This window comes from Mastacembelus armatus, chromosome 23 (assembly GCF_900324485.2).
Source record: "Mastacembelus armatus chromosome 23, fMasArm1.2, whole genome shotgun sequence".
Lineage (NCBI taxonomy): Eukaryota > Metazoa > Chordata > Actinopteri > Synbranchiformes > Mastacembelidae > Mastacembelus > Mastacembelus armatus.
Window position 1 is genome coordinate 10,854,173 of NC_046655.1, and position 288,358 is coordinate 11,142,530.

The 288,358-nt window shown below is 39.7% G+C and overlaps 4 protein-coding genes across 5 annotated transcripts; 2 read left to right on the forward strand and 2 right to left on the reverse strand.

Moving 5' to 3' along the window:
- The first annotated feature begins 12,636 nt into the window (after window positions 1–12,636).
- hgfa (hepatocyte growth factor a) lies at window positions 12,637–32,364 on the forward strand. Of its 2 annotated transcripts, none has more exons than XM_026327470.1 (18): window positions 12,637–12,814; window positions 16,205–16,367; window positions 16,529–16,641; window positions 17,289–17,403; window positions 20,852–20,994; window positions 21,142–21,262; window positions 21,428–21,546; window positions 23,545–23,716; window positions 23,901–24,052; window positions 25,154–25,247; window positions 26,405–26,544; window positions 28,334–28,366; window positions 28,599–28,707; window positions 28,810–28,884; window positions 29,256–29,393; window positions 29,545–29,651; window positions 29,760–29,893; window positions 30,112–32,364. In XM_026327470.1, exons 1-18 carry the CDS (start codon window positions 12,751–12,753, stop codon window positions 30,286–30,288), a joined length of 2,169 nt encoding a protein of 722 aa, XP_026183255.1. In that variant the 5' UTR covers window positions 12,637–12,750; the 3' UTR covers window positions 30,289–32,364. The 2 variants fall into 2 exon arrangements, with proteins under 2 accessions (XP_026183255.1, XP_026183256.1); XM_026327471.1 differs by having other exon boundaries at window positions 23,919–24,052.
- A 1,303-nt stretch (window positions 32,365–33,667) lies between these two features.
- pax4 (paired box 4) lies at window positions 33,668–37,452 on the reverse strand. The gene is made up of 8 exons (XM_026327389.1): window positions 37,425–37,452; window positions 37,131–37,261; window positions 36,719–36,931; window positions 36,545–36,626; window positions 36,197–36,334; window positions 36,010–36,092; window positions 35,870–35,933; window positions 33,668–33,699 (listed from the first exon to the last, which is right to left on the reverse strand). The coding sequence occupies exons 1-8, from the start codon at window positions 37,450–37,452 to the stop codon at window positions 33,668–33,670; spliced, it is 771 nt and encodes a 256-aa protein (XP_026183174.1).
- Window positions 37,453–41,825: 4,373 nt separating this feature from the next.
- snd1 (staphylococcal nuclease and tudor domain containing 1) lies at window positions 41,826–187,642 on the forward strand. The gene is made up of 24 exons (XM_026326508.2): window positions 41,826–42,020; window positions 44,346–44,495; window positions 45,328–45,448; window positions 45,735–45,813; window positions 50,768–50,928; window positions 52,405–52,496; window positions 53,076–53,234; window positions 53,324–53,430; window positions 53,856–53,946; window positions 58,768–58,872; window positions 66,985–67,086; window positions 74,502–74,602; window positions 76,149–76,259; window positions 77,707–77,779; window positions 80,937–81,078; window positions 89,361–89,470; window positions 132,801–132,989; window positions 151,619–151,760; window positions 164,190–164,313; window positions 166,023–166,092; window positions 168,327–168,440; window positions 171,657–171,860; window positions 183,943–183,987; window positions 186,704–187,642. Exons 1-24 carry the CDS (start codon window positions 41,946–41,948, stop codon window positions 186,767–186,769), a joined length of 2,733 nt encoding a protein of 910 aa, XP_026182293.1. The 5' UTR covers window positions 41,826–41,945; the 3' UTR covers window positions 186,770–187,642.
- lrrc4.1 (leucine rich repeat containing 4.1) lies at window positions 107,369–111,701 on the reverse strand. Its single transcript, XM_026326507.1, has one exon. It carries the CDS (start codon window positions 110,748–110,750, stop codon window positions 107,865–107,867), a length of 2,886 nt encoding a protein of 961 aa, XP_026182292.1. The 5' UTR covers window positions 110,751–111,701; the 3' UTR covers window positions 107,369–107,864.
- Window positions 187,643–288,358: the final 100,716 nt, after the last annotated feature.

Genomic DNA, 288,358 nt, shown 5'->3' on the forward strand with positions numbered 1-288,358 from the left:
TCATGGATGAGTTGCGATGTCAACAGCACGCGGTGGATTTCCTGCCAGGGGCTCTGGATTTTGCGTCTGGCAACAAGATGACCCATTCGGTTTACACTGGGAGGTCACTGCTGTTGTGTTTTTGATTGTTATCCTAAGTCTCTGGGCTTGTGTCTCTCTGTCACTGATTGGTATCTGTCCTGAAGGCTCATAAACGACCTCTAGAATAAATATGAAAAGTTTATTATGGAAGTAATTACATTTGTATGTATTAACAGTCCTCTCATTACACCGGCAGATTTGTTTTTCCAAAATGGACTTTCCAAAGAGTATAGAGATGATGTTACTTAGTTTTGTCCACCAGAGTGAAACTGAAGTGCTGTATATGCTTGACAGAGAATGGTCACATACTGCAGCTCACCTCTTCATTTAAATGCATGTAATGCTCTGTAAACCCTCTCTCTTCCTCTTCTCCACTAATGCTTATGCTTGCATTCCTCCTCATACTAGATGAAGAAGATATGGTTTCCATATTCTCCACTCCAGCTCCGTGGAGGCGATCCTAAAGATTTGGATTACTGAAGTGTATTTTTCCCCCCACAAGAAACTTGTTTTGTGCCCACAGACAAACCTAACTGACCACCACTGAGCAAGTTTTGTTTTTGCACAGATGCAGGCTACAAAGAATGCAGTAGGCACATGCTTGTTGGGACGAAAGGACAACTTTGTGGGTTGTGGCTTAAAAAAACACAGCATTTTAAGCCTCTACTGACAACAAAGAGCCGGGACAAGACCACCAAGGCATTGTTGAGGTTTTGGGTTGTCGCCACATTTTAAAGGTTGTTACTTTGACTTTGAGCTCAGGAGGGACATCTGTAACCACCCGGATCCCAAATGAAGTTCGTACCCCTTCATTTAAATTTCAAACATCTCATAAAGGCATTTGTTTGGCACAGGCTCAAAACCCAATCACAATTGCTGTAATACATACAGTGTTTTGTGATACTCATAAGGCACAAGGGGATCTCATTTCAGAGAAGCTGAGATTGATATGTTTAGCCATATCCTTTTCCTCTGTTATTCAGAAAATCTGTACCCTGAGGGTCAGCAGTCAACTGCATACGACTCCTTATATGTGTATGTTTTTTTTTTTTAGATTTTAAATCAGGATGAAGGAGATTACAGTAAAAGTAAAAGTGTGGCATTCTTTCATCATGCTTACCAATGGTAAGCAGCTCCAGGTAGCCTGTAGCTTGAGAAAAAAGCGTCTGAGTGAGAAAATGCCTTTAATTACAGTGTAATTTACAGCTTGTGTAAAAAAATAGCAACAGCCATCTATCCTCCTCATCATGAATTTGATATCCCGATTCTGGATTTTTAAAAAATGTTTTTTTTATTAAACTATGAGGTTTAGTCAGCTTGAAACTAACTAGGTCTTGGTGTTTACATCAGTTTCAACTAGCAAAAAAAAAAAAAAAAACAGCCTTTGCAACAGGCTGCTCCTGGCTGCACTCGACTGCCTCCCTGATCGCTTGTCCAGAACTACTGTATGTCTTCTGCGTGTCTTTGCAGTCTCAGCGCAACTAAGCAAACAGATGGGAATAACGTTTCACACTTTTGGGCAGTCTCTCCTAAAAGAAATTCATGATGTTCTTGTCAGTTAGACACGCAAAAATAGACAGACGTTGCTGTTTGAAGAATGACACACTGAGTCCTAATGGTACTGTATTCTTCACGGTGGAAAACTGAAACCCAGTCAGTTTACACACACAGTTTTTTTTTTTTGTTGTTTTTTTAATCCAGGTGCAGACCAACACATCAGTCTTGGGTCCACACTGGTGTGGGGTTCACTGCAGGCGAGCGTGTGTATTTCCCTGAGGACAACACAAACTGAAAGGTGAATAATGTCACTGGATGAATGTGTCAGATCAAAGTTTAACATGCATCATTACTTGTGAATCACAGCAGGCAGGAAGGGGAAATTGTGGCCTCACATGAGGTGGAACACCTACTTAAACTGTGAAGTGAAGAAAGTAGCAAATTATAAATCATGAAGGAGAGGAGCATCTTACATTTTCCATGTAAACAAAAGTTCCTCGTTTGATGGAAGACTGAACGTGTAATTGGTCAACCCACTTCAGAATAATTATTGTATGTCTAGGAAAAAAGCCCTCCTTGGAAAATTAACAAAAGGCTTGATTTACATGGTCTTATGCAACTGGAACCACCTGAAAGCTTAGGAAAAAAAACCTTGCTGGAAAACCAGAGGTTTACACAATTGGCAAAGTCAAAGCCTTTCCCCAGTATTTCCAAAACAACCTCCAAATATCCTCCACCTGCTCCGCTGGTCTCTGCACCAGTTTAGATTCCTGTTGGGTGCTCCGTTACTTTGTGAGTCATCTGCTGGTCATTTATGTGTTCTCTTTGTTGTAATTACTGCAGTCTGGTAGCATTGGCTTTCGTGCTCTTTCATGTTTTTTTGGCCACAGAGAAAGTGAGGCTACGGTGGGGGCCCCAGCTGTATCGGGAAAACAGAAAAATACCCTGGGCAGATGTGGGATGCCCTCCCTCATAGTGCAGTGACCAGTATCAGAGGTTTGATGTGGTTTTTAAATCACCAGCATCACCCACGGTTTTGCATCAGCTGTCCTTGACTGGAAATATGAGCGGTCCTTATCTCAGGGGAGAGGAGAGCAGAGCAGAAGAGAAAACAGAGGAGTGCTTGCAGAGATTTGCAGACAGACTTGAAGTGAAAAAGAAATAAGCTGTCAAAATGTCTTTAAATGATGATGCTTGAAACAGGAAAAGGAAAAAATATTAAGCTGCTATTGAAAACTAATGCAGAAGATTCATCTACACAAGTCTGTAGAGAGACTTTTATTCATTCAGCAACTGTCTCAAGGAGACATTTAAATTAGCATGAAGCCTGGAAACATGGCTGAATAACCAGCCTGCTTTTGCTTAAATGATTAATAATAATTCATTTTAATATTTTAGGTTGTGTGGAAAAACAACAGAAAATCCATTAATCTCTTTATCTAGAACATGGAAACTAGTTTCTGAACATCCCACAGAACACAGTTTTCACACAGTGAACAGTTTTTATAGGGACCGTTTCTCTGGTGGTAAAGTGTTTGATTTATCCAAAGTAACTGAGACACTGTCTGAGACTTTAATTACTTGTTTTATTGATGTAGAACAATTCAATACAACAATTCAACTGTTCAAAATACAAGATGAGATTAAAGCGATAACAGCGAAGTGTTTCTACCAAACCAAATTACTAAACCGCATGGACATGTTGCAACATTTTAGGGCTTATGAAGACCACAAACGAAATTAGAAGGTGCCAACTCTCAAGGAAATGGATATTGCCTTGTTTAGAAAAGTCATTTGCTGACACAGCAGTGATGCAGCGTGAATCAATCATGCAAATTGCATTGTCACAGATTTCTCAGCATCTGACTGTTATCAGTTATCTGGCCAACTGACTTGGCTGGTTGTCTCGCATACCACCACACCAAAAAGAGAGATTCAAGCTCAGTCGCAATTAGTGACTAACACTGCAAAACAAACATTTATGATGAGTCTTACAGAGCCTTGTATCACAGATAGAAATCAGATATATCAGATAAGAGTCAGTTACAAATATGCAGACATGAATAGAGTATGAGTTATTTCCTCTTGCTGTGAGCCCCAGGTGTCTGGTCAGGACACAGAATCAGCATTTTGATGACGAGTAATAACACTGTGATTAAGCACCATGGTCTGGCGCACACAAAAAGTTGGCTTGCTTAAAGATCTTCTGACAAGCCAGGCCCTGTTTACCAAACCGACATCTGCATTGCACAACTTGGGCTATACGTGTTATTTCCTACAAGCCCACACGCAAACACTCATAGAAAAAATACAACCGCACAACAGAGAAACAAACTAAATACACATACATGTAAGTATAAACACTGCATAAGCTACTTTCCAGAGCAAAGGTTGCTCAGATGACTCATTTACAACCCCTCATCTTCGGCACGGACCACTCAGGCAAACACACATCGCCCACACAGAGGGGGAGAAATTACAAGGCTGCAAACAGGCAAGTGCAGCACCTGCCCCACCACAACTATCAAAAGGTTACTGTGTGGCACTGGGTAAGTGCAAATGTGCGTTAATACATAATTAGTATAATTGAAGTGGGTGTGAGACTCTTAGTTCAGCATTTTGGCATCAGCACACTTTGTTTGTTTTCTGAGAGTTGGATAAGATGCTTGGTATCATTCTCATGCACTTTTCTGGAAATACATTCAGACACATCCTTGCAGAGAGAATAATACCACTGTGGGATAAATGTGAAACTGTAAGTAAGCTACAGATGGGAGGGAAACAACAGCCCTGTCTCTGTGCACAAATTCTGCTACCAGCACTGCCTAAGCTCACTAGATCACACATAATATCTTATAAGATTAATCCAAGCAAAAGCTGAAGTGTAAACGCAACAAGTTTCTATTTTATTGCTGAGCTAACAAACTGCTATAGCCCTACAGTGAATGACAGTATAGCATTGGTTTGGAGGTATTAGCACAGTGTTGGTCTCTGCAGGCATTTGAGATACAGAGCTCAGTAAATGCAACCAGTTGTTCTTTCCTTAAGACATTGCTCCAGCATGTAAGCTCCCCTTAAACCACAATGTCATTCTTATATTTCTGTGACTGTAAGACTTAAATCAAACATGTATGGTGGTTAGTTGTATGCTTCCACAGAGTCAGGCCAGCTGTTTCCCTCTGCTTTCAGTCTTCATGCTCATCTAGTCCTGATTCCGGCTCCAAACTTCAGTCCTCACATCTAACTCTCAACAAGGAATCGACAAGCGTATTTCCCAAAATGCTATGCTGTTCTTTTAATGAGAGAAAAAAAAGTTTGTATGTTTATGTAAGAGCTGTATGTTACTGTTCTGTAGGCGTAACTGTGGGTGTATGCATACGTCTGTCGCATTTGGTAAGTGTGTATCAGAATGTGTGTCACAGGCGTGTGTCTGGGGTGTGTGTTGAAGGGAGGTCAAACCTCGGTCCGGGTAATTTGCCACAGATGAAACCCGAGCCGCCTTTCAGGGGACCAGCACAAGCAAATGTTTCAAAGCTGCAGGAAATCTATTAGCACCTGGTGGGACTCCCCTCCCCACATTCTGTCCTCGCTTCCCCTCCCTCCATCCTTCCATCCCTCATATCACCTCTCCCTGCCCCATCCCAGTTAATAAACCCACACAAGACCACCGTACTCCTGCTGTGCCACTAAAACCAGGAGATTAGTCAGTGTGTGTGCGCACGTGTGTCTGTCTGTGGCGTGTGGCGAGGTGTGCATTTACGTTTGCATATGTGGAGTGTGTGCAGAAAGTGCATGTAATGTATTTGGACCTGTCCTTCCACACGTGGAGCTAGTTAGCAGTGAATGAGGTGCCAGACAAGCATGCAGCAGCTGCCACACTAGAAACAATAGCTGAGGATCCAGCCACGGTCAGCTGCAGCGCTGACTCTGTGCCAGAGTACGTGCACTTTTCTAATTGCTGAGATGATGCTAGTGTCCAGGCCGTGGGAATTGTGGTCACTTTGCCATTTTTCAGCACATACTAATTGTCAGGTTTGGCCAAGCCCAAATCTTAACCAACCTGTTGACTGTCTTCTCTTTTATGATCTAGTCTGTACCGTATTTGCATAATAACTGGTTCACACAGAAACCATTCTGACAAGAATATTGACTGCATGAGGTAGATATAGATGATGTTAGCCAAGTTCACCATGCCTTTTTCATTTTTCACTATTTTTATTTGCAGGCTTTACATGAAAAGTCATGGGACAGGTGTATTGGAAAGATGAGATATGGATATAGTTAAGATATAAAGAAAAAAGGATTTTGCAAATATATTTTTATTTTTATTCCATTTACAGAGTCATATTCATGCATAACATGGAGGGAATTTGATATTACCAGAACAGACATGATTTAAAAACAGAAATTTAAAGCATGCCCGCAAATTGACCAATTGCTAAAATCTGCTCCTGCAAAGCAGTTATCCAACCATTCCTGAGCAGCTGTAACAAGGCAGGTTTGACAGGCTCTGCATTCCTTTGCATGTTGAAGCAGTGTGCATTGAACATAAAAAATATTACTCAACATTGAAAGTGTTTCAAGGATAGTATCGTTCAAGCGTTTACAGAACCAGAAATTGATTCAACTGTTTTTTGCTACAAACCGTCTCAGTCTGTAATAATTATCTTATACCTTTCCAAGCCCCAGAAAAATCATTAGCTAACTATGTTATTTTGTGCAGTTACATGTTATGTTAAGAAAAAGGCTGAGAAGCTCTGTCCAAGTATTTACTTAGGTGTTTGGGTTCAGAGGAATTAACATTTTAGTTATATTTCCTGCTGCAGTTTTAACATTATTTTATGTATGTAGACATCAATTGCATGTTAGAACCTTTACCTGCATTGTCAATTTAAGAATTACAAAGGCAGAGTTTTTCAGTTAACTCACAGGTATCAGTTGAGGTTTGCAAGCTACAATAACAGAAACTCAAGGGGTTGGAGCTTAGTAAATAGACGGTTTCATTAGGCAATAGGAGGGCCTCATGTTGTCTGAATGACAACCTGAAATGATGAAATGTCTTAGTCATGCTTGCCAGACCACAGTGAAAGGAGCAAAATTTGTGTGCCAAGTTTGCAAATGTTGTACATTGATTTCAATAATGTGTGCACTCCGTAAAATGTTATTTTTATTGAACTCGCAGACATAAGCCAGACAGAGGTCATATGTTTAATAGTCTCTTTTCCAAATCTTTGTTCTACCAGAAACAAATAACATAACAGACAAGAAGGGTGACTTTCTTGTAGAATGACTCCCAGAAGAAACATGATACACTGAAGTTTAGTTGCCTTGAGATACAGTATATTAGCTTGGCATAGAGCTCCTGCATTGGTTATTTAATCTGCATTGTTTACATGATTTCAAGAGATGGAGCATTTGTAAGTGATGATACACCCTTTGGCCTGATATTAAGTCCTATTGCCCAATCCTAGTTCAAAACACCTGTCATTAAGGTAGAGTCACAGATCTTATTTCTTATTGTAGGTTTAAACCACTTGAGTGAAGAAAACGCTAACAGCAAACACTGAGCTGTCAAAGCTGATTACCCACTGCAACATCAAAATCAGAAAACCCAAACAGCCAAAACCCTCACTCAGAACATGGGTTTACTTAAGCTTAGGAAGGCTTTAACCATTATTAAGTCTACATCTTCCTCTACCTGCTCTGAAAAATCGGATTATTTAAGTCAACTGTGTCTGTGGAGCATTTCAGGCGGTCATGAGCGCGCTCGCCTCCTCGATAGCTAGCTCATGTGCAGAGTCCAACCTAATTGGATTTATGTGCGGTAATGTTTTCCAAAGCCACACTTGTGAAATACCTCCACATCTGCTGGCCATTAGCAGTGGACACAACACACAACATATAGAGAAAAGCCCCCAGTGCCTTGATTCATTGGACTGTAGCTCAGCTTTTATTGCAGCGGAGGAAAAAGGGCTTGCTGCGGCATTTCAGCACAGCAAGTGCTGCCTTATCTTTCTCTGACTTTTCCCTCCCTGTTAGCTGATTCATTTGTTTTTCATTCTGTCATTCAATCCCTCAGTCACTCTCCACCTCCTTTTACTTCATGTTAATATTTTTCTGGATTGTTACAGCCGTAATCGCTTCTCTTCAGGTGCAGCCACATATTTGCAGCTTCATACTCTTTCTGTCATCTAATTTCTGTGAGCTTTTAGTTTTTCTCTTCCTGAATATCTTAATTCTGTCTTAGGTCTATCCAACAGGCTTTGTTTCCATCCACTGCCCACCACAACTTCCCCACTCTTTGTTCTGTGCCCAGTTTTCCAACAGTAATTTATCTATGTCAGCATGACTTCCATCACTAAAGCTTTTTCCTTGTCACTATCCAGCTCAAAGACGTGCTCCTGTTTTATCCCTTGGTGTACACGAGGAGAAACTAGCAAGGGGGTCTGACAACCCTCTGACCCCTCATCTGTCATCTGCTAAGGGAAAAGCACCCTCCTAATTGGAGGGAGGAAAGAGTATGGGGTGCTGAGGGGTTGGTGGGCTGGTATAAAAGTTGTTATTCTAGTGTCGGTTGGGTCAGAGGTGAAAAGGGGGTGATCACACCGGTGATTAGCCTCCTTCATGTGTGGAATGGAGGAAAGCAGGGACTGGGGCAGTGCTTGCTGGGCAGCTGGGGTGTAAAGTAATTAAAAGGAAAGGGTTAAAATCTTCCCTGTAGGATGATGGTCAGTGCTGTTGTGCACCTGGACCCAGATAAGGTGAGTCCAGGTAAAGTCTATACAATCCACATTAAGGCAGGATTCACACATATAATATGGTACAGTGAGTGTCCAGCTATTGAATGTTTAACACTATGAACATAGTACAAAATCATGCATTTGTTTGGCCCTTGGAAGTGCAGTCTGCCAACTGCTCATAATGTCAATAATCAAAGAATTGAAGCTGTCAGCTGGATAAGCACATTGGCTGTGTGTAGAAATGAGTTTATCTTAGAATCACAGATGTTATACATAGCACTGTTGAGGAACAAGTCAGAAAAAGAATCAATTGAGGCTGCATTTTTTGAGTGCTGACAGGTTCTGGCCTTGGGAGCTGATGGTTTCAGAAACCTGCTTTCCTCCCAACACTCCCTGATGATGAACACTGCCCATCTCCCTGCATGACCCCCCCCCCCCCCCACCCTCCTCCTCACCCTCCTCCTCCTCTTTACGTCTTTTGTCCACACCTCTTAACGTGCCTCAGCAGGCCATGAAATATTGTGTGCGTTTACTGTATTTAGGCACGGAGACAGAAAAGCAAGATAAAATAGATATAGAAGACAACAGAAAACAACTATGCATCCAGATTAATATTAGAGATAAAACCTTCAAAGCTACTATATGTCGATGTTTTTCATGTGATTGTAATATGTTTTAAATTACTGTGGGGGCACATATTTTTTTCCCTCCTGACTTCTGGTTTGAAGAGTCCCACTTTGCATCTAGCGCCTATTGACAGAATATGTGTTTTGTAAATTTCAACCTATTTTGTCTTTCAGTTTTAGGAGCATTTATCAGCTACTGTGTAACAACAGGGAAGAACAAGCCAAATAACACAAGTCAGCACATCCATCGCTGCTAGTAATAGCATAACATTTCCAAGCTGTTCGCTAAGTACAGGCAGAGCTTTCTGTGAACTGCAAGACTTATTTTTAAACTTTGGGAAACTAGATCAGTTTGAAATAACCTGCTCCATATTAGCTCAAAAAGAAAACAAAATGGGAAAAAGAGCAAACCTCACTGAAACATATGCGAACTTCAGCATCCTTGGCTTGGATCCAGAAAGGGATGTAGCGGTGTGCGCTGCTGTCTCAAAAATGTCTTTTTGACAGTTTCAAATTAGTAGCTCTAAAATAAGACACTGGAAAATTAGTAGCAAACTCGTAATATTATTTTTAATGACAACAGATAAATTGCTGTACTCCTGAAGTCATTTCTGTAGTGTGTGTGACTGAAATTACAGCTGCACATCAAACAGACAAAGGAAGGATATTATCAGGAAAGTTAGTTCTCAGGATTCCTGTGATGACAGAAGGCTGCTGGATTTTATTAGAAGCGACTGCAAATGAACTGAAAATCATCTGGGAATTATTTTGCCATCTGATTAGAAGTAGCTTGATTGTGCTCTCCTTGTGCTCGCCCTTATTCTTACTGGCAGTTGTGAAATTTATGTCCGTTACGCTGATTACATCTTAAGCTAGTATTTAAATAAAGTTACTCATCGGTCTTGTACATCACAGTGCTACCCAACTTTCCATGCTCTAATTAACAATGCTGTAGAATGACTAATATTTTGAAATCCTTATTGATAGATCCAAGACTTTGAGTGAAAAAATAAATCATGGAAGTTATTACTCCCATTGCTTTGGTCTATTAAGAAGGAGCACTCCCATTTCCAACATTTTCTCCCCTGATGCGTAATCAGCTGTCAAATATAACTTTTTTACCCAAGGCTTCTGAAGCACATGGGACAGGGCTAGCTGAAGTTCAAAAGGTACCAATCTACAAAAATTTGCTCCAAGACAGACTTTCTGAGTCTGGATTTCTACTTTGAGCTGATACTGATTGACGTCGCAGGTGTGATGTGTGTGCCATGCAGCTATGTGCCTGCTGCCAGGCCAAAGCCACCATTTGCAGCCCCATGACTGCACACACACACACACACACACACACACACACACCTCTACACCTGCTGGTATACTTTCCTGAACACACATGCAAACCAAAGGGAGGAAAAGCGACCAAAGAAAAATGAAATGATCTGCACACATCTTAATGAGGGAGGGCTGGGCATCTGGCATTTACCTCAAACCATTTCTTCTCCTTGCTGGTCTCTCTGGAGGGCTTTAAGTCAGCCGCCCGTTAATGGCTGAAGTGTGGATTTCCTGTCAAATAAGGGTTAGGGCCCAACAAAAGTCCTGTACTCTGGTACCTAAATAGGATCACTTCCAGCTGCCCCACCTAAACACACATTCTCCACGTGATATAATGTCTCTATAGGGATTTAAACTCTCTGTAGTGCTCAGTTATTGTCTTTGTAGTGACCTTACTGTACCTTTATGGTCATTTTAAACTATAATCACTGTGATATTCTTATAATAAAAATACACAATAGCATCTGTTGTAGTTGCTGTTATCAGTATGCTTGTATAACACCAGGTCAGTCTCTGAATTAAGCCGTAAATAGACTGGACACTGTTTATCTGTCATACCTCTTTCTCTTATGGGAATTGTCTGAACAGCAGGACAAATATTCCCTCAGTCACTGATGGAAATTTTTCATCTCTGTTATGATTTAACTTTCTTGAGAACAGCTGACCCGTTGCTAGACAAAAAGCAGTCGTATGATGTGACATAGCAGTGCATCACTAAATTAGATTTGTGCTCTTCAGTCTCCTGATTTGTCACTTTACTGGACATATTAATCCTAGACCTTGGTGGCTTGGTGAATTTATAATTCAGACTGAGACTGTTCCAGTGCTTAATTAGTCCATGTATGAACCTTAATGTCATTATGACTGATTGAATGCAGTGCTATTAACACTCTTTGTGTCAGTGGGTCCAGCTACCCAGAGATCAGCATCATCAGGGTTTTGCGAGCTTCACTGTTTTGCTTAAGGACACGTCACTCGTTCATTCTCTGTTGTATGTTTGTACTTTTTCTATCTGTAGTGTTTGTCTGGATCTGCGTTCAGCATTTTGCAATTGGCTAATCCACTGAAAACACAATCATTTCTTTGCGCCAAGTGCTCTTTGGCGCACCATGTAAAGAATCCCATCTGCCTTTTCTGTTGAGCCATCTGCCTTTTTGTTGAGTAAAGCAGGTGAGGAGAGACAGAGGATCTTGTCAAAAAATTTCTTGCTTGTGTCCATCAGCGCAAAGTGGGCCTCATCAGTTTCTTTTATGGCCACCACTGCTTCCTATTAACTAACCCCTTGTACTGTATATGGTTTAGCATCCACCACCTGCTGCAAAATAAGGTAAGAATTAACCCTTAAAATATTTGGGAACTTGTAACCCTCTTTTTTAATGATTGTTGAATCATGCACTAATGCTTAAAAGACTGGTCATTAATCATTATTCAATAAAAGAACTTTTGGGTTGCCAGATTGTGAAATACTTTTAATACAGTATCACAGGTTTGTTTACATGTTAATAAGCCAACAGTGACAGTTAGTAAGTCATCAGTTTGTACAACAATCCATCAAGTATTTAATTATGGATTGGCACATAGTCCATTTCTCGGTCAGAGGACGTGCAGTCTGTGAGAGTGACAAACGTAATCAGCTGAAGCCTTTAATAGACAGCCTTTAACACCAACTTAAAACTCATTTCTAAAGCATTATCACATTTTTTGTCAACATTATTTACACCTTGAAATCAAAAGTGATTCCACGTTAACCAGGAGAAAATTCAGTAGCGGTTGAGCTTAACAAGAGGCTAAAAATGTGAACAAAACAAAACAACACAAATACAAATACCTCTTAAAATAAGACTAGGAGGCTGTAAGGCTGACCTTCTTAGAAAAACAAACATTTAAAAACTTTATTGTAAATATAAAGTTTAGGTTTCAAAAAATAAATGTCTACAGCCACAGGTTCCTTCCTAGTTTATACTAAAGACTGAGTATTTTTTTGAAACTATTTTTAGATGCGGATTAATGCACCTTTTAGTATTTGTTGGATGACAACTGGTAGTTTGCGGTAGAGGAATAAGTAAGACTGGCCACACAGATAGTATTTGTGAGTAGAATCAATTAATTGGTGATTTTGTTCTGCGGACTCGTTGACTAAGATTTTACCAGACTAACATCTGAATAATTCAAAGCGTTTGGCATGTGAGTCACATCCGATTTTATTTTGAAAACATCATCCGGATGTGGTGTTATTTATCTGCTCGGACTTGACAGCAGTGAGGAGAAGCGCTGATAGAGAGGAGCACAAACTCGCGTAAAAGGGGGTTGAACCGAGGACGTGTGGCTTTTTTTTTTTTTTTTTTTTTTTTGGAAAAGTGGCATCTGAGTGAGGAAAGCAAGACTTCTGCTTTTCCTCAGCCACTCTGGACTACATACACCCACCGAGGCTGTCGCTCACTTAATCCGGATTCTAACCTGCTCCAAACTCCTTAACCATGAGGACAAACGTATGGATTTACCAGGCTCTGGTGTGTGTTGTGGTCACTATTTTGGACACAGGTAAGACATGGGGAGGTGTTCTTTTGGGAAGGTTGAATATCTGCATGAACATTGTCTGCTCTCATTAATATTAATCTCATATTAAACTCTAATTTGGCTCTTTCTTTTCTGCATATTGTCAGGGCAGAAATGTGACAAACACAATGAGAGAGTAAAGAAAATGACAGTAGAAAATAAAGCATGTTAGAAAAAAAGGCACAATAAGAGCAACTCGTATCATATTTCTAAATTGCACGTTGTCACCCAGGACAGGTTGAAAGCAGCCCGCAACATTACTTTTATGTGTACATAACCAGTTTTACTTAGACACAATTACACTAAGTGGCACTGAATGAACACAAGTCTTGACTTGTACTTTTTGATTCGGCTTACTTTTTGATGAGGTACTGTCGTAATTGATTGAGGTTTGTGGAATGATCCTGCTCAAGGCTATTTTTGAAGAACAGGGAGAGTCATTTACCAAACATTTAATAACTGTCTTTGTATTATTCAATTTGAGTTGTAATTATTGGGCAGCTCATGAAACTGTTCCTCCCTTAAAAATCCCATTGATCCCCCTACAAGTGAAATTTACTCTGTAATATCCACCAATTACAGCTAAAGACCAGCGTCGTTAATACATTTCAAATCTTATATGCAGTATTATTTAATAAAGTTTCTTCTCCAGAGCATGGATGCGCACTGTGCCATTCCAAACTGTCTAAAAGTCCAAAGCCGTGCCAAAGCACCTGGTTTGAAGCACATCTGCTGATGTTACTACTTTGCCACTAAACTTTTTATATAGGTCATAGTCATTTCAATAATAGACGCCCCTGCATCTGTTGGACTGATGCCCGCTAAGGGAAGCTGCAGTCTATGTCTCTTTGTAATCTTGCACCACAGCTTAAGACGCGCACACGACCATTTAGATGTATCCCAACGAGCTAAGTGTCGCACACTATGAGGTGGCCACAGAGGGTGTCCCGGACTACTGACATGTTGCCACCTCCAGCGCTGCCGATCCTGACCCCTGACGCCTTGCAGTTGGGGAAAGTAAAGGCGCCTGAAGACGCGCCTAACTGTGGCATTTGCAGTTTGTCGCAGTTCAGAGATAGAAGAGGTGTGTGCGCGTGCGTGCGTGCATGCGTGCATATGCGTGCATGTGCGTTAGAAAGCGTGAGGGAGAGTTTTGGGGGGTGAAGGGATGTAACATCTGGCGGCAGAGTCACATTTTGCGTTCTCTGAAACAGATGTAATGTCTGTGTAATTCCCACACAGAGGCACTTCTCTTACCTGCTGTGTTCATGTTGATCATATAACAAAGCTTTTCCCTCTATATTGCCTCAGGATTTATACTTTCTGTGATTATTAATATTACCTTTTTAACTGTTGACGGAAATACTTAAATAGTTGACATTCAAGAGCTCTGCTTAAGGGCACCAAAGTGGATGTTTCCGAGGAAGGTCAGAGTGTTGGTTCTTCACCCTTCCTATCTACATTTTTCACACTAAACTATATAGTCCAACCTGTGCCTCTAAGCTATTGCTGCCTCTTATGATTAAATCTCATTCCTCTCATATTCACCCACTGACCACCTTTTAGTATAATTTCAACTTCAACAAATGCTTGGTATTTGGAGATAGCAGCAGTCCTGACTGCAGGGAGAGGAAGAGACTAAGTGAAATCTAATTGAGCAGCCTGGCCAGACATCAGGGCTGGAACAACACTGTGATGAGTGCCAGATGTGGTCCAGTGGAACCCAAACATTAATAACACGTCCTCCCCAAAAACCATTTTCAACCACGAGGAGCCTCTAAACGCCCCACAGTTTACTATATCCTAAGTACACGCATAATGTCTTGTGTCGGATCTTGGCACAGGAGGAAGTTCCTGTAACTTGGTAGCATGAAATTTTCTTATTTATATTGCAAACAATTGTAACTAAACACATAATGCATAAATTCTGTAGCCCTCAGAAACTCTAATTACACTAGAACCTAAGGACGAGCTCAACTTTTTGTATGACTGAATGATTAGTGGATTTATATTTGAATATAGTTTGCTATGTTTAAGATAGAATTGTCTTATGATGTACTTCTTCCAAAATATGTCTCTCAACAAAGACCTATAAATTACAGATACGGTGTATATTCTAGTACGTGTTGGTTGCCAATAGACTGTGCGTAAAACTTTATTATTTAGTGGAAATGAAGAGTGATGTTATGGCTTTCCCAGGAAACAGCAATGCATCTTGTTTTGTTCCATAAAAAATGAATGTCACACTTGTTAAAAATGAAAAGGAGGAAACTAAACTCACTGTGGTTAAACTGCAGGGGTTCTATAGGAAGACTTTCATGGCTGCTAAGGAGTCATGAATGCACGTTTTTGCAATAGGAATCACATACATCCATTCGCTCAATCAACAATAGCATAAAACTGTAGCGTAACAAATACCATGAAGTAGTAAAACTGTTGAAAAAGCTGACTTGTGGCTCTTTCTAAAAGTAGTAAAATATGAGATATGCTTTCATGAGCATCAACTCTCCACTGGAGCACATAAGCCTGTTGGATGAACATCATTCTGTTGGCTGTCTTTTCAGTTCCACACAAAGTGGACGCTCATCAGAGGCCACTACCATGGTTTGAAACTAAGTGCTGACGGGCATTTTGAACTGGGTTTTGATGCTGGACACACTTCATACTGACTTTTCTGACACATAAACCACTCTGTAACCTCGACTTGGCCAGCAGAGCTGAAGCTTGATCTAAAGAAAAAATTAGACTGTTGCACAATGGTGCTTAAGCATGATTCAGCAGGCTGCATGCTAACATGCCAAGAAACATGGGGCTTGACACAAACTGTATTTGAAGGATGCCTTTAATGACAGCTTGTGTGACGGGGAAATAGTTTAATCTTTCCTCTACCTCCTCCACGCCAAGACCTTGAAACCAGTAATCACGCTTCCTGCTGTTCCAATAGTCAAACCACCAGGAGAAAAGTCCAGGAAATATTCTCATTGCTTTGACAAGCTCTTCTTCATCTCCAGCGCCTTGACAGCTGCAGAGAAACGTTTGGTGGTACCTTCCAGTATTTGAGTAATGTTTGATACTGTCAGCAAAGGGGAAGCAAAGTAATTCCACATGCTTTCTTAGATTTTCTTTTGCGTTTATTTGATAAATGACAGTGTAGATACAGACAAGAAATGGGGGCTGAACAAGGTAAAGGGTTAGAAATACTGTAAATTGGAAATACATTTTTATTTCCCTTAGATCTCATTTGTTTATTTACCTGACTGAACTTGGAGCTTTCAGATAAGGACATTTATTCTCAACTCGACTCTGAAATAAATGGTCTTTACAAGCCAGAAACATGCAGATTTTCTCATTTTGTGTTCTTAAATATTCCCACAGGTTGCTGCAGGAGGACTCATCTGTCATTACAGCGGTATGAGAAGACTGAGAGTCACATGCTGCTTTGCACAGACTGTCCTCAGCCACCGCTGGTACGAAACAGTCGATCGCAGGAACACTGCGCCCGAAAGTGCAAGAAGGACAAGAAGAATTTCAACTGTAGGTGAGTTACGTTTTCTTTCTCTGTTTGTCTGAAGCCCGGTGCATGGTTTATTCATGGCAACGTTCCCCGTACTGCTCTTCTCCACCTGCGTAGGCACATTTACATATTTTTGTTGTACATCACTTGGTCATCTCTAAACTGCTTCCTGCATTTTCCTGCAGGGCTTTCAACTTTCAAAGGCACAACAGGAAATGCCACTTGCTTCCCTTTGACCGTTTCACCCATGGCGTGCAGAGGCAAGCCAACATAAACTTCACTTTGTATGAAAAAAAAGGTAAATGTCATGAGTTGACATTATGCACTCTGGTGTTTTTTTTTTTTTGTGGGAATGGACCAGGTTTACACAGGCAAATTGTTTGTTGAGGATTTCAGGTTGTGCTTCTTGAGTCGGCTCCTCAGTGTTGTTTTTTTTTTTTTTTTTCTGTTGACACAGTAGAAGCAACAAACCCCCTTCATCCCCCTCCTGCTGTGTAATCACTGCAGCAGGGGCAGTCACACACATTACATGCAGGAGCCTTAAGTGTAAACAAAACACCAAAAAAAATCATTGTTTACAGTCGGAGCGCAAAGGGTTTTTCTGGTACTGGCGGTTGAAGCAAGTACTTCAAAATGTACTGCGAAATTCTCCCTTCCACCATCACCATCCAGTGACAAGGAATGAACTTTAGGGAGCTGTCTGTTTTTGGAATACTGTACAAGCTGGGACGTACTAAAACACACGCTATAAAACATCTTATTTACCAAATATGGGAAAATGTATTGCAGGTGGTTGAGGCAGAGAGAGCAAATAAACTTTTAATTGCCTAAATGCTGTATAAATTGGAACAGAAAGAGTACACAGGGACAACATGTATATAAGTGAGAAGAGGAATGGATGCTTTCAAATGTTTTTTTTTTTTTTATGCCTTTGCTTTTACTTAGATTATATAAGGGAGTGCATCATCGGCACCAAGGACAACTACAGAGGGAGGAGGTCTTGGACAAAGTCGAACATCACTTGCCAAGCTTGGTCAGATAATAACATCAATGAGCACACGTAAGTCTCCTCTTTTTTAAGTAAGAAAGCCAGCAGGATTTTACGTGGGAATGGGGGCTATTCATGAGGAAGAATTGTAATTCACTTTTCACCTTGAGGGTGTAATGCCTTGCTTAGTGGCACATTAGTGCTTGTTTTTAAGGAAGAGAAGGTGTTAACTGTTCACTTCCTCTAACCACATTCCTGTCAATATGAACCGGTGGCCTTCAAAGCCTGCATCTGTACCCTTTAGACTTCTACCACCTTCCTGGATGTTCCTTCTCTATTTCACTGTGTCTGATATTGAACAGGCCTCAGCAGCTGATTTATTGATGTTCAGATCATCCCCTTGCACCTCAGGGGTTAAGGGAAGGTGGAGGCTCTGAGACGGTTGAACGTTTATCCAGAGTTAAGTCGGGTTCCTTTCATAACATACAGGGATCTCCCCAGTGAGGTTGTTTTTTTGCTGCACCACAGGCCCTCAGGTGTATCCCAAAGAGTTTTTTTTTTTTTTTCTGCTACAAGAAAGGCGAGATCAGTGGCTTTACGAAAATGGTGCTGTGCCAGCATCTCATTAGTGGTGCTCATTAGTTACGAGATATTTTGAAGTCAGTGGGGACTCGGGTTGAGAGACACAGCAATAAGAGTTTGAAGAAGTGCAGAGTGAAAAATAGGAGGGGAGGTAGAATGAAAAGAAGAAAGTGCAGGGATTTATAGACTGAAGTCATGTTCTGTCTGTTGTCCAGCTGAGCTCACAGAGCCACAGACATACTAAGGGAAAAATACAAGTTCAGTGATCCCCAAATTAAAACACACTGTAGTGTTGGTCCCTCTCCTCTCCTTTTCTTTCCTCTCGTCACTTGCAATCTCCCCAAAATCCTCTCTTCCCTTTCCAGAAGCAGTTCTTCACATCCTTTGTCATTACATATTTGACACACGGTTCCAGTCCCCTTGTCAGCAACTTTTAACTTTCAAACGGTCAAAGTGAGCTTTAATGCCGAGTTACCTAACATGGGACTGTCCCACTGTGTGAGAATTACCACCATAATGAACCACACACCATTAGAGTTTCAGGTAACTATTATTTTCATGCTTGACCGATCACCATGGGGGTGATTTCTCAGGAGGTTCCCTTCAAGGAATGGGACTTCTACCTGTTGTCTTTAGTTTGTGTTCAAACCAAGGCTCTGAAAGAACAGTGTGTTGATGCCCAGCCAAGTTTGGAAAAATGAATGGAATAGAAAATAACTGTTCATGTAAATATTAATAAATAACATTGCAAACATTTGCTTATTGCCATAGGGACATTGTTTTATTTTTCTATGCATTGACGTCAGTGAGCACACTCACCTACAGAAACACACCCAAAGCAGCTCGGAGCTGGAGTTTGCTCAAAGGAGATTTTGCTTATTTGCTTTCTTGCCAATAGTTTAATGAGAAGATTGGTGCCACTCACATTTCTAAATGTTGAGTATGACACGTTCACTCACAGCTAGTTAGCTTAGTTTAGGAGAACAATTGGAAACGGGAGGAAACAGCTAGAGTAGCTTATTGGAAGGTAAATAAATCAGCTATTTCTAGCCTTTGTACAAAGCTAACTTGTCTCCTCTCTGTAGTTTCATAGTTTAGAGACAAAAATGAACTGCTATTGAATATCTCATCTAAGCCTTGGCAAGAAAGTGAACTAGTGTATTTGCCAAAATTTCAAACTATTTCTTTTAGGAGACTTCAGCGGTTTTCAGATGTTCCCCACTGCTTCCAAAAATCATTATTCATGTGTCCACATTCAAAAAGCCCCTGCTTGCTTTAATCTCTGAATACTTTGTTCCTTTAGATGCTGTAACAGTGAAGCCCAACCATGTTTGTTCCACAGTCACCAGGTGCATGTTGCTAGACATTTAGCAGCAGTTACTTCAGGTCTAGATTTCATCTATAGTGATATCCCAAATCTGGCCAATATGTTTAGATGGTCCAGAGAGCCAAGCATGTGTATAGTGTCTGCCTGGGCTCCAGTGGGAACAGACTTTGGCAAGGAGATGAATAACTGGCCAACATCTGTTAGCACAACATCATTACAACTAACTTGCTCCCATGTTGCAGCCTTTTACAGACTTTCACCAGATGCAACATTTTTTTTTGTAAAGTGAGAAACCTTGTAATTCCATTTATAAATTAAGTATACTGTAGTGTGATAGAAATATCTTCAGTACACACAACAGATGTGAGTTTTGGGGCTTGGCACAGGGAAAAAAGTGTTTTGTGTTAAATGCCTGAGTGAAATGTTGCTGTTAGTCTTAACCCTGTTGTATTTTGACACTTGTAGGTTTTACTGCTTGCTCTGAAGGTCTTCCCCTTCTTTCTCCTTTGCACTCCCTCTCTCTCTTTGGTTAAGTTAGATGACTGAGATTTCTTCTCCTTGTGGGTTGAATGATGTTGTGCATTAGTGCAGAAGCCTTGTGTAAGCCCCACGGCACAGAGGGGAGAGCAGAGCAGACTCCCCCAAGAAAAGAGTCATTGCCTGGGGTAGAGTTTTAAGACAAGATTCTAAAGGGAGGGTGGACTTTGGTTATTTTTCCTTTTTCATTTTCTTTTCCAGCATGTGTTTTTTTCATTTTACCTCAGAAGTTAAACACTGGGCTCCCACCTTTTTGCTCAATCTGTTATACTTACTTTTTCTTTATTAAGCACTGAAGTCAGTCAAATCACTTGTCTCTTTTCACCCTTTTCTTTAGACCCAAACATTTACCCCCTGTATTAACTCCTTTCTGTCTCCCTGGGTGGGAGGAGAATGCGAGCAGCATTCATCGGGAGTGCTGACATCTCAGCTTTTCATCATCCTGCCCTGACAGAACACAAATTTCACACACTGTCCATTTAGTATGGGGATCCTATGCCGCTCTTGATTGCTACATTCAGTGTGGACTTTCCACATTCTTTTTCTTACAGGGTTACAGTTGCTTTGTCTCAGTGACGTGATGTAGCAGCTGACAGAGAGGGATTAGGTTTTAACGTGTTCAAAGGCTTCAAGCAAAGCCCTGCTTGGGCTGCTCCAAGTGGTTCGTGGCATTGCTCTGTGCTGTTGATGGTTACTGTGCTGTGACAGAATCTGGCTGCTACACACATGAGGGAGCAGGGTTGTGGTAGGAATTTGTAAGGTGATCACACAAAAGGAGCAGACCTGGAGAGGAGAAACGTATGGATGACATACTTTGCATATGATTGCTGTCTGCTCTTTCCTGGATTTAAAATGTACCCTTGTCACATTGCAGGTGCTACCAATTCTCAGCATGCATCTTAATGTAAATGCCTTTAGAATTTATTTTTGTTTGTTACTGAGAACGCTAGCAGGCAGGTATAGTACAGTATATACTACTAGATCAGCCGAGTGTGCGAGTACTCCCTAACATTTATTTGTACAGCATACAGTTTCAGTGAACACTTTCAATAGTACCTGTCTGCTCCCTTGTAGGTTTTATCCCGATAGGTACCCAACACAAGACCTGAGGGAGAACTTCTGTCGGAATCCCAACAACGACCCCGGTGGTCCGTGGTGCTACACCACAGACCCAAACGTACGAGCCGAGGAGTGTGGCATACCAAAGTGTTCAGAGGGTAAGACCTTCCAAAACATCATTAATGGACAATCACATTTAGAGGTGACGGAGGTTTAATTAATGTTTATGTAGTTTATGCCTTAAAATCCCAGCTTTTGTTTTCACTAGAGAAAAGACATTTAGATAAACGTTTCTTTGTTGACAGAGGTCTGTATGTCATGTAATGGGGAGGATTACCGAGGCAAAATGGACCATACAGAGAGTGGCAAGGAGTGTCAGAGATGGGACTCAGCAAGGCCTCACAAACACCACTTCCAGCCCAAGAAGTAAGCCACAAATCTGATAATCACAAGCTGACTTTTCTCACGGACAACGCCAGCACACACCCATGACAGATGCTTAAATAAATAATGCTAATACTTAAGAGAAGTACTGTATGTCTCAGACCTTTTGTTTTCTTTTCTTCTTGTATCTTCTGTATCATTTCTCAGGTATCGGGACAAAGATTTAAAGGACAACTACTGCCGTAACCCAGATAATCGTCTCCGTCCCTGGTGCTATACCATGGATCCCAAAACTCCATGGGAGTACTGCAACATCACAGCATGTGGTAAGGGCTTGTATACTCTATGTACCACAAATCTCAGGCTTGGGCTCTGTGGAAAAAGACCAAGTTATTTTTTATACAGATTTATGACACTGTTGCCAGGTTTTCTCAACATCTAGTACCCTTACAACCATAAAACAATTTATATATGTATCACACAGCGAGGAATCAAGTATAAGAATCAAAAGTGGACACAGCGTTTACAGTTTTTGTTTGATTTTGGAAAGACACATGGTGATTTGGTATTGCCAGGAAGTGATTTGAGTGCAACAGGAGTGTTGTTATTGACAGGACTATGGTGGTTTTGGGGTACTTGTGGTCAGCTGAATAAGAAAACTTCCCCTCTCCCCTGCAGAGTCTCATTAGACTTGTGTTTACCCAACTTGGTGTTTCATGTGGTGCTCAGCTTCAAATCCTTCTACCTCAACAATGAAGAGTAAATAGGTTGTTTGTAAAGGGGAAGGCCTTACTTCAGAAAGCGAAATGTATTTGCTGAGACCACTCACAGATGACAAGGGTCTATAAAGTGGAGGATTACAATAGAGGCTACTGTACTGTGATGCCACACATATTGAACAGTCTAATCTACAATCATGACCTCCATAGAGAAGAGTCAGATTTAAAAAAAAAAAACCCTAAATGAAATGTGCGAAGAATAAAACTATTGCTATTCTCCCACATGGGACTCAGGGGCTCAATAAATCATGTGCTGAGCATGAAAACCAGCTGAAAACTGGATTGTTATATAATTTTTATGCTCTTCGCCTCCATCATCAAAACACCAAATTGTGATGAATGAATAACTTTTCAAACAGTAATGCTGTTTATCTATTGTCAGAAAATTCATCTACAATTACATACACTATTAATTGTTTTAGTTCTCTGAATTATAAGGACATCACCATGTTGGACATTTAGTTGTCTACTTTTCACCGTTTTGTGCATTTTTTTAAACCGAGTACTTGATTAATTGTAAAAAATAAATAATCCACTGGCTGATCAGTCAGTTGCAGTAAAGATGGCTTTTCCCTTCATGCATAATATAAAAGACAGGGGGGAAAGAATAGATCTTAAAAAAAGGCCACACCTTTCAAGAAACACATTGAAATATTTCCACATGCAGACACACACACACACACACACAGAGCAACCCTCTGTCGCTATGAGGCACACACACATGTAATTTACTGTACATGTTGTGATTTACAGCTAGGGCGGATGATCTGCATTTGTCCAGATGTATGTATCCCTCCATGCCTGTGCTTAGAAAGATAAAAACCACTGACCTGTACGACGCAGTGCACACAGACCCTGGCATGCATTACATCAAGCTAAAGAATCCCTCTTCTCCACCCGCGTTCTCATTTCTGCCTCAAAACATTCCCTTTCCTCCTCCATTTTCTCCCATCTCATTTGTCAAAGGCTAAAGAAACAGAGACAGAAATCTGGAGGGGAGAAGTCGCTCCCTATGTACTGCTATTCCTGCTCTGCTGAAAAGCAGAATTCCATCCCAAGATGTTTGGAATAGTTTTTTGGTGGATAAAATTGCCCCAGCCAGACTGGGTTGGCTCTGATATCTTTGCTTGGATTGCAATAAACAAATTCACCAAAAACGGAACTTTGATGTTTAATGTTGAGGAAAAGATGATCAGGCTCCAGGTCTTTCTTACAACAACCTGTGAAATTGCAGAGATATCAGCAAGTTAAGTGTATATTGTTGTTGCTGTTCCTATGTGCAAGAATGTGGGGCACCAGTGTTATGGATAAATAGAAGTTTTTCTATCCCAGCTGACTTGAGGGGGGGGCTGCTACTGTTTTTGATCATCTGTCTCTATGTTAAACATGACACATTCTTCTGAGGATTAATATTTCCCCCTTCTCTCCCTCCGTTCTTCCTGCCTTCAGTTTTTGCATGTCGCTCTCTAGTGAAAATGTTTCCTTTGCCTCCTTGTTATGCTTACACTGACTGACAATTTCTCTTACTTTTTCTTTCTTTGCTAGAGTCAGATTCCGGTGAGGACACAGATGTCAATGTAACAACATCCTGTGTCCAGGGAAAGGGCATGGATTACCGAGGCACAATGAATGTCACTCCAGAGGGTGTGACATGTCAGCGCTGGGACTCTCAGTTCCCCCATAACCACTCCTTTCTCCCTCATAACTTCAAATGCAAGTGAGTAATGCTTGTTTCATGGCTCCCACAGCCTGGGCGCACTTCTCTCTGCTGCGTCACTGAAATGATTATTGTTCATTTTCTGCATCTGCCAAAAGGAAAAGTGCTAAAAATGAAACCCTTACAAAATGTATATCTTTGCTGTAAATAACACAGTTATCGGCACCCATCATTTAAATTGTAGTTTGTGTGTGTGTTATAGAGACCTAAGAGAGAACTTCTGCCGTAACCCTAATGGTGCAGATTACCCATGGTGCTTCACTACAGACCCTAATCAGAGGATAGCCAATTGCACCCACATCCCCAGGTGTGATGCTGATGCCAATCAGAAAATAGGTAAATTTCTGTGCAGCTTAAATTTTACTGTACAATTAACATCTATACATACAATTCTCATCTATACAATTCTCATCTATACATCCATTAATTACCATGTACATAAATTACAGGCTGTGGTTTTATAGGAGGTTTCAGGCTGTGACTATTTCATGGCAAAAAGCGACAGCTACAGGAAGCCACTGTACCTGGCTTGACAAAACCCAGTGTATTATTTATTCCATTTTATTTTTTATACAGATGAAAATCAGATGAAATAATCAAGAAATAAAGCGCTGATTAGGGAACTTTAGAGGAGCTAGTAGACAGATCCTGCTATGTTTGGACAGAGTCAGGCTAGCTGGTTCCCCCTATTTTCAGTCTTTGTGCTAAGCTAAGCATCTGGCTGCAGACCTCCCCTTACAGACATAAATTAATTTGGTATTGATCTTCTCATCTTACTCTTGGTGTGTCAGTATTATTTTAAGACTACCAAAGTCAGTGTAAAGAATGGCAAATGGCTTGTAAATTACTATGAAAGTCAATTCTTGAATATGCATTTTTTGCATATTGAATGTGAACTACAAATACTTGAAAAGACATGCCATGTTTCTGCAAAGTTGACTCACACAGACATTTTCTATATTGGTCCCATAGGACTGAGCCACTTGGCAGTATGCTACCCATTGAATTCTATTTCGCAAAAGAACAAAAACACCAGGCTTTGGCAATAGTGCTCGCTGTCATTTCCAATGCTTCTCTGCTTTACATTTGAGGAGACCACACATGTCAAAAAGCAGCTAGTTGGTTTGTTACTTCTGATTCTGTTTAAGAGCAGAGAGTAAGGTTTATATTTTCTTCCACATTTGAGAATCACCAGTTACACAGAGGTCCTTGATATTAAATTGATCCAAACCACAAAGAGAAGCCAGCATTTTGAACTTGGTTATGTTATGTTTGCACCAGTGAGAAAGACGGCCACCAACCAAATAATGTATATAGTGATCCACACCTACTGATTGCATTTAGGTATTTGAAAAATTGCCGGGTTCAGTATTTCCGTGCACTCCTGGGAATATTTAACATGATGGTCTAAAATAACTTTATCCTCTTCTTCCTCAGAGTGTTATGAAAATAATGGAGAGGCATACCGGGGCACTTTATCCATAACTCGATCTGGGATTCCCTGTGCAGACTGGTTGTATCACATAAATAGGTAACAGCATCAATTCATCTGCATATGAATGTGTTGTGTAGCTCCTCCTGCTAACTGGAAGTGTTTCCTAGAGAGGCTGACATTCTTTTCAGGTCAGTTGATAAGTGTTTGTTGACAAGTTAGCTCCCATTGCCTTGTGAAAATCCCTTTCATATGAATGAAGCTAAGCAGTGAAAACAAACAGCAAGAGGAAATCGGGGGTTCTCAGGGGTCAATACCAAGCCCAATTATTATTCATCTAACTGACGAGAGGAAACCCCGGGGTGCTCTCCAACTGACCCATCCTGACAGGGAGTTTGCCCACTACTCCTTCATGCTGAAGTCAGGCTGTTCAGAATTACTTAATTTACTGGAATTTTAAAAGCCAAAATGGCACAGACAGATGGACATGTTCCAGAGCTGACCCCTGACCCCAGGAAGTGCTTTCTGAGAAAAGTAGATCAAAGCCAATCAGCTCCCTCGTGTAGAGTGCAGCCAGTGAGTCTACTCTGCTCAAGGTCAAGGGTCATCCCGGGAAAAACTGCTGAGAGCTACAGCTTGTTTTAACATTCTCCTGGGAAGTGGAATTATCTTCAACACCTGACAAATTGTTGCCTATTGCTTAACATCATTTGTGTGTGTGTGTGCGTGTGCGTGTGTGTGTGTGTGTGTGTGTGTGTGTGTCCGTGTGTGTCCGTGTGTCCAAACTCCTACCTAGTAATTGCTTAACTTAAGGGAAATTTTAGAAATCTGAGAAAATTACATTTAATTCTTGTAGCTCCAGGTGGAATGCTGGGCACAAAATTTGATATGAATTCCTACAAATTGGGAGCACAAGCAAATCATTCGATAGAGGATGTGGCTCCTGCTGGTCTGAGCCTTATTGAATGCTTGGAGTGCATACTTTCATACTCCCATGAGCACTTTTCACAAAACTCTGTTTCCTTCTATGGGTTCTGTGGAGCAGAGGATTCATTGCACTATAGAAACATCATAGTCAGACTTTCCAGGCATAGTGCGTAACAGTGTGCATGCGACTCCATGCGTTCTCATACTTGTGTGTTTTTAGAGCATGAGAGTGTGTATGAATCTTTATGAGACATGGCCCAGTGTTAGTTCTGATGCACTGTGCAAAATAACAAATGGAATATGAGAATCTGTATTTGTGTGTTTTACAGTGGGGATTCTCACTCTACAGTATCCCATGTAGGGCTGGAGAAGAATTATTGCCGGAACCCAGACCGGGACAAGCATGGCCCGTGGTGTTATACCAATCCAAATACCCGCTTGGCCTGGGACTACTGCAAACTGAAGCACTGTGAGTTGCTAAAGTATCCTTGTCTCCTCTAATGTCCATCTCTTTAACAGTAGATACATCCGTGTTATAGCAGCTATAAATATTATCAGACTGTGAATGGTGCACACATTGAACAGTACCATTTTTAGTGTCTAGCAGACCCTTAAAGGAGTAGTTTGTTTGCTTTCTTGCTGAGTGTCAGGTAATAAAATCAATATCACCAATACCACATATGGAATCAGGTTATAGAACATGAAATATTGTCATGTTGCCAAATAGGCATGTTTAAGTCCAACTGAATTTAACTTGGTTAAATTCTGAAACACAGAGCAGGTGTCTTTCCATTAGTGTAAGTTTTTTCAGAGCTTGATCCCTGTTTTGGTTGCATTTCTAAGAGCACCACACCTGAGCAGAGACCCAGTTGAAAAGTATGTGGACAAGCAGGAGTGAAATTTAGAAATGCAAGGAATGTCGACAAAAGTATGTGCAGACTGTTTGTAGCTCTAGGCATTTTCACACGTGTGAGAACCAAAGTGAGCATGGTGGCTGAGTGATTAGCACTGTTGGTTAGCACTGTTGAGAAGAAGGTCGTGGGTTTGCAACCCGTCCTTTCTGTGTGGAGTTTGCATGTTCTCCCTGTGCTTGTGTGGGTTTTCTCCAGGCACTCTGGTTTCTTCCCACAGTCCAAAAACATGTATGTCAGGTTGATTGGTGACTCTAAATTGCCCATAGGAGTGAGTGTGAGTGTGTGAGGTTGTCTGTCTTTGTGTGTCTCTATGTGGCCCTGTGATGGACTGGTGACCTGTCCAGGGTGTACCCCTGCCTTCCACCCAAAGAGAGCTGGGATAGGCTCCAGCAGATCCCCGTGACCCTGGTAAAGGAATAAGTGGGTATAGATAATGGATGGATGGATGAGAACCAAAGTTAATTGCTGTGAAAAGCAGGTGTGGGTTGTTGAGTTTGTCAAGTTGCACACATTAATGCAGCCTTTCACCACTGTTCTCTGTAAACTTGCTTTTAAATATTAATTTGTATGCACATGATGTACATGTCCTCTGTGCTGGAGTGTATTTTGTACATACTCAGAATTTAAGACTCCTTGTCTGCAACAAACATTTGAGGCCATGAAGAGTGCAGAAAAGTAGATCAGGATCTCAGCCAAGGTCGGCAGTACACTCTATTAAAGTGTCGTCGTGTTTTGTGATATTTATTTTGTGTATGCACTGATTTATAAAAAAATGAAAGAGAAGGAAACATGTAAATCATGAACTTTTTAGACAGTCCCTACGGCACTACTGGGAGAGCTTGTACTGGCATTGTTTTTTACACAGCTTGTCTGGTGGCTTACGTCATCCCACGTTAGCTCGCTGTGGTTTTGTCCAATTGGCAGAGAATACATGATGCTTAAACAGCAACCAGATGCAGGTCTCTGCTGCCATCCTTTTATTTGAGAAAACAGACACTCAACTGACTGGACCCAACATTTTCATAGGCTGGTTTCAATCGGGCTATATTGAAGAGCCTCTTTCAAATGGCCCAACAATAATTTCCATAATGTAAAACATGTCTTCCATGAAGTTTTTTTTTTTTTGAGGTCTTGAGCAGATTTATTTGCCGTGGTCGCCGACTGCTATAACCTCCAACAGTCACTGAGATTCTGAGATAAGTCTCAATAAAGTATAGAATGGTGTAGAGCTGTGTCTTTTTCAAAGAGGTTTCATGCTTTTTGTGTCAATGTATAGTCAGTGGTCTTATTTCTTTTGGCTGCTGCAGGATCTCATACTTTTTTTCTTTCCCTTACTTTAATCAGGTGAATCAGCTACAGTGGCTCCTCAAACAAACAGTGAGTATCATTTTGTTTATCAGGCCTTTTCTCATCTAGTCCTCTTCCTTGTCTTCTTATCTCTAATCTCATCCCTTTTTCTTTTTATTCCTTATATTGAATCTTTGCTTTGTCATTTACTTGACTGAACAAATCATATTTTATGGTTGCCTTTCAAAGATTCACTAAACCTTTTTGAAATGTAAATAGTTCATCCATCTCACATACAGTATCAAAAATGTGTCATGCTTAGTTATTAACAGACCCAAGATATCATGCTTCGTGCATATAAACACCAGAATAGTTGGAGGACATAAAGTGCGAGGTACCGACGGCAGCTGGGTCGTGAGCATCCAAAGAGAGTAAGTCATTTTACATCTGTGCTTTTGCAAAGTGTGCTTTTTCCATTTTTGTCCCTTTTTACGTACTGTAATGGTGAAAACTGTCTTCTTTAATTCTCTTAGGAAGGTTCATTTGTGTGGTGGCTCACTGATCAGAGAGGACTGGGTTCTGACAGACCAGCAGTGCTTCACTTCCTGGTAATGTCCTGCCTTCTAATATTTGTGGTACTTCTTCTAAAACATATCCCTTTTATTCTGTGTCTGTCACCAAATCATTTAATCATGTAACTCCTCCAACCTTTAGTTTTTATATAATATTTTGAGGTACTGTGTATGTAGTGTGTTTTGAATTTTGTTTTTTTGCATATGTTAAAGCTTATACAGATCACTAGAGAGACCACATGCAATATAACATTGATCACTGCACTGCCTTTGCAATGTCTAAAAGTAAGACCAAGATCCTACAATTCCTGAATGGATCATCTAATTTAAATAGTTTAATCAATGTTCAATTTGCAACTTACAAATTCAGTAGTTTTCTATCTTACACTTGTCCTTGTGGTTATCAGTGTCCCAGATCTCAGGGATTATAGCGTGCAAGTTGGTCTGCGCCACCTTAATGACTCCTCAAGTCACCCGAGACTACACATCTCTCACCTGATCTGTGGCCCAGAAGGATCCAACCTGGTTATGCTGAAACTTGCAGAGTAAGTTCACACCCCTCACAGTATTAGATCACAACACATGCTCTAGGAAACATCTGTATTGTACCACCCACAGTCAGTGTCATTTTTGTGACATGTGCATACAGTATGTTTTAAAAGTGACTATACTGACTGACTGATATGTTTGTTCCAGCCCTGCCCCTGTGTCTGAGGGCGCTTCCACCATTCATCTTCCAGTAAAAGAATGTCAAATTGCCGAAGGCACCAACTGCACCATGTATGGATGGGGGGAAACCAAAAGTACTGCCTTCTTCCACCAACAGGCTGTGCCACATTCCATATTAAGCATTATTCAAATATCTGCATATATGTAACATTTAACATGTACTGTTCTTCCTCTATGTTTAGATACTGGACATGATGAGGCACTGAACACTGTAACCATGCCTATGGTCAACAATAACATGTGCTCACAAATCAAAGGGGATGCTGGAGAAAGCAGAATATGTGCCGGCGGCAGGAGAGGGGAAGGTGTATGCGATGTAAGGATCACAATTTTTTTTATATTATTAGAGTGGCAGCAGAAGTTTCAGTATTTCAGTACTGTTGGATTAACTACTTAATTTGTTTGATTTTCCTGTACCTGGGTGAACTAGCATTTTAAACACTGTTTACACTGTTCGGTGTTGGTTGAACAATACAGTACATGTATAACCATGTGTTGTGTCTCTGATGATAGATCTCTACCATTTTCTTACAGAAAGATAATGGTGGTCCATTGGTCTGCCAGGAACATGAGCGTAAAGTCATCATCGGTGTGAGCATACAAAGAACCAAATGTGCCTCGTCACAGCCTGCGCTTTTTGTTAATGTTGCTTTTTACTCAGAGTGGATATATAAAGTATTCAAACTTTACCCCACTTTGGAGAGGAACTGAAACACTGTGGCATGAAATCTATATAGGTTGCACTGCTTGCAAGAGAGGAAGGTTGGGTTTAGGCCAGAAAATCTCAAGACCTCTCCAGCAAGCACCATGGGGGAGAAAATGCGGAAAATCACCTTATAGTAGTGGTCGTTTGGCGATTTTTATGGCTGTTTTTCATTTTATGGAGAGGACAGACACTAGAAAACACGAACTGGATAAACCAAATGGAATCACTTCCACTTTGCAGTTGAAGACATCCCGGTTGTTAGCCTTAATACCATTTTTACAACGAAAGTCTTGGGCACATGGACAGCGTACTAATTGTATTTTGACATGTTCAGATTTTTCTGAAGCCATGCAAACAAAGACACCTGTGACTCAGTATTATCTCCTGGAATATACTTGAATATGGACAGGACCCAGTTCCCTTATGGTTACCGCTCAGCTGGGATTTCTTTTGTGTTGAGCTGAACAGCAAACTTTTTAGGATGCCTTAAAAATGTCACAGCCACTAAAAAAATATCCAACAAAAAATATTGTTATATTAAAAAGGTGGAAAACATAGCATGAAAAGAAACCCACTATTGGGAAATCCAGACACCAAATGTCCTAAAGAGAAAAGATGGAATAATCCAATCAATCTGTAAATCCTAAATCTGTAAGCCTATAGGTCCAGCAAAAGTTACAATTTGGCTTCAGATATAGCCGTTAAATATGTAAAATATACCTCTGCTGCTTGAAAAGCTAACTGCAGCAGGCTTGGCAAACAATGCAGTGCTAATTGTGTGCAGTAGCTGGACTACCTTTTCCCCAGTTAGCTGTAACTGTTAGTTTCCCCATGAGAGGGTCTAAGTAGGACTGAGCGAACTGCTCCAAATCTTATGCTAATATTTGTAGCATGAGAGAGAGAAGAGCCATGCCAAATATAACATGGCTATTTGGTCTCCAGTTTGGAGGGAACTGTGGCCCCTGGCGGGCTGTGTGTGGTCAGTAGGATATTTTATAATTTTTTTTTTCATGGAAAGCGACTCCTTATGTACATAACTGCAGATTTATTGAGTATGTTTCTGCTGTGCTGTAAGATTTTATAGGTCTTATAGATCTGGAATATTTTTGGATCATTTAGTAATGTCAGATTGGCTTCTTCCTGCCTCAGATTACTTTTAATATTTAAAGAGACTTGTAACTAGTAGTAGTTATGTATATTTATTTTTGCAGAAGGCATTGCAGATAAATTCAGATTTTGGGTGTGAAGGTTTTGGGGGTTTTTTTATATTAAGATTTATTAAATAGCCCAGAATGATAGAGGGAAAGTTTAACCCTCAAGTTCAAACCAAACAAACACAGACAGTATGTCTTATGTGGTCAAACCTATGAAATTAAGGATACTATTTCATTTTGAGTTAGTAGAAAGTATTGTTCTGTCCAGGGGGCACATTGGCGCAGGTTGGCATTTAATAAGGGTGTAAAAGTGAATCTGCTGTACATGCATATACAGACAAGTATAAAAAGACAAACCGTTACCTGTTAGATATTGTGTTTCCTCGATGCATGAAGGCTAGTCATTTTTAAATCAAACACTTTCTGATTAAGGTTCTGATATAGCTGTAACTAGACTTGGGAAAAGTGTGTTTCAAGATAATCTGTTTACCACAATTTCTGCAAAATTTTGCAGGTAGCCAGATTATAGCCCTAAATGGTGTGAATGGGTGATATGTTACCATTAGTGACTTGGCACTTGGTTCTGGGTTTAAAGAACTGATCTGTAGGGAGAAGGGGTGAATGCAGTCCTCTATTTGCCTTGCACAGGTTACAACCAAGGTGATAGTATATATAAATCACGCTACAGTTTAAAGGAAGGAAGCTTTCTTCATGAAGCTCCAAATGCCAGATATTCTTAATTATGTGGTGGATCATATATATACCTGACCTGTTTTCTTGTCAACCATGGTCTTATGGCATTGTAACGCTTATTTAATTTGCCCTTATGTAAATAGCCTTGTGCGTTCTGTAAATTACAATTTGTAATTTTTGTAAATATCATACTTAAGTATTTTTACTCTGTTTATATTTGTACAATGTAAACTTTCTAACAGCTGCTATTTTGTTAGTGAATTGTTTTGTTTTTTTAATCTATGACATTTTCTACCTTTTGTAGCCTTTGTATTAATCCTATTTTAATAAACAATGTGACATTACAGTTAGCTGTGACCTGTACTTCTCATCAGTTCCCTTTGCATTTTCCGTTATAATATGTAGAAAGTAATTGCAGCAACAGCAACACACACACGGGATCGTTTACTCCCTGTATCGCTCATGGCAACAGATTCTAGTGTGTGATAAATATTCTTAAGTGGCTGAAAGCAGCAGGGTCATCCATACAACCACTGAAGGAGATAAATAATAAACATTTGGATAATATATTTGGACATCTCCAACTTAAGTGATATACAATTGAACTCGGATAAGCTTTTCAGCAACCTTTTGGTTGCTCAATATGAGATAAGATATACTCAGTGCTCCAACTGTAAGATTAATATTTGAGTGAAATATATTGAGATAAAAACTCTTGGGATGGTGAAGGGAGAATCAATCGGATTATTTACTTCAGATGCAATACCACAATGTAAAAATACTCTATCGCTGCATTCAGAAGTATCATCAAGATTCTTTACTCAAAGTATCAAAAGTACAGAAGGTATTGTTTTACAGAAAAATGTGACTAATATCTTGTTATATATGTCACAATTAAATTCTTCCATTGTAGCCAATTATTGTGGCACAACTTTGAACTACTTTATACAGGTAGTATGGCACAGTGGTACCTAACTTAGGGCTCAGTTGGTTAAAAATACATATAATGGATTGTACTGTATAAGCTATCACATGTTGTTTTATTGTAAAGTCCTAGACTTAGTATCTCAGTAACAAGCTGTGAAATAAATGTGGCAAAGTCACAAGTACAATATTTGCCTCTAAAATGTATTAAAAAGGAGCAGAAAATATAAAAATAGTACAAGTACTTTAAAATCGTCTGAGTAAGTGTTATGTTCTACCACTGACCACTATCAGTAACATTAATATTGACCTCAGTTTATGAAGGTTGAAGAAAATCATAGTCCTGTTAATAACAGGAGTAACAAAAGCAATTCAGGTTCACTGATGATTTACACAGCAGTAATCACAACACCACACACTGTCATGTGGAGATGTACTTTACCTATCTGGCTTCATGGTATTAAATTCCCACAAGTCATTTTGCCAGTAGGCCACTTCCCTGCTGCTGACCAAGCTGCTCGCCTTCTGATCCCAACCTTCCCCCCTGAGACCAATTATTGAGAAACTCAGAGTCTTACCGTCTCTTCGCTGTAGTAAAGGGATATAAAGGAACTCAATCCCTCTGCCCTGTTGCAGCCATAAAAGCTGATACGGAGCAGAGCAGATATCAGGTCATGTTTAGACTTTTTGAAGTTATGCTTTTATAGATTTTCCCACTGGCCTGCCCTGGAAAGAAATCTTGGAAGAGCGCCTTAACCTCCTTCTGCACTTAAACAAACAGCAAGCTGAAGACTATAAAAGAGATAAACATCTATATTATCCAGTGGTAACCTTAAATGATCCATACAGCTATGATTTATGTTCTATATATAGAACATCAATGTAAAGCGTCAGGTTAGATGCCCAAATATCATTTCTGCTTTATTATTCTCAATTAGCACTAAATGTAACCTCTTAAATATCAAAACACAAAATGTGTTCGTTGGCGTAATGACATCTTGGCATAAAATGCCTTACACTTCATGGAAAACACCCGATCATCACGGTAAAAAAAGTCTGCCCAGCTTTATTCAGCATTTCATGTCTTTGTCTTCTTTACACTTCAGTCTAGTGGATTGATTTCAGATCCACTGGGATTGTCAGAGGTAACCAATCAGCGATTACAACAAGAACTTTACATTCTGAATAATACTTCATGTATAGATTTCTGTTACATCCTCATTAATTCCATTTCAAGACATTCAAGGGAAAGTGATGAGTGAAGCTGCAGTGTAAAGAGCAAAATTGGAACTTCAGTCCTCTGTCGCCTTCTGCTGGTCAGTATCTGTCCCTTCAGCCCAGAAATTGAGCTGTACCAAAATAAGGTCAAATGCTGAGAGTGATTATTGATCCTGAACATGAGATATCCTCACTAATGTCAGAAATATGGTCTGACTCAGAACATGCAGTGATGTGGATTCACATCCCAGGGCTGCTGGACGAACACAATCCTCTCATCTCTTTGGTGCTGGCTCCAAGTAAAAGAAAGTCCCTGCTGGTTCCAGCACTGAGTCATGGGGCAGTCTGTTCTTATTGTCTCACTTAGCAAAGGAAGGGATGTCCTTGTGTCTGGAGGATGGTGAACTGATGGAAAAGCGAACCTATCTGTCTGTAGGTCCATGGCAATCTTGTCTATGCTCTGAGTCATCAGGCTGTTAGACTGATGGATGAATGAGGGCTGCATTGAAGATGTCAGATATTCTGCATTCCCTATACCTGTACACCAAACTTTAAAAAATGAAATAATTACTTTACTTTCTCCTACTTAACCCTATATCTGCTTTAATTTGTTCAAATGTTAAACATCTCCACTATCAATTAACATGTTAAATAAGGCTCTGAATACTTGGTTTTTAATGCAGTTGCAAATATCCAGTGTAGATTGCTGGGCAAAAAAAATAGCAGTTTTATCCATTAAAATTAAATCTGTATGATAATAAATTGTGTAGAATTTAAAGGGTCATTTACTTTCTGAAATCACTGTATTTTTGCTCTTTTTAGAAAGAGTTGAGACAACTTTTTTAAAAACAGATTTAGGGTCTTACCTGTTTCTGTGGGAAACATGTAGCCATTTGGCAACTTCCTGGCACCTGTGTTGTATGAAGAGGAGTGTGAATTCCCACAGTAAATCCTTGACACTCCAGTTGCCTTCAAACCAACACAAACAGAGTCAAAATGTGACCCCTAAAAAACTTTGCTTCCAATTTAAATGTCTATCTATAACGTGACATAGTCATGCAAAATCAGCCAAAACTAAAGTTATATTAAAGAAATGAATCAATATGCTGTACCAGGATTGTGTGACAGGGACTAAACCAGATACCCAGACATTGATTCAAATGTTACTAAATCCTGACATAAACATGGAAATGTGTGATATATAGAACTTTGGCAGAAAACAGTGAGTTCACGTTCGACCTCATTGCGGAAAGAAACATGCTGATGCAGGAAATCATTTTTCACGGCCTTTAAAGTGCATGTCACAAAGTGCTAATTTACACTGTACCTGTTGAGATGTGACGCTGAGTGGTATTGTTGGATTCACATGAACAAAATCACTTTGTTTTTGAAGGTCTGCAGCTGCTAAGGAGAAATACATTCAAGTAATTGTGAAGCATGAATTGACATGTGCTGAAAGGCTTTCCATTACTATTCAGTTCAGTTCAGTTTGTCATGGTTGAATTGTAATAATATTTCAAGGCCTTGGCGCGCACACTCCAGTATAATAAGTCTTGCACACACACACACACACACACACACACACACACACACTTACACTGTGTGCTACTCCTCTGTTTGGCTTCCCTCCTCCACTTGGCCCGTCTGTTTGAAAACCAGACCTTTGAGAGACAGACAGTCATTTCAAGAGCAGAAAGACTGAAGTTGAGATTTCGATGAAGAAAAATATGAGCCTACCTTGATCGTGTCCTCAGGAAGATTGATTTCAGCAGACAGCTTCTCTCTTGTGTACATATCTGCATAGTGGCTGTGAGAAAATTCTAATTCGGGAGAGATATACATGTATTTTAGGTGCTTTTCTAAACGGAAAGATGCAGCATTGTGTTAGTTCGAGAGCTATATGGAGTAGAAGATTCTAAGTCACCTTGCTCAAGTACTCTGCTCTGCTCCAGGGTGAAAGTGGTGCGGTTTCGGAACTGGACACCTTTGGGTTTCTGGTCATTATGGCATACTGCCTCTAACATCTCTCTGTCATTCGCTTCTTGCATTGGATAATGAAAGTCTGCATGGGACACACAACTTCCTAAATTAATATCAGTAATTATTAGTTGGATGTATATTTATATGGAAAATCAAATTATGTGGCATAAAGTATTAGATGATGGAGTTTTGTTCTGTTTGGTTTGATGTACTTTATTCAATCATACACTATGTTCTTTATAATGACCATAAGGATACAAGTTTCAGTCTTTGAACTTCACTGGTGACTTACGGTGCTCAGATCCGGTGTGCGCATTGATCTCCACGCACATTGGCCCCTGGATCTTTCTTAAAATCCGATTTATAGATGACACCTTGCAGAACATTTGATGCAAAATTATATCATGAAATTGTGGTAACATTATCAGTTGCGTTAAATCAAAATCTGAATATCAGCATCACTTACACTGGGAACTTTGGAGTGGCATATTCGCGTCGCTGCTAGCCGTTTTCGAATTTCCCAGGCAAAAATTGTTGGGTTTTCCCTTTTGCATTGAATAATTGTAGAGATGACACCGGGGGTGAGAAGTCGAGGTCGGCTCCCTCCAATAGTTTTGGGCTCCAGGAGACCTGTGCAGCGGTAGCGGCTCAGGATCTTGCTGACGCACCCATTGGACACCTGGAAGACGCAATGGGGAGCACTTTCTTAAATGTTTAACACCGACAATAATATTTAATTGTAATTACCAACACCTGCTCTGTCAGAATAAATAGTCTCACAGCAAGACGTTTTAGACACCTTTCTTTCAGCACAACATAATCCACCTGATTTAAAGCTTAAATGCGGTTATTAGAGCCCATTTAAAGATTCAGTTTACCCGAAGTATCCTGGAGATCTGGCTGGGACGGACTCCCTCCGAGGCTAGCTGAATCATTTTCTTCCTCTTGGATTCTGGGAGAGGTCTTCCGTTAAGAAATATTCCTCCCAGCTGGTTGACACTTCCACCCCCTTTGTATATACCACATAAGTATATTATATATTATATACTGATTAAATTAGTTTAAACTATTATTACTGTACAACAAAGGCTCATCACGTGGTTTCATTAGGTGTCTTTAAAATGTATTTATAGCCTTAAAGTGCGTCATAAAAATGTAAAATTAACCTTTACTTTGAAGATCAATGTTTGCGCCACACATCTCCGTTGCGCCCAGCTTTGCTTTATGAAATTGACTACAGAAACAAAATTCGTGATAATATTCCCAGTTAGAACGACCTTAGACTGCGATGTGAAAATGTAAAATCTTGTAGGAAAGACTGTCCGGGTATCTCCAGGTACCTATGGAGAAAGACAATGAGGGCAATCACGCCGTTCAGTGAGATTTATAGGCCTGCAGACCTGAATATGACGCGGTGGCCTGTCACCAGAAATGTCAACATTGCATGTGGGCATTATAAACATCTAAAGAGATGGCAGGTCTGTTCTTACAGAATGTCTTCACAATAGACAAATAATCATGGTCTGGTTTTCATTTTTATTTGTTTGAAGACAGAGTTCTGATTCGGTTTTCAAGCCATGTGCCATCAGAGGAGGGTACAATGATTGAGTCATGGAAATATTCCTTCAGAGTCCTCCATCAAGTCACACTAATTAAATAAGTGCGAATGTTTGGCGTTTATATGGTTATAGTATGCACATTAAGCCTTTAGTAAAATAAAGTGAAATGCCAAAATCTGAGTCATGAAAATGTGCATTTGCGCACTTCACCCCGTCAAGTATGAATATCATCATCTTTGCATCGTGTTATTCTGTTGGTTTATTACATATTTTCACGCGTAACTTTACTGGACCGGACTGCACAGCACCTGGACACAGTTTACCTGATTTGTTGATTATGCCACATTCCGGGCCATGAACAAATATTTCCACTTCTGTGTTATAAATGTTGTTATTTATATTTAAAATATCTGCAGTAGCGAACTAACATGTATTCAAGCTTGGGAATTCAGACTAAGGTTCGTTTGCGCAGTGGCTGCCTACACTCTCAGTCAAACAAACCCTGATTTTCTGTCCTTAAACTTGCTGCTTCGGTGCAGCTTGTCATGAAATGAAGGTTACGATTTCATCGTTCAAAGAGCCCAAATAATCAACAGTTTCTCACTTTTTGGGGGGTAGGTGGGGGCTGTGGTCACGTGACTTGAGCATCCCTTCCCAGGTGAAGTAGCTCAGATTAAAAGGATCTCTGGTCTTTGTTTTTTTTTTAGAAAACAAACATTTGGAAATCTGTTCCAACGACGACTGCCATATGGTAAAGTGCTTTTGATAAACCATAAATCACACAGCCTCTCTTTATTACATTTTCTTTCAAAACGTGAACAAATATACTCGTATATGGGCGCAAGGAATGGGCCAATTGGGGAACCTCGTTTATCCAGAAGAGAGAGACTAAAATAACCCTCACAGATGTTCCTTGGACAGCCAGCAGATAAAAATGCGTTGTAAACGTTTCAAAGGGAAATATTTGAAGAGCAAATATTAGCCTATGTTAAAACGCACACAAGGCTCGTCTTTTGGCCTGTTTAATGACTAATTGAATATCATTAGTTGGGTCCACACAGATCGAAGTACCACCGAAATAAAGGCTCAGATTTTAAAATGCCATATGGCCCAAATTATACATTAACCCTGAGTTGGGGGACAATAATACTCTCTGTGTACAATCAGTCAGGTTAGATAGAGGACAGCCATTTTTGGACACCATCATCTCCTTGCCAACGAGACAAGGGACAAATAAGGCGAACCTTTTTATTTATTACCGCGGACTTGCTGTGGTCATTGATTTATAGTACTTTATTGCACATACAGTGTGTGCCAAACGAGGTTGATTAATGTACTTAGGTTGTGTTGTTAAGACAGCACCACATATTCGTGATGCGTAAATTTTAATCTGGCCTCTCCAAATGAGTGGGCGTGAGTTTTAGGTCTTGATATTGTGCCACAGACAAGTGTACATTTAGATTAAGCATCCTGTATGTTTGTATTGTCCGTAAAACACGTTTATTGTCGAATAACTATGTTGTTAAGCTTTGAAATTGTAAATAATGTAAATAATTATGCTGCGTAAAAAGGTTATCCAACCTCTCCAAAGCGCACCGAGGTATCCTGTGCGCAAAGAAGCTGGCTCCATAGTCGCTTGTTTAGCAACACCTTCCTGTTATGAGACAGCAGAGGTTCACTTCATGTCAATAGCGTTTTTACTTTATTAAATGATTTTAATTTCGTGAAGGCAGACGCGTGTTTTAGTCTTTTGTTATTAATAGATCTCAACTTTTATATCCGTGTCCAAATGCGCCCATTTCAGCAGTTGTCTACACCAAAAGTCGCACGTGTTAAGATGCCATTGAATTTTAACTGCGTCTTAAATGCTTTGTGTTTTTTAACAAGTAAACGATGTGACCTCAAGGACCGATTACTGAGACACGTGTTATGTTTTGTTTTGTTTTGTTAAGTTTAAAGTCTCAAAATTGGAATCAACTGTCGTCATAATGACACATTGTTTGCGGCGTAGGTTACAATAACTAAATGTGATTACATTCCTTACTGTTCAGCTTCACCGAATCTTCCACTGTCGCCTTGAATGAACTTCTTGAATGATAAAATCCTTTACAAAACAGTCTTAAAATGACACTACTCGCCATATTTTCTCATAACACGGAGATGTTTCCTCATTATTCCGCTTGTAAGAGGCTACTCTTAGTGCGTTTAAACGCTCGTTAGGCCTATTTGCTGTGCACTGAAAAACGCAAAGATAACGTTAAAAGAGTCATGGACAGTAGCACTGAGGAGAAAGGACGCTGAGCCATGAATCTGCTCAGTTGTCTGAAGCTGTCATTAGAAGACTGTGGCAGAGCTGGACTGACAACATGTTGTCAGGATTACTATCATTTTGATGTTATCCATTACCCCTCATCTGTAAATCAGCTGTGTAGTGGTTACTCTGACTTGATATATTTTCATCAATTTCCACAACAGATAGTTTGACTGGTCAAAGCAGGTAAAGTACAGGTGTTACTTATACAGTGACATTAACCAGGGCTCGATTCTATTAAATGGACCAGTAAGCCATGAAAGTGAGTGCACATGCCTCTGGTATTTCATACAGTACAAGAGCCCTGGAAATTGAACACAGCCAGGCATAATATTAGTAATTCCACCTGTGCTTTTCCTTCAATCTTTTCCTACAATTTAATCAAAATTATACCAGATTTGGTTTAATGTTTTTCAGTCTTGAACTCTCTAGAACAAAGACATATAATTCTTCAGAGAGAAAGGAAAAGACAAGTAGGAGAATGGGGTAAATTTATTTATTTATGAAAAAAACAAAAACAAATTCAATTCAGTTCAGTTTATGTATAGTGCTAAATCACAATACAATCATCTCAAGACAGAAGTCTAGAAAAAGGAGTGGGGAGAGAGAGGGGAGAGGAGATCAGTGCACCGATGGGAAGTCCTCAGGCAGTCTAGGCCAATAGCAGCATAACTAAGGGAGGGTTCAGGGTTACCTGAAGCCAGCCCTAACTATATGCTTTGTCAAAAAGGAAGGTTTTAAGACTAGCCTTAAAAATACAGAGAGTGTCTGCCAGCTGAACCCAGACTGGGAGCTGGTTCCACAGGAGAGGAGCTTGATAGCTACAGGCTCTGAGCTCCCATTCTTCTTTTGGACACTCTGGGAACCACAGGTAGACCTGCATTCTGAGAGTGGGATGATATGATACTATGAGGTCTTTAAGATATAACGGAGCTTGATCATGAAGGGATTTGTATGTGAGATGAAGGATTTTAAATTCTAGACACAGTGCCACCTGATTTAATTTGTGTTTATTTCCTCAGTTTGAGACAGTGGGATGTAGTAAGTAGGACTATTGTTTTAGTTTGTGTAAGATGTTACATTCAACTTTTAAAACTTTCACCTGAGTACATTTTTACAGGAAACCAGAAGCTTATTGTAACTATGAGATTTAGTGAGTTACACCTTGGGCTACGACTGAAGGCCCGTTTTGATCCCAGATTTGTTTACAATTGGGAACATGTAAAATTAGAAGTAAGCAAAGTTAGCGTTTTGATATGCATCATTGGATGCTATGACAACTACCAGTAAATATGTAAATAGTGAAGAAATATTAAAAACTTCACATGTTTGAAGAGTTCCAAATCATTGCCTATAAATTACAGTATCTGGTAAATGTGAGCATATGGTTTACAAGTTTATAATAGTTAATAATTAATTATGATATCCGGATCTAACCAGGAGATGGCAAGTCAAAATGATGACTTGTGATGATTTTTGTAAATACCATGTTCTTCTGCAGTGTAAAGCTCTGAGCAGCTAAAAACACTGGATGTGCTGTATGTGCTGAGTTGACTCTGTGCTGACGTGTCGCACCTCGTGCTCCGGAAGTATTCAATTCAAACTGCCCACGCGGTCGAAAAGCGGCTCCATTCGCTCCCATTCATTCCGCCCCCGAGACCCGGACATGTTTTGACTGGTGTGTACGTATGGCAAAGTGTGTTTCCGGTAAAACGTGTGTGTTGATCGGTGTTCAGCCTTTTCCTCTTGGCTTTCAGTAGAACAGTCACTCCAGCTCCCAGACCTGGTCACCCCTTAACGGCGTTTATCTCAAACCGGTGGACATGGCATCTGTTTCGGCAGCAGCTCAGACAGCCCCTGCTCAGTCTCCTCCTCTGCAAAGGGGAATTGTGAAAATGGTAAGAATCTTAACGAAAGAGCAAGAAGCTCAGGTCGTGAGTGTTGGGATCCAGCTAGTTAGCTTAGAGAGCCAAGGGCTAACGAAAGCTCAACCAGCTGCCTGGTGTCATATAAGTTTAGTTTCCTTCAAAACGACGATTTAAAGGTAGTTGTCTGCTGGATACGAGTGTTGGCATTATGTGACCAACAGCTGTCAGCTCACCTGGTCTGAAATGTGCTAGCTTGTGCTAACTAATAAGCTGAAGTGAGCAGACGTTAACGCTAACACACGCTTGCTGTTGGTACTTAGCTCAAAGTCACTCAAACTGAGCAGATATGTAAAGTGGAAATATTAAACCGTGAAGGCAGCATCGTGTTGAGACAAGATTTCTCTCTGCTAATAGCAAAGCTGGTTATAAACCACCACAGTTCAGTAACTTCAGCTTTGAATCATTAACAGCTGTTTAGTTTCCCAGCTAACGTTAGCGTCGAAAGCTAACTAGCCTGTACTGTTCAGCAAGTGTCGACTTGAATGAAGAAACTTTGTGGTCTGCGGTTCTGCTGAACACACAGTCGACTGCATTTAGCGTTATACCACAACTATTCAGTCATTTTACTGACCACATGTAAATAGGTGCTTAGCCAACTAGCATAAACGCTAATATTAAAAACTTCAGTCTCCAGCGTTATCGATTCAGTTCGTCCCCATGTGGTGTTCAAGTATTGGTTATTAAAATGAGGAAAACTTCCAACTCCGCCGTGTGTCAGTTGAGCTTCTGGGCACAGGGAAGTTCCTCTGGGTGCTGGTTTTTAAAAAGCCCGACCCTGGGAAAATGACACGTAGCTACAGCTTTCATGCCCCCCTATAATTTCCGGTCATCTTGGTTTTTATGGAGTCTCTATTCTCTATAGATAGTCTCTATATGTTACTTCACCATGTTTCATTTAGACACTTTGTTCTAAAGGCAAGTCAATCTGCTGAGAGTTGGAAAGTTGAAAGTTTAATTATAGCATTGAATGAATGTGAATATTATTCTCACCACAGATATAAATTCAGAGGTATCACGTTACACGTTGTTTTAGATGTTAGGATTATTTTAAAAATAGCAGCATGTCACTTGTCAACATCCAGATGTATCATGGAGAACATCCCCAGCACATAATTACATTTGTCTCCAGACATTTGGAGAAGGGCTGTTTCTAGACCTGTGGTAACCACTGTAAACAGGTAAGCATTGGTGTCCTCCCCGGAGGATATGTGTTAGTAGGTTACACTCTTTTTGGTTTTCAAGAGTGAGAGTTATTGCATCTCTTAATGTACCAGAGACGTTAGATTATTATGGCTGATAAGAAATGAATTTCAAAGTAACTCTTAGCTTTCATCAGGTTTGTATTCCCCCTGTCTTTGCTTTATTATGTGCATAGTATACATAATATAATAGTACAATGCAATCTTCATTTCATACAGTTTAGCAAGGCCATGTAGTGCATTCAGAGTGGAACTTGGTCCTTTTGTAAACAAAGAATATGCGGTGGTCTTTCTCTCCTTTTTCTGTGGCTGATCAGCATTGTAGCAATTTTATTCTTTACTTAGCATCTTTCAGTGGAGTGAATGAGTTAGCAGTGAGTGCTGGTGATATGATGAAAGACTTTATCTAGCTCACATCTTAGATCAACATCCCCCCAGTGATGCCTCTCTGCAGACACACCGGAGAGTCCCCAGATAAAGGGTGTTTGCTCAGATTCGTGTAAATGCCATGGTTGTCAAACTCAAGAGCAGGTTTTCTTTTTTCTTATTTAGCTGCATTATCACATGGCATGAACTGACCTTGTGTTTGAATGACAGAATGTCACCATGACAACGAGTCGTTCAAAATTGCTTTCCAGGTTTATAATAATTGATTTTGACAGTTTATAGCCACTGTGATTTTGTTATCTAGCATTTGATTTACGTTTTTGCACTTAAGCTGTATGTGTTTGTCACACCAGCTTCAACTGAATTCTGCCTGATTCTCCTGTGATACTTGTCAGTTTAATGGTTGCTACAGTCCAAATACAAAGGTTCACTGAATGTACTGGTGTGCTTGCATTGTCTGAGGAGAAATAGAAATTGAAAGCTACCAGATTTCTTCCATCGACACAGGAGACTAAAGTGTTGTAGTCTCATTTTTGCTGGTGTGGCCTGTATATGGCATCTGTTTTTGTTGTGAATAGTTTTTAAGAAGCACGACGAGTGAAGTGTGTTTGAAGCTATTGTTTGCATTTGCGAAACACAACAATGACCAGTACTGTTAACAGTTGATTCCGTCTTCTCCAGCTGATAGTCTTTATTGTCATCTCTTCAGGTCTTGTCAGGCTGTGCCATCATTGTTCGAGGCCAGCCTCGAGGTGGCCCACCCCCTGAGCGTCAGATCAATCTCAGTAATATCCGAGCTGGGGCCTTGGCCCGCCGAGCTGCTCAGGGCCAGCCTGACACCAAGGACACCCCTGATGAGGTAAGTGGTTCTATCCCATTGTATTTGTGTGTGTTTTAAATCCCATTGTGTTTGGCAAAGGTAGAAAAAGATTCTTAGAAATTGCCCTGCCACACACTCTAATATTCAGATTTTGAGGTAAACACTGACATATGCATTTTAGTTTTTTTTTTTTTTTTTTTTTTTTTTTTTTACTGTGGGGCAATTTTTTTCTTTAGACTGTCACTTTTTTTCTCCTTGTTTCTGTTTAGCACCTATAATATAATTATGTATCAGCTGGGATTCAGACCATGTCTGTTTGTATAAATAATGTCGGATTTCAGAGATAAACATGTCAATTCTCAATTGGACTCAATGATTATATTGGTGTAGTGTATATTGGGTGGCATTTGTTAAGTCCAACAATATACTTATCACGGCCAGTTACTGCTACTGTCTAGTCTACTACCTATTAAAACTGATAAGCGTATAAAGATTACAAAACTTAAATATCTTTTTTTTTTTAATACATTCTCCAATTAGGGTTGACAGACAGTCCTGTCTTTAAAAAACAAAAAAAATCAGTTTACAGAGAGGGGTTGCTCTGACCAAGATAATAACTTGTTGAAAAGCATGTTTTATTCACTTTTTGCTAAAATGATCCTCACACTAATTATTTTCACCTTATTACAGTGGCTGATTTGTGTTTTTAGTAGCTCTGATGAGGCAAAAGGAAACTTAACCTGCAGTGAAGGCCACTACTACCTGTGATTATGTAGTCATTTTGATGTTTTATTTAAAATGGTAAATTAAGTTTGCATTGCAGCAGTTATTACTTCATGGAAGTGTGCATTAATTTTCCTCTGTGTTGCAGCCATGGGCCTTTCAAGCCAGAGAGTTCCTGCGGAAGAAGCTAATTGGAAAAGAAGTGTGCTTCACTGTGGAAAACAAGACATCTTTGGGCAGAGAGTATGGCATGGTCTACCTGGGGAAAGGTGAGTGCAGTGTTGTTTTTAAAATCACAAACTGGCCTTGGTTTGCATATGATAGACTTATATACACCTTTTATAAATATCTCACTTGTCTTTATCAGCAGTTTATATTCAGTTCAACATGTTCCTCTTATCCAAAGTATTAGCAGCTCTCATGATCGCTGATCAAATGACCTAACTAGAACTAACTGCTGTTTAATTGTAAACATACCAGTCTAAGATAGAAAAATGATTAGTTCTGCCTTTTTTCTGAAGTGTGTGAGATTTTGTATCTGTCCTCTTGTTTTAGACTCAACAGGTGAAAACATTGCTGAGTCTTTGGTGAGTGAGGGTCTTGCCACAGTACGCAGGGAAGGAGTGAAAGCGAAGTAAGATTTTTACCTCTGTTACCTCTACTAAATTGTTTGTTTGCTTGATGACATTAATATTGTGTATGCAATCTGAACAGCATGATACCCCCAATTAGGTCAAGTAGCTTGAAATGGTCACAGTGTGTCTGCTTTTTGGTAAGACCTTTGGAAAGGTAAACATATCTAGCAGAAATTTTACGTACTGATATGTTTTCTGTTAAAATCCCTAGCAATATGTAACTAACATATGCCGTAGTTTATCATTTGCATGTTTGATATCTAATTGTAGCATATCAAATTCTGTGATATCTCTTTGTTGATATATTTAATATGGTGGCATAGCTGGCATTGAGTGTGTTGTTATACAAGAGACTGATGTATTAAATGATTTCTGTCCACTACTGTTTGGTCAGTCAGGGTAGTTGTCATTTTTGGTTGTCAAAACTGTGTTTTGTTTGCAACCCTATATTTTGTCTGTGAAGATTTGTCCAGGGGAAGTTATCTAGAGGTTGAGTCATAACAACTGGACTTTCAGTTTTAAGGCCAAAACATTTCACCACCCATCCAGGTGGCTTCATCAGTCTGAGAAAGGCTGGACTGAAACCTCCAATTTATCTCACAGGTTAGTTTCACTCCAGCTGACTGTGGTCCTGAGGAGCTGCTCCTCCTGTGTGGGCCAGCTTCCTGTTGAGTGGTAGACCGCAGTCAGCTGTGCACCTCCATTTAAAGGAAACGAGACACTCTTTTGAAGACAGTGAGGTACACATTTTGGACAGAGAAGATAGATGGTTTGAGAGAGGGGTCAGGGAAGCTATCTATGTCCAAGTGGAAAAACCCTCCCTCAACAGGGGTGGAGGACTCAGACATAATCTGTCTTCAATCTACCAGGCTGCCCTTTCATCTGTTCCCAGCAAATTAAGGAACAAATCAAATGTTTCCCAGGAAGGACAGACTCTGCAGCCAGTTGGTGAATCAGAGGAGTCACATAAGTCCACCATTAGATCCTAATGACCCTCACCTGAGCTCACTCCTTTGGTCACCTAACGAGCCTATTCAGACCAGATGTGAAGTGAAACGACTCTCACTTGATTTACTTAGTTTACCTAGTGAGCCCATGGGACTCCTGTGGCCCAGCACAGGAGGAGCAGCTCCTCAGGACCACAGTCAGCTGGAGTGAAACTAACCTGTGAGATAAATTGGAGGTGCCAGTCCAGCCTTTCTCAGATTGATGAAGCCACCTGGATGGGTGGGTGGTGAAACGTTTTGGCCTTAAAGCTGAAAGTCCAGTTGCCATGACTCAACCGCTAGATAACCCTATATTTTGTTTCACACAATGAGAAAATCACTGTTTAAAACTGTTGGTAATCTTCTGCATGAGAAAAGCAATATCACATTGGTCAATCAAGAGAATTGAGATAAACCCCCTGTGTCCCAGATGGTGGCAGTATTACACCACTGCTACAGCACAATGATGTCCCTCTGAAACTCTTTTCTGACACATTTTCCTTTAGCAGTAATCCCCTTAATACACTTGCACACACAGCACTATGACAAAGTACTGCATATCCCCCCAGTGGCAGTATTTGCACATTACACACATTACAAGCAACATTTGTATCTTCCAACATGAACAGAGTTGATGTGAATATTTTGTCACTAATGACCCATTTCAAGTATTCTGTGCAATGGCCCAGAACAAGCACTGATGTAAATGATGCTTTAAGTGTAAGCGAGCATCATTTGGCCAAAGGGGAGGCCCATTATTCAGTGAGGACTTTAGGCCTTAGTTTTACCCTCAGTGCACAGGCCTCCAATATCATTATCCTTCGTGAGTGGCTACGCTGATCACACTAACTATGATGTGATAATAATTATGGGGGTGATGATAACAATGATGACTTAGGACAGTGCTGTTAAACATGTGCTGACTGAAGCTCACTGTGGCTTAGGGAGGCAGTCGGCTCTTTTACAGGGCTTGGGCCCAAGCTCAACAGTGCACCGGAGCAGGCCAAGGCACAGTTGTTTGGTTTATTAGAGCAAGAAGAAACACACAGCCACTTTTACATCATAAAGTCCATGTTCGTTTTTGTCCATTTATATATTAATCTCTGGAGTTTTGTGTCCATCTATATTCAGCATTTTAGGTTATTATGCTTTGATATATGAATTGAGTTTTGAATTTTACCTAATCAATAAAGTATGTAACAGCGTTCTTTTAACACAAGCTAGTCTTTTCACAGGAATTTCTTGTTTTCGAGGAAATTAAATAAATAATATATACATTATTATTTTACTAGAATTCGACATAGTATTTATTCAAAGTAATGGTAATGTTCAGCAACCCCTGTGTAGAAATTTTAGTTTATCCTCTACTGAGCTCTTGGATCTCATTATTTGTTGCACACAAATGCAATAATTTTATTTATACATCTCACATGTGTCTGTCAGACAAATTTGTATGTATTTAGCACTCAGCACAAATTTATTTATTTTTTGCTTCTGGCTCGATCATTTGACTAAGTTTCACTTTGACTTAAGTCGTAAAAAATGCTGTTTTTGGTGCTGGTCCACACAGGTGCATTCATCAATCTTTACTCAGTCTACTGCTTTTAAAAATACTTTACTCATTAACTGTGATGTCTAGACCCTGGAAGATTCCACAGCAGTACACTTGAATTACAATTACAATGCAAAATTAAAACCACAGGCATGGAGTGTGACTGATTGGTTTGTATTATGTCCACCCACCAAAGCAGATGTGAGCTACATTAACATGGAAAGTAACTGTGCTTTATAACCCTCCCCATAGCTCTTTTTTAACTGGAGGCCCAGAGGAATGCTGGTTGACGGGTGTATATATCTCAGGGGATGAATGTCTCACTAGGATTGGAACCCTTTCAGTCTTATACCTTGGGGAACATGGCTTCCTACACCCTGTTCAAACTGTACAAAGACAACAGGGAGCTGTAAAACAGCTTACTTAGGTTCAGCATTTTGTGACTATTTGAAGTATTTTTGGATGCACTAGGGAGCCATATGGGCATGAAAGACGTAGCCTACAGCATATTCAAATATAAGGGAATTAGAAAGTTTTTTTTTTTTTTCTTTGGCCCTTCTTCCTCCAGTAGTCTTGCTCAGTGTTGCACTTTCTTGCCCATCGATATCTGTTTTGATTTGTAGCAGTGTGTTGGTTGGAAGAACTTGCTGACCTTTTAAAGAAACAAGTCTGTTTGGAGTTCACTATCATCTGCCTCCACACATAGAGTTATTTCTGTATCATAACCCATCTCTGCCTGTGAGTTGCTTTCCATTTATTTCTGTGGCTTTACAATGTCTGCTCTTCCTGATTGCATTGTTCGTGCCTCTCACTCTGCCCTTGTAGCTTTCTGTTCCTGTTTAGCGCTTAAATTCTAAGTAGCTTAAACACAATTGACTTGTTACACAAAGTTTCACTATTGTTGCCCAGTAGGCAAGAAACTGCTTCAATTCAATTTTAAGGTAGTAACTAAATCAGTGTAGGGGGAAGTGAACTTGACAGCATTTTGGGCATCAGTCCAGAAGTCCAATTAGGAGCACACAGCTGGAGAACAGGCTATGTGTGTCCTTATGTGTGTGGCATTTTAGTTGAGACCCACTTTGTTGCCTCTTCAAAGTGAACAGTGTCTTTTAGGCAGCAAGATGTGAAAAATTTAGTTTATGCAATGTGAAAAGCTAGTCACTCACTACCCCCATATCAATTTGACACCCTTTGGTTCTTGGAAAACAAAAGCCTGTTGGCCATTTGAAGTTCTGAATAATTAAACTTGTACAAGAAGCCTCAAAAAGCAGTGCACAGCAGAATTTAGAGTCAGCATGGAATTAATTGTGGCGTTTGTAGCCAGCTGCGTGGTAGCATTTGAAGGTGCTGTCAAACGTTATTGTCTCTTCACTGAATGCTGGGATGCATTTTTTTTTTAAGTGGCTCTAATCTTAGTCATCAGCTGGTTGCCACTAAAACAACAGTGCAGTTTGTCAGGAACAGTGCTACATTCAACAAAGCTGGAGCCTTATCAAGCCAATGCCTACATACAGTTCTGGACTTTTAATGAGTGCGCATTGAAGTTAACTGGAGACAATCGTGCTGCATCAAAAAGCTACAATTATAGCTGTATTTTTATGTATTGTAATTGGTCCCGAAGTTAAAAGAGCATTCACTTTGGCCACAATTTGTTGTAATCCTTTTATTGCTATTCGTATTTGGCTATTGGAACAATCGGCAGCCCATGTTTTAACACAGCCTGGTTAAGAACAATTAGAACATGTTAAACTTAACAAGGCATGCAGCCTTTTGTGCTTACTAGATGTGGTGTTTTGATGTGTGAAATGAATTGCAACTTGTTCACAGGCTGAGCTAGCAATGTTATTATTTCAAAGGGTTTTTATGGCACATAAAGACTCTATCTCTTTTGGATGCTCTTTGTAACCTAGTTGTGAGCAGTATTTTAATTCAACATACCACAGCATTACTGCAGCTGTGCTCTCTAACATTTTCATCTAAGCATTTTTGTTTTTCATAACTGGTTTGGAGCCACACATGAAAGTTTTAATATCTGTTTCACTCAGCTGGTTTTCAGTAGTAGTCCAGGTGCTACTGTATGCTGCATAACTAATGTATGTGTGCATTTAATATAGTTATGTGGAATTTATATTTTGGCTTTTCATTTTAAGCAGTAAATTCAATTTTAAGTATCTGTCTGTTAAAATCAACCATGACTTTCCATTTTAAGCTAAGCTGGTCACTTTATGGCTTCATGCATTGTGACCTCTAAAAGGAGAGGAAATATTTGTTAAATCCACCTTTTTTTTTTTTTTTTTAAATATGCAGAGCAAAATTGATTTTCTAACTTTTGAAACTTTTGTCCAAAGTTTTAAAAGTGTTTTGTGTTGTTCTGTTCATTGTGTCTTAAACTTTCCTTTTTATTTGTGTGACCAGTCCAGAGCAGGCCAGACTGTCTGATTTGGAGGACCAGGCAAAGGCTTCCAAGAAGGGCTTGTGGAGCGAGGGTGCAGGCACACACACGATTCGTGACATCAAGTACACCATAGAGAATCCCCGCAACTTCGTCGACTCCTTGCACCAGAAACCTGTCAATGGTAATTAGTGTGGGAGGGACATGTACACTGACACACACAAAGAAAGATGTCAGAGTAAAAGAAAGAAACACCTTATATAATCCACTATTTTCCCATAAAATCCAAATTTGCAGGCTCTGACAGAAATCAAGTGTTTTGGCTTGGGGTGTTTCATTCTGCATATCCACTTGAAGGCATGTAATGGCTCACAGTATGTCACCCTTCACTGGCTCATTCCTCCAGTCTCTCATCTCTGACCTAGACGAGGTGCAATGTGCCACTCAGTTCATTTCCAGATGACTGCTGTTAGGAGTGGCTCAGCTCATTTCCCTGCCCTTTAATTGAATGGCAGAATGAACAGGGGATGGCCTTTTTTCATTCTTTTATTTCTTGTTCTTGCCATTCATAAGACACAGTCAAGCTTGTTTCAGAATTGGAGGCAACAATCCAGATGAAAACACTTTAAATGCACATTGAGTTGCTTTGAAAACTGGAATGCCAATTTCTCTCTCATCTGTTTATGCAGACACACACATTCATGAACACACACAGACAAGTGGTTTGCAGAAAAAGGCATATAGAGACAGACAGAACCTGTCATTAAAATACCATTTAGGTGTGAAATGCCTCTTACATAGGTGATTCAAATCCTGTCCAATTTTTTTGAAGTACTTTAGTCGTCGGGGCCAATAGATGAGTAATATGAGAAAAATACAGTGTAATACCTCTGTACCTTTCTACAAGAACTGACCTTACCTTAAACCATATGTTGCATATTTTAAAAATACTCCACTCCACTGTAAAGCAATAGGCTTAGTATCTTTATTCACTGACTTGCTAAATACACTAGTTGCATCTGGCTGTGATCATTTGGATGGTAATAGCTATAAAATAGTGTATTAGCTGAGTTTTAGGTTAATAGCTTTGAACATGCTTGGCATACTAACAGCAGAGTGGGGTATGGAAATCCAAAAGGATTTCAAGCTGACCATGGCCTGGTGAGGACTGAAACGGTGAACCTGTTTTAAGGCTTCAGCAGTGAGTGTTTGCTAAAGATAGGTTTTGGTTGGAGTAACACTTGAAGTGCACTACTGTCTGCCAAGGAGGCCATGACTTTCTTTTAGGGAAGTACCCAAGAGTGATCTTTTAGTCAATTTTACTCCTCAGTAAAACACCGGCTGTTGTCTGGCAGATCATATGTTTTGAATTCAGTTAGGGTCATTGTAGGGCACAGCTATAAAAGAGAATACATGTGATGATGATCTTCCTAGAATGAAGGAAGGTTAAAATAAATGAATTATAAATTGGATTTTTTTCCTTCTTTGCTGAAAGAATCAGATATTGGGTGTCTAATCGTTCAGTCCACTGTGAAATGAACAGCTTATAACCAAGCAATTCTAAGCTGAGAGCTTCATGTCTGAAAGTTCATTGTAATTCAACATACTCTCATCTCCTTCTTCAAATGCGTTTGCATTCTGTTCTCCTTCATTCCCCCAGCCATCATCGAGCATGTGCGTGACGGCAGTGTTGTTCGTGCCTTGCTGCTCCCTGACTACTATCTCGTCACTGTCATGCTGTCTGGAATTAAGGTAACTACTCACTTGGTGTATTTACATATGTAGTTAAATGTGAACAATTTGACACTTTCCTTTTTTGACAAACTGCTGCGTAACAGGTTGTTAGGAAATAAATAAAATATCTGCTTCACTAAATCTGCTCAGTCTCTTTCACCAAGCCCAGCTTTGCCAATGGACTACTCAAGATAACTAATCTTTTTCATCTCCCACTTGAAGATATTACTTCCATTTCAATGTGTTCTTTGTCTCATTGTTAAAAGACCTGTCTGCTTGTTGTGCCTTTTTTATATCTGGCTGGTGTTTTGCTGCACTCAAAAGGAGAATACAGATAGCATTTGGAGCAAGGTGACATCAGGTAAAAGAGGGTAATAGTAATACAAAGAAAAAAGTGATTATATCAAATGAATGTGGGGGGAAAAACAACTCCTAGGGGTATTGGTTGGTAGTAGATAAAACATCTCCTTTTGTTTTCTTTTGTAATTGGTGGAGATGTAATTGATCAAATTGGACATATTTGAACACATGTCCCTGTGCTCGCAGAATTACCTAGGTATGAGTATTACTTTGTAAATGTGTTTTTCTTCTCTTTAGTGTCCCACATTCAAGCGGGAAGCAGATGGTACGGAGACACCAGAGCCATTTGCAGCAGAGGCTAAATTCTTCACTGAATCACGTCTTCTACAGAGAGACGTTCAGATCATCCTGGAAAGCTGCCCTAACCAGATTATTCTGGGCACCATCCTGCACCCGGTAAGACACAGAGCCAGATTTGTTAATTTGGCAGTATTGTTAATATTCAGGGTTTCTGTCTTGACTGTCACTGTTTCCTTATGTGTCAGAACGGTAACATAACAGAACTCCTGCTGAAGGAAGGCTTTGCCCGCTGTGTGGACTGGTCCATGGCAGTTTACACCCAGGGAGCGGAGAAGCTCAGAGCTGCTGAACGGTACTCAACTGTACACACACAGAGCAGTTAGTTGTCAATAGAGCACTTACCTTTTGCTGAATTCAGTCTTCTCTGTTGGTCAGCTGACCAAAGGGCAGGAACCCATTTAATGGTTCATTTCTACAATTCTTCAGGTGTAATATTTCTGTCAGTTGTACATATGAACAAGTATGTGACTTTATGACTACCACTACTTGAGATGAAAAGTCCCAATCAATTCTGCTGCATGGATATATGTTCTCTACCATCATTGCAGTAATGACTTTAAGCTAATCAACTAGGATATTTCCCACTCTGTGCTTTTATAGTGTTTTCCAGCCAAATGGAAAATTTCTGTCATTTGATTAATCTCTTTGTCTTAATATCTTGCTGATGTTGCGGACTACCACTAATGATGATGATGGTGTGGTTTTGTTCTTGGCCAGATCTGCTAAAGAGCGCAAGGTCCGCATCTGGAGGGACTATGTGGCACCCACAGCCAACTTGGACCAGAAGGACAGACAGTTTGTGGCGAAGGTGAGGTCTTCTATAACCCATCAATGAAGTTGTAACCTCTTGTGTCAATGTCATTTTTTTCCCCCATATAATATTTTTCCATATGCATCATCTTGCTTCCATTGAAAATTCTTTACAATTTACAGAGAAAAGGTAGGAGCAAGGTATAACACCTTCAGCATGACATACAGTCATTATCCAGCATGAATGTGCTAAAGGAACTTCCAAAGCTTGTCTACTGCGGCATTTCCAATTATCTCCCACTTCTGCAACAAAAAGCAGAGCCCTGTTTGAGCCTTCTATCAAAATATATCCTCCCGACATCTCTTATTTTCACATTTTCACCCCCTCTGAATATAAAGAAAAATAAAAATTCCTTCACTACAGGTACAAGGAGGAATGCTTAACAGCAATCTTGAAGCACTCCCCAGTCAAATTAGGGCTAAATCGCTGGCGTATGCTGTAGCAACGGCACAGTACGATCCCCAAAAGCCAAGAACTAGAGATATTAGCTTTGGAGGTTATTGGCCAGGGCCTTGGGGGAAAATAAGTCTCCTTAATATCAAGTACAAGGGAGTGCACTTCCCTCCTAGTTTTCAGCACATATTCGTTAAAATCAAGTGAGATGAACTCCTTGATGCATTGTGGTCATACAGTGTAACCTTATTGTCACTATGAGATGACATATTTTAGGTTCCAGTCTGTCCTTTTAATGTAGTAAAGCAACTTCAGCCTTAAAACATCAGCTTTAAATATGGTCCTGTTTAGATGAACCCTCCCATCTCTTCAGTTGATATATTTTTCTCTAGGAATGGGGGGGGAAAGTTTAATACCCCTACAGTTTGTCTTTTGTCTGTTTGCTCCCTGAGGACCCTGAACTTTTAAGACCCTGAAAAATTCATGGTGAGCCTGAGGGTTACATAAAAGATGTTGCTTTGGCAATCTGCTTACAGAATGAATTTGATAAACTGCACGTACATAAAGAAGGCACAAACAGAAACTGTGTATGTATATTTTTTTCCCTGAGTCAGAGGGAAGAAGCTTTAGAAAGGATAAAACATTTATATTTTCAGTGTTAGCTGCTCTGAGATGTTTCTGAACCCCCTCACTAAAAGTGGGTTGGATGTGACTGGGGAGGTGGCTGGGGGAGAAGCAGGAAGACAGCAAAAATGAAAAGTAGAAGGTAAAAGACAGGTTTCTATGGAGCGCTATAGAGGGACTTTAGTGAAGAAGGTCAAAAAGACATAATAGCTAATAGTAAGGGGGACAAAAATACCTACTCAAGATCCCATGTGTCTGTGGTATTCTTGCATTCCTGCAGTTTTTTTACTGCTCCTCCACTATACTGCTGTTGCTAGTTAAACTTTGATGCACTTTCTGATCTCTGTAGGACCCTGGTCTGTCATCTCTTTCCCAAGCTACTGCTCTGCACCAAAATAACCACAAAGGATGCTTGCCTTCTGTCAGCAGCTACCATGTTTGTTTGGAAATTATAAAACTGTCAGCAGCTGCTGGAATATCACACTTGAGCAAAAGTCTTCTTTTTATTATCTTAGAAAAGAATCCGTTTCTAGAAAATGAATTCAATCTAAGGTAGCAAAAAAAAAAATGTTTTTAATAAGGGAAAAAGCGTTTGTAATGGCACTAGGCCTGTGTGACTCAAAACGTATTTGGCAGCTGTGACAGAAAATGTCATGCTGAAACTGCAACTGGTTGAGCTGTTTTAAAGTCTATATTTGAGAGGGTAGGGTTACTCAGGCCTGTATTACCGCTTCATATTCATCCCTCTGACATTTGTTGGCACCTAATGCTGCAGTGCACCCACTCTCCCAGGGACTTAGCTGTCCGGCAGTCCCATCATCATACACCCCTAGTCTCTCCTTGTCTACTCTATCCATCACTTGGATAATAAGAAGTGAAAAGTAGAGAGTATGGGGCAGAGCAGGCCCAATCCCCAAAAGTCAATCTTGCTGATGCATCTTCCTTTTTGACTGTCTCGCTTCTCTCCTCCCACCTCTCCTGGGACTGGAGAAGCAGATGTAGGCCATGTCCCAATAGTCTTCTTCTTGCCTTCTTTCTTTTTCCACTCCTCTCCTCTGGGTAACCACCAACATGTGATGTGATGGATAAAAGGTGACGTGGTGTAAACTGCTTCATCAGCCTCTGATCACTAGCTAGTTAAGAACACTTCCACTTTGGCTTGTGGTCACCAAATCCATAAAAGTGTGGTCGTTGAAAGGAAAAAGTACTGTGGATTTGTGTCAGAACCTGAAAACAGCTTCCTCATGTCATCTTTATAGGCCACTATGATCCTCAGCAGACTGCTTTTCCTGTAGCTGCACCACTATATTGTTAGTAGAAGCCCCTGGTAAAACAGGTCTTTATGTTATGAAAATTTCACCTTTGGGGAGGATGAAAAAAGGGTAAATTGGTTTGTGTCGTTGTTAAAATCAGTCAAGAGGAAGGGCAATGTGGTGAAAAATACTCTTGATGTTATTGGTAGCTGTTCCAGGAAATATCCTTCTAAAGCATTACAAGATCACCAGCAACCTCTCAGTATCATCCAGGGGCTCTATGCCAGCTTAAAGTGTTTATCATGGCATCAAAACACCACAAGTTTAAATGAAACCATCTAATTGTGGTGACAGATCAACTCCTCTCATGTCAAGACTGAAACACTGCCATAGGTGTTGCTTTTGAGGTAGATGATATGACATCAGTAATGAGTAAGTCCAGGCTAAGCCCATTTTCAGCCCTTTGGTTAAAACAACCTTAATAGATTCATTTGACAACCAACACATTCCCTGACAGCAGCCAAGATCCTCCTTGCACTGTGACCGATCCTGGCCACTGCAGATGTCATATCAACCATGGACAGAGGGTGGCAGTAGATACCCATCTCTAGAGTATTGGATTAGACTAATGAGTCATGCTGCCAGCCTATTTGTCTTCTCTGCCTGCTTCCTCGACCCTCATGGCAGTTACTTTGCAAAGACTTTTTGCTCTATTTTTCTATCTATTCCCGATGTTGTCTTGTCTCTATTCCTGTGATATATGCCAAAAGATTACATTTCTTCTTTCTGGCTCACGTCGTGCGCTGTTCCTATGTCTTGGTGTGTGTTGATATGTCCTCCATTGCCTCTCGTCTCGCCTCCCCCGGCTGATAATTAGCTAGCAAATGCTGAGCCATTTTCTGTTGCTCCTGCCACATTGTCTCTCTTGCACTTTATTTACTTGGGCAGGACACAAAATGACCTTGTTACAGTGTGAATTCTTGTAGGCTGGTGTGCATGCATGTGTGTGCGTCTCCATGTGCATGCTTGCTCCCCCTCGCACTTTCTTATTGCACCTCTCCCTCTCTGTCTCTCACCCCCTCCCCACTGCTCCCTATGTCTCTGTATCTCTCCCACTCAACTCAGTGATTAGTATATGATGTATTTTGGCTGCTGTTGTGGGCAGCCTATTTAGCATGTGGGCTGGTCTAATTTCTGTTCTCTGGTGGCAAATGCAGTGGCAGCCTGATTTGTTTTTGTGGAATAATGAATTTCCCAAAGAGCCAAATGCACCTGAGTTTGTGTCTGCCATACACACTGTCAGAAAAGTTCAGTCTAATCTCAGTAACTCAAAATAATTTTTGTTGTTTTTGTTTTTCTACCACAGGGCACAAAACACCCACATACTCCATATTATGCTTGCAACATAGCTCAGGCCTGCAACTCTCACTTTTAGGACTTTAGCTTGAGTGCAGCCTACATATGAACCACACTTTGATGATGAAGCCATTCAATCCATGTGTGGGTGGCAACATGTGAAGGGTGATTGATTTCTCACTCTCTTGCATAGGGCCTACTTGAAGGCTCTGGGTTTGGATGCCCCCTTTATCTACATCACACTATACCCCCCAATCTGTCTTCTTCTTTTGGACAACGCAGGCACATAGGAAGACATGCTGTACATGGAATGAGTTGACTTGTACAACTTGTGGGTTATCACAGTAATTTACAGATCTGTGCATACATGAGATTGATTGAGGCAAAGACTAGTACTTTTTGTGTGGTGTTCTTTATAATCTGAGCTCTGATTTTTATACTAGACTAGCAATCTTGTTACCTGTATTTTAACAGTTGTAGCTTTGAACACATACTTCTGAACTGTACCTGCTATATCCTGTAGTTGCTACCTTTGGTATATAGAGAAATAACATTTAAATGCCAAACATAAATTAGTCTCTGTCTTCAGTTACACTTGTAAAGGTCTCGAGAACAAAGTGCTGCCAGCCAGTTGTTGGGCAGAGGGCTGCGTAATGCTGTACCAGTCTATCTTTAACAGGATGTTTGTTTTTTAAAGCTTGCACACTCCGTTTCCATCTAAGTTTCTCCCACCCTCCTGATGTCAATCTCCCAGATAGTGAAACATCCTCACTCTGTCCTCCAAGCCTTGCTGGCCTGCTGGGACAACTTAGCTCGATTACTTACTCAGTCACTCAAGGATCACCCTTTCTTACCTCACTCTGTGCCTTTTGCTCTTGACGGCACACAATCTGTTCTGTCACTCTGCTTTGGCCTTTGAATAGATCTCTTCCTCTCAATTTATCCTCTACTTGCTCCTTCACTTCCCATCTTTCTTTCAGTCTGTCTGGTCGCTCAATACAAAATGCAGAGCCAGTCTTTTTACTCCAGCATCCATCCATCCATCCTCCATATTTCCCTCAAAGATTAAAGGTTTTTGGACCGTTTGATTAGTTTCTAATTGGGTTTTTTGTTTGTTTTTACCCACATTCCCAAATCTTTCCTGTGTTTTTAAATGCAAGCACTCATCCTTCTGGTTCTTCTTTTCCTGTAGGTGATGCAAGTGGTCAATGCCGATGCCATGGTTGTCAAGCTCAACTCTGGGGAATGCAAGACCATCCACCTCTCCAGCATTCGGCCCCCCAGGATTGAGGGAGAGGTAGATACAAACCTGTGTATCTGTCTGCTTGTATGTCTGTGCAGTGTGAGTGGATATTTGTGTGTGTGTGAGAGAGAAAAGGTGACTGAATGTTGTTGTATGTGGGAGAGCTTGTGGTCTTGCATGGTCGGCCAATTAATTAGAAGCTGCACAGAGATGACTGGTGTCACTGCTGTGTCTGCCTTCTTGGCAGAGTTGATTTAGATCAAGTCAAACACAAGCTGTTTACGTCTCCATCTCTCTGTAATTCTCATGCCCCCTTCTTCTTTTTTTTTTTTTTTTCCTTGAACATTGGTCTTCTTTCTCCTAATGGTATTTGGAATAATTCTGACCACTTGGTGGTGCCCATGCAGTTGGGGCTCATGCAAACAGCAAGACACTTGCACACACCCAGTGCTTGCAGCACTGCAGAGAGCGAGGTAGATCGATTTTTTTTTTTTTTTTTTTTTTTTCTTTTTTCCCCCCCTCCATTCGCTTTTTCTTCACACACCTTCTTTATCTCCAGAAAGACTGTCAAAACACACACGTACATGCTTACTCGTGCACATATACCCAGTAACAACAGGGGAGTCTTTATATATATTGACATAATGTCAGTATCTGAAAAAAGAACTGCATGCAGTGACAGTGTATGCAGTGACACCTCGACACAGAAGTCTAGTCAAGAGCTGGATGCCACTGTCCCACTCTCTTCCCATCACTCACCTCCTCCCCCAAATCTGATTTTTAAGGAATTTTGTTGTGATGTAGCCCTGTTCATTGCATTACAGTTGAAACTTTTATTACTTATGGTGCATTAATAAACGTTTATTTCTCAATGATCACTAATGTCTTAGTCTTCGTCTTCTCTGTCTGCTATCATTTTGGAAATAAAGAGCTTTCAATAGTCATTAGACTAGATTTCAATAGTCATTTCTGTTTAGAAAGATTCAGCAATAAAACTAGATTTTTCTTTTTGTCAAAGGGAGAACTCCATGTTTCAAATAAAAGCCTTTTCTCCATGTGTTTAACATGTTTGAGGCTGTTTGACAACCATTCCTCTAGTTGACACACTGTTTACGGTAATATCCATTTATACACAAGCCATTTCATTTCATCATTCAAAGAGGTATGAGATAATTTGGGTGCTGTGCTTCTGTCTGGGTAGTGGTTATAAAAACAGATGGCTGAATGTTTGCAACAACCCTTTATTTTTTCTGGAGTATAGTTTACATTTTCCCATCTTTTCTGTTTTTCTAGTTTAGTTTTTATTGTCTCACCTCATCTATTCATCCTCATCATTGTTCCTGTCTTTTCCTTGGTGTCATTGGTGCTTCTTCTCTCTGTCTGCCTCTCTCCTTCTTTCTGTTTTGTCCTTATCTCCCTTCTCCATCGTGTCAAAGTATGTGGGCATCACATTCCTTCTGGGTGTGAGCATCACTGTGGTCATATTGTTGACCTGTACCTTAGCTGGTTTTGGTTGTAACTAGCTTTTGGGCAAAACCATCTCTCCATTCTGTCTTTCTTCCCTTTCTTTTAGTTCCTTGGATTGCACATATTTTACTCCTAACACTAGTGGCCTGATCTTTCCCCTCTAGTACTTTATTTTTCCACTTTCCACTGCTGCTTTTCTGTCCCTTTTTAATTTGCTTTACTTTTACCTTTGATTTCTTACTCGTCTTTTTTGCTCAACTTATTTCTGCACCTTCGTCCTTCTGTCAGCAGCCGTCAGTTTCCAGTTTGTGTGTATTTTGCGATTGTTATGTCGGCACAGTGTTGTTGCTTTAGGCATATTTAATTCTGTTTGTGTGTTCATGATTTCTTCTGTAAATATTCTGTATATTTCACTGTATGTCTGATACAGCTCACTGGGCTGGCACAATGAACTTTGTTAGCCTGGATACAATATTACAAGCTCTGAATTAATATCTATGCTAAACATGTATGTTTGTGTGTGTAGATATATTTCCTTGCGTGAAAGTATGTATAAACTACATAACAATGTTATTTATGTTACAGTAAAATTTAGAAGACTTGTATGTTCTTGCTTCTTACAGGCAGGGTGGGCCTTTTTGTGATGGCTGGAGAACAGTCTATTTTGGAGATGGTGTTACATAAAAACTGTTGCTATATCTTGTGTTTTTAAATAAGGGTTCTTGCTGGTGGTGCTGCTGGTGTTGTTTGTTAGCTAGTTATTTCTGTCTGAGCTAAAGAGCTGCGTGCCTGCCTGTCTGCAATGCTGTTGGCTCAGCTTTGAGTGTTGTCGCTATGGTAGCAATGAAGAGTTTTAGATAGGATTACTGAGGCTATGATGAGTCCTCGGTCTGAAACATAGAATCAAGGCAATTGACAGAGAAATATGGAAATTTATCTGATATATAACTAAATACATTTTAATTCTCATTTATGTGATTGGGGTTTTTACTTCGAGTCTCATTTGCCAGCTGGGGTTGTGTCTGATCACTAAATTAGGCAAGTGAGCTGTTACCTTAGGCAACTAGGGGAACTTAATTTCATGCTTTGTCTGCGTTTCTTTACAGGTGCAGATATAGCAGTTCACATTATGCACATTGTACTCTGTTAAATTTTCCCTTCATAATTATGACTTGAACTGTTTTTAAAGCCAGTCCTTTCTGTTCTATAGCACTTTGTAATATTGGCATTCACTTGTATCTGCACAAACCTCTGGGCTAGTTTTTTTTTTTTTTTTTCCTTCTCCAATTTGTCTTGATAATAAGCATAGTAATGAACATGTGTGTCTGATTGTGTGTGTGCGTAGGGATGATTATTATGATACCTACCTTTTAAGTTAAACAAGTAAGAAGTTGGAGCAGGTGTCTTTCTACATCTGTATACACTGACTCTTGTGTGAGTGGACTTCTTGCTTACAGTGCAGCAGACAGACACGAGCTTTTATAGATGCACACTCAGAGATATGCTTGGTTAAGCTGCATTACCCTATGTCAGGAAACATCTTGGAAATTGGTGTCAGCATGTGCACAATTATTACACAGACATGTTCTGGATGTGTATATAGCAAGGCTCCAGATATGTGTATATTAACACTGTAGCCAATTTGTGAACCTCTAATGAAATCTCCAGAGAAAACAGTCAGGAATTTGTGTGTTTGTGTGTGTTCCATTCTCTAGAGGTCTGTAGGGATTTTCTTGTGCCAGTTGTCATTATTATCTCTGTCTGTCTGGATGTGTCTGTGCACCGTCTGACCGTGCATTCTACAAGCAAGGCCATTTGTGTTTGTGTGTGGGTGTGTCTGGGTGTGTGTACTGTTAGGGGTACTGAGGCCAGATGTGATTTAGCACTGCACTGATGAACTGTGACAGTTCCTGCCAAGCCCCTCTCCTCCTCCTCCCATCTCCTCTGGTTCCTTTTAGTCTCCTAACACCAGATCTCCCTTCTGTCCTGTCATGACTATACTAATTGTGCTGAGACTAACAGATTAGCAGACCAGTGGTGTCTAGGTGCTGTAATACATAAGACCTGAATTTCTGTACTTGCTCTCCTCTCCCTACTTTTTTCTCTCATTTTGGTTCCGCTACTCCCCAGTGTTACTGTGTTACTGCTGTGGCATATCTTCAGATGTAAATTATTTTGAGCTTGGGAGTTGGAGTCAGCTTTTTCTATCCTCTTTTTTTCCTCCTCACCTCCTGTTTTTTTTTTTTTTTTTTTTCCCCCTTTTCTCCATTTTCAATCGTGCAGCAGGACAAGCTCAGCATAAACATTAGTGGGAAGAGATGTCTATGCAACTCGGTTGACTCACTGTTACACCCACTCACTTGCACTTATTGTGTTTAGATATGTTTGTGTATCTACTTAGATGATGTTCCCGCACTGTCGTGTGTGTGTGTATGTGCACGTGTGTGTCTTTCTTTATGCGTCATTGTGGATTGTAGTGTAGTCTTGTGTGTTTATGTGGTTTAAGTAGGGCTAAGTATAGTGATGATGGAGCGGAGAGGTAGGTCAGCTCGCTGTCCTTACAGCTCTGCCTACTCGTCTAACATGTCTACAGTGCACCTCTGTGTGTTGACTCTATCGATGATTTTGTCTTTTCTCCTGCCTTCTGCTTATTTTTTTTACTTTTACAGTACTAGGTTAAGTGTGCATTGATTATCATTACTGTAAATATGGTGGTTTGACATATACTAAAGTATATGGGCAGAATTTGACAATTTCTACATCTTAATACCTGTGAAGTACATCTGCTATGCTGTGCTTTCCCTGTTCTACTTTTTTTGTACACTCCCTTCCTCCAAATTTCTGCCCATATGCCCTTAAGGTTGCCCATTTAGTGATTCACTGACTGGATGAATATTCTTTGGCTTCATTGCACTATTTAACTGTCACTGAAAAGGCATGGCTTGTTTGGTTGCCCATTTGTAGCCTATAACTTTCTCTCCTGCGCCAACACAAATATAACTGCCACTTTTGAGAGCTACAGTGTTATTAAGCATAAAGTACAAGCCACCTGTAGCCACTTTTTGAACAGAACATGTTTTGATATATGCCAATGGGGCTTTGTGTTTGAGATAAATTTAGTATTTTCAGTATTCACTGCAGCTAGTTTAACAGTGCTCACTAGGTTTCCCTGCAGGGCAGCCAATGCAGTGCTTTAGCTCACATTTGTTTTGTATGACATTCTTATTAATGGCAGCACAATCAGAAAACAGGCTGCAACCTGTCACAGCTGTCCCAGTAAATTTACTTGCACTAGCGTAGTAGCAGCTAATCATGAATCATCCTGCTTGTGTTTATGGTGCTACATGTAATTTCATTCTGAAATCCAGGTTATTGTGTCTATTGTGGGATCACTTTAGGTCAGTTTAGTAATGGCGTATTTGTATTCTGATGTTTGGGTAATAATACTGTAAATGTAATTATATTTTGTATTGTAGTACTATAACCAGCAATATCCTTCATGCTCTTGCAGTAAGTGTATGCCTGCGATCTCTATCGCTCTCTTTCTTCCTCTCTTTTTTTGTCTCCCTCTCCACTCCAACCCTCTGCAGTCATTTAATGCTTGCACAATTGACTAATGTTGTTAGGCATACAATAGTAAATGTTGACTGTTTGTCTAAGACTCCCAGTGCACTGGTTATTTAAAAAATAATGTCTACTCTCTCTGGGAGATTACAGAGAACAGTGCATTTCTCTTGAAAGATATGTTACACATAAAATTACTGTCAGTTAATGCAAAATTAAGGCCTTACGCTGTACACTCCCCCAGCGCCACAGCCAAGCATCAGAAACCATGATGTGCTCCTGAGTCACGCTTTCACCCTTAAACTTCCAGAAGCTGCAAAACACTTCCAGCAGTACCATCCACACATTTGCAGCCCCTGCAGCCCTGTGACACTGTACAATCCAGCTAGCGTCATGCCTCTGCAATAGTCAAAGATGATTCCTGAGCTTTAGCGGGTAATTTGGAACGAAGGGAATTTACCCCAAATAGAACAGAACTCCCCCTGAGGATAGTTAGAGCGAAGTGTTGTTACTGGGTCACGGTTTAGACATAGCAATGACTCTCTCCTCTTTCTAAAACCTTGCTGCAACTGTATAATAACAGTTTATGGGCGATGTATACACGAGTTTGTCTTGTCAGAACAACTTAATATTGCGAATTTCGTCTCTTTAATTGTCTGGAGACTGAAGTTAAATTCATCTCCATAGTCATATCATTAGATTTGTCAGGGTCTACTTTTGCACATACTCATCAATGTGAAACAGCCTTGTTTATGTTTTGTTGACAGACAGAGGGGCCACATTTAGTTTGAATTGTCCTTCACTCTCAGGGGATATTTATTCTTCCCTTTAGTAGCACTGTAAGCGCAGGTGAACCTCTTTTGTAGTTGGAGCACAAAGTGGACCAGATCCATTGAGAAACGTTGGGCAGTTGTTGCAGTCAATTGCCATCATTGATTCCTGGCCATGCTAAAGCTTGTGATGGCTGCCCTTTTAAAAAGCACTACTGGTATTTATGTTTTAAACATCGTCTCCCTCTCACCTTTGAGCTCGTCACCATCCTAGTGACAAGAATACTATCAGTGAGATTCGGTTAAAGTTGTCTAGTGGAGTTGGACTTTGGCTCATGTTTTTAGTTTACTCTCGTTGTCTAATTTTATTGCTTTCTGACTCTTTCACCTTGTCTTCTTTCACTCCATCTTGCTTCATTCCCCATAGACCTGCTAAAAGTGGGAGTAGTACCTTTTGTCTTCCTTGTCTGCTTCTCCAAGCCTTGTGCCTAATTGGAAGGCTGTGCTGACATTTACACTCTTCGCCCTCAGTGACATGGCTCCATCCATTGTGAAACAACTTATTAGTCAGAAATGATTTCATTTTTGTCTTTCCTCTGCTTTTAGGTTCATTTTTTTACTTGTCCTGCTGGTATTAGTACTACCATGAGTAGGCTGTGAGATGCAAACACACCACCATTTTAGTGTCTGTGAAATGTTTTAATCACATCACATTAAGAAAATATGTGCCAACAGAAAGATTTTAGCCAAGCAGTATTAACTTGTTAAAGGTTGTCCTCATCCCCAGCAGTGGTAAACTGTGTCCACAGCTCATGCACAAAATCAAGGATTCCAGGCCTGCACCACCCCTAAAAGGCCTCATCATCCCACCGCGAATGACTTGGTAGGGATGAAAGACCCTGACAATAAACTCTGTCTGGCACAAAATGGAGGACATCAGCTCTTGGCTGAGCAGTGCAGGATTTTCGCTTGCCATGTATGAGATTAACTAACCTCTGAGGTTCCATGCTGTACTGACTCTGCAAGTGAAAGTGGAGAGGGATGAGAGTGAAGAAGTAAAGCAAAGAAAGATGGAAAAGTATTTAACCCAAAGGTTATTACACTTCTGCCAAGGTTAAAGGAACTCTGTTGGTTAGTAGATTTGGCAGTTTTCAGTGCTCTTTTACCAGGGCCAATGCAGTGAGCCATGTTAAGACTTACCCAGAACTGTCCAACAGTATTCTGGAAAGGGAATTTACTACCACTGAAACATTGCTTGATATATGATTTTTCTGTTTGGCACCAGTGGAGTCAGCCCCACAAGATTTGTCTTAAAGACCTTAATGGAGCTAGAAGCACATGCTCAAATGTACAAACACATGCTCACGCACCTCTTGCTCTCCATGTGTCTTCTCTCTACATCCATCTGCCCAGCTGTGTGCCACACCTGTTAGCACTGATCAACTAGAGAGGCATTAAAAATAAATGAAAACCATTAAAGAGAAGAGGAAATGAGGAATTAATCCAACCCTGTCTGTTAGTTTGGAAGTATTACTTCTATTTGCATGACAGATAATGATGGCATTCATAGAAGAGTGTGGGAGGGGCAGGGGTGGCCGGCAGACTGGTATTGTCATTCATAGCCTTATTCCTCCTTTTAGTGCCTGTCGTTTATTATCCCACTGCGTCATTGTCATTTGCTGCATTATTTTTTTTTTTTTTTTCATCCTACAAAAACGGCACCTGTCACTGTGTGACAAAATCTCAGCCTCCTTTGAAAATGCAAATAGGTTCTATTTGTGGCCTGCTCTTGTCAGAGTGGGTGAGCATATTGAGGGAAGTTTTTGTGTGCAGCTGTGTGAGTGTATGTATGGCATGTGGCTACATCTGTGTATGCACCATGTGTATGCATATGGTGTCAGTTCGCTTTTATGTAGCTGTTTAACACAAAGTGTTTGCCTTTGCTGTTGCATCTGTGTGTCCTTGGTAACTGCAGTGTGTTGTCAGTAGTGACAGCAATAGAGATATTTGTGTTGAAGGAAGGTGTGTGCGTTATGTGTGTGTGAGACATGCTGCCATCACACTAAAATATTTCATAGAGTCCAGATCCTCCCTGTCGCAGAACTGAAGTAGAGGGGGAACAGGGAACAAACAAGCTGACTGTGTGGAAATCTGTGTCACTGTTTGTGTGAGGTGAACAGTTGTTTTGCGTGTGCATGTTTTTTAAGGTCTAAATCTGCAGCAGATATTTTAAACTATGCAGTTTTAAAAGTGTAATGTGAATAACTTTCTCCTTCTGTTTTCTTTTCCTCCCCCCACCTTCCTTCCTTCCCCACCTCCTCTTCTCCCTCAATTTCTCCTCCTTCTTCCCTCCATCTTTATTCAGGAGAAGAACAAGGACAAAGACAAACGGTTCCGTCCGCTCTACGACATCCCCTACATGTTTGAGGCCCGTGAGTTCCTGAGGAAGAAGCTCATTGGTAAAAAGGTAAGGATCCCAGCTGCGTGTGTGCATGTCAGTATGTAAATCATCTTTGTTGCCCTCTGTCAGCTTTTAATGAGTTAAACAATGGCACTAAACAAGGATTCCCCCAGTGGCTGTACACACGCTTTAACACCCTTCTACCTCTCACTGGTAGCCAAACACACATTTGTGAAGCCCTAAGCCAGATAGCTATTTCTCTCCTTCTCTGTGTGAATACCAAGTACTCTTGGTAGATGTCCTGGGGCTTGGTATTGGCCGGGACGCACCCATTAAACAAGCAGTGTTGATTTCCCCCTCTTGTGTCTATTGATCTACTGGGTCTGTAAACCTTGGGGGCCTCTATGATTTACACACATCTTACCCAAGAGAACTCAGCATTTAGCTAGAGAGCACTCAAGAAATACACCGCTCCTTGAACACCTGTTTTTTATTTATTTATTTAAGGTGAATTTGAATAGATGAACTATGAGGTTGGTTTTATGACAGAGAAAAAAATGTTGAATTTGAAAACTTTTGAACTTTTTGAAATAGTTTTAGGCATAGCTATTACAAGTGATTACAGATGGGTAACCAGCTCCATTCAGTTTTTAAAGGCAGCAAATGTTGCCTTTCACATCATATATTCAGTGCATGCTGTGGAGTAATTTTCCATTCAATAAGTCAGCAACATCATGCCTACATTGTTGTCATTGCCTATACAGTGGTAATTTAGTGAGTGATAGGCTTTGTTTTTCCAAATGGCAAATACCTTCTCAAATGCGACATTATAATGGGAATCATGCTGGAAAAGATTCAATCTGTCGTGTGGAAATTACATGGAAATGCAGTAAAATGTGCTGATTGATGGAAAAACTGTGTAAGATTGGAGTATTTGTGCATTAATGTTCCTAGTCAGGAGTTATGAAATAACTGTTTTGCAGCTGACTCCCAGGTATCAGGTTTTGGAGTGTAGACTCCCACAAATCCATTCTTTTTTTTTTTTTTTTTTTTTTTTTTTTTTTAAAATCTGTCTGTGTTTCTCTTGGGCTGGGAATGTACCACGCAAATGTGATGTATTTCACGGGTCTAAACCACAATATAAAGACAACTGATGGAACAAACATTTCTGTCCCCCACACTTTCCTAAATGTACAGTGCTTGCAAAACATTTGCACTACGAAAACATGCACCCACTGAAAGCCAAGAGAGTTCCTCTTGGCACTCAGTACAGGAGATTCATATCCCTGTCCCAGCCTCTCATCACAGTCATTTTAATCATCCTCATTAATGTTTTTTTAATGAAAATTTAGCCGTAAGCTGGCATTTGACGAGTGGAGCGAGAATAATGATTCTGTTTGTTTGTGGTGTTTGTGTTTGGGGATAATGAATGTGTGTGTGTGTGTGATGAGAATAGGGAGGCTATGGTTTTTTTAAGGGTGTAAAATTTACCATGCAAAATATGGACATAATGATGTAAAATGTATGTGTAGCTCATGTTTGTAATGCCCTGCCTCATATAGGGCCTGAAACATGTAAATCCACACCAGTTTACTGTGGCCATTAGCTTTTTTCCTTATTCTAGCACCAATGGCATGCAGCCCAGAGAAAGGGAACAATAATAATGGAATAAAATAATTCAATGCATAGCACACAGATCAATATCTGCTGTTTTACACCTAGTTTGATTTCATAGTATTACTTATCGGCTCTAGGGTGTTTCAAAAGTCAATTCAGCTAAATTTTTGTGCTTTACTAAGCCTGAGGCAAATTGCTGTTTATTGTTGAGGAAAGTATGCATGATTGTGTATGTGTCAAAACTAGTTTGTTTCTTTAGTGTGATAAGATTATGCTCTCTCTATTTACTACCTGCATTAAAATGTATTCTGCATGATCCAGTCGCACATGAACAGCTCTAAATGTATGTGGCAATGCAGTCCATGACATGTTTAGAAGTTTACTCAGACTGAAGTGGGAGGTGGTGGTCATCTGGAGTCTGCTTGTGCAGTGTGAATGCAAATGCAATCCTGGCCAACCTACAGTATCAGTACTGGAGCATGTGAACAGCACAACAGTTCTCCAAAGCCCAGGCTGACTTTCTCTTTTACCACTACCAGTTATTTTATTTAAATCCTTCCAGATCTGACCTCACACTTCCGTTATTTGTCATTTAGCTGAATGTATGTGTGTGTGTGTGTGTGTGTGTGTGTGTGTGTTATATAGCCAGTATGCAGTACTGTATTTGATTAGTATTGAAGTTCGGTCTCCCAAGGGTGTGCTTATAGGCTCTTTGAAGTGAGTTAGGTTTAAGTGGAGAGCTCTTGCCCATTTGCCAGCAGTACAGCTGCCTCCCTCCTCGCTCTGCAAAAATCAATAATGGAAGAGCTCTGGAACGTTGCTTTCCTCCCGTTCTTTTATTGTTGCTAAGACACAAGGCTAAAGTGCTGAATTAAATCCACTGTCACCACGTATCATTCTTTTTTCAAATAATTATAGAGTCTGAAAAAAAAAAACCTGCAGATTTTTGAAGGTACTGGCGTCACCCTTCAGCTGCCTCGGTAACAAAAAATAATTAGTTTGAGTGATGTGATCACATGCTTTCTATGCATGGTGGTTTTAGTTGTGAGCATAATACCCAACCCTCATATCTAACATGTTAATCTGTGCTACCCTATCCTACTGAAATTGTCAAATTAGATACAGGTAATGTGCACGTGTACAGATGCATGTTGCTCTTCAACAAGGAAAGTTCAGTTGACCCACTTACTGTCATCCTGTCTCAGAACACTAAGCTCTATGGAGACAGATTTGGAGCAGTAAGTATTAGTAGAAGACTCTAAGACTGATGCTTTCCCTGAAATTCTGCTCCAGAGAGCTCTGCTTTTATCTTTTCACCCCTCTCCAACACAAACCAAGACTGAGATTTTACCTCAATAATCGGGTAATGGCGGCTTGACCTACTGGATTTCTGGGTGATTTCCTTGGGGGGAAAAAAAAAAAGGAAAAGAGAACTCAAGTCATTTAGAGGTATGATTGCAAATTTACTATCAGATCAAAAAAGGTGCAAGTTTGTTATTTAGCTCAAACTCAACCAGAGTTAATTGTCCTGTTCAGCCACGAGATTGACCTACAGGGATCCCTGTTGACGACATTTCCTTTTAAAGCTCAGGGACTGCCTAAGTGTGGAACACATTATGTGCATGGGGAAGCAAGCACATATTCCCTTGACTAAACCTTCTAGGACATGACTAAGCATTAACTACAAGTGTCAGTGTGCTTAGCTAAAGCGCAAAGCCCTCATGCCACTGCTCTGCTTCAGGAGAATAAAGCTACATTAAATGCTTTTTTTCCCCCCTATTAAAACCCTTATTCCTCATCGCTGTAAGGAGAGCATGATGCTTTTTGATCTTTTATAAAGCATATCTAATATCCATATTCAGAAGACTGCCTGTTTCTTTTTTTTTTTTTTTTTTTCTTTTGGCTGAGCAGAGTCTAAATTTCATAGCTAATAGAAGCAGCATGGTACAGGTGCTATACCAGCTCTGGACTTTGAAAGAGGACTCCAGAGCTACAGGTTTTGATGAAATCTCCAGTTCACAGCCTCTACTCCAGCAAGATCTTTGATCAGTTTTAAGTTGACAGAATTCTTTGGAGATCTATAAAAATTCCCAATCATTACAAGAACTCTGTACGTCTAAGAACCTACAAAGTTAATTAGCACTTAGGAAAACTAGAGTGACAGCTACAGCATATGTTTTTATTTAATATAAGGTGGCATTTAGAGGACACATCTCAGTGTTGCTGAATAATACTGTCTTCTGAACTATCCATTTAAGGTAGGCTAAATGCAATGAGGCATTTTGCTTTTCCTCTTTTTTTTTTCTTTGTCACTCTGTCTTCCTGTCTGCCTCCCTCTCATATATGTTCCCACCCCCATTGAAATGGCAGCACTTGCATGGTGACATAATCCTAAAAAGCTTGATTTGGCTAACTATATAAGTAGTGCTTCTTGTGCGCCTGGGTCTCAGCCTCAGCAGAAAAAAAAAAGTCCAATGGAAATGTTGCATTAAGCCACTTATCAGGGTTGAGCACATTCGAATAATCCTGCGTGCTCAAAGTGGCTCCTGTTATGCAGCCGCTTGTGCCGTACTGTTAGCACCAGAGTTTTCCCTTCGTTTTGGTGTGTGTGAGTGTGTGCATGCACTGAGGAAGGCTGTGTGTACAATATGGTGTGATGTTTATTTGAGGCAGTGAGACTTTGTTCAGGGGAGGTGAACTTGGAAGTGTGTCACCAGGCCTCATGATTGAAAATCCAGATGGGGCTTCCTTTTGCTCCACCCTTATCTCTTTGTGTTGCACTGTCCCAGCCTGATGTTTCTTCTTTCCAGTCCTGCTCACTTCATTAAATGATACCCAGCTGCGATTACAACCTGCTAAAACACTGCAGCATCATAAGCACCTCTATCATACATAAATTTTCTCTTCTCTTACCATACTTTTTTTTTTTTTTTTTTAAACATTGCTTTCTCTCTTGCACTCATTATTTTTCATTTTTATTTCTTATCTTGCTTTACCTCTTAAAGATGTCCAGATCTTATTTGTTCAGTCCCAAATTAGCTTGCAACTGGTGCAGTGTGAGGCTCCTGGAACACCTGTGTGTATGCCTGCCTGTCTAATGTCCTCTTTTCATCTGGCTCAATCTATCATACTTTACCTGCACCAGTTGAACTGTGATCATTTCCACTGAGAACCCTAATTGTGCTAAATGTGCTCTTTGATTACAAAGTGGTTTGTGCCAATATATTGCTTCTTTAATGTTCATTTGTTGGCAGGCTGGTTTATAATATTGCCAAAAAGAACCCGACCGTGGGAGCTAGTGCAGCTGACAGCTGCTTATTTTAGTTTCAAATCTAAAACCAGTCCTACAGTTTATCAGGGCAACCAGCCTATCACCTTATTTCTGTCTAGTAAACCACTTGTATGTTTACAGCATACAAGTGGTTTTTCTCTCTTTTCATGAAGAGCTGTAATTTTTACACGTATCCTTACCGTGTTACGGCTCATCATAAGCCTGGCCAATTAAGACATCCTCAAATCAAACTGCAGCTTTAGTTTGTATTGCTTAACGTTATCTATACACCTTCATACACAAACATGTTCTGAGAATCTCAATCTATACTGCAAAAGAACAAATACCACACGTAAATGTTTTATTCTTTACACACACCCCCACTGTGTGTACAAACATGTCACAAACATGATTCCTATGGCAGAGTAAACTGAGTCTTCCCATGCTGCTTGTCACCTCAGTAGAACATAAAACATTTTGTGTAACACTTCTCCTGCTGTCCTTGTCCTTCTCACTCCCCCACTTTTGAATCCATCCACTGCTTCTTCCCCGCAGGCTCACTCGCCTCAGGGGGGTTCTTATAGATAGCTTTGCCTTATCAGGAGATCTGTTAGATGGCCCGTGGAGAATGGGCCTGGAACTCCTCTAATCTAATATTGCTTGCTTAAAGTTTATAATCTGTCATCACCATGCTTATTGGGGAACTAGTAGTGTTTTGGTTTCACAGCTTATAGCATTCAGCATGGCGCTTTGCTTATGTGTTTCAATCTCCTCTTCAGCTCATCTCTTTTCATATTACTTTGCATCTCATTTTGTCCTTTCTAGCTAACTTGTTTTCTTCCTGTTTTTCATTGCTTTGTTGTCCCCTATCCTTCATTTACCCATGCCTAGGTGCACAGAGCCATTAACACAAATGTAACCAAGAACATGAAATCATTTTTTTTTCCCCCGCTCATTTAAATGGATTTACTTTTCAATAAGGCTGAATAAACTGGGTACACAGTCATGTTTTAGCTACTAGGAAATGACGAGCTTTGATGAGGGAGCCCAGATAGAATAATTTCCTTCCTGACAATAAGTCTAGGTTATTTGCATTGTTACAAAATTAAATTGGAGATGTTATATAAACAGGAATATTGCTAAATGTTCTCCGGCTGAGAGGATCACAAAATAATTCAGTTACTGATAAAATGGCAGTCAGGATATGGGTACTATTAAAGTAAGTTACGGTGCATGATGATTATTTTTGAACTGATGATACAACTGGGTTTTGCCTCAGCTGGGATGTAAAGGTTAAATAAAATTTGCGAAGTTGGTGTGAAGATGTTAATGCTGAATGACAACTCTGTAGTGGCAGAGAAATACTCAGTTCTAACTGACCTGAATGTAAACTGACCTCTTTCAGTGTAGATTTGTACTTCTCCGTTTCTCCATCCGTTTTGTTTTTAAGATAATTATCCAGAAATAAATGTAAAATGTTAATTGGTACAATACTAAACTGACTGAACTTAAACTGTTTAGTGGCATTTGTAGCTACACCTTCTTTATTTGTGCTTTAGTAGTACAGCCAACTCTGGCTTCCAAAAACTAGAATACATTTCCTGGTAGCCCTTGAATTTTTTTTTTTTTTTTTTTTTTTTCGTATTTTTTTTTTTTTTGTGTGTTCTTTTTTCTGTTTTTTCTTAAAATGCAGAGAGCACATCATGCTGAACAGTTCAATACAACACAGACATTCTGCCTTGACAGAAGTTCCTCTCTTCCCCTGCTCATGTCATCGTGTCCTCATCCTGTAAATCTAATGACAAGTCAACGTCTTTCTGTGTCCTGTTTGGCGTGCCTTTCATGTCCCTGTAATAGACCTGTCTGCATTGTCTCTTTTTGACTTGTGTTTATGCTCTGATGCAGAGCCAGACTTCAACATTTTTTTCCCTACCACACTTGTCTGACATGTTTGACACGTAGCTTTTAAACTGCCGCTTGTGTGCACCCATACAGCTTCAAACCTGCTGTTTGCCTGTGTCTAGCTTATAAAGGGTGCAGGCTTCCCCCTTCACGTCTGTAAATATGTACATGCACAAGCAAGAAAATTGTATCTGGGGTGGGAGGATTGGAATCGGTCCCTAGGGAGTTGTGTTGAGGACACACAGTGTAGGGTCACTTGGGTTCTGTCACTGTTCCCTGTGTGTGTGTGTGTGTGTGTGTGTGTGTGTGTGTGTGTGTGTGTGTGTGTGTGTGTGTGTGTGTGTGTGTGTGTGTGTGTGTGTGTGTGTGTGTGTGTGTGTGTGTGTGTATTTGTGTGTGTGTGTATTTGTGTGTATTTGTGTGTATTTGTGTGTATTTGTGTGTATTTGTGTGTATTTGTGTGTATGTGTATTTTCCAAAACACCCACAGCGTGTTCATACTTCTCCTCTGGGGAGATCTACAGTGCTGCCTGACGAGATTCATGCTGACATGGGGTGACCTTGAGAACTGGGACACACACACACACACACCAGCACACTCCCAGCATGAAGTATTACCATAACTAATGTTGCTTTCAGTTTCCTTACTCTTGGCATGTCTTTGACCTTCTTCTGCTTGTGCGTCTTATAGGTCAATGTGACAGTGGACTACATCAGAGCAGCTACTGGTCCAGGAGAAGGCACCCCTGCCTTCCCAGAACGCACCTGTGCTACAGTCACAATTGGTGGAATGTAAGTAATAGGCCTCTTTCTAGCACATTGAGCAGTCAACGTCCTTTTCTTACCTTTGCTCTTTTAGTCTGGTTTTTATTCCCGTTGTTTATACATTTCAGCAGTTAAGACTCTCTCTCACTCCTTGAATCAGCATGCCTTTTATTTCAGCATTTGCAGTACAGACTCCAGTTGGCGTTGGTTATAAATAAGTAGGCCATACTGGCAGATCATACTGTGTAGTTTGTCAGTATAAGAGCCTACCCTAACTTATTTAATTTATTACAGTAGCTGTTTTCCTTTCCTTTGTTTGTAAATGCTTAGAATCTCACTATGGATCTCACAAAGTAACCTTAAAGTGCTTCTTTGTATTTTAATTTTCATGACAAGAGCTGGCTTGGTGCAAGCTGTTATTTTCTATCTACAAACACTGCTTTGAAGGAATCCAGTCTCTTTTTTAAAAGTGTTTTGTACAGCTATAAATGTGATTAAACTTCAGAGATTCAAATGTAATCAAAACCGGATAAAAGACCTTTAACGGCACATGACTTCAGAAGCCCAGTGTCATTCATTGTCTGTTTTTCTCTGTATCACTCCAGGCAAAAAGTATAGTCACGTGCACTTGTAGAAATGTAGATGCCTCATTGTGATCAGCCAGTTTTGTTTCTGACAGTAGGTGTGTACACAGAGGTCAGGACCTAGCACCAGGGCCAGCCAATTACAATCTAGCATCAGCCACTCAGTTGCAAAGAGAACAGCTGGCATGGCTTCTCATAAATGCTGAGGTCAGGGGTTGAGGCAGGCAGTGGGTTGATGTGTTTGACCTTGTATGACCTTAATGTGTTGCATTGTTTTATGTATAACTTCTCTACTTGTTGTGGGAGACTTGGCACTCAGTAGCATGTTTTTGGAAGAAATGTGCTCTGCTTTGTTGATGCCCACTGAAGTTTCAAAAACATAAACATAAAAGTATTTTCAACTGACAAGGTGAAGGAACTTGGAGCAGACAGGAAATCCTCCTCTATATTTATCTAATCAATCAAAATAAAAGTAAAGGTAAAATTAAAAAAATGTCAAAAAATGCCTTCAGTTTTCATCCAACTGCTAAAGTTTCAATACAAAAAGATCAATGAAAAAGTTTTACTGGTAACAAAGGTTGTAACATTTTGTTAGTAACCCTGCCTGCAGCATAATGACGGACAAATGCACTTTTCACAAGCTCATTTCTAAAGAGTTCCTTACTATCCCTTCAGTTCCTTCTTCCTTCTACTTCAGCTAGAACACTAATGTCCGAAGGCGAACCACTAAGTGCTGCTTTAAGTACATCAGTACTCCCCTCTTTCTGCCCTTCATCCCCTCTTCTGTACATCAGTAACAGTGAGGAAGTGGTTAGTCAAGTGTGCAATGTCAGCATTTAAGTGCCCTTTGTTCCTTAGCAAAGCCACCTTTGGGATTTTTCATGTCCTTATTTTCTTTTAGCTCACCTAGGATTCTCTGTGAAGCCAAACTGTTTTGCTTGCTGTTTTTGATAAAGCATCCTCCCTTTTTCTCTCCTCCATTTCTCCAGTAACATAGCAGAGGCTCTGGTTAGTAAAGGCCTGGCCACGGTCATCCGATACAGACAAGATGACGACCAGCGCTCCTCCCACTATGATGAGCTGCTTGCCGCAGAGGCACGGTGAGGATCACACATACAGATACACACTTCCCCTACACACACCTTCCATCTCCCATCACACAATCCTAAACTGCTACACATTTGGCACAGTCGGTCTCTAAAATACATGTTTATTCTCATTAAGCCAAATTTTGTTTGCTTCAAATAACAACACATGGACATGGACACAGTACATCGATTTCTCTCAAACAAACCCTTTTACACAGACACACCCTCACTCTCTGCCAACTGCAAGTTGTCTGACCTTGACAAATTTCATTCTTTGGGAGTGGAAGAGAAATGAGTATGACCTTGCTTTTACATTTGCTGTTACATCCAACATAGACACTCACTGATTATAATTTGCAGAATTGATATTAGCAGTGCTCCATCAGAGTCTATCATATTTTCATAGGGAAACGTGTCATTACCTCAGACAGTCACTCATGCATATATTTGCTTACATGCTTGGACACACATACACCGTACCAAGTGCTGGACTTTAAATCAGGGGTCCTCTTTACACAGGCCCTATGAATATAATAATATGGAGGTGCAGTAGAGAGATTTAGTGCAAGCTTTATTACTCTGCCATAGATTAAGATCTGCTGGCTATAGGTAGAGCAGATGCAGCCACTGCTTCTTTTTATAGGCCTGACTCTCTCTCCTTTCTCTCAGTCCACCTGCCCTCTTTTTCTGTTCTGTCCTTCCTCCTGTATTTCCATCTACCTTGGCACATTTTGTACTCATTTTTCTGTCTTAGCTGTTTTCATTTTCGTCCTTCTTCAGTTTTGGTCTTCTGTGTCTTCCCCCTTCTTTCTCTGTATCGCTCACTCTTTCTCTCTCTCTCTCTCTTATTAGAGTTAATGAGAGGTTTCTGTCTGTAGCCTTGGTTTTATTTTTAGCTCCCACTGCATGTGGCCAGTGGCCTACAGCCTTCAAGAATCCTCCTCCAAGCTTTTAAGGCACATAGAGTATATACATACTTTCATAAATGCGCACTCTGTGTCTTAGAGTGAACAGTCTGCATCTCAGTAACCCAGAGGTGGTATGATTCTGCTTCAGAAGCCACATCCACAGTGGTCATCTCCAAATCATTTGGCCCTTGAGGCTTTTTAAAGCTGTGATCACCAGCACCAGAGATAATTGCTTAACCCCTAGCTATCTTTAAAGAAGCAGCTCTTGTCTCTCCATTTCTGTATATAATATCAACATGTATAAAAACAAATATCTAAAATTCCCCCCTCTAGCATTTCTGTTTGAGCCACAATGGCAAGTCAAGAAAGAGAAACTGATTTCAATGTACATCCTACAAAGCAACAATGGCTCACTGAGTCTATCTACAATAATAAAATTAACTGAACCTCTGCAGGTTTGTTAAGCCTGCATCCCTATGCTTCCATGATGTATTATGATGGTGTTTTGACTATGTTGGTGACGTGTGCGTGTGTGGTTTGACTGACTGTAGGGCCATCAAGAACGGAAAGGGGCTGCACAGCAAGAAAGAGGTTCCCATCCACAGAGTGGCTGATATTTCTGGGGTAGGTATCTTTGTGTCTGCAGCATTAGTTATCATTTCCAAATGGTCTGGTCTCTCAATATCTACCAATTCAAAAGTATAAGTTTTACATTGTGCTCACACCCAACACCCTTGACTCTCAAAGATACATCTGGCCATCAATGCCCAAAGGCCACAGACTTCTAGTATCATCAGTAAATCTCAAAAGACAATCCATAATCCTCAATTCACCCGCTCTCCAGTCCTGATCCTCACAGTCAGTTTTCTCTTCTTAAAGAAACTAATCGGTCTCTAAAAATAATCAGTGCCATTAATAAAACCATCAGGGGTGCTTGGTCCTAGCTTGTTTACGTGTGCCCAGGGGCTTGATAGAGGCATCATTTGGCTAATGAAGCTTGATTAGGAGTGCTCAGCAAATGAACATTAGTGCAGGGAACGCATAAAAATCCCTCAGTAATGAATAATGGTTGAGTTGCACACATTCTTCTTAAGCATGTGTGTTTGTTTGCATGACCCAGGAAGGTGGTTTCAAAGTATTTGATGACTGTGATAGATCTTCTTGGCTTTTCTTCATGCCATGCTCACTCAGTCTTTCAATTTGTAATGCAGTGAAAGTCAGGTCTGTTATTATTGTAATATTAATTCCTCTATTGAGGTTCTGCTTTGTACTATGAGAGATGTAGATCTATAGGATGTCACAGTGCATATCAACTGCCCAAACAGTCTTTTAACTTACTTTACTGTTGGCTGCTGGGTTGCCGCTTTTCAAAGTGACTGACTTGGTTAGATGAGCAATGCAGTGATAAGTGTGATCACCTGAAAGGGCTACTGGTAGTCTGAGTGTTGTTGTTTGGTTATTTTTAACATTGAGATCAATCCTTCAGGTGATAGAGTATTCACACATTTGTCCTTGGGTGATGTGATAGCAAATGCCTCATAAAACAATGTTAACACACCTGGAAAAGTGCCTTTCTGTATCCTTTCTACTTGTCAAGTATATATCTTATATACTTTGATAAGCCTCTGTCAGTGATTAAAAATTGAATTTCTGAAGCATTACATCACATCACCTCATTGTCTGTCTCACTTGAGCTCTTCTCTTCTATCTGCACTGGAGAGAAACATTTGGTTAAATAATCTATACGAGTGGTCATTTGTTTAGTGGCCATGTACAAGCTCTGTAAGTTGCTTTTTCAAGTGTCATCACCTTGCATTTTAAGTTTTTAAAGCTTTTTAACAGCAACCAGACTAGATTCTGGCTAATAAGACAACATTACTCTACATTTCTCAGATGTTATGCTGTTCCACTTTGTCATCATCATAACCTACCGATGTCTTATTGTGTCAGCAGGACAGGTAAATTACTAGAGCCTGTAAAAATAATTATGACAGGGAATTGTTGTGCTGACTAGGCAGCTCTGTGCTATTTCATCAGGGGCTTTACTACATTTTATACTTATAAACCACCACCCAACTCAGCTAGCTATATTGACCACATTCTATGTGCAGCAATAACTTGGGAGTAGTTACAGGGACAGGTGCTCAATAATTAATTTACTTTAATAACACAGAGAACAAGCAATATATGCCACACCATACTTCCAGCTGGAGATTTCACACATCTCCCTTATTAAAACTTGTCCCAGTAACCCAGCAAAGGCGTTAGTGTTACATTTGAACACGGTTGTGCTATGTCATGTATTTGTGTGACATGCACATCAGCACTGTGGAGCAACTCTAAGCTCTTAGTTGTCCGCTCTTTCTTTCACCCCGTCAGTTGTTGAGGTCAGTGCCATTATTTGCAGCTGCTGCTCCTCCCCTCTCTGTTAGTTACCAAAAGGGGGAAAAAGGACACAGGATTTGCAACACAGTCCAGGATCATTGCCAGCCAACGCTAGTAGGCATGTGTGTGTGCACCAGTTGTTTGGCTAGGGTAATGTAGTGAGCAGTCTAATAAAAGGACCGAAATAGCAACACTGCCCCCCATTTCTTCCCTTCACTCCCCTCTTTTCTTTTCTTTTTTTGCCTCTCTAGCACACACCCACACACAGCTGTACACGTGCACAGGCACATTGCCACACATGGATATGCACAGTCCTATACGTCAGCATCCTTCAGCGTGGTGGTAAAGGTTTGATGAAAGGGATTATATACATTGAGTGGGTTGCAGTCACAAATAGAGCACAGAGTGTAACTTAAAGTACTAGGTTCACCTCATTTGTCTGAAGGTTGCATAATGAGCTCCTTTCCCCTTTCTGGTCTCTTCCTTTTTTCTGAACCAAGTATGACTACATAGCCCACACACTGCAGGTGCTGTGAATGTGTTTGTGTGAACGAGTGTGTGTTTGGTTCTGTTGTCTCCCACTCAAGGGGCTATTTTGGACGCCAGTAGGTGGAGTTCAGGTGGTGTATCTCACAAGCACATACTCTTAACTCACATCTGAAACAGGCTGGAGTCCCACTAGTGACATGTGTTGCATGATATGTCAGGTCTGTTTTTATGTTACTGCCCGATGTCTAGAACATGTTCAATGTTCAATCAGAGTTTTTTTTTTTTTTTTGTTTGCACCAGTCTGAGGATCAACTTACAGTAGAAAATGGAGAGCGACAGAGAGTTGGTTCTGACTTTCTGTGTTTGAATGCCATTCGTCCCCCCAAGCCTTTGCTCCTACTCCCATGTCCACACTGCCACACACACAGTGTACTGCTCCATGACTCACTGGTTCGTTGTGCCTACATGCTCATGCCTGGAGTAGGCACATATTAAATTATTTTTTTATCACTTATGAATCTTCCCCTGTCACTGCATCACCAGCCCTGCTTGAATACCCATGATTTAGCTGTGGTTGTAATTTTGGCCTGGGCACACCAATAAGCTAGTGACTCACCCTTGCAGACGGAGATGGAGGCAGGAAGGGAGAGAATTATTTTTGATTGCATGAGGTTCCAGACATGTCACTGAGAAGTGGAGCAGACATTGTTAGGCCAGACCAACATTTAAAGATGTCTGGAACAAGCCCACAGATTTCTTCGTCAATACGTTTTTCTATTTGTATCTCTTCTGGTTGCTGTTCATTTGGTTGAGTTTTTGGGAATGCTTTATACAAGTGCTTGAAAAGTCATAATCATGCAGTTTGAAGGGTTATTTAACCTCATCACACTCTTTCGTTATTTATTAGGAGACACAGAAAGCCAAGCAGTTCCTGCCCTTCCTGCAGAGAGCTGGCCGGTCAGAAGCTGTGGTAGAATATGTCTTCAGCGGCTCTCGCCTCAAGCTGTACATGCCCAAAGAAACCTGCCTCATCACGTTCCTCCTTGCTGGTGAGTAGAGCCTTTTTTTTTTTTCCTTCCTGATATGTAGGTCAGTTATTTCAAAGTCCTTAATCTGACTAACCTTTGGGTCTTTTTAGGCATTATTTTAGGCTTAGGCACATTAGGAAAAGTTCTCTGGCAACCCTTTAGACAGTGTATAGTGTGTATTGCAGTATGCACATGCAGTATGAGCCACCCTGTCATTCCTGCTAGCCCAGAAGTCAGAGTTTAAGCTCTCACCACACCTCTTGGTGGTCAGCCCTGATGGAGCAAGGGAGTAAGTGAGTTTCTGAACCAGCCTTTTTCAAAACTCCAGTGTTGGCATGAAGCACGTGTCCCCTTTGATTTCACCTTTCCCCTTATGGCTCAGTGCCAGATTTGAAATAGTGTACTGTTTGTTTCTTTTCTGACATGATAATCATCGTTAGAAACTAGCTACAGTGCCGTGGTAAAGGGAGCCTAAAATTCCAGTGGGTCGGCAGATACTGTCAGGCTTTTAATGGTGCTCTCTCCTTCCAACTATCTAAGCTTGTCATATTGTGAAAACTTTATCTTAGAATGTAAAATTGTACCATTTGGCATCTTAGCGTAGGGCAAGATGCAGATGGTATGAAATACAGACTGTTTGATAGCTGCTCGACTCATTTATTTCAGCTCCTTGACCGTTTTGACAGTTTGTGCTAGTAATAAAAACACTGAGGCTGTATCTTTGGCAGCCAACAATGATTTGCACATCCTCCCAGATCATGAGAATGGTGAGAATACTTGTCCTTTCCACAATGGATGATACTCTGTTATTGTTGCAATAAAAATCTGTCTCAATTTTCATTGCAGTCAGACATTTGCACGCCATACAGTTTGTCTCCATTTCTAGTAGGACAAACACCATATATTTCTGACACACAATCAGATTCAGTTTAATTATGTGTGGCTGAACTGTCGATGCATTAATTAATTTTGTAATTTGCTTCTGATTGTCTTTGCTATCCACTGATGGTTTTCATAATTACATTTTCCATCCTGCTACAAGATGTATTGACATGACCCCTTGCCGATAATCAATCTGCATATACAGTTGGACAATATAAGCATTTTTTAACACTGTTTTTCTTTTGATGGTGTTTTTTCTTAGAAAGAGCATGTGACATATACACAGAATGTTTTGTACAAGATGATATCAGGTATGTGTGAGATGGTGTTTTTAGTCACTGTCCTTTTCGAATGATTTTATTCAGTCAAATATTATTAGCCAATTGTGAGAAGCATATTAGAGCTGATAGCCCCTATCCCGATTTGATTAAGGCTGTCCCGAGTAGAAAAGATTCATCTGCTGGAAATAAGATGAGATGTATTTTCTTTAATATACACATTAGGTGTTATTAACACTGATTTATACGAATGATCCCCATTTCTATTTTGTGTATTTTAAACTCCTGTTCCAATTCAAGTACTCCACATTACTTAAAACACTCTCTATTCTAATGGTCAACTATTATTATTTTTTTTTTCTCCCCTCTATTCAAACACTGGGTATTTGTCAGATACATGGTTGTTTGATCAGTCTGTTATTCACCCATTTTTAAATGATACACACATGTCCCAAGCCTCTGTGTTTTGTAATAACAGAAATCATTTGACTCTCACACACCTTAGGTATATAAATTTCCTTGCAATTTTCAAAGCATTTTTGGATGTTTACACAGGCACTTGCATTATACTCACATCTATGATTAATTGTTTAAACATACATACATAAGGAAGCAGAAGCATTGCTGAAAGCCTTCAGAGTACATTATGTCTCATAATCATAATCGTACAGTTTTATAAGCAAGTTCTTAATGCTTTTACAAGGTTAAGCATCCTCATTATTTAATATCCCCCATTTGGTATGAAAGGTTAAAAGATGTATTCTATAAAGCAAGCACTCTTCTTGCTTTGAAATTCTAAGTTGCAGTAGTAAATATTGACTACATGCAGGCAAAGGATGCTGCTGTTCAAACAACTCCTGAATTAGTCATCAGTTTTATTAGCCCTGTTTTCTTCATAGTGTATTCATCGTGGCCAAATTTTTATTTTTTAATAATGCTGTGGGAGGCCCTTGAAGAACAAACTGTTTACAGTAGTGCTGCAAATGAAATGATCCCAAGGCAGTAAGTGATGTAACACTGCAAGTCAAAATCATCATGCCAAAACACAGTACAGCCATTTCTTTCAGCATTTTCCCTTTGTTTTGCGCATATTACTGATTTAAGACTGAACCCCACTCATTGTGAGGACTTGCTTCTCTAGTAAGGTAACTCCCACCTTAGGGTTTTCCTTACACAGTCGCCGTCCTTTCCCAAAGTTTTCCTTGATTGATGAAGACAGTGCTTATAGAAAAACTGAGGAGAGAAAACAAAGGGTAGCAATAGAAACCTGTGCTTCAAAGGAGGGTGGAGGTGTGCTTGAGGAATTGAAGGGAAGTTTTCTTTCTTCTCTTCCTACATCACCTTTCCTTTTCTTCTCCTCTCACTCACTGGCCTGCACAATATCACTTCCGAATGCAAGATAAAGGGTGATAAAGGGTAAAGGAGTCATCCTGAAAGGAAAGGGAGGGGGGTACTGTGTAAGAAAGGGATTTGGGAGTGTGGTGAGGGGCTATAGAAAGATGATGAAAGAAAGAGGTGAAGCCAGAGGTGTGAAGGCAGATGAGGGATAAAAAGAATGGGGGTGTGGTAAAGAGAAAACAAAAAAGTACAATTGATGTGAAATATGTGGGTATAAAGCACTGTTGAAGCTAAGGGAGACCAAGCGGTGAAAAGGCTGTAAAAGTTTACTAGCTCCAGTAGTTTTCACAGAGTTTCAGATGGAGGCCATGGCAGGTGAAGTGTACTTTAAAAGTTACGCAGAAAGGTATGTTGAGCAGCAATCTGTCAAAAAGATGAAACACCCATCACTCGGACACAAAGATTTACAGTGTCAGCAAGAAGCATTAGCCAACACAGTGTGTGTGGCTTTTGTCCGAATTTTGATATCTGAGTGTCTGTGTTTGTGTGTACACTTCCTGCAGTGTGCCGGAGAGAGAAGCAGAGCAGAAAATTTGTAGACTTGCTCTTCAAAAATGTTTGTGCACCAAAAAAGTTTAGCACAGTAGCAAGTCAGTCAGAACTAGTCTGCAAATAATATGTCCTTGTGTTCTGCTCTGACCTCTACATATTGGTATAACTGCAGCACCACATCTCATTGAGATTCATACATTTATAAGAAATCTGGGCCCTGAATGTTTGGAGACCTTGAAACACATTTTAGGGCCTTCTACATAATAAAGTTGCTGGTGAGGAAGAAATAATAACTTTGGTTTATAACACTTTATTGCTTTTAAATTTACTGCACTATAAGTTCAGCTACAGACAAATCATTCACCAACACTACTGTGTGCTGCTGCAGCTGCTGGAGGGAAAAGGTATTTCAAGTTCCAAAAACCTACCTACACAAAACCTACAGCTATTTAACTTTCATAAATAACAAATTTGCTGTGCATGAGAAATAATTGGATATTATTATGCTGCTGTCCAGTGAATGTGGCAGGAGACATGTGTTTTAGTCATTTTCACTCTTGCATTAAAGCTGTTAGCTGTTGCATTAGGCCTTTGGTAAACCTGCACCTCATTATTTGTGTTGGATTATCCAACCAGCAAAGCATAGACAATGGAATATGCTATGGGGTAGTTTTTGACTTAAAGTATTATCATGTTTTTAAAGAATATAATAAAACCTGAAAAGTATGACATCTATTATTCCTGCTTTATTGTGTCAAATCAAATATTACAAATGTAATGTATAAAAAATTACTTGGCATTGATTTATGTTTTAGAGGACAGGATGGAGCGAGGCCTAAGTCTTGTCCAAGGTAATGAGGCCTAAAATTAGAGAGCTGTAGTTACATGACGTGAGATGGAGGGATGGATTGAGAGAATAAAAGAAGAGGATAGGCAGGTGATCGAAGGATTTTCCCCAACAGCACTCTCCCTTTATTTGCCTCCTATTCACTGCCTGCTCTACCCCCATCACCGCTCTCTAACCTCTGTCTCACCCACCTGCGTCATTCCACCCACTGCTGATCTTCCTGCTCAGAAGCAACTTGTGATTTGATGGAAGAAAATGGTGTTAGAGCTGAAAACAACACACAGATGCACACACTTGTGCACCTCTCAAGCTTTTAGGTCTTTGTTTGTTTGCCTGTCACAGGGCTAATTGTGTCCTGCCACCAGCCTGTCAAAAATCAAGAATTAGTAACTTGATAACATTTTAAAAGATGGACACTAATTGCATTCATACTGAGTTGATTACCTGCAAGAATCCATTTACACCTGCAGACATGCCAAAGGCAAGAGCACAAAGTGTCTGGCACAAAATGAGCAAAAAACAGAGGCTTATTATGCACATTACTATAGTGATTTGTAACATGGTGTATATTGTATAAATTGCTGTGATGACACTAATGCACAGCAGTTGCACGTCGCCGCACATCGCCACATTTCTCCCTCCAGACCTATTTCTGAACCCACACCCATTTCTACAAGATGCAGCCTATTATCTCAGCTTGGTTAGGAGAACAGAGGTCAGCTCAGTACTGTTCTTGTTATATGTTGGCTCAACTGAAAACAGATTCAATTAAAAAGTATAACAAATATATTGAAACACCTCATCTGAAATACATTTTTAGGACTTTGACTTTTATAGTTAGTACAATCAGTTCTCATTGACTGTAAGGTATACCAACCTAAAACTATTACAGACTAATATAACAGCCCTGCAAAAAAGGTTTATTCTAGGGAAGTATGTATATGTTTCTATCTCTACTTAGGTGTTGATGAGGAGAGTGATTGTGGGGAAAAAGAGGAATTGATTTGGAGGAATGTTGGTGAGGAGTCTGTGGCAATGGAACAACAGACAGTTTTTTGGAGTGACGCCAAGATACTAAAGTGTGTGTGAGAGACTGAACAAGTAAATTGTGTGTTTGAGCTCAGGAGCTTTGCAGTATTTCCTCTGGTGCATGGCTCACCCAAAATAACAGATTAAAATGTTAGATCTTCTTCACAGGTCCTCCCCACCAATCTCTGAGCCTGAGCTCGACAAGACACATGGTAGGGCATGGACAAGAAGAGATACAGACCCACAGCATTATTAAATGAAACTGTTAATAGGTTGTTGTTGGGTTGCATAATTTAGCAACAACATAAATTCATTCTTTAATTAATTTATTCAGTTGTGTGTTAGCAGTCATCAATAACTCTCTAAGTGCTAGAACACATATTTTAAAGTCGGAAATCCAACACAGAAGTCCAAATAACCAAATATGATCATTTGATGTCCTCCAGCAGAGCCGTCTGTGTGTAGCTTATGAATGAAAGATGATATCAGGATTAATCAGTGTATGTCTTGTTTCTCTGTGATCTGATGAGATGGGTATCCTGTAATTTGCCCCAGATCTTTATCTTGGTGTCAGGTGTGAGTTATGTGTCATGTTGTAGGATAAATCTTGCTGTACTAAGTGACTCCCTGGCTTTCTTTAAATGCTGCAGGGAAGAGTGAGTGTGCGTCTGTGTGAGCTACACGATACTGAGTGCAGTTAGGGAAAGCTGTAGATCACTTGAACAGAGCATGTCAGTGAACATTTGACGGCAAATACATACCTAGGTCTTTCACTTATATATTGGACTACTTATTTAGAATGATATATAATATATAATTATATTGGTATTTGATTTATCACTTATGTTATAGTATAATCCTTTTTCTTTTTCTTAGCATTTTAAGTTTTTTGTTTTTTTTTTTTGGTCTTACAAAGCTTGATTTGGGTAGGCAATTGTTACTCTTGTGAGCCTGTAAAGCTCTTTGAGACATTGCTCTGTGCAGTATGTGCTATACTGTTAAACTTCTTTGTGTATTATATTCTCAAGTAGTCTTTTCTGAGGATTATGCCAGTGAATAACACAGCTCCAGCCTTTATCTCAGCTCTAGCCAACCCAAGCAGAAATTCACATTTCCCTTTCCCTGCAATTACTTCATACACAATTTTTTGCTAACTCTTGTATTTTTCCTTTTTCCTTTATTCTGCATCCCTCATCTACCCTACTATCTCTGTTGTCCCACTGTTGTAGCCACAGTGTCCTACATGGAAGCCCTGTCCTGGTCCACTTCTATAAATACTTTCAGATGATCTTGTGTCTCCTCCTCCTTCCCTCTCTCCTCTCAAGGAAACATTTTTCTATTGTATGTTTTGAAAATAGCCAGATACCTAATAGAACACTTGTAAAATGCAGGTCATTTAAACTTTTCTAGCGCAGTCCTTTATTTAATCAATTTAGTATTGTGGAGATTGTTAAAATTGTGTGACAGTGTTTGTTTATTTATTTATTTTTTTATCTCCTGGCATTTTTAGATAGAAAAACACATTTTCATCACAGTTTGAAATTCTGCTGCACTACAGTGCTAATAATAAAACTGAGCACTTAAATTACACTGAAAAGATGCAAACACTTTAGTGGAAAGCAGACATTTGCATATGTCTAATTGGTTTTATTGCTCAGTAATGTACACCTTTATGTCATACAGGAGGTTGACTTTAAAGTTCTTTCATAACTTTTGGGTGCTGACTATCTTGTAGCCTTATGCCTTTCCTGGGTCATTTTCCTTGGATTATCTCTTGTTCTTGCTTTCATAAATAGTACAGACATGGGCATGTAGGGAACATAATGTTCTAAACAAAAAGGTGAGATAGAACAAATCTAGTTGCTTCTTTGTACTTACAATGTCAGCTGCTGCAGTATATAAAGGTTATTTGCATGCAATCCTTTTAAAAATTTTTTTAGACATTTAAATGACCTGGGACCGTTACTAACTTACTGATGACAAACTTAGAAATGGTAAATCATGTATAATACAAAATAATCCTTCTCTTTTGCTTGTTCTTTTAAAAGTCACAAGCAAATATTTCATTCAGCCCTCTAAAATTGTTAAATGTCAGTTTCAAATCCAATTATGTATTTAAAAAAGGTCTGGGACAAAAAGCTAACAAGCAAATTTCACTTGAAATTCAGTAAAAATCGAATATTAGCATAAATATGGGCTGTAGAGCAGATCTTGTGAGATTTCCTCTGCTTGTGCTTACAGATAGAACAGCAGTCAAGGTTTAGACACACCTGGTACACTGTGTCCCAGATTGTCACTGTAAACCACTGTTGATTTGTTTTAAGATGTAAGCACCAATGAAAAATGTGTATTCTTATTTGGGAAAATGTCTTATAACATTTAGGTTCTGTGCACAATATGAGATGTCATCTCCTAAACCAATCTGTGAAATACATTGACTATTAGTTTCTTTAGTGCAGGCTTTTTTTTTTCATTATGACACATCAGAGCAATAGCTCAGCTGCATTTTCCCAGGTGAAAAGTCTCGGTAACAGATACTTTTCCAGTCTAACATAAAGCCAGATGAAAGAGAGGCAAACCTGTGGAGAAAATGCAAAACACAAAGACTGAGACTGAAACCCCAGGATTATCTTACAGTCAGGTGGCCATGTTAACAACTGAGTCACCAGGATGCTTCGGATTTGATGTCTCTCATGTATTTGTGAGTCCATCCTTTGTCAGCATATGCACATATTTGTTTGTCATGTCATTGAAGCTCATTAAATTTAACAGTGTCAGACTGAAGGAACTGAGGACACAGCTACTGTTTTATTAGCACTAAACTTCAGAGTTTCAACCCCAAAGTATCTTCTTTTTAGGTTACAAGCAACCTGTTTGATCAGTCAGGTCAGTTTCAATGAAATGTAAACTAATTACAAATCCTGTCCCTTTAAGTTTCATTTGTTTTGAGCCAAAGTCTAGGAAGAATGAAGCCATCTATTTTGTACCATGTGTTCACAAGCCGCGTGTTTTTGGTCACAGATTTAATCTGCTCTATACGCATGATTTGATCATAGGTCAAATCTGTGGAGAGATGCTCTGCCATTCTTCACTGACTCTTTTCAGATGGAGAGGTTTCGTACTCCACTGTACCTGTGTGTTTTTAGGATGGTGTCTTGGATGCCCTGTAGTGCACAAACCAGTAGAGGTAGTGAATCTGCATTGTGTCACTGATGACACAGACTGTGGACCTGGTTGGTGTGGCATCAGTTGTTGGAAACACCAGATGTATTCATCCCTGGAGTGATTCAAATTATGATTAGAGCTACTGGGGACTTGCTGTTTTTTGATCAGCTGCTGTGTTGTCCTTCAACTCCTGCATTTTTGTCTTTGCTTAGGTATTGAATGTCCACGAAGTTCCAGAAATATGCCTGGAGGCATGCAGGTGGCGGAACCCTTCAGTGATGAGGCCATGCTGTTCACCAAAGAGCTAGTGCTGCAAAGGGAGGTAAGCAATATAGCAGGACATACTGGCCCTGGTTCATTATTTCCTATTGTTGGATTGCCCATTGCCATGTTGGTAACTCTTGATGTACTGCTACATTGGCACCCACATTTCTGCGTCTTCCTTTCATGCTTTCACAGTCAAGTTTAGTCTGCTTTGAACACAAGATCATTTTGGTTCAGAGATATTAGATGAATAATATCTATTGTACCATTTTAGTGATAATCACAGCAGCTACTATGGTTTGAAATACTTTTCCATATGCATCCTTGCTTTGTTTTAAGCATAATATTTGACCCCAGTGATTTAAATAAATTAGTAAAGACTGTCTCTTATTTCTCCTATCTGTCTTTGGCAAAAATGTCTAGAGATCCTGAATTTCTACCAGAAATATCTGCTCCAACATTTTTTTTTTCCTTTGAAAGTTCATCTGTTTCTAGTGTCAGGGTTTTTTTTTTTTTTTCTTTCCAAACCATATTCATCAAGCCAAATGTCAGGCTGCTATATTTTCAAGACAGTTTGTACAAAATTAAGGCAATTGACTTTAATAAGCTGATTAAAATTGTTTACCCCCAAATGAACATCTTTACAACATTTAAAGTATTGTACTTGTACCTTAAGTGCTGTTAAATCTCAACAAAAAAATCCAGATAAAAGTGGCCACTAAAAGTATACTAACGCTAAAAGACACACACACACACACACACACACACACACACACACTTTCCTCCCCTCCCCACTTACTTCCAGTTTATGGAAAGCTCACCTGATAGTGGATTAATGCTCCTGGGCTTTAGAAAACTCTATCCACCGTGTGCCTGTTCATTCACATGCTAATAGGTTTTTATAAGAAGCAGTGAACGGACCAAAGCCATGATGGAACTAGCTATAATCCTGCCACCACTTATTCAAGCCACACACTCCTGCTCTCTTTCACCCCCTTTTCCCCCACCTCGTCATTCCTATCTCCGTTTTAAAAGGGCTTCTTTGCGTAGGGTGGCTGACTCCACTGTCCTTCGGTGTTTAATTGTCATGGAAATGCAGGCTTGGCCGGTTGTGTTGTGGAGTTGTGTTGAAGTATAGGTTGTATCCAGAGAACCTCGACTGTGAAATAATTGATGCAAGCAACAGTACAGTGATGTTGTATCGGGTACACGTTGATTTGATTTATTTAACAGGTGTATATATACATGCAAATGCATAATTAATCAGATTTTGAAGACTCATGTTCACACATTAAATTAAGCATTTTTCAGGCACATCCATGTACACTCACACGTTTTCTCCCTTACCAGTCATTAGTGGTGTCAGCAAGTTTTTCGCGGGTAGGTGGGAGTTAGTAGGCAGGACCGGGCGAGGGCTGGTTGGCTGCCTGCGCTGACCTGCTGTTATGGGTATGAACAGAAACACATGCACGCCCTCAAGGGGACACATTCAAGTAGATAACAGCACAGTTAAGCATTCACACATAAGAGGTGTCACTTTTTCAAAATTGGCAAGATTATCATCTAAAAGAAAGTTATTTCTTGCGTAGAAAGTTGCTGTGTTGTCATTGTTCTAGTTTGCTACATTCACTGAACAAATGGGAACATGGCAAATGAGAGGAAAGAAGAACCAAAATAACTGCTAATGCTGTACAATGAAACAGGATAGATTTGCAGGTGAGAAAGCCCAGAGCAAAGAGGGGAGAGGAAATATAGGAGCTCTAACGAGAGATGAGTTGGCAGCAGAATTAAAGAAATGATGTATGACAGAGAGGAAAAAGTGGTCTGTGGCCCTCATCCATTCATCCTTCATCTTTCCTACTTCTGTAGAGCATAGTGAGTGTAACCAAAACAGGTTATTAAGGTGTGTCACACTCTAACATGAATATGGATCATTTGATTTCATTAGCATAAGATTCTGCTGTTGATTCCTCGCTGAATAGCATCTGATTGCCGGAGCTTTTTAAGAAGTTCGGAAGATGGCCACACGTGAATAACATTTGATTTGGGTTGTGGTGGCGTATTTATTTGCATTCATAAAACACTTTTCTCACTTACGCTGCTCGACTGCCATTTTGTATTTCCTAGAACTTTGTTGATCTGATGACATGTTGGCTCAATGGTCTGTATTTTTTTTTTATCTCTACATTTCCATATTCCACTACTCTGTAATTAGCCGTTACCCTTTTCTTCTCCTTTGTTGGGGTGATGGAATGAGCACATTTTTTTTTCTCTCTTTTGCTTTTGTGCTGTTGTTTTGGTGTTTTGTGAAAGGCCTTTTATTTTTCTGCTTTCCTCTTTTCCACTTTAGTCTTTCACTCTTCCCTCCTCTTCTTTAATGTCCAGTTTTGAATCTTGGGCATTTGCTCTCAGATTGCTGCTTCCTCGCCTGCATATTTGCTGCATCCCCCTTTCTCAGTTCCTCTCTGAACTGCCACACAGGCATGTCTTAATTTCTCTTGATGCAGACACGCATAATTAATGTGGCATCCAGTGAGGGGAAAGGCCCTAGTGTCTGTCTCCTCTATTTATAACACCCCACCCACCACCACCACACACACACACACACTTTTCATTTCCTTGGTTTCTGTGGTGATTCTCTGCCGCTTTGTAAAGATTTCTTTTTCTTTCAAACTCTCTCTTTTCAAAAATCACTTTTGTGTTTATCTGCTCTGTCTTCCTTTATCCCTGCCTCCCTTCTTTCTCTCTCTCTGTCTGTCTACCTCACTCTGTCTCTCTCTCTCTGCCTGCTGTCTCTCTGTAGTGTTAATCTCTGACAGACACTGCTCCCGTTCCCAGCATGGAACCGAAACAGCAGCACAGAATTCTGAGGGAAAAAAGGAAACACATTGGTAAACACCACTCCCCAGACATTTCTCTTTTTCTTTTTGATGTCTTCCGTTTAATTTTCTTTCACCTCCCACCTTTCATTGACACAAACATCCATTCACTATCTCAGACACTGAGCCTCTGTTGATTTTCTTTGTGCTTCTGGATGGCAACATCAAAAGCTCAGCCCAAGCAATAATGGAAGAATTTTACTTCATTGACGTGTTTATCTAGGATGAGTCAGTCAGACATGGGACATAATTAGTGGTGTAGTGTTGGCTAATAAGAGACATAAGTCAGAGAAACAATATTTAAAGTATTCCCAGCTCCTCATTAACATACTGTATGTTCAATAACCATAATTCCTGAGACTGAGAAGGCAGCAGTGTAAAAAATATGAAAGCTGTGATGACAGTGTAGTGCTGGGAACCCAGTGTGGTGCATGAAGATTCTACATTTTCCCAGTACAGTTACCAAATCTATCTACAAATCCCTCATAGATTTCAAATATTTGATCTTAGTCATTTGTGGTTTTGTGTTTGGACTCTTTTTTTTTTTTTTTTCCTCACCACCAAGGATGTAAGGATAAGAAAAGAGGGCGAAGCAGAGATGGAGTGTTTGATTGAGCGGGGACGAGAGCAGGCTAAGTGGACAGTAATATGCTGTGTGCTGGTCCACCTACGTATACTGTCAGTCGTATTGACCTCATTCAGTCTGGGTGGTCTCTTAACTACTGTACTGCCGTGACTGCCTACTCGCCAACAGTTTCTCTCTAGCTCACACATAGAAATGCTCATAGGTTACGTTCTTGGATATGTACAGTTGTGGTATGTTACTATGTGCACTAGCATGCTATTTTGAATTTTAATATTTAGTTTACATTTATTAAAATAAAGCTAATAAACATTTTGTTGGAAGAAACTAAAAAGTACACAACTTTCTTTTCTTTTTAAAAGCAAAATTGTATCTGTGTAATGCTGAATTATGTTAAAATTCACTAAGCCTTTAATGACCTCACATCATAATAACAAATCATTATGCTCTGAAAACTTGATTTTCATTTTTGTCTGTTATTGCTGATGAAGCCATGGTCAAGTTTGTATATTGTAGTTTGACAGTTTGTTGTGTACTTCATCTTTTAAACATTTTAGAACCAATATTAAAAAAAAAAATTATATTCATTAATTAATAGTCCAAAAAAAGCATATTTGCACTAATTAGGCAAAAAAACAAAACAAACTTGCATTAATATTTTAATATGGTGGCTACAGCCCTAATACATACATACACAAAGGCACTTACCTTTGTGTCTGTCCAGAGTGACAGTTCCTCTGCTCACAGTGTCCTAAACTTGGCCCAGCTGTGCTTAAAACAGATCCCCTGCACCCACCTACCCCACCTTGTCACATTAACACTGTGTGCACCACGCTGTCATAGGTGGGGGTTGGTATAAGCTGCCTTCAGACCTGCAGGAGGTTGTGTTGTGGAGCACCAATGAGTCACTGTGCCAGCGTGGCATCACAGATGCCCTGCTAATGCCTGGCTCTATAGATCTTCAAGCTGCTCCTCTGCTTCAGTAACTGTTCTCGGTGAGCATTTTAATTAAATGCTAATAAATCCCAACACCTTTGTAATATCAAGAGGATTTTACTTGCTGTTCTCTGTGAATGTATGTGGTAATTCGTATTGTACCACTGAAATGAATATAAATAGGCACACTGTGGCAAGTAGATAATTGAAGTTTTATCTAGTTGGATGTCGTTTCTTCTGTCTCTTTATATACATCTGTGTTCAGTGCACCTCAGACCAATTCATTTTGCTTTCTTCACACATGTGTTCAGGCATGCGAAATGCATCCTTTATGCATCTGAGCCCCTTTTTATGTGTCTTATTTTGCTTTTGAGAGCCGCGGGACACTATTGGATTTCTCCAGTGTCTATGTTCTCACATTGATTTCTGATCACGCTTGAATTATTTTGGCATAAGACCAATTACAAAAGTGCTGCATCTCACACTCTGACCATCCTATTCCCTTCACCTCTTCAGTTTCTCTTCAGCATTTGACTCTCATTCTGTTGTTCTTTTACTAACATATATTTGTATGTCTGTTTTTTGCGGCTATTTCTGACTTGTTTTTCTTGTTTGTGTTTGCGGTGTGTGAGTGAGTGATGGATAAAGAGAGACGAGAATCAGTACACCTAATAAATAATACATTGTGTGGTTTCCTGGTCAGCAAGACAGACAGGCAGTGGGGACAGAGAATTGCCCCTTGGGCCTTTTTTTTCCCCTCACTACACTCTCTAGTTAAACAAACCACGGGTACAGAAGGCAGACCCACATCCAGATTACTGATGCTTTATAGCCACAGACACAATCTGTCTCAATAAAGTAAATCCTTATTTGGAAACGTAGTAGACCTCAAAGTAGAAAAAACAAAAGCATTACTCCTAAAAGTGCTTTGCAATACAAGCTAATTATCCATCTATTTTGCCTACATGTTGTTTCTGTATGACAACTGGCAAATCATTCTATATTGCAATAGAGATTAATTTCATGTATTTATTTAATTTCTGTTGAGTATTGACCGGAATAGCCTTTTTTACATTACTTTTGTGTAATAGGTGTCACTGATAGGGTTCAACTTCTGATTTTGCAGCAGTTCGCTAGTAAAGTGCCATTCAGCTTGTTTGTGTGCTTCGGAATCACAGTTGGGGTAGCTTTGTTTTTTGAAAATTGTGAAATATAGCCTGGAGGTGAAACAGTGTGACCCACATAAACACATTCACACCCTCATAGTGACGGAGAGTTGGATGGGTTTGAATAGAGATGGGAGGAAAAATAAATCCTGCACACCGGTTTATCGTTCCAACTCATTTACGAGGGCGACCTTCTGTTTAACGTGTGTGTGATGGAATTGCAACTTCGTCAACCCTGATAAGCATGCCCTGCAAACAGAGCAAAGACACAGGCACACACTGAGCTTGGGGACTAGCTGAATCCTCTTAGCCTTTTCCTCTACATGAAGGGCACTGCAGTACTCTTGCACATTAGTGAGGGCATGCTCTCATGCATTTGCACTGTACCGTCTCACCTTAAATCACTCACTGAAATCATAAAGTTTTTAGTTGTCTTTCATTTTATGTCTTTCTGTCTTAGTCACTTTTTTTTTCATTCGCCTGGATTTTTCTGCTTAAACTTACTGAAAGAGAGCAAATTGGATGTGGGGTATCAGGGTGTGCTCACATTCCTCGACAAACACATTTCCTAAAGTATTATTGAACCCAAGTCCAGAAGACTTACCTAGTATGTTTAATATGTGATTGAAGCAACTTAAAAAAAAAAAAAAAAGAGAGAAAACCATTTCTATTGGCTTATTGTTTGCCTTTCTGCTGATTATACTCGTCTTTCCTGCTTAAAAAGAAAACAGCCACACTACATATTGAATTTTAGTCTTTTTGAGAATACTGGAGGCAGCCAGCCAGATAGCCAGTGGCTGTGTCAATAGACATGTCATTACCTGTCTTATTATTCAGCTGCTATTCTTTGTTGTTTTGGCTCTTATTTTCTGCTTCTCTACCAGTCTGTTCTAATAAAGAATAGTTTTATTTGCAGTTTGTTTCAATTTCTCGCTTCACTCTGTCATTCATTGCAGTCCAGCCTGCGCTAGAGATGACAGAGGGCGAGGGCTGTACAAAAAGAGTGGTAAATTCAGAGGTGGAAGTTACTGTGGAATTTTGACTACCTTATTGAAAGAGATCAGTGTAATCTAGCACACTTAGCTTTAGTCTTACGGTTTTTGTCCATCACTCACAATAAGTGTCACTTTAAGTTATTGAATAAACAGCTTTAAAATCTTGCTAAATATTGTCTAGGATTTTGGGGAATAAATATATGATGGAGATTTTTAACTTAAATACCTTTGATCATAAAAATGAGGATAAAGATGAGCCTTGATCCTTGGAGTTCTTGTGTGGTTAATGCCTCAGCTTTGACTGGAGGTTTTATTCTTTGTGTGTCCTCCTCCTTCGGTCAGCTGATTCTCTGTCATCTCATGTTCTGCCCCATGAGGCAGCTTCATTTTTATTGCGTATTTCTTAATTTGCTATTATTGTTGTCTTGCTTCCCATTCTTCTCACTTGACTGACATTTTATGTTCCTCACTAAATTAATGTTAGTATTCACACGCGCACACACACATACATTCTGCTTTTTATATTGCTATTGTTGTCTTTCATTGCTCCAACCTTTACCCACTTTGTGAATTTGCATGTGGTCACCTCTTTTCCATCTGCCCCCTCTGAACCTGACCTGCAAGGAAAACACTTTACGCTCAATTGCATGCAAACACTAATAACACCATAAATACCCAAATCCCTATTGAGTTGCTGGCTGCTAGGTGTTTATCTTAACATAAAAACTGATTGACACTGTAACAAAAATGGGCTGTGATCAGCACAGTCTGAAATAATATATTCTGTCCCATAGATACATTTTTAAGTCACGGCTTTACAAGCAGATAAACGAAAGGCATCTTGTTGACACTTAATGCTGGAATAATGCAAATGTTTTAATTTCTCCTTGTTGAATTCTCAGTCTTGTAGTTTGACCTACATAGTGCACAGTAATGGAAATACAATAAAATGTGTCCTTCTGGATCTCTGATCAGCCCTTCAGAGAAAATGGCCCCGGGCCTCTATGCTTTACTAAAGCTTAAATTGATCCTATTCTGCTGAGTGTGATGCACCAATATATTGACAGTTTTAGCACCACCATGCTAACATCAAATACATAGATGGAACAAAACAATGTATTGATGTTTGATCTGTATTGCTCTGCAGTCAGCACCAACTGTAGCTCTACTTGTAGCTTCTTACAACCTGGGATCTATATGTGTAGGTCTTGGCAGGGTAATAATTTTTTTTTTTTAAGTAATCACTAACATCTATGCAAGCGAGTCGATGTGTGCATACAGGCGAGCACAGAGCAGATAGTCTCAGTTGTGCTAATGGTTCCCTTGACAACACAGCAGTTGCTACACATTGACGTTGTCTTGGCGGTAGGGTTAAAAAACACACACACACACACACACACACACACACACACACACACACTGAAGTCAGCTGTCACGATAAAACCGAACCAGTCAGTGTCTGTGTCTTTTCTCCCACACACTCCGTCTCGTCTCAGTTTCTAGGGTAGCAGAATTTACGTCGGGTAGAGGCTGTCTTCTCCTCTTCCTTTCCACATATCTCCTGTGTGGCTCTGTACATGTGTCCCCGCCTCCATGTTTCATGTCAGTCCTTTGTCACTTGCTCACTTATTGAATTGTCAACATCGACCCTTGCTGTGCAGGGGGCACACCTACCTAGACCTCCCATCTCCTCTTGTCTTGTCCATTTCTTTTCCTCTTGACTTCAGCTCTGCTTTCACAAGGCTGTCCTTTGTTTGTGTGCATTTGTGTGTGCCTGTCGTGAGGAGGAATATAGCCTATAATATCTGAATAAAAAAAAGCACTAAATAAAGGCCAGAAAGAGGAAAGATTTGAAGCAGTAATCCATTGCCAGCTTTACCCCAGCATAACATCCTCTCGCCTGCACCCGTATCCCTATGTCAGCATCTCCGTCCACCTACCTTCTCTCATTCCATTTCTTTATATCCCCTACCAGCAAGCGGGAAGCTATCTCAGCGGCTGCGTCAGCGATCGGCATCTTTTTCCCCCCTCTCCCTCTTTTTTTTTTTTTTTTTTTTTCTTTTCAGTTTTCCCAGAGGAGAGTCAGGGGCATAGAAGGAAGAACAAGCCTGGCAAAATCTTTTCAGAAAACCAACAGGGATTGGGCTCTCAGCTTTGAATTCAGAGAGATAAAGCTAATGGCAGAAGTGGGCGACAGACAGAGAGCTGTGTGGATGTGTGCGTGAGCATAGCTTCAATTGAGGCCAGCTATAGAAATGTAGTTTCTTTAAACCCTTTTGGTGGCTGAATCTCTCTCTCTGAATGTGTAGGGGAAATTCCAAGCAAGGTTTGCTGGGGCACTACAGTTTCTTAAAATGCTTTCATTGCAAGCTAAATGTCTCTTAAAGTGAGAGTGTTTGCTTCGATATAAGTGTTTATTTAGGCGTGTACGAAAGGTCATCATTACTTCTGAGGCCAAGAGTAATTTTATCTTTGATGGCTCTGCATGTTGGTCTGCTATTCTGTCTTTATGTTCTCTACGTGTTTCTTTTGTCATCTCTCAACTCTTTCTATCTAGATGAAATGTGATACAAGACGTGTCCATACTTTATTCTTAATTAGCATCTATTATTGTACTGGAAAATTTGCAGTTAGCACTCCGCACACCACAGGTAATGTTTTTAAAGCCGGTCTTCTAATGCTAAGACTTGAGAAAGCTTGTCAGGGGCTGTGTTATTAGCGCTCTGGCTTCTGCTGATTCTATAGCTGACATTTAGCACTATAGTCTGACACACCCACAGACAGACAAATACTTGCCTGCATGCTTGCTGCATACATTTTATATTGCTGCTCCATTTTTGTCTGCCACCTCATTGAACACGTTTGGTACTTTTGGCTGAGAATTGACACTATAACACACATGTACACACACCCTCCCTACACACACACACACACACACACACACACACATACACAAATCTCACAGAGAGTTATTATCTCCTGGAACAATACTAATAGATGCATGTACTGCTGTGAGCAAACAGTTTTTGCCTTTGCTGCCAATAGAGTGGGAGGGTGAACTCTTGCCAAGTCTCTTCTACCGTGAGCCTCCTCTATTTCTCCTCTCGTATCCTCTCCCTCTGTCATCATACTTGAGCCACTTTTCTTTCTCCTCTATCTGCATTCGCTTCTTTGATCTGTTCCTTCTCCTCCTCTACTCCCTGTGTGTGTTCGTCCCAGCTGAGCCACATCCTCCGTCCCTCCATCTCATAGTAATAAACTCCCATTGAAATCGTGTCTTACAGGCTCTCTGGTTCTCATATCACTATCACATGATTTGACCTGCAGTACTTGTAACATATTTTTGTGGCACCAGTTTGTGATGTTTATTTTGATGTTCATTTTAGTAGTTCTTAGTTTTGGTTTTAAGTCATTTTACTGCATACATATAGGTATTTGGTGTGTCTGGTCATGTTGAATTAGCCGGAGTGAGGGACAAGCAAGCGGTGAGGGGAGAAGAGCAGCATACCTGGCTGTCTAATTATTGGCTCCCCTGTTGGGAGAAGGTACTCTTGTATCAGCCAGGCAGACGCGGTCATGCTCAGCTTGGGGCCACAAAGTTACTGGTACACAGCCCTAAAAACAATTATTACACACTGAATCTGCAGTTCTAATATGTCAGGGCTGCATGATGGTGATTGTAAATTGTTTAAGTTCCTGGTCTTTTTCTCGCTGCAGAGCCTTAAGCCCTTTCTTACTGTATGGATTTGCTGGGTCTAAGAGTTCCAACTTCACTTTCATTAACCACATCTTCATATTTAGAATTTCTTCCGCTTTCGCTGCCTTATTTTTTTATTTTTGGGTTATCTCTGTACCACATCTGATAAGCAGCTCTTGGATTTAAATATATTTTGCTGTCTGTTTTCTGGGACGACATATGCTTTGATCAGCTCTTATGTGGAGGTGGCATAGTTAGACTGGCACAGGTTCATAAGTAGTCACTCCTACACCAGCATCTCTACTTCAGGTGTTGTTGCAGAGTGCCGAACAACATTTAAACATGACCAGAATCCACTGATTATTGGACAGCAACTCAACAACATGCTGCCACGTACAGAAGAACTTTTGAGCTTATTTCCCTTCCCTTTCTATTTTCAGCGTACAGGAGATACATTCATATTTTATTACATGCAGATTCAGTAATTAAATAGTCTATTTCAAAATGCCCCATTAAGAAATACTTTAAACTGCAAACGTCAGTACATAAAAGGCAGTGAGACTCCACTTGTTCACCATGAACAGAGATTTGCTATTGATTTGTTTTGATCTTTAAACTTCTCTGCTGACCCAACTGCACAGACACATTTAAACACACGCAGCATTTTGCCGCAGCGGCTGAATAATTCTGCCCCCACATGAAAACTGTGTGAAACTAACACAGCGCTTGTCACCCTGAAGTCCACATCAATGTAAATTCATGATCCTACTACACAACAAAACAAATGCTGAGCTTTTCATAAAGTGTCAGATAGGAGCTCATCTATTGAAATCTCTTTTGTGTTGCTCTTTGTGCCTCATTTTTCTTTTTTTCACTCTGCTTTTGTGGCCCACTTCTTTCTGTCATAGTAAATCAGGTTGTCATGTGTGGCCTTATGCTCCACCTTAGTTAATTCTCCCTCCCCATGTTTGTTTTTCTTACAGACTCCATTATTTAATATCTTTAACAATGTTGGAGGACATTTTGTAACTAAATTTCCACTCCTCCACCACTAAAATGTCTAAGCCCAGAGATGAAATCCAAAAACATTCACTGTAATCCCCAAACTCATCCTGATGTTACATAAAATCTCCTAGTTCATGAGAAATGCTTCCTTTTTCCTCTTTTCTTGTCCTTAAGATTTTGTGCTGGAACACTGTGTATGGGCTTTTACTAGTCTTTCATGGGGTCTGAATTTGCATGTGAACACTCAGTGATGCTATAGAAACTACAACAATGGTCTGGAGAATCACGTTGTCGCATGTTTAGTTGTGCAGTCTGTACATGAGAACATGAACATAAATGTCGAAGTTACAGGACATGAGGAAGGGTTCACACTCCAATCACTTCAGCTGGCTGCAAGTACTACATTACAGTACATACAGTGTATGTACTGGTGCTTCTGTGGTGATAAATGCTTAATGAGTAGCAAGGAAACAGTTGAAACAGTAATGTCAAAGGATATGTTCACTCCTCCATCCCCAATCCTGTTAATATAGTTTTTAATATTTTTACTTGAGCAGAACAAAACATCAGCTGCAGTAGACTCTCACTGGGCTTTTACAGTTAAAGCAACACAGGTTTTCAGAAGATGAATGAGTGATGCCTAATCCTGATGATACTGTACATGTGATCACGGTTATTTGTCTTGGCCATAAATCTTCATATTAAAATGAATAAATAATAGTCAGTATCTTAATTGTTTGCTCAATGTGTATGTACATGGTTCTGTTTTGTGTGGGATCATCATCACAATGCCTCCACATGTCTCAGGTGTCTGAGTGTCTCCAGTTTGCTACTCTCGGGAGAAATGAAATACTACACATTACACCCTGGCTTCAACAACTGGACACGATCATAAAAGAAAGACTTCATTGTTGCTGGCTAAGAAAACACAGGAATGTTTTTTTTTTTTCACCCAGCCAAAGGGGCAATAAACTCTTGCACAGGGAGTAACACACTTGAGTGGGCCTCTGTGTGGCAAAAATAGCTCACACAACCCAGCTCCTTCTTAATTTTAACAGCAACATCTGTTTGAATTTGACCACAGTTGATATCCACTAAAAATCTATTGGCGTGCACCTATTCAACACTACAGCCTCAGCAGCACTGGGATCATTGCCAGCAGTATACTGTGATGAAAATTTTTCTTCTGCCTCTGTTGACCTCAGTAACAGCAAATCCTACCACCATCTGGTCATTGAATATTGCTGTTTACATCAGTTTTCACATGTGAAATCAGATGAACAAGTAAATATCATCTTGTCTTCATTGACTTCTCCAGTCCACCAGTAGCTTTTTCACCTTAACCTTCTTGATGTGATTCTTGAAATTTCTACAAGAATTATTTGCTGTAATAAGGGCGGTCTTCTTCTCTTCATAGAGGTTGTGCTGTCACCACCTTGGACTATGCACCCCATCCTGTTCCTCTGTTTGACATTAGGAACAAGCAGCTCTCCTCCCCTGACTCATGTTGACTCACAAGGCAGCGTCCCTTCAGGCCTGCTTAGAATAGCCTCATGTCTGTTCCACTAGCACACTGGCTAGTGTTCACCCAACAATCACAGCACGTGCACTGTGTACCATTGTATAAACTAGGGATATGGGTTTTAGGCTGGTACCTTAATCAATTGTTGGCTGTAGTATGCTCATTGTCAATGATTATTGAATCAATAAGAGCTTAAAGGATTCAAATGCATAAAAACATAAATCAATTGACATGGCAGTTTTTTTGCAGCAAATTCCGGCTAAATTAGATGTCTGATGCACATATAACAGGGCTGCCATTAAAAAATTGCTGCTTTTCTCCAAACTGATACTCTACAAATAATTTTAACATTAAACTTTATAATTCTGCACAACTTTGTCTTTCTAACAAAAATTTAAAAAAAAAAACACACAAAACTACAGGAAACTCAACATGCAAAGCACAAGTCATTTGTATTGATGGAAAGGGCTGTATCTCACAGATGCATGTATCAAGGAGTAAAAGCTAATAGGCTGTGAAGCACCTTCTTATTCTTGTTGTTTCTGTTATACATAAACCACCTGTGCCAAGCCCTCAACAAAAGTGCTGATATTAAATGGTGTAGTAAAACTGCATGGAAATTCAACGTTAAATTATACTCCGTAAAACTCCTGGATGAGTGGAACCACGGTCCCAGTGTTGCACAAATGAATTTGCAGCAACATATCTTTATAATCGGTATACCACATAGATCAGGGTCACTTAAATGTTTAGTAATTAAAAAAAACCCTGTACGTCTACTTTCATTTGTTCTTAGCCAAAGCCCAAGGAGAATGAATCTGAAAAAACATTGAATAAACATTAATACATCAATAGAGATAAAACAACTAAAACCTGTTTATATCGTTGGCCTTCACTGGGTTCACAGGTGACTTTTTTTGTTTTTCAGTGGTGACAGTGTTTACCTTTTTTCATTAAAGTTTTACTTTTGGGCATGTGTGATTAATGTAGTTTGTTTTTAGTTATACATGGAATACTCAATTTTAGCCATATTGTGGAGGCGTAGTTGTTTAGTTATAGGGTATAGTAATGTAATCTGATTGACTGTCAGCATAAACATCGATTAGAACAATATAAAATATGAGGGCAGTAGAAAATATGTCAAAAGTGAACATTCTGTTTGCTGTACTGACATTATTGAATATGTGTTTTTGGTTGATAAATGGCTGATGCAATTGAGATTTAGTGGAATAACATGCCTCAACGGATAGTAATTTACAATGAGAGAAAAAAAAAAGTAATTAAGACATTGACTTCAAAATGTCCTAAGAAGCTGTTCAACTTAAACAAGCTCCTTTTTTAAGTGGAATGAGAGTGAAAATGTATAGTTTGCTGCTGGGTTAAGGGCTTTGACCTATTAAATTTGGTGTCCTCTCACACTGAAAACACACGCGGTTGCACATGGTTGCACTGTGGCAGTTATATCCCCGCAGTTCCATTTACACTGACCCCTCAATCCTCCCATTTTCCCTGCCTTCATATTCACTGGTCTCCCTGCCTCACGTACCCTGGTGGTCCAGTCCATTACTGGCATCAGCACTTCATATCTGCTGCACTCTATGGTAACATTGAACTCTTTCCCCCACCACCACCACACCCCTTGTTATGCAGTCCATGCCATTCACCAGTCATGCAGGAGCAATGATAGCCAAGCTATATATCCCCCGTTCCATCTGTAGCTGGCACTCTTGCATCACATTTGCTCTGCTTACTCCTTTCCCAAATGCCTTTGCTCTCTCTTCCTCTACCTCTTGCAGCTTTGCTTTTCCTCTTTACCATAACCTCTTATTTTTCTTTCATTTATTTTTATTTCATTTGAATCAATTACTGCCTATTTTACTTTTTCTTCTTCTCTTTTGTTTGTTCCAGCTTGTCTTTTTTTTCCTTTTTGTGTTCTTACTTTATTCCTTATTGCTTCTTCACCTCACTTTCTTGTCATTTCTTTCAGGTAGGTAGGTCTCCCAGAAGCACTACTATCACCAACTGCAATATCCAGCACAGCTACATTTCTCTGTTGATATCTAGATTTTTTTTTTTCTTTCCCATTGCTCTTCCCCTCTTAGATCTCCTCCCTTTTCTAACGCTTTTCTCTTTTGACCAAATTTGTCACTTTTGCTTGCTCCCTAGTAGCTTCTTTCTAGCAATCTGCTTTCCATCCCACTTAAATTTTCTTTTCTACATCCCAGTTTTTGTACCACCATGTCTTCATTTGCCTCTGACTCCGATCTCCCGTCCTTTCCCTCCCTCCTTAGGCTCTGTGTGCTGTGGGTAGGTACATCTTGTCTTGCTTCCTCTTTCAAATAGCTTCATGATTGCTAATGACCCAGAGAATGAAAGGATGTAGGCAAGGACTGTTTCCCATGGAGACGGGCCCTTCGGTAACAAGCTAGTAGAAGTCGAGCATACAGTAAACCCCATCCTGCAATACCATACAGATGAACAGGAAGTGTAACCCATTCCAGATAATCTTGCGACAGAATGCCATTGCATAGCTTCATGTTGAATACACTGCAATATATCTTTTCAGCTTTCAACTGAACTATCTTACTCATGTACACTGTAAATTTCAAAACTATGTATTGATATGTATTTCATTTCACTGAACATTCATCTCACAATCTTCTCATTAGAGAGAGTTGTGAAACTGTTGTCTGGCTTTGCATAGCTGTGTTATCAAAACAATCATGAGTAAACAACAGGAGTGGGAGACCAAGGCGTGCTGCCTGAGGTATGAGTCAGTGTAGTGACAAGTGGTCAGTACAGTATGAAATGGTCATGTTAAATGTGAGGTTTAGATGAATCATCTCCTCTCTCTCTCTTATGTTCATAATGCTCCTCCTTTTCTTCCCTTATTCTAACTGTTGGATGTAACTGAGCACGTAACGGTAAACGTAGCTGGCACAACAGACACACACTGTACATGGGCAAATACAGACGGACCAGCATATGCAACTCATTATGCAGCATTCTTGCACCTGCACAAAATGCTCAGTAAATAAAGGCATTAATGAGTCATCAACAGACATTGCATAAGAAAACATATAATGGATTTGATTGTGTGACCTTTGCCTAGTGACCAGTTGTGACACCTCTGCAGTACATCATTTATTTATTTATTTATTTATTTTAACCACAGTTTGATGGCAGTTGGTAGTGTATAGTAGAAATCCTTTTTGGGATAATGGCAAGATACTGAAACAGTCCAGACCACTCGGTAAGTAACCACACCTGTGTCTGTGCCTAATAGTGCTAATGTAATGCTGTGTGTCGACAGGTTAAATTGTACTTTTCTCCTAATTGTATTCTTTACTGTCTTTCAATACCATATGGTCCTTGGTCCCTAAAAGTGCACACATAGTTGTTTGCTGCCACTGAATATGTTTTTCTGTTTTTTTTTTTTTTATCGTTTCCTTTTGTATCATTAAATAACATTTTTATATTATAACCAATCCTTTTAAAGTCATACAGTGGACATTTAAATGACAAATTTACTATTAAAGCTGTCTTTTTTCCAAAAGCGTATGTTCTTAAACAGTCAAATTTAAAAACACAAAGAAATTTGCATGCACAGTTTGTTCCTTTTCCCTCTTCAGCTGTCCTTTTTAACCTCCAGCTCTTACGCTATCTCACTCTCCTGGTCTTCCTGTCATTTCATACTTTCTGAAAGCTGGACGGTCACCCTCACAAACACGTACTCACTCTCCATTTCTGACAGCCTCTCAGGTTAAGCACATCACAAGCTCTCAACTAACTGCTGCGCTCTTGTTGTGATGGCCATGTCAACCTCTCCCCTCTTTCATTTTAAACACCCTCTCTGTTTTAATTCCTCTGCTTACAATCATGAATTGGTACGTGTTGGAGAGAGAAACCTTGATTCTGCTTTTCTGGCCCTTGCAGGTACTCTCCCTAACCAGATGTCCACAATTTTTACTGGCTATGTAAACTGGTGTTGTCAGCTGCACTGCTGGGTTGAAGCTTTACCTGCCTTCACAGGTGTGTGAATGTGGATCCTGATAGCATCTTTCATCTACATATTGTGCAGCTTTATAGGTGTTAATAGGTGTTGTACATGTCATGATCAGCTTTGTCCACATTTTCAATCACTCACATGGATTTCTTTTTCATGTCAACTCTCATTCACGTTGCACACTCCAACAGTGTTATTCTGTTCTTTGCCAATATATTTTACCAGGATAGTATATCCTAGGCTATAATAAACAAGTGTGCTTGAAACATGATCTCCGTATTTATCAATTAAGAGGAGAGAAAGAGATGCAGTGGAAAGAATGGCAATAGAAATACTTGGTCTTTTATTCCACAGACCGTGGTTAAAATACAAAAAAACTGGCTGTCCTGTCCAAAGCATGCCTGATGACCACTGTGTATTTAGTATCTTATCTTTCTTTTTAAAGGAATGACCTGTTAGACAGGCTATATTATGATTGAAAGGGGTGATATTGCCGAAGATGAAAAATGCAGACTTAACAGCAAGACCCAAATGCATTTGTCACCGTAAAAAGCCCCCATACTGATTGATGAAGGCACAACAGCTGGCAATGCAATGAAAACTGAAATGAGGATCTATATTTTTTGGCAAAGTGCAAGACAGTCTTAACGCTCTCACAATATTTCACCCTAATTCACACCTTTTCTCTCATTAGATACATGATTAATAATACCAGTTTATAATGTAGAAAATGAGCCTAGTAACATAAGCACTTTGCATCATTGACAAACTATGCTATACTGTGTTGACACACCATTGCATCTTTTAAATCTTAATTAAATTGAATACATCATTTTAGCCTGCGTTGTACATTAAAATAAATTGAACAAGCTCTTCTGCTACTTTTTGGTAATATTTTAAGATGTGTTGAGGGATTTAAATAAAGCACCATTCTCTTCTGCACTGTGATTCATTCTGCCTGAGTCATTCAGCACACGTAGGGTTAAAGTATAGCTGCAGCGTCTTACTGCAGTGTCTAAAGCATTTGGCTGATCGTTACTGTAAACTCCAGGAGAAAAAGAAAAGGGGGGGAAAAAACATCTCTCTCTAATACTTCCTTTTTTCTTCCAAAAATCCTTTTTATTGCATTTATAACATTTGGCACAGTACAAATTCTTGGTGCTTTTACAAGATAAACCTGTAAAGATCGACACTGACCTTTTTTTTTTTCCCGGGTTTTGTTAAAGAAAGTCTTCTCTATATAAATATTTTTCTCATCACTGCATTCTCTGTAGCATGGTGTAAAAATCACACAGAATGCCCCTTTTTAAAACAATACTACCCTCATTTGTCAAAGTCATGACAGCATCTTAAACAACTCATTGTTTTAAATAGAAGTTACAAGTTAGAAAATAGTTTCAATTTCTTTTTAATATATGTTTCTCTATCACCAGCCCATGGTAGTTTCAATTTGTCCATATATATATATTTATTTATAAGCATGTACAACAAGAAATCATCAGTCTTTTAAGTTTCACGCTGTACAAAAAAGTAGTTCCTGTCCTTTTTTCGTTGTGCATTCTATTGCATGATTTCATAAGGATAGGACAAAGGGGGCGGGGGACAAGGGATGGGTGGGAGCTAAGGACCTAGGGAAAGGAATAGGAGCCTTTTAGGGGACCTTTTAAATCTGAGTCTCCTGTACCTTCTCCTTGGTGTGAGTTTTTATGACAAACGGCTCAGCCATTGCTGTGATGGTGCTGGGCAGGGTTCGAGGCAAAGAGTTCCCAACATTGTTGTCTGTCCATTTAGCCCCATGGCCAGATGGTTTATAGGTGTTATATTTGGGCTTTAGAGTGCTGTAGTCCACCTTGTGGGGGCTGTAGTCCATTTTGTGTGGACTGTAATCAAGTTTAGGTCTCTGAGTGTGTGGACTGAAGTCAGACTTGAAGGCGCTGTAATCCGCTTTGTGGGGGCTGAAGTCAGTCTTGAAGGCGCTGTAATCAGTAGTAATCTTATGGGGGGTGTAAGGGTCCTTGGGTTTATAGGTAATGTCAGGTTTCGATCTCTGGACATTGTAGTCTGTTTTGGGTTTAGGCTGAGTGCTATAATCAGACTTATATGGGCTGTAATCATCTTTAGGTCTTGGGTGAGTGCCAAAGTCGGGCTTAAATGGACTATATTCAGCCTTAGTTTTAGGCTCTGTATTGTAGTCTGATTTTAATGGGCTGTAGTCATGTTTAGGTTTTGGTTGGGTGCTGTAATCTCGAATCTTGAATGGGCTGAAGTCAGTTTTCTGTCTAGGATGAGTGCCATAATCTGGTTTGAAGAGACTGTAGTCTGTCTTAGCCTTTGGGTGAGTGCCAAAGTCTGGTTTGAAAGGGCTGTATTCTGCTTTAGGCTTGTGAGTGCTGTAGTCCTGTCTGAATGGGCTGTACTCAGGTTTTGCTCTATGAAGGCTGAAATCTGGTGTAGATTTGTGAGTGCTGTAATCTTGGATGGATTTATGGCTACTGAAGTCCATATTTGGCTTATATGTAGTATACTCAGCCTTCGGCTTGTGAAGGGTGAAATCGGGCTGGGGTTTGTATTCGGCCTTGGGTTTGTGAAAGCTGTAGTCAGTCTTGTGGCTAATAAAGTCCAGTTTGTGTATGTTGTTATGGTCCCGGATTTCAGGCAATGTAAGAGCTGTCTCTTGAGCTGCAGATGCTGGTGGTGGAAGGTCCTCCTCATCCACCTGGATAATCTCCACGGTGCGGGCAGCTGCCGCTGTGCTCCTGTGCTGGTGGCGCTTTCTCAGTTTGTAGAAGGCGATGAGCATGACTGCAGCCAACAGTGTCACTGCCACAAAGCATCCTATTATGATCTTGGTGGTCTTCATTACTTCGTCTAGGCTAGGGCCAGATTTGCCTGGCTTTCCAGTGGCACCTTTGAGTCCTGGCACTACAGATGGCTTAGCTGCACTTGGTGGGCCGTCAGTGTTTTGCAGCAGCACAGTTGGTGTGGAGATGAAGACGGGCTGAAAGACGGAAGGAGAGGCAGTTGTGGTTGTTGTCCCTAGGCCTACCCCTCCTCCTCCTCCTCCAGCTACCCCAGCCCCAGCAGCAGCAGCTGTGGCTGTAGTGGTTTTAGGTTTTGGCATCTCAGTGGTTGGCCCCAAGACCTCCACAGTCACTGTGGTAAAGTAACTTAAGTTTGATGTATTAAGCTCAGCTGCACTCACGTTGAGGTAGGCTGAGGCGTTGGAGTTCCCAGCTGCATTGGACACCATGCATGTATAAGTTCCTGTGTCTGCTGCAAGAACATTTGAGAAGTTAAGGGTACCATCATTGAGGACTGATATTCTTGGGTGACTAGAGGCATGTGTCAGAATAGTCCCATTGGGTAGGAGCCAGCGCACTGAAGACATTGGGGCTGTACGGCAACGAAGGTCAGCCACTCGCCCTGCTGAGATGTTCAAATCTCTTGGTGCATCAGCAATAAAAGGTGCAGAACACTGGACTGCAGCACCTTCACCCCGGTCCACCTGGACTAACTGTCGACCTCTCATGCTGGCGGGTGAGTGACAGCGTCCACAGCAAGTTGAGTTAGTAGGGATGTACTCCCTGAGCCACCGTGCTAACCATACAGCCTCACAGCCACAGTTCCAGGGGTTATGGTGGAGATGGAGCTCTACCAGGTACCTGAGCGGTGAGAACAGATCATGTGGCACTGCGCTCAGATTATTATGGGCAAGATTAAGCTCCACCAATGAAGATAGGTCATCAAAAGCGTTGCGCTCTATCACTGAGATTTGCGAGTTCATTACCCATAGCTTTTTCAATGAGCGCAGACCTTTGAAGGAGCCTGGCTTTAACTCAGGGAAGTGATTTTCAGAGATCTCCAGCTCCTCCAGGCCTTTGAGGGGGCTCAGATTGGGCATATCACCTCTTATGTTGCACATGCCCAGGTTGAGGTACTTGAGATTTTGTAGGCCCTCAAATGCTCCTTCTGAAATGTACTCCAGTTTCCTCAACTCTCCCAGGTCCAGTCGCATGAGGGAGGGCACCCGGTTGAAGGCATAAGAGGGAATACTCTCAATGGGGTTGTTCCTCAGCCAAAGTTCTCTTAGTTTAGACAAGTACTCAAAGGCCCCACTGGGCACCACTGTCAACCGGTTGTCAAACAGCTCCAGTGTGTTGAGGCTGGTGAGTCCATTAAACGCGCCCACCTCAATCTGCCGTATGGCATTTCGCCCAAGCTGGAGCACCTCAAGGTGGTGCAGGTGGCGAAAGGAGTCAGCCTGCACCGCCTCGATGGCGTTTTCCATTAGATTGAGGTGTCGCGTGTTGGCAGGAATGCCAGGGGGCACACGGGTGAGGCCACGTCGGGTACACACCACCTTCCCTTGCTGATTACTGCAGGAACACTGCGGTGGACAGCCCTGGGGTCCTTGAGACACTGCCGCCCCCGCCAAGGCCAGGGAGGCACTGCTCCACACTCGCGCCATCAGGAAGACTACACAAAGCAGGGCGGCTTTCCTGGCACGATGCACAGCTACCCGCCCCAGGAGACTCATGATGTGGCACATTCATAATTCAGCATCATCTGGGGGGGAGGATGGGGTGTTTGGGGGATTTGGGGACAGGGAAAGTAGCTGGTAGACTGGTGGTAGTGTTACAGGGACCAGAGTAGTCAGGGATAAGAGAACTTAGGAGGCCTAAGGGAGAACATGGATTTGGGTATCTTCTAGGGGGCAAGAGGACGTGACCTGTCCTCGGTTAAGCAATGCTGTTTTTCCCATGAACTGTGCTCATGGACAAGGGAGGGTAGAGAGGGTTGGCTTTTTTGTAACATGTGTATGAGAGGTACATGATGGTAAACTAAGCAACCAAAAAAGTATTACATGACAGAGGGAGGGCAGGGTGTTATAAATTGAAGCATATAGGGGTTGAAACACTAGACACCTACCTCACGTTATTATTACAGGTCCTTGAACTGAGATATATAGCTTTCCTCCTTTTTGTAATCAGAAAGAGCTGTGGTACTCAGATCAGATGTATGTATATCCAAGAGCAGCAAAGAAAGCCTTTTTTTTATACAATGCTCTGTCAAAGTAGGCTCTAATGCCAATGAGCTTTATAAAGATGAGCCCTTTTGTAAATCCACACATCCAAAGAGAAATGTTCGAAGGCCCTTAATGTTCTTTCTCCCTTTCCTTGTTGATTAGAAAAAAAGAAAAAGAAAAAAATGAAGATTGGAATCCAGTCAGGCTCCCAAAGCAGCAGTGCTCCCTTGCTCTCTTTTTGCTGTCGGCTCCTCTTCTCTTGCTTGTCCTTGGAATCCGACAGTTGATCCCCCTGCTAGACACCTTACCCAGTTCTCCATAGCATAGACAATCACACACACATGCACAATTTTTTTTGTGCACTGAAGCCAACAGAGAAAGGACAAAAAGAGGGAGGTCGGTGGGGGTAGGATAGAAGAAGGTTGAATTCCACTGTCCTTTCCAATGTTCTTTGCCTTTTGTTTATGATGGTTAGAAGAGGAGGTTGACAAGTCCTCGAAAAAAAAAAAAAAAAAAACCGACCCCCCCCCCTCCTCTGTGTATTCCTCTGTTCACTTTTTAGTGGTCAATCAGTTGGACAGTTGGTGAGTCTGACAGCCCTTTTTCCTCTCTCTTGCTTTTCACCTTGCTCCCCTTCTCAATGTAGCGTCGTGTACACTTGTTTCTTATTGTTTTTTTCCTCGTCTATGAGCACTCAGCATGGGTTGAAAAGGCTAGGCGACACACACTGCCTTCATTGCTCCTCTTAACTAGCCACACGCTCCAGCTTCGGCATCCGCGTTGGCAACAGCAGCAATTGCAAATGCACACACACCATCCCTGCGAAAGCACACAGCAGCAGTAGCGAGCACACACAGCAGCAGCTGCAGCCTGCCTCCCATGCACTTCCCAATAATCCGTCAATTTCTTCAGAGGGGGAGTAGGGTGGGGGTTGGAAGGGGGTGCTGGGAGGAGTGGGGGTGTTGTAGCTGGGTTGATCGAGGTGGGTCAGAGGAAGGAGGGGTGGTGCGCAGTTTTTCCCTCCTTTCTGGCTTGTTTCTCTCCTTGTTTTGCGGTTCTCTTTTAGCTCCCTTTTCTCGTGGTGATCAGCACCCCCTTGCTAATGCAGCGTCCGACAGGGAAGGCAAGCGCTGAGCAAGTGTGCGGCTCACAGGCGTGACGTTAACAGTAACGTCGATGTGGAAAGGATCTGTTGTAGCAGCAAAAGAGAGTGTGCGCTGGTTTGGATCTCTCTCTCTCACACACTCTCTATTGCTCTCTCTCTCTCACTGATTTTCTCTCTCTGTCCCTGCCTCCCTCTTGCGCTCTGCAGTGTCCTGAGGTAGAGATCTATCTCTTCAAAAAATAGTTGGCTCCTTCTGTCCTCTACTCTTTTTTTTTTTAATGCTCACATTCTGTTGTCTGTGGTTTGGTGTAGCTCAGGGGAAAATAACGCCAAGCAAAAGGTAGAACTGGACAGTGGCATCACCACAGCAACCAGATTTTAACCCCCTTGTCCCCAGCAGTGATCCAGGCATTCCAGCAAGTCTGGTAGAGCTTTCCAGCATTGCTTTGGTGGGAAAGGCAGGCAGATGGGACACTGTTCTCTCACTCTCACTTCCTTCCTCTCTCGTTCTTTGCCTTATTCTCTCTCTCTCTCTCTCTCTCCCTCTCTCTCCCTCTCTCTCCCTCTCCCTCTCTGATTTTCTTTCACTTCATCTCCTCTTGCTCTCTCACTCTTCGTTTTGTCCTTTAGTGAAAAATAGGGGAACATGAATGGACTGCTGACGCATCCTGCTCGGAGCAGTGCTTTGGTTTGATGCAGTGTATATTGTGCATTAACTCCCCCCATCCACCCCACCCTCTTCCTCCTTGCTGTCTTCCCTTCTCTGCTCACTCTTCATCAGTCACTGTGTCACTCTACTTCATCTCAAGCTGTCTTTCTCTTTATATACATTCTCCCACAAGCTCATATTTGCATTCATTTTTGGCACTTTTTATACTTAAACCCCCCTCCCCATTATAATATATGCCTTTGTGGGTAGTTAGCGTACTGTAAAAGGCAGCCCTTAACCCTCAATTTGAGCACGAACTGTATCTCCAGGAAGCACACAACCATAAAGGTCATGTAAGGAAAGCAAGCAGGAGAAAACAAGACATGCTTTACCTTCCTGCTGAAGGAGAAGAGGCAAAACAAATGCACCCTACTGTCCCATCACCCCTCTATCTCCAATGATTTGTGCAAGCCTCATGTCCATTAAACTTGGAAGCAGTGTAGGTAATTGATGGTTGGTAAAGCTAGCTGTGACAGTGCTGCTAGGTGTGTGCGCACGTTTGTGTCTAAAGAGTAAGCGTGTGAAAGGGACAGAGGCAGGAGACGAAGCACGGCAGCTAGAAAAGGTCACTGCCTGTAGTGCAGTATGTTATTCCCACTGGCTCAGGTGTATAGAGCCAATTCCTGTTTTATACACACATACACACAAAAAATTCTTCTTAAGTTTACTGCAGATGAATAAGAATGAGTTTCAGTAAAGCACATGTAACACTAAAGTGGCAGTGAGTGTTTGGGGCTGGGGGGTGGGGTTTCTTAGGTTAAGAAAGAAAGGCTATTTCCTTTCCCCTCCACAGGGATTCCCTAGCAGCCTGGCAATGTGGAAGGTTATATCTAAGGTGTGTTTTGTTACTTCATCCCCTTGCCTACATTCAAACAGGCATGAAATTGCTGGATGTGTGGCTAATGTACAACGTTTCGTTGATCTGGTGTCATTTATGCCAAGTGCAAATGAAGGCTTGTGGTTCTCTGCATCATTATTGATGAGAACAATCAGATGTAGTATCGTGTGCATACTGGCACTGCTAGCTTTGTTTATGTGTGGGATAATTCCTTTGCACTGTTCTTTAGGTTTGGTATGGCACTATTTGATGAGCAAGTGACCCAGAATGAGTTCAGATTGTATTGAACCCACCCAGCTCCAGACTATCTATGCATCCCAGACTATCTTACCAAAATCATCTTTGACCAGTGTTGTAAGGGCAGCTCTCTCCTCTTGGCTCTCTTCTTATCTATTTCTCTTTCCTTCCCTTTGTATTCTCTCTCTGTTTTTGTCTGTCAGTGGACTCTGCTTTTTCACTACTAGTAAAGCCTTGGTCATGGCTTGCCAAACTCTGTAATGCTTCACTGATCAATAGTGGTTAACCCCTTGCATTATAGTTTGAACTTGAATGGCCAACATGGCCTGATGGTTGGCCAAATTCCATATTACATGGTAAGGTTTGTTTAAGGTCACTCTGATTCTGATCTTGAGATAAAACCTTTCCATTTCAGTTTCCAGGAATTAATTTCATTTTACAGTAATGTATTCTGACAGATTACATGTAACACACACAAACATTGGCTCAACTATCTTTAAAAGGACATTCCTTGGGATGATGCATCCTTTACCCCTTTACATTAAAATTTTTAATCACCACTAATCACCATGCTTACCCTAACCTGAACCTTAATTTGATCTTAACTCAAAACTCAAGTCTGAATCCTCAAACAGTTCTTCTTTCTTTCCATCTCCTCCTTGTCCTCTGTGTTTTGGCAATGTAGATACTCTTTTTATACTGTTGTTCTCTCTCTTTGTCCTTTGCTCTTGCTGTGCTGTTTCCTTTTTTCCTTGCTTTCTCTTCCTCTGTCCTCCCCTCTGTCTTCTTGCCTTCACTCCCCTCCTCTAAATTGCTACTTCCTACAGTGTTTCTCTGGACTACAATTTGCAGGCCAGAGTCAAGTTAATTGTGTTTGCTTGTTCAGGATATGTTTTTTTGTCTCTGTGTGCCAAAGTGTGTGCTCTCAAATGAGGTCAATATCAGGTCAGGGAAGTTAAAGACACAGTAAAAGATGAGTGTTTTCACTCTTTTTACCTCTTGCTCTGGTTTTCACTGTTTGAGCTTCACTAGCAGTGTTTGTTTCCATACTAATAGGCTTCATTATGTTGAGCTGTGTTCATACTGGCTGCCAGAGTAGGGATTAGCTTTAGCGCCATGTTAGCTGGAAGCAGAAGAAAGATACTGCTAGGTTACCGCTATTAACCCGATCAGCAGGAGCCAAGATAGCTAGATAGAAGGAGATGCTTCATATGTGTTTGGCAATGTGTTCTTTTACTTGCACCTCTTGAATTTTTACCATTTAAACAAAAAAAAAACCAAAAAAAGCGTTTTTACAATTACTGCCGCAAATTTTGTTTATATAAAACACAAATCCTGTATGCTCTATGTCACTGGCCAAGCCTGTGATATAACACCATGTATTTTCTGTCTTTATGTGTTTCTCACCATATGCTAATGCTCCCCATGTCTTGCCCTGGTCAGCTGGCTTCATTAGGATTCATGGAGCATTCTTGTATGTGTGTTCATCGCAGTGTTGCCTTGCCAACTGCAAGGCTGTAAGAAATGGCTGTACGTTTCTTTTTTTCCTGAACAATATGAAGGTAAAAAGATAGTAATTCACAGTAGAGAGAGCAGCTAAATCTTTTTGACTTTTAGCTCCTCAGGAGCACATGCTGTCTTCATTTAGATCCAGCCCTCCCTCTCCCTTTTTATGTTTTTAGCTTTGTCAAAACAAAATTCCCGACTAGTGAGCTGTGACACAATTCTCATGTTGGGTTGTTGCATTACTTGTTTCAGTTTACTTGTTTTTAATATAGGATAAAATTGGACTTGTAAAAGTATTTTATTGTGCGTAACAACAAAAGCCTCGTCTTGTCTTGCTGTTATGTAGCCTTCACCCAATAATCTTTCTAGATCTTAATATGATTAAACCGCTACACCATGTCCTGGGTAGTTTACTTACCTGGCTCATAGACGACAGCCCTGTTTTGTTATTCTCAAAGTAGACACTTTATTCCCTTTGTCACTCTGATGCCCTTAACCTTCAAATATCATCCTTTTCCTGAAAATCACTGGAACAATTACCATCTTTGCAGTGTCATTTTTATAAAACTGTTAATCCCAGAATCTCCATCTGGGAGATTATTGCAGCACTGTCCAATAGATAGAGGTTGTGTGTGTATGCCAATAACCTTTTTTTCCCCCAGTTCTATGTTTGTGTGTTTGTAAAACTGTCAGTTTGTTATTTTGCATTTTGCTGTGTGGTTTGTCATTGGTATGTGGGAACAGTCACTAGACAATATGGCATGAATGAATTCCCCATGCCAAAAAGAATAAGGGAGGTAGTGAATGAATACGCTTTCAATTTGGATTTCATTACTGATAGTTGCCCGTCTACCTTATCTGTATTCAAATAATGATCTGCTCATCTTTGTGAACATAGTAATGAGAAACAGACATATGTCAAGTGTATTTTAAGGCAGTATAAAGAGTAATTATTGTAATGCAACCTAACATTTCCTTGTATACCGCATGTGGCAGAGAATGGGTGGGAGGTTGTGTATGTCTGAGATGCATTTTGTGTGTCTATTCTCTAATGCGACTACTCAGCTTCCAGCCAGTTATTTTTCCTGTGTAATATCCTCTGTCTCCCTTTTTTCCCCCCATACTGGGGATTTGAGAAGCCAACCTAAGTGTGTCTAATCTATGAGCGCAGTCAGCACAGTGTCAAATGTTTAGTGCTGATATACTTGCAGCCTCCAACAATACAACACTTCAGTAGCTGTCCACCCAAGCAGGTAGGAGACAGTGTAGAATAGGGAGTGTTGAAGGTTGAGAAAACACACCCAAATTGATGTTGACATTATTTCTAAACTAATATGGAAAGACTCAAGGAAAGAAGTAATACCAGAAAAAGCTTATGTTTTGGGTAAAGGAAAAAGCAAACAATGGTGGAACTGGAATATAGGTCAAAAGTGAAAGTAGCCCCAACACACACTGTACCCACATACTCCACCTAACCATTGATTCCAGGCCCTGCAACCTTGCTTAAATGTGTATTTTGTAGCAGTGCAATCAGGGATATCCCTTGGAGGTATGCTACGCTGGGGGCCAACATAGTCCTGGCAATGAAAAGAGGAGGGGGGGTGAGGGAGCAGGCAGCACTTTCTAAATTGAAGTCAATAACACAGCAGTCCGTTCTATCAAAGCCAGTCCTCCCACACAGTCCGCTTACAGTCACTAAGGAGAGCTGAGGGTAGGATGTCGATTGAGTTCTCCAAAGTACAACTATGCATGGTAACATGTTTGTGTGGGTGAACACATATGAGTGGAAATAGTGGTGTCAGTGAAGAGAGGCGTGGCACTAGCACTGTACATCAAGTACTGTTTAAAAATAAATAAATAAAAGAATCATCTTCTCTTTCCCACATGCATGTCTGACAGTTCTATAACTGAATATTGAATAGACGTTATCTAAAATTAATAATAAATGCAACAAACAAATGACTTAAACAGACTAGACCATGAGCCTGCTGCATGACGGTACTTTTATTCTACATGTAGCTGAACTCTTGCTAATGCAGCATATCTGAGGCACACATGCACAGACTGCCTTATTTTTCCTTTAATCCCTTTTTGCATGTTAGCACTTCTACATAGCTGTGGAGGATTAAAACTGGTACGGTTGGCCTGCCCTGAGCAAGGGTAGGAAAGGAAATTAGTGACTGATTGAGGGCAGACATCTGGCTTACATGAATCCTGCTCTGGGTGTTGATGAATGCATGGTAATCTTACATACTTTGTATATGAATCTGATGGCAACTATAATGGATACTGACACTTCCACACAGCATGGAACAGGCATGATTTGTTTGCAAGCTAGTATTTTTGCTGAGGCAGACATTGATAGGCTGAAGGTTTAATACTCTGCTCCCTGTAGTGTGCTGACATGCTTATTTGTTATTTTCAGTCAAATAACATTTTTATAAGGAAAGCACCTTTATGTCTCAGTTTCTCCAGATGGTTAGTTTTTAATGTATATGTGTATATGAATACCACTAGTTTTTGTGCAATAGAACCTGTTAGCAAAAGGTTGTTCTCCAGATGGATTCATGCTGCAGCTGCCATGAATTATTCCAGTGCCAAATGGTTTCTACTCTTACCCTGGTATCTGGTGAAAAGAACTGCACACAGTTACACATGTTCGTACTTTCATGCTTGTCAGTGATATAATGCAGTTAAATGTTAAGGTTTTATGTGTGTGATTTCAGAGGGGAAGGCTAAATTAAGTTTGAAATCATTCATTATCCGCAGGGCTCTTTTACTTTTTACACAGTATACTAAAAGTTGTAATCTTTTAAATTTTGTAGCTCATCCGGTTTACATGTTTTAATTCTGTCATTGTTTGCTGGTAGATATTTTATAGGCCACTGCCTACTGGTGCTACAGTGTAGGTCACTTGCACCCTAGTTGTTTTTATTGGTGTATGGCCCAGTTATTTTTTCCATAATAACCCCCCCCCCCCACACACACACACACACACACTCATATACATATACACTCACACTCTCTCTCTCTCTCTCACACACACACACACACACACACACACGCACACGCACACAACTGGCTTAACACATGGATGAACAGTGGTAATTTCCCAAGACAGGCATTGATTTCACTTTCATTTTCCTGCCTCCCATTGTTTGACATTGTGCTGAAAAGTATAATTTTGGCTTGAAAGCTATAGCTTTATTTCAGTGCCTCATACTGCATTTTTTTTTAATTTCAAGTGATTGTACAATAAGGGAACCATATTTAGGCCTGGTATTTGGGAGGGGTTTTTGACAGACAGTAAATGGTATTGATTTTAATAGTGTTCAAATAAAAATAGTATTCTTACTCTTCAGATATGCAGCAAGTAAGATGTGTAAGTTTCTACTTCTGTAACATCTCTCTCTCTATAATGACATATGGAAATCTTCTATATTCTCACAAGAAATTCTTAACATTCTTAACCAGTCAACATAGGAAGTTGTCTCTAAAGTTAGCTTAGATGCGTTGTAGGTTTATTGAGGTTGTCTTATAGTTAAACACCCTGCCAGCAAGAGTGCCTGCATTTTAATATGCAGGTTTTGTCTGGATATGGCTCTGCTGACTTCACTGTCTAGACACTCCTCGTCAAGGGTTGCCATTTGTTTTTTCTTGTTGCCTATCACTGTTCTGCCATCCATTTTAGTGGCTCGACTGTGCACTGCAATAAATGACTGAAAATTGATGAAACCATGGAGACACATTGGTTTGAATTATCTTTTGAGGAAACAATTGAGCTCTACTCTTATTAATTCAGCAGAAATATCATGAGACAATAACCTGTGGGCATAAGCCTTTACTTCTTAAAAGATGTCCCACTGGGTATTCAAGCAGTAAGTCTTGCTGGCCACAAGATTGTTGTAACTCCGTGATGCAGTAGTAGGGTGTCTGCTTTTGCCTGTGGCCACTTTGTTGAAATTGAATTTTGTGAGTGTGTGTGTGCGCTGCTGCCTCTTTTGCAGTGAGTGTCATCCATTCCATTTTTAAGCACAATTGTCATATTGTACACCTGGTGGTATTAAAAGCTCCCCTGGAGGAAATGGTGCATTGTAAGCCAAATCTATCAAGTACACAAATACATACTGAGTATATGTGGTTACATGTGTTTATCTGTCAGGTACAATGCATATTTGCTGTTACACACTCCTTTTCAGTTACATACATGTACACTCGTGTACAAGTACTTGAAAGTCTTTATCACAGTGACTGTTATTCATTATTGGATGATCATATTTGAAAGGACACTCATGTATGAATAGAAAAGTCATTTTCCAGCTAGTACTGTGATACGTAAGAAACACGTGTAACCGTAGCAACAGCACATGCCAAACATGGCAACTGCAGAAGCCTTAGAAAGTTTTTATTTTAATTTTATACAACAAAAGATGATAAATGGTATCTGTCAACCTGTGATAAACCTACATTGACACTCTAGTGACATCACTTGCCTGAAGGATGTGTTAGATGCCCTTTTGTTCATGTGTCCTCATGAGTGACATAACCTTCCTGCATATTGTACTGGGGTGTTTTATAATGTATTGAGCTCTGAATAAGCCATGGCCTATCTCCACATGCTTCACAATCCTGCATGAGTTGTCCATGAGTAAAAGGAACCGCTAAGAATGTACACAAGCCCTAGAGATGCTGTAAAAAGAAAACACACAGTCCTGACTTTGATTCATGTCTGACTCACTCGTGAGAAATAAAACTTCGTAGCTTCTTTTCAGTCTCCTGTTTCTGACTTTGCTGATACTCTCATCAGAGCAAGTCTGTTCTAAATTAGCAGCATCTGCATTTATGCACTCATGAGGCAGAGAGAGGAGGAGTAATGGGAGAGAAAAATAAACTTTAACCTCCAACTCTTTTTGCCATTTGTGTCCCTTTCCCTGAATGGCAGTAGACAACAGAGCAAAGGGTTCATCTGAACAAAGTCACAGAGGAGAGTAGTGATAAGCTGATGCTTTGTTGTGTGCATACAGTATGAGGACTAGAAGCACATTAAGTCAAATATAATACACCCCATCTTGTTATATTTTTGTGGTATGTGCAGATGTGTGGTTCACAAAAGTGTGTAAGCTGTAAGGAGACATAGTGTTAATATGTCCTACCCCAAAATATGGTCGAAGCTAAAGCCAAAACAAGCAGAAAAAACTCATAACTTTAAAGGTCAGGATGCCATTAATCAGTGCAGTGTTGTTCAAATGTCTATTCCTCTCTATGACCAAATATCCTTCACTGTGGCTAAGTTGAGGAAATGAAAATCCACAGATAACAACACCCACTTAACCTTCCATTTCACCAACATGTAACAGTGCTCATAGTAGCATGTTCCTGAAGGTAGGCCCTTAAACCAACGCAGGTGCAGGGTGAATCCTGTAAAATTTACAATGATTAGATTAACTAGGTAGATACTAGTATTGTCAAACTGGTTGGTGTTCCAATTGAAGAAAGAAGAATAGAGGGCATATCATATTTGCCAATAGATTATCATTTGCGATGTAGCATCTGCCTAACTGCACGGCTCATCAGTATACCTTGATTAATCCATTCATTGTGTAGTACACAGAAGTACACACCATCCACCCTCCATCCCCTATCTCAGTTGTTGATTGTCAGTTGCCATTTCTGACTAAACATACCACGGCGTTGTTGCTCATTGTCTTGACCATAATTTACCGCTTAAAACCAGGAGGCATATTTTTACCAGAAATAGAACTGTCTTTATACCATCTATTTAAAAATTAGATATGTAACTAGAATAAATGCAGTTAGATGAAGCAGGAATGTCTTTCTGACTCCTGGCAGCCTTTAACCTCCAGTGTCAACACTTTACAGTACTACTAGTTTATAGCAACCTGGAGTACCTCTTCTGTAGCTCGTCTCCACCAATTTTCTCACACTCAAACTTTGAACCACTGCCTAACAACTCTCCAACCAGCCTAGCAACCGGGCATTGCCTCTCGTTTTGACAAGCACACAGAAATTGACAAAAAGCCATGTAGAGAAATGCCTCTGTTGGCTCTTTTCCTCCCCCTTTTTCGCTCCCTCTTTTTCTCACACTGTCAGCACAGACAGAGTCTGGGAGGACAGAAATGGCTTTTTGAGTGACACAGGCTGGCTATGCCATTTGCCGTGTCAACTGGTGAAAGAGAATAGAAAAGGAGGTGCAGATAAATGATGATGGCCTGACCGTGATTGTTCCATGCCCCTTTTGGTTTTCATTTTGCCATCTTTTACCCCTGAGGTCACTGAAGTCCAAATAACGTTGCTGCAACACCAGTAGGTGTAGAAGTATTTTTCATAGAGCTATGGATTTTTTTCTTTCTTTCCTCAGCTGTAATAAAATGTTGTCTTTCTTTGTTTTATTATTTTTCTCTATGGGTAGTTTTTTAATGTGGTACTTATTGTTGAAATCTCTTTAGGAAGAAGTTAGAATTTGGTTTGTTGCCCTAAATTACCAATGGATTATAAACCAAGCCTCATCACATTCACATTGGCAGCATCTGTCTAATTTGAAGTACCAAGTTCCTTTCTTGGGAGTAGCTTTTGTTTTGAATTGAAGAAAAAGAAATGTGAATTAATTTAGAGTAATCCAGTTTCTGCTGTTGTCAATCAGTCCACATCCTCCAGTCTTCTGTGTTTGACAAGAATCCAGCTGGGCTTTCTCCAGCTCTTCTTCAGTGCCCCATTAGCTACAGTTGATGGTGCACTGAAATGTCCAGAAAGGAATCATGTAAACTCAATGTTTTCCCTACAGAGTATCTGTGGTCCACAGTTGTATTTGGTCATTGCAGCCACAGAATCAAAATTTTTTAAATTATAAAACCTTAAATGAATTTCTAAACTCAATTTACATGTGAGAAGTGAGCAGGATTTAGGAAGTTTAAGCAGAAGTATCTTTAGTTTTTGTGTTTTCTTTCCCCACCGAAGATTGTACCCACATTTTAAACATCTGTCTTTCTTACAGTAGTAAAGCCAAAAGATGATTCTGTCTGTTCTACTTTCTTCTTCACAAAATCCCTTTAATGAGGCACTGGTTGTATATGGTTTTGTTTGTTATCTTCACATATAAGTGCAGAGCAACCACTGTTTCGCCCTAATAAATAATTCTCTTCATCGTTGAAAAAAGGCATGCCAGATGATTATGTTTAGAGCCTCAGTATAGCAAATTAGAGCAGACAGCCTAACACATGGTATTAGGCTGCATATGATGTGGAGAGAGTAAGTGTACTGTACTGATAATTGTTCCCACACAATACACTGTCCTCTATAGCTACCAGCTAGCCGGTTCTCTTAATGGATTTATTTATGTATTTATTTGGTTTCCCATTATGTGTGCATATGTATGTCTGCTTTTACCTTTATATATAAAATCGAAATAATTAACTAAACGAATAAAACACAGCAAGTGATATTAATGCATAAGATGGTCGTGCACAGGTCATTTCACCAAATTATACTCTGTACTTTACCAATCAGGTGAACTAAATAACCACAGTGTTCACATTTAGCTAGCAGTGTCATTGTTGCAGGAAAATATCTGCTTTTCTATTTAACCAGGGTGCAAAATCGGTAGTAAAAACATGTCATTATTTCCTCTTTCTCCATGTCTTTGTTGCTGCTGTACTGCTCCGTGATTGCAAAATAATGGTCAGGCTTTATTGGTTATGTACTCCAAGGTGTGTATAAATGGATTTGTGGGAAAGCAATGCTGTCATTTTGAGAGGTAATGTGGTTTAATGCCCTCTCCAATCATTTTGATCACCCCCGAATGTGCTCAATGTGGCTTGACTACTCCTACGAAGATTTCATTGCTTCATACTGTGATTTGAAGATTTGGACACTTACCCCTCATTGCTTCCCAATAAGTTAGGGCCTTTAGATGCTAGGTGTCTCAACCCTGAACATAATGTACCTTTTGGAACTAAATGAAAAATGCTTTAAAATGAAATCAGTGTCCATTCCAAAGAGTTTTTCCACATTTATTTCCATTTTGATCTCTAGTTCTAGATTGTGTTGACAAAAATGGAAACTGTTCCAAAGTAATAACTTTTGCAAAGCTGAGTGACATTTCTTTCAATAACATAGAGCCCAGTTCATTTTGTGTTTTTCCATCTGCAGCCACACACCATCCAGTTAAAGGGAATTATATGATATTAGTAATATTACAAATGTAGCTCAATATTCATCGACCGGGATGCCATGTCACCCCTCTCTTAAAAATGAGATAGATTGTAGTTATTGCTGTTATTGATTTTAATAACCAGGCTGTTAAGGTCCAATGCAGAGTCTCAGCTACATCTTGTAGTGTGTGAGGACTATGCTGTTCCCTCATCTAGATAACAAAGGATCTATAAGCTAATTTAACTAAAGGTTCAGCATGATTAGGTTTGCTGACTCTTTCAGTTGTTCCTTTTTATCTTGTGATCTGGTCAAATACAGTCAGTTTCATGATATATACTTTGCACCCCATCAAACCTGATACATGTAAAAATGGTCTTAATTCAATATGAGGTTACAAAACTATGAGAAACCAGCTAATGGAATAAAACATGAGGGCTCAGCAAGGTGCAGTGTGTTAACGGATCAGTATCACGCTTCATCTTAACACCATTCATCCTTTAGGCCCCATAGAGAGAGGCTGACTGATGTTGATTCTTGAGGGTCATTACATCACCATAGATCTTGTATTACTCAATGTCACTGAAGCTTTCACTGTGTTGGGATTTGTCAAACTTATAGGGAATCTAATTGCTTATACATATAGCGGCCCTCACAAATGCAGCTCAACTCCATGGAAGACCAATTTCTGCTGTTGTTTTAAATCTATATTTTCTCAGAAATCCCCCTGTGGAGCAAACCTAGTTTGATCTCTGAGTGAAAGGGAAGTGATGCCAGTATAATAGATTTAAAAACACTGCTTCCTACCTGCATCAACTGTAAACATATCACTTATTCAGCCTGTTCCTTTCTGCTTTTTCCATCTCTCTTCCTTAACCCTTTCCACCAACTTCTCCTTTATTCACTTGCAATGTCAATGTAGTAATGTAGATTTAATTGTGGGGATCATGCTGGTGTGCCTGACCACTAAAAGCCCTAACAATCTGAAAAGCAGGCTTTTCCCCACCCTGCCACTGACAGACATCAGCCTGCCACCGACAGTGATGCATGTAACCCCCTGAGCTGCATTGATCACCCTGGGACAGTGACACACACAAACACTTGCCTAGTGTGCACGCTGTCCCTATTATAGTGTTTCAGGCAATGCTATATATATATATATTTCTCTATTGATCGATCAATATAGATATAGCTAGAGGTTTGACTTGTGTAACAGCCAAGAAGTCTTATCTGCTGGCAATCAAAGTTTATCTACCTCTCATCAGATTTAAAAGAGATGGACTGTTTGCTGCAGAGACAGGTGGCCAGGCTGAGGTAAAGCACTCGAAATTGGAATACTGAAGTGTACTGATGTTAGTTTGTTGTAGTGGCGGCTAAAAGATATTTCCTCAGTGTAATTTCTGCTTTAACTGTAGAATCTGGGCATGTGAGGAATTAATGGTCTGAATCCCAAAATGGTCCTTCTGCCTCCAAAGTGTTTAGACAGGCAAATTGAGGCACCATTCAGCTCTGCAGTGAGCGCTGTGGACAACATTCTGTAAGGCCCATCCTCACCTTACAGCACACTGTAAAGGGAGAGCTGCCTTTCTTTTTTTTTTTTTTTTTTTTAACATGAGCTCTGTCTTCTGTGTTTACTGTGTGCAATGTCTTAAGCCTTTCCAATCTGTATTCCAGATCAGCCCATTAGTTTTTATTTTGCAGATATTGTCCCTCGCTCCTTCCCTCATTTTCATGATGCATAATGTTAGATGTTGATAAGCACTTACTTTGAAATAATGCAGCATATTTTCCCATGGCATATTTTAAAGTTGCCCCCTTGCAGTATTCACTCGATCAACATCTCAGACATAGCTGTGTGTTGTGACCCCGTAGTCCAGTTAGTTAATGAACCAACCTACTTTGCAATTGGTTAATGCCAGAAGTTTGGCCCTTGGGCTAGAGCTTATAGCTGTGCTGCACACTCACCAAAGCAGGAACAGTCAATAACCCACATCAACAAGCATCCTACTGGTTTAGGTTAGCCAATAGGAAAGTTTCCTCACTGAACCCCTCCATTCCAAAACCTCCTGTTTTGGTATTGCTGATAAAGTAGTCTGTTGCTCCAGACTTTTAAAGTATTATGTTTTTCATAGAATGACATCCACTCATTAACAAAAACTGTAAATGTCAGCAGGCTATTATCTTCAGTTTTTATCTCAGGGGGAGAATGTGTTTTGCCTGAAACATGACTTAGCAGCTACCAACTCCCCCAATGTCTTTTAAACATATATGTAACATTTTAGTGTCAGCAAATCAGTGGTTGCTTTCTTATGTGGGGAAAAAGGTAAATTATTAGGCTAATAATAGTTATAATAATAATTTCATTTAATATTTGTATAGAGGTTTTTTAAAACATTCACAAAATGCTTTGTAGTAAAACCAAAGAATGTCAATAAAAGCAGTAGTTTCAGTGCTTTCTACCACTGTTTGTGGTGTTTTACCCTTTCTGGCCCTTATTTCTTTTTGTACTGGGGGGGTCACACAGGTCATCGGTTTTCTGACTCCTCTCTCTTTAACAATGCCCACAGCACTTCTCCCCATGTGAAGATTTTTATTTTTAATTACAGGCCCCATTAATAGGCTATTTACATCCCTGCCTGAGCTACACCATTAAGTGATCAATAGTGGTTTGTTTAATTCATTTTTCTTCTCTGTCTCTTTTACCCTCTTTCTCTTTTTTTTTTTTTTTTTTTTTTTTAAAGGTGATCTATATTTATAGATTTCTCCTGGAACTGACTGGCCCCTTCTCTCTCGATTCGACCACAGTGACACGCTAACACATTTAGCCATTTTATTCCCAGGAATCCCTGATGTGATGCAGTGAGATAGGTACTAAACAAGTGTAGCACTTAAGAAAGAGTGTTTTTTGTTGGAGTTAGGACTTTTATCAGTGGGATGTCCGGATAACTACACCTAAAAAGTGGCTATCACTATAATCAAAGAGTTAATGTTTATTTTGAGCGATTTGGAATGTGCCCTTGTTTTCGGGCCATGTTATGCTACTGTGTTCCATTAACAGCAGTTTATGGACCTTAGTAATGGCTGTGCACTATTGATAATGGACTGTGGGATGTTTGTTAGAGGGGAAATGCAGTTGTATTGTATGTGGGTGTGTGTGTTTTTTTTTGTTTTTTTCCCCCAATCAAATAACAGCCCGCTTCTGTTTAAAAAGTTTCAGAGTGTTGGAATATTTACTTTCAGCACCATTTTTTTTTTTTTTTTTTCAATCTTCTCCATTTCCGAGCAAAGACTACACAGCATGGACAATAACTTGTAGCTTCATATTTTTTCCCACTAGCACTGTCCACAGTTAGTGTACCTTCACAAAACAGTGACAGCTGTACAGAGATGTTACTTCTACTCTCTTGTTACTCTGCAAACAATAACATCCCACTTAATTCCGCAGCTAAAGTACATCCACATTAAAACTTTTTTGTGATTGTTCTTGTGTTTACAGAGATAAACACCAAAATTACAGGATGACTGTGGAGCCAAGCAATTCCCTTTCACATACCTTAAGCAACTCTATCACCCCAATCATGTATTTATTACCTAGTAGCAGTTGTCTGTTTCTCTATTTTGCCCTCAACAATTTGATTCAGTTTGCAATTTAGCTTTGATGAATAATCTCCACCGAACAGGAACGCCTTCACAAAATATTGATTTGTGGTTTAAATCTGATCAGAGTTGTGGTTGTACATCTTCCGTAATGGATGCGCATTTATTGTTTAAAGGAACTCCACAGAGCATATGAAGTAATATTGAAAGATGGATTTTTTTTTTTTTTTTTTTTTTTTTTTTATATATATTGGGCAGTTCATATCCCCAAATGAAGCTTTTATGCCTAACTGGGTTTGGAGCAGTAAACAGGCAGTCTTTACTTAGATTCCCATGTGAAGGTTGAAAGGACAGTGGTCCATTTCATGGGCCTATAAAATCCATATTCAGTAATTGAAATTAGTCAGTAATATGAATGTCTGATGAATACATATTAAGTAATTACCGTCTACATGCCAAAGTCTTATTCACTGACCTGTATACCTTTGTGCATTCAGCGATATATCTGTCTTCTGACATTACCAGTTCTTCAAAGAAACATGTTTATGAACAGAAACTCATGTGCAGGACGTAAATGAACCTGACATGTCACTGATTAAAACAAGACTATAATATCTTGTCTGAAATTACATCAGATTAAAAATGAAATAGGTATCCAATCAAAAAATTAGATTAAAACTAATCTACATTTTTGTCATAAGACTAAGGCTAAATTAAAATCAGCTGCCAAAATTAAAACTGCTCTAGAGCCATTGATTTTCAGATGATTCTTAAGGTAGTAGAATATGAACTAAAGTGCAGAGATTGTCTGATTATCTGCCTTTTTTCCTTTCTCCCCACTTTGCACCTCAATCTAGGTCTTAGAATCACTGCTCATGCTTAGAGGAGATTTGATCTCTTTTCTTTGCCTGAGCTCACAGACAGACACACCTTCAGTCACCTCTAAAGCTGTTTCACTTGTCATATGTGTTGTTTGTGCTGGTATCTGGTACATTTACGTAATTTCATTAATGTGATGAACACATAATCTCTTAACATTCAAATGTGCAGAGGAGCACTCAAGTACGCACAAACACACCTACATAAATATTATCCCCTTCTTTATTTGACTTCCTACTTAAGATTATTGATTTTGTCACTTAGATTTTATTTTACTCATATGAATACACACACACACACACACACACCACACTCAAAGACTTGATAGAGCTCAGCTAAGTGGCAGAGTACAGTAGCCATAAAAGCAGCTGCCTCCTTTTTGCTTAATGAGAATGAATGAACACTCACCAAATCATCACCAGATGCTGTTCTGTATACCTCGTTTTCACTGCTTGCATTTGCACAGGGCTCTCTTTGACAAGCGCATACAAACCCACTTTCCCACACGCAGTCTCGTGCTTTCACTCACCTGCACACCAGCAGCCTGGGCAACACTCTGAACAAATGGTTTGTTTGCTACTGCTGAAGCCTCAGCCTCTAAACCCTTTATGATCAGAACAGGTAATTTGATCCATACAAACCTAACTCTCTACAGTGACAGCCGTGATCTCAGTAATTTGAATAAGCAGTAACACCGATTCTAGGTGGTGGCAGAGGTGCCGTCAGTGATGATTGAAAGCACTGACTGGCAGATTAATCTCTGCCTTGCACTGCTCTCTTTTCCCATTGAGAGAAGGCATAGTTTATAATGCATTAAGCAATACTTGAATTGCGCTTTTAACCTGTGTACCATGTTTGACCTCATGTACTCATAAGTGGCTGTTACACATACGTGGGTACACCCTGTTCTCTGTAACCTCATATTTTTTCATTTTCGTTTTTTTCCCTCAGGTATTTAAAATTTACTTAGGTATTGTGATAAATAGTGAATCCCAGTGCTTGCCAGCTTTTCAATTGCCAACCCACTGTGTTCGCTCATTTTCCTTTAGTGCAGGGTATGGCTCTGACATGACGTGTCACCTACCGCAGTCTTTTGATTTTTTATTTTTTTTTCAAACAGCTAAGTGAATTAAATCTGCTGCAGTTTTAAAACATGCCCTCGGGCCAGGTTTCACTTCAGTGGTACTAAATGACTTTGTCTTTTGTACTTGTGAATGACTGCAGGTGCATGTGCTTGCACGCAGGCGTGCGTGGCTTTATGTGTATGTGTATTTTGCTTTTACCTCGTTTTTGTCCATTGTGTCAACACAATCCCAGCGTTTATGAGATTACCAGAGTCCATTTGTGTTCCGGCGGGAGCCATCTTGGCTCGGAGGAGGCCTCCACTGGGAACCATCTGGGCTCCACTCAAAGCAGTTTCCACTCCGCCTCCTCTGTCCTCTCCACATTGTGACCAAAGCTGTTTATTTTAAAGGAGGGGGAACTCTGTGAAATTTGTGTGTGTGTATGTGTTTGTAGAAATTCTGAAATTTTGTCAGATCAAGCTCTTGAACTTTAGTGGTTACCATTTCATAAATGAAGATAAGAATTATAATAATTCAGTCATTTTTTCAATGAGTAATCATTAATCTAAATCAGACCTTAATATTTCCAAAATAATCCCATATAATCAGAAAATTTGTAATGTAACAAACACAGTACAAAAATATAACACAAACACAAGTCAATAATAAAACAACTTAAAGGTACAATAGGAATCACCAAGAAAGAAAATATGGTGAAATGTTCTCATTATTGGCAATGACCCTGTTACTGTCACTGTCACCGGATAAATGAGCTGTGATCAGTTCCCTCTTCAGATCTTTAGTGTTAAGTGTGACATATTGTACCCACACTAGTATTATTCTGCAAATCTGCCATGGATTTAAAACCTCTCCAAGCTTTTTCTTGTTCTGTTGGTGGAAAACTGGGCCTCTGGTCCTGTTTTATAAATTAATTTTTCTTTCTTAATTTTACATTTGACCTTCTATTAGCCTCTTTCATCTTTTCTCCACTGCCCGAAGAAATGCCAATTTCTTTTTATTTAATAATTCTTTTATGGTCTTAGCCAAACAAGGTTTATAACTTAGATTTTCTTTTTACTTAAATCTGGGTATCACACTGTCCCTATGAAGATAAATGTGACATTAAATCTGCTGTTACATTTAACTGTTTATCAACAAATTGGTCATGCTCAACTAATACATTTACTAAAATTTGTAGTAAAAGTTCTGTTTTTTTTTTTTTTTTAACATTTGGAGTCATTACAAGTCATTCATTAGTATTTATCACCTGAAACTTTGTACTCACCATTTGGTAATTGGCACTTTCACTAAGGGCACACACCTTGCATTGTGTATAGCTTTATTGTTGGTGTATGAATAGTGTGTGTGATTGTAGCCTGTTGGCTTCGCTGCTATTTGTCCATAGGGCCATATAATGTTGTATGTATTCTAATATATTATTGACATTCCTCAGTAGGCCTGTTTTTAATGATTTAAAGCTGTGTGGAGTAATCCCACCCTTTGGTTATAGTACTGTTGTCAGTAGCTGGCTAATTTTCTTTCCATTGGCAGTATGTGGTAAATTAAGTTTTGCCTGCAAGTATTCTGGAAAAGAACACAGAATAATTTGTTCAATTATGATCAAAAGACTGCAAGACCATATGTGTGTTGTCAGTAATTGAACTTCACTCAGCGTATGTTTACCCCCGTTACCTCCCGTCTCTCTCGCCATTTCTAGTATACATCAAAAGCATGATTCGTCTGACCTGTCCCGCTGTGTCATTTCTACATTGTCATTGTTACATTCAGGACATTTATGTAGTATCTACCAAATACTTTTCTCAAGTAAATTGGACACAGGGAAAGGGATAGAGATAGAATATCCTTGACCTCAAGGTATGATTTTGTGTTCTTACCGAAATCTATGTGGAAGGATTTGTGGTGCTTCTTAGCTTTTAAAGAAGGATTGTATTTCATTAGTATGGAAGCAAGCAATGAAACTGTACATTTTTAGTGTTGCTAAGTAAAGGACCGATCAGACAAAATGAATAGCCGGAGGGATTCCACTCATTCTGCACAAGCAACTAGAGTGCCCTTTATAACTTCCCCATTGTTTTTGTGATGATAATCAGCAGCTTTTGGAGGATCTACTGTGAACACTGCAATATTCTCTTTTTTAAATTGAGAACTCGTGGAATGAATTCTAGTCTGGAATTGGATCTGGGCATCATTTCTCTTTACAGAGGGCCAGGACTGCAGCAGGGTAGATCATTTCTAGTTGAGGAGTTTTTTTTTTTTTTTTTTTTTTAGTTGAAATTTTCTTAGCAAGAAATGCTGGTTTTAGGCATCAGTCCTGTTTTTGTTTTTGTTTTGCATTTGCTGCCTCAGTGGTAGTTGGTAACAGTTAAGCTGGTTCTAGCCATTCTAGCCTTTTTCCAGCACTCGCCCACTTCCCCATTTGACATTTGGGTGCTCCAAGGACCAGTGCTGCTCTAATAGCCTAGTTATGTAACTGCCTCTGCACTTAGAGACAGAGAGATAAAATAGGGTAAGTATCTGAGATAGCAGGAAAGGAAGAGGGAAGGAGAATAAGAGCAAGCAAATTATATGGCAGTAGATGAGGTGTGAGTGAATTTACATTGTATCATGATCAGGACCTGGGAAAGTAGATCCAGTGCTCTTGCTTTTTTTTGTCTACAGTGCCTTTTTTGTTAGACTAGTACAGTCAAAATTATATGGCAGCCATGTTTGTGCATGATAAAATTTAACTAGAGTTGCATTTTGTTGTTGCAGTGATATAGTACTGTAACAAGTACTGTATGCCTTTTAGCTTTTTTGGAGGTTACAGATGGTTTGATCCAAATGCTCAATCTAGAATGTGAAACTTATATGCATGTCACTACTCTACACACGTCAATTTTTAGTTTAATATTCAAATATTTATTTTAGCTGAGAACAGAGCAAAGCAGTTTACAAACTAATTCCCCTCAGATTTCCCTTGTGGCTGCAGGGCTAAGCAGACCAAGTCTTAATCACTTGACTTCTCCGTATCTCTTCAGCACACCTGCCCTCTCACTTTCTTGCTGACTGAGGCTTTAGAGTAGGAAAAAATCGATTGATTCTTTCCCTGGTCGTCCATCACTTATGAAACAAAATGTAATGAATAGATAATTAGCCTGAATAGGCAGAACTTGGTCCATCATGGGCAATGTTGTGAGATCTTTCCTACTTTGTCAGCAGGGTTTGCTATTTCAGTGACTTAAAGAAATTACGACTTGGGTATCACTAATTGCAAATGATTTACATTACAAACAAGCTTATACTGTTTGTGCAGATGTGTGCCATGGTGACCAAGACCAGAGGCCAGTGGGAAATCCAGAACAGCAGAATGAAACAGGAGCTTTCTGTGTGCCACTTAATTATTAGAGAATAACATAAACTGAGGCTCTTTTTGTTCTCACCTTCCTCCCCCTACCCTTGTTCATCTGTTCAGGTGGAGGTTGAAGTGGAGAGCATGGACAAAGCAGGGAACTTCATTGGCTGGCTGCACATTGAGGGTGTGAATCTGTCGGTGGCGCTGGTTGAAAACGCTCTGTCCAAGGTCCACTTTACAGCAGAGCGCAGCGCTTACTACAAAACTCTGATCTCTGCAGAGGAGGCATGCCGACAGCGGAAAGAAAAGGTAGGTCCCATTTAGATACTACACGAACTGCATACATTAATAATCCTACTGAACTGTACATCCTGTTGAACTACCAACTTTTAAAACCAGGCACATGACTACACCCATAACTGACATAAACCTGAATGTTTAAAGAAGCACCTACAATCATTTTAATGGCCTTCATATTCATACCATATTTCCCTTTGTTAATTTCTGCAGGATGTTTGAGATATATTTGTGCAGGAGGTGTCATCCATCATAGGCCATGTTTGTTTTTCACTTTATAGGAAAAAAGTCTTTTCTGTCACAGCAACTATTTTGCATAAACCTGAAAATGACCTTTCTTAGTTCGCTGGCAATGGGCAATATCTTGTTGGCTGCACGACAGTCTAGCTCTTCCTCCTTCAACATCAGTACTTGTTCATTAGCAGTTCATTAGCAGAGGATCCTTCAGAGCTGAGGGGCAAAAACATAAAAGCTGCTTGTTCTAGCAAAAAACAAACACATTCATCCAATCCCCCCCTCCTCCAACCAGCCTGATGGAAGGGTGATCATGACCTTTGGCTTCCATTAATCCAAAAATTAGCATTTTTTTATCACACCAGGAAGTGTGACTATAAAAAATATGAAGGTAAAGGAGGACACATCAGTATATCTAGCATGACACCCATTTAGTGATGAAAAAGAATGCTAAGTCATTGGTATTCAATAAAAATTTGATGAAGACACTGAATAATGTGCCATCAGTACCTCTAGTTAAAACTAGTCTATTGTAAAAATTCTCCTTCTGGGGTTGAGAATAGCCACATATTCGCCATCGTCGTTGAAGCTTTCTTTTCTCAGTGGGAGTTCTTTGATGGATGGAGGCCTCTCACACTGATCCTGATCTCGCCCTGCATTTTCATTATGGCTCCACAAGCCACCCCTGCCAGATGCATGAAGTGCCCAGCCAGCTGTCATCTTTCTCTTCATCTCTCTAACCAATTTCTTTTTCACCACTCTCTTTCCTGTGCATTCTCTCTCATCCACTTTCTACTGCCTATTTAGTTTCTTTAGGAGACACAAATGCCCTTTCTCCCCATATACGTGTGATGTATTGCTCAGGCTGAGAAAGGGCTGTATTTTTTTCTTCCTGTCTGCTGAATCTTCTGCGTTTCTTTTATAGTCGGTGTGTTTCTACTCTTTTTTTAATTTTTTTTTTTTTTTTTTGCTCTGTCTGTGCTTTCCTTCTGAGTGGTGAGTGAGAGAAAGGTAAAGATCTTCAATGGTAAACATTTGTCTGCATTTGCAAAAGGAAAAAATCTTGCCAGCGATGTGAGCACACCGTCCCTGCCATGTTACATTTAAATGCAGCAAAAAGTCACAATCCTGACACCTCTGATGACAGTTTCACTATCGCTCTCTAAACCTCTCCAGTGTTGAGACAGATTGACTTTCACCACAAGGTTCTGACTTGAGCTAACCTGAGTACGGACAGGGCCAAGAGGAAAGACGGCAGAATGGGGCCTGACGCAACCAGACAGACCGTGATTATGTTTGATGTTAGTTTGCCACAGGCATCAGTGCACAGATCAACCACAGCTTGGTTTGTGTGTGTAGTGCAGTGTGTGATTTAGTGCGTCGGCAGTAAGGTGTATGTGAATGCATGCTACACAACTTGAAGGCAGATGAGGTGGGACTTGGTGTTGTAATTAGTCCATAGAGACCATCTTGAAAAAAGCTTTGCTTTTTTTCAGTTTTTGTCTTTTGAAGTTCTGGCTGGTCTTTGTCTGTGTGTAGGTTGAGGCTAGGCAGGGCAGATTGCATCTCTACCCATCTCCCTCCTGCTCTTCCTCTCTTCTCATTGCCCTCTCTTTATTGTCCCTATGGCTGTGGATATGGAAGACCTCAGTGGTACTGCTGTGTCAGGCGTCCCTAGAAGAAAACAAGGTTGTTGTAATGAAATGGACTTGGAGGGTGTGTGTACACAACACACCCTCTGGCAACACACACACACTCATTAAAGAAACTTTGCGTTGGTGGTCCAGCAGGGACCCAGGACAACGAGGGGGATTGAGGCTTGCTGCAGTAGCATCCTGAACCAAAACTGCTTAGTTCGAGTGACTTAAGTGAATGAGTTTTTGCTACAATGAGACCAATGGGACACAGTGATTGTGTTCTAAATGAAGCTTTCCAAAGGGTTTGAAGAAGACCCTTTTCTAGAGCTCAGCATATTTTGATCTTGCATATCAGCAACTCTTGGAACAATATTTGGAACAGTCCTTACAGCAAACCCAATTCTCCACACATGCTGAAGGCTTACGTTGCAGGCCTGCACACATTCCTAATTCTTTTGCCTATTACATTTGTTTATGGCTAAGCTATCGTTTACATAGACCTCTCTAACGTGTGTCCTGCTCTTCAGTAGTAACATTTACATGATTAGACAGCTACAAGATATACTTGTGAAGTGTATGAACCAATTTCATGTTGTTTTAACATGGACTTGATTGTTGCCAAGCAGTGCTCATGCCCTCTTCCTAAATCTCTTGCCTAATTTTGCAAAGCCTTCTTGTGTATATTTGGAATCTCAGAGGGGTAGATAAACTAATTCTTGCTTACCAGGCATCTCTGTAAACAAGACATGTTGCAAAGACACTACATTTTGTCACTGTAATATGAGAAGGCTCACTGCAGCTATTCATATGATGTTCCAGTGTTCCCACGCTGCAGCTGAGAGAAATACGTTTGACAAGATAGCAGCAGCAGCTTGACTCACAGTGGATTGAGAGCAGAAATTTTAGCTGTAGAGGCGCTGGCTTTCAAGGAGATTTCTCAGTGATTGGACACATGTTGTGCCTCGTTGGGCTTTTTTAAAATTCGGAAACTATATAAGTATTAAGCCATATGAATATTTGGAAAAAAAGCAACCTAATAGCTATAAAGCAGCAGAGGAAAAACATGCTTGTAATTAGAGTGCCCTAATTATGAAAAGGTAAATCAACAACGGCCCTCTATAATAAACAGAGCGTGCTTTCCATTGAGCAGGGTGTTTTTTTGCAGTAATTACCCAACCTTGAAGGAGAGTAACACACTGATGGGTCATGCAGTGGTCGAGAGCAAGATGGAAAAGGGAGCAAGTGGAGAACAGAAGAGAATGTGACAACCCCAGTTAAAGATATTTCATGTCATGGGAGCCTTCTCCTTTCATCACTGCCCGCCCCTTGCCTTCGATTCTGCTCAGCCCTCTTCACAGGCCTCTGTCTCTCATTTAATCTTTTTAGTGTTCTCACATCCCTATGGTTCCCCCTGTTCACTTGTTTCCCTTCTGTTTTTCTGTCCTCCTTCAGCTAATCATCTTTGAATGCCTCCCTTTTCACCAGATTATGTCTTCTTCAATGACCTAAGTCATGCCCTTGTTTCCTTTAGCTTCTTACAGTTTTGGGGTTATGCAAGATGGTTCCTTTTAAGGCCTGAACTGTGGTCACAGTGAATGAGGCCGCTGCATCACATGTACCCTTTATGAGAGGAAAAATTCCTTGGAAGCATAAACCCAGGCTCCGGTGCTGCCATTCCTTATCCTTCACCCATCCATCAACACCACTCGTCCAAGCTTTTGAAGAAGCATAAATTTGACATTGGACTCAGTGATGAGTGGTGGAGCCTGATTAAAATACCTAATGTGGTATTTATTTATTTTTTTGCAAATCCATTTGACTTAACTGTCACTGTGCAGCATGCATTATTAACACATGGCTCAGACCAAACAGTTCTGTACTGCAAAGCTAATCACAGCACTTGGATTTGCATTGTAAGCATGTCTGATTTTATCAGAAAGTTGCAATTTCTGCCCTTTTATTTCACTTTAGTTGCCTCTGGCTCACTCTCTAAGGGTCAACTGACTTGCCTTGCAAGGCAAACATCTCAGCTCACCCCCATCCCACTTGCTTTTTATTTGTGATTTCTTTCTGTTTTCAAAGAGTGTGCAAAAAGCAACATCTCCCTGTCCTCCCATCTAAGCCATGTCTTCACAGCAGTCAGCAAATCACACACCTGGCTTAACAGGAACATGCTGTGGATGAATTGAGATAATTGGGCTTTTAGTGAAGCAAATAAGCTTGGAGGAAGTTTAGGTCTATTGGATTGGTTGCACTCTGAAGGGTTAGCTATAGTTAGCATTCTGTCCAATTCCAATATTAGCATTTCTATGAATATTTTCTTTTAGGGTGACAGTTTTTTTTTTTTCTTCCCTTCCCGTACTTCTTGGCCTCTTACAGTGAACTGACTTGTGGCAGTCACCAGGCATTATCATGGAAAAAACTCTGGATTAATACTAAAGTGGCTCATCACTGAAGGCTTAAAGTGAAATACCAAAATGGGACATTGTGTTGCTCAGTCTCATCAAATCATTGCCTCTTTATGTTAGATATCTTTTAGCCAAATCTGTTTGCTGCTCTTGCAAATCTTCTCCTCTCAACTTCAGCCGTTTTGCTGTTAGTCACTGGCTGTCTTCAAACCATGAGATTGAAATCATTATAATTATTATTTCTCACACAAATTGGAGACATCAGGCATGATGGGACAAACATGATGATTGTAACTGTTTAACTATACCAGTGAAAGCTGTCAATTTTTTTGCCGTCTTGTAATTTAACAAATAGAGAATATATGATGTTAAGACAGGACCAGCCATGACATGTCCAATTACATAGTTATATTCAGGTAATGGCTGGGCTAGATACCTGTCAGAGGAAACACAAATGAAGTCTGGCACAACTGTTTCTCATCCCTGGATGAAAATGAAATGCCCCAGGTGTGTTTGAAAAGACTGAGGAAAAAGTTATTTGTTAGGGGCAAAATGCTAATTTCTTAGCTCACCCATCACAGAAAAGTCCAGCCCAGCTCCTTGCTGCATCACTTTTTATGGTCTTAGAATCTTGGTAACTCCTTTGTTAATTTTCAAAATTGAGACTGTATGGTCGATGGGTACATGAAACCAACTTTCCTTTATAATGTGTCAGGTAACGCCAGAGAGGTTTCTCGATTAAAAGTTGTACCAGTAGAAAACTTTTTGCTTCTTTGAATTCTTGGCTTCTTCATGTGCACTCTTCCCTGTAAGGCTGGAGTTGGATAATGAGATAACAGAAGCATTACCTGATCTAGTAGAATATCTTTGCACCTTTGGTTGTATTGTCAGTATCACAAACATGCACAGCTTGTTTGCATTTGCCCCCTAGCTTTTTGAATGGATGGTCATTGAGCAAGAAATAAAGACACTTTACCTGGTCTGGTCCCTTGATCTTAATCTAATCAACCTGTTCTGTTGGCATCAGTTTTGAGGTTTTCTTTTTACTTTTTTTTGGTCTGTCCATGTTATCATTTTGTAATAATATAAGAAAACTATTACCAATATCTAAGTAATAAGTTTTTATTAATCAGTGTAGGTGTAATTAAGAATCTGAAAAAGCTACCCAGTACCAAACAGTGCTGTATGACACAGCATAGCCTAACATCTTCCAGATCAGAGGCTCTGGGGACCCTCTGTCATGCTGGAAATCATCAACACGTTCAGTGAGAGAACATTTGGCCCCATTGCCTGTATGTCAATACACAAGCAAGATGAAGGTTGCAAGGTTTGTTGGCAAGTGTGAGAGGACAGCGGGATCACAGCAAGGGGACATTATTGCCTGCAGGGTGGCCACAATGGGAGAGATGACCTGTGTGAGACCTCACATCTCTAGAAAGGATGGAGAAAAGACTGTGCTCTGTTACTGTAGATACCACATATTTGCAGGCTTCAGGCTACCTGCATTATGTCTTTGCATTCTCATGTGCACAATGTGTGCAGATGTTTGTACAAGTGTGCGACTGCGTGTCATCCTTTGTGTTTGTTTACTTGGCTGTTTGTTTGCCTGTGTGAGAGTTTACTCCTGCCTTCACCACACAAAGGGAAAGAGCTGATGGAGGCTTTTTCGTATGGCTAAAAGATTACATAACATAATTCTTAGTTCACTGTGTACACATCCGTACACACATAAACTTGGTTGCAGATGGAGGGAGGCACCACACATGCACACACCATACTCTCACTGTCTCTTTCTAGCTTACTCAAACACACTTTGAGCATGTGCAGGCCAACAGCACAGACACAGGAATACACATGCACACAGTCTCTGGGGATACCCGCCCTCCCCTCTCCACCGTAGACAGCACTCTGGACCCTCAGTGCCCTGAGGCAGAGAGACAGGAAGACAGGGAGAGAGATCAGTGGACCCAGTGATGTGTGTGTTATTTACACCCCAACCCACTGTTTCTCTCTCTCTGTCTTCATCCTCCTCTTCGCCAGTTCCAAGCTGCAAATTCAGCAGTCTGTAAGCTCACCTTGCAGTTGTGTGAATACACATGCAAACATTCTTTCGATCTTTATCTGCTTGGTTCTCCATCTGGCACATGGGCTGTGCATTTGTGCACATGGTGGTCACCTGCAAAATGACTCATGTAAACTTGTTTTGATGAGCAACTAAAAACTGTAAGACACGCTCAATGAGGCGTGTCCGTCACAGCACTCCCACCTTCTGTGCGCTGTATTATACATTTACATGAGTTGACAGATTACACGCTGACTTTGAAAATGTCATCAGGAAAATGCATCCAGCCGCAAGGACATCAGGACAATCTTGGGAAACACACACACTCTCAGATGAAATATTGCACATGATGAAGCATATAAGCACGAAGTAGGCCTTTTTATTTAATAGAACACTTTTGCTGTGTGTATTTGTGCTGCTTTGCCATTACTGCTATGTGCATGTGGTCCTTTCTGGCCATCATTTTGTTTATTTCCTTTAACTTGAATTTGTTTGCATATTTATTGCCTTTATATGCATTTGTCTCTATGTCCTTGGCTTTGTGCTTCCCTTTCTCCAGTCATGCACAGGAATCTTGTGGGCTCTTAGCAGAGGTCCTGAGGGGCAAGTTTGTTGCTGCCTCTGGTTCATCAGTGCAGAAGTAACTCAGACAGTCCTTCCTACCCCTCCACCTCTTCACTCTGCTCTCAGATTGAAGCCATGGGAGGAGAGAGGGCCAAAAAATTGGAAGGCTGGCAGACAACATAATGTTAATTAACACAGTGCTTTACATTATGGCTGATTAACACATGCTCAGCTTCACCACCCATAATAGAAAAACACTAAACCCCAGGTCTGCCTGTTTGCTTTTCATTTTTGTAGCTACTGCTTCTTATATCTTTGGGCTTCCCTCTTATTTTTTCTCTTTCCTTCTCTGCTCTAATTTCTCCCTCGTCTCAGCTGATGAAAGGGAGTGTGAAGGACATGCACTGACTGAAGCTGGGCTAGTGGATTATTTGTTCTTTTTTTCTGGTGTGTCCCTCCTGGGACACTGTAAGGAGACATTTTTCCACTTGGTTTGCTGAGAACTGGTTGAGGCTGACTGCTTTCTACCTCTACTCCAGAATGAGTGCATGGAATAGAGGCCATGAGCCTTGAATTTTAATTCAGGCATATTTGACCTTGGACTTCAGAGCTTTGGTTAGCCAGTTGCAACTATGGTTATTACCTTAAGAAATGTCTGTTTATTGATGCAGCATTATGGGTGTTTACTTAAATGCTTTTATCTGAAACTAGTCATCCTTGGAAATATTCTGTAACACTTCCCCCTACAGATGCCCAACATTTATGTGTTTCTGGAGTCATCAAGAAAATGCTGTGTAAACATGAAGTCTGCACATTTTCGCCCTGCTTCAGGTGTCCTTTTCTAATCGTCCTTGTTTAATCAGGGGAAGGAAGAAAACAGTGTTCTAAAAATAAAGATGAGTGTGGTGTAGTCATTTTGCACACACTTTGACATTTTTTTAGGGCCTCTGCTTGGAGCCACACTTAACTCCATTTAATATGGGTCGGCAGTGAAATAACCCTCCCTTACTGTTCCCCTCCCTGCTTCCCCACTTTTCTCTGCCATCTAATGCAATGCTAAATATTTGTTTCTTGAGGGCACCATTAAAATGGTCCGTCTGCTAGTTGGGATTTTCAGACCTTGCCTGAGTTAATGAGTTGTGATTTTATTAATTTAAAACCATAAAGCTCAAACCTTGGTGACAGTGACCTCTTGTCACTTAAAACAACTATGACATGCATTTATATCAGACTCTTCTGAGCTACCTAAATATTATTACTATCGTTGTTTTTGCTGTTTAGTTTAGTCCAATAAAAACTAAACTTCTCGTCTAACTGAACGTCTCATCTAGGCTGAGGCAGATCAGATCATTTAGAAAGAATGGAGAGAAGCTTATAGCCAGTGTGGATGCTGCTCATAAGCTCATCAGTTCTCTTTATGAGCTGCTGACAGGCACAGAGTTCACTACACATTGGTAGACTGGTTTTGGATGAGCAGCTGATTCCACTCCAAAATGCATTTTCTTCTTCTTTTCCCCTGCTTGCCTCATCATGTCCCCCCACTGCTTTCTCTTACTTCTTCCCCACTGTTTCTTTCTCTAATTTATTTGCTCTTTCCTTAGTACCTACACACTATCATCCCCATTTTTCTCCCCTTTTGCCATCATTTTGTCTTTAATTTAACCTCTTTCTATACGGAATTCATTGTAGCTCTCCTGCTTTTTACAGTTTTCCAATCTAAGCCCTGATTTAGACATTATATATATTGTTCTCCTCTTACTTCACATGCACTCTTTCTTTTTGTGAGGGAAATGCAAAGTCCATTTTTACTGTCCAATAGTATTCTTACTAAGGCACATCTTTGATGTGTGAATTCCAGCTGGAGCAGCCAAAAAGAAGATGGGGTCCCTGCAGTTTCCTCTCTGCGGGACACTTTTTTTTTTCCTGTTCATTTGTCTTGGCGGGAATGTTTGATAAAGAAATGCAATTTGTTTTCATATTTACTTGTGCTTGCGTTTTCCCTTATCGTGTGTCATGCTCCACTAGCACAGGGATGACGTGACTCATATTTTACCGTTTTTAGTGGTCTCTCACAGACATGAAATGAAAAATCACAGGGATCGTCACACTATCCAAACAAATAAATTATGTTCAAGTGACCTTAGTTCAATTACAGGTGCTGGATTGTTGTAAGGCATTCAACATGTTTATTACACCTTAAAAACTGTCAGCCATTGACAGAAAATTGATGGGGCCTTTTCCATGGGCTGTCAACCCTGGAGTACTGTGACATGTGGAGAGAGGAATAGATGGATGAATGTAAGGAAACAGGGAGAGATGTAGGATCAGAAGGATTGCCAAATTGCTTTGAGGATTGACAAACTGGATTGTATGTGATTTATGCTGTCATGTTTGATTATCATTTTATTCAGAGGGGCCGTTAGCTTAATCGTTTTATTTCTTTCCCGTTCCACAGATGTATGAAATATTTTGACAATTTGTTTCTTCTTCAATTCAGTTTCCGTTTCTAGCTTTTATTTTTGTTTGAGTCACATATATTTTTACAGTATATATAATTTGACACTTTAAACCTATCCAGTATTATGAATTTCATGAGTGTAGCTCTTTCTTTTAAACAGTTCCATTGTAAGAAAGTTTTTCATTTATTTTTCAGCATCCTCTTTAATTTAGGTTGGTCCAGGTTACAGTCTCCTGACTGGCTATCCTGCAGAACACTCTAAATGTAGAGAATGTAACCACTGCTAGTTTTGAGTGTCTTTGTGCATCTTACAGAGTATCTCTCTGTCTCTCTCCCATGCCTTAGGGAGCCACAGTTGCATAAACAGGCTCTCGTCATTGCTGCTTTTCTGATTCCCGCTGCTTTTCTGATTCACGCTGTTGTGCGCTCCTCTCTTTTTCTACCTCATTCCCAAACAGGAATTGGGAAATGTTTTAGAGTACAAATAAGTTTTAAATTACTAGATGTGACATGCTGAGCAATGCCTTTGCATCCCTGTACTCTTTTAGTGTGGCACTCCACTGCAAGCCATGTAGTGATCAGGCCAAAGCATTCAGCTTCTTTTTCTCCACCTCCATTACTTCAGTAAAGGAATTACCCACTGTGTTCTTCTGACCCATCTCAAGACTTCTTTATGGTGCCGACTTAAAAAATGTAAGATGAAAATATGAAAAAATACCTCCAGTGTATGCAATTCAAGAAGTTACAACTGTAGAGCTATTATACAGTAGCAATACCTTTGCAGATGTAGATTACAGTAGCCTTAACCCTATAAAATTACTTTATAGAATTAGTTTCCTCCCCTACCCCTCTTCTCCTCCTTTCTTTCCCTCTCTTTCTTCTTCCTTCTTTTTTCACTTACCGTTGGCAGAGCCATATTAACCTCTGTCACTTTCTGCTATCCCGAACCTCTCTCATTTCCTTAGTTCCCACCAGCTTCCAACCCACCACCACCACCACCACCACCCAGATGGGTCCATCCTACTTCTATTATTGTTTTTGTTACTGTTCTTTATTAATGGAGAAAGCAGAGGTAGTTGAACAATAGAGCAAGGTCTGATCGGAGAGAAAAATGATCAGGAGAGGAGAGAGAACACCTTGGAAAACCAGTTGTCATGGCAACACTGTGCAAACCCATTACACTAGGCTGTTAATTAAAAAGTTGATTAATTGCTTTTTAATTGCATACCTGTACATTATAACATTGAGGTAGTCCTATTTCTCTAATCACTCTACTTTATACCCACTCATTTCTTCCTCCTCCTCTTCCTCTTATTCATTTAAGGTCTTCTGTAATTCCTATCGATCAGACAGGGAATGAGCTCTGATGTACAGTAATCCGCTTGAGTTGATAAACGTATCTTATAGAGGGAGGATGAAAGGAACAGCAAGAGACATAGGGTCGGCTAAAATGTTGTGAATTCCTTGTTAATTCTATCCCATTTTTATCCTGTGTGGTGTGTAGCCAGGTGGGTGTATTTATAGAGAGAAGCGGCACTTCGCCCATTTGGCATCAAGGTCATAAGAAAGGCTGCTGCAGGGTGGAATCAATAGAGAACAAATGTGAAGGACAAGGACACTGACAGTGGTTAGTCATCTGGCTGATCACACAAACAAAGGCAAAATCAGTGCAAACAAGCAAATATGGTAATCAAACAAATCAAGGGAACCTCTAAATTAGTGCTTGGGTCAATCTCTACAACCCTCAATCTCTTTGTTTGTATGAAGGTTATAATTGTGCACAACCTACAACTTATTTAATTTTTATTCTTTCTCTTTCCTGTCTCATTTCTTGTTCTTTGCCCTGTATGCCAATTGACTGTTTGCATCGCGTGCCCTCACACGTGCGGCTAGTCGGTCTTTAATTGAGTTCTTATTCCCTAGTGTTGCTTTTGTTTGGTTCTGATGACCTCTTGCTTGGGTTGATCATCTTTTAATAACCACATATAGACCCACTCATGTTTAATAAAAAAAAAAAAAAAAAAAAAAAAAATCAGGCCACTTGACCTTAGGTTTTGTGTGCTGGAGTGACTGTCTCCAGGGAAGGTTTGTGTGCGTCTGTGTGTGTGTCTCTGTGTGTCTCTGTGTGTGTGTGTGTGTGAGAGAGAGAGAGAGAGATCAGTGAGCGGTTTCTGGTTAGCACTATCATATTTCTGGTTTTCCATACCAGCTGAGTAGGTTGGCACAGGTGTGGGTTTGTGTGTGCACATATCGCCCCTGATTACATATGCACCTACACGTCCTGTTTCCATGGTAACACCATTACCCCCTTAAACGTACATACCGCCACTTTCTGTCAGGTACAAGTTGGTGCTTATTGTCAGTAGTACTATGTCAGCAGGCTGATAAAACTGCTCCCACCCCAACACACGTCTTAAGTGGATCAATTTCTGTCAATTTAAGCAGTGTAACAAGTTGCTACCACAATGGCCTGAGGTCATTTCCAAGCCCTCACATGTCGTGTATGTGTCACTGTGCCTGCATGTGTGTGTGGCGGCATAAGGAGGTCATATTAGCTGTGTAAGCTTGGGTTGAGTAGCCTTGCTGCCTGTCTGCTGCCTCTTTGATGGGAGAACATCTGTTGGCTGTGATATGAAGCTGGGGAGTATCTATTTCACTCTTCTTCCTCCTCTCTCCTCCGCTTGCTCTTGCATTTATGTTATGAATTCCCCAGCTGCTCTGCTCCCTCCCGTCACCTAAAACCCCCCTCCCGCACCACCTGTGCGGTTTTAATGCATAATTTACTTGCTAAGTAACCACATCCGAGAGACTCATCCCTATATCCGTCTCTTGCTTTCACTCTTTCTCTTCAGTGTGGTTTGGTTTGGGTCATGGATTTGGACAGCTATTTTTTTAATATTCTTTTTTAAGCAGATTAGGATTGATTGGGTTCCAGGTGTGGACAGTGCAGCCAAATGTTGAAGTCCAGATTGCCCGTAGCCTCAGCAACCTACATCTGTCCTAGCCTAATATCTCTTTGAGGTTTGGTATGTGTTTAATATATGAACAGTGGCTCAGATTCTTTTAGAATGAAGAAGCCACAATTTTTACTGTCGGCAAACCAAGAAAACATAGAACTACTACATACTGGTCCATATGACCTCTTCATTGTCATCTATTTTATCTGTCAGAAAAACCTGCATGGAGTCTGTTTTACTTCAGTTTGCCCTCTAAAATTCCCTAAAAGAAAATATATATTGCTGTCTTATCACAATGTTATCCAGAGACGAGTAATATTAGACATATACAATTAGTTATAAAAAGATTGGCTTCTAAAAATCTTAGTTTTGGATGTTAAACAAGTTGCCTCTGTTTTACTGTCATTGTGTTAATTCAGTTTTTACAACTTGTCAAATAGGCCTGTATGCAGCTGACATGTTTTACTATTGTGTTATTTGTGTGGCCTTGGAGGGCCATATGCAGTCATATTGAATTAGCTCACTGTGGCAGGTATGATTGCGCTGCAACATCATAGCTCGACCTGGACCAATTCCTCCCAAGGCTAACATCACGCTTTTGAGCGCATACATGTTTTTGAACAGGTGGCTTCAGAAAGTGTTCAGCATAGAAATGGCGATTTCTAGTAGTACTTCTTCTTCTTCTTTAAAATTAGTGTGTGTACTGTATGTTTCATGAAGCCAGGCTGCCATGCATTATATCCAAATATAAGAACAGCAGGGAAGGAATGACAAGGAAGCTTGTTTACAGGGTCCACCATCGTAAATCAGTTCTTATACAGATACCATGTCTGGCCCAGCAAGGTGAGCCATCACAGTCAATGCCCCATCAGCCACCCCTCTAAACCGTGGTTGCTGACATCCATGACATCCGGTCTAGGTGGTTACATTGGGTTAATGGCTTTTCTCTTTAGTAATTGGTCCAAACTGATACCTGTCACTCAACTGACTGTCCAAAAGGACAAGATGGATGTAAGATGTTTTCTTCACAAAGAGGTTGCCCCCTTTGAATTGGAGATTGTCAAGTGGTAACATACTGTACATTATGGTCATTTTACCTCATTGTAGTTAGTCAGTCAAGTCGTGTTGTAGGTTTATCTGGATTTATCTTACTCCATCCCCTTGTCAGTTATTGCCAGCTTTTCGTATTGATTTGAAAAGCTGGAGCTGGACATGATGGAATGTGTATTTAGCAGCAGAAAGGAGAAAAGAGATATTTACTATTGTGATATTTTTTCACTGAAATGGCCATTATAGCTTTTTATTTGGATTTTTTTTTTTTTAATGAAAGCCATTGTGTATATATAGTCATCAGCCATTAACCTTTCACTTGTCAATCAGTGGCAACATGTAACTTTCAACTATCATTCATAATGAAATACATAACAAGCTGCTTTATTCAAGCTTTCTATTGTTTCTTTCAGAGTGCTACGCCTATTGTGTTATTTTATTTTGTAATTTTGTGGGCCTTGGTGGTATTCTACTAGATTATAATAGACTTTATAGTGAGGCTAAACCCCCATCTGCACACAGTGTGCTAATGTCAGTGGTTGTGAGATCAGAATACGTAATGTTTCACCAGTATTTTGTGGTTGGCTCAGTATGTCTTTAAAAGTAACAGCATGTTATTTAACATCTTAATGTTTACAACAATCAGGTCTTTCTTTAGATCTCTGGTTTCTTCCCAGTGATGTTGCAGCTGCAGAGCTTCTCTGCCAGCAAAAAGTTTCAGAATCAAGTTTATTTTTACACGTCAGCCGTCATTATTTACTGTATAAGGATATCTTGTGTATGTAGGAAACTCTGAATGCTGAAGTAGAAAGCACTATTTGGTGAGATGTTGGCACTCAGAGTGTTATAATTTCTTACCAGAATAATTGGGTTTAGTGCAAGTAATTTTGGCAGTTTTTAACTTTAATATTGAACATTCACTGATGTTCCAGTTCTTTTCTTTGATAGCGTCTCTTATTGTGTTGTATGATTAAAGCTCATTGACCTAGCATCTAAACAGGACAACATTAATCATAAGTTAATGTTGTCCATTTTTTATTCTTTTGTGTAGCTTTAAACCTTTTGATGTCAGCTTCTAATAAAAGGCTAAAGTGAACACAGAGACCAAAAGAGAAAAACGTGCCCTCGAATGTATTAATGAGCCATTCTCTCTAAAGGGGACTAATCAGGTATATAATGTAGGATAAATTGATTTACAAAGCGAGCTCTTATGAATAACATGCTCCTATTAATTTCAATTGTTCTCCAACTGTGATTAGGTAATGAATTAACAATGGAACTATGTAAGTTTCCATGTAAGAAAAGAGAGCAGTCTTTATTAATATATAAGGCTGCTTAAGATTACTCTGCACTTAAGCAATTTTTTAATAGCTGCATTATTTCAGAATTACAGTTTGCCAGATGTTATGAGGGCAGAACAGCCTCGTCTCTTAGACAGACTGTCGAGCCATGCTCACGATGTTCCATTCTGTGTGTGTCAGCTTATTCATAACAGGACTGTAATATTTTTAACATTGTAGCACAGTGGAAATAAAACATATTTTCTCAAATTGTAGAAAACTTTTTAGAGATTCACTTCAAAACAACTTCAGTGAAAACTTGGATTTGAGTATTGGACACTTTTCTTCTAAACTGTTTTATGAATGTTTTTTTTCCAACAGTTATGCTCAAACACCCTTTTGTGTTCATTTTCACTTGTATTTGCATTTGTTTCCTAAAACACTAGGCTGTGGTGATAAATTTAGCTACTGCTAACAATGCGCATAATGTGTAGCAGTGGCGATTTTTGTCTCGTACACACACACACACACACTACTAGAATTGACACACTGCCACCTTTAATCAGTTTTCAAACTAACACTCACCCCCTCGTTCTGGCGCTATGTATGTGTTCAGTCATCCATCTGTCTGTGTATTCATCCACCTGTGCTAAGTATGTGTGACTATGAATGTAGCACCATTACTTAGTCTTTATAGGCTGTCACACTCCTCATTAAATTAGAAATATTCAGACAAATCGGCACTAAGCTAATCAGCAGACCACTTAACTCTCCGAAGCAGCGCTGCACTTACCAACTGCCAAAGAGCTTCTCTTCCATCAGTCTGGTGTGCCAGGATGGAAAATTAAGGCTCGCCACCAGTGAATTGCTGCAACAATTCAGTTACAACCAGAAATTTCTGTTTCAGGCCCAGGCATTTTTGCGTCCATTGGTTGGAGGTCTAACTTGCTAAAGAAACCAATGTTAATAATTTTCATAAAGAGAAAATATTCTGTATTTATTGAATAATCATTTTTTTGTCTAGTGTTGGGAAAAGAAGAAAGGTAAATCAATGGACTGAAATCCTAAGCTTACTGATGTGGAGCAAGAGAAAGGGAAATGGGCATAGAAGATTAAGAGAATGAAAGTACTGTAGAAGAGAGAAGTGATTTGTAAAATGGAAATTGGAACAGACCTAATCTCCCCCGCACATGCTTGAGCACTCTTCCAGCCTTTTTCATGTGGTTCTGCTAGTCACCATGTACAGCAATAGCACAACCTTTCCTCATCACATTACCACTGGAGTCACTTGTCATTCACTGGGCTATAAGTGGGTTTTGTCATTCATGACTTGTTGAGGTCAGCCTAACCTGCCATCTCTCTCAGTTTGGCCTTCATTATTAGAACTTGTCCTTTCAGCCTGAGCTTAATGGCATGCCACTCTTCCCTTTTACCCATCACTGTGTCTCTCTTTTCTTCCCCTCCCCGCTCTCTCTCTTTGTCTGGTAGTCTGGTGGCTCTAACGTCTGGCTGCAGTTATAGAGCAGCAGCACAAGCAGCAGTCAGATACCTGCAAGTGAAACAAACACGATGGTTGGGTGCTCATGGAAGGTCATCATCTCTGGCCACAGGATATATGTGCCTGTGTGCAAATATTTTGTTTAATTGTGAAACAAACCATATGTGGGAATTATACTGTAGCTCCTACTATACTACTACCAATAATATATTAAATAGATATTGGCGCTACAACTATTTCCACTCGCTTTTCTACCCAGGAGGTATTTAAGCACAGTAGTCTGTTGTAGGTCACTTGCATTTCACAATGCAGAAATACTGTGGTGATTTGTAAGAAATACAGTAAAATAAGCTTCAGATTACATCAGTGTATAGCGCAAATAAAATACAAGCCTGCAGGTGGCCCATGTAGAGAGCTGGATTCATTAAAATAGGCTGTGTTTGGTAACCAATCTCAACAGAAGCTCATCCGCTTGCTACAACCGTACAGGTGCCACAGTGATGGCCACCAGGCTAATGAATGGTGACACTCTCATCTTTGTCGTCCTTAATTGCCGCTGCTTGTTTGATTGAAAGCCAAGCCATGTCAGCTCACTTTCAATAGGGGAAGCATGCTTATTACAAGACATGGTGCATTCCAGCATTTGTGACAGTAGATATGAGTACATGCGACTGCATATGTGTGTGCTAATAATGCCTGTCTAATGTTCTACAAAAAAATCCTGGTTGATTTTGGGGTTTACGAAGCGCAGTCATGTTTTTGGTTTCATTAACCTTGCATGCCCTCAATCCTGCAAATTTCTCCCTGCTTTTTCTTTTACTTCTTCCTTTCCTCTTTGCCCTTTCTTCTCCAGCTCTTTTTATTTTTTCCAGTGTTTATGGGCTGAATAATTGAATGAAATTGGGTAGTATGACCCTGTCTTTTATTTTGTAACAGGTAGACAGGGCAGCAGCAATGAGTTCCTCTATTACTTTCATGAGTATCAGTTGGAACCATTTTTTCTGACTGACGTTTCTTTTTTTTTTTTTTTTCTCCTTTAAATCTCCTTCAACAATTTCTCTGTCACTTGCACACACACATGCGCATGGTTGACTCCTGTTAAGCTTGTGTCACTGTTCATCACCACATCAGCGAGGTAAAAGGATAATCTTAGCATGCTGAAGAGCCAGCATATTAAAAAAAAAAAAAAAAAAAAAGCCTCGGGTATGATTATCTAAGCATTAACAGGGCGTAGCTCTGCAGATGAGCTAAAGCATAGTGAAAAAAATGACAACACTAAAACTAGCTAATCTAATTAGCTCCATGATACCATGCAGTTAAATAATTAGCCACAACCTAATTGGCTAATATTACTGTGCCGTTGAAAAAGAAAAAAAAAAAAAAAAAATCTGTCTGCCACTTTTCTTTCTGTAACCTCCAAAAGTAAACACTTCCCAAACAGCCTGCAGAAATGAACGGTAACAAGCTTTTGAGTTTTCTTCACATCCTCACTCTGTCTCCTCCTGTACGTCTCTTTCACTCCCCTTCCTCAGCCTTTCATCTACAGGGAGATGATTAGCTCGCTTTCATCCTGACCATCTTGTGTTTTTGTTTGTATTGCGTACTATTACTGTACTTGAATCTGTATCGAAACATTCTGCATTCAGTCTTAAAAACACCCACTCTTTTTGCGGCATCCCTCGCTCTCTACAAACACACACACGCGCACACAGAGCGCGCGCGCGCACACACACACACACACACACACACACACACACACACACACACACACACACACACGCACCTATTGACATCCATGCAGTTTGATATGTGGCCCAAGGCAAAGCACTTCTCCCTAATGAGCCTCCTGCCCTCTGTTTCTCCTGGGGAGCTGAAAGAGAACTAACCTTGATGCAGCACAGAAAGGATGTAACCTGCTTACACACACACACACACACACTTTGCTATGTTTGTAAGGAATCTAATTCACCACAGTAGCTGTGAAGTTGTGGTACAATCAATAGTGGTACATGGTTAATCTCTAATCTTAATCCAAACGTAAGACTGAAGCTTGAAAATGCCATCACTCTAAAGGTCTAATTCGGTTTGAAAATAGAAGGAAGTAAAGGAACCAAAGTACATGTCAGACAAATACCATGACTTGTTCACACTGTCCAGTTTTTTTTTTTTGTGTGAACCAAAGCCTGGTATGGCCTTATGAATCTATATATAAATCAGTCATTAGGGTAAATGTGTCATTTATGTCTCAAGTGAATGGAGAAAAACATGTTCAAAATATTAGTTGCTGGACATTTCAAGGATATTACCAAGGTCTTCTTCCCATCATTAGTTAGTCATGCCCTGTGTCACACCATCTGTTCTCCATTTTTATATGGCATTTCTTTTTCTCAAATTACAGGAGGAATAAGTCAAAGCTTCTTGGCACTGTTTGTATTGCAGACGTCTGGTATGTATTGCAGTCAGTGACCTGTTTTTGTCACCTGTGTGTTGTAGATCTGGGCCAACTATGAGGAGAAACCAGATGAGGAAGTTGTGCATCTATCAGAAGAGAAGGAACGTGTGGCCAACTACAGACCAGTATACGTCACTGAAATCGCCGACACATTGCACTTCTACGCCCAGGACGTAGAGACAGGTACATTTACTTTGAGATTAGATTGCTCAAATGACAATTTGAAATTTGTGATACTTGAAAGTTGCTGGAGTAATAGACTGTAGAATCTATGTAGCTGTCAGATAAATAAAATGTTTGACACAGAATAGATGAGCAGATCAAATCCGAGTTAGTAAAAGTTGAAAGTGCTGTGTAAACATGTTGTAATAATACTTAATGCTACAGTGACTGTTTGTTCATGCTATGCAGGCCCACACTAAATACCACCATCAACAATCTCTCTATACAGAAGTGTAGCAAGGGCTCTCTCACTTTTTATTCCCTTTTAACGCCAGACTGACTTTATGAATGACAATTATTTTTACTACTCAGACATTCACCTCATCCTTGCTGTAGCATCCCTCCCACCAGAAAAGACAAAACAAAGTATGTCCCACTTGTTATTACTTCTGTATGACAGGAATAAATCATACCATCCCCTCTGGTCACCACCAACTAGGGGAGGAAGGGAGAGGAAAGTTTGGAGATGGGAAAACTAATAATCTCTGGTATTCCCACATGGCAGCTTCCTCTGACAAGTTCTGTCTGTGTCTCTGTACCGTACTGTATGTGTGTGTATATATGTGAATGACTGCACACGTAATAGACCTCCCTGTTCTTAATGGGCCATAAAATCAAGTTCTGGATGTTTATATATATATATATATATATATATATATATATATATATATATATATGTGTGTATGTGTATGTGTGTGTTTAATTATAAGTACTTTTACAAAACATTTGTTAGTACGTTTTCCAAGGTAGCTGAAGCAACTAATTGCAGGCAGAGGTTAAGCTTTGGCTACAATTCAATTAACTTTTTATTTATTATTTTCCCCACAGTCAATATTTTAAGGTCACATGATAAGAGAACATAATAGTATTTTCCAAAGTAATCCAGAGAAACATAGTATAAGCAAAGTTTATTCAGCGTGACTTAAGTTTGACCCTTGAAAGAGTATTAGAGTTTGAGTCGCCCTGTCTTTGATGCCTTTTTGTCACTTAATGATCATCATAACTGCACATTCAGAAACACACAATTAACACTCAAACCTGCGTTCACAAACTAGCTGGAACAGATCTGATGCTTTCATGCCAATCACTCTTCCTCCACCATCTGCCAGTTTGAATGAGAGAGCAGTACAGGACATGGAGGTCTGCCTCCCTCAGCCACTCCTCACATCTGGCTTCACTGGCAGTCGACTGTCAGCGGCCATGAAATTGACTTTGGCCACCTCTTAATTTGCCTCTCTGTCGTAATAATTAAAATAATCAAGATCAAAATAATTAATTCATTTATGTCATTTACTGCCAGCCTGAGCAGCATCCCACCATAATATCCAAATGATGTTTCAGAGTGGAAAGTGTTTGGGCCTCAGTTCTAGTTTTTTCCTTAAAACCTTCAGGTGTTAGTCTGCCCAAACAGTCTGCTATCTTTCTTTTCGCCATGAGCTATAGGTTCAAATCTAAAGCCCTCACACTGCCTTTGGCTACTTCACTCGCACTCCCTTGTGGGTCAGGAGTGATGTTAAGGTTATGTTCAAGTTTTTTTTTTTTTTTTTTTTTCCTCTCTCTTTTTATTTATTTTATTTTTTATCAATGATAAAAAATCATGTCACTGGGAAGAGGCTGAAAAGCACAGTGCATGGTACATTTTAACCTGAAGCTTGGGTTAATAATGCCCTCAGCATATCTACTGTCAACAAGGGAACACATCATGTTGAGTGGAGTTCTCCCTGTCTCATGGTGTATCTAAAAAAAAGATCAAAATTGGGAAAATGTTTTTAGAGATTTTAAGCATTTTATTTCTAAATTCCTTATATATATATATGTAACTGACATTTACTGACAAACATTTAAAACTTACATTTAAAGAAAATGTATACAAACTGCATTTTGTTATAGCTCTGTGTATTTTGACAGGATAGCATCCTGTTATTTAATCTTTTTTGTATACATGCTTGATTTTAGATGATTTTAGATGATCCAGCAATACTCAGCACTTTTTTATTTATCTTTCCCTTTAATTGGCCTGTGAGGGTTATGTGCTTTTTTTTTTATTATTTAAAATGTTGCTCTCAGCAGGGAGGCAAAACCTGACCAGTCCTCACCCTGTGCCTCCTTTTTCTCATCTCCCTCTTGATCACATTGTATGCCCCTCCCTTCCTCCATCGCCTTTTTCCACTGGGTCTCTTTCATTTTTGCTGATTTTTCCTCAAAGCCACTTTAAGTCATACTAATCCCTTGAAGAGCACATCAAAGTGTTAGGGCCTATAAAATCATACAAACCCAGTACTTGGCAATATCATTACATGCTCCACCCCCCCCCCACCCTTCCCATTCCCTCAATTGAATTTGTAGAGCCAGATAAGCTTGGAAGTAGAGGCTGAATTTAATAAATATTATTATATTTATTTATTATAAATAAATAATACCCATAATATGTCACATAAACAACTAAGTGGATATAATGTGTACTGTATGCCCTTAATTTATTCCAAACATGAAATATATTTTTTGGTGTCCCGTGAAGGGCCCTGTCCTACTACGTTATGCAGCACATTGGTCATACCAACTAAACTCTATCAAATCAAGTGTTAGCTGTCAAGTAATGAATTCAGAACAATGAACTAAAATGATACACAATAAGAGATTGATGCAATCCAGTGAACATCACTTAATTTCAGCATAATACAATACAGGGCCACTGTAACAAGTGGGACCTCTGCAATACTCTGCAACACATCAATTGTGATGCTTTAATTGACAATTTGTAATATTTTTTAACCTTCTAAGTCCCACATTTTTCATTACCACATCACCTAACCTGTTTTTCCTCTCTTTTTGCAATTTTTTGTGGCTAAGATCTGAGTCAAAATTCAGTCAGTGTTTTGGCAGCCACTGCCAGCACTTAATTTGCCAGATGGTGCAAACACTTTCACTTGAGTACTCCTTGACCATCCTTGAGGTATGGTACACTTATGATGTGGAGTGCAAGGCTAACCGGCTATCCCTGTGGTCTGTCTCCCATCTGATGTTGAGTTTGGAAGCCAGACACAACCCTGAAAGTAACTTGAACAAGAGATTCAAACAGTGTTGCCACAGCTTTGCTTTTGACTTCATAATGATGATAGATGTGAGTCCATTTACTTAACATCAATAAGCCACAGCTTTTATTGAGGGCGTAAGCCTAATTGTGAAAGGTAGCTGTATTTATAGAAACTAAATGAGTAAAATTCATCTGGAATTGCCAGAGAGAGACATTTTTCTCTCTGCAGTTAAGTTTCCATTTGTTTCAACGGTTGTTTCAATGAGATTATTGATTCCACGTGGGAAAATTAAAGTGTCACAGCAGCAAGAAGAAGAGAACAAAAAGTAGTGAGACATTCCAGGCAACAGGATAATACTAACGGTAATGAGCATGAAGTAGAAAGTGAGAGTGTTTTGAATGATAAGAAAAAGGAATAAAAAATGTAGCCCAGTTCTGTAAATGTGCCATTTACAGCAGAAAACAAATGAGAATCATGCAACTAGACCTTAAAATTGATAGAAACATACACTTTATAGTTTAAAACAGTGATGCAGTTAAGTAGACAGTACATCAGTTACAGTAACACAGCGATGACTAAGAGGGAAAACACCATAGGCAGAGTTGTTACATCCATTAATATGTAGATACACTTTCCAAACCATTAACCGTGTGGGAGCTGCAGCGTTCTAATAGACCAAGATGTACTTATTTATTTGTTGTCTGCTGACTGCCGTGGTCATTGAAAAGTCTGCACGGCTTTAAATGAACATATTGGTCCATGAAATAAACTTTATGCTGTTATCTTCCTAGTGATTTTTAAACATTATAGAGAAAATGCAGTTTGCAATATCTTTCATTCTCTCGGGGTCCTAAGCTTTCTGTATTTTCCCCTTTTCCCATTTTAATTATTCGCATTTAATTACTCTTAAGTGTGGGTTTTTTCATCGGGATATCTTTACACAAGCTTGATAGGTGATTAATTTCACATTAGGAATGGTTTTTCCAAGTCACTGAGAAGCTTGAGGGATTTGAGTCTTTAATCCTCAGTTTATTTTAAAGGTCTTTATCTGTAGCTGTTATGCACTTATCTTTTTGTTTCATTTGCCTTCCCCCACACATTGTCTCTCATTTGTACTGCTGTCTCTCTTTTCGCTCCCTATTTTCCTTCTCTGTGTTGCTCTCTCTCTGGAGGCTATGTGTAATTACTGTCGGAGGGGGACCTGCATAGATCTGCATGACCTTGGACACTAAAAGACAGAGGTCACTGCAGGCTGAAGGGGGAGGAAGTGACTCTGTTCTCTACACTGTTGATGCTTTGCCACTATGTTGACATAATTAAAAACTTGCTGAATATAACCCTGAATCTTCATAGGTTCCTAGCCTTAATGGCCACAACCTGAGTAGTAATATGCTCTGCTCATTTTCAGTTTTTTTTTTTTAAAACAAAGACATAAATAGACGAGTACCATTTTCCCAAAGTGTGGCCCCCAAAAGGTTTTGAATGGATTTTTGATATAGATTATAGATATAAATATATTTAACATTGGACGTATTCGTGTTCTAAGCATGGCGTTTGTTCCCTTTATGTAACCATAGTTATATCAGGTTTTACAGTATATGCTGCAAACATACCTAATAACTGTTTGAGATGGTCACAACACAGGCAATCAGTACAATCATGCATGTACTGTAGTGTCCTGCCCTGCAGATTGTAGCACTGGGCAGCTTTGCTACAGGCTTGTCTTTGCCTTGCTAGCAGCCTACCCTAGATTTGGACCTCGTTCAGTTGTCACCTCCGTGGTTGCTAGGCCCGGTCCTGACCAAAAAACACACATTCTCAGCCCATCACAGGCCTCAGCTGCAGCACAGTTGGCGATGCATCCTGTCTAGTGCTTGTTTCCTGGCACCTATACAGACTGATAATGAGTAGAGTTGTTCCACCCCCAACCAGGTGCAACTCCATCCACATTATTCACACTTCTACCTTTTACACACAGCAGCTGTTCATCACCTAATGATGCTGGACTCTACTGAGGGTACAAGGCAGTCAGGGAACTATTGTCTCTCAAACCAGGCCCTCTCCTGGCTTTCCTGAAACTGAACTCCATTATTAGTTTCAGTTTATTTGGTCATTTAGACTTTTCATATTGGTTTGTTTACTTGTTCCCTTTCTCTTTTGGTTTAATGTATGCTAAATGACCTCTTCAGTCAATGTGACCTCTCTACACTGCGTCACTGCATCAGTATCTCTCTTTTCAAAATCGAACTCTGCATAAAGTGGAGGCGAGTTGCCACAGTAACACTGGTACTGAGAGTGCTAATTTCAAAATGAGGACATGAGAATTACTGTAGCATTTCATATTGATCAGCCTGAGTGGTCTGCTAATTGGATGTCATGTCTAGGCAGCCAAGTGATGATTACTTTATACAATAGAGCTTAATAAAAAACAGGGTGCACATTTCGGCGCCTGTTACAAGGCTGCCTGCTGTTTTTTTTGTGTTTTTTTTAAATTTGGATATTTCTGTGGCATTGTGGGCATCATGCCAAATTTACTCAAGGGTTGAGATAATTAACTCCTACATCAGTGTGTTATGAAACTACTTTTGAGAAAGGAATTTTTTTTGTTAATCAAGGGAGTTCTTTGTTGAACAATCTAATTAAATGAAGTAAAAAAACCTAATTGTGCCATGAAAAAATGAACTCAGATTTCAGGCAAACAACATAAATGCGACTAGTGTATTAATGATTGTTGAATAGTTTAATGGCCCCATCAAATTAAGGGAGGATGGCTTTAATTACTATACTGTTCTCCTATGAATGCATCTTAAAGCTAAAGCTGCTCGTCTGTAACACCGTACTAGTTTGAATTCAGCCTAAATACAATTAGTGACTGTCTAAATAAAACAAAAGCTATAGACTGTCTTTACATCTTATAGGCTAAAGAAAGAATGTTGCTTCTTTCCATGAAGTCTTTTCCAAGACCATGACCTGTGGATCTTTATCAATCTGCCTTTTATGCCTCATGTTTAATTCAGTTGAAGTGTGTAGGTCTTGTTGTGATGCCATTTAACCATCTAGCTATGCTGAGCAAAGTAACTAAGCAGGTGAATCAAACTTGCAGTAGACACAGCTGCTGTTTTTCACTTTTCCAGCTCCCTGCCACTGCAGATGCAATATTTAGAGGTCACACTCAGCCCAGATGATCCTCCCCCTCCCAAGACATTCATTATTAAATCAGATACACAATGTAGCTTCGAAAAAGGTCAGCTCACCTGTCTGTTTGAGGCGGCATGCGTTTGATTTTCAGGTGGAAAATTAACATCTTCATCCTCATTCTTCACCATCCTAGCGAGCACGATTTGCACTAATGTCAACTTGTGCGTCTATTATTCATTATCCGAGTGACGCTTTACACAGCGGTGAGCCACTTACTGTTTCAAATGGCGTTCTCTTTGAAATCCCCCTCCCCATATGTGCACGGGGCCATCTTACAAGTATATTTGGACTCCTCACAATCAAAATAGGGTATTAGCTGCAGTCAATGATGCTCGACAGGTGGCAGAGAGAGGAGCAGGAGAGACTGATGCAAAAAGGGAGCCACAGATGCTTGTCTCTGTTTAGATTTTTCACTGATGGCTTTTCCAATTACAGAAACAGTAATTTGCTGTAAAAGGCTCCAGACTGGCGGGAAGGGTGGAATGGAACAGGATAATGTTGGTGGGGTATCGAATGAGATATAATCCATATCACTCTCCTGTGGGAGTGGAGAAGCATTAGTCAAACAGGGGGATCATTTGTTTTTTATAGTGGCCTCCCTCACTGCCCAGCAGATGCTGACACCACTTTAAACATCACTCAGGGAGGGGAGTAAATGTCCTTTCTCCTGCCTTAGCTCCCTTCTTGTCACACTGTCTTCACAAAGTGTACAAATATCCCCAGGTGAGTGTTGGCTCTTTGTTGATCAACCGCAGGAGGGACTCAAACAGCTGTGTGTGTTTACGCATGCACACACAGCAGGCCTCCTAAGCCAGCGCGTACTGTACCAAACCTGTGTTTTGTTGCTGGTCAGTGCAGCTTTTTACCTTTGAAGTGTTGTTTGCATGTCCTGAATCGTAGCCATTCCTCTACCCCAGAGGATAAAGCCCATCCAAGCCTCATGCATATTTAACACTCCAAACTAACAGGTGAGCTAAAGCACAAAACTGTTCAGTGACTGTATCTCTCAGATGGTAAATGATGCACCATCCATGTGTCTTTGACCAGCAGACCAGGGCAGAGCAAGAATGTTTTTGGACATAATGTTTTGTGTGTCGGTTTCGGTTCGACTCTTCCTCCTCTCAGTGCTGACTCTGTTTTCTTTCATCAATTATAGTCAGTAATAGCCAGGCTTACAACTGCAGTCGCTTGTTTCCCTGGCAGGTGTCCTTTTCATAGATGCACTTCACTTTGACTCCTAATTCCTTCATTCTTACATGCCAAGAAATTAGCATGCTTTCATAAGCAAACGTTGTTCTCTTGGCCTCTGTCATATTGTGATTATTTACCCTTCTGTGGTTTAATGGCTTTCATAAACAGCTAAATAGAATTCAGTACGGCCTTCGGATGTGTAGTGAAAGGGCACATGATTCACAGTTTTCATTGTCTTTTTGTTCCCTTCTTGTCTCTGCTCACACACCATGAGCCACAATATAATCAAAAACGATCATAACCCACCTGTAAAACTGTTGTCAGTCTCTCTCCCCCCTCTCTCTCCATCTCCATTGTTTTCTTGTTTTTAAGCCTAATCGCTCCCTCACTTGCAGTGGACATTCATAATGTAATTATATATGATTTACAAACAGCTGCAGCCATAATGGTGCATAAACAAATTACAGAATGAGGCAGGAAAAAAAACGAGGAATAAAGAGATGAAGACAGAGGAATTGGCTCAAATCAGACACAGTCAGTGGTTTGGCTGCTTTTTGCATCATTGCTTTGGCTTTCCTTTCAACACTAAATGAGCACTCATGCTCGACATGCTTTACCCCTTCTGCAGGCAGATATTTAGTTGTCTTTATGCCAACCTTAAATGGGAATCTGCCTCTGTAATGTAGAGTGCTAGCTGTACTTTGCATTGTAATCATTCAGTTTGCTCAGTTGACCCCAGAGGGCTTAGAGTTTGCTCTGTACTTGCTTACTGCATGTAAAGCCCATTTGATTTTGTCTTGTACGCTGATTGCAGTGTAGTATCTTTTATAACGGTCGTTTGTGTGTGATTCATTTTCACAGCTCTTCAAATTTTCGGTATATTTGCTTTGTGATATTCAAATCTCCATAATATGAATAGTTTTCTCTGAACAAGCCCTTAACTCTCATTAAATCTGCACATATGGACGCAGAGTTCCTGATCCACCCCAAAGCCAGTTCTCTTTTGTTCAAGGAGGATGCACACATCAAATTACAACTCTAAATCCCAAAGAGTAATAGTAATAAATAAAGCATACTAAAAATGATTTCATCATAAAATGCTGTTTTATTTAATTCCTGTTATTAGTGATGCAGTTCAGTATTGATCTGTCTACAGTATAAACAGTTGATGAGTTGTCAATTGAAGATAACCAGATTTCAGATTGCAAATTACAATCATGACCCAAGTAATAGACAGCATAAAAAGTGGAGGGATACATTAGGAGTTTTTTGGAAAGTGCAAAATTAACAAGCCAGAATTGATGACATGACTTTAATCTTTAGTGTGACCAGACCTGAGCTGGAAATAATTGGAGTGAATCTATGGGTCACAGCAGACATAATTCAGCTCAGTGAAATTGGTGACCCATAAAACTGCACTGTCAGTGTCCTTTGACTGCATAAACCCAACCAGAATGTAGTACATATTTCTAGGCCACTAACTAAACCTATAGAATAGGAGAGATAGAACTTAGTTATTTTATTATTACACCCACACACCAGAACAAAGGTCTCAACATTTAGAGAATATACTCTACCAACAGTGCACCAGTGAAAAGTCCATCATTATTACAGTAGATTATACATCATGTGGGTCAAACATGGTCATCTTTGTTTGTAAACTATAAATTTGTATTTGTGCCAGATGCACATTTCTTTAATCATTCTGCATAGATGCCCCCATTTAATAATTCAATAATTCTGTGTTTATTGCAGTGAAGATGCAACGTTTAAGTGCTTGGGGACGTATCATAGAGACTCTGTAAAAAATAATTTTAAAGAAAGCTGCTTTTTTTAAGGAACCTGGTTATTTTTGCTATAAAACTGGTATATAAAAGAAAAGGTAGACATGATGGTGTCTGAGAAAATGAGACATCTGAGCAAGAGAAATCAGGGCATGCAGTAACAGGACCTTGTCATGGTGCAAGTGGGAGAAAAAGCATAATCAGGATTTATGACTGCACTATAAGTATAACTCAAAGCTAGCAGCATCCTGGTGTAATGGAGCAGTTAAGAAGACCATCTGATTTGACAGCAAGGAATTGGCTGTCATTTTTCTGACAGACGCAGATTTGGTGGTCATATCAGATAATCAGACACTGTTCACAATGTGGCATGTGTTGGAATTTTTCCCATTTAATGTATCACATATGGAAGCTTGGCCTCCATATTGACACACAATCCAGCTTTATCATTTAAATAAATGAAACATTTTTAATTGGGCTGTGCTAAGCAGCTTTTTACATAAATGCAAGACAGTTTTCTTTACATAGCACAAATCAAACAGAGGAAATTTAAAGCACTTTACATATGCAAAGAAAATAAATACAATATGCATTAAATATGTGAATAAACCCATTTAATACAAGAGAAAAGGCCACATTTTAAATATATGGAAATATATATATACAAACAGATAATATATAATATACACACACAAATGTAAAAGGAAGGAAAGTACACACTAACTTTAATTAGATAAATAAATCACGGAGGTACCTAGCTGTGCTGCTGAAGCCCAGTGGCATGTCTATACCAAGCAGACCAGCTTTGTGGCAAAGCTGGCGGATAATGATGTAACCACACCACCTCTGCATATGAGGCATGATGTGTTCCAATTCATCTGACATGTTTTCTAAAAAGTGCTGAGGATGTCTGTTTGGTGTGTATTTCTGTATGTTGTGTGTGTCTTCCCACTGCAATAATCAGCAGTTGGACAACATGATGGTTAGACACCACACCTCTGCTGCCCAGAATCCCTGCACAATCTAACTGAGCTCCCAGCTTTTCCTTCACATTCTGAATCCCTTCGTAACCCTCTTTGGTGTTTTTCTCTTACTTTGACATGATGCTAATGAAGGTTTCCTGTCTGTTGTTGGTTGACAGCTGCCTGGCTGTCTCAGCACAGATAACCCTGGAAAAGCAGCATCATTATTTATATTTTCTTGTTCTCCACCAGCATAAATATTAGGTGTTAATGACAACTCACAGCAGCAGAACAGGAGTAAAGGAAAGGTGTGTGCACTGCCTGCCTCCAAGCTGTTTTTGATAGTAACATGCATAGTAAGCAGAACTTGCTAATTTTACACAAAGACACACACCCTCACTGTATTTACATGCACACAAGAAACTGGGACTGTGGGAGTCAGGATGGAGTAAGGCAGGAGACTGGAGAATGTGTCTACCTGTGCTGCAATAACCTGGTTTCTGTAAAACCCAAGGTTTTGTGACACAACTTTTGACAGCTTTAAATTTTTTAGTGATCCAAGAGTTTGGACTGACGGCACAGTGAGAAAACAGACTGCAGTTTGACAGAGCACAAGGTGCCTCCTAGTTTTTGCCTGTATTTTACAAACAGTCTATTGTTCAGTTGTGGTAAACTTATTTTACACTTAGTCACTTTGGTTTAGATGTTTGTTGTCAGTTTATATTTGTAACAATTTGAAGGTATTTTACAATGATTAATTTTATTTTGGTCCCACTAAACCGTTCTATTGTGTGAATATGTGTGATTAAAGATGCACCATTACCCATAATTCTGGCGTTCCTGCCCACAACTCCCCTCCAGGTGGCAGATCAGTGGAAATAAAGCTCTGAAAATACAGCCATGGAATTTTCACATGGGCCACTTCACTAAACTAGCTGCTGTAATTCCTTCTGCACGTTACAAACACACACACACACACACACACACACACACACACACACACACACTGCCACTTGTGAACACTAAAAGACATGCATGTGTAAACCATACACAAACAAATATATTGTGCGTATTACAGAAAATGAGAGAAAGTGCTTTTGGAAATGAACATACTTACAACTAATGAGGGCAAATCGAACGGCCACTTACTGCACATACTGAATCCATGGAGCACTGACTCACTATGTGCTTTCTGCAATTCCCACCGTATCGACAGCCACATTCTTGCCTCGAATGCACCATATTAGGTCCACCTCGCACAATGATAATATATATATATATATTTATAATGGCTTGATAAGCCCCAAAGAGAGAGCGGGATTGCTTAACTCAATGCTGTATTCCTCCAGCAGGGTAAACCAGCATTAGCTGTCTGGTGCTAATGGACTAACGGCCACAAAAACCACACATAATTTTTCCTTTGTGATTTTGGTCTTGGTTTCTAAAGGGCAGCTGGGGTTACCATTGGTTTGGAGCTCTGTGGTGTACCATTAGTGTTGAAGTGTTTCAGAAAACCAAGGTAGAGCATTTTATAAGTGTACGGTTTATATGAGTAGCCACCGAGATGAATTTGTATTTTTGTCTATAAATATGGTAGAGATGCTGTTTAGCTTGAACCTATCTTCTAATAGAGCACTTTTCAGAATACAATAAAGTAGTTTATCTCATTTCTCATAGCGTAAGGCAGAGATTGAGAAGCACTTCCATCCAGTTACAAACAGCATAAACAATCTTCAGTCATCTGTGTGCATAAAAAGCACCCAGTCATGCTATGCACAGTTGCAGCAGACTATTTCTTTTCTATTGATGCATTCATTTCAGTGCTCTGCAGGCAGGAGGTACAAGTGGGTTCATTTTCTGCTGCTGCTTAAGGCTCTGCCCTTTGTCACACTCTGACAAGCCAACATGCAAAATGCACAGACCTCTGTAGATAAGACAATTAAATGAAATTTTAGACCCTTTTTACACAATCAGTGGATAATGTTTGTAGCTTCTTCTCATGGGGAGGGTGAACACATAGTTTAATTTAGATAAAATGGTAATGGAGCCAACAACTGCAGACACAGCAAAGTGTCAAAGCAAGAGCAAGACAGCTCATAGTAATGTAATTAAATCCATCTTGAAGAAATTAACAAAAGCTGTAATTGCACTGGAATATAATATATAATATATAATATACAGTTCTTGGTGTAAGTTCTCGCTCCTGTCTGTGTCTTTCAGGAAGCCAATTGGAAAGCCTGATGGAGACGATGAGAGCAGAGATCGCTGCCCAGCCTCCAGTGGAAGGATCCTACTCTGCACGCCGAGGGGACTACTGCTTAGCCAAGTTTGCTGATGGTGAATGGTGAGCAAACATTTTGATACTTGTGAAAATCTTAAGAGCTTTACAACTTTACACTGTAAACTAACCCCCCTACAAAAAAAAATACTGAACATATTATTGACTGCCTAAATTTACAAGACATTGTAAGACTATATACGTTATGTATAATTTGGTGATCCGCTTCTCTCTCTCTCTCTCTCTCTCTCTCTCTCTCTCTCTCTCTCTCTCTCTCTCTCTCTCAAGAATACCTGACATTTCATTTTTACCTTGTCCCTACTTAAACCTGTGATGCGTTAACTGCAGAAACCCACTGGGTATAATTAGCTCACTGCCACTGTTTTGGCCCTTTAGGATCAGCAGTCGTTTGACAGTAGCGCCCACACACGCACACACGCACACACACACACACACACACCTCTTCATCTTGTCTCCTCACCGGATGTTGGAAGTTTACAGATGGTCATGGGGACAGATAGAAGTCACGAGAGGAGGGGGAGGGGGGGTGAATCTGTGTCATGGTGATGGTTTAAAAAAAAAATTAAAAAAAAATCATGAAACTGATTTAAAAAACCAAATGTTCCAGCAATTCACCTGTGCTCCCCTTTCACCCGTCTCCTGAGGGTAAAACTCAAGTTCTTCTCTCGCACAGGCCACCTTACAAGTCAATGAGCATTTTAAAGAGGCCATCTGTTGTAAACCTTCACTTTCTTTAACCTGTTGTTTGTCTTGTTTCTTTCTACAGCAAAGCAGTTGGCTGGAAATTATTGGAGATTTTTTTTTTTTTTTTTTTACCAGATTTATATTATTCAGCGAACTAATTACATTCACGTTGGCATTGTTGAGTGTCCATATCTTTGTATTCTGTGATTCATGGGGAATGTCAGCTTGTTTCATTAGGGGGCTAATTAGAAATTCGTTGCCTTTCAAGATCTCTTAGAACAGCACAGAGTCAGTGAATAGAAAAGAAAAACCTCTGTTCATCAGTCACTCACTCTTTGTCTCTCACTTTTTGTCTTGCTCTGTGCTTATTTCTGTTCTTTATGTCTTCCTGTTAATCACTTATTTAGTTTTAACTTTGTTCTCTTGTCTTTCTGCACCCATGTTGGCCTAATTATTTGGCTTTCTCCTGCTGTCCTTGGTTCTCTGCCAATTTGAGTTTCTTGCTCTCGTTTGTTCGTCAGTGAAACAAGTGACGGTCAGATGAAGACGCTTTGTGAATTAACTCAGAGAAATGTTCTTCTGTAGCTGCTTTTTAAAGGCATAAGGAGAATTCTGTATGTTCTTATCATATCAAGTTTATTTTCATTCAAGATTGAACTTGAACTTTATATGTGCTATAAAATCAGACCTTACACAGTAAAATTGCTGTTTTTTTTTTGTGATTAGCACTAATGTTCTAACGTTATTTGCTACAAGGCAAAAATGGGTTTAAATTTCTGTCCTTTATTGCAAAGAGGCCTCTGTGCAATTTTCACAGCCCTTCGATGTCCTGATAGATCCCCTTTGTCCCCCCTCACTCCCCCGGTCTGTTCCTCCTCTCCTGCTCCTCTCCCCCGATCACAACAGACAGATCCTCCAACACTTTGTCTCCTGGGAAATAAGCATGGAATCATTTACTCATCTGCTTTTCCTCTTGTGCCCTCTCTCTTCATCCCTGTTTCCCTCTACTCTGTACTCGTTCTTTCTCCTTCCCCTCTGTCTTTCTCTCAATTATTCTTATGCTGCTGCAGGTACAGAGCCAGAGTGGAGAAAGTTGAGTCACCGGCGAAGGTTCATGTCTTCTACATTGACTATGGCAATGTGAGTACGATCGTGTCCATGATTTCGACTGTGTGTTCGTGTGTATTCCGTTATCATTAAAATGTAGTACTATTGTTTCGGGCTCAAAACACACAACCATTAGCAAAGTTTTGATTTTTGCCAAGCCCACAGCCAGAGGCAGTCTAGTATCTATAGAGGGATTTCTTGCATCTGTTCAGACACCGATTTTATTTTCATGTTGAAAGCAGGCTAACAGCCTTTTATTTGTCCTTTCAATTAGAGTTTTGGGGACCAATATGACACAGGCTTGTTTGTTTTTCCTTTATTTTTCATGACCGAAGCAAAGAGTGCAGCTCAGAATATCAATTTCAATTCTTATTATCACAATCACAAAAGACTGCTCGTGTTTTTTTTTTCCTTATTTTGAACTGTGATGACGAAGACGTTCATCCTTGAGTGTGTTGTTGTTTGCTTCCACCCACGTGCATACACATGCTTGCATCATGGAGTGGCTCATGCAGCCAGTCTCCAGCCTGCAGGAGATTTCCCATTATGCAGTTGAGTGGCACAGTGTGTGACTGACCTCGGAGTAGGGGACAGCTCCAGGTTTGGCTGGCAGATTTGATGCGTCCTGGCATGTTGCTGAAAGTGTGATTCTCTGAGGCCGAACAAAAAAAACGGAGCTGATATCTACCTCATACTCTGTAGTTTTACGTCATTTCAGGTTCAGTCACGCTGGCCTTGATTTCATGCCGCTGTGTCATGAGCTGTTAGTTGGTGATACTGCCACCTCTCTCAGGTACAGGTCAGTACCTAAATTATTATGTGATCGTTGGCAAACACAGCAGAGAACTTTTGTCTTTCATTTTTAAAGACCACATCTGCGGTGCTGTCAAAGTCTAATATGGCGGTGATAAATCTTAACGTTATAATCCATAATAAATGTTGAAGGTTTTCTCTGTCTAGACTGTACAGTTCAATGAACACATTAACCTAAGATATGGAGGTCATTAAATTAACTCCCCACTTGTAAAGACTGTATTTATCTGACTTTCCACTGATGTGTTCTTGTTTGTAGCTTATGGTGATCAGTGATGGGCTTCTGCCTGTCAGAATCGATCAACTTTATTGCTTCGGTGCTTAATAGTGGAAGGTAGTACATAGTTTTTATACACAGACGGGTGCTTTTTCTTTAAATTTGGGAAACAAGCCAAAGTTGGGTGAACTTGGAGTCAGCGACAAAGATCGTAATCCGCATAAGCACGAAGGTACAGATGAGACTGCTATTGCACTATATGTCTACAAGTCTTTAATGCAGACGGGTGTTTTATCAGGTTGTACAGGCAGGTAATCACATAATAAAAATTAATTCAGTGTCAAAAATGATTGCACATCTGACACATTTGTTTTCATAAAAGGCAAGTGTGGCTGTGCGACCCTTTAGTCATCTCTGTATTCAAATACTCAAGTGCTTTTTTTAAAATCTTGCTCATTTGCTGCATTTTCTAATCTGGTTTCTATCAAGTTAACATCTATTGTCATCTTTATGCTTATGCTGTAGTTGAGCTATAGAGCAGATGGAGCTTAGTGAAAGGGCCTTAGTACTGCTGTAGAAACAGCTGTGAAATGATTGGTAAGGTGACTTATACACGCATGCAGCCTTTAAGCTACAAAATGGCATCTGTCCTTCTTTCGCAGTTGTAAACTGTCATCATTGAAGTGACAGACGAATTACAGAGTTGATTCAGAACCAAGAAGAAGAAAGGAAGAATATGTGGAAGAATCAGGAAGAATATGTGGTTGTTTGTTTGAGAATGTCCTTCACATGCTGAGGATTTGGATTTGAGAGATGCACTCAGTAATGTCAAAAATATAGAAAGTCAACTTTCATCACACCTGTTTTTGTTTGCAAAAACTATGTCATAACGTAATAATCCAGACATTTCTCTTGAAAATCTCCCCTGGCTTCTTTTGGCGTAGTTCTAGCAAGAGATGGATGTCTTCGTCATGTTTGCTTAAACAGTCATCATCACAAACAATTGTTGTTAAGCTTCACTTCAGTCTCAAAACCTCAAATTCATAAACCAAACCATTTCTAGACTAAATATTTTTCTACTAACTTTACAGCTACAATATTTGACAACAGTATTAATAAAACAACAAATGTCACCATGTTTCTGTTTGCCTGCAGATATCGACACCATACAAACTGTATTAAAAAATGTTCTATACTGGATCTTTTTTCTGTCCTTATTTCATCCCCCCTCCCCCAGAGAGAAGTTGTGTCGTCCACTCGTCTGGCTGCCATGCCTCCTTCCTTCAGCACCAGGACCCTGCCAGCACAGGCCACCGAGTATACCTTCGCCTTCATCCAGGTCCCACAGGACGTAAGTGCACAAATGAGCACATGCACAGAGCAGAGATGTGTCACAGCTGAAAGCTTCCGAATTAACTTTCGTATATCAAATTCTTCAGTCTCATTTTCTGCCAGATTTTGAAAGTTGACTTTCCTGGCATGACATTAAAACTGTTTGAGTTTCACTTATCACACGAGGTGATAAGTCTGTAACTGACAGATAGGGTCGAGTTTTCATTCCAAGCAACTGTTGGTGAAAATTATGCTCATACATAATGCATGCAGTACAAAACAGGCAGAGCAATGACAAACAGCAAGCCAACGGTTTACTTTGTTACAAAAATCTGAGAATAAGTGACATAGTAGCAGACGGATATTGTTTTATGAACCGTTTGGTAATGTATACTATGTTTCTTCAGCAACCTGGACTCTCACACTTCCTATAGAAAATGACAGATCATCCAGGCACCTTATGTGCATGTGTTTGTGCATGTAAATGTCCATCTGATAGCAGAGCAGCAGATACTGTTTTTTTTCTACAGCTCTAATCTTCTTGTTTACATCCCAGTGTGTTTACTCAACCCTCAGTGTGCGTGTTTGTCTCAAGTGTGAGTGACTATATTTTGTGTTTCATGGGGTCGACTCATTGGTAGCAGATATAAACATGTTTTCTCTTGGTATCCGTCTGATTGACAGAGCATTAAGCCGTGTCTTTATTTGGCTGTGTGCGCGCATCCAAAAGAGAGCGTGTTAGCTTAAAAGGTATTTGTTCCACTTAGCCTAGATAAGGTGCATAGCACTGGTTTGTAAGGTCATATGTTCCTAGAATTAATAGCTACTTTTCATAATGCTGATTGTTTGTTTGCTGTTATTTTTTGACCTTTTATTTGTATTTATTAGGTGCACTGAGCCCAACACTGAATCTTTCTAGTCTCTGATGCTGTTGATCTGTGCTGCATTAGATTTAAAGGTTTCTCAGCTATTTATTCTCCCTTTTCTGTTAGAATTTGTTTATTTTAGTTGGTATTCGTTAGGGCTTTATGGGTGATAATGTTGATCACTGATTCTCTGAAATGTTTAAACCGTGGTAACCTTTTCTACAGTAGGAAATGTTTTGTGTTGGTCAGAGCATGTTGGTCACCATCTGACCCACTGGCCCTCTCACTGGAAATGTGTTGCAGAGCTTCATTCAGTCAGTGGCTCAGTAGAAACTGAGTGTATGTGTGTTTGTGTGTGAGCTGCTTGTGCCAGGGTGCATGCTGTCACCTTTCTCATGAGTCAGTGTCTCCTGAAGGATGAAGTGGCCCATCTGTTGGTTGAGCCCAGGGGACACAGGCATCACCTACACTTTACTGGGCCCCAAAGACAAACACACACACACAGACACACAAAGCTTTACCACATGTTGCAAGGTGACATGCACCTTACCTCTCTCCTCACCCTTTCTCTGTCACTCCGTATCTGTCTGACTCTTCTTCTGTGTTGTTGGTTCTCTTGGTTTTCCTTTCATTTGTGTGCTGGCTGTTTTATCTGAGGCTTTTTATTCTGTTGCTTACGCTGACAGTGGAGCACAGTTCCCCTTTTGCATCCTGCCTTCTCTGCTGCACATAGGAAAGGTTCTTTGATTTGTCTCTCAGCCTGCCACCTGATGCCTTACGTAACATGTTGTCACAAGTTAAAAAGCTTCCTAATTGCCCTTAAAATAGTCTTTTTCTCAACAGCCAAAATACTGGTAATGGGACGAGGTCATGTGCTGTTTTCCAGAGCCCTTTCACAGCATGTTCCATAAATCCTCCATGTCAACGTTTTGGTGTTTTATAGGAAAAACACTTACCCGTGTAATAATGAGATTATCTTTCCAAAAACATTACCTTTTACTCACTTGCATTACTTAATTACATTCCTTAATTACTCTTAGGCTGCATTTTCACGAAGCAAATTTCTTAACTGGTGCTTTAAATGGAACAAATTAAGCAAATTTTAAAAAAAAGACTGATTTGTTTTTTATTTAGTTTTATTGTATTTCTCAAATAACTGAGGTATTAAATTAACACCATTGTATAAAATTACAGTACCCTATTTGGCAGTGTATCCAGTTATTTGGACCGACAGTAAGTGGAAATATTTTAGCCTGTTCGTAACGTGTCAAAGTGCTTTAACCAGGTTTGTACTGCACATATGGTGGAAAACGACAGGGTCACTCGAAGGCTCTCATTAATTTTGTATTGCCCCCTCACAAGTGTCAAACCATTCTTGTTCTGTAACACTCTCTCCCTGTGTTTTTCTCTCTCACCCTGTGTCGGCTGTGTCCCTGCCTCTCTCTGTCACACACTAACTCTCCCTCTGCTCTCTCTCGCCCTGAGCTCCCCTGCAGCGCCTGTGACAAGTTGACCAGAGGGAGCACAGGGACAAAAAAGGCCCTTAGTTTTGTGCCTTGAACAAGCTTTCCTGCCCACACATGCTCACACACATACACCAGACACGCACGTACCCAAGGGCGGCTAGCTCGAAGGGGGTTGCCATGGAGACAAGACCAGGGCGAGAAACAAGGGAAGTGAAGATATGGATGGTGTAGGGGAAGGATGGATGATGGCCAGGGATAGATTTTTTTTTTTTTTTTTTTTTAAGTGTCTTTCTGCCTTCTAAGAGGCACTTCCATGTTTCTCTGATTTTCACCCTACTGTTAGAGGATGTTGAGGTCAGGGCTGCATTGCAGCTTTCCACCTTCTCTATCATATGTTTAATCAAATGCTGCCTTTCACCTCAAGGGGTGAGGAATAAGATGAGTAAGAAAGGGTGAGGTAACAAACTGAGGAATGAGAAGTAAAAACAGAAGAAAGGAGGAGGATGGATGAGAGTGAGTCTATTAGATTGGTCAACCAAATGAAAATGCCTTGAACTCGTTGAGTAGATGACTGACACATTACTATGTGAGTGATCCTGTAACTGTATTTTGTAGCTGAATAAGTCTAATTCTGTTCTTACTGACGACATTACCCTGCTCACTCTAACTATATTTGTCCCCAACAGAAATCAGCTCGCAGTCTGATTTATGCACGTCGGATGTTTGTATCAGCCTCTGCTTTGCATTTATGCCTTTAGGAGTTGTTAATGTTCTAATTATCCTTTTTTACCTTTTTCTTTCTCACACTTCCTCTGTCTTCCACTTTGATTTCACCATCTATTACTGCTTGATTTCCTTTCGCTCACCTCCTCTTTCTTCTTAATCCTTTATCAACTCCTTCAGGAGGACGCTCGTGCAGATGTGGTGGACTGCGTCGTGAGGGACATCCAGAACAGCCAGTGCCTGTTGAACATCGAGTACTCAGGTGCCACCTGCCCACATGTCACGATACAGTTTGGGGACACCAAGGATGATGTGGGCCTGGGCCTGGTCAAAGAGGGTTTGGTCATGGTGGATGTCCGCAAGGAGAAGCACCTGCAGAAGATGGTAAGTGAAGTGATGGGCAGACTGTGTAAAGGGCAGTTAGATACAGTGTTTGCAAGTTCTTAGTGCAAGTTCTTAGTTTAGTTTTAAAACAATTAAATTCTGGGCTGATGTTGAGGCTTCTTGTGTTGTTTGACGTTGGTACAGCAGCTCTCAATGTGCTCATGATCAGAAGAATCTGTTTTCTGTTTGATGTGAATCTATGCCTAAAAAAACTGTGTTGACAACCAGTGGTTTGTTGTTTCTACTTAGGGTGAGATGTGAATTGTTTTACTTTTAGGCTCAATTAGGGTGGGAACGTGCTTTTCTGAAAGACTGGATATATTGAACAGGCCATAATATCAATTTAGGAAAGTTTTTCATCAATTTCCAGGCCCCACTCCAACTTTCATTTGTATATTCCTCATTTTTCTCTACCTGTTTCTTGTTATTCCATGGCTCGCAGTGCTGTCAAAATGCATGCTGTTCAGAATTTGTGCCACTGCGCTCCTTAACTGGCACTGTTGATCAAAAGGTAGCAGCTGTTAGTTAACTGTAAGCACACAGTGAACGTTTATCAAGTTTGCCTTTTGTCAAATAGGGTCCTTGTGTAGACGCTATCGGGTCTGTCCGCCAGCTTTGGCTTCCTGATGGTCCAATAATTACCACATTTGCATGCTAGCATGCATCTGGTCAATCTTAGTTTGTCATGTATAGATTTCTTTGCTGCATCAAAGCTTGTATTACACAGAATCCCTGTAATGTGAACATTGTAGCAGTGTCATAATACCTGTCCTCAATTGTAAATCCACAGCCACTACAATGCAGTTACTAACTAATTTTTGTACCCACTAAACAGCAGAAAAAAGCACGCCTGCTTCAGTCAGTCAATAAAACAATGCTGATCACTAGGAGAGTGTTTTGACCTCTGGCCTCCCAGTGCAGGCCAGAGGTCTCTGGGTAATAAACCCCACAAAGCAATGATTAAAACCCACCAGCCATACAGCTAATAGGCTTATAGACTAGGCAGATTTATGTTTTGCTGCATCAAATTGTCTCCCTGTAGTACTCAACAGCCATGTCTCCAGTATTTGCTGCTTCCTTGCTGGCTGCAGACAAATATTTTGATCTGGAAAAAGCTTAAAAAGCAGCAGTGTTGCCAGTGTGCTTACAAGTGTGTGTAAAAGTAAGCTGTACAGCATTTCTTGTTGATAATTCCACCCATCAAGTCTGCTTCCAAGCTCAAAGCCATCGCTGAGATCTTCCATATTTACCATTTGGTAAAAACAAGCTGAAGTGTGATTAGGCTGCTTTTCAAACCTCTAAATGGAGTAAATGTGCTTCTGATTCTAGACTGCACTTTTGCTGTATACAGTAGCTGAATTGCCCAGCCAGAAATATTTTATCATTGCTGGGGAATCTGTTATATCCGATTCTGTCATATGTAGTCATGTGAATCATAACAGTGAAGGCGGTTAAACTGTTTTGTTTCTGTTGATCAAACTTCTTGTCAATTATTGATGCAGTGTAGATGAGCTGAGTGACATACAATTAATCTGAAACCATTTTGGCTATTTATTGCTTGTCTGTTATTTTTCAAGCTGAATTGACAAAGGTCCTTTGATTACATATCTGGGGATTTGCTCCTTCTTTCTCTACTAAACTGAGTATCTGGGTTTTTGACTGTTGGTGAGACAAATCAAGATATTTAATGATGGCCACATTGGACTCTTAGAACTTACAGTGAATATGTTTAACTATTTTGTCATTTCATAGACAAAACCATCAGGTAGTTAAAAAAAAAAAAGCTACAAAGATTTATAAAAATGGACAGTGTCACCCATTTTTATTTGATGAGAACTTTTGGTCTTGTTAAAGGGCTCAGATGAAAATATTTAGTTTCATCCTATAATTATCTGTGCCAACTACCAGAGTTGACCTAGAATCATTTGTTTGCATATTGCATTTCTGGATCAATCCATGAGCTATACTGCAGCTGTTGTTGATGCAACAACAAAACACATTATCTTGCCAGGACGACAGAGCCAAAAAATGTTCTTAGATGCACCCTTTTATTGACCTCTGGATCTCTGCTCCCGGTTCTTTTGCTCTATTATTTAAAGTTCCCCTGGAGCTTTTGATAGGGTGGGCTAGCTTGGATACTACACTGAGTTCCTTCTATCAGACTGTCTCTCTTTTCACTCATCCCGGCTATCACCCTTCTTGTAAAAGCGACTTTTGTCCTTCCTATCTGTTCCATTTTGGCTCTGTTCTTTATTCATTATCCATTCCAGAGGATTGGAACACGGTCATTGTAATCTGTACTCTAGCGCTAAGCATTGCGTAACAGATGGGCTGTAATGTTCACTGGCACTTCAGCGACTATCAACAGTCAGTCATAAGTGCACTGAAGGTTAACACCAGTCTTTGAGGATGGCATTGTCCCAGGAGAGGAGAGTAGACAGGATTTTTATTTTTTTTTAAGTGCATTTGTGCCTGAAGCTCTACTTTTAGATGTCCACTATGTACGCCATATGGATAGGTACTGTCGCAGCTATATATATATAACGACATCATGGACAAACAGCTAGAGTGAAAGTGTACTTGAATTTCCTTTATCCTATCTTATCTTCTCTTCTCTTATTTTATCTTAATTTAGTCTAAACTAAAGATGATCATACAGCAGCTGTTGGTATCTGATTACAGCAAGTGGAATATTAAAAGGAAGGCAGGAAAGAGGAGTAAGAGGAGAGTGGATGAATGATGAGCCAAATTGTGATTGATTTCCTGTACGGAGTGAGAGGAAACTGACAGTGACCTAGAGGTGTGGATGGACAGTAAAGCATGGGATTAAAGTACAGCTGACATTTTGTCCTGTTTCCAAAAATACAAATATCAGCATCTGACTCACATCACCCATAGATATTTTTCATGATTTTATCTCTTGCATGTATTTGGAGTGAAAGCTATATTGTGTCCATGCTGCTAATCAAGTAGATTTAATTTAGTAGTAGTTATGCATCTTGCATATCATGTTTATGGGACTTTAGATTATCAGCAGTGAGCAATATCATTTCTTTACACACCTGCTCAGTAGAGAATGGGTATTATGTAGTGTACATTATGTACTTTACATTATATACTATAACTACAGTATTTCAGGGGTAGTGGGTCTGTAATTACATGTTGGTTTCAAATCGATCCTGGAACTTTTTTTTTTTTTCCATTCTGCTATATTTTCTATCAAAAAAGAGATCTCTCTTGTCCTACTGCATTGTCTCTCTGCCTTCTTTGTCTGTTCTTCCTCCTTATTTGTTACCACTCACAATTGAATCCAGATGGAGAGCCTGTAAACCTTTTTGTTGGAGCTAAAATCAACTTGTAGCATAGAAAAGAGTATATGAGCATGTAGGTGTGTGTTTTATTGTTCCCTAAGGCACTGTACTTCTGTACACTATCGACTGTCAGGTACAGTGGCAGCCAACTGTTATCATTATGTTAGTACCATAAATGAGCTGTTAGCAAAGCTCAACAGTAATGGCTGCCTTAGGCAGCCAGATTTAGAGTAATGTCAATCATGTCATTTGGTCTGATTGCCCCTGTTGGCAACTACTGTTCTTGAGTTGGGAAATAAAAATCTGTATTAGTTCCCTTGCGTATAAAATCTACCAAATACATTGATTAAAAAGCCCATAGATTTTTTTTTTCTCAGAAAATACAGGAAAGAAAGCAAGTGTAGAGTTTAATCAATAGGGTATGAGCATGAACGTACTGAGGAAAGCCAAACAGACTTCATCAAAACTTTAAGTGTAACTAATTTAATTTAGATTGAACTATTGAACTAGGTACAATCTGGTTAAAATCTGAAGAAAATGGCTGTTTGCCCAAACTTCCTGTTTGGTTTTTCTGTTTGTACATAAAAGCTGTCATGTTTTCACACCACATTTAGAGGTTTCTTGCTCTGACCCAAGACTTCATGTCTTCTCTAGACACAGCAGATATACCAAGTCATTCTTAAACTGTCCTGGCACCATCAACTATCCACTCTTAGAATGGCATCTTGCCACACTGGCACAGACACTTAACTTATTTTTCCTCCTCTATCTCTCTTAATGTCTCTCTCCACTCACTCAAGTGATTCCTTCCATTTTTCTCAGCATTGTTTTCGCCCTGTACCTTCTGTCACCTGTTATTTTCCCAGCATTACTTCCTTCTTGTCTGCTCACTCCTGCACTCTCCATTGCTCTTATTCTATTCTCCACCTTCTGCACATCACTTGCCATTCATTATTTTTCCAGTCAGATTCACTGTCAAGCACCAGCTCCTCTCGCTCTTTTCCCTTTTTAACTTATGCTATTCATGTTATTCAGACTGTGTGTCATTTAGACTTATGGGAAAGAGTAGTGGAGGCTAGGCTGAGGTCAGAAGTGAGCATTTATGAGCAGCAGTATGGTTTCATGCCAAGAAAGAGAACTACAGATGCAATATTTGCTTTGAGAATGCTGATGGAGAAGTACAGAGAAGGCCAGAAGGAGCTGCATTGTGTCTTCGTAGATTTGGAAAAAGCGTATGACAGGGTGCCGAGAGAGGAGCTGTGGTTTTGTATGAGGAAGTCTGGAGTGGCAGAGAAGTATGTTCGAGTGGTGCAGGACATGTATGAGAGCTGTAAGACAGTGAGGTGTGCTGTAGGGGTGACAGAGGAGTTCAAGGTGGAGGTGGGAATGCACCAAGGATCGGCTTTGAGCCCCTTCTTGTTTGCTGTGGTGATGGACAGGCTGACAGATGAGGTTAGACAGGAATCTCCGTGGACCATGATGTTTGCAGATGACATTGTCATCTGTAGTGAGAGCAGGGAGCTGGTGGAGGAAAATCTAGAGAGGTGGAGGTTTGCTCTGGAAAGGAGAGGAATGAAGCTGAGCCACAGTTAAACAGAGTACGTGTGTAAATGAGAGAGACTCAAGTAGAACGGTGAGGTTACAGGGAGTAGAGGTGAAGAAGGTGGAGGATTTTAAGTACCTAGGGTCAACAGTCCAGAGCAACGGAGAGTGTCAGCAAAAATGAAAGGAAAGGTGTACAAGACACCTGTGTACCAAGACACCTGTGTACAAGACACCAAGTGGTGAGACCAGCAATGTTGTCTGGTTTAGAGACAGTGGCACTGAGAAAAAGACAGAGGCAGAGCTGGAGGTAGCAGAGCTGAAGATGTTGAGGTTCTCCCTTGGAGTGACGAGGATGGATAGGAACAGAAATGAGGACATCAGAGGGACAGCTCATGTTAGATGTTTTGGAGAAAAAACCAGGGAAGCCAGATTGAGATGGTTTGGACATGTTCAGAGGAGAGACAGTGAATACATTGGTAAAAGGATGCTGAGGTTAGAGCTGCCAGGAAGGAGGCCTTGAGGAAGACCAAAGAGGAGGTTCTTGGATGTAGTGAAGGAGGACATGATGCTGAGGTTAGAGCTGCCAGGAAGGAGGCCTTGAGGAAGACCAAAGAGGAGGTTCTTGGATGTAGTGAAGGAGGACATGAGGATAGTTGGTGTGGGTGAGGAGGATACAGAGGATAGGGTTAAATGGAGGCAGATGATTCGCTGTGGCGACTCCTGAAGGGAGCAGCTGAAAGGAAAAGAAGATGGGGAGGTGGCATGTTTGGCTTTTGCTAATCTGCATTTTGTCTTTTTGCTATGTCATGATTAACAATAATCCCCAAGAATTAAAGTGAAGAGGTGCTTGAATCAGACCTAGTGATGACCTCATAATGAGCTGTGATTTAAATCTTCAGTTATTTGTAACGTGCATCTGCTGATTCTGGCCTTTGAACCTACATTGGACTGAAAGTAATGTCTCTTAGCATTGTAAGTGAAGGCAGTAGGGATTTGAACTTTGCTTTTGTGTGGTCATGCAAGAAAAATGCACAAATATCATTCCTGAGAGAACATACTGGAGAGCTGCATTAGGACACAAACTATGGCAATGCAATAAAAAGAATAACAAATGTGGCAGAGTAGAGCCAATGAGCACACAGTGAGTCTGGTTCTTGTTTCCTCTTACCCACTCCAAACCTTCATCACTGTGTCATCTGCAAATGGCTTTTAGCTGTATCTGGACCACTAGTTGACTTTCAGGTCACTGTCCTCACTGTTCAACCCCATTGCCTATCACAGCCCATCAAGAACCACACAGCACATACAAACACACACACCCCTACTGAGCTTGATGACAACATGACCACTCCCCACCAATGGCTCAATACCTAATTTACAAGTACTGCTAGAGATGGAGCCTTTTAATGGACATTTTCCGCTCCCCTGTTATTGACTGTATGCACTCACATACACAGTCACTTGCACAGGCAGTTGTCTCCCCTGCTGCCACCGCTCTGAAGGCCCTTTCGACATGCCCTGGCTGATACGGGCCACTTCCCAAACACCATTCCATCTTCTGCAGATGTACACACATACACATACACTGTAACCTCCCTCCCTCCCTCACCCTGGAGGTGTGTAAAGGACAGGAAGTGAGTGGAAGCACCAAATTTTTCAAACTGAAATTATTTTCAGTTTTTACCTTGTGGGAGAAAAAGATGGATATTGGAAAAAAAAAAAAGGCAAAATTTCACACACATTTGTGTGATACATTGCTCCTTATGTAAGACCTGTTTTCTTTCCAGTCCCCCCGGGAGAGCACTGGAGAATCTTCTCCGCGATAACCGTTGTTAGTCCTTCCATTTGTTGCCTGCCTGTATTTTACTTGTGTGCGTCCTCCTTTATGGAGCCATGCTGATGGGCTTGTCAGCACCACACTGCTGCTAAGTGCCTGATCTCCTCCGACAGCCATGTTGTCTGTTGACAGTGAGACAATGTACAAGAGAAGGTTTATAGTTTTCATTTTAATATAGTTTTAACTCGAGAATATCCTGACTTTTAAAGGCTAGAAGCCTCTCTCCTAGCAGATTTCAATAATACACAGAAGAGTCGTGTGGCGTGGAGGACCAGGGGACACTGGCCATCACTCAATGTGGCCTGTACAGGTCAGAACTGACCGGCCATACGAGGCTACTGTTGCATATTTCTGCTGCAAAGAAAAGGAGTCTGGTGGGGCTTTGACAGTCAGTATGACATGTTTATGTACTTTGAGAGAGCTGGTGTGTGTACCTGTGCTGTGTATTACCTTGAGCCTCCTCTTGTCTGTGTGCATGCACCTCTAGGGGAGTGTCAGTACATACTGTAGCACTGCTGTTTCTTAGGGTCAGACTTATGGTTTGTCAGCTCTAAATATCCTGTTTTCAACCTTTGCCTAGGAATCTGTCTTATTCATATGCAGGCATTTTTTATGGCTCTTATGTCACTTTCTAAAGTTAATGTTGGAGTTTTGTGTTTGCAAATTCAATTTTCACCTTTTTTTTCAAATTTGGCAAATTTTTTGGACATGGGGGAAAAAAATCATTATTTCAATGTAAATTATTTGGTCCTATGTTTACTTGATCACACCAGCATTTCCTCATCCCTCACATGTCCACAATAAGCTCAGTATTCTGTCCCTGCTTAGCTTGGGTGTGTTTCCCTATCAAACCACTTTTCCAGTGACAGGTCTGAAGAGACAAAACCCAAAACCCTGGTCTCATCTCTGTTTGCCATGCAGTATTCACACACTGGCATGTTGAATGAGAGATGTCTCTTTGGACTACAATCCACAGCTGAGCCAAGTACACTCAACTTGAAGCAGTGCGAGTTACAGACAAAATGTCCGTTCTGTGCTAGTAAACACTGATGACACTGTCTTGCGCAAGGTCTCTAAAGGAGACAGAGACAGCAGGCAGAGGTAGATTGAAACAAGATGTAATGAGCATGGAGAGAGCAGTATGAAAAAGCAAGAGCTTTCCGCTGGGTTTTAGTGGCAGTTTTTTGACTGTGTCTGTGAGTGTGTGATCATTATTGTTGTTAATGAGAAAAGCTCAAAAAGCGTAGAGGATAAGCACACTGTTGTTCCCTTTCTACTTCAGCAGTTTGTATGTCACCTGGTATTCCACCACAGCAGTGAGAACCAAGAGGGCATAGCAGGCACTGAAACTTTGATTAGTCACTTGCTTTTCATATGCACTGCATCCAAAATCTGGTTTCACTTAACGTTCCTGCATGCTGTGAAATCAAAAAAGTGGCAGCTCACCTACGCACCAGATGCGCACAACCTGTCGGAAAGCTGTAGCCTTAGCTTTCAGCTTTTAGATCCACACCAGAACACCACCTGGGCACAGCATGCAGGGCCATCGTGGGGAAATACTCAGCTTCTCGCTCACATTTAGGCAGACACATTCACAGCCATGCACATACACTAACTTGTGCCAAAGCACCAGACCCACACCACCTGTCGTCGTTCATCTTACGAAAAGCACACTTGTACAAAGTCTCCCACCAAGTCTTCCACTCAAAAAGTTACCAGCATGCATTAAAGTTGGCACAGACAGTAGTTGTAAATAAGCTCTTTCCTGAATGTGCATGGAGCCTCAGCTAATTGTTTACTGGCCTCAGACTTCTCTACTAAACATAGTCAAATAGGGATGATGTGAAATTATAATGCATTGACATCTGTAATTAGTTCAGTGTTCTGATAGTTCTTCCATGTTGGAGTCTGAGTTAAATGAATGCTAATAATTAATAACACATTTAGGGGACAGTCCCAGACACAGAGCATCTTCCTTAGCCAAACAGCATTTTCTTTATTACTGCCAGTGTCCATGGCTGCTGCTCACCAAACATGGCATCTGTCTGACATATGGGAGCTCTGTAGGGTCATCCAGACAAGCATGCTGTCACCTGCTGCCTTCTGCTGCCCTAACCTCCTTCAAACACTGAATTTCTTTTCTTTCTCTCCTTATTTATTATTGTCTTTTTCTTGTTTCATATTCTCCTCCTGACTTCTCACCTGGAAAACTGAGTTAGCTTTAAGCTTTTTGCTCATTGGCCTCTGCTTTGCTGCAACTCTCTTAGCTTCCTCCCCCTGTATTTAGTAGTGCACTTGTTTCCCATGGTGAGAAACATTCCTTTCCTTTGCAATTTTAAGTGATCTCCAGATGAGCGTTGCTTTCTGTTTGTGCCGTAAATGAGCCATTATGCCTCCCTACTGGAGCCAATAGAAAAGCTGTGAAAGAAGGATCCGGGAGAGGAACGTGGAACTGTTGAGAATTCGAAGGCAGTCATCACTGGTGTTCAGCTGCAAACTGATTGGCTGTTGTTATACTCAGCTGAAGTGAGCAGAACAGAAAAAGATGAGGACGAGCCAGGAAAGGCACCCTCCTGGCCAGAGTACAAAGAGGCTCACCGTGATAGTTCCAATATGGCAGCCGTCATCTGTGCATACTGTGCTGTAGTGCGCTTGACTTTGCATGTAGGTACAGACTCTCAGCTGTGTAATTTAGAAAAAGGCTAGATGGAACATACGTCCTTTAAAGTTGAGCTTTTTCTAGTTTGCCATTTTTCTCACAAATGTAATTTTCTCTTTTGTGTTTGGATATTGCCAAATCTACTTTGGCAGATATGAAACCCTCTTCCACATCACTCTAGCCACCCCCTAGCTTTCTAAGTGCAGTAATAGAAAAGACAGCTCGAACTCCTACGGGCACTGATAGCAGCCCTCCAAAGTCCAAATGGCATCACGGGTCTTTTGAGTCCATGAAATATTGTCAGCTGGGTCTTCCATATGGTGACACCTGCCTGATGGGACCAAGATGCCATATCCCAATACCTTCCAAAATGTCTCTCCTTTAAGTTGGCTTTGATGGATGACTTGTGCATCCACTGCACTTTCCCAAGCCACACACTCACATGTGCACTCGCTAGACCGAGCTGCAGGTCTGTTATCTTTGCGGTGCCATGTGCAGCATAGCTATCAAATCAACTAGCTAGCTAAGCAATTAAACTCCAGAGCCCCATCCACACTCGACAGTTTTAACATCTGGCATCTTTGTTCTGGTGTGTGCGTGCGTGCAACTGAGTGTGAAAGCCAGCTCATCTGCTACTATAATAAGCTACGAAACATGGTGCACAGTTGAATCCATTACAGAAATACAATGACTCTTCTTTACTGTCTCCTCCTTTCAATTGACTTTTGCTTTCATGTTATTTCCTTTAAGTAGTTTTTGTTCTCCTGTCATGCTAATAGTTCCCTCTAATCAGAATCCAGAAAACTATACTGGTGTTCAGATGTGGAAAAAGATTTGCTGCATAGATCTTGCTTACAGATCTAGGCTTCCTCCCCTTAGAATGTGAGTGGTGTGTGTGGCCAGGGTGGACGGCAGCTCTACTCAGGGTCTGCAGCTTAAACTTTCCACTCACATTGAACCCATCTAACCAAACACTGCCTCTCTGACTGGCTCTGCCTTGGTTGGCTGTGTTGGCAAGGTGCTTATTATGTGCATGAGGTGGCTGATATGATGCTGGTCTTCATCAGCTGATAAACAATAGATGATAACTTAAGTAAAGCAGTGTTAGCAGCTGTTACTGAGGAATAGACGAGATAAATCACACATCAGGGCAGATAATGCCATTCTAGCCATTGGCAGTAACTTTATTCAGTTGTGGTGCTACACAGTCAAGGTCAATGGATAAACTGTCGAGCTCACCATAGTTGTTTTAATTAATATTTTAATCCCTAATTGCAGAGTTACTGATTTACAATCAAAAGTCACTTGCTGGAAGGACATTTTCTCAATGTTAGCAAGGTCATTACATTAAATCTTAGCTTTGGATTCAGTGTTGCCAAGATGCATATTACATATAGACTGGTCCCTGCCACTCTCTGCCACCATGTGTTATTTTATTGACTTGCCCCAGTCTGTCTATTCAGGTCAGCACAAGAGACATGTGCCATTTTGTGTTTCTGGCACTATGCTGGGAAAGTTTTGGAGTGCGCCCCCTCTCTCCCATCCCCTACCCTGACTCCTCACTGTTCATTCATTGAGGCTGTTCTAGCAGAAGCAGTCGATATGCTGCACAAGGATTTCCTCCTCACATTTCTTCCATCCTTTTTTGTAAATGAAGCCTACTCTCTGTAACTTGCTGAATAGAGGCTAATGTATGCTACACACAAGTGATAATTATGGGATAATGCTAAATTACAGCTAGATGTTAAAAGGCAGTGTAACAGTAGCACAAGTAGAAAGAGTCAGAGTTACTGACCTTATGCTTTCATGTCAGTTTTTCATGCAATATCTAGCTAAAGTTGCTAAAGAGCAGATGAATGAGGATGGGGGCATTAGTGGAGTTTAAGAGATTAAATTCAAATCTCTGCTTCCCAAATATAAAGATTTACACTCAGTCCAGAGTGGATTCACTTAAGAACAGATGTGCTTTATTCATATTTGTACTGAGCATTTTATTTGTACTTGAAATGTTACAGTTTTGTTTAAAGAAAGGATAGTATTGGCAAATAGCAGGAGTACTACATAACTGTACTTTGCTTGAATAATTCCCTACCTGTTTATGCCATCGCAATTCCACCCTGCGCCCCCACAAGAGAGCTCAGATTTTCGACATTAAACACGGGTAGAACTTGGGGCTTAGCTGGTAGCCTGAAGGCGTCCTATGAATGCACTTGATTATAAATTGCTGCTACACACCAGCAAGGTGTTGGCCTGAGGCTAGTAGACACAAGGGGGTATAAGCGCCTCTCATCTCAAGTGGCTTTGCTAGTGTGAGTTGCAGCATGAAGCTTGAAGTGATGCCCTGCACATGGTAGATATAAGCACTAACCCCAAACTGTGAGTCATACATGACACTGGGCATGTCGTACGTTTCCTTCATTTTATTTATTTAACCTTCCACATCCCCCTCAGTGACAATGTTATCTTATCTTCAGAGAACGCTGGGTTCCTTGAATCCACTGTTGAGAGAATGTGCAAATAATACTAGAAAAAAATTAAAAGTGAACTTTGTGCAAAAGAAATCGTGAATTTCCATGTAAGCAGGTCAAAGACACGTCTCCAGGGCAGAGCACATTGAGGGAATGCATTGATTTACCATAATCCTTTAAAATCCTACTTGTGACACAGTGATGTGATATGCTAATGACCAGTCTCTCTCTCTCTCTCTCTCTCTCTCTCTCTCTGCTCTAGGTGACAGAGTACCTGAACAGTCAAGAATCTGCCAAGAGTGCCAGGGTAAGTCACTTCATCCCACCTTATTGTCTTTGTCTTTTCATCTGCTTCTCTATTGCCTCCTCCTCCTAATAATTGTGGCTTGTCCGCCTCCTTGTGAGAAATCTAATATTGCCAAAACAAGAATACATTACAGCACTAATTACTTTCCTATACCAAATACCAGGGAGAAAATGCCGTTTCTGCTTCTTTCTTTCTCTCTCCCAAGATGTGACACATTACATTGGCAGTCATCACTGTCCCATATGGATAGCTGCCCACAGTCTGTGCAGGTCCATACTGTGAAAATGGGGGTGGGGATGTGTGCAGTAAGGGGGAAAAAATCAGAAAAACTGGAGAATGAATAGAAGGCTAAGGGATAGGGCTCCTGGGTTAAGATGAGACAAGTCGCAGAGCTTTGACACAACATTGAATAGAAAAGAAACATTTGTCTGGGACATTGAAACTAGCAGCAAAAGGTACACAAGCAATTAAAACTGAGTATATGAAAGGATCTTCAATAGATAGTTTGTTAAATCATTGTATAAATCAGTGTTTAAAGAGAAGGTCTGGTCGTCTATCAGCTCTTTCTTACAGATGTGAACTCTTCTCATAAGTGGCTACAAATGCTTGTTTATCATTCTGCTAATACAACCAAGATTTACATATGTCTAACAATAATGTATTTCCAGATTGTTAGATGTGTGTGCACAGACTGCATTGCACTCATGAGCTTTTTAGATTTTTGGTGGAGAACTAGGCCGTTTTTCTTTTCATACCTTGCTAGTGAGTGAAACTCAAGGTGAAACCTAACAATCTATAAATAAACTCAGAGAAAATCACTACTACACAGTTGTAAATTTTGAATACGCAATTGTGGCTACTTATAAAAGGAATTTACCTCCATACTTTCTGAATCAGTTTTAATATGGAGAAAAATCTGTATCCCTGAGGGGAAAAAAAAAACAGCAGACCAGCCTGGGTGGGACCGATCATGGATTTTAATAGAAAGTAATTTAATTTGGGAATTTTTCTAAATGTGTTTCCTCTGGTCCAGAACAATAAAGACAAAAGTGTTGTAATATCGAGGGATCAAACAAGGCAACAATTTGCATAGTTTCAGTTAGCTCCATGGAGCAATTCAGATTTATTGATTTCCATAAGGAACAGTGCTGATTTATCTATTCAATAATACATAGCTTATTTTTATGTAAGCTATATTTATAAAAGGGCAACTGTCTTTTAATTAAATGGATCAGTGGTTATACTGGTAACTAAACTCTAAACACACCGGGATGTGATGCCAGCCACAGACGGTGCAGACTACAGTCATTTTTCATTCTAATCTTCTTTCCTAATTAATAATTCAATATGACAAATATTTAAAATATACTATGTGTTATCCATCATTTATCTTTGGTTAGCGTAGTTTGTAAAGCTGTGTAAGTAATTCCAAATAGTAAAGTGCTGAGAAATTTGGTTGTTCCTAATAGAAATCAATAAATCTGAATCGCTATTTGAAACTACATAACTCACGCTAACAGCTACTGCTTGTGATCTCTCGCTGCTGTAACTCATCTGTCTTCTGGACTAATGGAGAAGCGTTTAGACCAGGGGTCTCCAAACCTGGTCCTTGACCGCTACTGTCCTGCAGGTATTCCAACTATCCCTGCCCTTCCCATTTCTAATTGGCTGAACCCACCTGATCCAGGTAATCAACAGTGGGTAGGGCAGTGACACTTGACAGCCAGGGTTGGAGACCCCTGGTTTAGACAAATCTCTGCTAGCTGATTGGATTACATTCACATTGCATGCTTGGTTGAACATCCATGAGGCTGAGGAGAATATTATAAATTAAGATTCTGGTTTCACGTCCTACAAATTGGGCAATAATAAAAGCACAAAATCTGACTAGGCTTTTAAGAAATCTTAGTCTAAAGGTCCGGGCCTGAGGGCCTCATGTACTGTAGGTTCCAAGCGTTAGATCCCTGTTGCCCCCGTGGTCTTTTACTTACCCATTGGTTATACAGTATGTACAGCCGTACTGTTTTCAGCCCGTCACAGAGGAGGAGACAAAAGTCAGCAAGTGAGATGGGAAATGGCAACACGTACAAATGTCTTAATTCATTCATTCACCCTAATAACTAGTGCTAATTAGCACACTTGCTAATTAGCTATGAATCACAACATTAACAGCTGAGTGCGCATGCCTCTGAGAGCCAAAAAAATAACATCCCACACAGACTCTTCATACACACACAAACAGCCCTCCGACTGCACAATGTCTATCACATTTAAACAACCAGCTCCACACTGGATGCAGCTCCAAATAAAACACACACTTTGCCAATCACGATGTGATAAAGGCGACATTTAGCCGGGGAACGCATGTGATGGTTTATGAAGCGATGCATGTGAATGTAATGGAATAGGAGAAATAATAGACTGAGGTGGTATTTGAGGCACCGTGGGCCTCCAGCTTGGATGGGTAAGCACAAAAAGTCGGATTAAATGGTGATGATGATGCTGCAGTCTTTGCACCAGGCTGTAAAAGCAGTGATCTCTCTCTCTCTGCACTGGGGGCTTTCTGTCTCTCTTCTACTTTTTCTCTTGACCATTTAACATGTAATGTGCTAGAGAGGTCACTGAAGTTCCACCCAAAGCAGTTGGTAATGTTACAGCATTTTATGGCAATTTGTTTCATTATGGTCAATAAAGTCTGTCTCTGTCTTCCCATCAGCTCAACATTTGGCGCTACGGTGACTTCCGTGCAGACGATGCTGATGAGTTTGGATACAGCCGTTAGGAGAAAAAAAAAAATACGAAGAAACAAAACCGACCATCCAGTCAACACCATTCCAAAGACCAACATGGACAACAATTGACGAATTGGACAGAAGACAAAAGACAGAAAACTAAACGACAAGAACTGACTCACTCTTCCTTTTTGACCATTCAACCCTCTGATTCTGACTTCTCCCCTGCTCACACCTTTTTCCCCCAGCTACAACCCCATAGCTCCAAATAGACCATGCTAGCAAAGCGAAAAGAAAAAAAAATAATCATGCACTTTCTAGTCATCCATTATTTGGTTAATGGGCTACTGCCAGCTCAATCAGCCTGCACTATTGCCAATCTGTGTTATTTGCCATGTTACCTTTTTTAGCAGACTCCCTGTGTGAATGATAATTACATATGTGTTTCAGCCAGTTGCATTCTTTACTCTCTGACACTAGCTTAGTTCTTGCTTTCCTCAGTGCAGGAAGGGAGTGAGTGTTTGGGGGAGAATGCTTGATTTTTGTTTTTTTCTGCAACTGCTTCCCTAATGAATTTGATGTAAATGTGATATGTTGACAAGTGTAAATGGATTTATTTGAGAAATACTGTAGTTGGAGCCACATGGACGAAAAAGGGTGAGTTATTTTTGTTTTCAATGTATATCTGTGATTATAACATTGGCAGATGTTTTGTCGTTATCTACATCACATTTCGATGAGCAGTAAATATGGATGGCCTTGTGGCATTTCTTCATCTCTCTAGCTCCTGTAAAGTTTACATTCTAATAATGGTTATGATCCTGTCTCTTCTGTCTCTGTATACCATGGCAGAAACAGTGTTTAAATTTGTTTCCACATAATGGATCTTTGCATTCTATTAAAAATCTGCTGACTAAAAATAAGCATTAATGTTGTCATTTACTTTGCCACAAAATATGTTACATTTTTCTCAAGTTAATAGCTAATTTTTGGTACAAGGTCTAACGCTGAGGTTAGCTTGGCAATTTTTTTTACTACTCACTAGAGTAAGGCAGAAATTTTCATTTTTCTACCACATACTATACTAAGGCAAATTTGTGGAATACACACTATACTAAGGCATTTTTAAAAATTTTTTCCCACATACTATACTAAGGCAAATTTTTCATTTTTTCCCCACATATTATACTGAGGCAAATATTTTCATTTTTTTTCCACACACTATACTAAGGCAAATTCGTGGAATACACACTATACTAAGGCATTTTTTTTTACTACTCACTACAGTAAGGCATTTTTTTTCATTTTTTTTCCACATACTATACTAAGGCTTTTTTTTTCAATTTTTCCCCACATATTCTACTTAGGCAATTTTTTTTACTACTCACTACAGTAAGGCAGAAATTTTCATTTTTCTACCACATACTATACTAAGCCATTGTTCTTCATTTTTTTTACCACATACTACACTAAGGCAATTTTTTTTACTACTCACTACAGTAAGGCATTTTTTTTTCATTTTTTTTCCACATACTACACTAAGGCAATTTTTTTTCCAATTTTTCCCCACATACTATACTAAGGCAAATTTTTTACTACTCACTACAGTAAGGCATTTTTTTTCATTTTTTTTCCACACACTATACTAAGGCAAATTCGTGGAATACACACTATACTAAGGCATTTTTTAAAATTTTTTCCCCACATACTATACTAAGGCAAATTTTTCATTTTTTTACCACATACTATACTGAGGCAAATATTTTCATTTTTTTTCCACACACTATACTAAGGCAAATTCGTGGAATACACACTATACTAAGGCATTTTTTTTACTACTCACTACAGTAAGGCATTTTTTTTCATTTTTTTTTCCACATACTATACTAAGGCAAATTCGTGGAATAGACACTATACTAAGGCATTTTTTTTTCAATTTTTTACCACATACTATACTATGTCAGTTTTTTTTACTACTCACTACGGTAAGGCAGAAATTTTCATTTTTCTACCACATACTATACTAAAGCAAATTCGTGGAATACATACTATACTAAGGCATTCTTTTTACTACTCACTACAGTAAGGCATTTTTTTTCATTTTTTTTTCCACATACTATACTAAGGCAAATTCGTGGAATAGACACTATACTAAGGCATTTTTTTTACTACTCACTACAGTAAGGCAGAAATTTTCATTTTTCTACCACATACTATACTAAGGCATTTTTTTTTCATTTTTCTACCACATACTATACTAAGGCAATTTTTAAAATTTTTTCCCCACATATTATACTGAGGCAAATATTTTCATTTTTTTTCCACACACTATACTAAGGCAAATTCGTGGAATACACACTATACTAAGGCATTTTTTAAAATTTTTTCCCCACATACTATACTAAGGCAATTTTTTCATTTTTTTACCACACACTATACTAAGGCATTTTTTTTTCATTTTTTTACCACATACTATACTAAGGTAATTTTTTTACTACTCACTAAAGTAAGGCATTTTTTAAAATTTTTTCCCCACATACTATACTAAGGCAATTTTTTCATTATTTTACCACATACTATACTAAGGCATTTTTTTTAAATTTTTTTACCACATACTATACTAAGGCAAATATTTTCATTTTTTCCCCCACATACTATACTAAGGCATTTTTTTTTCATTTTTTTACCACATACTATACTATGGCAATTCACTCACTACAGTAAGGCATTTTTTTTCATTTTTTTTTCCACATACTATACTAAGGCAAATTCGTGGAATAGACACTATACTAAGGCATTTTTTTTACTACTCACTACAGTAAGGCAGAAATTTTCATTTTTCTACCACATACTATACTAAGGCTTTTTTTCATTTTTTTACCACATACTACACTAAGGCAAATATTTTCATTTTTTTTCCACACACTATACTAAGGCAAATTCGTGGAATACACACTATACTAAGGCATTTTTTTTTACTACTCACTACAGTAAGGCATTTTTTTTCATTTTTTTTCCACATACTATACTAAGGCAAATTTGTGGAATACATACTATACTAAGGCTTTTTTTTTCAATTTTTCCCCACATATTCTACTTAGGCAATTTTTTTTACTACTCACTACAGTAAGGCAGAAATTTTCATTTTTCTACCACATACTATACTAAGGCATTTTTTTTTCATTTTTTTACCACATACTATACTAAGGCATTTTTTTTTTCATTTTTTTACCACATACTATACTATGGCAATTTTTTTTTACTACTCACTACAGTAAGGCAGAAATTTTCATTTTTCTACCACATACTATACTAAGCCATTGTTCTTCATTTTTTTTACCACATACTACACTAAGGCAATTTTTTTTACTACTCACTACAGTAAGGCATTTTTTTTCATTTTTTTTCCACATACTATACTAAAGCAAATTCGTGGAATACACACTATACTAAGGCATTTTTTTTTCATTTTTTTACCACATACTATACTATGTCAGTTTTTTTTACTACTCACTACAGTAAGGCAGAAATTTTCATTTTTCTACCACATACTATACTAAGGCTTTTTTTCATTTTTTTACCACATACTACACTAAGGCAAATATTTTCATTTTTTTTCCACACACTATACTAAGGCAAATTCGTGGAATACACACTATACTAAGGCATTTTTTTTTACTACTCACTACAGTAAGGCATTTTTTTTCATTTTTTTACCACATACTATACTATGGCAATTTTTTTTACTACTCACTACGGTAAGGCAGAAATTTTCATTTTTCTACCACATACTACACTAAGGCAAATATTTTCATTTTTTTTCCACACACTATACTAAGGCAAATTCGTGGAATACACACTATACTAAGGCATTTTTTTTTACTACTCACTACAGTAAGGCATTTTTTTTCATTTTTTTTCCACACACTATACTAAGGCAAATTCGTGGAATACACACTATACTAAGGCATTTTTTTTTACTACTCACTACAGTAAGGCATTTTTTTTTCATTTTTTTACCACATACTATACTAAGGCATTTTTTAAAATTTTTTCCCCACATACTATACTAAGGCAATTTTTTCATTTTTTTACCACACACTATACTAAGGCATTTTTTTTTCATTTTTTTACCACATACTATACTATGGCAATTTTTTTTACTACTCACTACAGTAAGGCATTTTTTTTCATTTTTTTTCCACATACTATACTAAAGCAAATTCGTGGAATACACACTATACTAAGGCATTTTTTTTTCATTTTTTTACCACATACAATACTATGGCAATTTTTTTTACTACTCACTACAGTAAGGCAGAAATTTTCATTTTTCTACCACATACTATACTAAGGCTTTTTTTCATTTTTTTACCACATACTACACTAAGGCAAATATTTTCATTTTTTTTCCACACACTATACTAAGGCAAATTCGTGGAATACACACTATACTAAGGCATTTTTTTTTACTACTCACTACAGTAAGGCATTTTTTTTCATTTTTTTTCCACATACTATACTAAGGCAAATTTGTGGAATACATACTATACTAAGGCTTTTTTTTTCAATTTTTCCCCACATATTCTACTTAGGCAATTTTTTTTACTACTCACTACAGTAAGGCAGAAATTTTCATTTTTCTACCACATACTATACTAAGGCATTTTTTTTTCATTTTTTTACCACATACTATACTAAGGCATTTTTTTTTTCATTTTTTTACCACATACTATACTATGGCAATTTTTTTTTACTACTCACTACAGTAAGGCAGAAATTTTCATTTTTCTACCACATACTATACTAAGCCATTGTTCTTCATTTTTTTTACCACATACTACACTAAGGCAATTTTTTTTACTACTCACTACAGTAAGGCATTTTTTTTCATTTTTTTTCCACATACTACACTAAGGCAATTTTTTTTCCAATTTTTCCCCACATACTATACTAAGGCAAATTTTTTACTACTCACTACAGTAAGGCATTTTTTTTCATTTTTTTTCCACACACTATACTAAGGCAAATTCGTGGAATACACACTATACTAAGGCATTTTTTAAAATTTTTTCCCCACATACTATACTAAGGCAAATTTTTCATTTTTTTACCACATACTATACTGAGGCAAATATTTTCATTTTTTTTCCACACACTATACTAAGGCAAATTCGTGGAATACACACTATACTAAGGCATTTTTTAAAATTTTTTCCCCACATACTATACTAAGGCATTTTTTTTTTCATTTTTTTACCACATACTATACTAAGGCATTTTTTTTAAATTTTTTTACCACATACTATACTATGGCAATTTTTTTTTACTACTCACTACAGTAAGGCAGAAATTTTCATTTTTCTACCACATACTATACTAAGCCATTGTTCTTCATTTTTTTTACCACATACTACACTAAGGCAATTTTTTTTACTACTCACTACAGTAAGGCATTTTTTTTCATTTTTTTTCCACATACTACACTAAGGCAATTTTTTTTCCAATTTTTCCCCACATACTATACTAAGGCAAATTTTTTTACTACTCACTACAGTAAGGCAGAAATTTTCATTTTTCTACCACATACTATACTAAGGCTTTTTTTCATTTTTTTACCACATACTACACTAAGGCAAATATTTTCATTTTTTTTCCACACACTATACTAAGGCAAATTCGTGGAATACACACTATACTAAGGCATTTTTTTTTACTACTCACTACAGTAAGGCATTTTTTTTCATTTTTTTCCCACATACTATACTAAGGCAAATTTGTGGAATACATACTATACTAAGGCTTTTTTTTTCAATTTTTCCCCACATATTCTACTTAGGCAATTTTTTTTACTACTCACTACAGTAAGGCAGAAATTTTCATTTTTCTACCACATACTATACTAAGGCATTTTTTTTTCATTTTTTTACCACATACTATACTAAGGCATTTTTTTTTTCATTTTTTTTCCACATACTAAACTATGACCATTTTTTTTTACTACTCACTACAGTAAGGCAGAAATTTTCATTTTTCTACCACATACTATACTAAGCCATTGTTCTTCATTTTTTTTACCACATACTACACTAAGGCAATTTTTTTTACTACTCACTACAGTAAGGCATTTTTTTTCATTTTTTTTCCACATACTATACTAAAGCAAATTCGTGGAATACACACTATACTAAGGCATTTTTTTTTTCATTTTTTTACCACATACTATACTATGTCAGTTTTTTTTACTACTCACTACAGTAAGGCAGAAATTTTCATTTTTCTACCACATACTATACTAAGGCTTTTTTTCATTTTTTTACCACATACTACACTAAGGCAAATATTTTCATTTTTTTTCCACACACTATACTAAGGCAAATTCGTGGAATACACACTATACTAAGGCATTTTTTTTTACTACTCACTACAGTAAGGCATTTTTTTTCATTTTTTTTCCACATACTATACTAAGGCAAATTTGTGGAATACATACTATACTAAGGCTTTTTTTTTCAATTTTTCCCCACATATTCTACTTAGGCAATTTTTTTTACTACTCACTACAGTAAGGCAGAAATTTTCATTTTTCTACCACATACTATACTAAGGCATTTTTTTTTCATTTTTTTACCACATACTATACTAAGGCATTTTTTTTTTCATTTTTTTACCACATACTATACTATGGCAATTTTTTTTTACTACTCACTACAGTAAGGCAGAAATTTTCATTTTTCTACCACATACTATACTAAGCCATTGTTCTTCATTTTTTTTACCACATACTACACTAAGGCAATTTTTTTTACTACTCACTACAGTAAGGCATTTTTTTTCATTTTTTTTCCACATACTACACTAAGGCAATTTTTTTTCCAATTTTTCCCCACATACTATACTAAGGCAAATTTTTTACTACTCACTACAGTAAGGCATTTTTTTTCATTTTTTTACCACATACTATACTATGGCAATTTTTTTTACTACTCACTACAGTAAGGCAGAAATTTTCATTTTTCTACCACATACTATACTAAGGCTTTTTTTCATTTTTTTACCACATACTACACTAAGGCAAATATTTTCATTTTTTTTCCACACACCATACTAAGGCAAATTCGTGGAATACACACTATACTAAGGCATTTTTTAAAATTTTTTCCCCACATACTATACTAAGGCAATTTTTTCATTTTTTTACCACATATTATACTGAGGCAAATATTTTCATTTTTTTACCACATATTATACTAAGGCAAATATTTTCATTTTTTTCCCCACATACTATACTAAGGCATTTTTTTTTTCATTTTTTTACCACATACTATACTATGGCAATTTTTTTTACTACTCACTACAGTAAGGCATTTTTTTTCATTTTTTTTCCACATACTATACTAAAGCAAATTCGTGGAATACACACTATACTAAGGCATTTTTTTTACAACTCACTACATTAAGGCATTTTTTTTCATTTTTTTTTCCACATACTATACTAAAGCAAATTCGTGGAATACACACTATACTAAGGCATTTTTTTTTCATTTTTTTACCACATACTATACTATGGCAATTTTTTTTACTACTCACTACAGTAAGGCAGAAATTTTCATTTTTCTACCACATACTATACTAAGGCTTTTTTTCATTTTTTTACCACATACTACACTAAGGCAAATATTTTCATTTTTTTTCCACACACTATACTAAGGCAAATTCGTGGAATACACACTATACTAAGGCATTTTTTTTTATTTTTTTACCACATACTATACTAAAGCATTTTTTTTTCAATTTTTTACCACATACTATACTAAGGCAATTTTTTTACTACTCACTAAAGTAAGGCATTTTCAAAAATTTTTTCCCCACATACTATACTAAGGCAAATATTTTCATTTTTTTACCACATATTATACTAAGGCAATTTTTTTACTACTCACTACAGTAAGGCATTTTTTTTCTTTTTTTTACCACATTGTATTACTGAGGCAATGCTTTTCATTTTTTTACCACATACTAAGCCTTTTTTTTTCATTTTTTTACCACATACTAAGGCATTTTTTTTCATTTTTTTACCACATACTATACTATGGCAATTTTTTTTACTACTCACTACAGTAAGGCATTTTTTTTCATTTTTTTTCCACATACTACACTAAGGCAATTTTTTTTCCAATTTTTCCCCACATATTCTACTTAGGCAATTTTTTTTACTACTCACTACAGTAAGGCTTTTTTTTTTTTTCTTTATTTTTCCACATACTCTACTTAGGCAATTTTTTTTACTACTCACTAGAGTGAGGCAGAAATTTTCATTTTTCTACCACATACTATACTAAGGCTTTTTTTCATTTTTTTACCACACACTATACTAAGGCAAATTCGTGGAATACACACTATACTAAGGCATTTTTTAAAATTTTTTCCCCACATACTATACTAAGGCAATTTTTTCATTTTTATACCACATATTATACTGAGGCAAATTTTTTCATTTTTTTACCACATACTATACTGAGGCAAATATTTTCATTTTTTTTACCACATACTACACTGAGGCAAATATTTTCATTTTTTTTCCACACACTATACTAAGGCAAATTCGTGGAATACACACTATAGTAAGGCATTTTTTTTTTCAATTTTTTACCACATACTATACTAAGGCAATTTTTTTACTACTCACTAAAGTAAGGCATTTTTTAAAATTTTTTCCCCACATACTATACTAAGGCAAATATTTTCATTTTTTTACCACATACTATACTAAGGCATTTTTTTAAAATTTTTTTACCACATACTATAATAAGGCAAATATTTTCATTTTTTTCCCCACATACTATACTAAGGCAAATTTTGGCACCCCATACTATAGTAAGACTTTTTTTTCATTTTTTTTCCACATACTATACTAAGGCAAATTTTGGCACCACATACTATAGTAAGGCATTTTTGGATTTTCATGGCTTTTCATTTTGATAAATACAAAAACGCTTAACCAAGCATTTTGAAGGCTAAAATGTAAAAACTAATTGTATTTGTCAACTAATTGTATTTGTCAACATCTTTTAACAATCAAGTTATATGTCATTATACCAAACACAGATAAGCCACGTGTCTTTTTTCAGCTATTCAAGTGTTCAAAACAATACAGAAAAAATTACATCTTTCAATCGCAGACAGGGTTTTGCACATAGTGCAAAATAATCAAAATCAACAAAATTGCAAACAACAAACAGCAGGTGTTGTATGCATTTGTTTTTCTTTAAAGCTTTACTGCTCCTCAAAACATTACATGTACGCAACTAGAGAATTTGAATAAAGGCCATGCATTCCCAAAGTGTGAGGGGTAAAACTGAAATCAAATCCATCCATCCATTATCTTTATCTGCTTACTCCTAACTAGGGTCACATGGATCTGCTGGGGCCTATCCCAGCTCTCTTTGGGTGAAAGGCAGGGGTACACCCTGGAAAGGTCACCAGTCCATCACAGAGCCAGATAGAGACAAACAACCTCACACACTCACACTCACTTTTTCATGCCATAGTACACTGAGGCACATTTTTTCATACTAAGGAATATTTTCATATTTTTCATACTGTACTAAACTAAGACAAACTAAACATTCTGGTTTCATCTTCTCTGTTTGTAAAGCTGTCATAGTCAAAACAATGCCCAACAGACAGAGCAGGCAGATTATAGAGAAATGCTGTCAGCAAATTGTTTGCTTAGAAATGTCGATTATTTAGGGCATTCCGCAACACAGGCAGCCAAATCAAAACTCTGTCAACAACAATTAAACCATGAAATGTCACCCTGTTGTGAAGCCTTTGTAAGAGAAAAGCAGTCATCACAAGGTGCTTTTCTTTCAGTCCAATGTTTTTACTGTGATCTATCCATGTGTTTACACTAGTTACCAGGACAACTAAAAGATGGCCAGAAAGAAAAAGTTTAAAGAAAAAAAAGTGAAAAATCAGTGCATAGTGGACGAAAAAAAAAAACAACAGTACTGAGCAATTTCAAGACCATGATTTCCTCTGAACACCATCATATTACACCACAGACAAAAAACACACAACTGTGCACAACAGTGACAATTCAAACAAAGCAATTTTTGCTTTTGTTCTACCTTTTCTTTCCTACTACATGTACATGTGTAAACAGTGTAGTAGTTTAAACTGCTGCTTTAAGTTAATCTACCTACTGTACATTGAGCAATCAGTCACTTTTAAGTGCAAATGTTGGTCTTCCCAGTGAATACCTTTTACACTATTCATCTCATATTCCACTATTCTATCAATTTAAATAGCAGTGGATTCAAACCAGCATCTTGCTGTGCAACACATGTATCTGTCAGGCTTGTTCATAAAACCGTAGCTTATATGTCATCTTAGTCACTGACTGTAAGTACCAGTAACAAAGAGCTCTTTAGCGTCAGGCATGAATCACCAATCCCCATGTAGTTCAACTGCCATGCACAAAATATGCATACAAACTATATATATACAGTGGGTACGGAAAGTATTCAGACCCCTTTAAATTTTTCGCTCTTTGTGTCATTGCAGCCATTTGCCAAAATCAAAAAAGTGATGTGATATTTCAGTTTCATATATATATATATATATATATGGTATAGTATATAGTATATAGTAAGTGACGTTATCAAGAAGCTGAGTCATGGCAACTGGACTTCTAGGTTTTAAGGTTGAAGTGTTTCACCACTAATTTAAGTGGCTTCTTTAGTCTAAAGGGAAGTTGGGGAATTTCCTTATTTATCCTCTAAGTTGGTTTCACTCCAACCCTGCCTAAATAGGCTCATTAGGTGGACTATGTAAATGGGATGAGAATCATTAGACCCACACTCCTGAGTTGGTTTCACCTCACACCTGGCCTGAATAGGCTCGTTAGGTGAACAATGGAAGTGAGCATAGGTTGAGGGTCATTAGGATCTAATGGTAGACTCTTGTGACCCCTCTGATCCACAAACTGGGTGTCAGGTGTGTCCTCCCTGAAGGATATGTGTTGAGTTCCTTAACCTGGGAACAGATGAAAGGACAGCCTGGTAGACTGTTTATGTCTGAGCCCCCCCACCCCTGTTAATGCAGGGTTTTTCCACTTGAATGTGTATTTCCTTTCTGACTCCTCTCTCAAACCACCTATCTTCTCTGTCCAAAATATGTATGTATCACTGACTTCAAATAGTGGTCTTGTCTCTTTTAAATCGAGGTGTACAGCTAATTGTGGTCCTGAGGAGCTGCTCCTCCTGTGCTGGACCATCCTCCTGTTAAATGGTTGTTTGGTTTCTCCAATGTAGATTTCTGAGCATTCTTCTCTACACTGGACAGCATACACCACATTGCGCAACTTTTTGGTGTTCGGTCTTTTGAGTAAACTAGTCTCTGTCTCGGTGTGTTGGTGGGTCTGCAGTGAACTGGTATGTGATGCTTCCCAAAGATCATTTTTAGCCTCTCTGAAACACCTGCTACATAAAGAATGACCAAGTTTTTTCTCTGGATCCCATGAGTGGTGAAATGTTTCGTCCTAAAAACTAAAAGTCCAGCTGCCATGACTCAGCTTCTAGATGGCTCAATTTGCAATAATTATATTCCATTCATTTGTCATGTAATACATTATTGCAGTTATATACATTTGCATTTTAATTAGAGAAAAATATTTTCTTTAAAGTCCTAATACTTTAATGCAGGTTCTGAGGTTGCTGCTAATCTTTAATAATTGCATATCCTAATTAAACCATAACCATTAAATCATAACTAAAGCAGATATGGGATTTAAATCCATAATACTAATGATAGGTGTTCGCCTTTTCACAATCATCAATAGAGCCATCTGTGAACTTTTCTATCCCAGCCATTATATTTCACCATCCTCACACCCATAATGTTAATGAAGTATGAGGTATTGGACTTAGGGGATCCAAGTCCACTATTAATATTCCCACTGAGCTATCCACATTTGGCCATAGAGGTCTACAGCTTGTTGTACACCTTATCGTTCATCATATTTAAATGAATTCAGGCCCACACTAGCCTTAACTGCTACTCATAGAAGTGGATTTATTAATATGACAGTTTTTTTCTGCTATTCTACTGTATTGGCTCATTATTATATTTTAAGTGAATTTATTGTTTTGAATACACAAAGGAGGGACAGGAAAAGCAGATTAAATCTTAAAATAATCTTTCAAAACACTGTGAAATAACAACTCAGTTGAAGAATTACCAATTTGTGGAAGACACCGTTGGGGGCCAGAATTCAAGTCTAATTAGGTAGATGTTGTCCGAATATATAGATTTACACATAATTCCTTTACAGTTTTCAATGTAATCCTGCTTCTTAACATTTCTCCACCCCAGAGTATTTTTCCTGTGTGCTTCCGTTACAACAACAAGCTGGTTCCATTTAAGGACCCAATGGAGCCATTCCCAGCTGACTTGGACAAGAGGAGAAGGTATATCCTGGACAGACTGCTAGTATCTCACAGGGTTGACACATGGAGACAGACAACCACTTACACTCACATGCACACCTACAGGCAATTTAGAGTACTCAATTGACCTGCATCTCGTTCGACTAGGAGAAAGCTGGAGTACCTGGAGAAAATCAACGTAGACAGGGAAAACATGGAAACTCCACACAGACAGGCTGTTTGTAACAATTAGCCTAAATGGTCCAGAGTTCATGTGGAACTGTATTTGTTTATGGTCACTAAAAACAGAAGTGTTGAATAACCAAGGCTTTTTACTGTTGAGGACAGTTATCAACCAAATCTGAATTTTTAGTTATTTGTGTTATTGTTAATGTCAAAGTGACTATATATTTTTTTCTTTCAGATTAGACAACAAAACGTCTGGTTTCACTTTGGCTCCCTATTCAAGATTACTAGTTTTCAGTTCAGTTTCCTGTCCCTGGTTGCAGCTTCTCCAGTGTGATCATTTTCTTCTTATTTGACTATCTATTGGTTTAGGACTTTTTGGTTGAGAAAAAAAAAAGCACAATGCTACATGACACACAACACTATTTACCTCATATGTGAATGTATAACATTTTGACTGGCCGACTGAGTGTAAATCTATTGCAAATCACCAAAACCCAGTGAGTGATAAGAGATGGAAAAAGAAAAAAAACATTACTTCACAAAACATGCTGTCACTGTCATTCCCACCTGTAGTATTTCAATGTGAATTTAAAGAGATGGGAACTTCACCAAGCAATTAAATGCTGACCCATTCACCCTGATCCACTAGGACATACAGTACAACAGTCTGTCACTACATCAACGTGACACAAATGCACTTGTTGGTTGGACATTACATAATCCACTTATGTACCAACAGTTGTCAGTGCAGTATAAGTAGGACAAGTCAGGTTCTGTAGATAAACAGGTGGTTTTCAGTGGGTGAGTAAATCCATTCTGCAGAGAAATGGTGAATACACAGGCCTCATTTATACAAATGATATTCCTGCTCCAGGTTTGGTATTCTATGAGGGACACTGCAGTGCAATTTAAAATGAAGCCTCTACGGAATGCCAAGCAATAATTTGCTCACAGATTAATCATGTATCCAATAGGGCAAAGATTCCTTTGAGGCCCTGATAAGCAATAATAATCCTGATATAATTATCAGATTCCATTGCTTTTTAGACTCTGCAGACATCTTTCAGACACCTTTGTTGAACCTCTTTGTGTGTTTATAGGTGTGTGTGTACAGTATGTACCTGTGTCAGGACATCTTTGCTTTGACATGTTATTTCCCAGTGGTGTTTCAGCAGTAGCACCTTTCTTTGAATGTGACACATACTGTGAGCACTCAAAGGGGAAATTTTGTTATTTGTTTTTCTACTAGTTCCTGAAAAGAGTCAGTATTTATGTGTTCATATTCAGTGTGTAATCCAATAAGATTGTTTTTTTTTTTTGTTTTTTTTTCTGTGGGAGACAAATAAGCCTTACCTCCAGACTGTTTTGCAGAGATATCTAAAGGCCTTAATGGGATTTATTCTAGTACCAAATACAATAACAATAACAAATGCAATGCTCAAAACATTTAGGGAACACTCAATCATCACAGTATAATAGCAGTTAATTTAAACTTTAAACTGGGATATCAATCTATCCATTTTTTTACCTGATTTGATGAAAGTGACAATAGGTGCAATAGAGAGGCAAAAAAGCAAGACAACCTGCAAAAAGAATGGTTTTGCATATGATCGCCTCCGACAAATGCTCTCTATTTATCCTTCCTGGCTGATTCTTGTCATGTTTTGCATTTGGCTAGTGTCCTCTACAGCTAGTCCAGTTACTCCAAAGAGGAACATCCATATGTGCAGCATAGGTTTGCTGTAAACACTCTTCTCTAAACACTGTCTCAAAAGCACCGATGAGATACCAGGAGACCAATCGTTAAAACAGGAGAGCTGAACAGAGTCTTAGAAAGCTAACAACTCTGCAGCAAGACCAGGATCTGCTCCTTTGTGAAAAGAGGATCAGTGGGAGCACTGTGAGAGTCCTACAAAATGACCTACAGCCAAATACTGGTGAGCATGATTCTGAACAAACAGTCAGAACCAGACTCTAAGGGTGGCATGAGGGACCAGTGTCCTCTACTACAACGTATGCTCAAAGCTCAGCACATGCAGCTCTATTGACATTAACCAGAGAGCACCAGAGCTCACAAGTACACCACTAATGCCCAATTCTCTTGGAGGACTGCATAGACCTCCATGACAATACCCTGACTTCTGTGACGTACCAGGATGAAATCCTCAGAGTGATTATTAGACCTTGGGCTCCTCCTGGTGCAGGATAATGCCCAGCCTCATGTGGCCTGACCTAAATCCAATTATGCCTCGATGACACATTATGTCTCAGTGAGTGCATCAGAAGCTACCAAGTACCACCACAGTCTGTCTAGGAGCTCCCTAAAGCCCTGATCCAGGTCTGAGAGGAGATCCCCCCAGAACACCGTCCGCTGACTCATCAGGAGCATGCCCAGATGTTGGGCACACGCGGGCCATAAGCACTTCTGAGTCACATTATTATTTGCTATGGTAAAAGTGGCAGTGCTTGAATTGAGTCTGTGATTTAAATGTTTCACTTGTATTGTGAATAAAACCCTCTATTGGTTGATGATTTTGGTTTCCACTGACTGTTGTCATGTCAGACAGTGCTCAGAGAACCCTCTAATAAGAATCCTATTCAAAAGACATGCCAATTAGCAGATTAAAATAAACAGCTATTGATCTAGCTGTTACTGAGGGGAATGACAATGACAGAATAACATTCACTCTGCTTTTATTTTGCTAAACACTGAATATGCCTCAGTACTTGTGAGTGTATAAATCTCACAACAAGTACTGAATTCCTTCATCTAAGTAAAAGTAGAAAGACCACAGTGTAATTATACTCTGTTACAAGTTGTTACGCCCCAGCCTAGGGGTTGCCGGAGCGTAACACGATTGTGGAGTTTTCCTCCAAACCTCTTCCACTCTCAACAAACACGAACGAATAATCGAATTACAATTAACAAGAATATTTATTCTGTCAAAATACAGAATAAAATACAGAATGTACAAAACAAACAAAACGCTAATTTAGCCTTACTCAAACAAAAACGCTCCGTGAGCCCTACGATATCAAACAAACGAAAATCAATAACAGAAACGCTACAATAGCCCTACGATCTCAATCAAACAAAAGATCAAATAACAAAAACGCTAAACAGCCCTATAATAGCTAATCAAAAGAAATAACACAAAATCACAGGTCGCTAGCCTGGAAACTCCTAAAACAAACAGGAGAAAACAAAACACAAACGTAACCTAAATCTCTAAGTATTTCTAATCTAAATAACAAAAATCCTATCATTAACACTACCTACAAAACGAAACAAAACCTAATATCTAACTAACTAACTAACTCGAAGTCGAAATCTCTAGCAAAGTAGTTGGGAATGGCAAAGGTGGGAGAATAGCTCTCTTGAACAGCAGTCCGTGGGCTTCTTATAGTCCTTCCGGGAAGTGTTGGACCAATCCCGGAAGTCCAATCCACGGGCTTCCTACGTCCACGCCCACTCCATCCTCCGTCACACCCACACACATACACACGTAATGGGGAGGGCCAATAACACACAACCATACACACATAATGACCCCTAGGGTCATAACACAAGTGTAAGTTGTTAAGTAAAAGATCTTGACACATCATGTTAATGTGTTTTATATTGCTAGCTCATTATTATTAATGCATTGTGAATTTAATGTTGCTGCTTATAAAAGAGGAGCTCATGTTAATATACAGTGGGTACGGAAAGTATTCAGACCCCTTTAAATTTTTCACTCTTTGTGTCATTGCAGCCATTTGCCAAAATCAAAAAAGTTCATTTTATTTCTCATTAATGTACACTCAGCACCCCATCTTGACAGAAAAAAACAGAAATGTAGAAATTTTTGCAAATTTATTAAAAAAGAAAAACTGAAATATCACATGGTCATAAGTATTCAGACCCTTTGCAGTGACACTCATATTTAACTCACATGCTGTCCATTTCTTCTGATCCTCCTTGAGATGGTTCTGCTCCTTCATTGGAGTCCAGCTGTGTTTAATTAAACTGATTGGACTTGATTAGGAAAGGCACACACCTGTCTATATAAGACCTTACAGCTCACAGTGCATGTCAGAGCAAATGAGAATCATGAGGTCGAAGGAAAACTGTCCAAGGAGCTCAGAGACAGAATTGTGGCAAGGCACAGATCTGGCCAAGGTTACAAAAGAATTTCTGCAGCACTCAAGGTTCCTAAGAGCACAGTGGCCTCCATAATCCTCAATGGAAAAAGTTTGGGACGACCAGAACTCTTCCTAGACCTGGCCGTCCAGCCAAACTGAGCAATCATGGGAGAAGAGCCTTGGTGAGAGAGGTAAAGAAGAACCCAAAGATCACTGTGGCTGAGCTCCAGAGATGTAGTAGGGAGATGGGAGAAAGTTCCACAAAGTCAACTATCACTGCAGCCCTCCACCAGTCGGGGCTTTATGGCAGAGTGGCGCGACGGAAGACTCTCCTCAGTGCAAGACACATGAAAGTCTGCATAGAGTTTGCCAAAAAACACATGAAGGACTCCCAGACCATGAGAAATAAGATTCTCTGGTCTGATGAGACCAAGATTGAACTTTTTGGCGTTAATTCTAAGCGGTATGTGTGGAGAAAACCAGGCACTGCTCATCCCCTGTCCAATACAATCCCTACAGTGAAACATGGTGATGGGAGCATCATGTTGTGGGGTGTTTTTCAGCTGCAGGGACAGGACGACTGGTTGCAATTGAAGGAAAGATGAATGCGGCCAAGTACAGAGATATCGTGGAAGAAAACCTCTTCCAGAGTGCTCAGGACCTCAGACTGGGCCGAAGGTTCACCTTTCAACAGGACAATGACCCTAAGCACACAGCTAAAATAACAAAGGAGTGGCTTCGGAACAACTCTGTGACCGTTCTTAACTGGCCCAGCCAGAGCCCTGACCTAAACCCACTTGAGCTTCTCTGCAGAGACCTGAAAATGGCTGTCCACCAACGTTCACCATCCAACCTGACAGAACTGGAGAGGATCTGCAAGGAAGAATGGCAGAGGATCCCCAAATCCAGGTGTGAAAAACTTGTTGCATCATTCCCAAGAAGACTCATGGCTGTACTAGCTCAAAAGGGTGCTTCTACTCAATACTGAGCACAGGGTCTGAATACTTATGACCATGTGATATTTCAGTTTTTCTTTTTTAATAAATTTGCAAAAATTTCTACATTTCTGTTTTTTTCTGTCAAGATGGGGTGCTGAGTGTACATTAATGAGAAATAAAATGAACTTTTTTGATTTTGGCAAATGGCTGCAATGACACAAAGAGTGAAAAATTTAAAGGGGTCTGAATACTTTCCGTACCCACTGTATATGCTTATAATTTAAGTTAGTTTATATACTAACTTAGTAGCTTGTCAATGTTTGTGAACTTTTTTCTGAAACATCCACTTCTAGACCTAAACTATTCTGAATTTTAATTTACACATTGATTTTTAAAGGCCTTTTGCTTAAAACTTTGGTTTTCTCTGCAACATTCACTGTATATTTGTGACTTCAAGCAAAACATGTATAAAAATCTTTCCAATTAAATAATCAAATGTGCTTCTATATTGATAGAACATTGTGCACTCATGAAGGAGCCTTTTAAGACTTTCAAACTTATTTCAGGGCTTTTAAATGTATTATTATCATTAGCAGCACTCACCTTTCACTTAGTCGATTAAGAATCAAGTGCCTTCTTTGCTCAATAATTTAATACTGAAAGGTGTCTAAAAGCAGCTTAGTGGTCAGACGCAGTACATCTGATTAGAAAGGCTTCCATGACATTTCTTGAGGCACAGCAGTAATTATCTGCCTCATGTATAATTTAACACAATATACCGTCAGCAGTTTAAATGGCTGCACCTGTACAGACATTCCAGCTTCGGAACGCAAATTAATCCATGTTTGATTAGAGATCTGTAAGTGCTCTCTGTATTGAAACAGCCACAAGAAGACAGAGAGAAGGTAGAAATGAGTCAAGCAAAAAAAAAAAAAAAAAGGTCATTTTCTTCAACATGCCCCATGCATGCACACAGACACAGAGACACACACACACACTCAAACGACAATGCCTGTCCTATTCTGCTGTCTCCTTCTTTTGCACCTTGTTGGAGGACCTTTTCCATTGAAGTGACAGCACACACCAGAGGGTGGACGCCTGGTCGCCAAAGCACACAGACCTCTTTCCCTGAACCTTCCACTACTTCTGGTGAACTGGCAAGCCAAGTGTGCACAATGTAAGTACAGGATGCCCTCACACACATAAATGCCATGCATGTTAGAAATGCATAATGCATAATGTCATTGCAGCAAAAGAACACACAACACCCTTCTGTCCTTGTAAAAACTGACATACTGTATGTGCATATATGTCTCCTCTCACTTCAGCACACCACACACTCTAGTCTCTTACCCTTCACATACCTCTATCTTAAAGTAACCAGCCAAGACTTGTTTCTCCACTTCATCTCACAGAGGGTCATTTGATTCAAGCAATCCTGTAAGTCACCTAAGGGATACAGCGTTACCAAGTGGCATTCTGGTCCACCTTGGTGCTTGCTATGGTTTCTTGCACAGTTTTCTGTTGTGCATCCTACAGTTCTGGGGGTGCCTGCTGCCCAGGAACATACCCATCATCCTCTAGAAAAACTGAAAAAAAATACCCCTTCCCCTCGCCCACAGGGCTATGTGTGAATTCTTATTGTGCTGTGCCAGCCCCATGCCATGCTAAAGCCCTGGAACTCTGGAGACAGCAGGTGGCAGCTGGGAACACCACAGGCCTTCAAGTGAGCCTGTTAGTTGGAAGTCTACATGTGGAAATGTAGCACGCTGACATGGTACAATTACATAACAGGTTCTACACAACACTTGTCAGCAGAAACACTCTGATTCACACTGTTCTGTGATACTCCATGAAGAAGTGTGACCTGAACACAGCAGATTTGCAGCTTTGTGGTTTTTTTTTTTTTGGTTCTTTGATCTTTTAAAACTTTAGGATTTTTCTTCTTTTCAATTCCAATATCACTACCTCTACAGCAAATGCTTGTACCCATATGGCCATGTTCTTATCTCCAGACTTCAAGCAACTTAGAAACAATTTGAGCTATAACTCACCCTGCCTTGGCACTAATGTGAGGACATGCTCACTACAGATTTGAATAAGAAGTTGCTGTTTACTGTTTACCCTTGTGAACTCATTTGTCAGCCATAAATCTGACAAATAGCATATTAGATCTACTGTATTTATCATGTCAAGGTGGCTTCTATTTAATTTCACTGTGCGCTTTTTGAATGTATGATGAAATACTGAAGGCTATTATAGACCCAGGTAACAGGCAACAACAGGGGATGTATAATAAATTGCTAATTAGCACATTTCCTTGATACTTACAGCCTAATCATCTCAAAATAAAAAAGGATAAAAAAAATTCTGCACTCTCATTTCTCAAAGTCCTAAACAACCTCATGCTGCAAAAATCCTCTTCATCACTTTTAATTCTTAGTCACCATAGCAACAGGCTCTGTTGTCAGGTGTGCATTGACATGCACACCCCACCCTATCACAAATTTACATAAATAGCCATTCCACCACCTTGTCTGTTTCCCTGGCAACACCAGGTGATTCTCCAAGACAACCTCCATCCACAGATCATGTCTGCTGCATTTCTCCATTCTGCTGCTGAGCTATATCCATCTCACACAAACAGCATTTCATTTGGAGACACAAGAGACCAGAGACAAGCAGAAGTGAATTTCAACTTGAGAGGTCAGCTTTCAATTTACAACAAATTTCAAGGAAAATAAAGTTTTGGCATGGGCTCCAAGTTTCTTAGCATTTTAATCAAAAGTTCCAGTGCCACGAATTACTTATCTATCATGCCTCAATGACATTTTTGCTGAAACTAATAAAAATTGGGAAAAATTAAAGAATGCAATCTATAATCATCTTACCATAACTAAATTTCAAACAGCATACCAGGACTACAAACCATACCTCGTACTCAAGCAAGCAAAAAAACAAAAAAAAAGAAGAGATCTATTGTCACAGTCCAATCGTTATTTTCTTGCCCTCTGCGATTGCTCTGCTCTGTCATTTCAGAACTGGACACTTCCACCAGCTCTGTAGCAACTGCAGCCATTCCTGCCTTTCACAGTTATTGATTGCCCTGATCCACCGACTCACCTGTATCCCATTCCCTGCTTACCTCCCTCATTTATAAAATGTACAGTTGACCCCCACGAAGTCATGGTTCAGAGTTTGCAGCCTCAGTCGTTTTTCTTTAGAACCTAATTAATAATTGTTCACAGGAACCCCTGCAATTTCGTGGAAACTGCAGATAACCTCCACATTTTTTTTATGTTTTTATGTTTTAACAAAATTATTACGAACAATATGATTTACTAATTTAGGTCACTAATTTATTTACTAATAATGTATTAAGCTGAGTTTGTATTTGTATTAAGTATTAATGTATTAAGTGTTTTGGGAGCATATTTGGGTGTAAACTATAAAAATAGGAATTTATAGGCTTTTATTTATTTATTTATTGGACAACATCCAAAATTCATGGCTTTTCACAGTTTACGGGTGCTCTAGGAATATAACCCTTGCGAATGTTGGGGGTTACTGTAATGGTCAACTTCCACTTACTCTCTCCTAGATTATCAACATTGTCTTAACTGTAGCTTTTCATTCTCAGTTGCAGTTTTTTCCCTACTCCCTTTCTGACATGTTTTTACCTCGTACCTCTACCTGCTTCTGCCAGTGTTAAGATTAATAATGGTGAACTGTTTCAATTTGTGTCTGAGCTCTGCAATTACGTCCTGTTTTCTGAGCTGACAGTACAATTCGGCCAGTATGATGTCAGTCAATTTAGGTGCTTTGGCATTTTTTACGAGCAGCTCTGTCTCCTGCTTCTGCTCCCACTTCCCAGTTCAACTGCACCAAGCCCCCACCAAAATGCCTAAACTGTGGCATAGTGAGCCACTTCCTTACAGTCTGCCCACTAAAAACTGTAAAAACTCACCAGTAACAGGAGGGTACTGTCTGATGTTCCTTCTGGGTTAGACTTCAAGGAGGTGTTCAACAAGGCCTGGGCCACCCACATCATCTGCATGACTGCGCCATCACTGTCGTCACTGATACTTCTCAGTTTAAGGGCCCTGAGTGGAAAAATACATTGTTGACTCCAAAGTATCTGACATTATCTGTCTTTCATTGGGTGGGGCATGTTCCTTCTTTGTTGAAAAGAAGGACAAAACCCTGCAACCCTGCGCAAACTTCTGTGACCTAAATGACAGCACAGTCAAAAACAAGAACCCACTTCTACAATTTTCCACTGCATTTCAATTGTCAAAAGGAATCACCCATTTCTCTGGGCTAAATTTCAGACATGCCTACCATTTACTCCAAATTACGTTTGAGGGCAAGTGGAACAGCCTGGTTTTTGAAATTAAATACTCATTCATTTCTTTAATTAACTGAACCCAACAAAATAAAACTAAGGTTGTTTTCAGCTGTAGCAATTTCTGTAACAATTTCATAGCAACAAAACTGAAGTAACCTGCTAGTCTGTCAATCAAGGGAGACAGCAGAAATGAGTAGAATGGAAACAATTTGACATTTTCATGCTATGTTAGGATTAGGCTATGTGGATTGTGTTTTCATTCATTTCAATGAATTATCCCCTTTCTTAGCAAACTCAAAATTAATTTAAGGCATGGCTGCAAGCAACCCTTCACCTTTTTCAATAATGTTGACATTTGTTAGGGGAGAACATTTTCAGCCCTCTACCGGACCTGATGGGAATGGATATATATAAGTGTCATAACACTGCACAAAACATAGGTAATGGGACAAGAGAGATGAGGAGAGGTTCCATCTCACAGCTAGTGGTCTAAGAGTTTATCATGCCTTTCAGTGTCTGAGAAAAGAGAAAATAAGTGGTGCAAACACACATTAAAGTTAAATTAGATCACCTTCTCTCTCTTGTCACCACTTCTAATCTATGTCTGCCTGGAGGGCAAATGAGGTTTACCTTAATTCCAAAAGCACACAAAAGCCATTTTGTTCTTTTTCTGTTGTAACAACACAGTCAACAGGTTTGTGTGGGCAAACAATTACAGAGAAGGTTTTTGGGTGTTCCCTGCTGAATTCTAAGCAATACAACGACCATCCCACCATTCAGAAGACAAGGTGTTTATTTTTATTATAATTTGTCAGAGAAATACAATTAAATCTGCCTTGGCACCAGCTCTATCTTTCATGCCTTAGAGTATCCTTGGATCTTTGCCTCTTGATTTCTGACATTAAAACCATCCCCTTGCCATTTGTTATGCATATATTAGCCTTTACATGATTGATTAAATTAATTCATTATTTTGTTGTTTTTAATCTGCTAAAAAAATGCCTGTAGGTTGGGGCTGAATAGGAATTACCCGGCAGAGCAGGGCTAATTATGAAGAATTAGCATATGCAAATAAGAGCCGTTATCCTGTATACAAAATGTTGCTCGTGGTAAACACTGGCTAATCACTTTAACAAGTTTAGCTGTTTAAATGGTAGTAATTGCATATTGTTTAAACAGATGGGCTTGATTCACTGAAATTCAAGGTAAGAGTAAGAATGTAAGATACTCCTATTTTGTGTCCATTTTCTGCTTCACCTTGGCTGACGCACTTGATACTGTAGTTCCTTTGAAGAAAAGACTGAAAAAGGAATAAAAGATGTGTTCTGCCTTTAGTATTGGAAATTATTTACTCTTATGTAACTGGACAAGTCACATTTACATGACGAAACACCTAAAACCACTGAAACGATTGAATCACATAATTTTCATCTTTTGTGCAGTAAGAAAAAAGTTTGAAAAACCAGCAAATGTGTGACTCAGGCTTTCTTTAATTGGAAATCCAATCAAGAGGACATTTTCTTACTAATCCACTCCATGGACCAAATTAAAAATATCTACCAAACACAAGTTCCAACCTGTATTATCACAGGCCGCAACTAATGATTTTCATTATCAATGAATCTGACAATTATTTTCTCTATTCTTGAGTCATTTCTTTGATAAAACACCAGTCACGACGCATTAATGAACATTTAGATATCAAAGAGCAATGTCTGAATGACAAAAGACCATCACTTTAACAAACAGGTGGAGCCAGCAATGTTTTATGCTAGAAAGGGGCTTTAGAAAGTGGATGTACTGTGATGGAGTGAACAGAAACATGATATTCCAGTCTGATAGATGTGGTAAATTAATCTGAATATGTGAATGATGCTGAACATAGAGTCCAGAAACAAACTTTTCAGTGTTAAATGGCCACAGTTTTAGACACAGACACACACAGTATCTCTTTTTATACAACATCCACAGTGTGATTCAGAGATACACTTTCTGTATTTATGTTGTGATCACACAGTCACACAGAGAACGATTTGATACTCAGGCTGTGGATGTTGCAGGAAACGCAAAAACAAAAAGGTAGTCAGGGAGAATAAATACTTGTACACTGTATGCCTCACTGAGTCACCCTGCTGGTCTCTTACAGAAAAGATAAAATCATTTCATCATATCGCAGAACACCCACCTTATCTCTTGCTGTAGGGAATAGGGTCTGAGTCAATCCCACCAAAAAAGTCCATTTAGGTTCTCTCTAAACACACTCATTCGATGACACAGAAAATCCATGGCAATAATTCACTCCTCTCTGAGGGTTGGACTTTAACAATAATTGCGAGCAAGTGGCTCATACTTTTTGTGGAGTGGATAGTAATTAGAATTTGCATGTTTCATTTTTGCTCCTGTAGAAAGCTGATATCGCTTTAGTTCACAGTGCAGTCCAAAGTCTGTGTTTCAAGACTGAATACTCAGTAGCTACTTTTTATTTTCCCATGAAGAACAAAATTGAGTAAAAAATGTAATTTTCTTAAACTTGTGTTATGTGGATAGCAACTGAAAAAAAGCACTTAACTCTGAATGACATAATGACATACTTGAATGTGTCCATTCAAGAATGAGCCCTCTGGTTAGAGTCAACTAAAGCAATCTGTCAATTAATTCATTATTCAACAGAGAAAAATGTCAACTACTGATAATTACTGTTTTATTCTCAAAACACATGGGGTCAGCTTCTCATATGTGAGGAGGTCCTGCTTTTCTTCATTGTACATGTTGAATAATCATGAATACCTTCGGCCATTAATGATTAAACCAAAACAAGAAATTTCAAGGTGCCATGTTTGACTCTGAGAAATTGTTTACTATTTACTGACATTTTACAAAAAAAAAAAAAAAAGAAAAGAAAAACAAACTGATTAAGCCTTTCTGTCCGTGTGAGGTACTCTATCTTCCTCCCACAGTCCAAAGCAGGTTATGTTAACTGGCGACTCTAAATTGCTCGTAGGTGTGAAAATGAGCATGAATGTTTGTCTCTGTGCATCAGGCCTGTGATACACTGGCCACTGGTATGTCATCAAACCAGACAGACTAAAAACTTTGCATATTCCCCACTACTGAAACATGCACAACACAAGTTTAGCTCAAAGTTTCCAAACTCTTACAAAGATGAGAGCCTGAATAATTAATACGAACAGTGTTGGGCACCATGGCTGGAAAATAAAAGCCTTATGACAGCACATGCTTGAAACTCATCCAGCAGCTACAGATGCCATAAGGTGTGATTACAAAGCTTCAAAATTTTCTGTTACACTATTGTCTTTTAAGGTACATGTTTTAAAGGTAATTTTAAGGTTATGTTACAATACACACTATTATAATTGACTCCAGACATGGCTTGTAAAGATGTTTCCTAACGTAAAGGATCCCAATGCAAAGTGTGAAGCACTTTACAGAACCATCACTTTTGAAACAAGGTCGAAATGGGTGTTGTGAGTGTGAATTAAAAGCTGAAGGTCCAGATGCAGCAAAATGCAGGTATCAACAAATGGATTTTCTCTATATCCCAGTAGGTTTTAGTAAATTTGGAACATGTTTTCTATAATTACACACAAATGTGTTCTTTGATTTGAAACATTAAGCTAAGCACCTGCTCACTGCTTTTGCCACTCAAGGTGAAGGTCAGTGCATGTATGTGGCCAGTTCAATTTTCAGTGCCAGGCTGTGTCTCTCTGGACGCTCCTCAGCCACTAGCCGACATGGAGTAATCAGCTGTATCGGATACTTCCATGATTCCAATGTTCAGTGTTCCAGTCTGAAAATCACCACCTCCTGGGACACATCCATCTTCTGTGATGATGGGCCTCCCCATCTTTCTTCTACATCTTTTAACTCTAAACCCACTCCTCTCTTCCCCTGATTTTTTTCTCCGTGTGCCGTCTTGGATGGATGAAGAGTTATTAGCAGGTAATGAATGCAGGGGATGTGTGATTTTAGTGAGTGGCTGCAGGGCTAACCGAATGGGAAACTACATTTTCCTCACTGCTCCTTGTCCATGCTCAGGGGAAAATGGAGGAATTTTGGTTATTTTGGCCGTGCTCCGAAGGAGAGATGTAGTAATTGGCTCCCCTCGGAGACTGGCTAGAGTTGTAGCAAAATGTGCTCAATTTGCTATGGCTGGTTCATTCAACACAGCCACATATACCATGTATAATAGATGTGTATCTCTCTCTATCTTCGGGGCGGATGAAGCAGCTCTGATTTTCACCCTGTAGTGTGTGAGCAGGAGGGAAGTGAAAACCCGGCTTCATGATTGGATGGCATGCTGAGAGATACATTGTTGAACTGCTTAGACCACTGTGCTCCGAATGTTACCATCAAGAACCTCTCACTGATAAAATACACTTCAGGATTTCAGCTGATTAAATATAAATGTAGTGTACAGGATGTATGATGGTTGATGGCTCAGTTTGTATGTGTGTGACACTGACTGCTGCTCCGTATCCCTGTGCCCTTTTGGAGAATGTCTGGCATGTACTCTATTTTGTTTAGCTGTTCTAAAATGAGGCAGCCTGATCTTATATATCTTTAATCTAGTTTCCATCTAAACTGAGACTTCTTCACACACAAGACTCTGAAATCATATTGGCAATGGAAGGGAGTAACTGCAGACAAATGTTTTTTTTAAAGGTTCAAAGTCTGAGTTATATCCAAAGAGACAATGAGTAGTCCACCCTTTTGAACATTTCATGCTCTCTTTACTGAAATGATAGGAAAGACGAGAGTGATAAAGTAAAAGCAGAGCCAGACACAGGATGGAATATAATGATGGGACTGTGTGCTGGGTCAGAGGAGTGTATTTTACACAGGATCGATGAAAGTTGAACAGGAAATTGGCCATATTACATTATTTCAAGGCTAAATAGCATATCAAACTTATTTTAATAGTAGAATCGCAAGTAATCACAGCATCCATTAGCTCTGTCTTTGAAATGGAAAGAATATGCACAAATTCAAATTACACTGCTAGTTTCAGGGGTGCTAACCTTAAACTACTAAAACTGGCCACCTAAATGTACAGGTCAATTCCACAATAAAAGGTGCAGTGAGAGGGGATTAAAATAGTGCTACTAAAGGTGCTGGGTTGACTGTGACTTGGGCATGCAGTGTGCGAGCATACCACAAGGCCAAGGAAATCTCATACCCATATATTTTCTGGCTGGCTTGGGCCATCTTCGGATGAATGAACTGTTAAAGCTGAGGTCTTATGTGATATCCTCACCCATAGCATAACTGTCACTTTAGTCCTTGCTGGTATTCCAAAAAGAAAACAATAAAACTTCTAGCTATAATTTTCACCAGGTGCTATAAGCAGCTTATAAGCAGTTTATGGCTAACACTGGGGACTTGTGATTTCCTCTACAAAGATGAGGATTAACAAATATTGCCATCAGATCATTCAGCGTCAGTATCATACACATCCCTTTATTAAGAAACAGCGAGGTATGTCTGCAGCAGGCACTGTTCTGTACAAACTGTTCAGTCTTCCATAGAAACAGCAGTCATCGCCATGGTTACTCAAGAAATATGAGATATATTCCACCTTTTTGCCTGTGTGTCAGTATAATCACTGTCTGAACGATGGTGAAACGTGACCCACCATCTCCATGCTGTATCAGTAAGAGATGTCTCATTTAAAAAATGCAGTGTTTCCTCAAACAGTAATTTTGAGAGTAGCGGGCACAACTAAATGAAACCTTGGGGTTCAGTGTAGAAACATGATTTTGGGAGATTCTAGTTTATTAATAGAGAAGTTATTTCCTTGGTTTTATCAAGAGCAATTTGATTTAGTTAAGGATAAAGTACATGCCAATGTAAAGCTAAAAATATTTCTGTCTTGTTTATCTCAAATGTGAAAGACTGGTGTAAATATGGAAATACACAGCCTGTCTGTCTGTCTACATCCTGTCTTACACAAAAATCTCAATTCCATCTCAAGGACAGTCCTCCTCATATTCCAGTTGTTCATCTGCAGCAGTGGCATTGGGGATAGTGTATGTGAAATGACCCTGAACTTAATGGATTCTGATTTTGTGAGATTCCCTTAGGGCTAAATAGCCATTTGACACATTGTTGTCATTGTAAATGAAAGCTTCAGTGGAGAGGTGGGAGGTTAAGATGTCAGTGATTGGCTGGATAGACACTAAACAAGGAAGAGAGATATCCACTCAAAGCCTCTGATTGGGCAGGGGGGAAACAGTGTGTTTCTAGTTGGCTGAGCAGCATGTCTTTGGATCCCGGACACACACTCACCATGTTCTCATCTGCTCTTGCTAATTAGCTGCTCGCCTGAGAGAGCACTGCACTGCACTGCCATTAGCCAAGCAAACTGTCCCCATGAATCCCAGCTTCACAAACAAACAGACACACATGCACAATCATACTCATCACTCTGTCACAGCTCCTACCAAGCTGGTATCAGTTGGAATTATCTAATACCCCAGACCCTTTGAGTGATGTGTTGATACTGAAATTACAGGGTGTGCTTAGTTTAAGGATGGCCAAAATGGGATGTGTGAGGGGACGCATGTATATCTCCTCCTCTCCTATTCTGCTCCAGCAGCATAATAAGCCATCAGCTACTGCTGACAACCTAACATCAGCTGGCCAATTAATGCCCATGCTTCTTTTTTTAATCAGGCGCCTGTGCAGACGCCCCAGTCTAACAATGTCTGGGCCCTGGCTATTTGGAGCCTGCTATTTTGTGAGCCTTTATAATGATTTCCTCCAGAAAGCAGAATTCACATTCTACCACATGATTAGTACTCAATTGGAGCATCTTGGAAAGAAGCCTGGAGGTAATGTTATATGCAGTAGAAAGCAACAAAGCATGCATACAATACTGCACAATAATTACAAGACGACAGCGTTTGCAAGGACTGCTGAAAGAGGGCATCACTTTGCATGATTCAACAAAAACACAATGTTTTAAACAGTCTAGTGTAGTTTGTTAAAAGGCAGTGATAAAATCCACTTGGCTAAGAAAGCCATTGCTGTTAAACAGGTGACATGAGAGAACAAACAGTTCTTTGAAAGGTATAAAAAGATAAAAACATAGAAACCTTCAAAACGGCAGCAAAAGGGCAGCGTACAGCCATGTTGAACCAGTGTGAGAAAGAGATCCATCTTCTTATTACTGGCTCAACAGAAGAGAGCCATTTGCTCTGCCAAGGAGAGAGGAGGGCCAATGGTAATGAAAGAACTAGAAAGAAGAGCAGACAGAAAAGTCTGAGCTCTCCAAATGGTAGTGTCAGAAGATAAGGAGAGCTATTTGGATGTGGCTGATGCTCCACAGCCAGGTCATGCATCACTACTTTTGACATCCTCTCAGTCTGCTGTCACTCAGTGGACGCCCTTATCGAGCTAAACCTGGCGGTGGAAACATTTCCCAGAGATACTCCTGTGAAGCATGCATGATGTCTGATCCCATTTTCCTTGTCCTACAGTATGTTATTAGAGTGGTAATATGAGCTCCAGTGGCATTGACCTGCTCTCAACTACCATGCTTACGTTATGAGCCAGCAGGTTTATATGTTATTTATATCCTAGGTCTAGGTCTAACAAGCTATAATCTAAATGTGAGAACTCCTAAGCTTGCTGTATCTTTTTTATCTCTTTTATTTGTTCTGCCCTTTCAATCTTCGACCTGTGATCTGCAGTCTTGTCACAGAGCGGACCCAGGTTATCCTGATGATAGCACATGTCATCTAATATAGAGCTGGATATAGCTATGGAGACTTGGTGGGGAAAACAGGGCATATTTATTTGTTCTATAGCTGCAAATGACTAATGTAACATGGCAAACACGCATGTAATATAACAATTATGCAGAATTATTATAGGCTTCAAATGTCTAAACTCTCATTTGCTTCTGAATTTATGTGGATAATATGTAATGAGCACCTGAAACTATCAATGATGTATGTAAGTGGGTCAGCGATCATAGGCCACACCTCACAGCAGTCACGAGTGTAGCTCACTACATAATCCTGAAAGCATCTACTAATTGGCGTTTATCACTTGCCACTGTATTTCCCCACATGTTTTGCTGGCAGGGACATAAATCGTTATGTAAATAAAAATTACAGTCCTGTGGGAAAGATTTTTGCAGTGTACATGCAAGATTTTATCAATAGACCTCAGTGGCAAAAAAGATGGACGTTATCAGTAAGCAAATAAATCATGCAAAATGGGCCCACTGTCACTGTCATAACAAACGTTAACATCATGGAGGATGTATAAAGGTCAGTGGCAACATATGTACTGAGATGTGGAGAGATGGAACATGACTCAAGTCTCAGAGGTGAAGTCATAATGAGAAGTTGGGCTAGGCAAGGCTTATAGAGGGGACATCTCAAATCCACATTTAAATCTCCAGCTGCTGTGTCTAAAGGTACCAAAGCTAAACAACAAACCTGTCTCTGTCACTGGTAGTAAAACATGCTGTCAACTCTGGATGGTGGACCTTGATTAAAAGTTTCTTCCACTCAACTGGACCAACTGAGATCTGACACTGCACTATTTTCTCTCTAAGACTGATCTGAATAGAAGTTTAACAATAGAGTGAAACAGACTTACCATTTGTTAAAATTGGCAAGTCGACTGGTAGGTTTAAGGAGTGCACTCTCAATGTGTCTTAGATAATCAGAGGCAGATAGATGCCTCCTCTGGCAGTTGGGGTAGTGTTAATCACACGGTGCTGCACATAATATCAGACACTCTTTAGCATCAGATTGAGCACCCTGCTGTTTCTACAGGGTGGCTGAACAGCTCTGGAATGATCCACATACACATGATGGCACATAATGCATGGGTGCATACACATGTGCAAACAACTGCTGACAGTGGAGAAAAAAAAAACACTTCGCAGCATATGTGAAGACACTCGCACTCTGCTTTACAGTAAAGACTAATCCTTTGCTTTAAAATCCAGAAGAGACCATGCTGCATCTGCATGCACCATGCATTAACAACACACCCTCTTATCTCTTCAGTTGACACAAGACCCCCGTAATCAAATGTGACTTCTGTCATCATTCAGACTCCAACAAATGAAATGCCGACACACACTCCCAGGGGCCTTTATGAAGTCTAACCTCCCTGTCATCTGACTTTAGGGTGGGCCGAAGAAAAATAGTGGGAAGAAAAAGCACATCAGACAGATGCTTTTTAGATCAAAGTTGGCCAGACAGACACAGAACGCGCATTGCAGTGTGGAATAATTCACAAAAATCTAATGGCCATCAAAAGGCTCTTTTCCCCCTAAAGAGATGCGCTTTGGGGTAAATGTCCAGTGTAGCCTGTGTTCTCACCATGAAAGTAAATGACTCTCTCACTATGGGTCATTACTGCAAGCAGCTCCTGTCAATAATGAGAAAGCAGCCCTTAATCTAATTTGACAGAGGGGCCACAGCTCTGGTGAAAAGCCATCTTCTCCATAAAGAGCAATAGACTGCTTGATGTGAGTGCACACTCTCACTTTGAAATGAGACAAAGCAGATTCCTAGGAAACGGTTTATTGCTTGTGTATCTGCATCCACACACATTTCTTAAAGCAGGTGTACAGACTATTGCAACCATGGAGAACCTAGGATGGATCTCAGTCAAACAAGCTGCTTCATTGCTCCTCTTTGAGGCCAGTTGTGGGTTCTTCTGTTGTGATCAAAATACTCAGGCACTCCTGCCAAATATATTGACTGTGACTGATTTAATTATTGATGGGTGGTTGCTTGGTTTTGCTGACTGACCCCATCCGACTGTCCCATGTAATGCCCCAAGGATGGTAGGCCCTGTGCCCATCCTCCACACTGCCTTTACCACCACTAGGCTCCAGTCATACTGCCCTGTCAACCAGTCAAGCCTCCTCAATGCTAATTCAATGTGACCACTTCCAGCCCTCCACCTCTCTTTGTCATGTCAAGGGCATATATATTCAGCACTATCAGTGTGGAACAGCTGTACTCACTCTGGAGCTTAGTACTCTGGGTCCACAGCCATGGTTAGAACCCTCTCTGGCACTAAAAGACATTAAAAATTTATTTCGATGGAGGCTTTGCTAGAGGCTCCCAATGTTGGTGGCAAACTAGAATAATAATAATGATAAAATTGGACATTAAATGGACTAAAAGCCTAAAAAATATAAATATAACAACCAGGGTTATTTCAAAAATTGTAATTTTCTTTTTAAACTGAAGAATTACAGTATGTTTTTATGGCATTGTGCACCTTTTGTGAGAGACTGGCATTCTACCAACCTGATGTTACCTGGCATGCAGATTTAACAAGAGAAAATGATATTGGGAAAATGATAAAGGTTGGTCATGGTTGGAGTTTTCTCACAGTAATCAAAATGTTGACATTTTGAATTCTGTTGTAGTTTTGGATAGAATCCTTCATGCACTCATGACCCTCGACTCATTCTATTATAATTCAGTTTTTGCTAACATATGAACGACCTCAGGGTCACTGCCAGCAGACAATTTGTCTTTCACACCTGTCTGTGATCACATATGCAAATCTGATTAAATATTGAATAATCACTCTAAATCCATACCAATCACTACTGTGACACTCAAGTGAATTGATAAGTGGGTCACAACATCTGCCGTGCAGCTGCTGTTATGTAATCGTGGATTACTCTGTTTAGAGTCTAGAATGGGATATAAGCCACAGTTAAAGGACAATCTGACATTTGGGTAAATATGCTTGTTTTCTTTCTTGCTTTCTTTCTTTTACTGAGGATAAGTGCAAATATAACAATTTCATTCTAGGCATTCAGCACAGATTACCCTATGATAGCACAAGCACAAAATTGTAAACTGCAATAAATAGCTAGTCTAGCTCTAACTTCAAAGCTTCATACCATGTAAATTATATATTACAGTTAACTTATAAAGAACTGTTTTAAAATGTGACATTGCGCAGCCAGTGTGTGTTATAGAACCACAGCAATCAACAACAGTACCTCAAACGTACAGTACTATATTTATAAAGAAGTTGCCAATCACTTTTACACTCTAAGCCCTGAGTAAAACCCAGGTGGACCTCAGATGTATTTGTAGTTAGCTCATTTCTTAAATTATTATACTGCTTTTTCTAGTCTTTGTACTATGGTTAAATGATCAGCCAGTCTCTGTATTGATTGCCTCATTTTACTCCCACTAAAGCAACAAACAAGTCTATAATCCACAACATAGTCTACCAAATGACACCTGTAAAACTTGGAACCATTGCAACACCTTCACTCAAAGCTATAATAAAGACACATTTCACCCTGTGTTCACAAACTGCTATCCTGACCTTCATTTTTATCAACCATAGAGATCATACAGATCTCAAACCAACAGAAGGACAGATCTGTGTCGCATGTGGTCAGAATATCCTGTTATCTCTCAGTGTGTATCTGTATAGAAGTCCAGTTACCAGTGGTATTAGAGGGAGACAAGAATGAGACAAACATGTTGTCCTTTGCTACCCTGCTGGCACAGCAGGTCTCACAGCGTCATCATCAGTCTGAGTCATCTCATTTTAATATGCTACTTTGATGAGCTGGTTGGGGGATGGGAGTTTCCCTTAGACCAGACAGTCAAACAAAGAGTAACCATCTCCACCCAGCTCTTATAGACTTAGTTACTTCTATACTGCAGAGCTACACATTAACAGGACCCTACATGCCTTGTTGGTGTCCTCCTCCTCCTCCTCCTCCTGTACTCACTCTTTTTTCCCTCTTTGTCAAATAAACACTTTTAGATTGTTTTGCATAAATTAAGAAACTTACATGTACATGTGTTTTCATATCTTTCATATGTCTTTGTCCCACATGTGACGTTATGCCATCAACTAAGCATGTAAGTTTGGCCTGTGGCATCTATGTGCACCTAACCACATATGCATGTCTGTATGCTTAAATGAAATTGAGTATATTGCAGTGGAACACTGAGTGTTAGGTTTGTTGGTTACACACTAGTGTCCTCCAGGGCAAGATACACTGAGAAAGCAAAAGTATTAGTGGGATTGGAAGTCACGCAAGCATTTCCTGAATAGCCAAGACCCTCCTGAATATCTCCTATTCTGTTCATCCTTACAAGCAGATGTCTGAGTTAGAATTGCAAGAAAGACGCATCACACCATCATATATTGAGAATACAATATTGGAAATCAAATGAGCTGTTGCCTGAGGGCTGTTTGGGATACGCTGGCACTTTGAGATATATGAAGGAAAAATATTGTGCACATATACTCTATTGTATATACTTCTGTTTATTTCCTCCATTCTCAAGATGCCTGAGTTGTTTCAGAAGCTCCAGTTTTACCGAGGGAATCAAGATTTACAGTTAGGGCAGTTTTCCATTTATTGTTTCATCCTCTTTCAGTTACGTCCTCCTCTTTCCAAGAATGGAACTTTAACAGGTCTTGCCTCCATTTGTCAGAGCTTCTTTATGTCTCCTGCTAATGACCTTTGTGTTTAAATAAGAAAACATCACTCTCCTAACTCTGTGCCTTTGTGAGAAAAATAACCTTGTCTGATATCTGCAGCCTTGTTTGTGAACATATTTAGGTACTGTTGATTGGGAGAGCGAGGTATGGGATGACAGTTTGGGCACCCTACCTTGCTTAGCATAATCCAGTAGGGGCTGTGGTTTGAATCTTAGTGCTACACATTCTGTATGGCTACTCCAACCGTGAACTTGCAGGATGGGAGGCAATTACCGCCACTCAGCCACCCATTTACCAGAGAAAGTGAGGCTGCAGAATGGGCCAGCACTGCTCATTTTAGATTGAGCTTGTATGGGGTGTAAGTAGGAGCGACATTCTCTTGATGGGATAAGAGACCCTCATTTCATCACACATACACAACACACAATGTGTCTTTTACACACACAGACACGACCATGTGCTTGTGTTTACCATAGAGAGTGGAATGACAGCTGTTAATACAGTCTGAGCCTACACAGCAGTAAGTCTGAACGAAAAGGTCAGTTTTTAAAACTTGAGCTACTGATTGATATTCTCTCTCTCTCTCCCTCTCTCACACACACACACACACACACACAAACAAAAAAACAAATCTCACAAATTTGGAATAGGTAAGTATGCACACACACATATGCATTCTGCCACGTTTGGTACCCAAACAAATCAGAACTAGGAGGTCATGTACAGGAAACCTTATTGTTTAAAAAAACATCCCAACTATTCAAACTGCAAGTTGGAAAAACAAGGTAACTCCTAATAACCAAATTTCTTCTCTCAGTCTTTACTTGTAGGGTTAGAAATCAATGCTCCACTGCTCCATGTGGGCTGAAACTGGCCCAGCATCAACAAGTGTTGCTGGCAGGAATTTTTTGTACCTTTCTATTAGAAACCTGCTACCATCTCCAAGTAGTGATCTGTTTTTACAGACATCCCCCTCTAACTCTCCCCTCTAAAATTATGTACTTTGTAAATGCTGGCTGACAATAGTGTGTTTATTCAATCTTTAAGCAAAAGGTCTACAGCAACAGAGAGAAAATTGATTAAAGCATTTATGCTGAGGAGTTTACTGTGCGTACTGCTGATGCAGTTACACATGAGAGAAATGTGATAGACCAAGCAAACATTCCATTACAACTGATGCTGAAAACAAGTTGCCATTGTAAAAGCCCAGGGCAATATTTAAAATAAATAAAATGATACTTCATTGATCCTACAGAAAAGGTCTCTTTCCACTTTCTCTCTGCATGGGGATTTTATATTCAGCATCTTGCAAGTGTTGCTTATCACCACGGGTTGACCCATAAACTCTTGCTGAATGTCTGGAGTACTGTGTTGTATTAGGATCCATAAATGTTGGATATCTTTCAATACCAAGGCCAGTCTTAGATGTTGATTAAATATGTATCTGACACATTGAAGCAACAACTACAACTACATCTACTTAATATGACACACTGCATTTCTCACAAGCTGTTTGATCCAAACACTGAAGGGCCTAATAAGAACTATTAAGTTTAGTCTATAAACTTAAATCATTACTACATGGATCAAAGTTTAACTGGGAGAATGCAGATCCTCAGACTGATGCGATGCAATACACTGAGCTCACTCTGGGTTTGATATAACAGCAGGAATACTCAATCTTCTGTTTGTGCAGCAGTGTTAGTATATACTCTGATAAATATAAATAATACCATACAAATATAATAAAAACTGAAATCTTTAATTTACAGAAATATTCAGGTCCTTTCTGTGATGTACCCAATTATATTCAGATGCATCCTGTTACCACTCTCATGTTTCTAGGACTTCAATAGTGAAGTGCCATGACAGTGGGTATTTTTGTAAGTGAATTATTTCAATTTGTGAAAAATTTAATAAACTTGCAAAAAAAAAAGTTTTCATTTTATTAGTATGAGTTATTTATGTGCAAAACTCTCAGAAACCTATCTCTATCTACACACACGTAAAATCTAAAGTGATAATTTGCAAAAATAATTACAATTGTAAACATCAAGAATTCCATCTGTCTACTTTTGACACAGTGAGGGTAGGTTAACATTCAGGGAACTATGCTCATCTGACTCAAATGTCAAGACGACCTCATATTGTAGGTGTGAATACTAGTCCTCACATTCTGTTTTGACAGAGGCCTTGACCTGTCCACACAGCTGCATCAGGAAACATCTCTTGTGTAATCACACACACAATTCTATTGTTTAACTCGCAAATTTTAAGGGTTTGTCTTGTTTGTTTGTGTCAGGAATAATTGGGTTGGGTTAAGAAATCTTTAACCACTTCAGCCCTCTGATTACCCCCCAAATCTGAAATGATCTGGCCCATCCTTCCTTACTCCTAACTAGAGTAATTAGTTCAATTTTGGTGCTAAAACCTATTCCGCTCAGCTCAGCTATTTAAACAGCTACAATTCTTCATCATCACCTTATTGTTATTATTATTATGACTATTATTAATTATTATTAGGTTAAGACAAAACACAAAAAAAGTTATTTTTTATGCTTTATTACAATCATTCAGTCTGACTAAATGAAAAAAATCATTGTATCAGCCAAATTGTTTTTTTTAATCTCATTTGTAGTCATTTCATTAGAATTGTTGAAGATAAAGTAAAACCTTCCCTACTGTTACATTTATTACTTTTGATACAATGTCTCTCTCAAGCCTTTCCCAATTAACTGGAAAACATGCTCACTCACAGTACATGAGAGGCTCTTTCAGGCATAAATTCAGTCTTATCAGAAAAAAGGGTCTATTTTGGTGGTGGTGCAGTGTAAGGTGCAGGTTAATTAAGATGTATAGCTAAGAGATTGCAATTAATACTTTAGTGCAGGTCATTTAGCTATGGGCTGGAGCATGTGGCAGAGCACTTACTTGGATGAGAATGAACATGCTAAAATTGGCCTAATTAGCAAATTTGATCTCTCACTTTTCTTTTTTCCATTAGATGGCATGAGGACTGATTAGTATGGAGGGAGTAGCACTACCACTGGTGCCTATGAAGCACGTCAGACTTTGGGATTAACGGTGGAGCAGCAGGGACATCTCCCAACATAGGGAGGCTTGATACAAATGCACTCTGTGATTTGTCCTTCAGGCTGGGCAAATAGAATTTGTCCATAATGCAGAAGAAAAACTACATCTTCACTACATCTGGAAACTACATCTTCCAACATAATCAGCACCTCTGTTTAAAAGTTTCATCAGAAACTGAACATCATCACCTTCATGAAGGGATGATTGTTTTCTTATAGGGCTCTCATACTATATGGCATCAATTTTAGTTGTGTGGTGCTTAATAAACTGCCTACTTAGTGTGTGCAAGGTACACTGGTTGTAAATTGTTATTTGCATTTCTTATACAGAGTACAGGTTTGAAACACTATTTCGCTACTGAATATTTATTATGTCTTTGCCATGTAGAGACATGCAGCTGCTTTGGCTGCGTCAGGAAGTCCACATGGACTCTTGCAGTTTGCTCCCATTTCACCTTGATGTGATATACTCTTCTCCTAAGATGTTTTAGTGTAAAATGGACCTATAAGAGATAGTCCCCAAGAGGAATCATTGTAATGATATTCTATTGTGATTTACTATCCCAGGTGTGGTCACGCTGTATTGCTTTTTTGCCTGAGTTTGTCTGCTAGGTGAACCAATCTGTCAGTTTTGTGCTGTCAAGTCCCAGTGGCAAAGCTCTCTGGTCCTCCAAGGTCTTCTTAGACATGACTGACTGACCACATCCCCATTCTTTCCATCTCACTTACATGGAGAGAGAACAGGGCCACTGAATAATATCCCCATAAAAGATAAAAATATGCTGTTTGAAGGAGTGACACTAGACTCATAACATTTTTTGCCTTGTACCGCCATTTGCCCATATGCCCATACGAGGAAGAATCTATTTTTAAGTGCATGACCTTTACCGGGTATCTTGTCTCTAGTAAAGTGAGTGGAATTGCAGTACTTACATATTACACTCTTTGAATCGTGGTAAGACTACCTGTATAGAAAGATTATCCGCATAAATGCAAATAAAAAGAGACAGTCTTGAACAGCAGCCAGTTCTTACCCCCTGTGATGCTATTTTCATTAGCATGCAATTTTGAAAAGGCTTAAATGGGTAATTCAGCTCAGTTAATTGTTGGCTTTTGATTCCCTGGAGCTGTTCTTCTTTGACTAAAAAACAAAACTCAAAAAATAGTCTTGCCTGACACTGTTACTATGACAACAAGCTTATATATATATATATATATATATATATATATTTATTTATATATATATATATATAAATAATCACCCTCCACTCATCTCTACAAGTAATCAAGAATATACACATACGTATTCTCTTGAACACAAAAATACAGCTGCAAAAGCTCCTTGACTGAAGCTGTACAAACATACATCATGCTGGGCTCAGATGCACAGCTGTTCACTAGTAAGCTTGCCAAAAGTGCCCCACTGCCTCTTTCCTTGGACCCAAATCAAATCCCCAATTTGTTTATGTTATTATGTTAATAAAGGGTAGCATTTCCATATGAAAATCAATAATTCAGTAGCAAGTGAGGCGTTGCTGTGAACACAGTGAATCGCTGGCAAGGACAGAGTAATATGAATGGAATTCCATTTGGAGTGTAATTTCACTCATCTGATTTTCTCTTCCTCAGATGATCTGAAAAGGAGGTATTTTTAGAGTCCAGGTGCTTATCCTCTTTGTGGTGCTGGAGGCTAATGTTAAATGAACACATCAATCTTAGGCGTTTCAGAGTGAGAGCGGAGCAGCAGTGGCACAGTCAGCGTGGCAGTGGGTCCCTGCCAACTCTGTGATTCTAAAGATTTCTGTTTTCTATTGCTATAGTTTGCCACCACAGGGTTTATTGGCTTCTCAGGGTGATTCATTCACATCACTTGAGTGGCAATTTCGACACATTGTGGGAGCAGAAATAATACTGTGGAGCGCTAAACTTCTTTATGAAATCCCATTAATAAGTAGCTAATGGTATCAGTGTCACACAATTTTGTTCTTCCTATCACATACAGAAGACAAATTATTGAGGTGTTTAAACAAACATTATTCCTTACTCTACTGCCAGTGACGTACTTGCAACATATTTTTAAATTACATAACGTTTAAATATATCAGCACAAATGTGTGTACACTAAGTGCTAAACAATGTACTGATTTAAAGTAGCTCAATCAAGTGTGATGAGACATCACTGTGTCAGTGATCTAAATTACTGCATAGGTGGGCCAGTGATCATTACTGCTTGTCTAATGCATCATGGATATGCATCTCCTCTATTTATATGCTGTTGGTTAAGCCTGCTGAGGAAACATCAAGCACCTATTTGATCTATTTTGCTATAATGCTTGTGATAATTTTCAAAGAGTTACAGGACTACATGCAGATGTAGCTATTTAAATTGTCTCCTATTAAACAAATGCTGCATCTATTCTCTATTTTTCTGGAAACATTTCTCACAGACATATCATCAAAATTTAATACTTACTGTAACAATTGTATTTCTTTGACTAAAAAACAACATTGCTTAGACTGCTGCCCCCGCAACCCGGCACGGATAAGCGGAAGAAACTGGATGGATGTTACCAGACTAATTATTGTAGTTTCTGAATGTCAGTGAACTGTTCATTTCTAAAAGTAATTTGGACTAGAAGGGGCAAAACACCACTGACAAATATAAAGTATCTAAATGTAGAGAAATTTGTTTTACCTAACTGGCCATAAAATATGGTCAGGTGGGCCATCTTACACAGAGCACAATATTTCCTCTGTCTTATTTTCATTGATTTTTGAGAAATAGATCATCAAGTGCTTTTTGCCCTGATTTTATCAAGACAAAAGAGGTGTGAAGTCAGGAAAAGGTGGTTGGGAAAAGTTGGACTGGATTTTGGTTCAGACTATAAAGTGAAAGCATGTTTTGCTGCAGAATGGTCTGACCATGAATCCATCCATCCATCTTCTTCCGCTTATCCGGGACCGGGTCGCGGGGGCAGTAGCCTAAGCAGGGATACCCAGACTTCCTTTTCCCTGGACACTTCCTCCAGCCAAGAGACATAGTCCCTCCAGCGTGTCCTGGGTTTTCCCCGGGGCCTCCTCCCGGTGGGACATGTCTGGATCCGGATCACCTCCCCAGGGAGGTGTCCAGGAGGCATCCAGAACAGATGCCCGAGCCACCTCAGCTGGCTCCTCTCGATGTGAAGGAGCAGCGGCTCTACTCCGAACTCCTCCCGGGTGACCAAGCTCCTCACCCTATCTCTAATGGAGTGCCCAGCCACCCTGCAAAGGAAGATAAATTCAGCCGCTTGTATCCGAGACCTTGTCCTTTCGGTCATGACCCGAAGCTCATGACCATAGCCCCTCCCTGTACCGCCACGTTATCGTGGTGGAGGGGTTTGAGTGCCCGAATGATCCTAGGAGCTACGTTGTCCAGGGCTATATGCCCCTGGCAGGGTCTCCCAAGGCAAACAGGTCCTAGGTGATGGACCAGACCAAGAGCAGTTCAAACACCCCTTATGAAGAGAACAGCAAGGACCCTGACGTTGCCCAGTACAGCGAAGCCGAAGCCCCACCCTGGAGCCAGGCCTGCGGTTGGGGCCCGTTGGCGAGCACCTGGTGGTTGGGTCTCCCCCCATGGGGCCCAGCGGGGCAAAGCCCGAAAGAGTGACGTGGGGCCGCCCTTCTGTGGGCCCACCACCCGCAGGAGGATCCATAAGGGTCCGGTGCTATGTGGATCATAAGTAAACGTCATTAGCCAGTTGCTGTATATCAAGTTCATTATCTTCAATGGTGACACACAGGAAATTACACTATTTATTACAGACTAGGACACAAGTGATCCCAGCTGTCCTCAGTAGTTATTCACATTTAACAAAAGGCAGCACATGAAAACAGATCAATACACCAGAGATAGACCTCTACGAGGGTAGATTGTGTGAAATCAAAACCTCTGGCCTTATGGTCAGCTGCACACAGATAGTTTGCAATAACGTACTTTTAAGCTTCTCATCTCAGTTGCCATCATCTCAGTGGTCACTGCTTCCATCTGCAGGAATCTGACTGATTGGCCAGTCTTTTGAAAGTTGGCCTGGGAATTGTGATGGCCTTTCTGGGCTGTCGACTGATTTGAAGTAGGACAGCAATCTGAAGAGTTCAACTGACTATTGATTCACCAGTGTCTATATTTGTTCACGTTGGAAATGTCACAGTGCCACTGCAGTGCTTCCTGCAGTGTTCATGCCAAACAAGAAAAGACAGACAACTCTTCTCTTTAGTAGGACTTAGTGGTTATTTACAGTATTCCCTAATCTTGAATTGTTGTGTTTTTAATTATAGATGTAGTACCAATAATGTTAAATAAGCTCCCCTTGGTTGACTGGGTAAGACTATTACTTGCAAATGTTTAATGCAAAGATAACATTTAGTTGCTGAAGTTACAAGCTCTGATAGAGGGCAAAGCATATGTGAACTATACTCATCTTCACAGAGGTAGATGATAAAGAACTTTAATGGATTCAATGCATTGTTGGAACACAATTTGTCCAGCAACACCAACACAGATTGTGAAAGCTTGTTTTGCAGCTCTCTGGCTCCTGCCAGGAGAACTAATTTATTGAGCGGAAAGGCTGTGGATGTTCAAGAGTCTTCTAACGATTATATGAGGCAGAATGAGCGTAAACTAAGTTTGGAAATCAATAAATACATCTTAGCCACAGACAGTAGAGGCACCCTGGGCTTCAACACTGTTTACAGAAAGACACCTCAATCACCAACAACAGAATGGGCTAAAGACCCAACACTTAGACTTACACTTAAAAAGGTGGCCATTTTAAATTGAATAAGGTCCACAGTAATGAAACTAGATGATGTATTGGTGTCTTTGCAATCAATAGGTCTTACAGGTGCTATGAAGCATTTTTGTTGGGTTAAGGATGTCAGCAACACGGTGTAGCTCTAATAAATGAGTCAAAGAGCAGTAATGAGGGCATATTTTTCTCTCCTATTTGGATATGCAGTCTCTTCATAATGGGTCTCTTTTAAATCCCATTTATTCCACTCTAGAACAACAAATAACGGTCTAATTGAAGAAAATCAAAATTTCAAAGCAAACTAATTGAAGCTGATTGTTGCTGGAAGGTTGTGTTCATTCACTAGTTTACTATTTATTTTTTGTGTACTCTGTGAATCTACTAATTTGGGAAAAACAATTAACAAAATGTGTACAAAGGGCAAAATCATAGGGTGCAGAGCCGCGTTTTAGAGCCAGTGTTTCACAATCAGTAGTTCACAATTTCATAAATTGTATTGATGTGAATTCAACAAAAAGATAAAAGTCTTCCTTCTCTCTGTATGTCGCTGTTTCAAGGCTTAGAACAGGACCATATGCCCAGTGAATTTATGCTCAGGGTCACCTTGAGAGTATTAGGATTTAATATGATTGACCATGCAGTCTTAGCAAAGGATTACTGTGATGTTGTCCATATGCTCCCTGAAAATGAGAGAAGTAAACATTATGCTTTTAGGTATAATGTTTACTAGTGGACCAGGAACCATCAGGGGAGGGTGGTCAATCATCCGCTAGATAAGAACCAGAGCCAGGCTCATTAAAAATGGAACTGTATGAGTTTACATGAACAAGCAGATCAGACCAGAGGATGAGGATCCCATCAGCTTGAAAAAGTCGCAGGTGAATATGATGGTGAAGGTGATGAGCTGTGTGGCTCAATAATGTCCACCCACATCCCCCACCCTCTGTCTCTCTCCCTTCATCCTCTATGCTAAGGGTCAAGCATAGCTTTATAAATGTAATCTGATTGCCACGAGCTTTCCAATGCCTAGATTCAGTGTTGAAATTAATCTCTGACTAAAATATTGACGGTACAACGAACCAAGTGAGGCGAGGCAATCAGGCAATAAGGGAGGCAGCATTGGAGTAAACAAAAAAAACAAAAAAGCAAAACAAAAAAAAAGCAAATCAATCAGACAGTCATCCCAGAGTTCGGTGCTGTGCTGGGGCTTTGGATAGAAGCACATTTTGATTAACTGCAGTATAGGTGAAACAGTAGAGTGCAATTAATCTAAAACTGTTTGACTTTGAAGTTTGACCTTTCATTAAGATAATCTCAAAATCTACATAGGTTTTTAAGTTATTACTAGGCATGATGATAAAATAGTTCTTAATTCAGATTCCAGTTACCTTGATTTAACTCCCATTAAGCCCTAGTATAACGAAAGTAAGAATTTAATGAAGCATTTTCCACTCTCACTGTCTTTAAATATATGCATATTTTATTGTGCCATAATCCATTGGCTAAAATCTCTGTATTTAAGACATTACACATCACTCCTAGTTTGTTGTACCATGGCAGACATTATAATCAGAAAGGCTTTATCAGGTGACAATGGCAGATATACTTCATACACTATACAATGGTGACCTTCCACATTCACCTTTGTGGGTTTATGGGAATAATACAAAACATGCAAGTGTTAATCTTCTTGCTATGCTTCAATCCTTTCTATAACACCGAGGGAACGTCGCAAAGCCACTATCGAAATACCTCCTGGCAACTATGGGAACAGGGAAATAATGTAACAAAACATTCATCACTCATTTTGTAATGCTGAGGTTGAAGAAAAGGCGAAGGAGAGAACGAAAGAGAGGAAAGGAACGCGAGAAAATCAGGTACACATGTGTAACAGAGACTGACAGGCCCTTTTCATGTGGAAAAAAGCACTAATTCATTTCCCACACAGTAAGTCCTCCTGCGTGCAATATTCATGTCACCTAGCACAATGAAAGGAAGACAACCCCTATTACTGGTGTAGCGCTAAGAATAGATGTTGCCCGCTTTTGTTTTTGGGGTGGAGGGGGATAAATTAAAAAAAGAAAAACAAAAAAACAAAAAACTGAAGAGAAACTTGCAAACTGACCCAGATAACAACAACAGAAAGCTGAAGTCTGGAGGGGCAAACAAAACAGTCCACACAGTAGAGAGGAAAAGAGAGAGAGAGAGAGAGAGAGAGAGACATAAAGACCAGAAAAAAAGGCTCTAAAAATTGTTCTCCTGACAAAAAGTTAGTTGAGAAGTGAGAAGAAAAAAAGGATGAATATTTTAAGAAGCAAGCTCTCTCACGGAGGAGAGAGATGAGCGAGAATAAAAACAAGCAGATCTAGTGATGGTTCAAATTGTCGACTTGCAAAAAGGGGGTTTTTGGGAGTACATGAGCAGGCAGTATCTGTTGAAGCCTGCCTCTGTGGTACATTTTCCCCTGCCTGGTGGAGTGCACCATCAGCTTATTGGGGTAATCATCTAAAGAAGAACGCACAAATATGGCAACCCACGGCCGATTTTTTCGACATTGTTAGAACATCTGCAGTTGTTGCAGTTCTATTTACAGAACACTTTCTTGGTTGCGCTGAGCTAAGTGATAGGCTAAGCTGCCAGTGTAAGCAGCATATTTGTAGCCTATTCAATGCAATCCTAAGCACTGCAATGGCTTAACATCTACAATAGTCCACCTAAAACTTCAAAGATTTATTTTGACACTTGCGCATGTCAATGTGCTAAGAGTTAACCAGCATATTCAATGAGAAAATCTATCCTGATGCACAAAAAACTAATATGGTATATCTGCTACACCAATCACTCAAGCAATGCATAAAGCATATAATAATTTATACTATCCTATAACTTGTAACACTAAATACTATGCCAGACACAAAACGCTAATTTGTGCTGCAACATGCCATCTGTCCTTGTGCCTAGCTGGCCTGCAGCTCCACTGAACATGGACTACAGTGTCCCAAATGTCATCCCCACTCCATCCTCCTTCTCCCTCCGTTGTGGGGAGAGGGGACTGACCCCACCATGATGACACTGCTCCAGAAGAGATTATAGACCCTGATGATCCGCCGCGCCAGCATTATGCACACACTGCCCTTTAACAAAGATACACAGGCTAGCTGCCAGCTCTGTCCGGCCCTATCAGAGCTGCCTACTTACATTAGTAGAGGGGGATAAAAAAACAGAAACAGCCCAAGACAGCACATGGCACATACACAGGAGATATTTAAATGGACAAACACCATGACGCACATCTGAATGAATTCACAAAAGTAAACAATAGTTTCAGTGCACTCTCATGTAAAACAAAGAAAGGTACTGTATTGAACTGATACACAACATCTATGAGTTGTGCTCGACTTGGTTTTAGTACTGAAATTAAAGACATTAGTTTTAGACTAAAGATTCAAATAATCAGCATTTCTCCTGACATGCTGGATGTAGTAGCTTGGTAACACCAAGGAAAATGATAAAATGATTAGCAAAACAATGTGGAGTATAGTAACATTAAAATTGCTGATGAACTGCTCTCTAATTGTCGACAGGTTTTAAGCATGTTATGCCACTGGCTGCACTCCAATCAGTGATGTCACAGTGGGTTTTCATATGTCAAAGGCAAAACAAGCGCTATGACATGACTCAGTAGGGTGCGACCAGAAATGCCACTAGCATGAAAGCTCAAACTCACAAAAAGCAGTGCAGCAGCAGTTTTCTTTCCTACACAGTGTAATGCAAAATTACCCTTTAAAGAAAAGCATGAGGTGCTTTTCACTGGTTCCAGTGTTACAAGTATGCAAGAATCCATAAGGAAGGTTCCAGTGTAGCTACTGTATATCCTGAACAAAACATGTCAACATGTCATTTTGATCATGATAAATGTGGGCAAATGAGAAGTCTCTAGTCACCCCTCATTTTCAGCTTCTCCTGAATTCTTTGGATTCATACCACCCTTACAAAACTAAGCTAGCTGGCTAATGTGAAATACATAACATGATTGTTTTTGCCCAATTTAGTCCATTAATCCTCAAGGGTCTGTGAAACAATGCAACTGACCTGTTCTATTCTTGGCCCTTTGCTCTATGCGTCACTGCACAAGTAAAGGAGCTGAGTGAGACAAAGCAAAGTGAGCAAAAGCATGTGTGTATGAGTGTGTAAATTTTCATCCTAAGTGACTTCACCCTCAAGGCAACAGCTCAAACCCGCTGCTGTATATAGTGAGATGATTTGATGAACTGACAACGACAAAGAGAGCTTGTGAAACTGCATTTAGAACGCTAGAGCCTGTTTTCATAATTATTTTTAGGACAGTGGGACAAAATAGGTGGTGACACATATGGAAATAAAGACTAGAACTGAAAGCCTGGGCCTGGTATGAGTCATAGTTAATGTATATACTGTAACGGCTGTAAAATCACTGTGGTGGACGAATACACGTGCATCAGTAAATCACATTTTTTGCTCCGGTGTACTGATCCCACCATCTTGACTGGTAATTAAAGATCAGCTCTTGACACATAACTATGTGAATTCAACTTCTATGCCATTTACTTATGCTCACTTCACCCCACGCCACCACAACACTGATTGGTAGATAAGGCCTTGTCAGGTCTTGATGCTAGCAAACATTTGGAGAGATATTATTAACTTTTGCAATAAAGGAGATCCCGATCAGGGGCCTCAGCTTAACTGGCTGAATATTTTGGCCGTTACAGCACAGAGGAGAAGAAGAGAAAGAAAAAAGGGGGGGGAAACAGATGCAATATGCCAGGAGGTGAGTTGGGAGGGCAGCGGTGCAGGATGTGGAGTGAAGAATAGAGATGGGGTTCATAAATAGTGAGGGCTCATAATTCTGAACATGTCAAAGGCCAAATGGACATTTTTCAATTGGCAGCGATAAGGCATGTGGGCAATACACAGATATGGGCTTATTAAATTTCCCATAAAGCCTATCATTGTGTGGCAGAGCAGAGGGCTTTCTGTTAACATGCCAGTTTATGGATGCGTGGCGATTGTTCTGGCACAGGCTCGTTCACTCTGGATTCTTTGTGCAACTGAGGGCTTATTAATGATGCTCCATCAAACATATTGCACTATTATTGCACATTTGTCAACACTCAACCCTAAGTCAGCTATGAGTTAACTTAGTGTCTAAGTTTTAAATACAGATTCTGAATGTAACATTTGTAGCAGGGCAATTACAAAGGTTTTCAGTCTTTCCATTCATTCATACACTGACTCTGGCTTTTATCAAACCAGAAAACAGCCTAGTAAATGCGGCTGTGCATAAACACCAGCAGGCATTTTAGCAAATTTGTACTGTGATTGGAGCTGAAGAGCCCCCTGTCACTGGTAAGAAGGGATTTATCAATCACAGCCTCTGGCTGCAGCTTTTTGCTCACTTGGACTGCCTGTGCTTTTCTAAAAATGGAACAAGATGTGATCAAGCAAAGAGGGTAAATGGAGATGTAAGAGAATATAATGAAACATATCCGGAGATAGGAACAAGAAGCATGATGAAAGTAGGTGTAGGTTAAAAAAAAAGCATTAAATCTGCCAACAGGAAGAAGGACTGCAAAAAAAAGAATGTTTTAACACAAGAACGAAACAGTGAAAAGAACCAAACTCTGAAATAGCCTGAGAGAAACATTATTAATAGAAGCATTTTGTGAATGCATTGAATACAATAGTGGTCCAGATGCTGTCATTTTAAGACATAAGCCAATTAAGGTGGGATAGATGTATTCAACATGCAATGATGCATGTATGGTACTGCTACAGATGTAAACCATCATGTAACTAATGCTGAGCACTACTGTGTGTCAATGTCAACTACAACTGAGACTCAATTAATTATCCGCATGTCTTTGTCTGTCTGCTGCACCTTGTAAGTATGCAGAGGTATTCATTCAAAACAACATTCAACACGGATGCAGAAACAACCATGCATAACTGATCTGCCATACACTCTGCTCAAGAAGGATTGTCTGGCTTATGAGTAGCATTTGGGAAATCTGATGGTACATTAAAAAGATTTAATCCTCTGCTGATAAGACATACAAAGAACCTCTCTCCCTTTCCCAACAATATCTTTTATTCTCAACACCTTTCCATTTACTACTTCTATTCAAACCTGCTCAAGATCTAGACTGCAAGTTCACACTCAGTAGATATACAATCGTGAAAGATAATAGGATTGATCACAAAAAGAGCAAATGTATTATTAAACCCTGCCAGGCTAACTTGTTGAATGCCTCCCTAGATAAGTCTGTCCAAAAGATAAAAGGGAAATGTTCAGACACATTAATGATTAGTTGCTAATGACTGATCAAACAAAACACACTGCCATTAGTAAGTTCTGTTCTAATGAAGTCAGCTGAATACTAAGCAATCAATAAGCTAGAGCTCAATATCTGTTAAGCCTGTGAGACATAAAAGATAAATGTAAAATATATGATCCATGAAATACACAAGATACTCAAATGTTTTCCTAAATGAAATGGAATGCTCTTGCAGAGACATTTGACCAGAGACACACTGCATAATGTCACAAACCACATTATATGACGAATCAATGCACCTTCACTGTACTTTTGTCTCCTCTGCCTGCTGCTTTCTCTCTAACCGGTGTTGACATTTGGCTCAATGTACATTGATTTATGCTGATATACGCAACAACTTGAAGAGTGAAGCAGAGAATGCAAAATGGGAACAAACTGAAGTCAGTGGATCGTCAGAAGGTTGGTGCTTTTCATTTAATGTACACTACGGTATCATCACTTACAAAATGGGGATTATTTCTGACAATTCATTCACCTCTGGAATATGTCATGCCTCATCATATTGTACCTTGTATTATGCATAGGAGCTAGAGTTCTGTCGAAAAACATCTCTAAGAACAAACAATGAAAGCTATTCCTGACTTCCTCCCTGAAACTTCAATAACTTTGCAAAGCGAAAATATTTCATGGCCTAGTAGTTTAAAAAAAAAGCCCCACACACAAAAAGAAAATTTCCTCTGAATAGCATTACATGCAAGACATTTTCAACAAATTTTATCACTGTTTGACTGTTCTCAGCAGCTTGTCTATTATTGCTATTTCTTTCATTTGGTTGACTGGGAACATTTCTGCAGTTGTGCAGGCTTGTAGCTGAATTGACTCCAGACTGGTGAATATGTATAAGAGTGAGACTTGAATAATGTATTGGAAACAGACACATTCAGTGTTGTGGTAGAACTCTCATTGTTACGCACAGTGGCAATAGTTGACGTGAATCTAGAGTGTCAGACATGTTAAAAAATGTATTGCTGTGGGAGCTTTGGGAGTTATATAATGTAACCCGAATGCATATATTTACTAAAAGTAAAATGATGTAAATAGATGGATGTGTAACAAGGCTTCACTGTACCTCAAAGAGGAGTCAAAGAGGAGAGCTGGTGTGGAACTGGAGAAAAGGTTTCGAGTAACAGGTCACCTCAGTTGATCCATTCAACAGAAACACTTCAATCCCATATCTAAAATGACAACATAAAGAAAAAAATATATTAATGATTTATTTTGTCTCACTGTATAAATCAGAGTGACATTTTCTATTTCAATGTATGATATGATATGATATTAAAAGCATAATGAAACTATAAGGTCAATTTGTGACACCATCAGCTTTCCATCTTCACCAGCACTGTTGGGTCTCAAACATAACCACTTTAATTAACATGCATTCTTTCAAAAAAACTTCATGACCCCTGGATATCAAATGTTATTACTTTTTAAATGTGATAAAAATGAGCAAAAAAGTAAATTCATTGTCAGTTCTCTGTGATAAAACAGAGAGAGAGAGAGAGCACATGAAGAGAGATCATTGGGAAATATGCAAATGGAGACATGAATACAGATCAGGCTTCTCCTCAGTAGGAGATGAATACATTTACTTCTCATCTATATGCTGATGAACAACAACAAGGTGCTTTTTTGGCTTGGGCACAGTTAAGTGTATGATGCTTTCATAAAGCTTTCAAGGTCAGTTGTTTGAAATGAACACAGACTTAATAGAGAAAAAAGATACAAAGCAAACAGATTTAGATCCTGTCAGCTGAAATACTCCTGTTTACATCTTCTTTCACTTTGCTTCATTCTTACAGGGAAAACTGTAGATTTGGGGCGCAGTCACTTACTATGCATTTGTACCACATGTTGCTAAAAAATGAGAATAACTACCAGTTAATTTAGGCTAAGGAGAAATAGGTAAATGCTATCTTACACTCAGGAGTCCTGACAGGACAAGAAGTGACTGAAGAGTGATGTCTGTGATTACAGACAAAAGCACTTGCAAAATAAACCCACAGGTGTCATGATGAACAGCTTGAATACTTACAAACTACCATTTTATAAGCTCATCTGTATCAGTGCTGTGTGTATTGCATGTGAGCACAGTAATTTCATGATTTCATGGGCATGCATGTGGTTTCAGTTTTATTGCAGAGGCCTGTTTGAGTCTCTTTGGAGAAATAACTTCCTTTTAAGTGCCGCTCGCACTCAACAGTGGTCTGATTGATCATAACATTTATTTCTGTTTTTGTTTTTATTTTGCCCTCTTTAACTTACTGTAGTTCAAAACTTTTGTTCGCATACACAACCACTGCCAGTGTTTTAGAAGATAGCCACAGTCTAAACACACAGCTGTTCCAAAACTACCTTGAAGTATCAGCAGATTGGTTAGAGAGCAGAGCTGTAGGTTTATAGTTCTAAACTAGACAGAGTGCTCTCCTAACCCCTGTGGCATGAACCTACTATATCTTTTTAATGAGACTCTCAGTGTTACAGGCCTGGAAGGTATCCAGGGACCAGCTTCACATGCACAGTGATGGCTGTTGGAAGGTGCACAGACACAAGCCACAAGGTATCAACAGTGGCCTTTTGAACCAGCACACTACATTACATTTATATTCATTTCAGCCATATTGCATTCACCTCCCACTTGCCCCCTGCCACTCAGTTTTATGCAGCATAAGCAGTATACAGTATATCAACAACACAGCTGAAAGTATTTGGAAATGTTGACACTTCAAGGCAATCCTATTTTTATCAGTGACTGTCATAAATGCTTAGCGAGTGTGCATGCCTTGCACAAGTCTTTAGCTTAACCACAGTATAAGATCTAACCTCAATCTATTAAGTCAAATCCATCTTCATTTCTCTACATACATTGCATATACATGGGTTAAACCCCAAGGTGGCACCGCTCTTGTTAAATCATTAAAGACCTATTACAGCACTGAGCAGATGAATTATTCACCAATCTTCATATGACACACTAAAGGTAGAGAAGACTATATGACTGCTTTCAATGACTCAGATGGTTAAGATCAGCTGCCACTAAGTGAAGTTAATGTCTATCAAATCAATAATTTAAGTTTAGAAATTTCCTCCTGTACATACCCCAGTATTTGAAACAATTACTTGTAAAAATAAGGTGTGTCAGATTAAATAGCTTGCAGCTGTTTCAATTTGTCAGATACATATTTAATTAACTTTTAAGTAAATATAAATATCAGATCGGACTTGGTATCAGCGGAAACCCAACATTAAAGGACCTGCATTGGGAGCGGGATCACAAAAACGTAATTGGAACTCGGAACATAATTGGTATCTTATCATTTGTGCCCTGTTAATGCACAGAAAGCTATAGAATGTTATTAACAGACCTAATCACATCGACAAACGCAATAAATAAATAAATACATAAAACAGACTCCAAAGTGGATGCAAATGACATTTCTGCAGAACAAGCTTGTTTTCTCCAGCATGACTGTGTGCTGGAAGACATCTGACAGGTGTATATCAAACTAATTATCAAGCTAATCAGACCCAGTGGTACCATGTGTCATGCATCAATATCCACAAACCTGAGCAATAGTCGTTTGTCACCTTCTGTGTTTGAAAAAAGGAAACAAATAACCTTTTGAAATGTAATCATCTGTTTTTCAGTGTGTGAATTTAAAAGGTGAGCTGAGATGGACCTGGAATTACAGTCAAAGTGGTAAAATGTCTTTTCAGCAGTCTGTTTGAAGGCTGTGTGACAAAGGTCACTCCATAACAGCCAATTCAGTGTTGATTTGTTGTCATCTCCGAGCACAGTTTTTGGGAGAGTGCTACACCAAGCAGCTGCGAAAGAGGAAACACATCACTCTTGAAAAAAGATGGCTGTTGCTTGGGTCGGCCATATGCCTCAGCATCTGTGAGATAAATGCTTATGGGTACAACAAATAAATCTCAATGACCAACTCTCACTTTTTTTATAAATATTTCAAAGACCACAGAGTACTTGCTTTTTACATATTTGTTTTCATCCTTGTATATACATTACATTCTTAGATTTTCAGCAGACTTACGCCATAAAAAACTCACATCCAGCAGTTTATGTCTTGAATATTTAATGTTGTTTTGATATAAATATTACATCAGCAGTGTTGGATGTCTTGTATAAATTTTAGGCATGCTCTGTATTCTGTACAATACAGCTACCAGATTTTGGTCCAGAGACTTCATTTAAAAGCTGTCCTGCTGCGGTGCCTTTTGGCTTTACAGTGACTGATCACTCGCATTTATAGTATGTTCCCAGGCTTTGTGTTCTAAGTGGGGAGTTGTGATTTTGTTAAATCTGTTCAGCAAGGTTAAAATTGATGAGGACTGTAGTAAAATAGTGTAAAAGGCCTGTCTGCTGCTCTGTGTTGGGTAGATAGCACACATTGGACTTTTAGAGCTTTTTTGCTTGAGAAAATATCTCTACAAGTGCAGTGAAAACAAACCAAAACAGTAAATCTGTGGGCTGGAACCCCCCAAAATTCAGCTCTTCTTTCTTCACTGTTAGTCGGAGAAATTCAAATTAATACAGATTTCAGTTTCTGTTTCCACTTGCTCTCCTTTTACATACTGTGGCCCACATACTTCTCCTTATCTCTAATCCATGGTCCCTGCTACAGTGTTCACTTTTACTTTTTGTCACCTTCACCAAAAAAAGCTCTGTCTCACACTCTCTTAATCTGTTGCTCTATATTGTGTTTGTGTTTAGCCTTTAAATACACACAGATTGTCAGTGATAACTTCATCCTCATTAAAACCCCCATTCAGAGCAGATACAAACAAGACTTTATTCCTGTAGCTTATAGAAGTGGTAAAAAGAAAATCACACATATAAAAAACATTAACTGAATGGGATTTATATTAATACATTTATAAGATAAAAATAAAGGCGATCAGGCAATTACTTGCAAAGTTAAATAATTTAAAGTCAAAAGAACAGTTACAGGATTATAACGCACATTCTCAGGGCAAAGAAAAAGTAATTTCTTACATTTATCTTGTTCTAATTTAATGCAACTTTATTTTGTAATTGTTCCACACCATATTTCATTATTCTATATGCTCAGTTCAAGGAGAAAAGCCAAGTGAGTCCCAGCCTCTACAGAAAAAATAGGGGACACTCTTGGCACACTACATCAAGTTATGAATAAATAACCCAATATGCTGTTAGCCTGGGGATAAAACATACACTATTAGTTTTCTCCCAAAAAAGTTATATAAAAAAACGTTATTCACCATCACCTGAAACAGATGGCTGCACTGTCCTCTATATGTCACGTCTGTCCAGCGCTCACAACCTTTGGCTGTGGGCTCAGTCTCTCAGCATTGTCTTCACATACAACACCAAAGTGTGCACACACATAAAAAGACACCAAGTATCTCCATCTCTCCAGTGCGCATATGCTCTTTCTCTAGCTTTCTCTCTTTTTTATGCCCATTTATTCTCTCTCTTCCTCTGTATCTCCTCTGTCCAAAAAAACTTTCTAATAAATATTAATGTCGGTTCCCGTGTGGCAGGGCAGGGCTTACTCGCAGCCAAATGATCCTCACACAGAATAATGAAGGTGCTGGGATCCAGGTGAGAGGACGGAGGGAGGTTTATGTAACTCAGTGCCTTGTCAGGCTGGTTTCATCTATAATTTAACACCCAGGAAAGGAGATTGGAGATATAGAGGAAGACGTGAGGAATTAGCCCCATAACCTGGGAAAGATGTGGGAATGGGGGAAGCAAATGTAATGAGAGAGTAAACCCGAAAGAGATTTAGTGTGCAAACAGCTTTGCAGCTAGGTTCTGGGTGTGTGCTAGATGTGATTAAGTTGCAAATATATCATGCATATACCTGCTGAGAACATAACACCTTTGCTGTGAGTAAACCACAGGGTTTCTGCTTATTCATTGACTCAGTAATATCCCTCTCACACACTGGACATTTTTAGTGCAAGACTGATCAGTACAAAAACATGAGCAAACAATTGTCCACCATAGGACATCCCAGAACTCAAGCAATTCAAAGCCTGTGGGTCTGCCTCGTCTACAAGTGCCCCCTGTTGACACACATAAACAAGACAAATGGCTCTTACATGCAATTTGATGAGCACAGAGCTTCACATTTCCTGGAAAACTATTTGCTGCACACAGAGCAACCACACACAGGCCAAACAATGAGACAACAACACAAAACAACATAGTTATTGATCCAGCCGGCCTTCAAACTGTGTATTATGACCTTGCTATGATCACACATTGTAGTCTGACAAATCTGTGGTCAAAAACAGCTGGTGTCTTAACTCCTGCTGCTTTCCAGAATCACACTTTGAGTCACATGGTCAATGTGTTGCATCTAAATTAAAAGCTAAATTAACAACATTTAAAATCATGCTAGAATTCCCACTGCTTACAGATATAAATGCAAATAGAGCTACTGAAGGTATACACGGTACATGGCAGTAAAGGAATAGAAGTGCATTAATAAAGTACATTTAAGTAGTATGTTGAATCCAAATATGAGGTACTTTTGATGAAATTTAATGATATATGAACAGAGTAACAAACAGAAATAGAAAAAAGAAATAGATGTTATAGTGATTAGCTGCACAGGAAACTACATCTGGTGGTTGTTGCTATTGTCCACTTCCTAAACAAAGAAATGCTTGAGAGTGAATCCCACACAAACTGTCTTTAACCTGAAATGATTCATCTACAATTAATTCGTGAATGCCTTGCACTGACATACGGAAAAGCTGTGTATGTCTGTTTGTGTTTGAAAGAACGTGAGAGTTTGAATTACCATCAAGCATACTGCTTTAGTTAGCTGTGAATGCTATGCTATATTTGTTTGTGTGTGTACCAAAGTGTGTATGCATGATAATTACCATGAAAATGTATATGTGCATATTCATATCATACAGGCACCTGTATGTGTGTCTATGCATGCATAAAGTGTTTGTGTAATTGCTATAGTATCAACTGTAGTTGGCAAAACTGTGCATGTGCACAGTGGTGAGTCGAGGACTACAGATACAGCAAGGCCAAGAGCCAAGCAGGGGCTGAACTGATCAGAGGGCCCCTATGAAGCCTCAGGAGGGCCACTAATGGAGCTGTCATCATGCCCCATCCTTGCTGTCCAACAGCCTTCTCTGCTGTCACACACACACACACACACACACACACCACACACATATACACACAGTGTTTACAGGTTTTGGCGACTCAGCAGGTTCTCCCCAGTTGGAGTCAGTACCAGGGAGTTCAAAGGCACAGCTGTATCAGTCGGACAAAACACCGTCATCTCAGCAGGGTGTAAAATCAGAGGAATGTTCAAAGCCAAATAAAGATATTTCAATTTTACATTGTGTCCTACGCTTTAACCTCAAAAGCCAATAATGACCATGAAAGCAGTGCAACAATTTACTAAGCTACAAAAACACAGCTGAATTGATGCACACTAGGATTTTGTCCTATACCTCCGAGAGTGCCAGGCAGGAGGAACATTTCAATTACTCTTGTATTATCGTTGGTTGTTTCCAAAGGAGGAGGACTGCAAGTTTGCATAAAAAGCGTTCAGAGTTTCTGTCGATCTATATAATGTGAAAGTGACAGTGAGAAGAACAATTTCAACTCTACTATATTTAACTTTAAATTTGTTCTTATGTTGAGGAGATCCAAAATCAGTTAGAAGCTTGTGTAACCTACAGTCTTGATTCTGTAAATCCCTGCATCCTCTCAATACCAGATCAAAGCCTGGGGGGTATTATATGTGGTTTTCCCCACTTAGGGACCTTGTTTTTTTCTGTCTTGCCTTTGGAAAACAAAGCTGCTCTGTGTGTGTACAGGAAACTGTGTGCCCATTTGGTGTTTCAGGGTTTATTAATAACATAACATCCGTAGAAATATAACTCCGTAGTGTTCAGCATCATTTTGTTATATTAATCATAGAAAGTTCAATATAAGCTAGAGAGGGTTTTAGGGGAAACAGTTCTGTAATGTCATAGATTCCTCCCCTCAATTGAAATTGAATCCTGGCATGAATTGCAAAAATTAGCATTGGCCTATCCTAAGGAGGGGATCTACTGTTTCTCAGTTAGCCTATCTCTCTTAGGCGCCTTCCTTTAGGTGTTCTCAACCAGGCTTAGGAATGTCACTGACACTAATCTCAGCTGAGGAAAAGGGTGTTTAACAGTGGTTTGGACTGAGAGGTATTTGGTGGAAGGTTGATGACATGGTGGAAACCTGCATGTACGTAGGCAAGCCAGTGTGACCAGGCAAAGGCAAGTGAAAATCTATCCATAGCTCCAATAAGCAATAAATCACAATCATTAAACCTGATATGGCAGAGTTTACAGGATCCTCATGACTCCAGGTAGGCTAGCTAGCTTTTCTTTTTGATGAGGTATTATCTCCAGTAAAGCAAAGGGAATTGACAGGGCACTGTGTGGTTTCTACCTTGTTCAGTTTGTACCTAAAGTGTATCAAACATTGTATGTAAAGGCCACTATGCTGCCCAACACTGCAGTCCATCCACTTCCTGCAGGAGAGGTGTGAACCAGACTAGTATCTACTCACAGAAAACATCCACCTATATCTAATAAGGCATGAATGGATCAAAAACACATAAAGTGAGTCTGCCTATGTCGAATGAGAGGAACGCAGTAAAATTGCTATCCTGCCGATACACTCCAAATGTCAGGTCTGGTAAGAAGAAACTGAAGCTGTCTTGACAGAACAATATAATATGAATGCAATTTTGTGACTCAACTAGATATATCTGCTCTTTTTCCTTCCAAGTGAGTGGAAATATCTGCCAGTGTCATTTTCAGAGGAGAGGAGGGAGGAAATGAGCCGTGGAAAAGACGGATTTGGAAGATGGGAGAGCATTTGTGTGTGCATGTGTGAGTGTATGAAAGCCAGATATCTTGTATATATCAGTATCAGAGAATATTACTCGGAAAGAGACTGTGAATAGGTAGGTTATGTATGTGGGATCTATATGTGATTTATACATGATCCATGTTTTGCAAAAATGTACATTCATGCATGTGTTGAAGAGTCTAAAGAAACTCAGTGAGAGTGCATCACCATCCATGAGGTTCTGTCATCACTGACATCAGACCTGGGTGTCACCCGCCACTTGTCTCGTCATGTCAGCCATGATACTGCCAGTGCGTCAATCAGTGATCTCTATGTAGCATGTGGGTGTCACTGTAACAGGGACAGATGACACTGGCAGTTATGCATCTTCCTGTTAAGATTACTAGAAGTTTGCTGGGCTTTTGAGCCTCTGTATACACATACAGAAAGGAGTTTTTGCAGAAGGCACAGAAGGAGGAGAAATCTGAGTGTGCAGAAGTAGGCATGTATTGAAATGTGACTGACAGCTGACATGAGGGAATCATGAAACATTCAGGTGGATGCAATGTAAGGAGAGTTGGATTCCAAGAATAGAGATAGGTCAAACTCTGAAAAATTATTTAGAGCTATGACACCTTTTACAGATACCCATGGCACCCTCAACTCTTCACCCTCATCAAAACAGCCATCAGCTATTGTCTGTCTTCGTTCCGTCTGATGTTTTGCTGCTTCCTCTATTTCGGAGTAATGTCAAGGCTGCAGAAGACATGAGCTGTTGATCACAGCCCCTCGACATTGCTGCATCTCAGTGTTGAAACAGTGAGTTTCAGGGAAAGAGAAAGATGATGGAAAGGTGAAGGAAAGGGAATGTCAGGAGTAGGAAGAAAGGCAGAAAAAAGGATAAGAGGGAAAAAGAGCAACAAAAAAGGAGATGGGTGAAGAAAGATGGGAAAATCGGATAAACGCAGCTGGTATCAGCTGGTGCTTTCCTCCTACTGGGGATAGGAGAATAGATCCATGGCCTCCCACCTGCCTGTCATCAACTGGTCAACAGGGAATCTCGATTACAGTTGCTGCCTTGCTGTCTGTGGAGATGGACTTGACACAACGGACCCACAGGAGGTTACTGGCTGCACTCTCCTTCAATAACCGCTACCCATCTCCCTCCAGCTCATCTCCAACAATCCGCTCTGCCAGCCAAGATTTTGTTTTTCCCTGTTTATTTGTTTTGGCCTTTCCATCTTCCCACATCTTTTCTCAGTCTCTATTCAGTCTCCTTTTTTTCTTTCAAATGCTTTTTCCATCTTCTGTAACACATTTTAGACACTCGTACCTTAATTTCAGTGCCTTCTCTTGGCCAGAAGCTTCGTTTTAGCTCTCCCTGCAGCCTGGCTTTCACACTCTTATTCAATGTCTTCCCCTTCTGCTTTCCTTCCTTCACTTTTCATCTCTGTATCAGTGCATCCACTGGTCCAATCCACAGCAAAAGATTTTATAAAGCAGAGAGAGAGCGACCCACACAAAGTGACCTTCTCATTCATGCCTTATTTCCTGCTATACAAATAAAGAGTGAGAAGAACATCATATTTAAATTCTGTGAATACCTCAAACAGACACAGGCACACATTCACATTCAAAGTAGGCAAAGCTTCCTGCTACACTCTCCAGCCAATGTCTTGTTTTTTCTAACTTCACTGCAGGAGTCAGGGTTAAAATCCCACTCATTTAAAAGGTATTTGTTCATAGAGTTGGTACTAACCAAACTGCATATGTTTTGGAAAAGTTAGCAACACAATACAAGCTGAATGTCTCAGCGACATTTTGCATGTGCCTTGTGCTTTACGGTGCTTTCACAGATTCAAAACGTTGTGTGAATATACACAGTAGCAGGATATTGTATCTGGGACTGATTGACAACAAACTACAAACTATGTTCATTATGATAAAGAAACATGTCAGCCAGAGAAATGGTCTGGCTCATTTATGTGTTTTTAATGGTTTTTGAACAACAACGGAAGTCAGTGGCACAGAGGAGTAAGTTACATCAGGCTTTGGCTATACAGGCAGAACCTTGTAGGGCCAGTTAATTGTTGGTGTGAGTGAGTATTTGCTGTCTAATTGCTGGTCAGACAAGCCAAAAAAAATTAATATTTTGGGTCCAGGAAATGAATATGGACTAAACAATTAACAAATTTATCTTGAAAAATAAATGTCAAATTAATTTAAATGATTAAATGTTAATATATTGTGTTTTCTGACAATAGAGTAAGATGAGTAAGATGTAAGATGACCTGGTCATAATAGTTGACTGGAGTCTAACTAACCTGGTGTTATTAGAATTTTCTTTATCTGTCATACCCAAAATAATTCCCACACAGAGACATCTCATTCTCGTATCAAAGAATATGGGATTACATAATCTAAAGTTTTCTTTCTTTTTTTATAAACCATCAAGATAATGAACCATCCACTTCACAGCTGTCACCTTTCAAACAAGCTTCAGGTAGTCAATATCAATATTCAGCTCTGGAATCCACTGAACACTGCATAGAAAGACAAAATAAGTAAATAAAACAGCATGTGCAACCAAATCATGCTCATTCAATGAAGAGAAACTAGGACAGACAGATTCCCCTTTTATTTATTTTTTTCCCCCTACAGTTTAATATATTCTACTGCGCCTGGCATAAAACCACCAAGCTCCTCTCCATCACTAGCAAACACAAGATTGAATTTTAGGGGTGAGAAGGAGAAGGGGGAGAGAGATGGAACAACTAAGAAAGACAGAGAAAAGCAAGCGGTAGGTGGTGGGTCATGAAAGTAGAAAATCTGTGCATGTAAGCACACTGGGTCAGGGGATATTTGATTTCTTTTCATATGCCCTTCTTCTGCAGATTTCTTGAGGCAACTGATATATGAGAACAGACAGTAAGAGAAAAGAAACATTGAGTCTGACAATATAAAGCCCATACTGCTGATACTCAAAATGTATTTGATACTTTTAAAGTATCATCAACCTTAACCATTTCAAAAGGGCTTTTCCACAGTCATACCTGCCTTTACCTCCTCCCCCTCCTCTACACTTCCTCACTCTAGGATTATACAGAGCTGCATGTGATGTAATGATTCAGTGGATAGAGCAAATTTGAGGTTGGGAGTGTGCTTGGCAACTTAACAATCCATCTGCAACAGCTGCAACAACTCCGCTTAGTTGCCATCAATGCTCTGCCAAGCTACAGAAATGAGATTTTATCCAACATATCCCATCATACAACCATGACCACACAAACACACACAGTTACAGTTTTATCACCTATCAGGGGGTGATGTGTTACATTGGGGTTCCTTGTCAACTGCACATACATATATCTATAGTGCTGTATTTGCTGTTTCAGCTTCCTTAGATGCCACACACTGACTGGAATCACACAGGCAGAGAAACAAACATACACCTGAGCGTATGCACACATCTATTTAAGATTATTCATCAGGCTTTGCCCAATTTAAATAATCCAAAAGGCTAAAGAAGTGAATAAAGAATAGAACCGAGGAACTTTGTGTTTCTAACACTCCTTAAGAACCTTCAAGATTAATTTAATTAAGTAGATAATGTAAAGCAATGTCTTTTTTTTTTTTAGGATAATACTTTCAAAGAGAGGACTTCACAGAATCATAGACTCACTGGAGGCTGTACACAGAAAAATGTAGAGGCCAACCTGGAATACACTGATCATCCCCTGCACAACATCCTGATACAGCTGAGAAGCACCTGCATTGGGTGACTCACCTCACTGAGCTGCAGGGCAGAACGATACAGGAGATCCTTCATCCCCCCTGCCATCAGGCTCTACAACACCTTAGCCAATGGTAGATGACTGACCACCATGAACTGGACTGCTATTTACTGCTTCATTATTACGTTTTGCTAGAAGACTACTTGAATTTCCCTTTGGGGATTAATACAGTTTATCTATCATTGAATTGCAGGAGATTAAGGATTAAGCAAGAGATTTGGTTACAATAATAAACAACCTCAGATCTGACCCAGACCTTGCCTACATTCAAAAAACATCAATACAGCTGTTAAAAAACGATTCATCCAGAATATAACTGCCCATATTCACTATTCCTGTTGTGAACAACATTTTCGGGCACATTTTCCTCAAAATATAATGCATGTAATGCATATAATGCAAATGCATTACCAACTTTGCTTTTAATTGTATAGTATTAAATCATTAAATGTATGCCATGTAAACGCCACTTTTGTATCAACATAAAAAATTAAACATCTAGTTGCATCTAGGTTTACTTTTATCTTTTTTTAAGTTCACTGCAAATTACACAGTAGTTCTTTGACCATCAGTAAGTGCAGCATTTTGCTTAAAAGAGACAAAGAAGGTTAGTGAATTCTTAGAAAGGTTCAAAAGATTAATAAATACCTCAGATAAATCTTGCATACATATTCTAGAATGTCACTTAGATATGTGAAGCTGTTGAAGCTATAAACATAGAAACTAGGTTGAATCATTAACACTAGTAAGAAAAGAAAGAGGCCTGAAAAGGCAAACTTATCACCTCAAAGACATTAACAGCTTTATATTAACCATCTGCTCTAAAACACTGCTTTCTGGAGTAGAAAATACTATCAGGATTCAGAAATGATCTATCTAGTGACAATAACTCCTATTGACTTGTAAAATATTACCACAAAACACATCCAACAAAAACTCAGCATTGAAAGCTCTATTATAATATGATGAATAGAGGGAGTAAAACTGTCTTCTCTACTATCACCGTGTAGGGGCCTACTACTCCAGGCGTTCTGATTTCAGTTGGCATTCATATGACACAATGAACTTCACGTCAAAGTATATTAGTGATAAATGCAACAAAGAGCAAGTCATGACAGGGATCACAAAGGTGGAGGTTGTGTTCATGTGTAGTTGTGTGAGTGTGTGTGTTTGTATAGGTGTATGTCCCATTTCTGCATTAGCAAAATCCATGCCGCATCTCATCAGTATTCTGAATGAGTGTGTCCCGTTTCCATTTGATGCCTCCTGCCCACCCCAAACTCCCATTTCAGTGATGCAAAGCACGTGTGTGTCTATGTGCAGAAGGGTGGAAATGCACTGTGTGTGTGTGCATGTGTTTAGAAGTCTGCTTTGAGACAGGTGGCAAAACCGCAATATGACGAAGAATAATTAAAGCTGGAACTACAACTGTAGTTGTAATTTGCACTGGAAACAGAATTCAAACAAAGACCTTCACAAAAGCTGATGTTTTGCATTTGTTTTCTGCAATTAACAACAAAAGGAAGCTTGCACTTAACATTATGTAGTGAAAAAACGGCATAAATGTGAAACCTGTAGATGATCGCATTTAAAGCTGTAGCTTTCAGATTCAACCAGAGGCTTACATAACACAAACAGAGGCAGACCACCCAGCAGTTTGTTAAGGAACTATTAGAAAGGCATTGCATGCAAATATATTCTATACATATGCTAATAATCTATGAAAGACAGACACACAAGAGTCCAGCTGTAAAACTGAGAAATATTCAGGAGCAACTTAAGGTGGTTAGTTATTTAGTTACTCATAGAAGTGCTGCATTCTGAACAAGGAGAAAGCAGTGGAAATGTTGCCGATTAAGGCAATGATACAGTATGTAATAATATGACATTGAAAAATTTAAGGACTGTTCTAACAAATTAGCCCAAAAAAAACCTTGAATCATGAAATCTGTCTTTCCCATCAACACAGGGTCTATAATGAAAGAACCAAAAAAGGCCTGTCACATGGAGAGGAGAAAATTGCAGGCCTGTATAATTAGAATCAATAATTCACTTTCCCCTTTTCTGCCACTATTGCATTCAAATGACCCCTCACACACTATCTAGAGCTTCCAAATCTTTTCAGGGTCACAGTAATTGGACTATGATTTTTTTCTTTTCTCCTTCACCTCTTCTCTTTTCACTTCATTGAAATCTCTCAAATGCAGAGGAGACAATTCTTCTTGGGGTAATTGCCTTCGACTGCCATGTTAAGTTTTCACTGCCTTTTGCCAGGTGCTGCTATTGTTCTTTGGGCCGGTTACTTTGGGAAGCAGCACGAGTTTTTGGCTATTGAGTGTATGGGTGCCAAACAATGAGGGCACCATTCTATTTATCCCTCTAGCTATAATGAAGCCTATTAGAGGTTGGAAAGCTAATGCTCACAGTCAGTAATGGGATGAGCAATAGCACTTGGATCTTCAAGTTTGCTGGCTGAAATAATTATAAGAGTTCTCCAGTTTCTTCACTTGGACGGTGGATTTAATTACCGTCAAACAAGGAGCCACCCATTATGTGAATGCGTTCATGCAAATTCTTTGACCGAAGGTAATTACACCCTGTTTGTAGTGGGATATACTTCAATGTCATATGTTCACATTTATTTTCAGTCCTGGGACAATTTTCTTGATGAGTCCATCATGATTAACATGTACATATATCATCATTCCTAGTGTAGCCACCAATAGTGATCATTACTATTACTGCCATGCCATTGTCAACACACTTATAATTCAGACTGTAATCATCATCACTGTTCAGTATTGGAATGCTCATCATCGTCATCATCACTGCTGTCATCTTTGCTGCTGCTGCCAAATGTAGAACTCACATCACTTTAAACGTGTGAAGTGAATTGTAGTCAGTGTCAGGCTTGAGACTGCTCTGGGACATTGTAAAGATCATGGCTACCTAAACATGTCTTAGCTTCCGCACAGGCACACTAAAGCTGCACATTTCTATCTGTGGGTGTCACCCACAGAGACATAGATAATAGCAATTGTGAACAACGTCTCTGTCACTCTGCCACTGCCATCTCCCTGGCTGGGATTTAATGTGACACTTATAGCTATTGCATGGCTTAGCCCCCAGATAGCAGGGAACCACGCCTGAATGGAAATGAGATTGTCATCTGTCAGCTACAGCCATCAAACCATTGGAAGGCTGACAAAGAGAGTGGGAGAAAGATTGAGAGTGATACTTGGTGATAGAGAGGAAGAGGAGGAACCCTGTAGATTCCTCTTATTCTACCCCCACATCACAGATGCCCTTATCTGAAAATGACAATACTAACATGGCTCAAACGGCACAGAACACAAATATGGACAGACACGAATCATTGGCTAATATCATGCAGGTCTATCACTCAGGAGGATTTTTCAGTTTCCCCATGATGGAGGGAAAAAGTAACTGCACATCACTTACAAAGGAACGCTTCAAAACCAACAGTAACCACTCCAAAGTGATTTTGCAGCTCACTGACAAAACAATCCGTTCTTTGTTATTTTCTGATGTGTTCTTTAGATATATAGTGCAGCCTGTATTTCAACAGTGAAACACTTCTTTTGATTGTTTTGGCTCTGCTGCAGCACACTAGATTTGAAATCAAACAATGACTATGACTATGATGCTGCTACCTCTCTCAGCTTAAAGTTACTTGAGGGTATAGATTTTGTAGGCATTTTATGCAGCAGGACAATTATCCTAAATCCTACCAAAACAACATATACTGTATGTATTTTTTGACTGACCTTCATGGTGGTCTAGGGGTTAAAGTGCAGATCAAATGCTGCGTGTTATTCTTCATCTTTCTACTTTTGCAGTACCTGCCTATTAAAGAAAAAAATATAGCAAAAATTTATATTTCTCTTGATGTTCATTTTCTAAATATTACCCAAAACTGGGTGATAACACAAAAAGCATTACAATTTTAACTGAAACACCCATCAATTAATGTGAATGAAAATCAGCACTGTAGCCTAAACGTTATTCTTTAAGTTACTGGTACACCTTAAAAGGTTTGCTTGTATACCAAACTAAGAAGAACACTGCTATCAGATAACTGTCTGTCCTGCATGAGGACAATACCTCAGACCAGCCTAAGGAGCCTTATTCAAGGCGCTTGAAGGTGATAGAGGGGAGTTAGAGGCCAGTGAGCCAAAATCAAATTAACATCACAATAAATCAGCAGGAGAGAGACAGCAGGGAGAGTAAAGGTGGGGGAAGAAGGCCATGGATTTTCTGCCACAGTGGCGACTTGCTGTCAGTCAGCTGCTTGGAGGACTGCTGTATATGAAGAGCAAAACCACAAAGGGACAGACATACATACACACACACACACACACAAACACACACACTTGTAGCATGTGAGCACTAGCAATCACAGTTGCATGTAATAAAGGTATACACTCTTCCATGCACACTTTTTTTCTGTACAGTAGTTCTTCAAAAATAAGCAATTATTGGATGTGGCCAAGTTGACAGGACAGTGATCAATACCAAGCTACAGCAAGACCAGAGCTCACTAATACAGAGTGGGTGCCTTGAATTACATTATTGCACTGACACACACTGACACACACTGACACACACTGACACACACACTGACACACACACTGACACACACACACACACACACACACACACACACACACACACACACACACACACACACACACACACACACACACACACACCAGTTGGTAATTAGTCAGGCTGACAGAACAACTCATGGCAAGTGAGGACAAGTACAGCTGAATTAGAACAGGGAAGCTACTGCTGCAAACATACACACAGACGCAGACTTACACACAGTCACTAGGGAGGGTCTCCACACAGTAGGAGGACCTAATTAAGACACAGAGATAATTGGGAAATAGAGAGGGGTCAGTGAATGTGTGTATGGTGATGTTTATTTCAAAGAAATGTTCACGAACACCAACAATAGTTTCCCATTGGGGGGGTCAAACAGAAAAGGAGAAAGGTACTTCAGGGGAAAGGAAAAGGACAGCAGGCCACAGACAAACACATACGCAGGGACACAAACGCATACACTAAAGGGATGTACGCCAAATTTAGCAAGAGACAGGCTGAGAGGTCACAGTGGGGGAGAAAAAGGGATGGAGGGTGTAAGAGAAAAAGAGAGACCAGATGAAAAATGAGGCTTCCTTGCAGACAAGCTACAGACAACACCACACACTCCCCACACAGCAGAGCCTTGGGGATACACAGGGAATTTTGGGTAATGCGGTCCGACGTGCCACAGCTCACTGGCCCCCTGACTGGCTGCTCTGATTGGCCTGACAAGCTCGCAGAGGGGATGGGTCATCACAGAGGTTTCTAATTGGCTGTAGTGTTTCTGAAGACAGCCTGTGAGATCACAGCCTATGTAGGTTTGTCCTCAGACTAAGGGTGATAAGCAGCTGAAAGTAAGCTACACAGCATTTATCAACAAGAGGAGATGGCATGGTTTCATTCCCATGCTCAAATTAGACAAGATCTCACCTTCTCTAGCTAATCAAACAATTGTACCTACTAGCTTAAACCTTAGCCTGAGCCTTAATGAACAGGTTCACTGCACTGTACAACACTCTAGGTGTGCATGTACATTTTAAGCATTATCTCCAGGATTTTTTTAAAAAAAGGGAAAGCCATTAATACACAATACTTAAAGACATCAACACATTCATACATCCTAAAATGTAATTGTGGAAGTGTGAGGAAGTGTAAACAGACTTATGTACTTTCATCTTTTCAGGAACTGCTGTAAATACATATTTACTGCAGTCTTCTTTCCTGTGAATGCCCTTCTCCTCACTCAATGATAATATCTTGCAAGCATGCATATATTCATAACATCCTCAAAAATGCTTGCCAGCACATTCAAACACATGGAGTAATATTAGTTTAATGGAATGCATGATTAATTTAAAACCAAAGCCACTGCGTGACCCTATTCTTAGTTGTTGTTGGATGCAGACACATATATTCTGTTCAAAGGAGCTCTACTTTGGTTACAATGCCATGTATCATGCATTAGCTAGCATATTTATCACCATAAAGATGACTCAAATGTAATTTGATTTTCCCCCAGTGCATGCCTGAATTGGTGTTACACTTCTTCAGAGTGAATCTGAGGTCATCTTTCGTTACAAATTCCCCAGCAGGAATGTGTGCTTGGGGAAGCTTTAGGGGTCATCCCTCACTACTTCTTTCATTTGGAATGTCTCTCTCTCTCTCTCTCTCTCTCTCTCTCTCTCTCCACCTCCTCCCTTCATTCTCTCTAGCTCAGATACAAATGGTACTTTTATGGATGAGCTAGCTAATGAAGAATCCATCTTGCGTGATTAACATTTTCCCAGGCCTGGGAATCATCTCTGGGTTCAATTATCACTCAGGAGCCCTCCTATTGTTCGGGTGGCATGCGCCTGCTAAGTGGAGGTTTATACCTTCAATGTGTATTAGTACACATCAATTATGCAGGTGGCAGCAATTACATATTTATGTATTCTGATAATTACATTTTTAATATAGCAGATGCCAGCCTCATTTATAGCAGTTAATGAAAATGAATAACAGCCATTTTACGGTGGGAAGTTCATAGTGGTGTTAAAAACACGTAGCTAAAAGTCAGGTTTCTATGGTTGAGTTCGGCTGCATCATCAATGAAAATAGTCTCCCTGATTGATTCCGAAAGTTTAAATAACATGAAATTGTAATTTCAATGTAGGGAATATGATTAATTTGTATAATCATGCATAAAGTGCTGTCCTACAAAATGGGTAATATACATACATCACCCCATATGTGCATGTAGTTTTCATTAATGGGTCAAGTATAGCTCATTTCCATACAATATGGTAAGTTCTCTACAGAATATCATTATTTTTCAACATGCCAATCATCTCCTCTAAACTGTGGACCAATTCTTCAGCCTTAACAATATCACTATGCTATAAAAGGTAGAAACTGAGGTAAAGGTTTGCAGGGAAAGAATCTGCAGCATGAGTTTCAATGCTCCTGAAGAGTAAAAGGATGTTGCACCCAAATTCAACATGGCATTTTGTCCAGTTACTGAAATGTGACTCACCAGCTGTGATTGGCATTCCCACAAATGCATCCCAGGAGAGAATTGACAGCAATTCAACTGCAATTTGTTCACTGTTGCTTTTACTACCCACTCATTTGTAGCAACACAAAACTCATCATCACACACCTGCAGCAGAATGACTACACATTCATGTGGCATGTGTCACATTCCAGAAATATCTGTTTCAGTGACCCAGCACAAGGAGTAAAAATAAAACCAATGCCCGTGGGTAACATCATCACAGGCTGCAGCCACTGTACACTGAACCTCTTAGAAACAATTCCTGTCTTGAACTTTCCTGACATGTGTCACCACTTCTTATACCCCATAGGTATGTGAATTATTTGGTGGCCAAGGGCTGCTGTTGTTCTTCCAAGGATTGAAGATATCAGTGAAAATACAGAGATCCACTCTAAATGTAGATTCCATGATGCATTTGAGAAGTGCAAAGAGGCTAACCAGTGGGAAATAACTTCAGCAATAATCAAATAAAAACACAAGAGGTCTTAAGATCCAGTTATCTCTTTGACAGGTGAGCTGGCATCTGCTATGAGGACTCCATATCAATACTTTCATTGTTTATTCATGTTTTAAAAGCATTTTACTGTGTTCTTATTTTCACTAAATTCCAGTGTGATGATAATTCCATTAAACTAAACTGACTTGGTCAGTACAAAAAAGCTGTCAATTGTTTCTTAAACTCTTGGCATATTTCTTTGGATTACAATATGTTTTGTCTTGATGTTTGATCATTTTCTTACTACAGCTTGTTTTACAAAGTACAAAGTAATTTCTTGACAGACAATTAGATATTTTGAACACTGCCTTATCTATGAAGCTTATTAGCTATGAAGTGTAAAACTGGACATGACTCCTCTGGGTGCAGGCCAACACTTCTGTCTGGGCTTAGTTAAGTTTATGGAGCTCGTGCATCACATCGACTTGGCAGAGGAGGGCCCCACACAGACCGAGAAAACTGTAAAAAGAAGTGTGATGTTAACAAGACATGCAGGGGCCGTTGTGACATCCACGAATTTTTGGCAACTTTTCAGTCTCCAATGTCAGTGCTATGTTGCTGATTTGTTTTGATGGCTGGCAAAGTTAAGGGCATATGTAAATGATTACTGATCGATAACTGCCAGCACTTGCAGAGAAACCAGGCCTAGGCTTGAACTGCAAATGTATTCCTGTCTATCAACCACAGACTGCTACTCTAAATTGAAAATTCAATACTCGTTTATGGAGCTCCAGATATTGAGATTAATTAGAATTTCGTCATGCCGTCAGTCTTTCACGTCCTTTTCCCACTGGTGAGTCATGGAGTGCAAAGGCAGAGTCCATATTTCTTACTGTCTCTCATTCTCTCATCCTCCTCCCCCAGCTTCACTGCTGGAGGAGGGAATCCAGAATGAAAGAGATGTCAAAAAGAAAAAAACAAAAAACAAAAAACAAAAAAACAACAGTCACAAAAATGACAGGCTGGTGTCAAAACAATTCACCCATGGTAATATTTGTGCAAAGTAGCTTTAACATTGCAACAGAAAAGCACATGCAATATTCATTAGATCACAGGAGCTTCTCAGATAAGTTTCATGTGTGAGCTGCTGATTGACTGACTTATAATTGTCTTGTTCATAAATTGAGCAACACCAACAAGGACAAAAAGGACATTAAACAAAGGCGTAAAATGTGCCAAAACTCACACTGAGCTAACAAGTCATGCCAGTAAACAATGTTGTCCCAGTATCTGTGTTATCTGATGAGGAAATTAGTGCTCCTGAAAAAAGGATGCTGAATAAATTAAGTAAACAAGTGTCTAATCAAAACTTACAATAACTTGGGACAAGAAAATTAATTAAAACCTGCAGATGAGTGCAGCTGATAATACATAAATGTGATGGCTTTCAAGTGCAGTTTATTCAACCAGCCCTATCTCCCTAGTATCCAGCCTCCATGGTGAGACTAAACTGCAACCTGTTGCCTTGGAGACAGAAGAGCCTCAAAACTGTGGTGGCAAGGCAGCAATAAGCAGACGGACTTTCATTTGTTTTCTGTTAACTGAAAATTGAGCCAAATCTGTGTTTGTTTCCTGACTCACTGAGACTTAACTGTTTTTCACATGAACGCTTTGACAGGTAAGAAGCTTATCCTGTCATACAAACATGAGCTTAAATTGACCATTGCTTTCCATCTCATTGTCTGTAGCCATGTGACTAATTACTGTTAAAAAGCATCACCTTGGACTTTATTTCAATAAGAGCTAGCTGGAAGACTGTCAACTTGGGCTAAATCCACTTATGAAAGAAAGAAGAAATCAGTGGCACTGTATTGCTAGTAATTAAGTACAGGAAATTGCAACTGGTTATTATCTTCTAATTAAGTCTTAATCAGTATTCACCTCCCCTCTCCACATGCATCATCATGACTACCAGCAGGATCATTTTCTTCTTTCTCTGAACTGTAACTGCCCCCTTTTGTGCCCTAAATACTTTCCCTGTGTCTTTACCACTTTTCACATTTTAACTATATCTTCCACTTCCCCCAGAGTGTCCTGCCACACAATCTTCCCAGGGAGCAATATGCTGGTTTTCACCACTGGGGAAACAAGCCGGAAATTGATGGATGAGTGGAGCTGGAGCTTGCTATTTCCTAAATTACGTCCTGAGGATCTTAAAAGCAAGGGGGATGAAAACAGGATGGTGCTCTATTGGTATCAATCTGCCCACAGCCTGCCCCTGACGGATGGCCAAAACAACCATCCATAATTACCTGCTTGTTAACAGCTGAGAAAGTGGACCAAGTCCTTCCGCTCAAAAAAAGCTCTAAGTCTCTGTTATGTTTTCCTTTTTCCGGGGATACAGTTGTGGGATTCTGTCATTGTGTCTTGTTCAGTAAAGTAGGCATCAGTCATCAAACTCTGGTTTAGGGACAACCTTGCGACGGTCAATGTAATGAAGTGCCGGCCGGCAGCTCTAGGCCCACAGATTGATACTGGTGTGTGATTAATGCCAGGACGCACACACACCCAGGGTAGTGGAGGCCTGACAGCTTTATTGATAAATTAAATACATGGCTACATGAAAAGCATAAATCTTTCAACTCCTCACTTTTTTTCATCCTTGAGCATTCCTCAGAGCTAATCTGACGGGGTGGTCTGAAGTGCTGTCGGCTTGGAAACTACTCAATTTCTGTTTGTTTTATTAGTGTCTACCAATACTGGTTTGGAATTAGAATTTGGCAACTCAAGGTTGTAAAAAACAAGACGTTCCAAGTTCAGTGAGTCAGTGAACTGGAACTTGTTAAATTCAGAGCCAATGTTTAGTTCACTTTGATGTCTTGGTTCAGATATTACTCAGTGGATCTAAGTTAAACTGATTTTAAAAGAATGTCCTTAAAGTCAGTGTTTTTACTGTATAAACCGATGAGGCCTACCACAGCAAATTAGTGGAAGAACTGACTATGTAGGTCAGAGACAACCTTTTAACATCCACCATCGTTATTTGATCAGAGTTAACAAAGCTGATCAAATAACGAGCCAACTCAAGCAGGAGTGAAGCAAATCTTAAACCAAGGGCCTAGATCAATCTGTCAGGGATCCGAATAGGAAGAGAGGAGGAGTGTCAAAGGAAATTAAATCAAAGGGAACAACACAAGGACTCAGAGAGATAATGTCTGCGCCCCCCACCCACCCACCCGCCCCACACACACACACACACACACACACACCCGCCCCACACACACACACACACACACACACACACACACACACACACTCGCCCCACACACACACGTTCCTCTTTACATTCCCCGCCATCTCCTCTCCTACCAGACAGATGGATGCACTTTTGAAGAGGAGTCCGAGGAAACTTTTAATGAACAAGAAGCTGACTGAAGAGCTTTTTGAATTATCTCATGGTCGATAAGCACCCCACAGCGCAAATGGCACCGCAAAGGGCTTTGGTCAGATAAACAGCATCTTTTCAGAAGGAGAACAGAGGAAGAAGCTGACACTCAAGGAGAGATTAGCGGGGTCTCTTTTCAGGATTTGTCAGGAGCAATGGACAGGAATTGAAACTGTGAAAGAGCTCTAAGAAGAGTAGATTTTTTTCACCTTCATTTTAAAAATGTGCTTCATGCCATGGTTACTGGCTAATTACAAAGTAAGATGGTCAATGAATTGGAAAGAACACTTACTTGAAATTGAGTTCAAGGTGCATTTTTGTCAATCAGTCTAATTCTCTGTCCCTAACATAAAATGACAGTATTAGTACTGACACTGGAAAATGTGACTACACTATATCCTGACCATAGTTTTTTGGGCACATAAACACAGCTTTTCCCTAATCTTAACTACTCCCTATTCCCTAGGGAAGAGCATGGCAACTCCTACACATAGGGCTTATTGTTTCCCACTGAATTTAATTCACAGTCTTTCAGAATCATCCATTATTAGCATGCCAGTAAGGTTCGGTTCCTCATATGTGATAGACTTTGTATGACCTGTTTAACATTAAGAAACGCAGTCAGTATGTCATTTATGACATCAAGGTATCGTGATTGTTTATTCAGTGTTCTGTTCAAAGCACAGGAAAGACATAATTACCATTAGACTGGAGCAGTAACACATATAAGATGTGAATTAGCCTGGAAATAATGGACCCAACTCAAAACCCTACATGATCGACATTTGTCTCTGAAGATCAAAGCTTGTGGCCTTTGACCTTTCGAGGGTGTTGTCACTATCTCTCTTTGATATCCTCAGATCAATTAAGGGCTCCTATGGGAAGTGTGGCAATTGCATGAAGGTTAAACATCAAAGTTATTCGTGACTGATTAGTCAATGCCCAGCCGCAGAAAACTGGACACATTTATGCATAGTCACAGCAAGCCAGCTTGGCATATATTTAGCATGTGTACTGAAGCACAGAAGGTGTAGGAAGGAAGAAAGGAACAAAAGACTCCTGGTTTTCCAACCTATCTGCAAAAACAACTATTCTAATATATCAGTGCACATGAAAATAAAATCACATCAGGAAAGACAGCATAATGCACGGTGGCATCTGTGTCCACACGTATACAGTATGCACATACACCTACATGTCTGCATCCTGCCAATATTGACAATTTTAATATCGTAACAGGCAGAAGACTTGTATAAATGTATTATTATGCCAGGATGTTTAGTATTTGGCATTGAGGAGGGAGATGACATTTATAATAATATCATTTCAGTCCAACACACATGCTTAGCAGAAACATTAGTACCTTGAACCTAAATGAGCGTTTGCTGCATTCCAGGGGCTAACTAGGCTTTGTAAATAAAATTGATTATTTTATCCCATCTGAATTCAATGTCAATATTGGAATTAAAATCATACATACAGCTATCAAAGAACCAAGTGACCAAAGATCACAGTGACTTAAAACCTGTGCTGCTTAGCATTAGTTACAGAATCAACAGAAATGGTTTTGCTCTAATGTTTAGCAACCTTATTATTGTTCACACTTCATGGTTTGAGTGTTTGTTTGCCATTCACCCAGTAAAGTTGAGTAAAATTGTGAATCTCACAAAGCTACAAAGTTTTATCAAAAATGCGATTTGCAGTATTTGTCCAGTCAGAACTACTGATCCAACATAGAACCACATGGTATGAATTTATATTTCCATGAAAATTAGTTTTAGCATAAACAATTGTTTTACAAGCAAAATCACGATCCTTGTAAGTTATGAATGTGGATGTATTTTGTAATACAAAGCACTGAATTTGGACATTTTATTTTGAAAAGTTAAAGAATTATGCAAAAATATTCCAAGAGCTAAAATATGGCTAGAACTTTTGTGAAATTACTGGTACTGACAGAAGTTATATGAAGGTAGTGGTTATTTGTCTTAAACATGCAAAATCATTGGTATGGTCCTTTAAACATATTTATATGAGGCCATTCATCAGCGTTGGTGGTTATTAAAAAATGCAATAAAATTTTTATTGCTACACAGTATTTGAGTGAATTATGGAACAGATGTTTAAAGGCGTGCAGCATGGTGGATGAGCGGTTAGCACTGTTGCCTCACAGCAAGAAGGTCTTGGGTTCGCAACCCGGCCTTTCTGTGTGGAGTTTGTATGTTCTCCCTGTGCTTGCGTGGGTTTACTCCATTGATTGGTGACTAAATTGCCCATAGGAGTGAGTGTGAGTGCGTGTGGTTGTGTGTCTATATGTGGCCCTGTGACGGACTGGTGACCTGTCCATGGTGTACCCCTGCCTTCCACCCGAATGAGAGCTGGGATAGGCTCCAGCAGATCCCCATGACCCTGGTTAAGGAATAAGCGGGTATAGAAAATGGATGGATGGATGTTTGAAGGCAAGGAAACATTAACATTTTTCACACTGTGTGAGGGAGTCAATCTAAATTTTCTGCAGTCTGTGCCTTTAAATTAGATTTGCTATCACTTACTGCATTGCAGATGAGAAGGCAAGTCATTTGAGCCACCAATTGTACACTTCATTGACCCCAGCAGTATTAATGAGATCTACTTGTTTGCTTAATGGACAGCCTCCCATTGTGCACTGGAATGGTTGAGTTTGATCCCGGCAAGACCTCTATAATTGTCTCAGTGTGTTGTTAGGCTGGGTCCAAGGTAAGCCTGCAGAGACCAGCCCTCAGCATGCTTACAGCTGCAGCTTTAAAATCTTTATTGACCTGTGAAGGTGAATGTTTTAATGACCTCTCATAAGGAGGGAGTTATACTATGTAGTTAATGTGGTAAATGGAATGCACCCTTAATTGAGCTGAGCATTGCACATTATGTCAGGTGAGATGATATGCATGGATAATTTTGAGGAAAAAGCAGTTCCCCTCAGAGGTGGGAAACTAGACCAAATGTACTGGTCCATGTATCCTTAATGATGTAAAATATTCTTGGGCAGAATCTCTGAAAATCTACAGACATATAAATGTTTTGCATAGTCAAAATGATGTAAATGACTGAAAAAATTGCACCCTCCATAATTTCTTCTTCTTTTCATTTCTCCAAGGAAGCTACTTCACAATCTTCCTCAACAATCAGTAAACATAAACTGTCAGCCCAGAGTTGCAATTTTACCAAACAAACTTTTATCTCCACATAAAGCCCGTTAGATACAATCAGTGCCAACAAACTGACACCTGCAGATGAATCTGTTAGAAAAATCCTTTAGCCTGGAGAATAGGCCAGCAGAGAGCGCCTTGGCATTCCTAAGGAGCTATCCGTCATAATGATCTGAGCACATGCCAGAAACAGATGACATACAAACATAATATAATTTCCTGGAGCTTATCATGCATGAAATATAATTTTTCATGATGGCAAAAGGAAAGAAGTAACAAAGAATCCATTTCTTTGGATCATTTCCATTTTTAAGTCGTGTTTTGTTGCAATATTCCTTTAATAGACTATAATAAGAAGAATAATGACTTAGTTTAATCGAAATGACAAATGTTAGCTGAAATCATGTTAAGTGTAAATGAACTTTATGAACTGTGTGGAATGTTTTCACAGAACACACAGTCATAAAGGAATCAATCAGGGAAGAACATGAATTGTCTTGTAGAGATGAGTTTGACATATTCTGAATAGTCTCAAATAAAAAAAAATATGAACAACGTCCAAATAAAAATACCAAATAACTGAACATGATTTTGACAGAAAAACACCTATTTTGGTTGTTTTGATAATCGTTTTTTATTCAGATGAGGAGGGGAAAAGTTGCACTGAAAGTGCAAATTTGATGCAATTGAGGTCAGCTTCACACAGCCAAATAGTGTGAAAGACATCCAGGAGTCCTTCAGATTTGTGTTGCCTCTGTGGATTTAGTGGGTCAAGGAGAGCTGGGCACAGCAGGATTGTATGAACAGTGTGGGAAGAGAGCAAGGTACCAGACAAGGTCTGAGAAAGGGCATCTTTTGATTAAGACCTTTCTACTACATTGCTTATTTGAATTTTCCACCTGCATACCGCTGCATTAAAACACCAAGGTTATAAGTATTGGCAACCCTGTTAGGTTTTAGTTCTGGGTCAACGGCAGGGTGCAGTGGCAGATGAATTGCAACACACTCTGCTGGTAGTTTATATTAAAAATCAAGCTAAGCGAGACTCAGCTGAATGGGTTTCTTAGCAGATTTGTGGTGTTCATAATTCACCTGGATGACAAGCTGTGGGGGGGGGTACAGCATGATTTATCAGGAAATTGGGTCATTGCTGGAGAAAAAAACAAGAATCATGTCACAGACATTCAAAGAATAAGTTATAAACTCTGGAGATTCATAGTCATCCAAAAGATCTAGAGTAGGGACCTGGTTGTTAAAGGTTTCTGAAGACGTTTCAAAAAGCTTTTTCTGTTCGGACCACTAGTGGGGAATGCTAGGTATTTACCCTATGTGGAGCTGTTTAAACACCTTGAGGGCCAAGAGCTTTTGTAACTCCTAAATTATAAACAATGTTGAAGTTTAGAGACCCTAATAGTCTAGCCCATACTGTTTCAACTTATTTTGTTTAATAAGAGCCACCACAGTCTGTTTGTGTAACAGAGTGCTGTAAATTCACATTCTTTCTTTCAGGTGATTAATATGTACAGTAATAATTGAATAAATGTTAAATCTGACTGCTCTCAATGCTCTTAAGTGAATCCACCTCCAAACAACAATAATTTCAGACTTGATCCCAGTCTTCATAAAGTTCATTCAGGACATGATGTCCTTATTGGCTCATTGGGCCTGTGGCTGTGGGACTTATGGGGTGACTCTGGCTCTGAAGTGCTAACACATGATACCTGAACTCTACCAAAGAGGAATCCAGGCCAGTCAGGGCTCAGCAGCACAGACTGATGGACCACCCCATGGGGCGTAAGTAGTTACCCAAGCATGGCAGAGAGAGTAAGGAAATTTAGCTACAAGGGAGACGAAAGACCACTCAAGAGTGGAGAAACCAGAAGAGACAATGGGGAGAGGAGGAACTGTAGAGTGAGGAAGCCCCGAATGTAAGACAAGACATGGTCAGTTACCCCTCTGAACTATTGTAATGGTGGAGAGTGGAAGCTAAAACATGGTAAGGTTAAGAAGCAGCAATTTGTTGAAGAGCATGTTTGTTTCTAAATCGCAGAAGCAATAAGTGAAAGAAGAAATGAAGCGACAAGGTTGCAGAGGGGCTAAGATGTCAACCAACCAACAATCTCTTCCCACTTTTATTTCTGATGAATCAACAACAGATTTACACTGTATTCACCAATCCCATGATAAAACCTATACTTTCAGAAACTAAAACACATAGCCCTAACCCTTATAACTAGTACAAAGTTAATCTCCATGACTACTGAACTAGAAAACTTTGAAACAACCCTAAATTGGAGGCTAGGCTAAGCTAGAATTACTTAAGAGCTGCCAGGAGCAACTTTAAACTTCAAGGCCCAGAAAACATGCAACATGACATCGGTGAACTGCTCACAGCATATTCATGTTGCTCAGCCTTTGATTGTTTTATACAAAACAATACTATAAGCAGAAATTAACCAACAATAATAACTTTAGGCAGTAAATATGAACATTGTAAACTACTATTATTCAGCACCCTACTGGCTATAGCTATGATACTCTCATTCCTATCATTTCAGATGCTCTACATCCATGACTGACGATTGGCAATGAGTAAGTGGCATCTTAGATCGTAGCGTGTTTGGAATTGGGCCTGATCAGGCAACTGTGGAGATTACGGCTGCACTGTGGTGTGGCCTGCAGCTGAGAGTGTGAGCCCTTTGCCAACAAGGGCTGAGACAGACATGGCAGGAAGCATTAAGGGGTTTTGAGATAGAAAATCTTGTTCAGAAAATCCTGCTACAGATAAAATGTTCTCCTCTGTTGTTGTGTTGAAAGAAGGCAGTTATGGCAAATACACAGCTTACTCCTGACTAAGCAGCAGTGTAAGTATGGATTTTGTGGGATAGTGTTTCTTTTTCATATTGAAGCCTGATAAAACAGACAATACACAGACAGTAAAGCACAAAAAATTGATTAGTCTTAACAAAATCAGCATGCCACCATAAAATCTGGATAATAACCTAAATTATGGAAGCTCTTAGTGTTATTTTGGATTGAGTACTTTGCCATAACCATCACCACAATTTTGGAGTGCCTTCAGGTAATGACGCTTCTCATATTATATAAGTACACAAAATAGTTAATAAAATTATTTAATTATATAAGATCATATTAATAGAAAAAAGTGTAAATAAAAAACAAAATTGAAGCCAGGCATATTTTTGGTTATAGTACATCTTTTATATTATTTCTGCAAGTGTGGATCCTTTATTCTTCCAAGGCAGGACAAATTAACATGCCAACCGTTGGCAAGCATGGAAGCTGCAAAAGTACAACAATACACTAACTGTACACCCTGCAGGACATTTCCACACACAGATCTGAGTCTCAGTGGAGAGAGCGGTAAAAAGAGTGAGCCAACACAAAGAGGAAAAAAAAAAACAGCAAAAACTTCTCTGGACATTTTCCAGAAGTTTTCCTTGGACAATACTCAAACTGGGCATCAGCACACATTTGCACAGGTAGAAAGAACAAAAGCAAACATGGATTAACATATCAATGTGTCTATAAAGCAAGGATCCAGACCATATGGGTTCTAACTTCAAGGTTTTTTCTTGAGAGGCTGCAGAAGCAGAGCTCCACTGCCTGAAATCTACCAGTCCACCTGATAAAATCTCCTTGAGAAGAATGCTAACAAAGGCTGAAAGCACACAGGCCTTTAGAATTTCAACAAAACCAAGTTACTGTATGTCACAGGGGAAAATGCCAAGGGCTACAGTAAGAAATTCCAATGCTCTGGTTATATTTTCTTTCCTTTTACACTCTGAATAAACACAAAGAAGGGCTTCCACTGGGCATAACACGTGCTTGGAGTTTGTACAGTGTATCTGACATAAGACTATCATTTAAACTGTATGTCTACAGAGCAGTGTGCGTCTTCTGTATTGAACATGTGTCACCTATAACATGCAAATGAACCTACAAGCGGGTTTATGCTTCTTAAAGCTGCATGCTTGTGACATGCAACACAGGTACACATACTACTAACACCTGTGTCTAACTCTGGTGTATTTGCTAAGAATCACTTAGAGTACACTCTATCTTACTGCAGAGCCTTTTATTGCAGAAAATTAGAGACAAGGATAGAAAAATGGAGAAACAGAGTTGACATTTTGATTAAGGTGCCAACAAATTGTATTTGCAGTTTCAAAATGTCTCCTCTGTATTTCCCACTGGACATTTGAGGTTAGACAGGACAGGTATTCTGTCCCAACTTCAGCTGTCAGGCATCGATCCTACCTAAATTACACATCAGATGCAGCCACAGTTCACTGCAAGACAAGTGTTATAAATTATGGAACAGCTTACAGATGAAGACTACATCTCCAGGGCAGATTTGCAATGTACCTAACGGTAAAATTCAATGTACATGTTAAAGTGATTTAAATGTCAGTGACATCCAAAGCATGGGCCTGGGATACTATTGACCTTGTGTAAATATCACCTTGGATAGAATTATTCAAAATGTGGATATTCGTCTGCTGCTAGTATACTAAAGGAACAAAGTCTTTTGGCTGGATCCACATTACTATGTCCATGTTACCCAGTTCCTAAACCACTGTTTATAATGCCATTTGAACACGATTCAGGGCTAACTGATTGTGTTTATATCTGTTTTCTTGTGACAAACAATAGAGAATAAGCCGATGTGTACAGATGGAGAAAGGGAAAATGGAAAAGTTGGCATTGAGGGTTTGTGCAGTGCCGAAATAGGCAATTATTTTTTTGTTGTATTTACTGACCGACCAATCACTGATCATTCCGGTTTAACGTGAATCACTCTCACCTACTTTTCTGCTTCCTTCTCTCTTCCATTCACTCCCAGGTGCCCACTAGAATTGAACGAAACCAACACAACACAAGTACAAGTCAAATAATGGCACAATATACAAGCTGCGAATCATGTCCGTACTGTATCTGACAGAGAAAAATTAGGGCACAAATTTGATTCTGAATCTCTTCAAACACATTCCAGTCAAGCCACACTCGACTGGGTAATTGTGTATTTGTGAGCAATGTAAACAGAGAGCTGAAGTAAACAAGAGTGAGAACTAAACATTTCTGTAAAATGTTAATTCACATCAAACTTTACAGTTCCTCTGCAGTGAGATTTGCCACATCTTTGATCACTAAGGACATGTATGTGAATGTGTATCCAGGTGTACTTTAAAACTATTTAGGTATTGGTGCAGTTCTTTATGGGTTGGAGTTGGGTTTATTTTGTCTAACTCCCACTCAATTAAACTGTGCACTGCTTACAGTGAGAAAGGGACACCTCCTGCTTACCCATAATCGTTTGCCAAAGACTAAATCTGATGTGCCGGGGGTGTCTCTTATAATTCTATAACCGTGTGCTGCCTGTTTCCCTTAAGCTGTGCCCTCTAGTATGAGCCTAAGAGGATGAGAAAGCCCATCTTCACTGCTCAGTCTAAATCACACAGCCTCTCTTTGCCTTGTAGGGTTAGGAGGGGAATTTTTTTTTTTCATTTTTCCCGGAGGGAGATGGGTAAGTGCCATGCTCACAGCATATAAGAGGATCACACGGTGATACTGAGGAGTTGGCCATTTCATGGCAACTCTCTGGTGTGACAGATGGGCAGTGTGCTATTGCCATAGCCTAGTTTAAAAACCCAAGCTGCTTACTGAGTAAGCGAGAAGAACGGGGTGAGTGATGGTGGGTGGAGCAACAGCAAGGCAGAAAAATAAGACGCAGTGAGAGATGAATAGAGAAAGAAGGAACAAGAGGTGTAAAGTAAGACAAAAATACTGTAGTTTGACAAATGGAAGAAAAGAGTGCTAAGTATAGCTTTAAAAATACTTTCGCTAAGCCAGATGAACAGAATGCAACATGTCATGACCAGAACAGTTGCAAAAGAACTCAAAAAGCAAGAGAAAGAGAGACTAGATTGTACTGTTATCTGAGCCCTCTTTTTATAATACTAGTCTTCAATATTAATCTTCAGTGGTGTCAATGTATTCAGCTCCTTTACTAGAGTAAAAGTACAAATATGCAGATTGCAATTACAGATGTAGCATGCAAAATCCTACTTTGGTTAAGTATCATCAATGTACTTAAATTATCAAACATAAAAGTACTCATTTAAAAAAAATGGCTAAAATTAATATTATTACTGTTTTGTAATGTATCATTAGATTGCTAATGGTGCTTTAACACATAAACAGCATGTGACTGCTGAAGTTTGTATTTTTATCTACTTAATTTAGTCAGATAGTTTAGTCCAGCAGTTTTAAGCCTAGTGGGAGGTGTCCTTTCCAGGGGGTCACAAGATAATCTTGAGAAGTCATAAGATGATTAATAGGGTAGCAAATTTTAAAAAACAGTTCTAATATACAAGTTTGCATTCATTGTTTTGTACTTATAATATCTGTGAAATACTCAATATTTTTAAATATTTGGGCTTTGAAGTTATAAGATTTAAAGGGCAAATGTCTGGAAGAAAGAGAATCACTGATTTGATCTTATTTAACATTGTGTTGTATTTTAAAACCATAAACAATATGTTATAAGTAACATGGTGGCAAATAACATTTTCATTTGAGGTTTAGTGGAGCAGATACAGTACTGGAGCATAAAATGAAAGAACCATCTAGAAATTGTACTTCAGTACAAAACACAAAGACAGAATCAGCACCATACACTCAAGTAAGACAGGAGGTTAGATTTTTATTGACCAATTTATTTTGGTCCTCTGCTGAGAAAAAGTTCTCTGATGCTTAGCAACATACTTTTGTGTCCCTGCAGCACTCTGCTTTACTGCTAAGGTCCAGGGTCCTCCAAGTCTTGCTCTGATACTGTTGCATGTTAATTAACAAGCTTCAGAAGTAGCTTTACATTTCTCATGTTCTCGCTTTATATATGGCTTTTTCTTCTCATACGTTTATCTATTATTCAGTGGTCAGATTATCAATAATGTACAGTGGGTACGGAAAGTATTCAGACCCCTTTAAAGTTTTCACTCTTTGTGTCATTGTAGCCATTTGCCAAAATCAAAAAAGTTCATTTTATTTCTCATTAATGTACACTCAGCACCCCATCTTGACAGAAAAAACCAGAAATGTAGAAATTTTTGCAAATTTATTAAAAAAGAAAAACTGAAATATCACATGGTCATAAGTATTCAGACCCTTTGCAGTGACACTCATATTTAACTCACATGCTGTCCATTTCTTCTGATCCTCCTTGAGATGGTTCTGCTCCTTCATTGGAGTCCAGCTGTGTTTAATTAAACTGATTGGACTTGATTAGGAAAGGCATACACCTGTCTATATAAGACCTTACAGCTCACAGTACATGTCAGAGCAAATGAGAATCATGAGGTCGAAGGAACTGCCCAAGGAGCTCAGAGACAGAATTGTGGCAAGGCACAGATCTGGCCAAGGTTACAAAAGAATTTCTGCAGCACTCAAGGTTCCTAAGAGCACAGTGGCCTCCATAATCCACAAATGGAAAAAGTTTGGGACGACCAGAACTCTTCCTAGACCTGGCCGTCCAGCCAAACTGAGCAGTCGTGGGAGAAGAGCCTTGGTGAGAGACGTAAAGAAGAACCCAAAGATCACTGTGGCTGAGCTCCAGAGATGCAGTAGGGAGATGGGAGAAAGTTCCACAAAGTCAACTATCACTGCAGCCCTCCACCAGTCGGGGCTTTATGGCAGAGTGGCCCGACGGAAGCCTCTCCTCAGTGCAAGACACATGAAAGCCTGCATAGAGTTTGCCAAAAAACACATGAAGGACTCCCAGACTATGAGAAATAAGATTCTCTGGTCTGATGAGACCAAGATTGAACTTTTTGGCGTTAATTCTAAGCGGTATGTGTGGAGAAAACCAGGCACTGCTCATCACCTGCCCAATACAATCCCTACAGTGAAACATGGTGGTGGGAGCATCATGTTGTGGGGGTGTTTTTCAGCTGCAGGGACAGGACGACTGGTTGCAATTGAAGGAAAGATGAATGCGGCCAAGTACAGAGATATCCTGGAAGAAAACCTCTTCCAGAGTGCTCAGGACCTCAGACTGGGCCGAAGGTTTACCTTTCAACAGGACAATGACCCTAAGCACACAGTTAAAATAACAAAGCAGGGGCTTCGGAACAACTCTGTGACCATTCTTGACTGGCCCAGCCAAAGCCCTGACCTAAACCCAATTGAGCATCTCTGGAGAGACCTGAAAATGGCTATCCACCAACTTTCACCATCCAACCTGACAGAACTGGACAGGATCTGCAAGGAAGAATGGCAGAGGATCCCCAAATCCAGGTGTGAAAAACTTGTGGCATCATTCCCAAGAAGACTCATGGCTGTACTAGCTCAAAAGGGTGCTTCTACTCAATACTGAGCACAGGGTCTGAATACTTATGACCATGTGATATTTCAGTTTTTCTTTTTTAATAAATTTGCAAAAATTTCTACATTTCTGTTTTTTTCTGTCAAGATGGGGTGCTGAGTGTACATTAATGAGAAATAAAATGAACTTTTTTGATTTTGGCAAATGGCTGCAATGACACAAAGAGTGAAAAATTTAAAGGGGTCTGAATACTTTCCGTACCCACTGTACATGGTCTTCCCAACAGACTATTACAAGTACAGGAAAGAAGTGCTATTCATCACAAAATTACAGGACACTGTATCACTTAAATCCTTATTATCCCTAGGTGGTAATGCTGGTTTTTTCTTTGCAACAGAAAATATGTTGTGAACCTGAGGAATCTGATTAATTAAATGTAACAATGGGGAATGAAACCACTCAAATCTCCAGGTATCAGTGCTGTAATATTGTTACTGAACTTACTGTTGTATGACTGCAGCTTTACTATGCAATGGGGATGACTATGATGCCTGACCTTTGATAATTGCACATTGGTGAGCACAAATTATGAAAAATACAATATGATAATAAAGACTAACAGGATAGGGAAGTTCGACATAAAATGCTAATTATTCCTTGAAAATAAAACTATGATAAACTGCATGAGCCGGTATGATAAAAAACAAAAAATGGGCTTTGAGATGGATTACGGTCATGGCGAGGTCCAGTCAACCAAAGATCAACAGCTGTCCTAATATACTGTATACTACACTCATACTTCAATTTACCCCTTCTACAAAAATTAAACAATTTATTTAAAAGTCCACATACAGCCCCACATTTTATTGTTATTTAAAGAGCAAACCTTTACTACTACAGTCTGTACATGGTTGGGATAAGTGGAGGGAGACTGAAATAGTGTGTAGGTCATTTCAAGGGTGTTGAAATGTCTATTTGTATTTCTGTGTATACATTCTAGAGGGTTTCAAAGCTGCTGATGCCTCTGAGCTCCATCTACAGGCAGTTATTTTGTACAGCTGAGGTGAGATCTAGCAAGCCTCTGGATGCCTCTGGAGCACTGAGTGAATCAATACATATAAAGCAGAAATCAAACACCGGCAAACTGAGACACTCTCACACATGTCCACCTCAGCGTGCATCTCCCAGTACAGCAGGGTATGAGTCATGCACTTTCCCAGAGGATCGGTGAGGACTTTCGGTCAGCTCCACAGACAGAAACTGCCAACCTCACTGAGCAGCGCAAGTGATCCTCTACTTCTCCTCATTTACTTCCAGATTTCCTCTGAGCCAGAACGCCCCCTACCTCCACAGCTAGCTAGTAGAGAGTTTTGCCACTTCATGTAAAAATTCATTTCAAGACCAAATCTCCTGGCCATTATTAAGAGGTTGGAAAGGAAGTGTGAAAGAGTGAGTAAGGAAATAAGGAAAAGAAAAGGGTGGGGAAGACAGATAGAAATGAAGAGAATGAGAGACTGGCACAGTTTGCTAAGAGATGAACCACACAACCTTCACATGCTCCCTATGTATTGCAGATCATGCTAATGCGGACATCATCTTTTATGCAAATTGTCTGAGTGCTGCAACAGCATCTTTTACATATTCATGATGCAGAAGGAACATGGCACCTGTCTGCAGGCTGGCTGGTTACATTAAATCTCTGTTAATTTCAAGCATATGCAGTGAGGGCTGGGCTATTATGCATGGCCAGATACAATGCTTTATCTAAGGTAGAGACTTGACGAGAAGTCCATTTATTTTATGTTTAAATACATAGACTGCCTTAAACAATACATTTTATGCATTGCAGGGAACACAGGTCTACACACTGTTGCTGAACGTGGGAGTGTACTACTGTAAATAAACAATGGTAAAATACGTTTCAGAGGGTAGGTGGGAGAGCTAGTGAGAAGAGTTAGACCGAGGTCAAGCCTTGCCTGGCCTGGCCTGGCCTGATCACACCTGCAAGGGGATTGGGGCTTGTCACAGGCCTGACAGAACCATAATGTGTCAGTGTGAGGGCAACAGGCTGCTTCTGTCTTCCTGTGTGCTGCCAGAGCCCTGATGCTGTCCTGCAGACTTCCCTTTGGGGGTGTCTGAGTTCATGGATCACAGTTTTGTCTCTTTTTACATCACAGTGAGCAGCTTTACTACAGACATTTTGTAGTTAAGTGACTGACTGACCAAGACTGACTATACAGTTGTTCCCTATGACAGCAGAAACTATTTAGGCACATGGAAAGTGGATCAAAGAAGAGAAAATCAAAACATTAATATGAATAAGCAAAAATAACATAAGGGCCTGAGAACCATGTTCCTTCTTGTTGGAGTCTGAATTCAGGTTATAGCTTGTGGGGAACTAATTAAGAGCCAGAAGAGCTCCTCAACAGAACCCACACAAGCACACATTCAAAAGCAACAGAAAAATCCACTAAATCAACAAGCACACACCACAGACTGAAACAATCACAACATGACTTTCCTAATTAAAAGCTAGACTCAGCAAAGTGGACAATGCAAAGTTTAAGGGAAAAAAATGAGGAAGCGTGTGCCATCCTACCGCCCTCCCCTTCACTACACTCCTCTCGCTTGAAAGGCATCTTTGCAAATTTCAGGACTGTGTAATTATCCCTCCATTCTAAAGCAGACATTAGCGAAGACATCCCGCCACTCTTACAGGGATCCTATTAGGACAGGTAATTAAAGGCACCGCAAAGGAAAATTGGATGAGGAATACATATTGAAAAGAGCCTCAAATATGGGCAATAAATCTCCTGCCTGTCTGTCTTTAGGGTGCTTTCTTTGACTGTATTATTCAGGAGCCTCTTGTTGGCTGAGGCTTGAAAGAAACATATGCTGACAGGAAGGGGATGGAAAGGGTGGCCAAGTGGCAGCCATTTTGTAGGTGACCTATTTCTGTTTTTAAGGAATAGAGAAATTAGAGTTGTGAGCAGGGTTTAAGGCCACCTTGCCAAAGAAACCCATTTGTCCTTCCTGTCCCTTTTTTATATAGTGTAGTACAAATAGTTTAAAGCCCTTGGTATCGCCTGGTGTGAGCAAAGCTTCAAATGACACTGATGCTGATTTATTCAATTCACAAGTCAGCTACACTAACAAAGGCATTCATCATAATCACCTGATCTCCATTCTGCACAGAGAACAAGCCACATTTGCTTCCATATCACAGGAAAACAACGTCTATAACCCTAATCATATTATGGTATTCCAATGAACATTTTAATCACCAAACACTCTAACTCTGAATACTGATGAGTGTAGCCATCACCAATTGATAAAACATTCACATGGAAACAAAAAGCTCAGCTTGAAATCAAGGGCTTGGCACAGCATGAATATTGACGATTCAGAGATGACGTGGAATAGAGAAGATGGAATCCAACACATCGACTGACTGTAAATGGAAACAATCAATATCATGTTAAATTCTGGAAAGAGGGGTCATCAGAAAAAGCAGTCCAGTGAACAGTGTCGAATCCAGATTGCCAATGAGATGATGTGTCAATCCAATACCTGCAGCTATGGAGGGCTTATAAAAAACCAAGGAGCTCTGCACTGGAGCCTGGCTAGGATTCTTGAAATAGAGAGAACTGCTCTGAATCACATTTAATACGGACAAATGACTCTCATTACCTTCTTCTCTATTGAATACCAGTTACTGGAGTAGGCCTTTACGAAAGGAAATCTGATTCAAGAGGGCTCTCTTGCTTCTCTCCTTTGCCTTTTTTCAATCCCTCCTTCACTGTCTGTTATGCACAAGAGAGCACAGCCTGGAGAATACAGGGATGCACACTTCAATTTAGAAAGCATGAATAAACAATGGGGTTTCCATGTGCTGCAGAAATTTCCCCTGGCGACGTTCAATCACACACTCTGTAGTCGATACACCTGCACACACGTGGAACTCACACTCGCCCCACGGTTCACACAGGCACATATGATGATACACATAAACACTGACATGATGTGAGATATCAGTGCACATACAATATCTCAAATCCCTAACCGTCCCTTACAGAGATACACATATTAGGTAAAATGAAAAATATTGTTGACTGGATTTCATTCACCCAAAACACACACACACACACACACACACACACACACACACACACACACACACACACACACACACACACACACACACACACACACACACACACACACACACAGAGTCTTACAGACCACATAGTTTTATGGGTGATGATAGGGAGCGCAGAATTACTTGCTCACAGCACAGTAGTGTCACAGTAAAAACTGCTGTGAACACAAATCTGGATAATGGTCACACATATATACACAAACACAGAAACACATACAGCCAGAAAGTGCACCACTGCAGAGATCTTTGTAACAATCTATTTGAAGCAGACTTTCCTTAAGAGAGCACTGAGATGGAAACAAACTGTTCCTGCAATAAAGCCTCCCTTGGTGCACAAATTAGGATAAGAGACTCAGCATGAATTAGAATTCCCTGTTTGGTGCATTTGTGTGTGTATGTGTGTGAAGCAGTGTGATAACAGTCTACTGTACTTCTTTGTGTGAGATTTTTGTTCTTGGGAGAAACAATGTGCATTTGTGTTTGTATGTTTATGTGCGTGCCCCCTCGGTCCTGGTCCCTTTAATTCTGTAAGCTAAGATAATGAGAATTTTATCTGCAGTTCCTCTGAGGCATGAGGCTCTGATTGAATGGGAGCAGTGTGTAACGGATGAAACGACCGATAGCAAGCCGGCTAGGTTACACTCAGGCAGGCTAACACACTGCCAGTATGCTCTATGGGGGAACATAAATAGTGTGTTTGTGCCAGCACTGAGGGAGGTAATGAAATGTGCTGTGTGACAAAATGGGAGCCCCTTGGATTGTGAAGGATGCCATGGCTATGATAATAATAATATTCACTATGAGTCTGAAAAGAGAATATTGTGCAGCATAGCACAATGTTGCTCTTAGTAATGGTAAACCTTGAGAATGTTTATGATTATTCAGGCAGTAAACTAGCAGGTAAGTGCTTTCAAAATTGTGTGTATGTTTTTTACCGAGACAGAAACTACATCTTCATCCAAAAGCTTTTCTTGTAATTTCCATGATAAATCGTTTTACTCCTAAATGCTCGTCTTATTGGCACACAATCCTGATGTCAGAATCAGTTTTTCAGACATGAGAGCAATAAGGTAAAGCTTAATCAGATTAATCACATTAGAATGTACTTCTCCCTGAAACAGTCCATATGGCTTTATTTCCCCTGTGTAATCTATGTACACCACATTCAACATTTTTATTTCAAAGTATCAGTAATCTTAAAATAATGCCTTGTTTAATTGGCCACCAGCACTTTTAACTATGACCCAGAAAGAGATGCTTATACAGTAAATACATATTACTTGCTCATAATTGTGGAGAAGAGGATGAGAGAAGAGGCTAAAAATAAGTGAGTGTCTCTTAGCATCAATGTAAATTATAGGATTATGTAAAATAGGACTGTCAGATTTCTAGGTGAAACTAAAAAGACCAGACAAACACACCTTTAATGATCAAATTCAATGTTTTTACTTTCACTAAGTGCACACTCTGTAGCATATATGTTGTTTTTAGGGGCAAACCCTGAGTCATTTTTAATCTTTTTACATTCCTTAAAAGGTGACATTGTCCTCTGTGCACTGAACAAGTAGCATGACCCTAAAGTCCATGACACCATTGCAAATCCATTACAGAATGACTAAACTTAATCCTTGGCCTATTATTCCTCTTGGGTTTCCTTGTCTTCCTATGATAAGAATGCCAAAGAGAACGTTTCAGAATTCCTTCTTTAAGCTTCATGGCTCACTATCAAACAGGCCACATCTGCATCAAACCTCTCTCTTTCATGGTGGTACAGAAAATTAGTCTCTCATAATGAAGCAGAAAAATGAGAGAAGAAAGTAGCTGCAAAAAAGCTTTTCAAGCTGACTTGTCAGGATATGAACCTAATGCATCTTTGCTTTTGTCTTGTCAGTTTTTGCTCTGTGGGATGCTCACTAATCAAATTCTTTAAAGTTTATTATTAACACAATCATCTTACACTTATTATCATCAAGTGAGTGTAACAGCGAAAGGAGTAGTCGAACACTCCTCTCTGACTGACAGAGCAATTGTTTCGCAGTTTAATGGGTATAATAGCTACCTTGGAGGCAAAAATGCACCATTATTCCACAAATTACAAACTAAAGATAACATTTAATGGGTGATGCTAAAGAGGATTTACTCATAGTTTACGACAAATGTCAATTGTGATTATTCTCCAGATGAGTCATAGCATTCTGTCAGCTAGGTTTCTATTTGATGGGCAAACATCATATACACATTAAATATAGGCTAGTTTTCATTATGTCATTAATACTAAATGCTAGTCACTAAATGTATACGTAATGTGAGTATATAGATTTCCCATTAAAGGCTGATATATGGGCCTTCAACACACATTAAATGAATGGCAGTCAACACATTCCTGGGAGGACTGGGAGGACAGTGGGAGGACTACTGGTCTGGTAATTAATATGGGAAAGCAAAAATAGCATAGTTACTGTGTCTTAGAGGAAATAAAGACAATTGGTTAATGTGTTGTAAGGCTGTCAGTTTTAATCAACCTAGAAAATCCAAAAGCATCAGAATAGAAACTTCAAAGAGGCCTTCAATTAATGCTACAGCTTTGGTAAAACTAATAACACAGGTCAGTGAAAAATCAAGACACATACACAGTAAAGAGAAGCTGATCATTAATGTCAAAATGGATGAACCACTCCTGAACAAAGGCGATATGAACACAACTTAACAGTTGACAGGACTGATGTCCTGTCATCTTTTCCCAGGTGGTTTCACACCAGTTCACACCTTAATTCAAGTCACTGTGATAACCTGCAAATGATCTGCCATGTGACCTCAACAAATTGTATGCGACTCCCCACCAGTCAGCAGAAACGGTGAATCCTCTTGGGGTCAGCAGTGAAATGTCTTTCTTTTGATTTAGTGCTTCTGGGTATACCATCATCTGAATGACGGAGATCTTCCTAGATAAGTTTTGATTAGATATTTTTTTTGCTCTTCCTACATTGTATTAAGACAAAATCTGTTCAAATGTCACTGCAGGCACTCAAGACTTTGCCTGCGTCTGGAATTTGAAACTGCCAAAGGCGCTGAGACAGACAGACAAAAACAATACCTTGTGTTTTTAGCACTCTGAAGTGACAGACGAAATGAATGCTACCTCAGGATCACACTGTTTTTCCTAAAAACATGTTTCATAACCTTAATTATGTGTTTATTATTGTAACCATCATGACAAAGCTCCCCTAAACTTAATGAAGCAGTAATTTAACCCAAACCACGTTTTCCTAAAAACAAAGTTGGCTCAGTGATGTCTGGCAGTGTGTGAAGACTGACAAATAATGTCATGTCATTATAGCAGGCATAAAAACATGGTACGTTATCATTTGATCTGACAGACTGGGATGTCTAAAGTACATTAACCATCGAATGTAGCATAACAATGGTCTCTTTTGAAGTAAAATACTGCAACATTCAAAATGTTTAGTAATTCTTGAAACTTTAACCTATAGGTCTACCCCTTTGTTCAACTTTTTAACTCCTATGTCCTTCGTCTCTGTTGCTGTCTTTATTTCACTCCACAACCTATTAAACTCATTCTAGCAAGTCAAATCAAGGACCAGGAAAGGTAGGGAGAGGAGCAGGGCATTAACTGAACAATCAAAAACCCTTGGAGCTGCACTGAAAGAACAGTAGCACTGGCCCATACAGCCTAACAAAAGATCTAATCTCTTTCCAAAATGTACAAAGAAATCATGAGAAAACTTCTCTTTCCAACATAGGGGAAATGTTGGATTTTGCTTTCCTTTTTTATTCCACAACGTTTTACTGTTCTTTCTTCAAGTATAAGGGTTTACGAGTTTTGTAGAAGGTAACGTCTTTTTTGAAATTTCCTTTCAATTTTTCAGGGTTCCACTGCACAAGCTGGCATGCAAACAAAAACCTTAACCCCAACTCTAACCTTTTTTCTTTTTTTCAACAAATTCCTAATTGCTTCTTTGGTGATACTTGGAGCTCTGTAAGTGTACCCAAAGGGAAACTACTCAGTGAAATGTACTTTTAATAATGCATAACAGATGCAGGAAGCCCTTAAAAATACTGCCAGGTTATTGGCAACACAGAGAGTACAGGTCTCCACAGCCTAATCATCACAAGCAATGCGTAAATTCAGCTTATAATTAAGATCACTTCTTTTGGAGCAAGTCAGTGATGGTTTTATTTTCTGCAGCACAGATTATATTATTGTAAAATAATATATTGTTCTCATTCTTCAGTCAACATATAGACAAGGAACCATTCTGACTAAATGAATGATGTACTAGGATCCATGTTTTACTTATCTCACACAAAGGTCTGCCAGGCAAAACATTCACAAACTAAAAATGTGGTTATCTTGCAAATTCCTAAATATGTACCCACACATGCATTATCACAAGTGTAAATCACAGCTTGTAAAATATGAATCACACACATGGCCACAAATAATTAAGCTTCATTATTTTTCTTATATGCAAATTATTATTTTGTGACTACACATCAGTAATGTGTTAATGCACTCTAGTTGTTAATTGTGTTAAATTATAATTAAAAAGACAATGGAGGCTCAAATGTACTCTCTGTTCTACTGTTGTGAAAAGACGGTTATTTTTCACTTGAGAATCTGTATAATGAACAGTGCTGTGCAATAAATAACATTCAGACAGTTGTATTGTTCTGGCCTTCTGAAATCAAGTAATCGAAATAACCAAGTTTCATCTCTGACTGCAGGCCCTAAATTGCAGATCTATTATATTGCACTGTATCTAAACTATGTATTTTCATTTGCATCAATGTACGTATGGCAGGTCATGCCAGCAGTTTTTGGAGGATGTAACCACCCAGATGCCAGACTTTCTCAGAAGTGGATCGATGCAAATGGCTCTCTGTTGCAATCACAGATGCCACAAGCAAGGACAGACAGGCAGCCAACATCTCTCTCTCTCTTTCTCACACACCCTCTCTGTGGCACAAAATGATCTGCCACTCTGAACAAGAGTCTGCGCTACAGGGCGGCCGCTGGCATCCATTTATCAGCGCTGGGCTCATCTAGAATATTGTCTCTCCTTCTGGCAGGAAGCAAATCAAACAAACAAGAGGACAAATAGAGAGCAACAAGGAAAAAGGGAAGAACAGAAAACAAAGAGGAAAAACACTTCTTTTCCCAACCTTCTTGAATCAGAAGGACGTATAAAAAGCAAAAAAGCGGGAAGGCCCAAACACAAAAGCCAGAGAATCATCACCAATTATCTATCCAACTTCAATTTCGCTCTCACTTGTCTGCCATTACTCCCTCTTCTTTCTCCATTTAAACCCCCATTCTTCAAATTGGTTCCCAGTTTTCTTGAGCCACTCTCCCAAGTACTGTAACAGAAAACATTCATTTTGAATACCATCCCAAAAAATGCATTCTTGTGATTTCATTGTCTTTTTTCATGAGGGTCTCTTTCTTCCCTTCCCTCGCTACACAGTGGTCCCGCCTGGCTGCGTCGGTGCCAGTGGCCTTGCAGACAGCTTGCTGTGGCCATTACCTTAAGCATGTCTGGCTGGGGTAAGCTAGATTAGGGGAGGAATGAATAAGCCTTCTTGACTGTGAGCCTGCAGCCACCCACCTATAAATCACCTGCTAACTCCCCACAGCCACCACTTCCCCCCTCCTCCCATGTCAAAAGTCTATGACCCAACCACAATTTCACTGTTCTCCCCTCTCCTCTGCTATTTTACTCAATTTTTCCCTTCCTGCTACCTGCTGTTGCTGCCTATCCCCACTACTCCTCCTTCCTTAGCTTTGCTCCACTTTGCTACCTGCAGTATACACTTTTTCTTATCACTTTCTCTTTCTGTCTCTTACATACTTTGTAGCTGTCGTGATCTCCAAGTTATCTTCCTCTTGTGACTTTAACTCGCTGTCTTCTATGTTATTCCTTGTCTTTCTCCCACTCTACCTCCTACATTCTGGTCCTCCTGCTGCTCCCAGTGAAGCGTGTAATGTTCCAAAAAAGAAAGGCTGGGTGGTAAAATCACTTGTGTTTTAGGTGTGAGCAAGAGCACCTGAGATCGTAGAGAGTCTCAAAGTTTAGAAAATGTACAGCACTATTTGCACTTCATGATTATTTAGCATATAGTATAATGGCAGAGCACTGTTATTTTTTCGGGATAGGCAATTCATTCACTGTGTTTATTTCACACTACCTATTGCAACTGAAAAACATGTGATCAGCCCAAAACGGTTTAGGACTAAATACCTTGGTTCTAAATGTTGGTATTTGATGAGATTAGATTAAACTCTAATGATCCCTGTGGGGGAGATTGGATCCTTAATGCAGGAAAGAATAGAGACAGTATGGAAATAAATAAGCACAGAGCGAATAGAGAGCATAAAATACTTAGCTGACAACTGCAACCACTAGAACATACAGTTACAATTATTACGGTGATTTTTTACACACATTTTTATATATACGATATACAGTAGACTATCCTGTACTAACAACCATTTCAATGCTGGGACTGCAGCTTGAGAATCTGCAGCAGAAGCCTATCTTTTAAACCATATCCTGCTGGATATACTGGGCTGGTTTTCTAGCTTTCCTTTAACTAATAAATGTTAAAGTGTCTTGAAACAAGACAACAATATGAACTAGTCCAACAGGCCAGAGTTCACTGGTTCAAATCTGGCTGCTAGGCAGCAGCGATGAGAATCTGCAGAGTAATTTGTAGTCTGAGTCAGGGCACCAGTTCCATTTTCAAATCGAATAGTCACTGCAGTTCATCTGTACACTCAGGAAACCCCAGAGTTTTGTAATGAGGCGATAATGGAAAAGGAACTGGGTGAATCTCTCTCCATTTTAACCGTCCCTCATTTGTCCACACACAACTCATGCAACAGATGCATGTGTGCACACATACACACACATTCAGATTTTAATTTGCCAAAGTTATAAACTGCCTTTCCATTTCACCAACACTACAGCACTAGACTTATTGCATACTGGCTGGAAAAAGAAAGCAGAGTAGAAGGCAAAGAGAAGGCAGGTCAGAGATAGATGGATGAGGTGGTCTTGGGGGGAGATATAAATGGAAAGGCAAACTGTGGGAGAAAGAAAGACCCATCATCCAGCACAGTTACTGCCCACAGAATGACAACACAGTTGTGTGTGTTATTTGTGCCTGCATATGTGTGTGCAGGATGGATGGGCGACGAAAAAGCACAGCCTTTACCATCTGCATGCATCATCAATATCATCACAGTGGACACAGCTAATTGCAAAATGCCTGAAATAACAAATTCTTAGGCAACACCACACAAAAGCTGTCTGACAACTGCATAACTAAAGTGAATGGCCACAGCCATTGCCTTGGGAGCAATAGAAGTGTTTTGTAATTATGTTACTGAGTTTAGTGATGAGGTGCTATGGGTCTCATTCACCTTTCAACTACCCTTCCTCAATCAGACACATTAGCCCCTTATGGCTTTAACAGATGTAGGTGAAGGTCACTGGCAACCAGTTTATTAAAGATGACTGGACTCTAAGTGTGGATGACACTGTCAAATTCTTGTTACCGTATATGTTATTTTATATTGCAGGAGCAATATAAAATACACTGTGATAGGTGTAAGTTCAACTGAAAACTGATTTTGTAGACAACAAGCACATTAGAATTAATTTTGTATATGTAAGGCAAAAGAAAGAGTACATTATCTAAATGGCTGGGCAGTATTTCAATAATATATACATTCCTAATAATTTCCTGGAAAGGAACTCACTAAAAGGATTAAAGTATCACTGCAGTATTACCATAAAACATTCCTACTTATTGATATTTTTCACAATGGCCTTATAAAAACTAAATTATAGCAGTTGACAGAGCTTCACTCTCTTATATAGTTTAAAATAGCAGATATTTTATCTTAATCTGACAAGTACTTTGTTTTTGTCAATCAATTCATTTTTAGTCACAAAATCCTGGGAAACGGTGAAGAAGGTGTCCATGGTCACATCCTCTAGTTATTTATTGCTTTCAAACAACAGTCCCATCACATTGCCTAACACATTCATATTTTGTATGAATAATGTACAAGTACAGAGGTGTATAGTCTTTGTGATTAATCTGTCTGTGATGGCATCTTTTGTTCACAGAACAAAATCAGATAGATGCAGTTTAGTCACAATCATGCATTCCCTCCACGAAGGTCTGCTGAGCTCCAAAGAATGGAGTGAAGCTAAACTGACCCAATCACAGTGATATGGACTAAATGGGTGGCTTTAAATTCATCTGCCAATCACGCCACATTAAGACCCTCAATCCTCAGCCAGAAAGTCTCTACCTGAGCGTATCTGGGGGTAACTACATAAAAAGTTGATGGCAGAGGAGCCTGTAGTGGCTCATTGGTATGAGCACAGGGGTCTGGTTCAGCTGGATTAAGCCCCAGTAAGTTCATTAAGCAGCACGAGAGGGGAAAGACAAACAGTGGGACAGACAGACTGCCTTGATCAATGTAGATGAATGCAATGCTGCATTTGAAGCTACAGGGATAAAGTCTGAAGGAAATTAATGCACTGGCATGAATATGAGGTGAAAGACATGAAGAATGTGGAAACTAAATTCAAGTGAAGACTTTAAGAGTGTATGAGTGTTTATACAACAGGAAGGAGTTTGAAATTTCAATCGGTAAAAGTGACAGGCTAGCAGACATAACAGAGAGCATATGCTCCCTTAAAGCAAGTACAATTTTTCCATTGTTCCAGGCTGCAGTTTGTGTTGCGATGGCTATCAATTTGTGTTTCAGATTGTCACTGAAATGTTGGTACTTCTCATGGATCTGATAAGCACAGTTACACAAACAGCAGAGAAAGAAAACAGAGATCGCAAACTGCAGACACAACCTGACACCCCTTCATCACCCAGATGACAATGACAAGCACACTGATGAAGCGTGGGGAAGAACCTCACTCATTTTAAGAGAAAGAGAGAGACACTGAGATATAGGGAGAAAAGAAAAACACGTTTTGTCTGTCTCCCAGCCTGCCTCACTGCGTCCCAAGGCACTATCATCTCCCTAAATAAGAACACCTTAGAAAATGAAGGGGGGTGCTGAGGGAGCAGGGAAGCTCTTACAAGAAAAGAAACATCTGAAAGAGTCTATTGTTTAAGAGAGAAAGCTGCTTCACCAAATTGAAATGTGTACACAAAAACACCACAGAAGGAGAACATGTGCTTGTGGGTAAAGACTCACAAAGCCAAGGAAGAAGTGAAGGAAGCCTATCCATCTTTAATGTACAAGACTTGTGCTGGAAAATCTCAAAGACAGATGCTAGACTATCATTTGAATGCATTTGGGTGCTGACTGGTTTGGCAGGCAGGCTGGCTGGCACTTGTTGCTGGCCAATCAGAGTCCCCAGTCTGATCATTACATTGTTTCATTCCACTCTGTCAGCCTGTTTCACTATGAGTCTGTTATGTTTTTTTTTTTGTGTGTGTTTCTTTTTTCACATTTGCTTTTATCTGTCTGTTAGCTTTCTTTACCTCGAGGTCAAATTTGCTTGAAGAAGCAGGACTGGGATGTAGAGATTAATATAAATGAGAATGGGTCTACCAGTTGTCAGAAAAACTGTTTAAGGACAAAGACAATATGACAATGTTTGAGGCAGAAACTTCTCAGAGAGAATGACAGATGAAAACGCATATGAATCATGACACACTGACAATCAGCCACACACTTATTTTAATTCAAATAACTGCTTTTCTTCAAAGGAAATGTGTGAATGAGCCAATTTGATACCTAAAATAAGCATAGCAAAAAAGACAAGTTGATAGCAGTGAGTACAACTACTCCAAATAGAGCCATAAAATGCTAATGACATAAACCATATATGGACGGCATAACTAACAATGACTTCTGCAGGTAGTCATAGATTTCGGGTACATAATGGAAGTAAGAAATATTCCGTGGGCACAACTGGCAGAATTTGTCAAATCTTCACCTGGAAGCTTGATGTTGTATTAGATGCCAAACAATGAGAGTCATAATACAGTATATTCATTTTTGCATATTGAATTGTTAAATCAAACAATAATGGTTATTAGGGTGCAGCCTAGGTGAAGCCTTGGCAAAAAAGTTTGCTGGTCCACGAACAACTGACTAAGGGTCTGACGACAGGGAAAATACAGCAAACAAAAACATCTGCTATTATTCAATTCTCAGTTGTGGCATATCTTGACCTGATAAAAGAGAAATGAATAAATCATGCTCCATTAAATGTCATTACGCCTGTTAGCAAAATCTAATTCTACTAAAGTTCAGCGTCGGTTTACAAATTGAATGTAATTGCCCAGAATGCAAATGGGCTGGGCTGCTGTTTGTGTGAATGTGAGACTGAGACTGAAGAGTGCAAGAGAGTGAGAGAAAGAGAAAGAAAAGCAAAATGTGGAGTCAAGGAAAACCTTTAAGCAGCAGCATAATGGGCAACACTTTGCACAGTTTTCATTCAGGAATCAGAGGGGCTACAACACCAGGGAATCATTGATTGTCAAGGCTTTAAAACCTGGTTTCACTTCAAGAAAAAAAAAAAAAAAAAAAAAAAAAAAAGCAACGAAAGATGGGGGAAATGTAATTACCCAGCAAGAGCTGTGTGGGAGTTTTACTGTTTGATAATTATTCCTTAAAGGCATGCTAAACTTTTCCTTAGCTATCTCTATAAAACTCCAGAGACACAGAAGTAGGAGAGAGGTCACCCCGCTTCAGGAGGGAACATGAGGGAGAGCTCCAGATGAGATTAATGTGCAAAATAAACAGAGAAAATAAAACAATGAATCAGGAGGTGAACATCTTGGAGGACAAGTTACTGCTTTGCTAAGTCACAAAAATGTATCAACTTGTTAATTGTGTTCTATAAAAGTAAGTGTTTGATTTTGAAGGCACGGTAAGCCAGTGGTTGCCTCACAGCAAAAAAGTTTGTACCTCGGGCCTTTCTATGTGGAGTCTGCAAGTTCTCCCTGTGTCTGCTTTGGTTTTCTCAAGGTATTCCAGCCTCCTCGCACAGTCCAAACAGGTTGTGACTCTAAATGGCTGATAGGTGTGAATGTGAGTCAACGTCTCTCTCTCTTTGTATGTGTCAGATGTGATAGACCGGCAGTCTGTCCCGCCTCTCACCCAATGTCAGCTGGGATTGCCCTGCCATCAACCTCGATAGAATAAGAGGTATAGAAAATGGATGGATGAATTTTTGAAGAAGCTGCCTTTCATTATTTGGAAGGAGACATCAAAGGATGCAACATTTTGGAAATGGATTACTGAAATATTTGATAGGCCACTTTTCATTTCCCCAGCTCTTTTTACCATGCCATCTGTCTCTTTTATAAATGTGCAAGCACACACACACTATTACAGATGCTGTATTTACTGCAGCTCTGACTTTGCTTTATTCCCACAAACATGAATGCACACACAAATGATAAGCACGGGTTCTGTATTGGTACTGTATTTACCACCTTGCCGACTTGTCTGTAAAACTCTCCAGTATGAGAAAGTAATATGAAAGCCTGACCTAATGACACCATTCAGAATAAAAATACATTTGACAAAAGGATAAACATTCAAAATCCAAATGAAAACAAATATGAAAGAAAAAGTCAGAGAGTCAAATCTGTTTATGCCCCACTCTCTCTGACTTTTCAGTGAACTGCCCTTCTCTGAAACTCAAACTGGAAACTTTCCAAAAGTGGTGAAAAACACAATCTGATTTTTTTTTTTAGCTAAAACCCAGTAGTATGTTCTCAACACCTTTCTGTATGACAGAGAATTAAGTGCAAACATCCACGACAGGTATAGGGTCTATGTTCATCTTTTCAAAGGAATGTCAAACTGAAGCAACAACTTTCAAGTCACACCAAAGCTCTTCATTACAGTTGAATCTGTTTCCACTTTTTCCACTTCCCAATTCAGTAAGCTCCAAAAATAAACTAAATAAGAATTGCCTTGATTTATTATTGCTGGCATTTTAGTATCTTAGTCATACGCATATATCTCACGGGTGTATTTAAAGTCATGTGTAAATCCACGTTGCCTCCCTTGTGCACAGAGTCACCAGCTTAACGTCTTTATCAGCTGCATTAATCTCAGTAATACACTCATCCTAATTAACAGAGGATTGTCCAGTGCCATAAATATAAGAGGAGGTGGGTGAGCAATGCTCCATGAATTGGTTTGTGCAAGTGCACATACCAACACATGTGCAATGCATCCACAAATGCGATGGCAGGAATGAACAAAGATACATTCATACATCAACATGCAAATCATATCCATGCATACACAATGGCTGCAACTAATTTTCTGTAACTCTTCAGTACAGAATGGTAGGATGCAAAGTCTTAGTTCCAGTGGCCACACACAGGTCTTGAAAAATGAGATCATAAAAGTTATTTCTGTGAATGCATGTTGTCAATGTCACTCTGTGTATGTTTCTCCATTTGCTTAGAGGATGTGCTGGTCAGACAGCCAATTAGCATCCTCCATCCATCCATCCATCCATTATCTATACCTGCTTAATTCTATTTAGGGTCACAGGGATCTGCTGGAGCCTATCCCAGCTCTCTTTGGGTGAAAGGCAGGGGTACAACCTGGACAGGTCACCAGTCCATCACAGGGCCACACAGAGACACACAACCTCACATACTCACACTCACTCCAATGGGCAATTTAGAATTAATAAGCTACCTCATTACAGCAACAACATACATCTAAAAATCAGTCATTGATCTCAGAGCCACCCACCCATTCCCCTATCAGTCACTTCTCCTCTCTGTCTTCCTCTTTCCCTCCCTCTTCATTGCTCCTAATTCCTCCTCACCTCTCCCAAATGTTGTATTTCTTAGTTGTATTTATTTGTTTTTAGGGAGTGTATTTTATTTTTAAATGCATTTTGTCACAAGCACTTTGGTGTTAGATTGTTGTTATAAAGTGTGATATAAATTAACTTGACTTGACTACTCTGAGTTAGCAAGTAACATCCCAGCGGAATGCCCTGCCAGTGAAAGCTGATCTATCTTAATGAAGGAAGTGAGGAAGCCAACATTTAGATAACAAATGCTTCGGTCAGGTCATCGGGGAACAATCATAAGAGACTTGGAAATTTAAAGTAGGAGCTAGGAAGTTCCTACCTATATTCTCCATAACAGCATTGGATCTATTCTGTTACAGATTTCTTGGTTAGGAATAAAAAAAAACAAACAGATCAAGCTATGCTGTTATATGTGTTTGCTGCCCCATTATGGCACGAAACAACAAAATCAGCAAAACAGTGCAAGACTGTAGCAAGAAAAGAGGGGCACTAGGGAGAACATATGTTGGGAAAGCAGAAGAAACAGTGACATACTTTAATAATAGACGAAAGGAACAAACTGAAAAAAGACAAGAACATATGTGGAAGCTAACAGGAAGAACAGGAAGGCAAACAACA

Excerpts from the sequence above, each read along its gene's own strand:
- hgfa (XM_026327470.1), top strand. The coding sequence starts at position 12,751 with ATGAGGACAAACGTATGGATTTACCAGGCTCTGGTGTGTGTTGTGGTC. Across the intron at positions 25,248-26,404 it reads TGGTTGTATCACATAAATAG|TGGGGATTCTCACTCTACAG; the intron begins GTAACAGCATCA and ends TGTGTTTTACAG. Across the intron at positions 29,652-29,759 it reads TGGATGGGGGGAAACCAAAA|ATACTGGACATGATGAGGCA; the intron begins GTACTGCCTTCT and ends CTCTATGTTTAG.
- pax4 (XM_026327389.1), bottom strand. The coding sequence starts at position 37,452 with ATGTGTGGCGCAAACATTGATCTTCAAA. Across the intron at positions 37,262-37,424 it reads CGCAAACATTGATCTTCAAA|GGGGTGGAAGTGTCAACCAG; the intron begins GTAAAGGTTAAT and ends GTATATACAAAG. Across the intron at positions 36,093-36,196 it reads GAGCAGAGTACTTGAGCAAG|AATTTTCTCACAGCCACTAT; the intron begins GTGACTTAGAAT and ends CTCCCGAATTAG.
- snd1 (XM_026326508.2), top strand. The coding sequence starts at position 41,946 with ATGGCATCTGTTTCGGCAGCAGCTCAGACAGCCCCTGCTCAGTCTCCT. Across the intron at positions 45,814-50,767 it reads AGGGAAGGAGTGAAAGCGAA|TCCAGAGCAGGCCAGACTGT; the intron begins GTAAGATTTTTA and ends TTGTGTGACCAG. Across the intron at positions 50,929-52,404 it reads GCACCAGAAACCTGTCAATG|CCATCATCGAGCATGTGCGT; the intron begins GTAATTAGTGTG and ends TCATTCCCCCAG.
- lrrc4.1 (XM_026326507.1), bottom strand. The coding sequence starts at position 110,750 with ATGTGCCACATCATGAGTCTCCTGGGGCGGGTAGCTGTGCATCGTGCC.